Below are 249,299 nucleotides of genomic sequence, written 5' to 3' on the forward strand. Positions count from 1 at the left end.
GACTTATGACTATGATTTTGTCAGTTTCAGTGACCTTGAGATGGCAATAGTGCAATCAACTGTGTAACTGACTGACACCACATTTTAAGCCCAACAGGTCCATGAGCGCATATATAGGTCCAAGTATATTTGCTATTTAAACAGCCCGGGTGGTGGACAGAAGATTGACAACTGTCAATCTGAATCTAGTTAAGACGTGTTTGACTTGATGCTGCTTAATGCTTGTTGTATGATAAGAGTCCTGTGTAGTGTGAGTAAAATGACTTAAATTTCACTCTATTCTGAGCTGCTGGATCTCTTTAAAGCAAACAGTCTCTTGTGAACAAGAAGTTTCTTCATCACGAGCTTTAATACATTGTCCCTGATTGAGTTCTAAATGTGTTTATTGACGAAAATGCCTCACCGACACTGCTCTAATGTTCTTTCCAATAACGCAGTCAGTGTCAAGAATTAAAAAAGGTTAGTGACGCAAATGTGAACAAAATTTGTGTCTGTAAAGCAAAGCATTTCATTAGCTCCCTTAATGATCACTACCTATTTTAGATGGTGCAGATGTATTGATTTCTTAAAGTTTTTTTGTGTGTCTTGTCAGAGCTGAGGGTGAAATCCAATACACCAAAGCTTTTTTAATACACTGTGGAGGTGAGCTGTTTATGCAAACCAAACAGGCCCTGGGCACCACATGTATGTTGAAGTGGAGGTAGAAAAGCAGAATATTTTGGTCTCTATCGATCAGTCCTTCCCAGCTGCAGCCACATGGCTGTTGGTTTGTCTTCAGCAAGCTGCTTAGTGGGCTACCTGAGTTCATGTTGGGCAAACTATGTGAACAAAATTAATATGGGATTATTTTCCTGAATTATTTTATTAAACTCGAGGCTGTTTTAGAAATATATTTTAAAATGAGAACGATTTCTCTTCTGAAAATACAGTATGTTCACTTTGCCATTAGTACTTCATTTGTTTTGTCCTTTATGTTCAGACATTTCAAATTTAGACCATTTCTTGTGCTCTCACTTTACCTGAAAGTACACCTAATAAGAGATGATTATCCCCTTTATCCCACCAAGACATTGTGATTACTGTTGTGATTGACTAAATTATGTTCTTTTCTTCTCCGTTTTCTTCTTAGCAGGTAAATTAAGATAGTTGGAGTGGGTGATTAGCCCCTTTTACTGTTAATTAGGATTAGTGTGCTAACTAGATATGCCACTGATGGTGGTGATAATGAGAATGGATCTTCTGCCTGAAATGATACTGTCTGAAGAAAATGCACTGCCAGTTAATAACTGTTGTTTACAAAGATTTGCTTCCTATGTATTTGATCATGCTGGATCCAAATATGTTTTTAGATTTCATCCATCACCATAGCTGTTAGTTTGATCCAGTGCACTCACATGGACAAAAAAAGCAGCATGAAAGAAAGAGGAGCTTTTCAATGTTGGAACTATTGCTGGACACTAAAGAGGGAAGTTTCTGAGCCTGAATATAGGCAAAAATAAAGGACTTTTACATTTCAGAAGCAAGTTTTTACATATTTTGAATGTAACAACAGCCTTATTTATGAATAAGTAATACACACCATGTCACTTAAAAACCGTGTCGGTGGGAAAAATTCTAAAAACAAATTTAAATTCAGTGTCGAAAGAAGTAAAAGGTCTACCTAGTTTCAGTTATGAGAAACAAAAGTTAAGAATTTGTTCGCCTGCTGTAATTTAATGACTCCATGTCAACCTTGATGTATTATGGAAATCAACACAACTCTGGAGGAATTATTATTATAGGATTATAATTTTGATGTTTTACAATAAGAAATCACTCAAATTATTTTTTCCTATATTCCGGTTATACTCACCCACTGTAAACTCGAAAATCCAGAAAATGCTTTCGCTGCTGGATTCTTATATAAAATACACCTACTAACAAGTACTGAGCTTTTTGAAGCCACTAAGTCGTACTGAAAACATATTTTTTTCAAAAACGGGTTATAAAAAAAGGCTCGGCTTCTTTTCAGCGGACTATTTTCAGCTGTGGATTATGACAAATTTAAAGCATTTGTGAGTGTTTATTTGCACAGGTCTGTTTGTAGAGTTCACAATAACCTACAAAACTAATGTTAAACTTATTGAAGGGTCATCCAGTGCAAAGATGTATTTTTTTTAAATGTTTTTTAGGCAACTGTGGAGCTCAGAAGAATAAACTATGTCAGGCTTTGTTTACATGCTAAATCTATTGTGGGCTTTGGTCTCTCAGAAGAGTATAATATTAATATTGACAAACTTATTATTCAATAACATAAATAATTTTCTCACACACTGCTTGATTAACTCTGATTTAATTTTGCCATCATTTCTTGATGCTATCTTGCCACTAATATAAATTCAACACTCGCGTATGTGATGAATGAAGGTTGCATCGACCATCTGGAGATGTTTCAATCTGGCACAGACATGTTGAGGTTGTATAAACAGCAGCACCAGAAAAGTAGTACGAGTGTAATTTAGTCTTTTGAAGTTTTCACATATGATTTGCATACAAAACGCTTTTTAAAATACTTGATGTCGGATTTAGAAACAAAACTCCTCCAGTATTGATACAAATATTTTTGAAAACATATTTGTCTTGCACACCCTCATTTTCATTTCTTAGATTTTCTCGTTCAATAAATCCAACGTTTTATGCATGTTGCCAACCAATCATCGGAGCTCACACGCATTTTCAATTTATTATTCAAGCTTAAGGACAGAGTTTTCATGGTGGCTTAGTACTGGCATTAACCCCTCAGTTAAACGCCTGTCTGAGTTTCCATTAACCTACACAATAAATCCACCCTGCTAATTTTCACAGCTCCACTTTAGCAATAATTGATATTCATGATGTGTGTTCTCGCAACTGCCAGTTAAATACATTGTACACAGACTCAGAAGTGATGTGTGGTTTAATCTGCTTTGGGATGTGTGCCATATTTAAGTAAACAAATCAGTCAACCCATAGATAAATATGGCAAATTATTATGATGTTTTATTTTGAGCACATAAGATGCGATTCACTCTATAGCATGTCTACCAATTATGTGCCATTCATTTCTTTAAAATTAGTAGTTTCAACCAACAAACTGATCGGTGATGAAATGTGCTGCTCTGCTAACTCTTGCAATCAAAGAAAATTGCTGCCAGCTTTTATTTTGAATAATTGATTTCAAATAGTCTTTTCTCTTTTTCCAAAGGAACAGCCACATGATGTTTTTTTATTACCACTCTGTGTGTGGCAAGCTGCCATGTAGTGTGAGCACTGCAGGTCATTTCCTGTGGTGTTTCAGATGGCTGTATTTGTTGAGATCATTGCCTCTGCATGGAGGCAGCAAGCAGCACGCAGCCCTTTAAACCATGCTGTCTTCATCCCAACTCTGTTTCAGTATACTGGAGTCACCTTGACAAAGATGTGATACTTAAGGTTTTAGTGCACAGCCTTATAATTACAGATCCATTTAGTGGTTAATTAGGGAGGAAACATGCAGTAGCTCTTCCTGCAGTGCATTTGTCTTTGGGTAGAGGGATTTCTGGTACATTTTATTGCAGGCACTGCCTCAATTCCTTCTTAATAGGCTTGTTCATTTTAGGACAAGCGTTTAAAAACTTTAAACCATGATATTTATATAATGTGTTAAAAGTTCCCTGAATCCTTCATGTTTTAGTGATAGTACTTCTTTACGATGAACTCCTTTCTCTTTTTATTTTTCAGCTTGGATATTTTCAGTTTTTAAACATTTCATTGTAAGAATTCATTTTCTTGCTGTATTACAACTAGAACTTTGATTAAATGTCTAAAAACAATCCACTGGAGTAGAGATACTATAAATACAAATAATGTTGCAGGCGTGAAAGAGAAGGCTAGGCTGCTTTTTATATAGGATTATTTGAGACAGATTTTAATATCTGTTGTTTTGAAAATTAAATTAAGTTTAGAGTTTATATCATATTGACTGTAAAATTGTGTTTGCCTTACAAGGCCATTTAAACCAGGCACTCTTTCATCTCTTGTCACCTGCCAAAGATGGTTTACATCATGTTTGTGTCATTTTTAACAAGATGAATGTAGAACCTCCATGTAAAATCTCTGCATCTACACTGACCTCAGAAAACGAAAGATTTATTGATAAACACAGTAGCTTGAGATGACAGATGAGCCTGTCAAGAAAGGGGTGTTCCATGTTGTGGGCTTCATTGTCTAAGTGTGGGGTCGCTGACATTGCCTGTATATTTTTCAGTTACTGTGGAATCTCAGCTGCAGCAGGCAGCACAGATGTAGTTATGTCACACTTTTCTGAGCTAAGAGGAGCTTCTGATTAGAGCAGATTTTTATTGGCCGATATTGGCCTGTCACAGATATATTGATGTATATGTTGGCGGATATGAAACCTTTTTTTACTGAACATAATGCTTAAAAACATTCTTGGGGTAGATTAGAAATAGTTCTGTTTGTGTTTTATAATAGTTATTTATAATGATTCATTTCCCAGTGAGGTCTACGGTTTCAGTGCAGCAATGTCAGTATGATATTCTGCCTCCATTACATCTATCTTTGATACAAGTGTTGAGTTTTTAAGGTGATTGCTCCGTGTTCATCTCCAGAATTGAAGGCAGGGAGAGATATTTCGTCACATCCGGGTTTGATAACAGTGTGACTCTATCGAAGCCTCTTCTCTGTGCAAAGAAACTCCATTTCATTGTGTAGGTGCATCTTGTTCAGTTAAATAGCTGAAGGATGTGTTTTGTTTTTTTAAGTGCACCCTTGCTGTTACAAATCTGTATTGGGCTGTGACTCAGTGAAGGCCGATTAGAAATTTTCAGACAAGATTAAATGTCTGTTTCATTACTTCTGATTTCCTATCATTCACACAGACTGGCTGTGTCTGGGCAGACATCCAATTATTCACAAGGACTTTTTTTTGCACACACACACACACACACACACACACACACACACACACACACACACACACACACACACACACACACACACACACACACACACACACACACACACACACACACACACACACACACACACACACACACAAATAACCCCACTCTACCTGCTTTCTTTAAATTCAACATTAATAACCACTTTCTCTTCTACATGATCATTTGGAAATTTATATTTACATAATGACAGTCATAAAGTGATGAAAACTTCATGATTTTTTAAATAACTGTTGCACACATCAAACGCACAAAGATCAGCTGGACTTTATTCAGCCGTAAGCTCTTTTCTAATCAACATGTCCATTGTGCCGATGACAATAAAACTACACCTCCAGCAGACAATGTCTAATAAAGCCTCGTGGTTGTGAATGGTATCACTGATAATTTAGCAGTACTGCCAGCAGCCCTTGACACCGAGTTAAACTCATTACAGGCTCCATTATGAAATGTTATGGCTTCTCTGAGGAATATTGCCTGCTCTAAAATAACCTGCTTATTTTGGTTTCATGAATTGCCATATTTTAGTGTTTTTCTGATAGGCAGGCTGCAGAACCTTGCATCACCAAAAGCCAGACTGTCCGCAAATAATAACAATAATAAAAAAAAATCAAAGGAAAATAGATATAGATAGTGTTATCTCTAATACTGCAGAAAGTAATAGTTATCATTTAAACACAGCAATTCCCCAGCTTCTTAAAAGGATTGGAATCCAGGGATTTAATTTTATTTGGGAAGTAAGGTGGCCTACAGTGGGAATACAGTCCTGCCACAGGACACTGTAGGAGATAGCGTCCCTTCTAAATAACACTGGTTCAGTTTAGGTTGTCACCAACACTCAAGTTTCCCTGGTAATATGTAGGATCATTTTGTACACAGATTGACAAAATAAACACCTCAGATCAAATGGAGCATTTAAAATAATACACACTTGCTGTGCCTTTTAAGCCACTAAAAGCAATAGTTATAGCAATCTCCTCTTTTTTATTTTTGTGTGCTTTGCTTTTTGCTTGGGCAGTACATTGTGTCTACATATTATTGAGCTGCTCCATCTGCAGTCAAAAGGTCTATTTCAGAATAGATCTGGATCTTTAAATGGCAGCATGGATTCCCAGGAAGGCATAAAAGATTGATGAGGGCAAGTCAAAACAATTGAAGAAACAAGGGTAAGAAGAAAGTGTAGTTTGCTGGAAAGCGTAGAAATGCATTATCATTTGAGTTATTCTGCATGTATATGCAAGTATAGATTCATTTATTTCAAGTGTAAAAATCCTCATGTCTCTATCTAATGGGGAAATTTCCTCACTGCTGGGTACTAAACTTTAATACTTCTTTGGCACAGACTGAATTTGTTTGGTAATAATTAGCATAGAAAAATGCCTTGTCATTTGGAGATAGCACATTTTTTTAATCGTTTATGTGGCAGTAATGTGTGCAGCTGGCAAGCTAGCGTGTATGGAGCATGTGACGCGTTTAAGTGATATCGGTAAATTGTAGCTTCTAGCGATAACTTGCATGAGGCATTTAGGGACGTCTGTTAATTTTAGCAACAGAAAATAACTTGGGTTACACTCTCTCCTTCTAAAATGCATGAAACCCAAAAATGTATACTGTAATTTTATTTTTCTTAAAATGGATTTTATATAATTGGTATTGACAAAAGTACCGGTTCCAAAGTGTAGATGTTGGTCTACACAGATATCAAAACCTTTTGAACAATACCCAGCTCTACACTTACTGTTTATTTAAAATATTGACTAATAATACTGTCACAAAGAGCACCACCACAATTCGTTGAGTGACAAAGCCTTCTGACGGCAGTAGCAATTATGATTTGGAGAAAAGGAGGAAGTCAAGGGAAGTTAATACAGAGTGAAAAAGTCTGTGTAGAGAGGAGGTTGGGGTGGATGGATGGATCAACAAAACATATGATTTCAAATCAGGATACTGCTGATAAGTTTCTTGTTAGCATGATCCCAAATGTCCAATGGCCTTAACCACGTGTTCACTTTAACCATGATAATAATGCCTTCTTTACCCTTCTTAGTCTTAACAATAGTGGTGTTAGACCAGAACATGCTTTGATGGGTCATTTCTAAAGGACACTGACAACTATTTTTGTCATTTAATTGGGAGTCAATGTCACATAAAAATAATGACAATAATACAATTCGTGCTGCAATTAAATCATAAACATGACATTGCTGTGCTAATATACCGTACATGCGCAGGATGACGTTTCTTTAAGTTTCAGTTAAACATAATTTATCCATAATTTATCCTCTCTCATCTCTGTTGTTTCTCTCGTCCTTGTTTACTTTTACTCAGCTGTGAGATGCAGACAATAAATAATGAGGACAAGCAACATGCACATGTGTAGCGACGTGAGCAGTTAAAAAAAACACGATTTGTTCCGAATTCAATGAAAAATTTCAACGGAGTCAGTGGGAGGGAAGAAAATTATTTGGGTGACTCCAGCCTCCAATGTGAAGAAAACCAAAATTTGGGTGTCATTGGTATAAAAATCTAAATTTATATTCACTTGATGGAAAGTGTTTCCAAGTGGGAGCATGTAAAATGAAAAACAGTGGTTCTAAGACAGAGCCATGAGGTACCCCACATGCAAGAAACATGAGGAAGTGACGTAGATAAAAGTGCGTATCCTGCCAAGCAAGAGGGAATTTAACCATTATTTACAAAACTCAGTAGGATTTTAATGCTCAACTGCAACAGATATTAATCTATGGGATCTACTACTTGTATGCATGTTTGTATACTGCTGTAGCAGCTTCATAGTGACGGTATCAAATGGCTCCTGGAGATGTATTCAAGGCTTATTGAATTACAAAAATGAGCATGAAGCTCTTTTGGTCAAATGGGTACACAGCCACTTGGCACATTGACTTTATGCTTTAAATTCTGCTCTTTTATTTAGGGACTCAGTCACCAAGAATAATTTGAATTTAAATTTAATTTACCCCTGCATTTCCTCTGCCCTTGTCTTTGAGGTGACCTTGTGTTGACCACCATCCATCATTCCAAAGCACAGTAATGTTGGATAGGCTTTGGTTTCGGTCTGAAATATTAGAAATGGAGGCGGCTTTTCATTCCTGAATTGAAAAATGGGAAATTGACACAGACCTGTGATAGTCCTCTCTCTCTCTTTCCATGTACTGTACTTGCAAGCATGTGTGTCTTAATAGATTGTTGCCATCAGAACTTCAGAGTTCGGATGCTATTTCTAATCAGAATTTGCAGCCTTGAGGGCAGAATTACGCTTTAGAGTTGTTATAGGCCGAAATATAAAGCATTGCTTTATACAGTGTCCACATGGATATATGTGTTTGAGTAATTCAACAGATGTCCCAAGACCACCAATGGAAAGTGTTGATAGTGTTGAATTTTTTTTATTTTTTTTAAATGCTCTCCACCAGTTTATTCAGTAAAATCATTACCTTGTGCACAGTAGATTTCCTTTTTTAAAGATTTGTATAAACCCATATTGCTATAAAAATACAGCTATGTCATGATTAGTTATTTTCCTTTGCCTGAAGATTTTTTTTCATTTTCCAAAACTTGACAAATACATAATGTTTTTTTTTTTTTTTATCATGGGTGTCATTTTTTATTAATTCTCCAATGTCCTCTGGAAATGTATTTCAAGGCAAATGCTTATGAACTGTATCAGAATGGTCCAGTGATGCATTTGAAATATAAACCTGTGGTTAATAAACGGCTCACAGAAAGTGTGTGAGACGTCTTCCCGTAGGAACAAATACAGCAATGAGCAGCTGGAGTCTTGAGGCACTTCAAGGGTCAGGGCCACAGCAGGGAGAGGACATTGGCTGGACCATCTGATTTTGTGAAATGTCCCAGTGGGAAGAAAGGCAAATGAAAGAGCTGCTTTGCCCTTTGATGCCACGACTGAAGCAGAGGACCATCGCCAAAGGGCACAGAGCAGTGTGATCACTGTGATCACACTAACAGAGACAGTGTGTCTCAAAGCACATTCACCTTCAGCAGCTGTATTCACTCAGGCACATCTCAGGGTTGTAATTGTGGAAACACTGTTGTAGTATGTAATATTCATGTGCACGTAAAAATATTCCAAGCATGTTGCAATGCATGTGATTTTTTTTTTTTTTTAACTGGGAATGAGCAACTTTGCTGCACACAGTTTGACTTAAGGGGTCAAATGAATTCTTTATCAGAGCTTGTTATTGCTGCTGCATCTTTCAGCACCATGGACAGCAACAGCAGACTTCAAATCCACCATACAGGTCATTGTCTTCGGAGTCCAATGTTGCTGGGAGACAGCTGCATCCTCGCTTTCAGCAGCTCCTGTGAGATGTTTTTTTGTTATTGTTTTTTTTTAAGTAGGGTGGTCACCGTCTTAACAACTTCTTCAAATAGAGATACTGTTGAATTTGCTTGAAATTTGTTTGATATGCTCCAGTGCATGTGCATATCAAACTTTTTAACAACCTCCTTCCCTGTTCACATCCTGTTGAAATGGAAACACATGCTTCTCATAATGTCTGATTGGGTTTTTTTTTTGGCCATTGCTTGAAGTGTAAGAACTTTTAATCTGATATCAGGTGCCAGGAAGATGGGGAAGTTCCAAACACCCAGTGCAGGTCATATCGATGATCTTGACAGTAGACATACCTCTGAGGGCTGAATTATTATTTTGATGCAGCTGTGCATGATTAGAAAGCTCTCCTTGCCCCTTCTTGGTCCACGTCCTACCCTTTCATGCGGATAAATCAAAGTCAGACCCCAACTGACTCTCTGTTGCTTCGCTGTCTGCAAAGTCATTAATCCAAGGATGTGGCCCGGGGGCAGGCTCCTCTCCTCCCGTTTGACTCAGTGGTTGTTACATGAAAAATAATCTTGGTTTTTCTCTGCCTCTACTCCACTCTCAGCATCTCTCTTTTATTTGTTCTAATGGGCTCCTGCTCCTGGTTTTTTTTTTACCCCTGAGGATGAGTTACGTCTGTTTTTTTGTGGGTTTTTTTGTGATTGTGTGTGCTGAGGCGCTGTAAATTGCCACGCAGTGCCCTCACTTTACATTGCTCTGAGGACACATTCACTCTTCCCACTCTTATGGTGTGATTTGTGACTTCATATTTCTTTGTCTCCACTCCAACACACTTCTAATAACTATGAAATGGGGTGTATAAAGACAGACGGAGAGAGTAGAAATAAACGCAACTGGGTCCCGTCATGTCTAATCTTGCTATATATATCCACACCCCTGTTGCCAGTCTCAGACACACACCATCTTTCTTTTCTCCTCTCTTCTTTCTCTCCTTGTTTTGTTCCTGTGACTCCCCCACATTCCTCTGTTATCATGGCCTGGAGAAGAGTTGTGAAATTCATGACATTCACATCCAGAGGGGCTGGGTGATGGAGGACAAGAATAGTCTCCCGCGTTTCTGCTGGAATCTGTCAGTATTTAATAAACAAGTTATACAATGCCAGCATCCCCGATAATCACGCTTTTGCAATTTGTGGTTCGAGAGAAGGATCTCATTTGTTGCATTTGGTTATGGAACAGTGGCTGCCTCTGCAGTGCCTGCTTCTGCTCAATAACCTCCCAACTGTACTGACCAGTAATGTGTGCACAACCTGAAATGGAATGATAGCAGTGTTAATATATGAAGATTAAAAGGAGATCAAATCTAAGTGCGTTGTTCGTGAGCTAGTGTGTCTCCTTTCTCTCTGCTGTGGAGCTCACCATAGGCAGTGGACTCTGTTGCTTCAAAGACAGCGGTGTCTGTCTGCTTAAATTCAAAGTTGTCTGTGTCAAACAGGGCTCTCAAACAACCCCCGAGACACTCGGCAGCTTGAGGATGAAAAGTAGTTCCCCCGGCTAACAGCGAGGGGTAGTGTTGCTCCAAGACAACACTATTAGTCCTTTACCTTTTTTTTTTTTTTTTTTTTTTTTTTTTCCTTTGGCTTTCTTTCTCCTGTTTGCCATTCTTACATAAAACCCTGACTTAGTGTTGATTATTCAGCTTCTCCTTGGGAGCAGAGAATATGTTTGTGCCATTCGTCCATAAGAGTTTTGGAGGTTGCTCTTCAACAGCCTCCAAAATACAATAGATGATGAAAGTCATTACTTTTAAAATGTTATTTACTGATGATGATGTGGTGATGCTGCCCTTGTATGGTTGTAAAGATATTGCACTTAAAAGAAAAACATTAATAGTGCTTTTGGATGCAAAAGTTTTTTGGGTTTTTTTCTGCACAAAGTTCATCAAAGGGGAAGTAAAAACATGATTGTGGCCATTTCAGGCCACAGAGGCTGAGCATGTTGTCCTTGCAATCTTGTCAGGAGTGTAGTTGTGCGCACAGCTGGTGAATATTTAATGTCTGTGTCCTGCTTTGCTGTTCCCACTGGGGAGAAACTGTACTATAACTATGTAATAGCTTCTTGGCCCTTTAGGCCCACAAAAGAGCTTTTGCTGCGCTTGAATGTTTGCTGACTCTTCTCACCTGGAGAGAGTATGACTGTTTATACAGCTTTTCTGTAGAAGAGTGTGTTTGTTGTGTCGATCGACTGAATAAATACCAAATACAGCAATTGCATCTGACATTTCTGCACTTGCAATACACGGCAGACTGTTTGTTGGCTCACTGGTTTAGTTCAAACTGAAATAGCTCATTAATTATTGGATGTGCTACCATGAAATTATGTACAAAGATCCATGACATTTTAGAAGGAGAATCTGACAGTAATCAAGTCACCTTCTGTGACTCTTTTTTCCAGTTAAAATATTATATTCTTTAATTTGATAAATATTCTGATATTGTTTGCCAAATGTTTTGGTTGGTTTTTTTTTTCATGGATTTCAAGTTACTTTTGTAACTTATTTTGTGTTCAAATTAAAACCTTTTTCAGTATTTATGGGATTTCTTTAATATATAGTTGTGTTTTTAGAACCACTTTTTGTGCATTCTGTTTGTATTTAAACTTCAAGTGTTTTTACGACTTTTTAAGTATTTTGTGTTGATCTTCGGTGTTTTAGTCATTTATGCTTGTAAATATATATTTTGTGAACTTTTGCATTTGCCTTTGGCGACTGCTTGACTTTACATTCACTGCCCTCAACTAATCAAACTTAATTTTGTCCAATTCTTTTGGCAGATGCTTGCAAAAATAAATAACGTTCCCATAATTCACTTACTTTGTTTTTAAACATGGTAAACATTATACCTGCTAAATCAGCATGATAGCACTGTGAGGGTTTACCTCAAACCACCACTGTGCCCAAGTGCAGCCTCAGTGCCACTAACATGGCAGCAGACTCCTCGCTCTTCTTTAGATGTGAGCTATTGTAGGTCAGGTAGTGAATTAATTAAAGAAGTGATCTGTTGTGAGTACAGTGATGCCAACTGCAGTGTAAACCACAAAACTATTACAGCTCTTTTTTTTTTTTTTTTTTTTACCGCTGTGTTGTAACTCTGTCTCCCTCTCTGGAGGTGATTTATTACTAAAATATTTATCTACCGTTTAGACAGTGGTGACTGAACTCCATCTTACAGAGGGCAGCATCTCATTACTGTCCCTCTCCTCCTATTGCCAGTCAAGCCTTCAAAGTCAAGGCTGACCTGCTTCAGATGAGCACTCCAGCCAGCCTGCCACGTCTGCTGAAGGAAACCTGCAGACATAGACTAATTACACCAAACTGCCCTTTCCCTTTCACATGCCTCACTCGGATCACTGAATAAATAGGTCTTTTTTTTTCTTCTTCTTTTTTTTTTCTTCTGTTCCCACATCCCCACGAAGGACATCTTTTGAGGGACACGAGGGAAAAGCTAACAGTGAAAAGAGCTCTTGAAACTACATTACTGTAGCGACAATAACAAGTTTGTCAGCAGTAGTCTGGCTCTGGAGAATCATTCTGTTAGAGATGTGACATGTCAGTGTCGTTACCAGCAGGGGAACTGGGTCAGGCTGACTGTAAAAGAGGACCAGCCAATTCTGCCCACTTTGCTCTAAAAACTCACTTCAGGAAGCACATTTTTGCCTGTCGAAAGAATACAATGAAACTTATAATAAATCTGCGTCAAAGGATGCCATATCAAATGTAAGACAAATTTATAAAGAAAAGACATTCAAAGACATAAATAACATTGTAATCATGTAATTGTATCTGTCTTAATGCTCCCGCTTCAAAAACAAACACATCCTGAGATACTGAACCACCTCTACTTAGAAGAGATCTCAATCACTGCTGCATTCAGACACAAACATACTATATTTGACATTAGCCCTGAGGCCATGACCCAGATATATCTGATATATTGTATTACTTTATTGTAAGTTGCTCTGCATTGCAGCCATGTTGTCTTACAATACCGTTTTTAGTCTAAAACGGTCTCTAAAGCTTATGTTTATGTCTGTTTTCACAACAGATGATTAACTGTTTCTATTTGAAAGATGATGAAATGGAGCTCAACAAGACGATCCTTATCAATATCGATCAATAAGCTGAAGGACCTTGGTGCAGACACTGTGGATATACATGGCACATTCCTGTGTCCTCTCCTCTCAGCTTTTGATTTGATTTATAGGGCATGTCTGGCCGGAGTCCAGTCACATCTAATAGAATCACAAAACGTCGACAAAGTAGTCATCAGGGCACCCTGGCATTTGTACTGATGTGTGGTGGGGACACGAGGACAATAAATGATTTTGAACCTAACGGGGCAGGGAAGGGTATGGTCCCATCATCGCAGAGAAACGTATTCATTGACTCAAGAACAACAGTGTATGTGGATAAACAGGCCAGAGGCAGAAGGAGGACATGAAAGGGAAGAAAAAGAGCAGAGGGGGGGACGGACAGAGAAAGAAAGGTGAAATGGAGAGGTAAGAAGACAAGACGAGACGAGAGGGAAGAGAAATCGGGGAGGAATTAAGATTTTCTTCTCTTGTTTAACTACAAGAAGACGTGCTCTGTCAGCAGATTGACAACGATATCCTTTTCCACACACCCTGATGTCAGTGTCACTTTGACATTTCTCTCTTAGAATTTAATTTGATTTTTGCAAAATATTAGAGGTAAAATATGACTTTTTCCATTTGAAAGGAGAAATACGAGGACAGCAAAATGTAGAATGTTAGTTTAGAGCCACAAAAGTGCAGTACAACATAACAGACTTTGCGTCTGTCACATCATAATTTGTCCCTCTCTGGGAGTTGTAATCTCAGATGTGAAGATGATAATTTGATAACAATTAGCAGCGTCCAGATTTACACAGACAGAATTTCAGATTTATTTGGCTCATCTCAATGATGGCACTCAAATATTCTGTTTGCTCTCTAATGATCAGGTTCTAAACAGACACTCAGACAACCGTCAAAATCAATGATAATGTGCCAGATTAGTGTCTGAGTGGAGCTGGAAGGGCACTTTGACATTACATTCCCAGATCAGTGCAAACTTTCAGACAGATCACTCAACCCTGCCAAAGATTAGATAAAGAATTGAATCAGCCCTGAACACATTCCCTGTCAAATTCAAGGTATGATTCTGAATACTTCAGTCATGCCAGTGTTTGATTTAATCTTGAATCCGTTGTCATTTTCAAAATGCACATATTTTCCTTATGTAAAAAAGTATGTTAAATGCAGAAAGGCAGCAAATATAAATTGATCAATCAATTATTCCATCAATGTAAACAGTAGTCGGCAACTATTTTACTGACTCATTGATCATTTTTAAGTAGAGTGGAGACATTTTATTTATATTAGTCACTGAATATTGTTGAGTTTTAGATTGTTAATCAAACACTTCATCACAATGGGATGAGAATGTAAAATGGACAATATACAAAATTGACAAAATGATTAATTGAGTAATAATTAACAGATTAATCACTAATGAAAAAAAAGCTATCTATAAAATTAAAAAGCAATAATCAAATCTTGTCTCTCCTGAATCTTCAAGTGCATTGTTATTTCTACATATATTTCACACAATATTCGTTCATGAGCAAAGAGTGCGTATCAGTCACGTCACGAGAATTGCAGAGTTGAGCAGCAGGTGGAAGTGGCTTTTGTGGGACATTAGTAGGCAATTTAAGCATTCGTGCCCCCTTCCTGGTGGAAATGAGAGAAAACGGTCAGCGTGAATCCAAGAAATCATGTTTCAACCTGTTTGTTTCCAGGACGACAGCGCACACACAAGCCAGCCAGACACACCTTTCTTCTAATCTGGCAGAGATAGGGGCTACTTAGTCGGGGAGCGCAGAGGAGGCACGAGGAGGGGGAGGGATGGCTGGGATGTGTACACACATAAGTACTCTCAGACAAAACACACACACACACGCAGTGAGGGCTGAGACGAGGAGGGAGGAGAGGCGATAAAGAGTTAGAGGTGTAAAAAGGGAGGAGAGGTGCATAGAGAAGAAAACAGAAAGAGGGAGGAGGCATGATGGTCCTTCAGTAGCTGTGTGTTGCCAAACTGCGCCGGTATCCTGCATACCCCGGGGACGCCTAATCAGCCGCTCTGCAAGATGTCTCAGAGGAAAAGGAGTTTCACATTTGGAGCTTATGGAGGGTAAGATAATGGAGGAATAATCTGTCTGAAAGTCAGCTGATGTACGAGTTTGCCAGTCTTGCAATGAAACTGTGACACAGTAGTGTACCTGTTGCTTCTCGTTGCCAACCCAGTGAGAGGAGCAATGAGAGGACGGTGAAAGACTGCTCAGGGAGATGTACTGCACCTGCTCTACAGCTGCAGAATTAGGTAACAAGGTTATTGACTGTCAGTGTGGCGGCCCCCTAATTCACAGCTTTAACCATTAATAGTGAAAAGCTGCAGAGATGCTGAACTAATGAGAACAGTTTATTAATGTGTGAGGTCACAGGAGGAGGCGTTCAGAAGATTGCTTGTGTGCATGTGAGTGGCTCATCGGGATGATGCTTTGACTGCCTTGGTCATGGTGACCTGTTCCAGCATGTTTGTTTTTCGAAAAGACCTCACAGAAGTTGCTTGTCAGATTGCTTGGCACAATATCCTAAATGTGTCAACGTGAATAAAAACAATGCACCAGTTTTTTTTATTTATTAAATTCATTAGTCCATTGGTGACAAGTAAAGTTATCAGAAGATAAATGGAAAAATGATGAAAACAGGAGATTTCTGATTACTTCTTAAGTGTGCACTTTTTTTCATTTAGGAAAACAAACATATTAAAAAACAAAGCACTAGTTTTGTCATCGTTGAAAATCGTATCCTCATTAAATGCTGGTAATATCGAGGTATTATGAGATAAAGGATTCCGAGGTTAGCTGCATCTCCACTGTGGTGCCAGTGAATAACTCAAATACCTCATCATGCTGAGTAAAAGCACAGGAAATGATCTCCTTTTTGTATTGTCACAGTTTTCCAAGCAAGGGACTGATGATTTTGTAGCAGTCAGAATGTGAATCTTTGAGATATGTAAATACAAGTACTTTTGGTTTATTAACAGTGAGCCACACAGCCAGGCAGTGCATTAGAATTCATGAGGCGGTGAAATTACTTTTGCTGTTGCGTTTTGCTGCTCGTGAGCTCTGCCAAGTCTGCCTACAAAACACTCATGAGGCTCAAGTTGACATTTCTGAAGTAGAAGGCAGGTTGAAAGCTTGCCTGAGTGCACAGGCAGATACAGCCTAGTAATAGCAGAGAGGGGGATGTACTTTTAGGGCACGAAAACAACATTTTTTTTTTTAACGGTAACAACCCCTTTTTATAGAGTTGTGCAATGAGATTGCAGGAAAAGTCAGAAATAAAAATGTAATGCTATTCTGACAAATGCACTCCACTGATCTGACCTTCACTCGACATATTTTATTGTCTGAGCTTTCCAGTGAATATAGAAAGTTGTACTCTATTTTGTCTTTCTTGGTTTCAGATTAGTTATAACATCACAACTATTTCCTGTGGAATTACTAAGTGTAGAGAGTCTGTTTATTCATGTGTTAATTAAAAGACTGGTTTAGAGACTTGAGGCTGTATCACAAATCTTCACTACACCTTGATGTCAAATTGACTGTTAGATGTCAGACAGAGGTGACTGTGGTTAATTGGAAGTGCTTCTCATGAAACACCCAGTGGCCTTCATACCACTGATAAATCTCTCAGCTTGTAAATGAGGGTCATTGAAGTAAGGGTCATTGAAGCTGTGATAACTACAATAACTTAAAAAAAAAAAATTCCTACCACGAGTGGTTAACCAGGGAAAAAGTCTTAACAATAACAACAACAACAACAGAAACTCCTTGTTGTTTAGGTGCTTGGGCGTTCTTATCAGTACAGCTTGTTCCCAGAAGAATATATTTCTAAGGTTTGTTGTTTAGGTGCTTGGGCGTTCTTATCAGTACAGCTTGTTCCCAGAAGAATATATTTCTAAGGTTAAACATTATGCATTTTTTCTTTTTTCCCAGATAGAAAGACTACTACCCGCAGAATGGATTGCATTTTTATAGATTAGTCCTTGGGCTCTGGTGTCAGATCAAAAACCCTTAAATATCTTGATTAAAATTGTCAAAATCTGTAGCCGGAAGAAAAAAAAAAAAAAAGTTCCGATCAGGTGCTTCTCTACATTTTATTAAAAAAAAAAACACTGAATTTGTTGGAAAGGTTCTACATTGGTAAGTAAAACAGGAAAACGTTTTGTGAGATTGTACTGAATTACTAATTTATTACATCTGTTGTCAAATGAGAGCATAAAATAAGTGCTTGCATCTCTCCATATGCAGCCTGGCTGTCTGATGACACTTGTTGACAAAGCCACGTACAGGTGTAGCACTCCACTATCTTCCACAGAAGAACTCTACTAGAACAATAGCTGATTGTAGGTGCCCTGTTCAGTGATTGTGTTCCTTATATTTAATTTACCTCCAATGAAATCTATGATTTAAATGTGACAATTTTCTAGTCACATTCCTGCTCTAGTAACATCTAAACCAGCATTGCCTCGGGATCCTTTAAAAGCATGCAGCTGTCTGAGATGAATAACTGTGTTTATTTCTCGAAAAGAAATTAGCTGGTTTGCATTTTTAATTGAATGCGTCTTGCAGACTTGTTTTGTGTGCAATTGTAAGGAAAACTAGTCTCTTTTGTTAAAAGCCTTGTTGTTTAAAAAAAGAAAAAAAAAGATTCTCTCTGTGGAAATAAGTGCTTATTGAAAACCAGGGAAAGGATTCTCAAACAGAAACGAGTAGTGATCCAGACTTGGAACATTACATTTAAAATCTGCATTTGTTTTCGGGACCTTTCTTTGTAGAAGTTATTTTGTCAAAGTCTGATTTCCGCCTACAATTTAATGGTAATTGCTGTTTGTGGATAATAATGCTGCTGTTTTGAAGAAATGCTTATATAAACATTGCAAACCAAAATGGATGAGCTGAAAAACAATTGGAAATTGCACCCTTTTTAAATATGAAGTCTCCTGTGCCATTTGTATTGCTGATTATGCTCTTAATGTAGTATTCAAACTCGGTGGGAAAGATAATTTAAAACAAAGTTGAAGACAGCATGTTTAAAAACTATTTTTAACCTATAGATATTGATAGCTTTGTGTTAGCTGTGATTGCAGTCTGAAAATCCTGTTTGTATTCATGTTTGCGCAGACACTGAGAAGGGCAGACCAATCAGTGACCAGTGTGTGTGGCTAAGTGCGATGACGTTGAAGCTGTGCATTTTTTTCTAAATGCACTAGCAGCAGTGGTTGAGTTTTGGCGCGTATAGTTGTTGATCGGTTAAAGGCTTCTCTAATAGTTTACTTACGCCCAGAAGGATGGAAACGATTCTCTCTGGACAGCAGCCAAACTCATAAATTCATGCAGTGAATTTGGGTCTAGTAACATCAGGGTAATTCTGGAATTTAAATCATATGGAGAAGCACGAGTGACTTTCTGAACTGAGGTCGTGATGGTAAACCGAAGATTTAGAAAAAAGCTCATCGATGATGCTGGTGTGTTCACAAGCTTAAAATTACAACTGTTTGGATTCTTGCTGGCGAGTAAAGTCAGTTTTAAGCCTGAAGACCAGTGGCAACTGCTCAGCCAAGTGAAAGATTATAGGATTGTGCACACATCCCACTGCTCAGTTACAGTTTCACTTGCAGGTAGTACAGCTTTATGTATTATTTCTGTTTTTATTGGCTTTGCTTCATCTTTTATCTTTGTACTAAAAGACCCTAAAAACTTCACCATCAAATATTTCTCAAACATTAAAGTTTCAGGACTAAATAAGTCAAAAGTTTTTGGCTTTATTAGAGTTCATTTCTTAAACTCTCAAGTTTATCTGTCTGATCAGAACGATGACAAGAAAAACGCTCACATTACACGTGTCTCCAACCCTGTATCACACCAAAGCATCTGAGTCTACAGCATAATGTGTCAATGTCATTTTTTGCTTTGCCGAGGCATGAAAAACCACGTGGTTAGGTTTAGGAAAATAAAACCATGTGGCACGTAAGGTCCTGAGTTTGATCCGTCCAATCCCCAACCTGTCTCCCAACTTTGACTTGAGTAGTTATGATTCGTTCTATAACCTTCATAACATGACCTCCTCCTGAGAGTGTCATCATACTTGTGTGTGTATATAGAGATCAAAAAGTAGCTGTGGGTCGAGTGCAAAAGACGTATGCGTTTGTTTTGTCGAGGACAACAGTCCCAGTAATAGAGACATTTCTGTTGTGAAATACTGAAACCAAAACTGTGGAACTCGCTGCTCATAGTAAGAAACTGATTAATAAAATACGTCATGAGGTTCCTGGAAACGTGATGTCTCTTTCACTCTGACCCTCTCTTTGACAGTGCAGGTTTTTGTGTGACTGCTGCTCTCTCGCTGTTAATATTCCGACCAGATAATATATTAGTCATTTATTCTCTCGACCTCTCAGTTCACATGATTTGGAGAAGATTATAATCTTTACCGGTTTTCATGAAGCAGCTCGGCAGCCTCCTTTCCCAGCAACTAGCCAAATGCTGACTTTTTCCTTGAAGGATTTTTTTAAATTTTTTTTTTCCTTTTACTAAAGCTGCATTCAGTTTAGTAAAATCAGCCAAAAAAGTTTGATGGCCGCAAAAACATTTAAGTAGCTGGTGGAGTTCTGGTTAGCTGCCATCTGTATGTGCACATACTGCATAACGCAGCTAGAAAGTGTGTGGGCTGCCTGAAAATATGGATTCAAGTCAATCACAGTTAATAATATACTTGATCGTATTTTACTACTACTCTACATGTTGAAACCGCACAGACTAAACTACTGAGAGCAACCCTTATTCATTGACTTTAACAGAGGAGGACTGCTGGAGTAGAACAATTAAATTGGACAAGTGCTCTTGACAGTCTTGTTCTGAATGGTAACGGTTGATGGAAAGTTTTTGCTGCATCTCACATTTAACATAATTCTAGAGCTTTCTGTCTGAATGAACCAATTTTCTATCAGCTGTTTGCTCCTCATAGTAAACAGAGCATGTGGTTTCAGTGTAAATTTTAGTTTCACAACTGTCAGTGAAATCCATGTTTGTAGGTTTGTGATTATAATTTGAAAAAAAATCAATTATTATTCTACTTGGCAGAAATGAACTTAGTTGGTTGTAGTTAGGAGAACTGGGTTAATTCATTTTCATTTAAAATCCAATGATTTTTATGAAATGTGATATAATAAGGCCTCTTGTCACAACATGTCCGTTTAACACTGGAAGCTGGCTCTAAAGATGTTTAACCGTTTTTCAAGTGTTGCTTGAATTATCACACTTAAAGTCTTAAAAAAAACACTTGAAATAGACACAGTAAGAGCTCATTGGTAAAAAGCATTTAAATAGTTATTCTAACGAAGCCTACTTTATGTTTTGCCTCTGTGTCCGTCCTCGAGTGGGGGTCATGTGTTTCTACAAGGGACAGAGGTGTTTATGTGACGGCCTGTTTCTCACTCCGGATTGTTAACACTAAAACAGTGTGTTGCCTGTGTCAGCAGGTTGATAATCACCAGCCGTATCGCTGACTGGCAAACTAGTATTTCCATTCTCAACACCGGGCAACAAAAACAAAGCAAAAGAGCAGCGCCCTCATCAGCAGCTCCCAGAATGTGTTTGCACGTCAAATAAAGTTTAGAGTCAGGCACAAAGGTGAGCAATATTCACTGACAGAACCAAGTGCGAAGAATGTGTGCACTGCAAGACGTTAAAGGAATCACGTTTGATTCCAGACACTCTGCGCTGATACCATTTCAATTTCTTACATCATCCCATCCTCTCAGTTTTATCCAGTATTTTGTCAACACAAACAAGTACTGAAATAGCAAAGATACAGAGCTAGAGATAGTAACAGACTAGTGAGCTGGGAGAAACAGAGGGATATCAGTGCCAAGACAGAGACATGCACACATACACAGAGAACAGCCCCGTTTTTACCACTTAGCTCTATTCTGCCACCCAGTGGTGCGGGCATGCTATTGAATATTGACCCACTGCACTTAAAACACTACCTGAACACGAAATCCACATTTTAGACTTTGAGTCTGAGACTTAGAAATTGTATTTGTAGGCACGTTCTTGTGCTATCAACTGATCTCAGCCACAGTCTATAGTGTTCATTCCAACGGTAGTTATTTTTCAAGGGAAAAGGAGTTGAAACAATTTATGAAACTTCAGTAGAAATTTGAAGTACTTTTTACTATGGTTCTGTATCATATCGTGCTGCTTTCAAATTCTATAACACATTTCAGAGTGAAATACAACATTGTACCAAATTACATTTATTTAAGTTACAGTACTAGTTACTTATTGTGATAATTGGCATAAATTAATAATCAGTAATATATTAATGTCAGTTACAAGGGCTAGTTTAAATTTTTTATACTTTGAGTACATTTTGCAATTCTATAAGTTGATATTTATGTTCTCTCACTTAAGTAACATTATCTATGCAGGAACCTGAAGCATTTTTATATTTCAATATTGTGGCTTTGCTGGAGTAAAGGCTCAGAATACTCTCTCTACCATTGGCTGCCATGTGTGTATGACTTTAAAGGTATTTTGCCTCACTGGTCACAAATTTGAATTATTTTAGCCAAAGGTCACCATGACCTCATAAAACACGTTTGTGGCCATAACTCAAGAGTTATGCTAATTATATTCCACACAAATGTCTGATAGGGTAAAATTATAAGGTGATGACATTTTATAACCAAAAGGTCAAAGGTCATCCTCATTGTGAACATAATAATGTTCTGCAAAAAAAAAAAAAAAAATTGGGGCATTATTCAACACCAGAGGTCAGGAACAGAAGGGCAGATTGTGACCATATTTCACATTTGGTTGGATACTAAATTGGTGACACTGATCTTGCTTGTCCACCTTGGTGATTGTATAAATCTTCTGTGCTGTTGAGCTGAAGATGTGCGTGAAGCATCTACATTTTAGATTTTGTAGCTCCTCTGTTGCGACATCCATATTTGAAGCATTGCGTACTATCATGGCTACAACTGTGTGTTTTATCAGACAAATTCCTTTAAAGTTTTCACCCATATTTTATGGTTTTGGACAGACATGGATGTAAAATGAAACTTGACTTGTTGGCAGAGGCAAACACTTGTTAAGAAGTGGTGTGATCAAACAGTGTCAATCTCTTTTCTTATACATTTAAACACTATTCAAAAGTAAATTATTATTATTTTATTTTTTTAAAACATCTTTTTTATGAATATCTTATTGAGGTGATAGTAAATCCAAGGACATGTGCAATGTTGTGTTTGGATGCATCCCTTGCCTTAGATTCCCCTTATATCTTAAGTGGATTTTTACCTTACCGGGAATCTCATTCATCATTTTGAAAGGTTGCTCATGAGATTGGGCATGGTATGCAAAATGAATAATCAATACACTGTCTCTCTGTCAATGTCAACAGATAGTGACGTCTATCTGTACCTCTAGCGGGAAACCAGTACATTCATTCGGTAGTACTTGATAAGCTGGACATGCAAAATGTAAATAAATGGTCCTTGCTTAGATTCTACTTTGTGAGAAATCTTGGAAATAAGAGAGCTGTTTAAAAAAAAGTAATAATAATAATAATAATTGCTATGGCACACTGCATATAAACCTGATTGCAGTTCTTCTTTTTGACCACATAAATGAGACTTTCAGAAGAATGGCTTCGATTGCCTTGATGGTATTTTCATTTTGTTCCTTTACTCATGACTGGAGTGAGTGCCCGAGTGTGTCAGCAGAGAAGGGCCATGGTAATTATTTGACTGACTTACCTTTGGGAAGGAAGGGATAAACGGTGATTAGTTGCATATTGATTGCCAGCTATTGTCCACTTTGGTGCCGTTTCAAAGATTGATTAACGTGGGAGAATCTGGCCAGCGTCACTTGTATGCAGGGCGAAATGGATAAGAGCGCCATTCACAAAAAACACCTGACTTGTTGGGTAAATGAAATGCACCAGCAGAAAGAATCCGTTGCACCACTTTGTTTTTTCGCTGGCTGCCTTTTATCTAATATTCCCTTTTTTTCCTCTTCCTGGCTGCTAAAAATCATTTTTATATGTTTTATTCATGCAATTTACTTTAAAAAAAAGTTTAAAAAAAAAAGTATGATATTTCATTCTTTTGATAAATTCTGCTGCATTTTGGCACTGGTCTAGACTCAACTAGACTCGACTGGACTAGACTGCTTGCTGCCTGCCTCTGCCATGCTCCCCTTCCCAATTCTGAGACAATCTCTCTCTGAATGTACTTAGCAAGTAGCTGGCAGGCAGCGGAGTAGATAAAGGAAGAAAAGGGAGCGGTGGACAGAAGCGATGTGAATCATCTTCATCTGGCTTCGTAGAGGCACATTTTGGTGTATGTCTGCCAAAAACATTCAAACTGCACTCGCCAAAATTTTCGTATTAGCAATGTATCAAATTATCGCACCTGTTGTAAAAGTGCCCGCCAGTTGTGACACTGAAAATGATCACACAACTCGGCCTTCCTCTCAGCTACATGGAGGGTTTCAGCAGCTCCTGGGTCACTGCTTTGGTTGGGTGTCATCACTCTCATTAGTGTTGTTTCCTGCCACGGCAGACAGCTCTGATAAACTTGCTATGCACTTCTGGTGAATCAGTAAGTGAGCAAATAGACAAAAAAAAAATAAGCTTAGTCAGTGAACATAGTGGGCCATTTAGCAGCTCCAGAGCCACATGTTTCCCTCAGGTGTTGGTGGAGAGAAAAATTGAGTTGTAAAATTGATAACCGTTTACTCTATCTAGTATTGACCTAAAAATTATTTGTCAAAATTGTGTTTACAGATTATTTAGCACTGGCCAAAAAAAAAATCAACTAAGTTAAAGAACAATGATCACATTTACATTTGAGAATTTTGATCCAGTTGCATCAGTAGCAGTGCTGCCGCTGTGCCAGAGCTACCATGGTCAGCAGCAGAGCTTCTGATTACTTCCTTGCCACTGTCGGCTGATCCAATGATGTTCGGGAAGGATTTTCTGAAGTTGAGGGTCGACATTTGCACATTAATAACTTTTGGGCTTTTGTTGCACTTTTATCTCTTAACCAGTCAAATTGTTTACCTGAGCCTCTCCTTACGCTTGTGTGTGTGTGTGTGTGTGTGTGTGTGTGTGTGTGTGTGTGTGTGTGTGTGTGTGTGTGTGTGTGTGTGTGTGTGTGTGTGTGTGTGTGTGTGTGTGTGTGTGTGTGTGTGTGTGTAAGCGAGAGTGAGCGTGAGTAGGAAATTCACAAGGTTTTATGTTAAAAAAAAAAAAATCAAAGCCGCTTTCATTCACATTTCATAAAATGAAGAAATGTCTTGTCAGTCAAAATCAAAAGAAATCAGCATAATTCTTACTTTATTCCAATAATGAAAATTGTTCACCAGCAAAGAAATGGAATTCAGTTTAATCTGTTGTCACTTTGCTTCTCTTTAGAGTTGACAAGAGCTTCTCCAGGACCAGAACCTCATGGTGAGTCCTCTCCTTTTAAAGAAAGTTATGCATCAGAGAATTTAGTTTCATGCTTCACTGGTCCCAACACTCATCTTTACAACATTGCATTTCCAACCACTGAAGATTTTGAGATTGAGGCTGTTCAAACTGAAAATTTGGTTCCACATGTACCTTAGTTCACTTGAACACTTTGTTCTGTTTGGCTTCTACTCCTTTTCATGGCCTGGGTTACACCTATTTTGCCAGCACTAGGTTGTCTGTCTGTTCCACCCATATTTACTTTCAGCATGCCCTCCTGTTGTATGCTGCAGCAATAAACATGAAAATTTCCATTTTTGTATTTTACAGCCCATTAACTCGGCATAAAGAGCACAGAGATAGACTTTGACTTATTCATCAGTTTGATCCTTAGTCAAGTACTTAAAGGAGAACGTATTGTAATTGCAATTAGACTCTTCCACTTTAATACCCTCAAAATGTTCTTAGTCAAGGTTACAATGTGATGACCCCAGTAAAGATGTCGTCAAAAAAGTTGAAGGCTAAAAAGGCTCTATTTTTAGACCAATAAAACCATAAGCCTTTCAGCCTTTTTATCTCAACTCTGACTTTTTCCTGGCTCGTAAAGGAGATTTTCAATTGTGCATATAATTATTTGATCACTGAGAACCTCTATCTGCTCTAATGACTTTGGACATCTGTACATGATCAAAATGGAGATAGTGCAGCTTTTAATGTTTCCTACGCGGACAGTAGTCTCCCAGCAGGGAGGGGGAGTGTTTGGCTGGAAATACGAGGGCAGGAGCAGATGGACGGAGACAGGGAGCACAAGAATGTGTGTAATACCAGCTGGCCATGTACAGCACAGGCCTCCAAGTTCTCAACCATCAAGGGCCTCAGGTCTATCCATAGTATCACTTTCACACATAAACATGTTTGCAATATTTTACTTGTATTCTACAGCAGTACATTGATTGATTGATTTATTCTATTGTTGTGTTATGCACTAATGATATGCCCAGCCCAAGCAGGGTTACATGTACCATTGTTAAGAAAAGGGAACCTTAGTAGCTGCCTAAATTTCAAACAATTCTAAGCAAATAAAACATCATGATGTTTCTTTTCCAAGCAAAGGAAGCTAACTTATACGTATAAAAACTAAATAACAACGAGAGGCCCCCATTTGCCTCTTAATTTAAACAGTTACCATCTGGGTGGCAATATTGTCCTCCTTTATTTACCAAAAACAAATCCAGATTTTCATTTGTTCCAAAGGAAGTTAAGTCTTTAAACAAAAATTGGGCAAAATTCAGAGGTCCAGCCGAAGCTCCACAGGAGGAAGTGCGTATAGATAATGGATGGATGGATAAATATTTTTGACTCATTGTAATAAGCACAACATACAAAGATATGTGATTCATTGTCAACAAAATATTATATGACGTAAAGTTGTTTTGCTAGTGTTATATTATAATAAGTGAGGTTTTTATATGCAGAATTTGTAATAGCGTCGCATCAAGGCAGCAAATGTCAGCATCATGACTACTGGTTACCATGATTATCATGGTTAGCAGATATATTCTGTCCTGCACAGATTAACTGGGCCGAGTCCATCCCTGAGTAGGAGGACTAACAAAATACAATCGGAGGAGACAAAATGTGTCATATTAGATGAAGCAGTATAGCGTTCAGAGGGATTTTGTCTGTTTGTTTACAAGGCTGTCATCTAGCTCAGCAATAGCTATAAAAAAAAAAAATGTGTTGCTTCATCATTATACATCAAATGGGTATACTGTGAAGAGAAACTTGAAGGTGCATGCATGATTCAGGCTCATCAGAGGAGAATACACCCTTTGCACACCTGCCCAATTTTATTTTAAGAATTCCAGTTTCTCTCTGTTACAAACAGGTCTGGAACAGATGCTAACGATGCCTCAGGGCAGGGTAATGCAGCTGATGGTTATACAGAGCACAGCTCTATGACTGTAGTCACTGAGTCATTATGATAGTTTTGTAAGCCATCAGTCTCAGGCTGCACTTACATTAGTGCAGGTATCAACAAGATACTTTGTACTCAAAAGAAATTAATTGTTAAGTACTGAGAGGGATTTGTTGAGGGGTTAGTTTATCTCCAAATCCAATAGATTTAGTTGCAAAATTGTACATAGTTGGAGCACTCCAGAAAAGATCTATGACTTAATTGGGTCTCTTCACCTCTTGTTACCCAGCCTGCCCTCCCGCTATTGTGTTATAGACAGCACCATGTCGGCAGGATTTACAGCAGCCTCAAACCACAGTGTGTGCCATTAAAACGGGCTGTCCTGGATCCTCTGTCATGTGCCACCACCTCAAATCCATCACAACATTATCCTCAACCAGCCAGGTGCACTGTTGATGTGAGTGAACGTGTGTCTGTGAAGAGGGGGCAAACACACAGCGCCCACACTTATCTGTCCGAAGCAACAACGTCTCCTTCAATCTCACCCTGGCACACAAACACTTTCTATTTGTGTTGAAGGGAATTGAGCAGCCTTGAATCATTTGGATAAGGAGGCCCAGTATACTCCTCAAGAAAGGTGAGAGCAAACATATTTTATTGTGCCAAAGTGTTCTCAGCACAGAGTTCCCAATTAAACCCTCATTAACTTGATTGCTCTCAAAAATGGAGGCAGTTATTTTCCTGTCTAAAGCTCCTGCTGTGCCACAATAAGGACGCCAGAATAAATGCCATGGTATTTCTGCAAGAATATTGCCAGTCTGCATGTGGAAAGGTTGGTTCCTAACAACGCTGTGTTGCACTAATTAAGGACAGCATTAGAATATTATAGTTAAAATTGCTGTCAGTGATGCAAATATAGTGGAACAACATAATTTCTAGTGTTGTCTAATTCTAAATTAAATCACTTTTAATTAACTTGTTTGTTTAGGGCCATTGCCTCAGGGGGCTCCTTTTTTGAGACAATGTGACATATTTATAATATGTATGTGCACAGCTGGAGGTGCGTCTGTTGCCTTGCAGCCATCTACTCTGAGCTGCACCAGGGCCATGAGCCCTGAGCGAGGCTTTGACGGACATGAGGAGCTGGGTGGTAATTAAGTGGTCCTCAGTGTTGAACAATGTGAAAGGGCGAGGCAAAGAGGCCTCTAATTGGGCATCTGTGCCACCTCAGATTGCTGTTAATTGCCAGTATCCATCCTGGTATGAGTCAGTGTCGTGAGGAGAAAGCAAACGGGACAAGAGAGTAGCCAACTGTAGCTCGGTGCGTGGACCACTGCTGGTTTATGGGGTCAGGGCATGGATTGACTTTTATTGGTCAAAAAAATATTTGCCATACTATACCTTCATGATCCACTAATATTTGGCATATGAACAAAAATTAAAGGTAACCCTCCCAATATAGTGTTATGTCCCTTTCTTGTTCCTGCTTTGCCCAGATGGCTCACAGTCCAGTTGAGCATCTTTGCAATGAGACAGAGATCTGATAGCTGAGCAGGCCGCTGCATCAAACTGAATTAATTTTAATGTTTGTTGAACTCCTGCTGCACAGTCTCACCGGGCGGTACATGGTTTAACCTTGCTACCAGGATATTCTTGGGCTTCAGTTTTATCAGTAGGCACCAGTGCTCCACTATACTGCACCATCCAAACATTATCACCTCCTGCATATTATGACGTGACTCATTGTGTATTGCTCTCACCAGAGCAAACCAAGTATACATTTCCATAACTCATCATTGCACAAATGTTTATTTATTTAAGGAAGCTGTGGCACTCTAAAAGCTCATTGACTGCCATGCCCTATTTTTTACAGTTTAGTATATTTTCTATGTGGCTCCTAGCACCACTCTTAAACCAGACTGTCACTTGGCTGCATCATCTGTTACTGTGCATCGTTATTTTTATTTTTCGTCAGACCTGGTTCTCGCCTCCATCGTCACAGCTTGAAGGTTATTGTACAGATTTGGATTCCATTCATGCAGCTTCAGTCCCCTCTTCCCATCACCTATCATGTTTTTCTCACATATAGTACTGCACCAAAAAATGAAATTTTTCAACATTAAACCAAAATATGACTGTAATGCAGTGCAAGTTTCACATTTGACATTTTGCATGTTGTTCTCAGAAGTTGTGACAATATATTCAAGTCCAATATAACTTGACTCTGATGTACATAATAACACGCATGCAAACGATAAAAGGGCTTGCCTAATATTTTGATACATGTATTATGATGGATATACAGTATGCTGTATAATTTAATGGCTACTTGTTAGAATGACCCAACATGCTCAGTATATTTATATTATGTGTACATAGAGTTTTATTAACAGTCATTTGTTTCTTACCTACATTGAATCTGCTGTATACCTGCACAAGAAACCTCATTAAAATTGTTTCATAATGTAAAATACAGAAATATTTATCTTTTGGCTTGAGTCTGTTATGCTAAAAAACTGTCACTCAAATGGACCCCCTCCAAATTGCTTTGTCTTATGAAACCTCTTATCTGATTATTCATACCTGGCATAATGAAATTAGTGTGACTAATGTTATTATCTCCAGAGACTTTCAATGAGAACTGAGCCAAGTACTTCTAAAAACCTTTTTGTTTCATTTTGAGTGGGTATGGCTGTGCTCATTAAACCCAGGTTTACCCAGGTCCTGGACTGTTTCAGAGATACAGACCAGCTGAGTTTTATTGTGGGTAAAAAGCAGCCTTCCCTTTGCTGTTCTGTGTGCTATTCTGACTGCATAAAAACCAGGAAAGAGACCCCTGCTGAGTCCCTTGCAGGTGTGTCCAGCCCTCAGTAAGTTCAGAGGGAATCGTGACCCGCTGCACTTGCAATGTGGTCTGCTCTGCAGGTTGTGGAGAGGGCACAGTCAGAGAAGAGCGTGGTGATGATGGAGGTTATTCTAGCAGATGGGGTCTGCCTTGTCATCCATTGCACCTGTTCAGTTAAGTACACAGCAGACTGCTGCTGCCTGGTTATATGAGAAAAGAAACGCGGATCAAAAAGGATCTTTTTGAAGTACTGTCCTCCTCCTTGCCAAGTTTCACATCACAATTTCTTGTAGATTGCAATGTACAGTTTTACAATACTGCAATAAAGACAATATTTCAAACACTGACCATAATATTACACAAGAACGTATTGCACATTCCTCCCTGTTGCGCTTCATTACCCTATTGATGTATTCAGGTAAGCAATTGAAAAGCTTGGGCCTACTGAGGGGGTAATGTTGCCTGCATTTGTAGCCATTTCACATTATCAGAAGGCCGACCACGTAATCAAGCTCTATTACATCTCAGTTCAAGAGACACATCAATTAGCCGCTATACATATCTCACTGAGTGGAAAGACAGAGAGCAAAGGAGGCTGATAATGGAGAGAATAATGCGTCACAGCCCTTAAATACATTTGTTTTGCTCAGGCAGTTATGCGCTGTTTTGTGTTGTGTGTGTGTGTGTGTTATATTGTTCATTAATGACACTATCAAATCATTCTTTGCATTTATACAATGACGTCTATACAATCAGTGTCATCAGGTACACATTTCGAAGCAAATTTGTGAAGCACTGGTGATTAAATGTGGTACTTATTTTTGTTTGGAAAATGGTGCTGACTAAGTTTTTTTTTCAATAGCAGACACAGCATGGCTCAAATATTGATGTAATCAGTCGTGGTGAGTTGTTTTTGTTGATTTCCCACAAAGCCTTTGACTGCACTTCACTATATGTGGTATGTGAATGTAACTTTCAATAATCAAGCATGCATCCCGGAGTTATGCATCAGCACCATCTTTTTTTACTATTTGCATATCTCTTCTCATTCTCTGCTTGAGGTCAGCTGTGTTATTGATGTTTTTCTTCCTCCTTTTTTGTCTTAGCCACTAAAGCAACCCCCTGTGCCCACCTAGAGCAGCTGATGACATCCCAGTATGTCCGCATAATAACTTTAATCACCTGGTTAGTCACAGAGGCACTCAGAAACACTGCAGAGTGGGCTCAAATTTAATCCACTCGATGAGGGATGCAGGAATACGGACAGAATTTAAAATTGTAAACATTATGTTTGTCTAGATATATAAAATAGGAAATTATCTCAATTGGTAGGGAAAGGAAATAACAAATTTAGAACAAAATTAAGGTTGTTTTTCTTCCAGCAAGTCAGTCTACAGTAAACCAAGTACAGTAAATTTAGCTTCCATAAAAAAATGTCTGGCCCTTACATTTTATTGAAATAATAATAAGCAATTTTTAATCAGCTTTAGTGCAATATAAATATTTTTATGGTCAACTTAAAAAGGACAATACAGATGATGGAGTGAAAAATGTAGTTCTTTTAAAATCTGTTTTGCTTATTACATTTAAACTAAATGGTGTTTTAGTGGATCCACATCAGTTACATCAAATCTAAACAGTATAAGACAACAGTTGAGTTCCGTCTCAGACAGGAAACCAGGGACGTGTTGTTCTGGTGGACTGTGGATGAACCACAATCTGTCTTCCATATGCTACCTGCCCCACTGACGGTCCTGTGGTTTCACACTCAGTTTTGGTCCAGGTTTATCACTGCCAAGATCTATGGAGAGGGCCACCCAAAATCTAAGTAATTATGGGAGGCAGCAGGATTCTGGGAGTGCTGACAACACTGTTGTTCTCTTGAAGAACTGCTTCCTCCTTCCTCCTTCTTCTTTCAAGCCTCAAGGGGAATGAGGCGCAAGGCCAAATCCCACAACTACTGTTAAATACCTTTTTCTTGAAAGATGTCTTTTTACCGATAGTGCGAAAGCCCTATTGTTATTCGTAAAATGATTATTCTTTTTTTCCTGAAATTTTAAATGCATTTTTGGAGGCTTTATCATATTCAAAAACTCATGAAAGTTCATACAAAAATCTCTCCCGGTGAAAAATTTCGTATTTTAGTGGAGTTGCGAGTGGGCGTGGCCAAATGGCTCGCGAGCGCCCCCTACACAAATGCCCCGGTGGCTACATTTACGTACATGTACGAAAATCGGTGCATGTGTATCACCCCTAGACGTACAAAAAAGTTACACTGCACCATTATGTCAACTCAACAGGAAGTCTGCCATTTTGAATTTAGTTGCCATTTTTGGCGATTCGCACATGTTGTACTTTAACGAACTCCTAGGGATTTTGTCAGACCGACTTGAATTTTTTTTTGTGCACTCTTAGCATGTTTGGGATTAAAAGTTGTTAAAAGAATTTGTTTTCATCGATGGCTGTGACCGTGGCGTGGCAGCCATTTTGAGCGTTTCGCCATGAAACTACAAGTTGGTGTTAATCTTATGTACATGGACTGACCGTCTCCAAACATTACATATATGATAACAGTCCGGCCCTGAAGACACCTGTATTGTAATATTCGCTCAGTCATAGCGCCCCCTGGTGGCAACTGGAAATGACACTTTTCATGCTTTCACATGCTACATCGAGCTGGTTGATCACATGAACCTAAAGACAATAACCTAAACATGTGGTTGATGATATATTGAGATTTCATTTGACTTTGTCAAAGGGCTTTGCCATGGCAATGTGGCAAAATTTGACGTCTCGCTGTGACACAGGAAGTTGATGTTTAAGGTCAAACGATGCTCCAAACCTCACGAAACTTTGCACATGCGTCAGGCACCAACTTTCATGAGTATTTGTAGATGTTAAAGCTGCCAAAAAAAAAGCCTTTTTTTTTTTTTTTTTTTTTTTTTTTAAAGACGAACAAGGAACAAGATCGATAATTTTTTTTTTTTTTTAACTGCAAGCGGTAATATGCTGTCCTTCGCATGCTACACGTCGGGGAGCCGGTGGCCCCGACCCGCTGGATCCCCAACGTGCAGCGTGCAAGGGCCCGCATATCACTGCTTGCAGTTTTAATTGCTCTTATTCTTCTTTCTCTCATCTAAGTTTGAAGGGATCCCGTGGAATTTGTTTTCTAAAAGATAAATCAATGTTATGTTTACATTCGGTGTTTCCCACCAAAAGCCAATGTTGTTTCTTTGAGTTAGTATTCCTTATTGTAAAACATTTACTAAGACAATTAGTATTATGATCCCTGTATTGTTTGCATTGAGGTCTTCTTGCTAGCAATCTTCTTCTCTGCCGCTTTTGATGTATTCCCTTATTTGTTAGAGCATCTCTGCCACCAACTGTTGCCTAGCCAAGTAATGTGAACCCACCAGCAGGCAACACCAGCATGTACTGATAGCCTGTTCTCATACCAAAAATGGCAATATTAGTCGATCGTTGAAGATGTATAAACTGGCCCATATTTCTGTTTACACATGGAACCAGACCAAGAGACGAGCACAGGACAGACAACAGTGGAGGACCTTTGCCAGTGGCTTTTGTCTTTGGAGAAAATAGATATTTATGTTTATTGGGACCTCTAGTGGTCAGAGTCATTATGACAGTCAGGTGATAAAGGGGAATAAAGAATGACAATGTAGTGCTAAGGTCGGCGGTGGTTGGATGGATCACAGTAACACTTTTCCCCAGAAAACTGCTGTTTGTGTCTCGTTTCACACCAAAACTCTACATTTACACATAATAACGTATAACGTATTTAACAAACATCACATATGTAACATAGTTTACATCACCTATGTAATGTAACGTTAGTTACATAAAAACATAATTATTTTAACCCAAACCATGAACCTTTCCTACACCTAAAAGTAGTTTTGGTGGTTAATCCTAATCAAACCCACTTTTCACAACATTAACCATGTGTTTATTATTGTTACCATGACGTCAAAGGCCTTGTAAGGTTGTCGTTGGTCCCGTCCAACAATCAAATGATCCTACACTTATGTGCTCGGACATTTTGGTGCTGTAGAGGGTGCTTAAATTGCAAAAATATGTCATTTTGGGAGTCAGTGAAAATCCACCTGTTGTTGCTGTACATAAGAAGTAAAAATTTCAGACTTTTTCAGACACAGCTTAAGAAAAGAAAACTTTGGTTGAGACTGATGTGGCTTCATCTGTTCAATCTTTTTATGGGAGCAAATTAAGCGTGTTGATATCCTCGTGTACTAATCAGTGTCTCGAGGAGAAAATTCTTTCAAATTATAGCGCTACCAATGTTATTTCGAAGCGCATTCTCTGCAGTTTGGTGGCATGTAAATGTTAAATTTCGTCAGGCTGCCTCACGAGAGGACTGAGAACAGAGTGGGAAGCAGACAATCACAGTGAGAGACAGAGAGAGAGACAGAGAGACAGAGAGAGAGAGAGAGAGAGTGTGTGTGTGTGTGTGTGTGTGTGTGTGTGTGTGTGTGTGTGTGTGTGTGTGTGTGTGTGTGTGTGTGTGTGTGTGTGTGGGAGAAACTAATGAAATGAGAAATGGAAAAAAAAAAAAGTCTGAAAAGTCCCAGCATGACCCACGTACAATTCCTCCTGTAATGGCCCACCATCTGATTAACTTGACAATTCTGAAAACGTATGTACTCCCTGAAAAAATAAAATAATTTTTTTTAAAAATAGACAATTTGTTTAGTCAACCTCCTCCTTCTGACCTATTTCAACTCCAATTTGTTCGGCCCTGTGTAAGCTAAGATCCTCTTTCATCTTCAGCTCCACCCCACTGGCAGCTCAGAGGCTGGAAGCAGGCAGAAAGGTGTTGACTGTACGTAACCTGAATGCTTCATGCTCCTTCTCTGTCCATTTGAGCTCAGCTGTGTTCAGGTGATTCCTGTGAACCCAGTGGTTTCTTCCCTGGACGAGAGGTAGAGCAGGTTCCCTGGGACCTCTGCTGGAAAACCATGATACCATTTATTGAGTGTAGCACACAACCTTCTGAGCAGCAAATGACAAGAAATCTGGCTCTTTTGTGTGTGTGTGTGTGTGTGCGGTGTAGGCTACCTGTAACATTATACCCACATGGGTGCAGGCAAGCCAGCAGGCTGGGAAAAGCCTTGGCTCGCATCCCTCTATTTGTTTCCTTCAGCCTCGCTCATCGATTGCAACTACTATCATTACATTTTTCTGTAGCTTGGCACACCTTGTAGAAATACAATAATTACTTGACCAAGCAGCCATAGCTGTCTTTGGAAGTAAACCTTCAGAGCAGAGATGCAGGTGGAACATGTTTGGTAAAGTGATGGCTCATTTATGGTATTAATTTCAGCTACAGTTCTATATATGTGAATTAGTTTTGTGTAAAAAGGCAGTGAGTGTTAGAAAGTTGAGTCATAGTAAAAAAAATTTAAATCTTTTGAGTTATGATGCATTCTGAATAATCACTTTAATCTTTAAACCCCAACTCCCCTCATAGATATGCAAATATTCTCATCTTTGTGCTATTCACATTTATTAGATTGGACTGGATTTAAGATTAAATGATTTCAAATTTAATCCTTTTTATTGCAGATACTGTGTGTTTGGTGCAGAGAGGTGGGCATGAACAGGCGGCACGGTGTTGAAATCCAATTCATGATTTTTTTTTTTTACTTATGTTTAGTATGTTTTGACAGCATGTTTAAATGCATAGTGATGTATTTTACTTATTCATGCAAGTTGATGCGTGAGGAGTTAGCGTCCCACCCAATATTAAACTGTGATTACTCTAATACAATGGAGAACACTGACCTGTGCTTATTCCTCTGTGGGCTGAGCAAGTGATTTTCTCCATTATGTGTAAGTGTGCTACAAAATCTGCAACATTTGAGAGCCTTTCAGCTAACTGCCTGCCTCTAATGTGTCAAATGGACAATGGGATGGTTAGGCTAATTTGTGGAGGAGGGGTTTTATGGTGTTGGAACAGGCTGTCAGAGTGAGGCAGATAATACCACAGGGAGCTCTGATGTCGCTTTTCAGATGAGGTAATGTCCCCATTTTTTGGGAAAACTTTGCTTTCAAGCCTTCATCCGGCTGCAGCATTTCGTCCTGTTGAATGAGTAAAATCTCGTATTAACAAACAGACTCAATGAGGCAAATGCAAAGCAGCACCCAGAGCTTAGATGGGCCGTTCTCTGTCACAGATCAAGAGAAATGAAGGGAGGTGGAGGTGAAACAAAGAGGGGAGAGTTTGGGAGGGAGAGAAGAGAGAGCGTTTTGTGCTTGCCTCAGAATAAGAACAGACAGGGAAATGCATGCATGAGGAAGAGGAAGAGAGGCAGAGAGGAAAACAGGGAGGGTAGGACGGCGAGGGAGGATAGAGGGAGGGCTGCTCTCAGCATCATCTGACTGGAAAGAGGCTGATCTCCGACAGCAGGTGTTGGAGGATAGAAAGACTGAGTCAGACACACGGAGGGAGCAATGCATAGAGGAGCACCAAGTTGTTGAGGAGAAGAGACTGAGCTGCAAGTGAGGCAGCACTACGGACAGGTAAGCATGGATGGAGAACGGAGTGCACCGTCCTTGAAGGGAACCACTGAAAGATAGATGAATTATGCCGAAGTCAATTCAAGATAGATAAGAGAGAAACGGGTATTGAATAGAAGCAGCCAAAAAAGAGTCTGAATGACGTATAGCTGTGTCCAACTCCTGCTGATCTCGTCATCCCATGTCACTCTGAATGCTGAACTTTCTCTCCAGGTCTATCTGTCTTCCTCCCTCTCGCTCTCCTGTCCACCCAGGAAGTGCCTGACTGACATCTCGAGTAAATGACTCTGCTTTCATTGTGCATTAGCTGCTGTACTTGATTAGATTAGTTGCTTTCTACTAAGTGGACCTGCAAAGCTTAGGGGTTTATGTGTACTTGTCTCTTTAGGACTGTGTGTGTGTGTGTGTGTGTGTGTGTGTGTGTGTGTGTGTGTGTGTGTGTGTGTGTGTGTGTGTGTGTGTGTGTGTGTGTGTGTGTGTGTGTGTGTGTGTGTGTGTGTGTGTGTGTGTGTGTGTGTGTGTGTGCGCGCCAATGACTGTGTGGGGCTGAAAGATGCAGCCAAGCAAGACATTTCTCTTAAAGCAAAAATATGATCCAAATATTATTTTTGTTCAGGATTTATGAAGCCAAGAGTGAAGAAAATAATCCACAATGCCATTTAAGAGTGAAACCCAAAGCTGCTCCAAAGATGATGAATTGGAAAATAGCATTCTGGTGTCTAAGAGCTCCCATTCATTTGTGCTTTATTTGACTGTAATGTAAAATCAAGCAAAAGATGCGGCAGCATGTCAGCGAAGTTTGTGCTTTGCCAAAGCAAAGTCTGCAATCAATCATGCTGGAGTAACTCCAGGATCTGCCTTTTGGTGACATCAAGAGAGAAAGTGACTCATGATGATGATTATGATGATGATGATAACCCAATATAGTAATAGCAAAACGCAGCTGCAGCATTATGCCCAGTTTACAGTGTAAGCAAAGCAAGTAAAATAAAAGGTATTTCTGATGGAGTTTCAGCCAATTGTTTCCTCTTTTCAGGTCAGTGTTTCAGCAGTCGGAGCTCATAGGCAATCATGTTTACAGATTAGGACAGGGCTCTCCAAATTCTCCAGAGTAGGTGGTTTAGGTTATACATCAGGAATCCTGCACTGCTATTGATTTTGTTGTTGTTTTTTAATAGAAGGATTTGCACTGGAAATGTGTTTAAAACACGACTGTTGTAAGACCCATAGTTACAGAATTGCTGACTACTATTGTGACTTCCTGCCATTAGTTAATGAAGCAGAATCAGGCAGAGCTTGAGCTCTTAATGTTGCTTCTATTTCAGATCATTTTAAAATTTTGTCTTTTCTTTGTTATCCATATATAATATGCATCATAGCTCATTTGGGGCATAGTTACAAAGTAATGGATTGTACCTCTGATCTCTTTAGTAATGCAAGATGCCCCAAGCTCTCCTCCCTGAGAGAAACTTCTTTGCTAAATCCATTTGATAAGCTTTAATGGACAAAGTTACTCTTCCATTAATGGACAAGGTTACTCTGCCATAGCAGCACTCGACCAGATGATATCTGACTCTTCCTGCACTGCCCAAGGCTATCTTTTGTTTGCCAAAGGAACCAATGCATCGTTGAGCTGGAAATGTTCAGCCAGAATGTAGCCTGAGGTCAGCAGTATTGGCTAGAAGAATCATTGTAGATATATGCTGATGAGCCCTCTCAGTAACTTTGTTATAACTTCAGTTATTTGGTTAAAAAACAGATATTTGTGTGGCAGTTTGATTTTCTTTGTTTTTTTTTAGCCCTGCTGGCTCTTATTTTCTCTGTTGATTTTCTTTTTTAGACTGGCACATGCGGATAGGCCTGACTTTCAGCTAACTGCCGTCACACTGCTTAGACTTTGTGAGGCTGACCACAGTTGATAAACAGATAGCAACAAATCATCTGTATATTCTAACTCATGTAGTCAAAGCTCAACTCATCTTAAAAGATTATGAAATATTACCAGCAGCATATTATGAAACAACTATCTGTACTATTTGCTTATATTTCCAAAAGTTTTTAAGCCTTGTCAGCAAACAAAATATGGGCACTTAAGGGACATGTCTGCTTTAGTCTTCATTCCACATACCTCTGTGGAAAATGCATATTCTATTAGACGCATGACATGTACATTCATACTTTTTGCTCTGACTGACCATGACCCTCTGTGTGACTGCAGTAAACCACTACAAACCCGTCGTACTCAAATTTATGCTTTAAATTCAGTGTGCGTTTGTTTTCATTGTGGCCCAGCTCATTGGTATTTGCAGGTGCTGCACACCCGAGCGCCATAATCGGGCAACACAAAGCTGGAATTCTTATCACAGCTCATGACCCAGCAGTCCGTGGTGGCTACTGCTGGTAAACATAGGATTAATTAGTGGATTTTAGTTTCAGAATGCTTTGTGTCCATTTATGCTGCCAGGAATGAGTGTAAGAACAGACAAAGACCCTGAAAAGCATTGTAATCCAGAAAGCAAAGGGCTTGAAGGTAAAAACCATTGACCATTTGGGTACTGTAGATAATTTACTCTGGTGCGCCATATGAGCACTTTAGAATAAGATGCCCTCAGTCACTATCGGTTGTTATCAATGTGTTGAAAAAGAGAACCTATCATGGCTCTAAGCTTAAATATGCACCTGTGTATGGCAGTTGTCCAAAAGAATTTTGAAATAAAATGCAGATTTATATTATCTTTTTAATCACTCATAACCACCAGCTCTTATCTTTTAGCAGTATGTTCTATGCATTAATTCAGCCGAGGAGAATATGTCTTACTTCATTTAAAAAAAATATGCTGATCAGTCTCCTCAAAAATGCTTTGCCTTTACGAATACTCATGAGTTGGATAATAGTGCCTATAATTTTCTCAAATTCTATGCAGCATTCGTTCTGTAATGTAGGCTTTGAGTTTGTTTTTCAAATGGAGCATCTGACAGTGAATCAGGGTGCAGGTAATGTTGCTAGGTGACACGTTCTTTTATACAACCGAAGCTGTAACAATAATTTACCCTCAATATGGAGAAAAACATAGAAGAAAGAGTGTGCACCACAGAAAAATAGGTGTTAATAACTGCAAGATGAATGTAATATCAGAAATATTGCTACAAATGTGTGTGGCGGTGACTCTAGGCTCAGCCCATAAAAGAGGATAATCCAGAATCTTTTGAGAAATGTGTTTTGCTCAGCAGAGGAGAGAAAATTACACTTTGTGTTTTCCTTTTCTCTGTTTTTCTCTATTTCTTCTCGCACACTCCACAAGGTTGCTCATAGTTATTCAGATGTTTCTGGCGAATAAACCTTTGACCTGGGATCATGAGTGGGCAGCTTGGGAACACACAGGGCAACTCGCATTGTTTAACCTGGCGAGATGAGTGTTGCCTGGGTTGTGCTTCCCGTGTGCCAATCACTCACTCTGTCAGCATGACACGGTGACCTCACCACCTGCCTGCTGCTGCGGCAGGCTTCACCTGTGCCACCCACCACGTCCAGAGCTCATTAGGACATAGCAGAGTATTTACTTCAGCTAACTTTGCGTCCCACCTGAAAGGAACGGTATATAATGAGTGAATTGTTAATGACAATAGCGTTAAGTGTTAAGAAATTGAATGTGAAAGCTGCCAATTGACAGAAAATTAACTGGCAACGGTTTTAATGATCAATTAAGCAATTCTTTGGCTCTACATTATCAATTGAGAACATTTTTTATTCATCTTTTGGTATTGGACTGTTGGGCAGTCTGAACTAATAGGTTTTTTTGAGATCATCTAATATACCAAATTAATAATCAATTTAGCAAGAATGACCCGCAAATTAATCAGTAATGAAAATAATCATTTGCATCACGAAGATCATTAGCAGAACGGACCTTTGTCAATGCAGACATTTGGGGTTGTCAGACAGATCTTAATTGGATGATTAATTTGAGAAAGACTATATAATCATTGAAGTACAGTTTGAACTGGTTGTTCCAAACTGAGAGAAAAAGCAGGAATAGTGCCTACATAAATAAAATACAATTGCTTCTTCAGTTTTTGAAACACACAGTGCTTTTCATCCCCTTAAAGGTATAAAGAAGAGAGTGTTTTCATCATTGGTGGGATACAGATGAAATATATTGAATAACAACAGAATTTGTAGCGTCCTGTTTGTCGAGATTCACAACTATCACATGGTGATCCCGTTTATTCTACTTAAACAAACATTAGTACTCTGAATGCTGACATTGTTTATGAGAGAACAGCTTTATACCAAGTATTTCTACAAACTTCATAAAGACCATTAGCCCACCATTCCTGCCTGCTAATATTGAGCAACTGCACTGGTGCTCCTCAGCAGCACATAAATTACTGAATATTCTTTTTTTAATTTGAGTCTAAACAATTCCATATGATACAGTATCATCATGTCATATGTCAGGATGGTGGTATTTGATAACAGATGCTTGCTGTGATAGTCAGAATATGCCAGCCTGCAGTCTCTGTGAGTCAAGCTTATCATTTCACTGGATATACACCTGTTACGTGCCTTGTAAATCAATGTAGTGACAGTTAAAATACACACACACACACACACACACACACACACACACACACACACACACACACACACACACACACACACACACACACACACACACACACTGTGGCTTTTTGTTTTTCAGATTTAACAGTTTCAAATAACTGTAACCACCCATGTGGGTTTACCTATAATGAAAGGCAGAACGCAAATGTGCAGATCAATCTCGATTTAGGAAGACTCAATAGACAGAAATATGAAGGCTGCCAGACAGCCTGCCACTTTCACTACCGATGACATGACGGGTGGCTGTTAAACCTGAATAAAGAACCAGAAATTTAGAGAATAATACTTTTTATGTGGTAAAGTAAAACAAAACTCCTTCCAGATTTGTTTTGATGTGTTTTATAAACCTGAATCTTTAAATGCAAAGGTTAATGAGCTTAATAGCTCCATATGACGGTTAAAAAAAAGCTGTCACCTCAGCGTAGGCAGATTTTTGACTAAACATGCGCACTAAGCTATTTCTTTGTTGCCAAATTTGAATGCATCTTTCTCGGCTCCAAGCAGCATTTGACATCATATTTTCATTGTGTTCCGGCTGTATTGAATGACAGACGTAACAAAGTTCACACTCTCGACGGATGTCAGCTCTGAGAAGCCGAGGATGCTGCGGGAGAGATCTGACAGCCTCTTTCAGTCATTTCCCTGAATTCAGCAGAGATCAGAGGCAACAAAGAGCAGTGTTTCTGCTACATTACAAATAGATTTCCTCACCTGAACTCCAGGTCAGCACTCTGTTGTCATAAAAGTGCAGCTCCATTTACTCAGGCTTATAGAGTCTCAGCAGGAGTGATAGGCAATGTGTTTTTTGATATGGAGAGCTGCAACATCTAATAATGGGCTGTGTTGCAGAACAAACACCACTCAATAACTGATTTTATTCCAGCTTTACTACTTTTAAACCACGGTGGTGTGTGCCAAGATGGCAGAATGAAGGAAATATGCGAGTGCCCACTTCTCCACCAATTCTCACACCAATCTCACCAAGAAATCAGTTTGTGCTATTGTTCTGTGTTTCTTTTTGCTCCCAACTAGTGTTTAGAAAATGCCCTCTGCTGCAGGATTGCAAACAGGATGCATGCACAGACGGGCTGCCAGTTCTAGCAACTGACTGTTGTGTGAGACGGGGTGTGAAGTAATATGCTCTGACCAGAATCCTGGTTAGACTGGTAATTCACTCCAATCGCAAAAGAGAGGAAAAGGAGCTGAGAGGAGCAGGGAAGTAGTGTTGAGGGAAGCGAGTTAGCAGATGAAAGCTGTGGCTCCTTTCTTCTTCTGCTTTGTATATATTTTCACTTTGTTCTCCCTCGTTTCTTCACTTGCCTCGTTCTCTGTGCAGTTCTTCTGATCTCTTCTGTTTAACAATTTTGCCTTCAATCGCACTCATCTCTTTACCTTTAACATTGCGGGAGTGAAGGCAAAAACCAACAGAAAAGATGTTTTTGTATCACTCCTGAACATAGTGAACCTGGTGGTGTAATAATGGCACCCTTTTCACTGTAGCAAGAGTTCAATGACCGGCTTCAGTGTAGTGAGTCAATTGGTTCCAGAATTTTTTTTCATGCTGGTAGTACTTAAATAAGAAACTCAGCTGAAGGCTAGCCATAATCTCTCTTTTGTCTCTCTCTTTCCGTTTCTCCCCACCCCTCCATCCTCTCTGACTCACAGGAAACAAGATGGAAGGATTTCTCGTATATCGGATGAAGTAGAGCCCTCCCTCGTACACTCCAACCCTCCGTATCCTCTTCCTTCACTTTCAAAGGTAACGAAAGACTTTGACCTGCTGCTACTCTCATCTCTATTCGGTTCGACATTTGCATTTGGAGACAGTTCCTGACCTGAAAAACGTGAAACAGAGACTTTGAATCAGAGGATGAGCTTCTAAATTTTGTATACAATACAGTAAAATTACCATCAATAATGGCAGTGTGACATTTATTTCATTCCTCTTTAGGCATCTGAGATTGTACATGATTGCTTAATGGCCTGGCTTACCGGGACAGGAAATAGTACGGATTGATAGCTCTCTAATTAATGCAGTTACCTGTGTGCTTTCTGCTTTGACAAGTCCAAAGATCTCTTGAGGATATTGCAATATGGAGAATCATTTTCCCAGTGAATCCCTTGCCTTAGCCTACTTTACAGGAAACGGTTGGTGAGATTCATACATATTTCTTATTGTCAAAAAAATTCCACACTAAGGCCAAAACGACAATAAAAAAAAACGTGTTGTTTTTTAGGGATATATTTGTGGTAATTGTGCACAGTAATTTGTTGGACATACTGTGTGCAGCAGGGAAAGTTACAGACATATGTGAGGAGTCTCTATCATGATGTCATCGTGTCGCACCACAAGCTGTCCAGAAACAGGCCAGATTGAGTGAAGATCTGGACGTATGTGGTGCAGGATTCTTCAACTTGAATTGAATGGACTCATTGGACAGCTGGCTCTGATGAAACAAGAGATCAATGGGGTGGAGTCGGTTGCATCAGTCAGACACTGTAGTGACAGCTGGCAGCAGCATACAAAGGAACAGTTTTAAAGTTTGACAGCAGCTGAGACTATAGGCTCACAGGCGTTGTGACAAAGTTGGATTGACCCTGACAGAGGAAAAAGATGTGTGTCAGCATTAAGATGGTCTTCCTGATGGAACTTTTGCTAAACCTCACTGTTATACTGGGTGAAATCTTCCTTTTATATAACACAAGCACTGTAGTTTGTATGACACCAGTCTTGCACAGAAATTAATTCTGCACCAAATGTATATTCATCCATTAGAAAGTAGTGCCCAACAAAAGTGCAACTTTCTTTTTTTCCCAGTTCGGGTAGAGTTGTCTTACTTATTGTATTACTTTTAAGGTTAAAACTACTAGAAATATTTGTGGTCTAGATTAACATGTTCAATGCCACAGATATGATGTGAATGTGAAAATGAACTGAGAGGCAGACAATCATAGATGTTGGTTTTGCTTTTTCACTGTATTTTTCAATAATATTAACCACATTGAATAACTCTAGCCTTATCCTTTAAAGCAATAGAGCAGTATTTGTCATTGGTGATGGCTGAGTTACTACCAATGACACTGGAAAAGAGTTATCAGTCTCTCCGTACCCTCATTCCACAGATGAATTTTAATTCTCCGTTGGTTTTCTCTCTTCTTGTCTCATCATATGCTTCAAATGTTCCCTCCAGGTGAAAGGTGCCCCTGAAGCCCCCACCCCGGGGTGAGCTTTAGTTGGCAGGCTGTTACAGTGCCTGACAGAAGAGTCTGTGCCCTCTGTCACAAGCTTATGGGACAAATATAGATCTGCAGCAGTTGCTCCTCTCTAATGCATACCATTGAAGGGCACATTGGTTTTATTTCTGTCACACATGCACTGGAAATACAATTTGCAAGGGATTATTAGACTAAATATGGAGATGCACACAGATTCTGGAAAACATCGGTTTTTATTTGTTAAGATGTTGTTTTGTTTGTCTTGTGTGGAAACTGGTCTCATTTATATGCAATATTTTGTTGTGTCAAATTGTTGACCTAATTACTTTATAATGCCAGGTTATATGAAAAGCAGTGATCATTATAGCAAGCTTTAACATTAGTACTGGAATGTGTGTCTATAGCAACAGGAAGTTTTTACTGAACATACTGTAGCCTGTACATGCAGTATAGGAAAAGGGCTGCTAAATCTGTGAGCTCAATCAAAACGGCAATGCTTTATAGTTTAATTCCTGTAGAAAGTGCCAGCATTTGTAGTTAAAAGCTTTTTAAATAATGCAGCCAATGTTTCTGAATAAAACTGAGCTAAATGAAGTAGAACAATTCACATTGCAAAGATTGGATCAGAGAATACTTGAGAGGCATTCTATTATACTGAATTTAACATATTGAACGGTACTGCAAACATCTTTTGATGCGATGAATACAAATACATTAATGTTGGCCAAGAAGTGACAGTGTTATCTTCATACGCAGACACAGCAACAGAGATACTCCCTGTGTCTCTGGGCTGTCGCAGTCATGACATTTTAGTTTATGATTAATTGTCATCTAAATGATTGCCATGAATGACTTCATTGTCTTTTATTGCTCATGTTATTCCCCTATTGTAGTAAAAGCGTAACCATAGTTTAATAATACACCTTATAAAGAAGAAGACAAACCACTTACTGGCATTTAACGTTGAAATACATGAGTACCAACTCCTGTTTTTAGGGTAAATATGTCATCGATAACAACTTTTTTTTATACAAAGCCTCTTCCTCAAATATGTACAGACATTACTCACATTGACAGGAACCAAAAATCCCAAGAAACAATGTGCTGTGGTGGCGCTAATTCTCCATGTGCAATTCAATCATAGTAGAAAAAAAGGAGATGACGTCATTAAAGGGAGCAGCAGTCAAACCTCAAACGATGGTTAACGACGTAGGCATGGTGATGAAAATATGACATTTCAGTTAGTTTCATACAGCTGATGAATAATTGCGGTCAGGCGATTATGTTCTAATTGTGACGGGCCTGTGCCTCTTGTATCTTCTTTGCGTGGAGCTCTAAATATATCTTTGACACTTCCACAAGTCAGACACCTTGCTGTGTGTCATTGTGACCTAGAGATGTGATCCCAGCTGATGACCTGAAGCTTTTAACATTGTTATTTCCAGTTTTGACCGTAGTACAGAAGTCCTGTTTCGGGATGGGTTGGTACTTTATATGTGATTATTATAGATATTCTCTTAAAAGCAAGTTTATACATTTAAAGTCTGGTTACACCTACACAAAGCCTTGTGGCTCGACAGAGATTTGCCTGAACTCTGATGTATTTCCTCAAGTAAAGTCACTTAATGTTATTCATTGAGTTACAAAATAATTAGCTTAGTTGGTAAATGAGTTAGTTGGTTTTGACAAGGAAGGAGAATGCTTGGAATGAAACAAAATATGGCCTCTGGTCGTGTGTTTTTTCACTATCCTTTGTGATGTACAAATTCGGTGCTACACTGGTTAAGTACTCCTTTAATGATTGCATTAACCTGCTCTCCATGTCAAGTTCATCAGTAATAGGATGCTACTAATGGGTTCAACAGCCTTATGCCAAAAGTTCAAGGTTTTTGCCTCCTTAATTGTTTGATGAAGCAGTTAGTGATGATAATAGATACACAAACAAACTCCCAACAGATCTGTTGTTGTGCTGCAGGTGGAATTTCAGGGCCTCTTTGTCTAAACTGATTGTTCTTTTATTTTTACTGGAGTGGAGACAGTACGAGAGCTGCTTCAGAATACAGGAAACACAGCAGCAGTTCTGTGGACCTTAACCCCCAGTGGCAATCAACCGGCTCGTCTGAGGCGTTGATTGGGTGGAAGGGGCCATCTGTGTGGACTCCCATTTGTGTTCCCCAGACCTCAGTGGCCACAGCAAGGTCAGGCCTGGTCTCTTCAGACAGACCTGATGAATGAACCACGATGGATTTTCTCTGACTGAAACGCGAGGCTTTTGTGCCCATTGATTGACTTTCTTTGAAGTTTAGTTTTCCATTTTACTCAGGCGTTTGCCTTTGAGGATGCAGATAACCCACACAGCAGAAAGGGAGAGATGGGTAGGCGTGGGGATATTGCTTTGGATGCATATCATTGGCAGTTTGTCTGTGGAAGTCCAAATGAAGCTCTGGTTGTGAGGAGTTACTGAAGTATTGGAGGCAAAGCTTGCACACTAAGGAGAAATGTTGGGGGTATATATTTTTCCACCTCATCTGTATTCATTGCGCAAAGTGTAATTGACTTACTCAGCCATTCATCTAATTCAGTCAATCAATGAATCAGTTGATCTGTCAGCGACTCACTCTCACTCATGCACTCCCACTATCTCTCTTTCTTTGGCACGAACACGCACACACACACTGCATTGCTGGTAATTAACACAGGAAAAGAGATGTCTAGCTCTCGACCCCTCAGCCATACAAATAGTGATTGTGTGTTCTCTGCAGCAGCTCCATGTTGTTCCCGAGGGTAGGACAGAAAATGTGAGGAGCTTAAAAGACTGAAGGTCATAAAGTCTGAAAGTCCTCTGAATCTTTCAACTTGTTTGTTGTTAGTCTCTGTATTTTTCAGGACATATTATTCTATTAGATCACACAACATACTATAGTCACCTAAATTAAGCAGGATTGCACAACAGCGAGTTGACTTTCCCAACTGCTAAAGCTGAAATACTGCACTCATCGGAGCACTTTCATATATTTTATAACTTAAACAATGTCAGTGTGAATCGGAATAGTCATAAATATCTCCCACACATTTGCCATCAGGTAATGGTTATACATGACTGTTGGGCAAGTATGTATGCAATTAGTATTCAGTTTTCATCTGTAAATGTTCCCAGTTCCCAGTTTGACATTCAACTAAAGCCGGTCTAGATCCGAGTGAAAAAATCACCAGTAATGAAATGCAACCTCCGGATGACACAGTGTCTGAATCGCAAGTCTGTTAAGTCTGTTCTGGTGCAGTAACTGTTCATTCAAAATCCATATTCTGTGTACTTTTTAATTCAAATCATGCCAGCCTTTTACCTTGTGCATACTTAACACCAATTTTCCTCAAGGGAAATCAATAAGGACCGCTATCTGTGGTGATCTTCTAAAGAAAATGAAAAAAACATTTGACATGTATGGGATGAATGCGTCTTCTTGCAAGTTTTACGCTTCTTTTTTTTTTTTTAAGAAGTAGGTCAGTGTTGATTTCTGATGTTGGAAGTGTGCCCGACTCAGAGACCTGCTTTCACAGAACAACAGCCCCGTTTCATCCCACGGTGCTTCCCTTGTAATTTTTTTGTATCGCTTCTGTCCTCCTCTTGTCTCCTACTATCCATTGTGCCCTCATATGATACACATGCTTAACTATGCACAGATGATTTTCAGAGGTGCTGAAGCTAGCTAAGTCCTCAGTCAAGCTGTTGTATCGACACATGCAGGGAATTGTGCCGCTTGCCTGTCTTGCATATCTCCCCTGGTGGAAGTGAGGACAGTTGGTGTGTTCACATTGATGTTTTCTTTTAAAGGACATGATAAAGTGAAAGGTATCCAATGCAGTTTCCTGTATAGGTCCCCAGCACCACTCATTTATTAACTTTTCTTCTTCTGTTAACTTGCAGAGCATTTTTTTTTTTAATTTTTTTTTTAATTTTTTTTTTTTATATCACGGCAAGACAAAGGTTGGAAATCTTTCCGTGCTTGTACACAAAAATAAACACATAAACAGCTCATAATCAGAACTTTCAATCTATAACACCACTGCAGATACAGTTGTACTGTAAAATACATGGTGGTCTTAAGTTTAGGCAATAAAAACCCGGTGGTTTGAGTCAGTATAAGATCATGGTTTGGGTTAAATGTGACACAGTCGCAGTTTAGTTAGGGTTGGGCACTAAAACTCTCTGGTTGAAATTAGGAAGATATCATGATTCAATTCACATTAATAATTTTACATAAGTCGCGTAAAAATCCATGTGGACTTTTGCTTTGCGAAGGAACTCCTGTATCATGGTTGAAGGTGCAGAGTTTGTTGATAACAGGCTCAAAAATACATGGAAACATGAATTATATAATGTGTGCAATTGTAGGTTTGTCTTTTAATCACCTCAGACAAAAAGGAAATGTCTTAACTGTCCTGCTTTTAGAACAGAAAGGTTTCTGAAAGGGAGACTTAAGAAGTATAAGATGAGGGAAAAAAAAGGAAAGTCTCACAATGTGAGAAAACAAAAAAAGAGAGCTATGGTGTGTGTGTGTGTGTGTGTGTGTGTGTGTGTGTGTGTGTGTGTGTGTGTGTGTGTGTGTGTGTGTGTGTGTGTGTGTGTGTGTGTGTGTGTGTGTGTGTGTGTGTGTGTGTGCATTTTTTTTTAAAAAGAGAAGATAGCTGCACAGAGTACAGAGGGAGGGGAGCGCCAACGTTCCTCCCTTCGTCATACTTCCTACAGAACAGCTGTGTGTGTCACCGAGAGGGTGGAGGCAGGAGGTGTTACACGAAAAGAGGAGGGAAGAAAAATGATATTCTCACATTACAGCACATGCTTTTACCTCACACACAGATGTATGGATTCTGATAGACAGCTTTCCAATTTTCTCACCAAGTTTACTGCCTGAGCGACGGTGAGTGCGAAGTGTCACTGTCAATCTTGCCTTTCTCCTTGTGGCTGACAGTGACATCAACACCCTCGCTCTTGTCAGCTTGCCCGCATCTGTACTTGTGGAATGATGACTGAGTTCAGGATAGCAAAGAATGCCTTATTAGATGGACTCCTCAGCAGTCCCTCCAGTAAGCCTTTTCTCAAGAGACGATGCCTCAGTGACGTGAGTATTTATTTTATTTGCTGGAGGTGAGAGCTTTTTTCGCTCTAGTAATTGTTGCTTTTTTAAGTCCAGGTAGCTTAGAGACAGACATACAGTATATACAGTATGTTTGGTGTAGTAGAACAGTCAATATTGGATTTTGCTGTTGATTGCAGAGATGGATGAAATGCTCCACTTATTTGTTTTTAGCCTCTTACATAAAGCATAACTGCGTCTAGTGCAGACATTATCCTTTGTAAATATTCAGAACTGATGTGGATACTGTGGAGTGTGCTTGGTTGACTGATAATCTGGTCAGCATAGGAGTGTTTGTTGATGTTTGTTTTGCAGTCAGGAGAGCGGTATCTCCCTGAATATCATATGGCTCTGTTTATTTTCACATGCAACAATAGACTGAGGTGCCACCTTTGGCTTTATGAGGTAAGGGTCAGACGTGTGTGCGTATGACCTTACAAGTAAGGTTTTAGTAAATGCACGTGTATACTTTCCTGTGTGTGTGTGTGTGTGTGTGTGTGTGTGTATATGTATTTTGCAAGCCCTCCAGGGCCCCTCAGTAAATTTAAGCTGTCATGTGGAAACATCAGCTTGGCACTTTCAGTCCACTTGTGTTACATGGTGAACAGAGGGCTCACCTCGCAACAAGCACTGCCGTCAGGGCTGCTGCGATCCTCCTTCATCTCACGTCGGCAATGCTTTTAACCCTTAACTTGACCTCTGCAAATTAAAGGTGCATGTCGAAGGGTGTAGACCAGTGTCTCTGCTAATTACACAAAACACTTATTTATGTTCCGTAGCAGTGAGTGGTTGAGGTGTGATTAAAACCCTGTCGCTGTAATGAACACTAGTGGTATCAGTAGACTAACTGGACACACGTTGATTACAAAACATCCACATTATACCTCGGTTGACATAAAATCTAGTTGCCAGAACAGCCGTGTCAATTTATTTTTATTTTCTACTCTGCACACTCTGTATTTGGCTGAAAGTTTGTGGTGTCGTGGGTTGCATTCACACATTAATGTGAATGTGTGAATTAATGTGAATGTGTGAATCGATAAAACTAAAGTGTCTTCCTGCTAATTTGGCCGTTGCACACAGTCAGATGAGTGTTTGGCTTTAGCAACAGAGAAGCACCATGGAGCTTTGAGGCTCATTTCCCCTGAAGAGTTACTTGTTTACAGTGTGTTTGTCCTCAAGCGTGGAGGAGCGATTCTCCTGGCGTTGAATGGTGCCTCAGTGAGATTGGTGTCAAGTGGGGAGGGAGATGCGTTAGGGAGTGCCGTCTTACTTGTGAAATAAGGAATTAGGGGGTACGAGAGATTCCAACAGTAAATCTCGTGTCTTGAGAGTGTGCAGCCAGCTTTTTCTCTGAGCGGAGATAAAGGGAGAGCGAAGACTACAGGGAGGGCATATCAACACAGCTATGCAGATTATCAAACCCATGTCTTTTTTCGGATCTGTGTCAACTCTCTCCTCCAGAACTTGGACCTGTTTGACATGATCGAGAGGATGCAGGTACTGTGAGTGGTCTCCTGGCTCAGCCTTTTGTACTCACTGCTTAAAGCTGTCTGTTCTGCCTCACAGGCTTTAATCAAATGGCATCCTCACAATTTCATTCACTTTTTGGACATAGAGTTTCCTTTTCCTGCTTTTCTTCCTATTTTTGTATTCAGCCTTGCAACACAGCTAATGCAACACTTTTATGCGTCCATGTATTTATTTATTTGTAATTAATGTGCTGTTTGGTATTTGCAGGAGTATTAGCCTCAAGCTGTCTTCAGAAACCTTATTTCTCTAAATGGGCTGAAAGAGTCTTTGTGTTTTCCCTTCACGGCTGTGTTGTTTTACCTGCGTCATCAGATGTGTGAAATGTTCTGTTTTTCAATATGCTGACATGGATTTGTAGGAGTCTACTATGTTTTGTAGCCCGTGATGTCCTACAGAGTTACACAAACCAAAGCAAACCAACAGTGAAAAGAGAGTAACACGGTTTAAATAAACACTTTGATCTGAGTGTCTTTAACATTATAGGCATCCACAAAATGTCTCCCTTCCAAAGACTCAAACCAAAGTTTTTAACTTTTTAGCTTTCTTTCACTAGATTTGCTACGAACTGATAAGGGTATTTTTGTGGTCTTCAGTGGTCAAAGACTGTATAAAATCGACCATTTAGCTTCAGCACTGGTGTATTTAACTACCACAGTCGTAAAACACTGGAAACTGTAATCTGAATAGTCCACTAGGATAATATCTTAAGTAATAGAACATTGTTGAACGAGCTACAAAAACATGATTTTTATTTTTTTATTTTTTATTTTTATTTTTATTTTAACCGTAAAAGCTCAGACAATAGCATCTTTCTGAAATTATAGACCTGGAACCAGGAAACCAGGTATGAAAGGCATGGTGTGTAGGCGTGAGATACACATTAGTAATGCATTCATTTTAAACATGTTTTCTTAACCCTTTCTCAAGACCCTTATTTGTTTTCTTTGCTTTAAGCAGCTAAACAACACAGAAGCAACATGTTTGAGTTGCGGAGAACAGTACCATATTGTCTCAGACAAAGGTCAAGAGAACGATGGGGGTGGTGATGGAGAAACTGAAGCAGTGGAACAGTCTTCAGAGAAAGCATTTCCAATTTCCATTTGATTTTTCTTCCTCCGTCCTAAAAATGTGCATCAGATTTGATACGTTTCGAATCTTGCCGCAGGGTATTCCACAAAAAGGCGGCCACTGATCAGGATTGCTTTGTTGCTCATCTTTCTATGCGCTTCGGGAACTATCAGTAGTTCTGAGTCAGCAGAATAAGAATAGATAAGTCTATAGAAACCTCTGCTTTGGCACTTTATGGCCCTCATGTAAAAGTGTGGTCAACGATATCTTCATTATAGCTTGATGAAATCACCATTTCAGTTCTCATGAACTTCTGCTTATGTTTTTTATCCAGTATAGTCTCCAAGATAGCACTCCTCTTTACTTCCTCTTTCTGTGGCCCATCTGGTGATTGAGCTTGGTTTACGTAAACATGAACTGTTGTCACAAAGATTTATCTCTCACTACGCTGCTGCACACAAAATGTCATGGGTCTTGACAACAATGTCCTGAGTATGTGTCTCTTTGTGTGTCTTTGTGGGCCATTTGTGTAAATATTTCACCTGTGCCATCAGTATCATGTCATTTTCTTTCCTTTCTCTCCACAGGGTTGCAGAATGGATGAGCAAAGATGCCCGCTCCCTCCCCCCCTCAAAGTGAGTCGCAAATCCTCACATCTCCTCACATAGACCACAGTCTGGTAAAGCATCCGTAATGGCAGAGTTATAAACCTTTCCTTATCAGCTGTCAGACAGGCTTTAGGATGCTCACCGGCTGAGTCAGGAGCTCGACAGGGGTTATAGGACCGCAAAATCCTCTGCCGTCCTATCGCCCAGACAGACTGATGCAGTTACTACGGCAGACTGGGAGATAGGCTCAGCAGGAGGTCAGAGGTCAAGTCAAAAAAGGGCACACAAAAGGTAACTTAGTGAGGGTATGGCTCGGCAATGAAGCTTTTCCACGCCAAACTTGGACAACCATTTCTTTATGGGCTTGGCTTTTTGTGTCGTGCGGTAGTGCCATGTAAAAACAAAAGAGTATATTCTGTAAACCGCTGCCACAAAGCTGGATGCATACTATAATCTGAAACATGTTTTAGTTCCGTAAAAGTTAGGTTTTCCTTAATTAATACCAATGGGCTTAACTTATTCCCTGAAACTGGATCAAGACAAGGCCAAAACCAAATTTATACACGGGTATGTGGACCATAGATTGTATATAAAAATGGACGTAGTCTCTAGGTCTGAAAAGAGAAGCAAATGTAGAAGTGCCTTAAGGTGCAATACCATTGATGGCCACCAGGGGCTGGCTCCAAAATAACCCTCTGGCTCCAATGGACCCCCAATTGAAAAAGCCTAATTTCTGTCTTAAAATAAAAGACAGACTTAAAATTGTGGATACAACTGTCAACAATGCAATGCCCTATTGTATTTTGTGTAAAGGACAGTTACTTTCACTTTCACAGTAAAATGCACAACATTTTCTTGCTGTCACTTCTGCCACATGTAGCCTATAACATGAAATGGAAGAAGTCACAGAATGCTCTGCTGGGATTGGTGAAATGCATTCTTGAGAAAAGGAGAAAATTGCTTCATGAAATTGAGGGAATGTGGGTATCTCAAAAAGTAAATTGCCACATAACGTTATTGTTTCTGCAGTGCAACAAACATAATCCCACAGCGAGTGAATAAAACTATCAGAGGGTAAAATGAGAAATAAGATGTTTGTTATTTTATGATGTCCAATGATGTGTTTTAGGTAGTGCTGTATACATTAGCTGCCAATAACTGAAAGTAAGCTTCTCTGTCACCAACTCGAGCACATCCAATAAAATATCACTTTCCTTGTCTGAGTGAAACATTATTGTCCTTTTTTCACATTGACACTGAGAGATTTTATGTAACACCCATTGGAGGTCATAGAATATGAAAAATTTTGCCGAATGACCGCCAATTTTAAAAAGTTAGATAATCACAGCAGTAGTGATGAGTACAGATTGACGCCTTATATAATTGCTAACAAAAAACTGTTGTCTTCTATGAGGCATCAGTCAAAAAGGCTGATATGTGGTCTGTTATGTTGGCTGGATAAAAAGTATATCTGAAAAATGCAGAACTGCATGATGCTGTAGTTGATATTCTGTCACAGTGTTTATACTCATTGTTATTTTCCTCAAAGAACCAAAACTGAAAGTATGACTACAAGCGTCTGTTTGTCAGCTTGACTCATATTCGTTTGTCTCCCTGCAGACAGAAGAAGACTACATCCCTTATCCCAGTGTTCACGAGGTACATACAATGTACCCTGCACAAAAATAACACACACTATATATTTTATAGATATCAGAAGCTGTAATGTTAAAGGACTAAGTAGTGGGGAAAAAAGCGAGTGTACATTTTCTGAAGCAGTGAAAGTAATTCAGTGTTTGATAGCACATATTCTTACTGTCCATCACTGTCAGGTTCTCGGTCGCAGTAGTCCTTTTCCACTTATCCTGCTGCCTCAGTTTGGAGGCTACTGGATCGAGGGGAACAATCATGAACCGAAAGACCCACCAGAGGCCGATCAACCTCCCTGCCCTTCCTCCCACGTCAAACTAGAGACAAACAGTACTGCCAAGATCTACAGGAAGCAATTCATGGGCAAGGTGAGGATGGGGAGATGGGTCTGGTTTCATATACTATAAAGCGTATTCTTTGATTTCCTTGGAAAAAGTCTCAGTATAGATCAGTGGTCTCCAACCTGTAGCCCACCAACCGGTTCTGAATAGATCGTGACAGGTTTGACCAATACGCAGTGCTTCCCATACAGAGACTTATTTGGGCGGGCCAAGTATATTTGGCGATCCATTTCAGCATATTTTATTTATTTATTTTTTAACCTGTCTGAGAGAATGAGATCAAGTGGACAATCTCCCCTCGCTACCTTCACTTGTGTCTGCTCCGCACCGTGACATTGCAGCAGAGGTGGAGCTCCATCCTTCATGAGACACAGAGATCCGAGGACAGAAACACAGCAGAGACTCTCACACTGAGCTGTAAAGAAACAGGTGCTAATAAATTAGGTAAATAACATGAATACAATATTTCCGGTCAGAGCTATAAAGCGAGTGTCTGTCACTGAGTGAGAGATCGTTGAGAGAGACTTTTCAAATTAAAAGCCCTCTACTTTCACAGGGTCCAGCCATATTTTAGGTTTTGACATAGACGTGTTTGTTTTAGGTGGGGCGGGGGTCCTAATTGAAGGGTAAACATGAGATTTCCCTTGTTAAATCTTATATTAGAACGCTTTATTTGACACTTTTCAAATCAGTTTAGCAACACACGAGTTGCCCCACCCCACTCCCCCAGAAGAAAAGCATGCATCTTTAACTTAAATTTATGATGCAAGGTGTTTGTGTGAAGACTATCAATTGTTTTTTTCATATAAAAGAAGCGTAAACCCTGTTCAAGATGTATTCGTTATTGTATCATCTTAAAATATACAAATGTCTTGTGAAAAAGGCTCCTGCTTCCATTTTCTTAACATGTACTAGACTGATTTTACCGATTAATCCTGTTCTGAAACCTTTGTCTCTAGAGACAGTATAAAACAAGCAAAACTTCTTTCAAAGTATTGTTTTTTTCAATTGCCAGAACATATCTCAATTGTTTTTCAAAAAAATGAAAGTTAGAGATTATGTGAAGGGACGATGAAAACAAAAACAAAATATCCTCTTAGTTTGTGTGCGGGTTCTTTTGTAATCATTTGTCACCTTTACAACTAAAAGGATCATTTTTCAAGCACACAGAGATATAACAATTTAACAAGTTTACTTTTGTCAATAATGCAATAACGGTGTCAGTATTCTTTTGTTAAGTGACAAAGTTTATATAAGTGTGTATACCACACAAAGTAAGAAAAATAATACTTGTTTTTGCTATATAATACATGTAAAGCAAAGTGCCTACTTTAAATTCAGTATATCCATTATATGCATACAAAATACAAATTCTCTTTTTACCTCTGTTCTAATTTATCATTGCATTTTATTATTATATTCCTAACTGTCAGTTGCAGGAGTGTTCATCATGCATTAAAGTTTCCTCTTCTTATCTGCCCCCAGGAACACTTTAATTACTATACCATGGATGCTGCCCTGGGCCACTTGGTCTTTTCAATGAAGTATGATGTCATTGGGGATCAGGAGCATCTACGCTTGATGCTTCGGTACAGTTTCCTATTATATTTATCGCTGACTCGTTGCTGCTTTCGTTTATTCTTTTTTTTTCTCGCCTGTTCCTTTGGTTCCTCTCCTTTGCAATACCGTTTGTAATTTTTCTTTGCCTTCATTCCATTTTGTCAGTCTTGTATCTCTTTCTTACTTTCTTTTTTTCTCTCCCTTTGGCGTATTTCTCAGTGAACCTGCTACATCCCTGGCTTGTAATATCCATGCAATGCACCGATTTGTTTTTTTTGTGTGCTTGTATTCATTTCCGAACAGTACTATTCAATGGAGTGTTTTCACACATGGCTTCACTGACCTAGATTTATTTTTTTTTATCTCAAGAATACCATTAAGTCAAGCAAAGACTGTCACAGATGAAAATGAGCCTTTTCATTTCTCACAGGTTGCTTTGGTGAGAAAGTTTAAAATGGATTTTATAGCTTGATCGTTAATAATAGCCAGAGATGCGGGAAGGTTTGCTCCTTCTGTCAGTAATACATTTTCTCATCAATTTCATCTTCAGTTTAATACGACTTCAGATCTATGTTTGCATATTCAACACAGTCGGACAGTTTTCAAGCTATTATTAAGGATTAACAATAGCTTGTGCTTGTGTACTAATATTGCTTCCTGTAACATACAGCTATTTAACATTAAATACCCAAGAATGTTTCAGTATTGTATTTTTTTTTTAGGTAAATAATTTGATTTGGTAATAAAAACATAACTTAATTTGCTAAACTAGTGAATTAATCAAATTACTAACACAATGGCAGATTTGGAATAGATGCTGCTTCTTCATTTCTAGAAACACAACAAAACACATGCCAGAGATCCACAGAAATTTGTGTTGGTCATTCATGTACTGAAAATTGTATCATAATTTGTGTGTAAACAAAAGTCTATTAATGTGGCACAGTACAAATACCCAACCTCTCTCTCTCAAAGTACTCAACAATCGGCACACTATTCATCCATGTTGTACAGGTGTAATGCCTCCCTCTCACCATCGACCAAAACCACGCTCATTCCCCGAAATCCTTCTCTCCTTCACTTTCTGCAATAGACAGACGAGTGGGAGAGAGGCAGAGCTCAATGCATCGTGCAAAACTGTGAATTATTTCAGCACCTGAGAGACTCCACTCCAGATTTTAATAGCTGGGTTCTCTCATTGTTAATGGAGCTTCAGAGTGGATGAGTGTGCAGCGAGGTAACAGCCACTCAAGCCCACAACATTTTTTCAGTGATGTTTTCCAAAGGGTGGGCACCACCCACAGTCACCCCAGTCACCTCAGCTGATGTGGTCACAGGCGCTGACACACAATCACCATTTAAAACATGACCTGCAGAATAAGTTAGAATTTCATTTTACTGTAAATGCCCTGTGAAATGTAAAAACAGCAATATATTCTACAGCTTGATTAAGCAAGTAAGGATGTTAAGTCTGCCCACTTCTTTACTGTTGCTGCATCAAGCCTTCCAGTGTCATATACAGACCTAGTGTCGTTTGTTAGTTTTTATTTATTTTGTATGTAGGTTTTCTGTTCTCCTTCGGCACTTAGTCTTGTTTTGTCTATATGTCCTCATTCCCACAATTGTCTTTTATTATCTATTACACGTCTACCATGTATTGTTTGTGTAGTGTCACTTGCACTTAAAAAATTATGTTTGGCTAACTATTAATGCAGTTTACAATTGTTGTGGTGGCAAATTAGCTACCCAGAATTCTTAGTTATTCATATAAACAATGGGTCTTAAATTCAGACAGAAGTAGACAAAAGCAAACTTCTCATTTCTAGCAGTTGTTGATCTTTCTAGGATTAGTTCCATTACTTAATTTACAACCGGCTCACTTTTTAATTTGATGTCTTGTTTCCAAAAGAGAATCTGGTGAATTTGGTCTTGGATATGCACTTACTGGCTAAAGCAGCATGTCCCAATAAAGTCCGCATCCTTCTGTTGATGACCCACATCGATAATATAGTTGTGAATATGAAGTAGTGTTCTTGGAGGGTAGAGCCATTTAGATTGAGTATGATAAGTATAATCAGGCAAAATGCAAGATAAGACCATAATTATGTTCAAATATTAACCTGTTTAGCTTCTTATCTTACAGAGTATATTTAAATAAGGGGTCTTTTGATGTCACAAGAGGCTTTAAGAATGAGGGCATACAAATGTGTTTGTCAAACGCATTTGGGGGGGTATTGTTGCTGATGTGTAAACTTGTCCAAATCCCATAAAATCACCAGAGAGACATTAGCGTTATCTTGAACCATGATAGCATCCAAGACTGGCTTCCACATGGTAGCAATTCACTACACAGCGGATGTGTTATATTTGACTGGGGCTATTCTTAACATAGCCGGTGGGTGACCACACAAACTAATGTAATGTACTTAATTGAGGATGTGCTCCTTGGCCTTGGAATTATTCTCGGCCTGTAAGGTGGACATGGTGAATAGTTCTCGTATTTTTAGAGCAGATGATACATATTTCCATCCCTTCCCAATTTGTTTACAGAGTACAGTATCTCTCCAACAACAGTTCCACGCTCATTACTTCAGCATGTGGAGAAACTGAAAGCATGACAGGCTTAGCAATTTAGCTGCATTTTCTGAGCTATGATTACAAAATTGTTGTTTGAGGGAGGGGTTTACAATCTCCAAAACTCTGTTAATTAGCCTCAGAGGTGCTGGAAGGTGAAAGTCTAACTCTTTATGCTAAGCTAATTTAACATGCAACCTCCAGCCTAATGTAGTTTGCACAGATATGAAAGTGCTATTCCTCCTTTGGACAATTTTCTATCATTATATGATACACAGTAACTCTCTGCAAGAAATAAAGTTAGTATATTTTCCAAAATATTGAGCTATTTCCTGAAGTATTCCAGCTCTAATATCTTAGTGACCGTGAGCTACTATTTATTGTTTTGATTTTCTGGACATAAATTATGGATTATAGATTCAGTGGAGATGGAGCTATAACCCCCTTAAAAGGATAAACGTATACCCATTTGACCTTCTTCCAGGCAATCTTGGATCAAACAAATCAAGTGTAGAGACCATTATGATTCCAGCTTCACTTGTCTCTGAAAGGTCGCCTGTAAATTGACAGATCACCTGCATGAATACTAAGCAACAAAGAAGGAAACATTTAAGCCAGTAGGATTTATTTGGTTTAGAAATAAAACATTTTGACTTTTCACTTTGTTTGTCTTTCAGCACAAAGCTAAAAACCTATCACGATGTGATTCCCATTTCCTGCCTTACGGAGTTTCCCAATGTGGTTCAGATGGCAAAGGTAGGCCACTACTATCACGCCAAATATTTAGTTTATTGTATGTTACTGTACATTTAAAATATAAAGATGAAGGTACTTTTTTCATTTACAGCTTGTATGTGAAGAAGTAAACGTGGATAGGTTTTACCCTGTCCTCTACCCAAAGGTAGGCATTAGTCCTCATTGTCACTTTCTCTCTTGTTCCCTGCTATCCATCAGCACTATAGCACCATGAACCTGACTAGAAACTTTCTCTTATCTCATCTGCAGGCGTCAAGGCTCATTGTCACCTTTGATGAGCATGTCATCAGCAACAACTTTAAGTTTGGAGTTATTTATCAAAAGTTTGGCCAGGTGGGTGCACTTTAGAGATGGGCTCTTTTCCTTTGATGTCGTGTGCGCCCCTCCTACTGAAAATTATATTTGCTTCCTCCTTGCAGACATCAGAGGAGGAGTTGTTTGGGAACATGGAGGAAAGTCCTTCCTTTGTTGAGTTCTTGGAGTTTCTGGGTCAGAAGATTGAGCTTCACGACTTTAAAGGGTTTGAACACTCATCAGTTCAATTTCAGCAGATTCTTTTAATCTCGTTTGGTTAATGCCGAGTGTAGAACTTTACCTAATGTCTGTCTGAAGCTGTACATCTTTCACTCCGCTGTTGATCACAGTTGGCTTCAAATGAATCCCTCAAAAAGCAATTTAGAGTGTCCTGATATTTGTGGTGTTGCTGACATTGTGATTGAGTAGGCCGAAAAAGTGCCGCTGGCATTCCTTCAATGATGAATGAGCGTGGTGGACCGAGTGCTCAGAGAGCACGCACCTATGTGTCACTAACACCGCTTTGTTCGTCTCTCCTCTGTCTCTGTCTCTGCTGTTCACCTGGATGCTCTCCCTGCCTTCTGTTCTCCTTCTTTCTTCTCCCGTCCCCTCTGATTTTCTGCGGTTTCTGCCCTTAAATGTCTTGTCTCTGCTTTCCCTTTTTCTTCTCCAGTTTTCGGGGTGGGCTCGATGTCACTCATGGGCAGACAGGGACAGAATCCGTCTACACAGATTTCCACAATAAGGAGATTATGTTTCACGTGTCCACCAAACTGCCTTACACTGAAGGAGACTCGCAGCAGGTACAGTGACATTCCAATGATTAATCATCAGGGTAACCAATTTGGATTTTTAAAACCATCAGTAATTGATTTGTGAAGGCCTCTTTTTGTGACTCCTGTGTGTGTCTGCAGCAGTTAAAGGTTGAGGGCTTGTTAAATTCAAATTTAAGACTTTTAGTCAATGCTCATTAAGCAGAATGAACTATTTAAATCACTAATGATGTGCTGGACAAAAACTAAAGTCACTGGTTACATTTTTGTCATTTGGGATGTACACATTCATTTTCTGCTGAAAGCTTAATTAGAAAATCAACCACTCATGTCTGTATAATAATATTGGTATAGTCATCATGCAACTAGCTTAGCTTAGCATAAAGGCTGGAAACGGGTTAACCGCTTGCCTGGCTCTTTCAAAAATAACTAAATTTGCCGTCCAGTATTTCTAAAGTTCCTTAATTAACACATTATATCTCAGTTGTTTTTTGTGTAATATTATTGTGTCATATTGTTGTTGTTTTTTTATACTAAATTAAGCTAATTGGCTGCTCGTGGTACCGTATTGTATACTGCTGAGAGTGCAATTCATCCTCTCATCTAATTCAAGAAAGCAGACAAGCATATTTTCCTGAATTTTGAACTATTTGTAAGGTATAACCCAAAAAAGAAATTACTTATTTTGTAGAAACACTTCCCCTGTGAGAGCCTGACAGACATCTGTGTGCAGGAATTAGCTGAGCAAATTACATTTATTTCCATTTTGCAGGTTTGCTGTCCTCACTTAACCTGCTGTTCTTGAGAAATATTATTTCTTGAGGTTTACCATTTCCACTAGCATTACAGTGTTCTCTTCTGGCATATAAGTTGTTCATCTGATGGTTTGCGACTGAAGACTTTCATCTCTTTGATGCATTGGGCTGCATTAGTAGCTGCTCTTTGCTGCCTGTCAGAATGGTTTGAACTTTGTTACCACAGTAACTCCGTACAGACGGTTCGTATTGCCAAGTCATGAGGATAAACAGACAACATAAACAACACCCACTTGGTATGATTCATTGGGGAACTCAAGAAAAGGTGTACCCATAATGCTATAGTATTATTTCAAGAGGTACAGAATTTATGTCGCCAGATACAAATGTGATGCGATTTGAAAGGTTATATAGGAATTGCAGATGTCAAGTATCTTAATACTGCGCTGCATTTGCCGAGTTTCTTTGTGTGTAACTGCCCATGGTGAAGCTGTAGAGAAAATGGGAGGAATGTTTCCTGGGTTCAGAAAGCTCCCGTTTGAGTAAATATGGAAGCTGACAGCTAATAAACTCAGGGATGATGCAGTAGTAACCTGGCTGCCCTGGATCTGCAGCCACATGTGCCGCTGTCTCATTCTCTTCACTCAGCTTCTTTAAAAATACATTTTTCAAAGATAAAACTGTTTTTATCATACATTTTCAAAATGTTGCAGAATTTAATCTGTTTGTGACCATGACAAATGACTTGACTTCTTTTTTTCTTTTTTTTACTATCAAACTTCAAACGCAGTTCCCAGTTTTCTCTAAAACTGTGTGCCATTGGAATGAAAGTCTGCATTGATAAGTGCTGCAATCGGATAACTAGAAAGTTATAAAGAAAGAAAGAATTATTTCTAATTATGAGCATTTTTGAGGTACAATAAATTTGAGACATTTGATAGATACCGTTTTCCCTTTGATCTGTATAAGAAAGCTTCCATGTAATTAACATTTATAGCCTATTTATGACTGTCATGACTTCAGCGCATTATGAAAACTTGCCAGGGCTTGAAACAGGTGGTTGATTTTCCTCATGCGAACAAACAGACTGGCTTTAACAGACAGAGGACATAAAGTGATGAACTGCCACTAGAAAAGCAAATGCCATCATCATCTCTAAATCCCTGTGCAAATATTTGCTTGATTGTACTGTGCACACCCGTGTTTGACTCTGGAGACATTTTTTAGGAGTAGCAGCTGTTAGCAACAGGTGAGAAATAGTTGCGTTAATTAACTGTACTTTACCATGTTAAATAGTCTGTGTGACAAAAGGGGAATCAATGCATGCTGCTGCAGAGCAAGGATCACAGTGTTGAGGCTTTTTCTGAGGAAGAACAGGAGAACTGGATCTATTTATGCCAAGACTGTCTGCTCTGAGAAATGTTTGCGTGATCGTCGCTCTCTGTCACCAAACCATATCTGTGTATGAAATCTGAAATATCTCGTCTCTGCTTACATGCAATGGGGTTGATTTGGGTCACAGAGTTATGATAAGAATCCTTTTCCATGTTGGGGCGCTGAACTGAATGTAGTGACATTTTGTTATCCACAAGCATCTTGGAATATTTTACTGTTTGATTGCTGAGGAAAAAAAAAAAACTGGGACAGTAACAATTCTTAAACAGGAAATTTGCCCCAACTACTGTGATTCATGTGAGTCATACCCTCTCAGATATCTGTTGGGGCTTCAGAGCAGTCTAAATCAGAGTTCCAAACACAAGGTAATGAGGTGACAGCATGCTGCATATTTAGATTTAAAAGGGTACCCCTAACATTTGGCAGCATTAAGCTTTTTTTTTTTTTTTTTTTTTTTTTAAATATTGCTTGTTTAATTTTTTTTTTTTAAATTAAAGCGCAGTTGCTTTGTCCTCCAAATGCAGGAGTGTTCTTTTGGCAGCTTTAAGCTTTTTGGCAACAAGGAAAACTCAGTTATTCAGCTGTGATGATAACATTCAGCTGTTTGCAGAATCATAAACCATTTTTGGTTTGACTTTGCGGTGCCTCCACTGATATTCAAATGAATTGAATCCCAATTCTAGCTACGTTGAAAAATTAAATAAAGTGGGTTTATGTAAAGTACATATAAATTCATAAATGTAATGTGTACCTGTGGAATATAATGGAGCACATTATTTAGATGTAAATTTTTCCCTGTGGAATTGTGGAAGATATGATTTTTTTTTTTGGCTGATAGTAAAACTTGGATGTCATGCATCTCAGTAAAGAGGTATTACTCTTGGAATAAATTCTATTTATTTTCTGTTCGATCTTTGAGTGCGAGTCCAGGAGGGGATTCTGTGACAGGCCTGTGTTTGTGATACTGCAACTGGTTATTTGAGATGTTTCCGCTGCTGTTAGTTTTGTTTATCTGTGCTCTCCAGCTGCAGAGGAAGAGGCACATAGGCAACGACATTGTAGCCATCATGTTCCAGGAGGAGAACACTCCCTTCGTGCCAGACATGATCCAGTCCAACTTCCTGCACGCATACGTGGTGGTGCAGGTAGAGAACGCATGTACGGACAATGTCACCTACAAGGTGGGTTCCCAGGGCAACCAGTTACGTTCTAAGAAACTTGAACTGATCTGTGCTTCTCTCTCAGAAGAGTCTCATCACTTACCTGCTTTCTCTTCCAGGTGTCTGTGACAGCGAGGGATGACGTACCTTTCTTTGGTCCTGCTCTGCCTGACCCTGCCATCTTCAAAAAGGTTAGCAGACACACAGATGCCGTTCCCATTTATGAGCAGACATCACCTTCAACCTCCGCTCACAGTGCTGTACCGCCTCTCTGTGTTTACCTCCCTCAGGGTCCCGAGTTCCGCGAGTTCCTCTTCACCAAGCTCATTAATGCAGAGTACGCCTGCTACAAAGCCGAGAAGTTTGCTAAGCTGGAGGTGAGAAGCACACGAAAGGCAAACTGGGAGAGTGTGAATGCCTTTAGTGTGTATGTGCATCCTGCTGGCTGTGCTCTTGACAGGAAATAACAATATAACTTTATTGTCTTCCAACAACCAAATTGCATTCCACATAAACTGTTGTTTATTGATTTTCATTACGATCACCCATATCCTTTCATTTGAAATGATTAAATCACTTACATTTTGTGTTTCAGAACAAGACTTAGTGAGTATAAGAACTTTGTGTTGTTGTTGTTGTTGTTGTTGTTGTCAGGAGCGTACACGTTCGGCCCTGTTGGAAACGCTGTACGAGGAGCTGCACATCAACAGTCAATCCATGATGGGTCTGTGTGGTGACGAAGATAAGCTGGAGAATGGGGGTGGAGGAGGTGGAGGAGGAGGAGGCTTCTTTGAATCCTTTAAGGTACAGCATCATCCCTCATTTAATGAAGTACACCGGCAATCTGCAACTGCACATGCATGAGTGAGAATGATGATGAGTGGAGAAACTTTAAGGATGTTTTTTTTTTTTTCTCCCCTGTCTCTTGGCTGGGATTCTGGGTATTCACACATGAGAAAACAAAGCACAGCAAATTCACAGTATCTCAAAGGACCAGTCCTGCGGCATTTGCTTTCCTCTCTTGGCTGTGACTGCTGAACTCGGTGTGTTTTCACGTGATGGTGTGGTTTTGAGGCTGCGGAGTGTCTCGTTGTGTATGAAAGGCACTTTCCTCTGACTGAGTGTGCTCCATCAATGACCATTAGGGTGGTGGAGCATGGTTCAGTCGCCGAGGCACGGTGGCAGGATCTGTGATGGTGTATGCCTGATGAACGATTTAATGACCCCTCATTAGGGAGCTGATGATGCAGTTTGTGTGTCTCCCCATGGGCAGCATTCATTTGCCGTTTTTCTCTCTTCTCCGGGTCGTTTTTGGCCATCTTTTCTGCATTTCTCTGCAACTCCAGAGAAATAGAATCACCTTTCTGCCAGTCTTTCTGACTTTACTGTTTCTTAAGATCCATATTTCATGCATACCTTCATAAACCTCTGCATGAATGAGCTCTTGCCCAAAAAAAAAATCACATCTTTTCTTTCTCACTGTTGAGGATCAACTCGCTCTCTCTCGTTCTCTCTTTCACGCCTCCGTAAATTACATCTGCAAAGATTTCCCACTCTTTTCTTCTCTCTCTGCCTCTGTGTAGATGTGCAGATTCTGCTGTCTCTCCTACTCTCTCTCATTCTATTGTTCTTACTTGCTCATGCTGTGTCTCATGACACAAAACTCAACTCCAGACTCACCCGTGCTAAATGACAATTCACCGGACGGGAGACGCGGCTCTGTCCCTCTCCACTACAAAGCCAACACCCTCTTTGACCTTCTGTGAACCTACATGTCCTCCACGCAGCCTCCGCCCCCTGCCTGCTGACCTGCACTGCCCCTGAGTGCTCAAAAGTAGTCCTGCATACAAACAACAATCACACTTGTGCACATTTAAGCACATGCTAATATGCTGTAAGTGCAAGTGTAAGAGTGGACACACATGTCCTGGTAAACACACTTGTTCTCTTAGCCTCATCACATTTATTCTGCAGCATTTGCATATAAACACATCCGATTGACAATATGACATACTGACATGAAATGAATGAAAAAGAATTGGCTAGTTGCACCAAATCTGTTATAAAGAGTTGAGAGAATATTTTACATTGTATATAATATATGAGGGTGTGTAATATAGTTATTTACATGTTAGTAAACATATCCCAGTCTTTGCAACCAAAAGTTTTGAAATATAGAATAGCACATACTTTCTGCTTTAGCAAAAGTACTAAAGAATATATGTAATACACTTTGGATTTGATTTGAATACACAGTAGATTCACATATATTTACGATATTTAATGCTTTGGAATATTGGTCAGTGTGTTACGTTTCCACATCAGATCAGAGTGGATCCACTGACCATATCCTCGTTTCTCTCTGTAGCGGGTCATCCGCAGCAGAAGCCAGTCTATGGACGCCATGGGCCTCAGTAACAAGAAGTCACACACAGTCTCCACTAGTCACAGTGGCAGCTTTACCCACAATCCCGCAGAGAACCCCAAAACCCCAGGGATTGTAAGTAGCCCACTCTGGTTCACTTGTTGCCCACCTGATGCATACATTGAGGATATACTTGCAGCACAGTGGATAAACATACAAACAAACTCCTTTAACTATTATTCTTTCTCATAGGCAGCACTTAAGCAAATTACTCCTGTTAGCGAACTGTAACACTTTACTTTCATTAGTATGTTAACATCAAAGCACTCGCTTTCATTCCTGACATTTACATTTTCTCCTGCATTGTAAGCAAGCAAGCTTTCACTGATTGCCTTTTCCCATTAATGGCTCCTATTGTTCCTGTTAATGACTTTTTTGTTGTTGTTATTTGGAAAATTAAAAGCATTTTCAGCATTTCAGTCATACTCATCTGTTGAGAGAATCTTTACGCCCACATAGAGTGACAGATATCTAGGATGATGATTAAAAAAAACAAATGTCAGTTGTGGAAGGAATCCGGTGCTTTCCTTATCTGTTCAAGATGATTGATTGTTTGTGAGCCCCAGTCTAGTCTCTTTCCCGAGTCTTGAAATGATCTCAGCCTAGCAACTGTATGATTACCCAGATTCCCTCCCTCCTTGCTGTGCTTTGTCATGACTGTCTCCTCATGCAAATGTTTTAACCTCCTAATCCAGCCCTTGTGCACGTGTGGCTGAAGTATATGCATGGCACAAGACATGAATGCAAGGAGCTCACTGTCCTGCTGGTGTCTCTTTCACAGATCCGATTAATCATGTTTCAATCCGTTTTGGGATTTATTGCAGTTTTTTTATTTGGTTAATGAAAGTATTTAGAATTGGAACTAAATTAATCTCGTTTCTGAAAGGTCCAAGTTTTTTAATAGTGTTTTCCCTTCGCACTGTGGCAGCCATTTTTGCCCTTTTCCTTCTTCTGAATGCATCACTAAACAGACTTGTATCCCTCAGGGCAGAAACGGCCGGCTTACCTGCTTGTTTGGTGACACTCCATCTCCTGCTGTTCCCTCCTATGTTGGACCCCAGCCTGCTTTTGTTCTATAAAGCTTTTTCAATATTGCCTCAATATCAGTGTCTTCCCTGTGCAGTCATGCTGCGAGCTCCTTTTTAAGATGTTTTGCACCTTACTGTTTAAATTCGTTGTGCTGTGCGCATGAGATCTTATGATGTGTTCTTTTCTTTTCTTTCCCCCCCTCTTGCTTTTTTCAATCTATCATCTCCCTTCTCTCTCTGCTTCCCCTGCCCTGTCGTGTGCGGCTCAGTCATTGCTTGTCCCAGGGAAAAGTCCCAGTAGATATGGACGCCGAGGCAGTGCCATAGGGATAGGAACAATAGAAGAGGTTCATGTATATTCTCCCTTCTTGTTTACTGTTTTTTCTTTGTTTTGCTATTGTCTTTTCATAATGTCAGTATACAATAACTGTCTTCTTAGCTTAAAATGTGTTTTCGCTTCCATGGCTGAGAGGTTGTTAGATATGTAGGTGTCTTAAGTTATAATGACACTAGCTTAGTTATTGTTAATCATAATTTCATTCATGTCCTTCATTCATACGGCCAAACCCTCTATCTTCTCTGTAATAAGGCTGATGGGAATGGTCCAAAATGATCTTTGGGATGCTGTAGCTCATTTTCTTTAGTATAAGTCTATAAATAATGTAAATAATGCTTACATGTAGGTCATTTCATTTCAGATCAATGTTTCATGTTTTGTTCCATATCACCAAAGCTCAGGGCTTCATGCATGTATTCCTTCACATCCTTTTACTTTAAGGTTTGTTCCTGAATACTGTAAGACAAAAATAAGACGGTCTGAAAAGAGAATTGTAAACAGACTCTTACTGATGTTCTTATACACAGTCACACATTGATGAATCATACTACCTCTTAAATTAGTGTAGTGTAGTGTGTACCAGATATTTTGGCAGCTGATCTGCACTCAGTCTGGCCTTAGTACTAAGAAAATAACCCCTTTTTTTAAATCATTAATAACAGTCATATTACAGTATATACAATAATTTGTGAATGAAGCTCAGTGTATCATGTTGCCCAATGCGTCTTTACATAATCTTAGAATTAATCAGGCCACCAGTTCATAATTGCTCCACAGCACATTTCTACATGTAGATACCTTTCACTTTAGTATCTTCCTATGTCATGTACAATATATGATGTTTGTTTAGGTTGTTGCACTATCCCCAAAACTGTGTGACTTACTTTCCTCTCCCTGCTCACTATCAGTCGTTGATCATTCCTGGGAAAAGTCCGACCAGGAAAAAGTCTGGGCACTTCAGCTCCCGTCGCAGTAGTGCTATTGGCATCGAGAACATCCAGGAGGTCCAAGAGAGGAGGTGAGAGGACAGAGCAGAGCTGATCAGCTGGGAGTGGGTAGTGAAGAGTATAGTGTTGCAACAGATGGAAGCAAAGACATTAAAATTAGGAATTCAGCTATTAGCAGATGCAGTGTGTCAGATACAAGTTCTTATTGTTGGCTTTGATTAAGAGTAGTGCTTTTTGATGCTCTATTGTATTTGTTGTGCTTTGGAAAACTCAATTTTATGTGAATTCTACAGTAGATGAACTTATAATAATGCTTAGTTTTATGTAATGAAGTGACAGTTTGTCAACAATCGCTGACTAGCTGCAATTGGTTTGGGACAGTTAGGAAGGTGACTTCTTGTTTAAAACACAGGTTTATATGATGTGAATGTATGGTCAACATTTATTGTTAAACTTTTAACAAATTAAATCACTTTACCTGATTGGATTCCTTCATCTCCATCCATGTCCTGAAGCCGAGAGGTGTCACCCTGCACCCAGAGGACACCGGATAGCAGCCACCTGTCGCAGGAAAACAAGTCAGACAACTCGTCCAATCAAAGTTCTCCAGAGTTTCCTGCCCCTAGGAACAGGTGACTATTACTTAATTTATTATAGAATAGCATAATATATTATACTCACACAAAATGAGGAGTTATTTGTGGTGATTATCTCTTGGGTAGGAGGCAATGGGATGCATTTATACAGTCAGGAAGAATGACTTTATTACTTGGATGACTGCTCCTGTAATCATACGTGTTTCCAGCCATTTTAATGCAACAAGCCATCAAATTATTGTTAATGTTTTTAGACTGCAGTGCAAATACACCCCTGTCACCTTTCTTAAAAGTGCCACTTCAGGGAATTGAGGGTGGGAGCTCTGAAATAAAGCAAAAAATGGAGCAAATTATTGTGGTTAGAGTGACCCAGGTGCGTAGTTTGGCGATGTGTTGCAGGGCACCATCAATCCCTGAGGCTCAGGACCTTTCCCGCTCGTCGTCCAATGCCAGTAGCTTTGCCAGCGTTGTGGAGGAGCACGAAGCTGAGGAGGACTACGACACTGGACTGGTGGGTAGAGACAGGCAGACATAACAGGTTATAAAGGGCCTACATGAATGTCACACCCAGAAAACCAAAACAAGCAAGGTGCTTTTAACACTGGTAACACATTTGTGGTTCCATTAGCCTTTGTCTCACTTTTACTATTTGAAAAGTATGATCAAATGTTGTTTCCTGTTACCAAAACAATTGAAGCAAGGGGCGTGAGAAGGCATGATGGATTATACCATATCCCAGTAATGACTGGTCTAAAAATTGTTTTGCACTGTAATACATATTAATGTATTTATCCACTTCACTCACTTGCAGCATTTGCATCTAAAAAGAGATAAAGACAAATACAAATGTGATCATGGAATGGAGGTGTGGTTATGATTGTCCTGTCTGATTTGTCTTGATTTCCATTGTTGATAAAAAAAAGAAAGAAAATGTTTCAAACTTCCTTCACCCTTCTTACAGGAAAGTGTGTCTTGTGTTACTACGCCAGTCAAAAGAGACTCGTTTGTGTACAGCTCTGGGGGGGAGGACAGTGCATGCAGTACCAGCCAAGGAAGTTTTCCAGGTGAGTTTGTCAGAGAAGGGCTCACATTACTAGGCCAGTGATAGCCTGAAGAATCAGGCAAGTTACCAAAAGGTGGACTGTTTCACATATCCTGGCTATCTGGGGAAAAGTTAGACGAGGCAGATATAAGAATAACACTCTCTGCTTCCTGAGCAATTAATATCACAACATCCTTGAGTGATGAATTTCACCTCAGCTGCACCAAAGGAGCTCACTGCCAACAATAGAAGACAAAGTCTCAACAAACTCTTCTTCAATGATTAAAGTTTACTCTGCCTAAAATGTATGGCACTCCAAATTTATGTGATTTGCACACGCAATTGCTGCAGTGCAGCAAATGTTTTTTTTTTTTTTTTTAAACTGTTAATCTTTTGCTTTTTCCCGCTAGAACAGCTGGCAGCATTATATGCTTGAGTTTATTAACCAAGACAGCCACACATCTGTCCCCTTCCTCCCAGCAGCTTCACGTCTTCAGCAGCAACCAGACGGAGTGAAGACTTCAGAGCTAAAAGGGACAGACAGCCGGCCAAAGACAGAGCGCCCCCAGCAGGAGCACAAGTTCTCATCGGTGAGACAAAGTGCTTGGCATCTGATTAATGACCCCACTGAGCCGTTTATTGAGTAGAAAGGCCGAATATTCACAACTTTCAGCTCAAATATGAAAATGTTCTGGGACATTGTTGTGGACTGTTTTTTTGTGGTTTTTTTTTTTAACTGTTTTCTGTATACAGTGAGCAATGCATCATCAAGACTTAAAGTATAGTGGTGCCAGTCACCTGAAGCTAAACACTAACTTCAGTAAATTGATATTATCAATCACATCTTCTGGGAAGGATGGATGTATGTGCAAATTTTGACTGTGAAACTTTGGCCTGGTTGTTCTACAGGAAAGTCAGGGGATCACAAAGTCGCTCGGCTTTATCCTATTGGAACAGTAAATAACTAAAAAAAAAAAAAAAAAATTAATAACAACAGACCATGATTGCCATCCTTCGTCTCAGTGCTAGAATAACTATAATAGACAGAATAATTCAGGAGTCTCTCAACCAGTACCTTGCAAGCTTGAGTTGAGTATGTGTGTTGAGTATCCTTTTGTTATTCTTCACATACAAGAAGCTTATTCAGCTGGTTTGGTGGAGCGCAGCTGTGAATACATTTTATGAGAGTTACTCATGTAGCTCTCTGACTTTTATTTTGTCAAAGTAGCTCTCTGAGGAAAAAAAAAGTCGGACACCCCTGGATGATTCATTCAAAATGATAATTAGTGGCAGCCTTACTGGTGTTTTGTGCTGTCGTATTTGATATTAACTGTGCCAACATCTCTCCATATCTGTATGCAGAACTGTTAGCCACTCTCTCATCCCAACATCGACGTCCATTTTCAGGTTAGACATAATAGTTGTCTGTAATGACTGTATTACATGTGTATTTTCTGCATTTTTCTCAAATTGTGTTGCCTCATTCACCCCAGTCTCCTCTATGTTAATTTTTGTATCTCCCATTTCTCTTACTTTGCCTCAGCATTCCCATAAGAGGCATCTTTTGCCAGAAAAACAAGCCAAGGGCATGTGAACTCCACCACTGATGCAGAAAAGGAGCACAGTTAGAAGCCAGATCAGGACACTGACAAATCTTCAGTTGTACGTTTGGCATGGATCAGCTGAATGTCATGACAGACACCCAGCTCCGAGGACATGTACCTACCTATTGGCCTCATTCCATCTCCATGTGGTAACCTCCTCGAGTGCTCACGGCAAAGGAAAAGAGACCTCCACTCCCATGCAGCATCTCCCCTGACTGTCAGCTGGTTTAGCACAGTAAGTCTGCCCGCCTGCTCTTTCTTCAGGCCAGTATGCCTCAAAACCACATTCTTACTGTAAACACTCAAACAGTGTGTGTCCTCTTTTAAAGATCAGGATTTGAATGGGGGTTTTAATCTCGTGACTGAGAAAATTAGTGAAAGAAACCAAGACAGCTCAAACAAATGGTGTTTGTTCAGCTGTAAGAGTTGTACTACAGAGGAAAATGTTCTTTCTTTTTTAAACGTCAAACTCACATCCCACTGTGATATTGTACATGGGTTTAACTTTGATGTACCGGGTTTGTGTGCGTGTGTGGCTGTCTGTTGGGCCACGTTTTGTGTTTTATTGACAATCTATTCTTCTTCTTGTCTGAGTATTCTGCAGTGAATATTTGTTGTGTTTTACAACAGCTTCACCGAGTTGGTCATGTTTTGATCGAGGGTACTTTCATGATGCTGTTGTTGGTGGCCGTAAAAGCATCATTCACCCATTGCATACGTGGGTGGAGGGTGAGATACGCCACAATAAAATTTGTGCTGCAGTAAACCTCTAGTAAAACAAAGAACTATTTTAACAGAAATGTAGGCTCCATTGAGATAATTTTAGTCAAAAACAGAATTACTGCTGTGCCCCAACCAGCAACATGCATCCTCAAGCTACACTTTGAAGTACTGCTGTTTAGACTTTTGTTTCCAAATTGCTCTTTGTCACACCCCACTTGTCGATGTCTGTGTAGGGGTGTGTGTACAACAGTAATGTGCATGGTGTAAATCTGCTTGCCAAAATCCTCTCCTCTGTACACTGGTGCCATGCTTGACATAGAGGTGTTGTCCACGTGATTTGTGTTTTAATGAAAACCAGCCAACATCTCCAGACTGAAGTGTACATTGCTGATAGAGAGCCAAACGTCACCCTTCTCCTACTTTATTTGTAAAGTGTAATATGTGTGACCTAAGCACTGCATTTTCTGAGTTATTTCCAAAATGCTGACCATTTTGAAAAAAACAAACAAAAACAAAAAGATTTGTTGCCGAAAATGAATTACACTGTGATTCGTCTTGAAGTTGCCTTTATGATTGTGTCACGTAAGCTGCTTTGAAGGAAGGAAATACTTAAAGGCACTGCGTTGCCGGATGGTTTGAATGTAAACCTGGGCAGAAATGCATTTATTTGGACGTTTCTGCCCCGGTGAATGGTGATACTGTGTCGATTCCATATCACAGTAAAGTTGAGCCTGAAACAGCTCACCTTTACTGAGCAGAGAAGCTTTTTCCTGTTTTCAGTTTGCTACAAAGGAAAGAACTGATACAAGGAGTCGTTTTAATTTAGTGGCATGACTGACGCAGACATTTATTGTCTGTGGAGAATCAATGACGGCATTTAAAGTTTGTGAAGTTACAAAAGGTTTAAGACACTGGACCAAATGCAAAACAAAGTCAATACTGTATCCATTAAGCTACTAATAGCTGCAGATTATTTTAAAAAAAACAGTAAAGAAAAATTTAAAAAAAACAACAACATAATAATTAGTAACAAAACATTTGTTTGACAGCTTTTTAAATCAAAAAAAGATTATTTAAAATTATTTTCCTTGGAAATGCTTGAGTAGATGAAGTCTGCCCTCTTGTGGCTCTATATTATTATAGCACATCACTATGTGGTTAACATTCATCTATGTGCTTGCACTGTATGCCAGTGGCTGACAACCACAACAACATTGGGAGCGAATCTTCTATGTGCTCAATTCAAATGATTGTATTTCTGTTCTTGTAAACAGTTTGCTTAAGCCCTCGTTCAAAAGACTTGTTTGTAAATATTGCTTTACATCTTTTTTGTAAAAGAAGCCAACAGAAATGTTTAATAAAGATGAAGATGCAGACAATAGATCCAGTCCCCAGGTAATTATTGCCGAATGAATGCTGATAGTTACTGTGCGAGTGTTTTGACAATGAGGCACGTATTTCAAAATGATAAGAAAATTGAGCAGTTCATTATTAAGACGGAGATAAGACGAGGCTTTGACAGAAAATAGTCTCTCTTCTATTGTTTGATATTGTTTTTTTTTTGTGTTTTTTTTTTATAAACAATAGGGTCTATGATATGCTTTCATATCGTCTATGCAAACAACCCCCTCCTTCTGCCTGTTGAAGATTATAAGCATTAAGATTTTCATGAAATCCAGTCCTGTGTTTGACACCATTCACATTTTTGAGCCTCAGCCTTCTCATTGTATTTACATTCTGTTATAACCTCTCTGTGCCTTTATTTTTTTGCTAGTTACAACTTTGCTTCACAAGGCACAAGGGATTCACGGGAAACAAAGCATGAACTAGCCTAAATGATTGCTCTGCACTTTGTTTACATGATTTCAGAGTTATACTAAGATGCTGCTAATGCAAAGTGATAAGTTCCTGCTGCTGTTGCGTCACATTTAAAAACATGCAGTTGGTAAAACTTCTACTTAGTAGACTGGGTAGCCACTGGGTAGCTACTGGGTAACTTCTACTGTGAAGCAGTCACAGGAACAGCAAAGTATTAGTAGCTTTGGTTTTGCTCTTAGAAAATGCTCCTCGGCTCCCCTTATCGCTATTATCACCTCTTTTTTTTTTTCTTTTTTTTTAAGCAATGCAACCAAATCTAATGTTGTATTTATAATGAAGTGTGGGATTAAGAAGTTCTGGCTGCTACCGTGGTAATCAGGTGTGTCACATAACTAACCAAAACTGAAATCTTAAAGATTACAACCTTTAACCTGTCTCCATCTCAGCTTTTCTTCACATCTGCAGGTTCCACCACTGGAAGTCAAACGGCTCCCTGCGGACGTTGGAGCCACAGTGCACCTCCCCCAACAGTTTGTGGTAGGAGGCGAAGTCGTCGATGAAGGTGCAGCTGAGGCCCAGGCCCCCCATCAGGGAGCACATCTCGGCCTCGAGAGCACAGCGCCCATTCACCTTGGGGCCAAAGGGCTTCGGGATGCCGAGGTTTTTCCCTAAGACGATCATGTTCACCTGGAGGTGGAGGAGAGCTGTTAGCTCCTAGATTCACTTAATATTCAACTGATGGCAGCTTCAATGGCTGAAACATTATCAAAGTAATATCGCTATACACACCATATCGGGGTAGTAAGCCACTGCTCTGTACTGTTTGTTCTTCTCCTCTTCCAACTTGAAGAGGATCGGGAGGTCAATAATGTCGTCATCATCCAGGCCCAGCTCTCTCTTCAGTACATCTCTGTTCCAGTCAATGCAGCTCTATGAAAAAGCAGGTGGTTAAAAAAAAGACATCGCACATAATATCTGCTTTGATTTAATCTAGGGCATCATATGCCTGCATTTTTGTTTGGTCTCCCCTTGCTTCAAACACAATCTACAATATGTAGACAATAATATGTGGACACCACTCCTAATTTGTAGGTTTAGCTGCTTTAGCCCCATTAATTGCAAACCGGTCCAGAAAATCCAGCATACATCTGAGCATTTGACTTTGACAAACAGCTGAGCTCAGTGCCATCTTTTCACCAAGTCAGTTCGACATCACTAGACCAGTTACATTTGCCCTGTGCTCTCATAGTGAAGTGCAAATATCACGGAGCCAGCTTGTAAAGCTGTATAACTCATTGGCCGCTGGATAGTGAAGCACATAGTGTGTAAAAACTGTTTTATACTTGGTAGTGAGAAAGGACAATTGCCTCTGGAAGCAGCAAACGAACTGTTGATCACAACTTAAAAACAAGTGGGGGCACACAGGACACAGGTCAGCGATGCCAAGCACACAGCAGTTGCACTCAAGAGCAGTGGAAATATACCATCTTCACACACGAATCCTTCTATACATCCTGGCTTTCTGATAGATCGTAGTTTGGCTGGAAGCCTGTTGCCTGAATGCATAGTGCCAACTGTATTTTATTAATGGAGACGGAATAATAAATAATATATATGCGGCTGCTGGTCAGGATTTAGTCCCGTAGTTCCGATTTAAAAACAAATCTGAACACTCCTGCATCCTGACCTTATCCATATCCACCACCTGTAGGATTAACTGAAATGCTGAGTGTGCCTGGCCTTATCACCCAACATCAGTTAGGCTCTCACTAAAGCTGTTCTGGCTGAATGGGAGCAAATCTCTGCAGCTAGGTTCCAAAATCCTGTTTAAGTCCTGTTTAAGAATGGAAGCCGTTAAAGCAGCATATTAATGCCCATTAGTGTGAATGAGGTATTAAACCTTTAGATACAAGTAATGTCTGGCTGTGCAGTGCGGACTCTAACTGCTGTGCTTGAATTTTGACAGACTGAACAAGTCCATTATTATCTTTCTTTGGTTTGAATGTAAATTTACAATCCCACTCACCTGCACATAGTTATTTTCAGCCTTGAGACTTTCATCGTTAAGTATTTCATCCACTGTTATCGGTTCTTCATCACGCAAACCTTTTAGGAAACATTGTACAGAGGAAGTGTTAAGAATTATATGATGATTTTATTTTTTTATTGGTAAATTGCTCTCTTGCCGAAGACAGACCTACCCTCAAACAGCTGGGCTTGTCCATGTCCATCGTACTGTAAGCCTCTGAATAGTTTGTAGCCTGCGTCTGGGCTGGCCAGCAGCAGTCGGAAGCCCTGTGACAAGAGACAAAGATAACACCGGCGCGCTGATATCCAGACGGATTATACAATCCCACAGTGACGGTAACAGCTTGTCAGTATCAGCCAGTAACAGCAAAGTATTTTTATATTTTAGCTCAGCAGTTGACTTGTTTCTGTTTACCTTTCTGTCGGGTGCAGGCACAAAAGTCATGAATTCATCGACGTGGCCGACAAGGAGCCAGTCGGAGAACAAGGCAATGGGTTCCTGAACCTTCTGAGCCCACAAGAAGTCTTGAACCACTTTGGTCATATTTCGTCCTTTAGTTGCCCTTAAAGAATAAAACGAGATGTGAGTATTCACATATCCTCTGTCACATTCTCTTTTCATTGTACTCCTCTCTTACAACATGAACTGACTTTATTCATCACATGAAAAGCTACTCGTGCATAGATTATTCATAAATCAGGAACTGACTGTGAATTTTTTTACAAACTCACGTAGGGAAGGCGACCCCAATGATGATTCTGCCCAGGGGGTATTTTTTTCCGTTCACAGTGACGGGAGGACTGACCTCCAGATTACCGAACGAGTCCAGACTGCTCACGTCTTTTTCCTGGGCCACCCTCGTCACATAGCCGAAGTCAGGGCCCTGAAGATGTAAAGATGATTAAAAGACCCTCTTCCAGACATGCAAGAAATACAATAATTTATGTCTGAAGTTTTGTCTGAGTTTTTTTATACAGAAGAATTTAGTTAATAAATTCCTGTTTTTAAAATAATATCTCCCTAATTGAAAAAACTCAGGATTACAAGTGAGCACAGTGAAACTCTCTCTCTCTAAATGATGTCTCTCTAAACATTTAATATTAAAAGATATCAGAGTCCTCTCTCACCAGCAGTTCATCATATGGAAAGTCCTGGAGTTTTCCATCTCTGGGGGAATCCAGAACAACAGGAAACCGGTGATGAGGTGAATCGATGTAACCGAACTCCAGTTCATCCTGAAAAATAGATGCGAGTGAAATACCTGCTGTCCTCATGCCATTAGTTGTTATAAGAGGATTTTAACTCATAAATATTTTGAAAATGTGTGTGTGTGTAATATATATTTTTTAAGGTTTCATGTAAATTTTTCCTTTTTGGCTTTTCTCTCTCACGATGGTTGGACTACGTGACATTTTTCCATATAAACATGATATCATCTGGTTCAAAGACCCATACTTTTTCCAGTCATTGGTTATAAAGTACTGATGATACTGATGACTTGTTTTTTTCCGAGAAATTTTTTCATGTTCATTGCTTATTCATTCTTCCTCTTTAGTTTTGTCATGTAGAGATTACGAAATGTATATTACTGTCACTGTAGTTGCGGTTTAAAATAAACCTCATGACTGGGTTTGTTCTGACCAAAAGCTTCCCACACTCTAAAGTCTCTCATATTTTGCAAATATGAGCAATTTATAACATTTATTGAAAAGAAAAAAAAATAAATCCAAGCAAAGGAGTTCCCACAATCAGTAATAGGTATGAACCAGAAACAAATAATTACCGTTTGGAACAGGTAAAGCTGAAATCGGTGACACATTTAGTTTTCTAACCTGCATCCAGCGGTCTCCTCTGTTCAGATACTCATGACAAATCTTCAGCTTGTACCCACTCTTCGCAACAAGGTTCTTCATTCCTTTCAGGAACTGGTAGTTATCAGATGTGCTGAGAAAGCAACCACAGGCAGACAGTACTTCAAACTGAAAACTCATTGTCATGAACGGCTTTCTTGGTAATAAGAAATTAAATTTAGGAGGATGTGGTAACACTGTAACACTCTGTTGACGCATCTTCTGTCACCATCATCTTTATTATTCATCAGGTTGCTCTTACCTGCAGACAAACACCTCCACAGGCCGGAGGGTGTTGGGTGTCATGATCCACGGTGCCACTCTGAACACCACCTTGTCTGTGAAAATGGGCGTCTCGGGAAGACCCTGTCGAAACATGAGAAAGGCTACAGAGTACTGCTAGCTTTACTCCAATCTAACGTTTGTCATTTAGTAAAGTTATTATTGAGATTAAAAGATCCACATACTAGCTTTATTGGGAGTTTTTAACTAGGTCATCAAAGAACGGCTGTGGAAATCTGATTTATGTTCTGCATATTTGATTTGGCATAGGATTTACAACGGATGCCTTTCCGGCACTGAGAGTGCACTGGCCTGTTCATCCCCGGGAGCTGTGTCGAAGTCAGATAAGTTAAAATAATTGCGGTCTGAAGTTCAAAGTAACGAGCGGTTAAGAAGAGACTTACAGGCCGATTAGAGTTCGTAGGGAAGAGTGTCCGGAGTGATTTGCAACTGAAGGGTACCAGCAAGAATAAAAGGGAAGGTTTACAATGTGTAAAAGAGCCCAGTTACATATTGTATTGTTTTTGAGGCGGTGACACTGATGAAAACCCAAGAGGTGGAGTTGGAGCTGGAGGTTGCAGAGTTGAAGATACGATTTTTAAGAGGATGGACTGGATTAGGAATGAATATATTAGAGGGACAGCTCAGATTAGATGGTTTGGAGTGAGAAAGGCAAGATTGAGATAGTTTGGAGTGGAGGAAGGGCGCTAAAGATGGAGCTGCCAGGCAAGAGGAAGGACAAAGATGAGGTTTATAGATGTGATGAACATGCAGGCGGTTGGCACAACAAGGAAAGATGCAGAGAGCAGGAAGAGGTGGAAATGGACGATCTGCAGTGGCGACTCTTAACAGGAACAGCCGAAAGATGAGTAAGATCAGAGAAAGATGGTAAGTTTTGTCTGAAAGCTCTAAAAAGAACTATCAAGTGGACTTTGAGTTTAGGTTATTTGTCAAACTATATTATTGTTTTAATTTTTCAAAACAATTTCATCACAAATACTTGAATCATGTGTTTTAGTCTATATTTTATGTTAAACAAAATAAGGAAATATTGAATATAATATTGAAAATATTATAAAGTATTAGAGAAAGTAAAGTAGTAGAGTAAAATTATGGATATTATGCGGCAGGTCTTACAGCACAGATGGGCTCTAACAGACTGAGGTTGATGGTGAGGAGTCCATCGAAGTCTTTGTCAGGGAACCTGAGGCCCTCCACGTAAAGGTTCATCTCTGCTTCGCCCCCAATGTAAGGCACTTCCTGGGACAGGACCTCACTGCTCAGGACCAGTGGATAGTCCTTCACAAAGCGCTGAAATAGTTTCTCTGTTGAAGTAAGAACAACATAAACAATGTTTGAATATTTAGCTGCTTCATTTGAAAAATTAAAACATTACTGAAATGGGTTTAGAGATACAGAATAACAAAGGGCACAGCACCTAACATCATCTGTTTTGGAGGCTTTTCTGAGCTCTAATCTTTACTCACCCAGGCTATTATTCACCACATTAGAAGATCTGGATCTGAAGACTCGGACACTCTCTGCATCCCCCTGAGAGATGTGCATGGTGAGCTTGTAGCCCTCTGGGAGTTTGGTGGGGCCTTTGGTCCGCAGCACCATGACTGACATGTCCTTCAGATCTGTAAATATCAAGTTCATGTTCTTCATGTATGTAATTCAGCTGTAGATACTTTAGATTCCAATGGCTCATGGAACACTAACATGACATACCTTTGTTTAAAATACTTCTTTAACTCTGTAGCTAAATACTAGTGTCAACGTGCTGCAATATTCATGACAACTACAAACAAGGGTACATAATAACCTCTCAAATTTCAGTCCTACTGGTTTGTCCACTGCAAAGACATTTGAGAGCCCAATTTATCGACCTGCCCTCTAAACTCACACTCAAGATTTTTCTTTATCAGACCAGTTTGACCATATCTCTGTTTGCATCTGCTGACTTTGTAAAAACAAAATTTGCATTATTGGCCTTTTAATTTTGACAATAGTTGAGAAATTTCTCAGCCCAAAGGGAAGGAAAAGAGTAAGATAAGAGTATTCATTGTTGAATGGGAAACTGTACTGGTTCTGTTTTACCAGACACTGTGGAGACGTAGTCCTTTTCGTGGTCTGGTTTCTTCTTGAAGATCTTCTCAGAGTCACAGTTGACCAAAAGGATGGCGCCATGCCCATCAGGACCCCATTTCCAGGATACCTAACAGATTTTCAACCAAACAGACAAGTGAATGAACGACAACTTTTCTAAAAAACAATTAAAATATTCATAAATTAAAGTTTGCCGAGTCAAAAATGGGCGGCAAAACATTTTTATTTGACTTCTGATGGAAAAATGTGAAGAAATAAATCAAAGTTAAATGAAGTAAAAAAGTTTACTAATATGTTGAGGCAAAACTTTACTGGTCTTTGACTATGGCCTCAAGCAAGAAAAAAATATAAACTATTAGCCGGCATATTTAGCATGCAGTCTAAAAAAAAAAAAAAAATCACCTTATTAGGGTTGTTTCTCTCCACCCTGCCATCTCTGTCAGCATCCACATCCAGAGAGATCTCTGTGTGACAGACACATCTTGTTTATCAAAGCTTGTTCTTGTATGGCCATATTATTACAGACAGTGACTCAGATCCCAGTACAGCTATTGTTTTATTATATACTGTATCATACTCCATATAACAATATAACTTACCAACAGCTGTCAGATGCAGGACTGCTCTCCCTAAGACATCGTTATTCTCCCCGTAGTAACGGACAGATAGCTTGTGAAAAAAAAAAGTACAAGTTGTTCATGTGCAGAAAATGGCTGTATTTGATACCACTTTTATTGTAAAATCTTAAGCAAATATGAAATAAATTTCATATTTAATACATTTTACGATTATGAGTTGTACAATGCAAAGCTATGAATCAATTAAAATGAGCTGAAAGTACAAACACTGCAGGGAGGGTGGCGTTTCAGGAAAACTGCTTTATACCAAAAAAAAGACTAATTGCATCATCTGGGTACAAATAATTTATGATTTTGACATGAGTATGTTTTCACATGAGCTTGAATCACGCTGCAGAGTGTGCAGTTTTAGGATTGTGACATGAGCATGTTTTCACATGAACTTGAATCATGCACCTGAGGGTTTCATTTTCTTTAATGCGCCACATGACTCGTTTGGTAGATCGGTTCTCAGAAAAATTAAGAAATATGACATTAATTTGTGACATCACTGTCGTTACACCTTTCTGTCCTACTTTACCTTGGCATCATTTTCATACTGACTGGCATAGTTCATGCTGATCAGTAGCACTGAGTTCTCACTGAGTGGGATGGGGGAGAGGTGGGATGTCTCCTGAGGCGGAGGGCTGATGATATACCGAACATTGGAAGTGCACTTCACAGAGAAGAACTTGGAGCTGGGAGGGGCACTCCTAAAAACCAAGACATTTTGGTGAATATTAGACATACAAAGAAGACTTTAATAAAAATAATATATTCCTTTTCTAATAGTAAATTTGTTTATACAAAAACTAGAGAGAACTGACGTGTGCAAACAAGCCACCAGCTCATATTTCCTAACAGGTGGCACACCAATATAGCAGCTGTAGTCATGATGAAGTTAGTCTGTATTGTTTATCGTTTAAAAAATATCAAATACAAAACATATTCAGTTTATGAGAGACAGAATAAAGAATTGCAGCAGACAGGCATCACCTGCCAGGCCTGACTGAACTAATTACAGTTAAAAATACATCTATGTTCCCATTTACTCTGAAGCTTTCAGGCTATTAGTGTGAGCTGAAAGCATGCCTACAGGCGCAAGACACTTGATAATCCCATATTATACTACCAGTTGAGCTCAGGGTAATGTCATATTGCAGTAACGTTATCACAGAGTTGTTTAGAGGTCACGTGAACCGAACTTATGGAGCTGTTAGATTCACACTGTTTTAAGCCTATATGTCATCTATACATAGAAAGAGTTATTGGTGGTATTTACTCCTGTTCATACTGACTGTGAGGAGATGCTTCTCTGTAATGATCACGATGTCAGTGATGGGAGTTTTCCTTGTTGAGTTACAGTGGGCTGATACTATGGAATATACCCCTATAATTTCTCTAACTTATTTTCTAGACTGCTGAAGACTTGTATTAGCTTTATTTGTGCATTTCACACATTGGCCAGTAACTCAGCCAATGTATAGTTTGAGTATTTCTTTAAAATAGACTAAAAAAAAATGAACCAATTCTTTAAGATTTTGTCTTTACTTGACAGTGTCTGTCAAATCATATCAGACTTGTATTTTGAGATATTTTGAAAACCCAGTAGAGGCCCGAGGGGTCCGGGCCGTGTGCCAGTCTCCCACACTGTCCGCTTGGCAGTTCAGCCTTGCTTTGTTGTGTTGTGTAGGCTGGCATTTGGTCGAATGAACAGAATGTTTCTTTGGAAAAACAAAGTCTCTCCTGTTGACAGTGACAACAAAGGGCAGCTGATTTTCTCCACTGTACAAAGCAAAAGACTATGAGGTCTGCCACCACCAGGATCTGCATACCAATGATATCCTGTGGGTTAAATAATGGAATTATTACACGCTCCAGTTGCCAATTTATTTGGTATAATGCAGTTTAATGCGACAATCCTTCTACATATAAGAAAGTTTTACATTCATTTTTTTGTCTAAACTCTTTTAGAGAGGCGTTGATTGAAGGTGTGGACAGGAGGAATCCAAGTGCCTACCTCTTCTTCCTTGTTAACCCTTGTGTTGTCCTTGGGTCAAAATGACCCGCAGTTGTGTTCAACCAAGTTCTATTTTATTTTCATATTTTTTTGGGGATCATTGGTGACAAGGAGGCTGTGAGGGTTTCTTTAAAGAATGATGACCAATGATCCTAAAAAATATAAAAATATAGAAATAAAATAGAACTTGGTTGAACACAGCTGCGGGTCATTTTGACCCAAAGACAACACGAGGGTTAAGTCTCTTCCTATTGATATAAATAAGGCGCACAAAATATTCGACACACTTCTCAGTATAACTTACATATTATGTTGTAATACAACAACACTATTTATTGCCAAATTTACTATAAAGTTGAACAGATGTCTAAAACAGTTTCACCACTAACTGGACATTATAAATTCCACCAAGGCAGAGTTTGTTTGCAGGGATGTTACAGTATACCACTGCATTAGTTTAAAGACCTGATTATCATCAGTGGGTGTTTTAGAAAAATCAAGATTTCCATTATTAGATCACGTCTAAACTTTCAGCTCAGTCTACTGAGCAGTTCATCATAACAATATATATATATTTTTTTTAATAAAAACACGAATAGGGACTCAACAGACCAGAATACAGTATGCATGTTGTCAGGATAAAATATGCTCAGTTCCCCAAACAATACACCTTACCAAGTCCAGGTGATCAATGTGAGTGTTGTCTGTAATTGGCAGGTGGTTGAGCAGGTGCCTACCTGTCCAGGTTCAAGTTAAGTTCCGAGCCGACCACGCATACAATGCTTGTAGTTTTGTCATAATCTACCCTGAGAGTCCGGGGGTGAATCATGGCTGCAGCCCTCCCGAAGTGAGCGAGACACACTGGCTGTTCACTGGCAGTAAGTGCACGGCGAGCGCTACCGTTACCAGGAAGTGAAGCCGTAGACGGTCTGACCTGAGGGCAGCAAGCGATTATGAAGGCTGCAGGTATGCCGACTGGAGGTTTTAGGCTCTGTGCGGTGATTGGCCACACAAATGTCAGCCCCACCCCTTCCACCCACCCTCTTTTCCCGTATCCGTCTCTTAGTGTATAGCCATCCCCACTATTTCTTCTGAGTTCACTTCGAGGAAAAAAATAAATAAATACTATTTGCATATTTACAAATACCTGATTACAAATTAGTAACAATATAGAAAACGGCATAGTATATTTTCACATAGGCTATTGCAGAAATAGTGATAACTGCATCCACGGCTATGGATCCACATTTATTGTGGCACCACTATCAGCGTTATTAATAAAACATGTGCGTACTGAGTAGTTTGTATCAGGGTCTCGTTCGCAACCATGCAGTTTACCTGTTCAGTTTCGCCTTCAAGGCGGTGCCAACAACATGGAGAACACTCTGCGGATTTCCTGTGTCTAGACGACAGCTCCGATTATAGTCCAAGGTTAATTTTTGCCTCTTCTGTAGGAAAGCAGGTAAATCGGAAGGTGACTCGGTTTGAGAAACGTCTTGAAACATGGTTCGTTGTTGTTTGCCTCAGACCTGTGAAGGGCTTATGGAGCAGTGGTCTGTTGTTGAGAAGAGTTTCAGGGTAATCATTTGAGACAAGAGGGGACTTGTCTTTAAAGTGTTGATCTCCCGTGTAATTGGCGGTAAACAGGGAAGAAAATCTCGGGAAATGCTTCAGGTAAACGATGGCAATGCTGATTGGTTGAGGCGTTGGCTCTGCAGCACCTCATTTTCCAAAGCTGTGTCCAACCTGCGCAGCATTATTTGCACACGATTCAGCACAACTGCTGAAATGGAATCCATAATTAGATCTAGATCACACACTTCCCACGTGTTTTTGAAGAGTTTTGCAAATGTGTCACAAATATAATCAGTTAAGAACATTATATAAGAAATATGAGCATCAAACTGTTCATTTTTACATGTTGTTAAGATACTATTTAGTGTTAACTCTTGGGACAGCACAAAATAATTATTTATCTGTGTAAAACACGTAAAAAAAAAAAAAAGCTATTTAAATATCTGTAGTTCAGACCAGCTCTGACTGCTGACCCCTAACAATCTGGAGCTCCATCGCTGTGCTTTGTTCTTTACCTCCTTGTTGCTTTTCCTTCACATTATACATGTTTTTCCCCCCACAAGTTTAACACATTTCTAAATACAATCAGGGAAAGAAGACATCATAAATTCAGATTCTGGAATGAACTCTTTGCGGGCCAAAGTTATAAATAGAGAAATCATTGTATGATACAATGATCAATTTATAGTAGTTTAAATAAATGATACATTCTTAATACCTTAAAAATGTATTGCTTTTGTTTTTCTAAGTTTAGTATGTCTTGTCTGTTTTATTTACTTAGTGCAATTTCTTTTGTCTTTTCTCATCAGAATCAGCTTTATTGACAAGGTATGTTACACATACAAGGAATTTGGCTCGGGTTGTAACTTCTCTCTCAATTTGCAAAAACTAAAAACAGACAGAAATAGACATATAAACATATATACACATACTGTATACACCTAAACAATAGTGCAATTGCACCTCGTGCAAATGGTGCTGATGCAGTTGGGTGTAGTGCAAAAGGTCCGGTGTTATTGAACATGTTAACTGTTTAGCAGAGTGACGGCCTGTGGCTAAAACAGGTGTAAAACATGGTGTTTTAGTCTATTTTTAAAATTATTTTGATAATTCATGATCATTCTTGTGTAACTTTGTTTTGAATGGTCTTGTATAAAGAAAGCGTATTACCTTTGCTACTTATTGCTTATTACTCACAATTATATTGAAACTCATTCTTCGCCTGTGGACAAATGTTGCATAACTTTCTTTTTACAAACTGCTACCATCCTTGCAATTGTTCACTTATGTAGGACTCTGGATGGATGCAATAAGGGCATAAAAACACAATTCGGATGTGTTGTTTGCACATATGACTATACACTACGTAATTCTCTATAATCCATGTTTGAAACTGTCAAAATGCAAAAAAAAAAACTCTCTCGAAATGTACAAACCAGATATTACCTCCAATAACCACAAGGATGTGCAATACAAGTTCATACTACAGCAGTTATGAAAAACTTTTTGCTTCATACAGTGGACGCTTCCATGAAAACATGTTGGACGACGGTCCAATCAAACGGGTGCAAAAGTCTGACTGACGTAAGCATGAACCAATAGGATCCCTTTAAACATGCTAGAAAGGGGCGGGACCTAAGGTATCCTGTGTCATCCAGTCACGGCGCTTTGTTGTTCTTTCGGGAGAGAAAGAGGAGGAAATTATTTTAATTCGCGGCCGACAGTCCCGATTAAGCGAAATTAACATATCGTTTGATTTCGCGTAGGCGAAAGCGGATTTCAACGGACCTCGCCTGGTGAAAAGTGGCGTATTTAGAGCTGGCTGACGGCTCCGGGAGGGTGTCCTGATTGGAGCGGAAGAAATCCCAAGCACTGGGAAGAAGGGGAGAAATCTGCTGGGATGCCTCACGCAAGTTGGAAGAAACTATATTTTACGGTTCCACCTGGAATCGTGGCGCTATAAAAAAAAAAAAACAACAACAACAACAACAACCCCGCAATGATGTGTTCGTTTGACTGATATCAGATCGCAGGAACTATTTAGCGGCGTAATTGTTTTAAAGTCAAACGCGCCTTGTTTATAGCGAGGTTAGCTAGCCACGTAGCTACCTCTCAGTAGGGAAGACGTTTAAAATGGCGGAAGGTTGGACCGTTCCTTCGGCTCTTGTCTTCGCGTTGCTGAGTTTGAGTGCGTGGGCCAGCGAGCCTTGTCCCGCTGCTTGCTCGTGTTCGAGAGGACTGGATGAGGTTCATGTTCTGGACTGCAACAGGAGAAGGCTGTCCGCGGCCCCCCTGGACCCCCCAGATGGGATAACCCAAGTGTAAGTGCACGACTGGATAAATGGATTTAGGTTACCAGCGTTGATCCGCTGCTCTGTTTTTGTTGCTGTACCGAGGGATGTTTTATATATATATATATATATATATATATATATATATATCAAGAAAGCAAATTAACATGCTTTTTTTTTTTAGCCATCTGACCCTCACTTAATGAGATTTTACCCCGATGCGTTTCTTTGATTTCTGTTTGTGATGTAATTGTTTATTTATTTATTTTTTTAAATTTTATTATAAAGACAACCACAGAAAACAATGATCATTTCATTCCAACTTATTTAGAAAGAAAATGTGTAAACTGTTTCAATTTCAATATAAAAACCCTCCAAAATTATAAAGTTAATCATCGCTTCTCTACAACTATTTCAACTGTTTTAGTCTCATAATAGGAGCATTTGTGGCTGGCCTCTTCTATTGGGAGTGTGTGGAGTTTGATCTATATGTACCTAATAAACTATCAGCTGAAAGTGTGTATAGTGTACATAGTATTTCTATGGTATGTTTAGGGAAGAAGTAGTGTGAGCCATGTTCTGACTGATGCACTTACTTTAATCCTTCCGCAGCAGTTATAATGTGTTAATAATGTTATGGTTAATTTTATTTCAGCACCATGAATCACAATGAGCTGACTGTTCTTCCCTTTCTTGGAGATGTTTCCTCAAACATTACCTCGCTGTCATTGTAAGTGCAAAATCCATTTCACAGTTTTCTTGCCTCGCTGTAACTACTCAATCAAATGCACAAAATAAATAAGCCTTGAATTTCCGAATGTGAGCACAGACATTCTCTGTCTGTACAGTTGTCAGTTGTGATCACTTCAAATCAAGAATTTTAAAAGATTGCATGTTTTGAGTTTATGAATCAGAGCGCATATAATTTAATGTGATGCATTTCCTATTCATGCTTTCCCAAAGAAAAAAATGTAAACATGCATTTTCTGTAAATTTGGTAAAAAAGAAAAGAAAAAGTGCTTCACAATGTTTTGATATACTGATATCACAGTACCAGATAAAAGTCCTTCCCTATATGAATGAGATTTGAGTATACCAAAGACAAACTTGTTGGAATAATACCTGATTATATTTCTTATAATTCAGAGTCCACAATCGGATCTCAGAGCTGTTGATGCATCAACTACAACCATACGTTTACCTGGAGACACTGGACCTGACATCCAACTCTATCACTGAGCTTAAAATTGGATCCTTCCCGTCCATGCAGCTGAAATATCTGTAAGCACGCACTGCACATTTAAATAATTTGCATTTCATTTTTTCCATCACAGAAGTAACTGTTAGGTCAGGTAATAAAACAAAAACCTTCAAAGCACCGGAGTACATACTGTACATAATGCAATTACAAAGACACATGCACTTATGCTATAATTGTAAACTGATTTATTTCATAACAGAAAATTTGTTTGTAATTATAGCATAACTAATAGTATAAAAGGGATGAATGGACCCGGTAAATTGTAACAGTAAGATGATGTATGAAGGGCTGTTATGAGTATTACAAGGCACATACTAGATTAAACCTGTACTGTATAGTGCAAGACGTTTCAAGTATGCGTATCACGTCAGAGCACTGAAACACTTTTTTTGATCAGTTGTTACTCAAAAAGCATTTCGCTGTAGACCAGCCAGTGTTGCAAATGTTCACATTCACAATAGGTGTAACTACAGAGCAACCATTTTTCTCCCTCCTAATTTTGGTTGTAATGTTTCTTCTTATTTATCTCATAGGAATTTGAGTAACAACAAGATCAGCGTCCTCGAGCCTGGCTGCTTTGAAAACATCTCCAGCTCCCTCCTGATGCTGAGGCTGAACAGAAACAGATTAGCCGTGCTGCCATCCAAAGTCTTCAAACTTCCACAGCTTCAGTTCCTGTAAGTATCTGAGGATGTGTCCCTGGTGCAAAATTGTTGATTTTAATTTTGCTGTAGCAATTCCTGTTAATTTGTTGGGCCAATTTACTGTAAAGCCAAATTGAATAAATTCCTGGGGCTCTATTGTGGGAGTTTGTTTTTTGTTTAGAAAAGTGACGCTTACTCTCTTTGTAGTGAAATGAAGCGCAACAAGATCAAGATAGTGGACAGCCTGACATTTAAGGGGATGGACTCACTGAAGTCCCTGAAGATGCAGAGGAATGGCATCACCAAGCTCATGGATGGAGCCTTTTTTGGACTGAATAACATTGAAGAATTGTGAGTACAGTTATACCCTTTAAAGTCTCGTTCAGCAGTGTCTTCATCATCAATTGTGGAGCAGTAAAGAAATGTAAATTAGCTATAAAGGGGCTGTAAATGTTGACGACTGTTGTTAGCCATCACCATCCCGGCAGATTTGTCATAACAAGAGTTTATGTAATGACAGTTATTTTTGTTAATACCATGTTATTTTTTTCCCATCTTTGCCCCAGAGAGCTCGAGCACAACAACCTAACCGAGGTTAACAAAGGTTGGCTATATGGCCTGCGCATGCTGCGTATCCTGCGGGTCAGCCAGAATGCCGTCGGAATCATCCGACCAGATGCCTGGGAGTTTTGCCAAAAACTGGAGGAACTGTGAGTGTGTTTGCTTTATAGCTAAAAATCCCCATGTAGCTAAGGGACCCCACTTTCGTTTTATCAGCCCCAGGCTTTGAAACTCATTGTGTGCTTGGAAGAGTTCCTCTTATTTGGCTGCTGTACGGGTGGCTGGAGCTGATTCAGTGATGTCTAGCCTCCGGTGGATGTACTGAACTTACATGTTTTCATTTTTGGGGAATTTGTTTCATTTCAAAGGTTCTTCCTTGAGTGTGCAGTTATATTATCACAGAAGACTGGTGTTAAACGAGGAAATTGTTTGAACTGATGTTTTTCATGTTTGCGTCTGTTTCACACAGAGACTTGTCCTTCAATCACCTGACTCGACTCGAGGAGACAGCTTTCATAGGATTAGGTCTCCTGGAGAGCCTGAACCTGGGAGAAAACTCCATCAGCCATTTGGGAGAGGTAGTGTTCAGTGGGCTGGCAAGTCTGCGCACCCTGTAAGTGCTATGTTTCAAAGAGATCTGTTTGAAATGCGTGTTAACTGTTAGACTTAAGAAGTGTAATGAAGCTTAGTGTGCAAATCATAACCAAGTCCTGGCTTGTTTTTGGTTCTGTATTCTGCTTTCTCGTGAAAGGCTGCTGACTACAGTAGGTCTAAGTTGGTTTCACTCTTCATGTGTAGTTCTAGTCCTGTCCTGAGTTCATTTTTCCAAGTAATCCACAGTAGTTTAGAGAAAACACTAGACATTTCAAAAACTTTATAACTGCATCCTCTAACATAATCTTTGTTGCGTGTTAATCCTGCTCGTCATTCAGTCATTTAGTTTAAAATCAAACCCCTCCCCCGTGTGTATTTTTCATAGAATTTGACTCTCCCAGGTTTGTGTTCTCTGTCCTGCAATTTGCTGTGTGCTGAGTTCAAAGTTAAAATGTGAAAAATCTACTGAACAGGTATGCTAATTCATTTGAGAAGCAAGCAAGTGTATTCTGACTCCTGGAGAGAAGCTGAAAGGTTTCTATTCAGCAGAGTCTGGTGGATTAAGACTGCATATGAAATGATGATCAGTATTTCAAATGACTTATTTGAGATGCAGGGACCTATGTTTGTCATCCATGTGGAACACTGTACAACATAGTGGGTTGTTGTGATATTGTGTGAGAGATGGAACAAACTGAAGCTGAGCCTGAGGCTAAATTGATGAGTTATCTGCTACAATAAGTAACGGCACTAGATTACAGTATGAACCACAATAAAATCGCAACCAAAGCTTTGAAAATCCAGAAGATCAGCCTAATTAAGCAAGTATGTCTTCATCAAATATTTATCTGCGAGGTACGAAGTGTTGGGGGAAGCTCTGAACTCATTATTTGCTGCGTTACAGAGTTCCGTTTAAGCCACTGAGCTGCAATGAGAAAAAGGGTCGTATTTTGGATGTTGACCGATCCGGAAGCTTTCATGGGAGAGAGAGGAATCAGAGAGTGCCACATTTCTTTCAGAGGTGGCCAAGCATGAGGAAAGAGAAACAAAAGAGCCCCATGACCCATCCTGTAAACACAAGGCCTCTCTGGGTTTCCAGTGGACCCATGAACTGTCTCGGTACTAAACAGAGCCAATTATTTTCCCTCATCAGAACTGCAGGGGCAGCGAACTGTGATACAGTGTGGAGGTTTGGTGTCTCAGACTGTTAGTCTCCTGACTAAGAGTCACTGCTGCTGGCTGCTACATGAGAGATAATGTGCCCTCTCTGAGGTCTTCAGATGTTCAGTCTATATAATGTTTAATATCTGACTTGAGTCTCTTTGTTTTTCAGGGATATCCGCAATAATGAAATCTCCTGGGCCATTGAAGACTCCATTGGTATATTTGAAGGGATGAAGAAGCTGAATACACTGTGAGGACACTTTGATTATACATAGAATAGATTGATATCAATATTAATAGATTTAATTTTAATATATTTTATGGCGGTTTGTAAATATCTTGCATTTAGACGTATATAACCAGTGCATTTTAAATGATGTGTTAATGCTTTAGAGATTTTTGTCTTTTCTACATTTTGAATGAAAAATGTGTGTTTATAATGTGACACTTAAGTGTACTTTATATACGTTTCTGATGTACAGGTTTTATTTAGCTGCACATTTGTTCCTCAGGTTTATTGTAGCTCACATCAAAAGGCCGGTCAGATGTTTTTATTTAGTCTTGAAAAAAGTCTGCTGACACAGTGGTTCCAGTGTGTAATAAAAATAAAAGACCCGGGAGCAAGTTTTGTGGCTGCAACTGTTTTACTAAGCATCATGTGAATCTTTTTTTTTTTTTTTTTAAACTTTCCAGAATCCTACAGCAGAACAAGATTAAATCGATTACAAAGAAAGCGTTTGAGGGCCTGGAGGAGCTGGAGCACCTGTGAGTAAAACCTCTTCTCAATCATTTTTCTCTACGCGGTCATATTTGTGTCACTGTGGGATCCGTTGTTATTGTAGAATGATTAAAGATAGCAGAGGGCTTTTATTACCACTGTGCTGTTGTTGTTGCCTTCTGCTTGTGAAATGCCATTTTGGTCAAATCACATTGTTGGTGTGTCTAATCCATATTTCTGTCCCCTCTTCAGGGATCTCAGCAAGAATGGCATCATGTCGATACACCCTGAGGCGTTGTCCCATATGAAGCTCAAAGTATTGTGAGTGGAGACTAAATGAATCAACAGCTCTCAGCTGAGCTTATTCCAGTGTCACTATTGATTTATTATTGTTGCCTTCATTAAAAAGGAATTAGAATGATTAAGAAACACAGCAATTGAGGGGCAGGATTTGCATTTTATAACTGAAAGAAGATTGCAACTGGTGAGAAGTTTTTGATTCACTGTCGCTACTTTACGACTTTCACTCCATTTAGTTGGTGCCGACTTAAAAAAACAAACATGTGTAATTGCTGAGTTATTAAATAGTCTCACAGAAAGCATACGCTTTTTAGGGTCAGTTGGACAAACAGTCTTCTGATTTAGCTTCTGAGTGGTGCAGCAGCACCCACTTAGTTAGGACAGCTGTTTCCTGCGTGTGAGGAAAGGCAGCGGAAATGTTAAGTCTGGCCTTTTTAAGGTTTTGATCGGCCCATTTTAGGAGTCTCTCAAGCAGTAGCTGACAAAATGCCCCAGCTGCTGTCAAACTCAGAAAATGTATTATGACAGTACTCATATCCTCTTGTTAGTAATTGGCTTGCGGCCTTAATAGAATATAACACTATTTGCGTGGTGAGTGGATAAAGTGGCTTTCCTTGATGACTTCACTTGAAGAACAACACCCTTGTAATTGAAGTGTATTTTAGGACAAACTATTAAAACACACCTCCGGAGGTGTTTTTAGAGCAATGAATCAAATTTCGCGCCATGATTTAGATCCTTTTAAAGTTTTCCTTTCCTTCTCTGTGATCCGGCTGACTCTGGGTGACTAAAAGGTTTATAAACTAAAAATTGAAGGGTTTACCAATAACACTTCCTTGTGGGCTTCAGACCGATAAAACTTTATTTGGAAGATAAACCACACGTTGAAACAGCTGCATAACAAAATTTATCTACTCTATTCAGTCAGTTATTCACTGAGCCCTGGACTTACTGTTATGTTGTCAGATAGCTATAAAATTAATGTGCTATGTTAACAGCCCTCTAAATGATTCAGTTACGCGGTGATTAATTTCGTATTTTTAAAAGGCACAATCACTGAAATGTTCAAAGACGATTCTTAGAAATCATAAATTCATATTCATTTGTTCACCTTCGACATAAGTTTTACGATGACTCATCTCACGCCTGCTGAATTACCTCTCTGTTCTCAGTGTCCTGAACACGAGCAGCCTGCTGTGTGACTGTCACATGCAGTGGCTGGGCCCGTGGTTGACAGACAGCCAGTTCCAGCAGGCTGTCTCTGGTATCTGCGCCCATCCTGCCAATCTACTTGGTCGCAATGTCCTGTCCATCAGGCCAGAAGAGTTTGTTTGTGGTCAGTCTCATTCTGTCTTTTTAATTGTTCCCAGTCTGGACCGATATACCCTCGAGTGACAGCAGTGGATAATGTCTTGTTAGCGTAAACCAGGATATGGCTTGCATTTTTTTTGATGTTTTGAAATCACTGACATGTACAGTACATTACTCCATGATTCACAGGTTTTATAAACTTGAACTTTATAAACAGTAACAACAAAAAGTCTGGAATAGTTTGGAGAATATTGTTATTTGATCACCATGTTTGCACTTCCTCTGCTGGAATAGTGGAAGACAGAAAACCAACTAATATCTTACATTTCAACCGAGAGGCCTGAAGGAATTTTCTCACTTTGATTTGCACGGTCTGTCCCGCTCTTGCACAGATGATTTCCCCAAGCCTCAGATCACGACTCACCCAGAGACATCTGTGGCGCTGCGAGGGAACAATGTGACTCTGAACTGCATTGCGTCCAGCAGCAGTGATTCACCAATGACCACAGCGTGGCGGAAGGACGGCGAGGTGCTGTATGATGCAGAAGTGCAGAACTACGCGCGGTATCAGGAAGGAGAGCTGATCTATTCCACTGTGCTGCATCTCCTCAATGTCAACTTCACTGATGAGGGGCGTTACCAGTGTGTGATCTCCAATTACTTTGGCTCCAACTACTCCAACAGGGCCAAGCTTACTGTCAATGGTGAGGATGTTTGATACAGCTCATAGAATTTTAGATATAAGAATGTTTTTTTCTTTTACACAGCTCAGTTGTTTAGTAATGATGTCTTTTTACTGAGTAGTAAAACCCTCAGATTCATTTGCTACTGGGGTTTGATTCCAGTTTCATTGCTCATAGTTTCCTTGACTTTCTGTCCACCTATCTTTCAGAGCTTCCCTCTTTTCTTAAGACTCCGATGGATCTGACAATTCGGACTGGGACTATGGCCAGGCTGGAGTGTGCTGCTGAAGGCCATCCATCACCCCAGATTGCTTGGCAGAAGGATGGCGGCACTGACTTCCCTGCTGCCCGAGAGCGCAGGATGCATGTGATGCCAGATGATGACATCTTTTTCATCGCTAACGTGAAGACAGAAGACATGGGAGTGTACAGCTGCACGGCTCAAAATGCGGCTGGCAGCCTGTCGGCGAACGCTACTCTCACTGTCCTGGGTGAGTCACCCACCTGATTACTGTATTATTTTAAAACACATTTTTTTCCAAGTAGGTCATTTCAGCTGAGTCACTCCGCTCAAATTGGCGGCTCATTCATTATCTGTCACTCGCTACAAGCTCGTTACAAGCTCTTGTTTATGTGTTGTTACCTTGCCTGTTTTAAGCAATGACGATGTAAAAGCATATCTTGTTATACCATTTAGAGTGTTTAAATCCAGCTGGCTGGAGCATCTCTAATTAATTAAATAATGTGCTTTTGAGACTTGTTTTAAGCTACATGCCCTGGTATATAATCAATGACTCCAATAAATAACACTTATGAAATCAAAAGTAAGTAACTCTTCTTCTTTTTTCTTTTAGAAACGCCATCCTTCATGCGGCCGCTGGAAGACAGAACAGTGGCCCGCGGTGAGACTGCTGTTCTCCAGTGCATCGCCGGAGGCAGCCCCGCCCCACGTCTCAACTGGACCAAAGACGACGGGCCTCTGGTTCTGACCGAGCGCCACTTCTTTGCTGCAGCCAACCAACTCCTAATCATAGTAGATGCTGGTCCGGCCGATGCGGGGAAATACACCTGCATCATGTCCAATACTCTGGGCACAGAGCGTGGCCACATCTACCTGAGCGTGTCACCGTCACCAAACTGCGACACCGGCACGGGGTACGACCAGGACGGCTGGACCACCGTGGGCATCGTGGTCATCGTGGTGGTTTGCTGTGTGGTTGGAACCTCGCTGGTCTGGGTCATTGTTATCTATCACATGCGCAGGAAAAGTGAGGACTACAGTATCACCAACACAGGTCAGTGTCTGGTAAAATAAATGCCTTATTTGAAGCTTTGCTCAGTCGGATTCGCTGTTTGGAAACTGTGAAATGTGCCTGTGGATACTTTGTTTGGATAATAAGACACAACAAATATCTCTCTTACAGATGAGATGAATTTGCCAGCAGATATCCCCAGCTACCTGTCCTCTCAGGGTACTTTGTCAGAGCCTCAGGAAGGCTACAGTAATTCTGAGGCTGGCAGCCACCAGCAGCTCGTGCCTCCTCTCTCCAATGGATACGTCCATAAGGGAACAGATGGTGAGTAATCTTCCTTTGGAGATACAGTGAATGCAATATGTTTTACACGGTAAGACAAAACTTTAGTGTCAGCGCCACAGATATTGTTTGTTATTGTTACTTTTTTTTTTTTTTTTTGTCAGATGAGGACTATCATTTTGTGATATCTGCGTTTCAGGTGTTGGCTTATAAGCATAAGATAATTATGTCATGACCTTAATATAACAAGTTTGGTTTTTTTTGGCAGTAGTTCACACGATTGTTGCAGTAATCACCTGTGAACTGCACATATAAGGCACCATATGCATCAACAAGAAACATGAATGCCTCCTGCAGCTGCAAACCCAATTAGAAGTTCCTATAGTGTCCCCCTCATTGTTTATATGAAGATTAATACGGTATTGTCCATTATATTTAAGGCACTTTGATGTTCCAATAATTTAACGTAAGGCAATAATGGTGTTGCCCTGAAAGTCACTGATTCATTAGTTTTCAGTGTTGTAACTTTTGATTAGACATGAACAAATCTCCAGTAAAAACTGATTTATTTCCACATCGGATGCCTGTGAGTTTCTATCTGATGCGTCGGGGTGTCAACATTGTGATGACAAAAAAAACAAAGCGTGTGATGTTGACATCACAAAGACGACAAGACTAGAAAAAAAAAAATCAAACGTACAGGAATACATTCCTACCTGTCCCGCCTTCTGTATGAATCACTGGTGGCACAAGAAAAGAACAAAAACATCCAATTTTAAATACCCTGAATAAAATAACATTTTCTGTGATGTGCTTCTCACTGTTCAAAGGTTCTTAGACACACTTCCACGCCCTTCATTCTTGGTTCTTGTTTCTGTTTTTGTGTTTCACATCAGACCCCTGCTGAAGTTAGACAATGACTAATTATTATGTTTGTCCCAGGTGTGTGTTATGGAGACACGAGCAGTGAGGTGGAAACTGAAGGGAATGGCGTGCTGCACTGCAGGGTTGGCTCTCTGTTCACTGGCCGTAGCAGCTTCCACCCCGGGGAGCCTCGGGAGGGACTAGCTGGAGTCCCCACTGGTTAGTGTCATCGACAAACAGGCCATTATATGATTTTCATGCCCCCGGAGGCATTATGTTTTCAGGTTGTCTGTTCTTGCACATGCACATCTGTCCGTTAGTTCCATTCTCATGAATGACACATCTCAGGAATATCTAGAGGGAATTTCTTTGAATGTGGCACAAACGTTCACATGGACTCATGAATGAACTGATTACATTTTGGGGGTCAAAGGTCTCTTGTGTCCCCACAAAACACATTCGTGGCCATAACTCAAGAATTCTTACTCCGGTTATGAAACAATTTCACACACATGGCGAATAGGATAAAAAAAAAATAATGAAGCAATGACGTTTTATATCCAAAAGGTCGCCTTTAATATGTCCTCGTAATGTTCTGCAAAAACACTTTTCTGGTCGTTATTTCACACCATAACTCAGGAACAGAAGGGGAGATTGTGACCATATTTCACATTCGGTTGGATACTAAATGTATGAATTGTTGACGCGGAGCTTGATTGTAAAGATCTTCTGTGCTGCAGGGTCGAAGATGTGCGTGAAGCATCAACTTGTTGAATTTGTATCTTCTTTGCAGGAACATTCATATTTGACGGATGTTGCAGCAAATGTTATAACGCTTCTGCTGAAAGGGCTTCGCTCTTTTCCTATTTTACCATGAAGATCACTTGTGTTGTGATTTGGTACGACATAAAGGAAATTACATTTGAGATAATAACAATCAAAGTCGTCACAACATACCGTATATTATGAGTCTGAACAGATATGGTGGTAAACTCCAACTTGATTGGGTGGTGGAGGCATAAAACCATGAAGCAGTAATTTAAGTTGATTAGATTTTTCTACTTTGTGTTTTGCCAGGATGTTTTTTTCATGTCAGGGATTTTGAAAGTTGCATCTAAGCCTTTCAAAAAGGTCTTTCAACTTGTTCATTAAATATGTAGGTGTTTTTAGATCAAAGTGTTGAAGATCTTTTCATATATATTTGTAATTTAATGAAACTTTATTATTAAAACAATTTGAAAATAACAAAAGCACAAAAGAAAAGAGCAGCAGGGAAGTAAAATGATGACGTTTTCAAATCTATATGCAGGTCTCCCACGGTGTAAAACCCAGAAAATTTGATTTGAAATTTGATATGCAATTTCATGTTATGAAAAAAAATGTAAATCCTGCGATTTATCAATCCAGCTTGTAATGCGTTTCACATTTTAGATTTACAGAAATATGTATGGTGATAGTTGGGAAAAGAATCATCAGTAACTGATTTGATTTTGAGCTTTAGGGACTCTTCCAACACCACAGCCTACATCCCACTGACCAAATCTCCATAAAGAGTTATGGTCTTAAAAAGGCTTGAAGAACAGTAAACGTATGCAAAGTAACGCCTACAAAGACACTTGTTCTTCCTCTCCAGGTGGTGCGGGCCCACTGGTCATCTGCTCTGACTGCTACGACAATGCCAACATCTACTCTCGGACACGCGAGTACTGCCCCTATGCCTACCTGGGGGAGGACGATCCACTGGACAAGACTCTAACGGGGCCGAAGGACGGCCTCGGCCAGCACCAGGACACGGTACTGGAAAACCTCATTAGGAAGCAGGACTCGTCTGTGTTTCTCACATCACACGACAAAAGGCTGAGCAGCCACACTCCCCCAGAGCACTACTCTAATGGTGAGACTAGTTTTACCTCCTAAAGCAAGATGTCGACCTTTGTAGTCAAGGTGCAAACTCTCACGTCCAACCCTCGGAGCAGTTTTTGGGCAACTCATTAAGTCTTCACGGTTGTCTTTTACTGTCTTCACAGATTCCCTGAGCAGGTCTTTCTGGAGAGAAGGAGAAGATCTGTCCTCAAAACCCCAGCCGGGAGCTTCCCAGTTCCCAATGACTGTACACAGGACACCTGCTCTGACTTCTGCTGCCGACGGGGCGGCGGAACAGAGTGAGGTGGAGGTGGACTGTTTCCCCAGCCAGTGCACCCAGGACCACAGAAGTGCCTCTCATAGGACTAACCCTCAGGCACATCCAGCCCCCACATAGGTCTTTACACTCTGGCCACATTTGGCCTCAGACTCTCTGTTGCTGCAGCCCCCTCATTCCCACCACCACCACCACCACCACCCTCCGCCCACTACCTCCAAAGAGACTCCTCACACTCTGCCAAAGATGCTCTCTTGTATGTTTACATTCCCCCTTTCACTCAAGAGGACATGCTAACGTTCCCTGCTGTAGAAACACCCGCTCCGTCGGACTGGATAAATGGAGCGGTGATTAAAGTGGCCTCCTCCTTGACACCTCCACCTCTGCAGGATCGTTCTCTCCCACATCCTCCATTCCTCTTTGTTCTCGTACTGGAGAAAACTATGAATGTATGCTTTAAAGAGCCATGTCAGATGCTGCCACGAGAGAACGCCAGGACTGCTCTCTCCTCCGTCGCTGCCGCCGCCGTGGGACTGTAATATTGTGCCAGTTGACCTCACACTGGCAGTGTTGTCTCATCACTCCCGCAACAGACACCTGGTGGAGCAGCCTACATGACTTTAGAAGAATTCACCAAGCACCTCTTCCCAAGTGGGGGAGTAGGGGGTTAAACAGGGGGCGGTAGTTGTTCCCTGACCAGCAGTTTTTTTGGTTGATGATAATAATAGGAAGACCCTCGAAGGCACACCGCCTACATTCCCACAGCCATTCTGACTGACTCAAAACTATGCTATGGTATCCTGTTATGCAAATCCCAGAGACAGTGACACCAAAATGTGGTGTATATTATGAATATATATGAATATATCCTATATTATCTTTATCTGTTCTTGTTTTTTGTCCTATATAAAACGCAGTTGTTCATTCAATAATTTGTATGCCTTCATAATGACGAGCAGTTTGGGGAGAAAGCGTACAGTTGTTTTGCACATGAGACAATCACAGTTTTTGCTGGCTACTTTCTTATGGTTGTCTAATGGATGGCCTTTTTAATAAGCATTCTCAGTAACCTTGATCGGGCAACGTCATGATTTATATACATTATGCACTGATTATGTTACAGGCACTTAATTTAATGGTGGCAAACTTTATCGTGCTGCATGAAGGCCTTTTGACAATGAGAGGATTTGTCTTCACAGTTTAATCTCAAAAAGTTCACCATCCTTCCATAAATATTGATTAAGCCTTGGTTTTCACTTGGGACTGTGAAAAATAAGAATGTATTGTATTATTTTATACATGTATGTATGTGTACATAATGCTAGTTAGCTATTAAATTCCATGTCCGGCAAGTCCATTTACAGAGAGGTTGGAGATGTTAATCTGCAGTAACTTAAAAAAAAACATTAAGCTTATTCATTTTCATCCTTAAAGTCTCAGCATTATCCACAAATGTATACATGGTGGGCCATGAAACAAGATTAACTTTAAAAAAAAATAATAATAATTGGCTGTTTTCCTTGTTAAAGTGAAAGACTGCCATCAAACAGCTGCTGGCTTCAGCAAATTCCACTGTTTCCAATAGTCAGCTGTTACACCGGTTTGAGGTTTGAAGATGAAACTCATCAACCTGTTTCATGAGTTGTCCTGAAAAACAATATCCTGGTTGATTATTGCACTTCAGAGTTGCTCAAATCAAATGTGATTGGCTTTGTTTGTGCCTCATATTTGCTGACTATATATATATATATATATAAAAAAAAAGTACATTTATCTGCCACTATTTTAGACAAATACACCAGTCGGCTCAGTAAGTTGCCACATAATCCTGTCCTAGTTTTTATTTTTATTTTATTATATATATTTTATTTTATTTTTTTATTTTTTATTTTTTTAAGTACTCACTGTTGATCCCCGTGTGGAAATCGAGCCTCTGCATTTGACCCATACTGTGTACACACTCACTTAGAGCAGTGGGCAGCCACACATTACAGGGCCTGACAAACATCTTTTGCCGTTGCCTTGGTCAGCGGTACCTAACAGACATGTCTTTGACGGTGGCAGGAAACCCATGTGAACATGCAAACTCTACACCTGCTACTGTCGGAGGGGTCAAACGCAGGGACAGTCTTGCTGTGAGAAAACAGTGCTAACCACTGTGCCGCCATGTTCAGTTTCAATTCACAAAATGTTTTTGTTTTTTTTTTTTTTCTGTTTTCAAAGAGGTGTTGATTCAACTGTGTGGTCATTTAGCAGGATGTAATCACACTGACAGATGTCTCTATTATTCTCTGCACCCAGTGGGTAGAAACATCATTCTGTATAATGCAGGACATTTCCACGTCACATCAAACTGCCTTCTCCATGATGAGCATGTAGTTGAATCAGCACCTTTAACAACAACTGAACATTACAACCTTCATAAATCAGCGGTGTATTACTGGACTGTTTGTTCAGGTGCGCTTCATTTTAGCGGGTTGCATCTAATAAAGCTGACAGTATATCAGTCGTTTTAATGGACATGATCTCTGATAACAGATTGCCTCCCATATTTGAAAGTTTATTTGTCTCATTTCCTTCAGTGACGATCATTGCTGCTACATTTTGCTGTGATTCCTGACCAAGAAATAAATTGACATGTTGTGTGTCAGCCACAAAAAAAAAAAAAAAATCAATAATGCTGAAAAGTTAATTTCCAATGCAATTGTGTAACGATGTAGCTCCATGCTATGCTTTCCAAGTGATGTCACCAAGTGTAACATTGCCAAATGAGTTACTTATTTTATCAACTGTAATAACACTAAGGTGTGTTAAGCAGCAGATAGTGCCCACAGACCTCCGCCTCCTCAGACATATTTGCATACAGACGTGATTTGTATGAACTCGCTGCGCTTTCTTTTGGTTCAAACTTGTTTTTTTAATTTGGTCAACAATGATTCCCTCTTCACGACCAAATAAGCAAGTTCCAACCCTCTTCTGAATTTGGTGTTGGCTACAGTAGTGTTGTTGTTTTCCAAGACTAAAACCTCAACCTGACTCCTGGTTTCTCTGTTATTTTGACACCTTGTTTCAGCGGTTACAGATTCTTGTTTCCTGATGTACTCTGACTCCTGGTCAAAGTCAATTTCATGCCTCTCATGAACAATTCAGAAATGTAAATGAAAACTTGCAGTGATAAGTCATCCTATCTGAGCTACATGTCCTCGGGGGCAAACACCGGTACAGCATTCGATATTTTTACCAACACAGCCTAACATAATGTGCATTTGTTAATCTTTGTTTCTCTCTGAAATGTCCTTTATGACTTTATACCAAAGTTTAGCAGTAACTGCTCTGGCAATATCCAATGCTGCTTTTTTGTATTGTTGAAGTTTTGCCTTTTCTTTCATTTGTATTTTGGACCTTGTTTACCTGTACATTCTGTAAAGCATGTGTAAAGAGCCTTTTTTTGTTTTGTTACATAGCCATTACTCAAACATTAAACGTGAATTCTGATAATTTTCTTTGAATGTTGAATGTCTGCCTCAACACTTCCTAGAAATAGTTTTATTTTGCTTGTTGATTGATGATGATTATTGATTGTCATCTAAAATAGCAAAAGTGATGCTGGTTGGTTTAAGATATTGATATTGAAATTACAATGAGATGTAACAGAAAGGCAGAAAATGCTCCCATTTCTGAAGCTGGAACAATCAAATGCTTGTCTTTTTTTTTTTTTTGCTTGACAAATGACTGAAATCTTTGTTCATAATAGTAGTATATTTTGATCAGTTATTGCAGGTGTCTGTCTTCACTTTAACAGCACAAGTGCTGAGAGGAAAATGAGACTGTGCCCTCAGGACACGATTTGGGTTACAAATAATTGCGGCACAGCGGTCTTAGCAACAACATGATTTCTGGGCGCACCGTGGGAAGATTTAAAAGGCCAAGCCATCCATAATCTGGATTTAGCCATGTCGAGCCAAAACAAAGCCAGCTAATATGCGTCTTAAAGAACCGTTAGTCCATCATCAGTCTTGTCGTTAAGAAAAAGACCTTGTTTTTTAAGTCTCCTACATAAATCCCAAAGAAGACACTGGATAGGAGTGTACAGTTTGTTTGTATCTCTGCTGCACTCCCTGGTCCCCATCAAAGACATGATAGCTTTGTTAATCAACCTCTTCAAGCCAATTTATTATTCAGGACAATGTCCAGGGTTGCAACTCTGGATCACATCCAGACAGCAGAAACGATGCAGTTTCAGAGGTTCAAAAGCAGAAGGCTTCCAGTTATAAAGTTAACTAACTCTACTGACCAATCCATTCAAATTGTCCAAATCCCTCATTGCATTGGAGAAGTTTTGGGAAAAGCAAACCGTGTGTCATTTATAACATGCGATGAAACATCACTAGTTATCCCTGGAGGTAAAGTGACATGTACACATTTGAATGAACTCCCAAAGCTACACTTGAACACCACATCAGTTCTGCAACATCTTGCATGTCATTATCAGGATTCACTCATGGCAACAGCATGCCTGAAGGGAGTTTTTACATCTCATATTCAGTTTGATACCAGCATACATATGTTTATGCAAAATGTATGCAACACCTGTGCTTTGAGGCCAGGCAATGTATAAGCTTTGCATGAAGGTGGGAGTGCAGTTTCTTCTTGAAGAAAAGGTCATTATTGCAGCACTCAAGCTATTTACAGCATATGATAAGAATTTAAAACTTGTATCACCACATAGAAAAAAGTTTTACCACCACTCATGACTATACAGGTCAAAGGCTAATGGGAAACAGTGTGGCCCTACGGTCATGTGTTAAATACCTGAAATTGTCTCATCATTTCCCAGCTGCATATCAAAATTATTCATCGCAAAATGATGAATAATAAAACAGATGGGTAGATTAAAAACAAATAAATTCAAGTAAATTCAAGTTCTTTTTTATGAGTAATACTGACTCATAATTTTAGAGTCGGAATAAAAAAACATTCAAAACCTTTGACTTTTTAAAGGAAATGAATCCAGTGCCTTTTAAAACTTTTCAAGACCTGTGCATACTTCAGTTATGCATTACGTTGAAAGTAAAGGACAAAGATAAAGGTAAACAGCTGCTGTATAAACAATTACAACACAGAGATGTAGATACATGTCTAGTGGTAGTTAAATCAATTCCATTTTTAATCATGGATTATGCATTGTTAAATACAGCTGACTGCAGTCCAGCTTGTTGGTTTGAAGGTGTGCAAGTGTTAATCAAAGACCTCAGGGAAGCATTCAGTGAGTATTTGTTACATCGGTAGGAGGCGCTATGTAGACATTAATTGTGGTCACACGGAGTTTCCTCCCCAAGAATACCTCACTGTTTACAAATTTTGTCTTAATTAGGTGAAATTTGTTTTGCATGCCTAATATTAGGATTACATGCTGTGTGTATATTTAGCTCATCTGTAACACGTATTACACCTAATATGCAAGACTGGTCCCGAAAATGAAAAAAAAAACAAAAAACAAAAAAAAGTCTGATAAACATTGCTGTTATTAATTTTAGACAGGGAATAGAATGGCAATTAGTTACAGTGGACATTGTAGGGCTAATACAGTGGTATTTCTTTCCATTTAGTACCACAAAATGCCAGACGATGGAGCCAGCATGAGCGTCACTGTTGCTGCTGAGCGTAAAAGGGGCGTTCCGGCGCTTGGCAACATCTCTCTTGGCGGTGCCAGGTGTGTTCAAACCTGTAGCAGACAAACGCTCGCAGATGTCTCTTAAGTCAGTCATCACGGGCTGGATCTCAACTGCAAAAACCGCCCACCGGTGATCGCTGCCGCCCGTCTATTTTCAGCCTGCCCACAGGTATGAGGGATTTCTCATCGACGCACTACATTTCAGCGACAGACACCGCCGCCGAGTGAGTAAAATATTCTCTGTTTACAGTTTGTTTCGGCTACCTGGCGTCGGGAGGTTCCCCCAGAGACGAAACAAAACGCGGATACCGTTCCACAGTAGCGACGGAGAGCATACAATCTTGATTGTCTCCCATTTTAACCATCTCGCCGCTGTCAGCCCTCCTGTTTTACGCACAAGAAGCTCTTGGAATTATTGCAACCAAGGCAACTGTGCGCACACCGGAGCATAAACCCGTGGGATGACAGACCTCAGCTCTAGATTCAAGGGTGAAAAGCAGCCTCATAAATGTCAAGAAGATGAAATCCCCAGCAGGTCGGGAGAATAACTCGGGAGGGTTTATTAGGCCGCGTCATATCGCGCTCTTTTAACAACTGCAAACCGAGGCGACTCCTACCAGTTACATCGTTAGTTATTTTAAAAGAGGGAAACCATGTCCAGAACACTGAAGAAGAAGAAACACTGGTCAAGTAAAGTGGTGGAGTGCGCCGTGTCATGGGGGAACCTGGGGGACTTTGGCTCCGTGGTGGAGGTCCTTGGAGGAGCCGAGCTGGGGCAGTTCCCTCACCTGGGCCAGATGAAACTGGACGTGCTGGTGTGTCACGTCGGGAAGCTGCCCTACTACGGGGACGTTCTGCTGGAGGTGAACGGGACGCCCGTCAGTGGACTTACAAACCGTGACACCCTGGCTGTCATACGTCACTTTCGGGAGCCGATTCGCTTGAAGACCGTCAAACCAGGTGCGTCTCCTGCTTTCTGTTCTCGTCGCTGCTCTGTTTGTCAGATGAGCATTTTGATATGTGACATAGACCTACCCTAACCATAACAACCCTCATACACACCAAGGAATGTAGGTTTCAGCAGAGAGCTCAGGTATCTGTCAGAGGACAATCACTCAACCGTTAACATGAAAAAAAAATCTCTATATTTAATAAATTATTTCTAAGGGATCCCATTTTATCTCTTATGTGATAAAGGTACTTATACATCTGCGAAAAAGGATTAACCTTTACAAAATAGATCACAAAAAGTAAATATACAGAGTTTAGCTGTGTCCAGCCACCACCACATCCCTCTGCACTCTCCAAAGGATCTCCCAGACTTCCACTGTAAACTTCTGCTGTCCCATAACATCTAATTGCCCAATTCTCTCACCACTTTCTCGGGAAGATTGCATAGTGATAATGGTAATAATGGCATTCAGCCCAGTCGGAGCCTTCTAAGCTAAGTGCACTTACATGCATATAAGTAGGCCTAATTACATCCTCCATTATTCAGGCTACTTCTTCTGCTGCCCATTGGCCACAGACGCTGAGGTGGTTAGCTGTGTTGTATCCCATTGTCCCATCATTCCCCATCCAGCTCTCCGAGGAGGCTGGCTTCAACATCTCAACGCTTGTTTTTTATACTGCTGCTGCTGCTGCTCTGGTGCTGGCCCAACCTAAGGGCCATTGAGTGATGGGTTTTCAGTGGCACTGGTAGAACCGTTTAATGTTTTTACATGGGAGGGAGATGACCTTACTTTGACTGTATGCTGGAGCTTGAATGTCTAAAAAACAGATAATACTGCTCAAAAGGTTACAGCAGCAGCAGCAGCAGCAGCTGAGTCCCAAGACCTCAGGCGAGAATCCCTGAAGATCAGCTGGATGTGTGCACATGCGTCCTCATGGTGTATCTGCTTATGTGTGATGTTGTCATTCTGGGGAGTTTTCCGACAATGTTTTATTGTTAAATTATTCGGTTTTAATCTTTTTTAAGCAATCAACAGATAAATGGAAAAATATGTTTTCCCAGATTCATGAGCTCAGTGCCCATCAGTGTGCACACACATGGAGGCGTGCGTGTATTTCATGGGTCTACACTCTCCAGAGCTCCTAACACCACGCTCTCTGCCCCACTAACCAAGGATGATTAATAAAGGGCATGGTGGAACGAGAGAGCAAGGCAAGAGGGTGAGAGATGCAAAGAAGCAGAGGGAGAAAGAAAGAGAGAGAGAGAGAGAGAGAGAGAGAGAGAGAAGCATCGGGAGAGAGACACAAACAGAGATGGGAAGAAAATCGGCTCTGCCTTTGGCTCCAGGCTTGACTCCCACGCAAGGCTGTTTTTGCTCTTTAAAGCTCATAGGGAAGTAATAGGTGGCAAAAATGGCAAAATTCATCATCACATATTTCTTCACTGTCAACCTTACCGGTCTGACCTAGATGTCCACACTCTCCTTCAATCACATGCTCTTCGGTGTTCTGTTTTGAGAAAACGACCTCACTAAGCCCCGTGGCGTCAGCATACAGATGGGCTTCTTACATATTATGATTACGTATTGTGCCTGTGTGCACGTCTGCACCATGTTTATACATTCCTGTGTAGTAGCCTCATGTTTTATTCACACCTCTTCCATAATTGAGTCAGCGAGTGAATTTTCTCCACTCTGATGGAGGCAGTGGGCCAAGAGGATCAGCTGTTACCAGGAAGCCCACCGAACTGTCATATGACTGGAAGGCGTCCAGCAGCTGCGGACAGACTCCTTGGGTCTGCCAGATGTTCCACTGTGCTCTTCCCTATATCCTCTTGAGCCCTGCCTGTCTCGTCCTCTGGAGCTGGTGGGCTTCCCATCCAGCCGCTGATAGCTGGGATAGAGCTTGGAGAGAAGGTGGAGAGATGCAAAGACAGACAGACAAGGATGCAGAGTTGGGATGAAAGATGCAAGTCTCTGTGGGGGCTATTATCTGTTTCAGCCATTGATCGAAAAAGGAATGTGAGCAGAAAGAGTTGCACACAGCATTTCACTTAGTTTTCTATAGTTTATTGTAGTGCATCATATATTCTGGAGGCTGCCAAGAGGCTTCCCTCAAATACCTGAGCTCTCACATCATACATACTCTGAAATGAAGAAGTTCACACTAAGCCTATGCCAAGATTCCCCAGTATACAATGAGCTGGATGTGCCCACTTCCCTGGTATCTTTGATTAAGCTGGAAGATGAGTCTATTAAAAGCTGTATTGCTCAGTATAGGAATCTATTTCTACCGTTACCCCTAGCTTAGCATCAGAAAAGATGCCTGATGAAAAGCTTAATGACTGGCGTCCCATAATTCCTTTTTCTGCCGCACAGTTCTTCTCCGCCTGGACTCGTATATGTTTGCAGCTTCAATCACTGTGCCATAAAAACATACGTACAACCTGTAGCCATTTATATGCAGCCGAATGGGTGATGACTGACATCAAATGAATAATTTCACGTTGCCGTACACAGTGGAGCTCGTGCAACAAGCCTCCTTTTGTCTTTCGGAAGGCTAATATTAGCTGCGTGAATGTATGAAACACATGTAAACAAGTGTCTGTTTAAAATTGATGCACGTTGCTTCTTCTTTGTGTCTCCGTCAGGCAGATGGAATGAGGATCTCATGTAGTCATAAAATCCAACAGTAGTCACCAGTTTGCAGCAATGTTTAAATGAAATTAAGTAATTACGCGAAATACTCCCAACACCTCGGGGATGTGCGAATAACAGTATTTTGATTGTAACATGATAGCCGTTTTATTGATTTTAACATTTGGTAATTGTTGCAGTGATAATGAGAACATATTAAGCGTGCAGAATGGCATAATTCATCTGTTCGTGTAAACTACTAAGTTTCAGAGGCAAATTTCTTCTTAATTGTCATTCAATTTCGAAATCAAATTACGCAATTAAGTTTGTATAAAGCTGCAGTAATGCTGCTGTTGATCAGTGTCTTGCTCGCTCTTAATCACAGTTTGATTCACCTGATTCTGCTCATACAGCAGCATAATATTTTCCAGTACCTGCCGATCATGCCAATAGAGAAGAATAGCGACATGAGCCCCTAAGCCCCGGTATCAAACAGCAATAGTGAGTGTGGGTTAATCACATTAATGCACCTCTCATATCAGAAAGTGCCTCTCAATGGAATCATCCTCTTGACAGGCGATGCTTTGTCACTGCGAGGAGATTCGCAGTCGGCTGCAAAAAAAAAGAAAATGGAGATTGAGAGTGAGAGCGGGAATACGGCAGCCCAGAGAGACTGGTCAAATAACTTGAGACATCTGTTCTTGCCTTGGAGATGTTCTAACAATCAGCTGAATGAGGTGGTAGAGCCATCACATACACTGCTCCTTTGGCACAGAACTCATAAGAAAGTAATTTCAAGCTGAGTGAGCTTTTTCTTAGTGGGTTTAAAGTGATTATGGGTGTTTTTTAGAAGACGCCGCCTGTGCTTCGTTTTGCTCAGATCTGCTTAAACCCGGGCACCGATCTTGCTGATGTGCTATTGGCTTATTGACTGTTTAATGCTTATATAGCTACTATTGAAGTTCCTTGTGATTTTTAATTGTGCTGTTACTTAAGTATGCCTGTTACAGTATGTCGTGTACAACTGGCTAGATACTGTTTTCGAGGCCAGGCGTCCCTTGGTAGGAAATATCTTTAATCTGATTGGTGTCAGCTGGCTAGAAAAAGACTGAATAAAGAATTAGGTGCATATAGAAAATGATTACATCACAGACAATAAACTGTAGGTGGTGGTGAATTCCCTCTGGCCTCATTAATCATTTAAAAAGCTGGTAAAACAGAATATTGAAGATGAAACTTGGCAAACATCCACTAGACACTGTGTATGGAATATAAACAGAATATTGCATCAGCCAGGGGACTGTGAATGTATTTACTGAAACACCAGCTCTGCTATGACTTTAAAGGACCACACCAGAGCTTTTGCATGTTATAACTCATCAAATGCAAATGTGTTTTTTCTATTACCGCCCTGACTGTTTTCTAAAGCAGTGTTCTAGATTGCTCAATGTGTCTTTCCTCTTGTTTTCAGTTATTTTCACTATAGTATGAAAACCATCTGATTTTTAATTTGGGTAATCTGTCACAGTGGACATCATATTTGCTTTTATCATTTAGTGGTAGCAACACAGATTTTCCACTCATGTCATACAATAAAACCAGACATTGTGTTCACCCTGACACATTACTGAACTTGGGTAGCTTTGATTTGTATTCTGTTTTGAAATAATTTGCTTCCTGGAAACACAGATTCTGAAAGCTAAAATAGTGTTTTATTGGCAGAAATGTGAAGTTTCTATTATTTACTTAGTCCTACAGAGTTCTTCTGCACTTATAGTAGAAGATCAAAATGTTTGAGAGTAGCTCAGCTTATTGAAACAAATTAAAACACAAGAAAATATTAACTTTTTTTTGTCCAGGAAGAAAATAAACGCAGAAATTGGTTTGTGTTGAGGATATTTATTGTCACAGTAACCACAATCAACCAATTAATCACAATACACACCTCCTGCTAGTTAGCAAGTGAGCAGAAATGTATACACTACATGTTAATTGGTTGAAACATCTGCAAGAAGAAAATTGAATGATTTAGTTATTACTTTTCGCCTAAGGGGTGGGGGGGGCATGATTGACTGCTTCAAACCTTGTTTTGTGCCAATCTACCTAGTAGATGTTGAGATATTTCACGCAAAAATTTTGACCTGCACTTTGTACTTGAGGTTAAGTCAGAGGATTGCCAAAGTCAGAACAATTCATCCTTTGGATACCAAAAATGTCACACAATTGTTAAGATATTTCCCTTTGAACCAAAATGGTGAACCCACTGATGTACAAACACTGCTGGTCGTAGCAAGCATGGCCACAAATACTGTTGCACTTTAAATTGCTTTCAGAATAACCCATTTGGAAGATGACTGGTGGTTCTAATGAAGAAGTCCCTGAGCTCATTTAATGATTGTTTGGAGCTACGTAGAACAAAAAAAGGTCAGGAACAATTGCTTACTGCTCTCTGAGCATGAAATGAGAAGCACAGCAACAAACAGTTGAAGCCATCCTGTTGTGTTAACATCACTGGGCCGCTCGCATGTCACCACACTCATCAGCTGGTGTGGTATTGTTCATGCTGCACAGGAACACTTGAGTGAGACTGTCGAACAGTAAATGCAAGACAGTTGCCACAGCACCCGATTATGACAAGTCACAGGAGTGTTTTTCAAATGCTGGATAGTCTCAACCTTCTAACCTCGCCTCATTAATGTTTTGCTAATTTCCACTGCTGTTCCTTGTACTTCTTTTCTCTGTTCACTTTGAATCAGACATACAGTAAAACGGTATAAAGGAAAATATTTTAAGCCTTGTGTTGACTACGACGCATTGTGCACGTTTGAGCCTCCTAACCAATATGATGATTATAATTACGATTGCATTGCTAATCAAACCATTTAAAGAAATTCCACATTATATAGCTCATAGATCATTAAATCAATTAAACATATTAGTGCCATTCAAATGTACCTTAACCATGGTCTACCATGGTGGGAGGCTGGATATCCGTTTTTCCTTCGTTTTCATTAATTTACTGGTCACAGCTTTTTGTATCTGTTTGACCTCTCACTACATCATCCTACAAAGCATTTTGTTGGTATAAAGCTTGTTTGTCCTCTGTGACTCTCATCAAGCATCTTGTGCATGTGCCGCAGGCAGCTGTCAGGCATGTAGTGAAGTGCTGCTGTCTTTACTCACGTGCACGCACACACACACACACACACACACACACACACACACACACACACACACACACACACACACACACACACACACACACACACAACACATAAGTGAATGTTTCTATAACTTCAGAGGACATTGCATTACATTCATTTCATGCAGACTCACCTTTGCCTAACCCTCTCATTAAATTTTAATCAAAAATTTAATGATGCTTTATGTCACCAAAAGAAAGTCAAGTCCCCACAGTGTGACTGCATAAAGACTTAAGTCCCCACACCGTGAGTAATACATGTACACACACACACACACACACACACACACACACACACACACACACACACACACACACACACACACACACACACACACACACATGGATCTACAAGTACATTGGGTAAAATGTCCTAAAATCTAAAAATCAATTGGTTTAAAACGCTACCCACGGAATTTGGCTCCAAGGTTGATTTAAATGTTGGTGGTTGCAAAGGGATTTCCAACATAAAATGATTAACAAAGGCGAATAAATCAATTCAGATTAAGATATAAGAGATATAATTCTTTGCATTCATACAGTAATAGTGCTTGTTTCTGCTTTTATGGTTTCTACATTTCTCATGCGATTTCAGGTATCAGAATTTTGCAAGCCATAACAAAATTGAAATGAAGAAAATTAGTGCCTCTGATAACAAGCATGTTTGTCAAATGTGTTGCTCTGCATCAGGAGCAACTCTTAGTTTTGTTTCTGGCAGAGTAAGATATCAAGACTCAATATCAGTGCAGTATTGCACCATTTTACCCTTAATGCTGTTGGAAAGCAGAGCTGCCAATATCCCAGAGCATCCTAGTTGAGAGCCCACTTTCTCATGCCTTGCAGTGTGTTTGTAGGGGTGGGGGAGGGGGGAAGTTGGCGTGGGGGGAAGGCGGGAGGAGGCGTAGTGTGACTACCAAACAAACGAGCGTAAAGTTGCTCCCACCCCTACTCCAAGTCCTCAATAATTCATTTATAGTAGAGCTGGATACTCCACTGATGTGCATGTGCGTGTGTATGCGCGTGATAACTGGTGGTATTAAAGTAAAGCGGGAGGCTACAGTGGAAAACCATAGCATGACTCCCGGAGCTCCAGCTCTCTTTCATTATTCCGACTTTAATCAAATCTGCCCAGCTCCTGTCACACACTCCATCAGCACCTGCAACAATCTCAACGTAAACAGCCTGCTTGATTACATGGTGTGGAGTTGGAACTGTATGTTTGGAGATCGATGATGACGAGTAGGTCATGATGATTGCTTTGTGCTGCAGATGTGAAATGTGCAGTGTGGAAATCTATGTAATTCAGCATGTATTAAAGGAACTGGAGTATGTTCAAGTGCGTAGCAATCCTGGTACACTATAATTTTTAGTCGATTTCCGCACATTGCCAACAACTGCCATCAGAATTTAATAGTTGCTTATTACTATACTTCCTATTCTCATGCCAACAGCTGGATTCCATTAAAAAAAAATGGACAGAAGCATGGTAAAAGTTTGCATAAATCCTTTTTCCCTCTACATCTGTTCATATTTGTGGAAGTGGAAGGAAATGATTCATGTTAGTTGTCATAGGAGCATCTTTTTATACACTTTTGGTCAAAACTCTGCATATTATGGTTATACGGTATACCAAGAGAGTAGAGAGTGGTGGACACGGGTCATGGTGGCAGTGTTTAATGAGGTGTGTGTGTGTGTGTGTGTGTGTGTGTGTGTGTGTGTGTGTGTGTGTGTGTGTGTGTGTGTGTGTGTGTGTGTGTGTGTGTGTGTGTGTGTGTGTGTGTGCGTGTGTGTGCGCATGTCTGTGTGTGTGAGGGGATGATGGTCATACAAGCAAGCAGCATAACCTCTCCGACACCTCATGGAAAAAGCCCATTATGTGAACTTGCATGAGAATAGAATTGTCTGTCTAATAGCATTGTCTACAGCAGCTTACAACAGCACTGGTCATAATGCCATAAAGCATACAAATAGCATTGGGGTGTTTACAGTATGTGTAATCTCTGCTGGGATGTGTTTTTTATAATTGTGAGTTTCTGGGAGATTTCACTTCCTCTGTGCCTTCAGTCCCCGTTCCAATTAAAGACCCTGTTGTCGTCTTAAATGCCTGTTAGCGTGCAGACTGTGATATAATGACTAATTCTAATCCTGGCCTTGTAAATATGTATTTATTAGAGGGGTTATGAAGTCATTTGTTATATTTTTTGTTGTGCGATGTGCTTTAATAGTGACAAATTTGCAGTTGTGGGGTGGGTTTCACTGCTGACTGCATAGATGAGGAATAATGGGCACCGAAAGTGGTTATTTTTGCCTTGACCTCCATCCTTTTTGCCCTCATTACCCCCTCATTATTCCTTCTGCCTGCTTTGTTGAGAAACTCTTTTCTCTTCTATCTGCCCATCACTTTGGCTGTAAACCTTTTTTTTTTATTTATATAGATTTAATAGAGTAACAAATGGCAACTTTCTTTTTCTAAATGCATCATCTATATTTATTTACACAGTAAATGCCAATATACTTGTCAGACACCCAGTAGTATCATAAAAATGATATAAAGATGATGGTATCATTTTATATCCTGGAACCCGCAGGAACCCATATATAATTGTGAAAATAGGATCATAATAGGAGTCCAAAAAAAAAATCCCAGAAGATTTTTTTTTTTTTTTTTTCATCTTTCCTCAGCGTGGATCAGTCACATCCTGTAAATGTGAAACTGAATTTGGGGGGAAACGGCACAGTGGGCTGGATGTGAGTGTGGTGTGGGTCATCTTTTGGATGAGAATGCTGTCACTGTCTGGGAGCAGATTGGAGGGGATGCTTGGTGAGGAGTCACTCCTCCTCAGTCAGAGAGCCTTGTTTATTTTACCAGAGGCTCAGCAACCATACGGCGGCTGAGTGACCGAGCGCATGAAGGACGTTATCTTTATTCAACGGTGATTGCTACATGTAATGGACCACGCACCCGCTTTTCAGCTGCGTTCAGTGATTGCACACTTGGCTGGCGTGTCACTTCCCACCTTCCTATTATCCAGATGTGCATTATCCTCCAACTGGTGTTTATCATTGCAAGATAGGGGGCTCAGGTCACCTCTAGACAGCTCACAGGTAATGGGCCTTGACATCTGAATTAGTCTGCTCTTTCAAAGGGTGATTAGCAAGCAGCTTAGGATTCTGGAGGGATGTTGATAGGCTGACATAAACAGGCAGGGGTGATGGGCCGGTGGGGTGCTATCTCTGCGGCTCATGATGGGAGGCTTGCCAGTAATGTGGTTCATCATGAAGTGGTCACGGTATGGTTTTGCAGATGACTGAGGGTGGGATGCAGGGAGTTGAGTGGGGCCGGTGTGATTATGCGTTTACACTGGTGATTTAGCTCCTTGAAATATATCATTTTCACTAGCGACTGCAGTCTGAACAGCAAAACCAAGATGCTGCCCTCATAAACTTTATGAATTTCAATCCTTATACCAAAATCCTCTTCCTGTCTCTGTGTCTTGGCTGTGTGACTGGCTGGCCCAGCTGTTACGCTCATCCCTTCCCCAGCTCTTTTATTATTCCTTGGCTGTGTGATTCGCTGTGTGCTCGTGGCGGCAGGGGAACGGCTGGCTTTGTAGAATCTTAATAGCGGCGAGCTATTGCCAGGCTTTCCATTCGCTGCTTGCTGCAGGCATGTGACTGAATGCCAATGAGACATTAGGGTTGAAACAGGATGGATCAGGCCAGACCGTGGCAGGCGGGATCTGAGTGGCTGGAGAGCCCTTTACCGGGTTAGGAGCACGGATGTCGGCTCCCAGAGGCGGCACATCGCCGTCTCATGGTTATCTCAGTGCACCTAATCACCAGGATGTGCTCTCTCTTGTGCCTCTCTGTCAAGTGGGAGATAATCTAGGTGCATTCTGTTTGACTTTGACTTTGCATTGCCTTCTCTTTAACATACTGCCCCAGAAAGTGGGGATGTTATATTTGACCTGTTAGATTCTGATTCAGTAACGACACAATGATAAATGACATCAATGCTGGGGACCCAGTGTAGAGTCCCTTCTATACCTCTCCTCTCCTCTCCTCTCCTCTCCTCTCCTCTCCTCTCCTCTCCTCTCCTCTCCTCTCCTCTCCTCTCCTCTCCTCTCCTCTCCTCTCCTCTCCCTCCGGGTCAGGTCGGGTAATGATATTTTTCCTAAAGTCTAGTGTATAACTTATTCAAGCTTGTCTTTGTAATGTTTATACTGCAGCCTCTACTCAATCTCACATTTGTTTATCACCAAAAATTATTTATCATTGCCTCCGTTATGATGATGGAATAAAAAATACATCGCGGAAGATGGTAATATAACTTTTTCATATCTCATATTGCCCATCCTGGCTACTTGGTTTTTAGTGGCAGTATAGCTCATGCTCCAGTTTGTGTCTCTTGGATTAACATTCATTTGGGTCACAGATGTAACCAATTAACCAGTGATGTTTGAAAAACCAACAAGGTTTTCTAAAAAAAAAAAAAAAAAAAACCCTCACCATTGTTCTGAGATGATTTTTCAGCCATCGAGATGAAAAAAAATACTTGTTTTTCCAAATGAATTTTTAACCGACTTCTCAAGTTGCACCTCTGTTTCCTCAACAAAACAAAGATGGAAGCATGCCGGCTACCTGGGTGGCTGAACTGTAACAAAAGGATGACTGTAGTGTGTGTGTGTGTGTGTGTGTGTGTGTGTGTGTGTGTGTGTGTGTGTGTGTGTGTGTGTGTGTGTGTGTGTGTGTGTGTGTGTGTGTGTGTGTGTGTGTGTGTGTGTGTGTGTCTGCAGTGATTGATGTGTGTATTTTGTCACATCTTGAAAAGAGACAACACTGGCTGTCAACAGACACACAGGACCTGTTAATGTACTATAAATGGAGAGCTGTGATACTTGGGTCCTCATGTGGACACACACACACACACACACACACACACACACACACACACACACACACACACACACACACACACACACACACACACACACACACACACACACACACACACACACACACACACACACACACACACACACACACACACAGGCACATTAATCTGTTTCTTTCGCAGCACGCACATGGTTCTCCACATGACGCAGATGTTGTTAACAGTGGGATAGAGTGATGGGTGGATGCAGAAGGCCCAGTTACCCAGTCACTGCCTAATCTGATTAGAGACTGCTACACACAGTCGGCCCAACTGATGAAGGGCGGGCATCAGGGAGAGGACAGATGGATGAACCATGGTTGTTAACAGCTGTGGTTAATTCTGTTGTGTAATATACAGTTGTGGTATTCAGGAAGAGGAAGGCATTTTATAACAGTCCACTGCTTTATATTCTAATGGTGTTATCACAGTTGTGTTACAGTTCTGAAGCATATGAGATGTAGAAGTCCTCCTGTAAATCTGTCTGTATCAGATAAATTGTCATCATAATTCCTATTTATAGATTAAGCATTAATGGTCCCATGATTTTGGCAATACCTGATATGGTCCATAATATCACCTCCCTCATTAGAAATGAGAAAGAATGTAGTGTCTTTACATCGGATCGTATAAAGCGCATGTTTCACTGTTGATTGATTACCAAAACAAAATCATGAAGTAAAGTGGCTTGTGCTGATTAACATCTAATTCATTATGTTTTTCAGCCTCTATAGCCAATTCCCCTGTCAAAAGTGTGACTCCACTGCGGTTTGTAAGAGGAGCAGGCGGAGATGAGTGGTGGCAGCTGGTGCTGGAGGAGCTCTGTCAGATTTAGCAGAGGAACAACTTGTATACATGTACGGTGTATACCGTATATATGTACATTGGAATAAGGCTGTCTATTTGAAACACTCATTTACTTTGGACATTTTCTAACCTTGCTGTAATACTGCAACATTTGTCATCATAGTTGCTGCTCCCAGTAGTGTAATCATGCTATCGGGGCAGCTTTTTGGAGTCCGGGCCTCATACTTACTCTCGAAGCCTTCTGTCCTGCTGTTGGCAGCTTCGAACAACAGCTTTTCCTCCCAAAGGGTTTATTCCTTTGAGAGTGGAGATGGTGGGAAGTACTGCTCCACTTCAAATCAAATCAAATTCAGAATATTTGCTGCTCATACTAATATGCCTAATGTGGACTGATGTCTTGGCTTTTTTCAGTCAGTGTTGTGTGTGCATGGCAGTATCACTTTACTAACATTATGAGGTTAGTAGCTGGCAGTGTTATTGCTTTTTCGCAGATCTTGTCATTGCTAGTTTCCTGTCCTAAGCCTGCTGCCCGCAATGTGCAATTAATTTGCTTTGATGGTAATTATGAACGACGTTCTCGTAGCAGCTTAGCCTATTTTACAAACAAATGTTATGATGCTTTCACGCTGCTAATTTTGTATGATTGATTACTATGAGCTGAATTTGTTTAAAACCAGGCTGCCGTTGGGCTTCAGGTTTTTTAGTTTTCAAACTAGGTTCTCTCATAGTTCAACCTCTCCTTGAGTAGCTTGCTAAAAAAAAAATTATTCCTACATTTGTATTGCTTCCTGTTATAAAAATGAGTTTCTTCTATCGGATGGCAGTTTTTAGGGTTGAGGTTAATTTCCTGTCGTCTATTTAAATTGCAGTGTTAAACTGTGATTCATTTCTTATGTATAAATCATTTAACTGTATTAGTTCATTATGGTGATGAACTCTCTTAAGCAGAATTCTCGCTCAGTTTTGTGATTTGGGGAAAAAACTTTTCTTCATTAAGTTGCTAAGTTTAAGTTGAGGTCACATTGTGATAATGACCCACAGAACACTTCGTTATTTCTCTTTATTTGACACCAATTCTGTAAGTGGTATACTAAAAAGCAGGTTACGAAAAATGTTTTACAACAAAGTATATAAGATATAATATGGCATAAAACACTATCTATCTATTGATAAAGAGAAAGTTCTTCTTTAAATGTAATAGTCATGACCGTTTCTTCAGTTGAGGACGATGAAAGCTTTCTTACTATATTTAAGCTTTAAAGACTGTTGGCAAAGATGAATCCTAGTACTCAGACCCTCCTGAGCGCCACATTTCTGACTAATTTAGACTCATGAATATGAAGTAAGCTTTCCTAAAGTGGCCTTTATAAATAATTATATAGCACTGACTAAGCATACACAGTGTCCGGTGAAGCAGACCAGCCTTAGCATGCAAGGTACAATGCTGAGTCAGGTGTAATTTGTGAAAATTGTGTCTCAAAGCACTCCGATGAATAATGTCCGGCATAAAAAGGATCTGAACTGATGCAAACTAATTCTCATAATTAAGTAAAACTGATTTGAAAAATTTGAAAGTTTTTATTTGTTAGGATCAACACAAAAGAAAGCACCATCATAGGTAAAAAAAAAAAACCTACAACAGACCTTTGAAAAAGTTTTCATACTGAAAAGAGACAGTCATCAATTAGAAGTGAGTTTGCCACCCGGCTGCTGCTGCTTCCCTTCTGTGTGCTTACAATATGCGAGAGCCTCAAAGATTTGTTTCTCACACTGGAATACAACTTCTCTGATTCATCTGCATTTCAAACAAACTTGAGATCATATAGCTGCATTTTGCACCATATACATTTAGTGTGAGTGTAGACATTAAGTGTCAGCACAGTCTCTAAATTAAAACATGTCTGTGTGCTCACACAAGCAGGTGTTGCCGACGGGCTTTTATCCCATCTGGGGTAGCAAAGCGGGCAATAAAATGTAACAATCGAACATTCTCCTCTGTCAACTTTTCTTCCTTTGTTGAAGGGCTTGCTGCTCTCTGCTCTGTTGCATTTTGCTCTGCAATTTCCTGTGCAACGCCAGTGATGCGTCACAAATTGTGGTTTTCCCTCTGAAAATTTGATACTGATCTGTTCACTCCCTCTGTTTCTCCTCTCTTTGTCTGACCTCCTGTCATCTGTGCAAGTCGAGGCCTGTTGTGCTGCTGAGACATTTAAGTAAGAAGTCAGGTTGTCTCGCATAACTACCGTTTTTATTGCGAGATGTGAACACAGTTTCAAACTAACAAAGAACCTTATTATATAAGCTGGTATACAGAGCATCAGGTAATAGACACTTGCATGGTTACAGGGCTGCGGCTGACCGTTATTTTTCTTGATCAATTCATCCCCTGATTATTTTCTCTCTCAATTGATGATTAGTAATTTGCTTTTTATGGAAAAATATGTCAAAAACCCAAGGTCACATCAACAAATTGTTTGTTTTGTCAAACTCTAAATGTGTTCAGTTTACTGTCATATAAGTCAAAGAGACCTTGAAAATAAATTGCAAAAAAAATACAGATAATTCAGTATCCCAATTATAATGTTTCTGATGGAATTTTGTTGTTTTGAATAAATCTCAAAATGAACAGATATGCAACAAATTCCTGTGAAAATATGTATATTTTTACCACTTTGGGTTTTTGTAAAAGATCTATTGAAAGACATAAAATCTTAATGTACGTTTTTAAAATTTCTTTTTTTTTTTTCTTTTTTTTTAAAGCTGAACTTTATGAAATCAAGTTATGTACCACTTCACAAATTGTTAGTGTTCGTTCAGGGGGTTGCGGTTGTGCTTTGGCGCTTCAGGCCAGATGATGCAGTGTGGCATCACGTTCTCTGCTCTGATTCATTACAGACTGAGCTTGTGTGTGTTTTGACATGGCTGCCTCTGACCCCGAGCCCCAGTCTGTCTGGATGGCTGTTTTTATACCTGGTTGAGCAGCCCTGCCATTAGCATTCACCCAGATATGATTGTACCTATAAACAAATCCAAAAAGACACTCACGTGTACACACATGCGCACACAAAACAGTTAAGTGGAACGTGGCAACGATGGAATTCAACAAAAGGCAGTCGGGCTGTCTTGTCAAGAGGAAGTTTATTTCCAGTTAACTTGCATTGGATGATGGTGTTTTTACTTTGAAATGAGAATCTCACATTAGCCATAGTAATTTTATTAAGGAGTGTATGCGATAGTGGCTGTTTGCAGGCTGACATTTGAACAGTTAATAAAACAGAAATGCTTTCTCTGGGTAGACTAATGTAGAGGGCAGCAGAGGCAGTGTCGCTAAAAGTTAATTTAAAATATGCATGATGAAAATGACATTTTTAGCTCCCTCCAATATTGTGAAGTGAGTGCTCATACCCATCTTTTCCTTGTTTGTTGCTGTCATTTTTTTAAATAATGAATAGAATCACTTATGAGGATACATTTTTGTACATTATTAAATTAAAGGAAATAGAATATTGCATGTGAGTGAATCATAAATTACTGACTCTTCTCTCTATTTTACACTTCATATGATATCCAATTAACTCAAAAAGAATGAGTTGAAAAGCTCATGTTGTTTTTCCGTTCCTCAAAAGCACAGAAGCACTCTTGCTTGATGAATCCTACAATCTATTGTCTCAATGTTGTTCTCATAAAATTAAAGCCTTGTATTCTGTCTCTACAAAATTCATTATAAAAGATCTCCAGCTCATTTAAGACGTGCGAGTTGATTGCTGGATACGTCAGGAATTGCACGTGTCCACCATAAGGTGTACATCAATACCATTATGTGCACAGTATTCTATTTTGTACTTCTGAAGCACCAAAACTTAAAACAGAATATTTTTCTTTTGCTGTTTTGTGAGAAGAAATAAAACTCCAATTTTGATATTGATAAAAATCCCATTTGCGGCTGAGAATTGCCGATATATATCAGTTTGTGAGGCAGATGCCCTGGAAGGACCTCTGCAGTCGGAATTTTTCAGAGTATATTAACAGTAGAATAATGCAAGATTGAAAGAACCATACAATCCTGGGAATTACTTAATTTGGCAAGCTATCTCACATTGTTACAGGGTCACAGACTATCAAACTAATTTTGTTTCTCTGGAACATAAAAACTAAAATTGATCTGTGTAAATAGACTGGATTACTGTTGCACTGTAGGCACTTAGTAGGGAAACGCAGACAAATACAGTATGTCCACTTCGCCATCTATCCATCTATATATCTATCCATCTGTCCTTTCAGTCTTGTAGCCAGTCATTGGTTTTCCTGACAGGGATGTTGCTCACTGTGACAAGCTTATTGACAGGCCAGAGAGGAGCTCAGGATTATGTGACCGGAGGACGACATGAGTGCTTGTCAGGCTGATGTGGAGCGTGAGGTTTATGTGCTGTCAGCAGGCTGAACACACCTCAGTGGCATGTATGGAATCCATGAGGCTGCGCCTCAACAGTCAGAAAGCTTTTTGATGAAAACCAGTTGAACCAGTAGCACCTTTGAATGTGCAAGGTTGTTGTTGGATACCTTTTTATTTATCTTTCTCACTCAGCAGAAGGGTGTGTGTGAGTTGATTTAATTACTTCGCTGACCTTTTGAAGGGAACGAAAATCGCAAGTAAATTAATTAATTTCACGGTCCAGCTGGTAGGCTACGAAGGAAAAAAACAATTCTGTACATAAAGTGTCTGTTGTGTATTCATCTACAAAGCTTCATCAGTAAAGCTCAGCTTCAAATGGCAGCAAAAGTTCACACTGGAAGAAGTCTTGTTTTGTAATATTTTGCAGGGTTAATTAAAGGAGTGGAGTTTAAAAAGTTGTACAGTAACAGATTTGTTTTCAGTTTTGGTATTTTGATAAGTATAGGAAGGGATTTAGTATACAGCAATATCCTCCGCTCTCACATTGAGTTATTCAGTTCAAACTCAAGTTCAATTTCACCATATTTAAATTTCTTGAATTGTTTCCGAAACAAAAAATCAAATGTAAAGTGAAGTACCAAATGTTGTTTTGGTTACACCATTTTTTTTCTGCAAAGTTTGACTTCTGGTAGTCATCTTCAATATTTTCATTTAGATAAATGTCCTTTAAGTCACTATCTGACCCTGTGAGGTAACACAATATTGATTGAGCCTTTGGCTCACTGACGTTCTTAATACTGTCAGTATCAAGAACCTAACAAGCTGGGTGTCTGGGGACATTACCAGCTCAGCACAGTTAGTAACGTATTTCCCATCACCCAGAAATGGACTTTCCACCAGAGAGGGTGGACGTAGCTGATGCTACAGGCTGCCACCTGACGGGCACCACATAAGCATCACAGTTTGCAAAAACAAACTGTGAATTGCAAAAACACAGCTGCAATTACCGTGTATAGCCATAGGTGCTGCCAAAGGGAACAAAACAGATATCTTTGAGATTTTAACTTTGAAAATAATAATAAAATAAACAAATCAAATGAAATACACGAGGTGTCTGGTAGCGTCTCCCCAATTGTCTCCAGTGGTAGCTGCTTTCTAACCAAATAATTGACTTTTATTATATTGTATTTTGTATCACGCAGAGGGTTTTGGACATTCTTTTGAAAATATTCAGATCTCAGAGGCTTTGACAAACATGTATGAAGTCTGACATTTTAAGCATATCTTTTTTTTACTACAACATGGATGTTTGGCCACAATCCTTTTTATCTCCCCGCCAGGACATGAAGTCCAACTGGACACTCCATGTAACTTGCAACATTCAGGACAGAGATAGCTTTGGGATGTCTAATGTTCACGTGCGAGGTTACCTCTGCACATGTGTCAGAGAGAAACATCAACTAATATCTGCGCCTTTAGTGGCTTCACTGGCTGTATGAATTGCTTTATGTCACCGCTTGTAACTACCGAGGAAAAACTCTTATAAATGGGCAAGACAGAGGAACAGGTGTGAGTAAAGACACTGGGATTGTTTTTTGACCGATTATCCTGGTAGTTGAATTCCACAACGTGTCTGAACCACAGGTGTGGAGAAGAACAAGCTGCTACTACAAGGCCCTGCCTGCCTTTGTGTGCAGAATGGGCTGAATCATCTTGTTTTGTAAAGCCAGTGATTAAAACATTGGTATTCAGATCCACCCAGCCACACCAGTGATGTTCCCCAGCTTCATATTTGAACAGGACTTTCCTGCAAATCCCCCCCAGTCATCCTCCTTTAAATCATAAATATGTTTAAAACCTCCAAACAAAATAGTATCCAAAACCATCATCATTTTTTTATATATATTTGGAGGGCCATTCAGCGGCATGGGAATTTGTAAAGCTATTTTACAGTCATAATGTGGTAGGGGATTTCACACTGTGAGGCTTCCAGTTTATGTCTGAAAAGCAATTGCAGCAGTGATAGAGCTGGATTTAATTTTCCAGAACCAGCCAATGCCCTCTTATAACTCCTTTCACTTTGGCATCTATTATAATGGCTTTACACAGATGCAGAAAGAATCCCAGCAGCCTAGTACCTCTACCTGTATTAAATTTACGTAAGCTCAGCCTAAAACACCAACAGTACGCGGACACTGCACTGACGTTTTAACCGGTTTTCATCAAGGATAAAAGAAAGAAAGGTTGAAAAAAAAATCTAAAAAGCAGGGAGGAGTGCACATGACAGTATAACTTTTACTTTAACTATACTCTGATAACCATGACAAAGCATGTCTAAACTGCTACCTATGGAAAACATTTTAAAGTATTCAAAATGTCCAATACCAAAACCTTGGATAGTATATAGTATGAAAAAATAAACATCTGAAAGATAAACAATTTAAAGGCTTTTTTTGATGGGAAGAGCTTCGATATATTTTGCGCATACTTTTGTATTTTGACATTCTTCGGATGAACCATAATTGTAAAGTGCTGTTATTGGTTGACAACTGCATCTTAATTTCAGTACTTTCGTCATACTAAAAATTTAAAAGCTACCTGATATAACATCCACAAATAATATACAAAAATACTATAGAATGTTATGTAAAATTATAGACAACCACTGCCACTGTGGCCACAAATCTACAGGTTGATGGAAGTGTCATACAGTTGTCAAAGTCGCTGTATTGTCATAGTTAACATGAGCAAACATGCACTATCAACTACTCGTCATTCCAGTCCAAGTAATGTTGTAAGAGATAAAGCCCTGAGAGCAAAAATGTTTTCTAGTGATAAATTCAGCATTTCATTTTTAGATTAAGAACTGGTTATTTCTTTAAAGGAACCCTTTATAGTTTTTGACCACTCATTGTGCTATAGAACACTTTATTGGGCACCCCTTTGTTGTTTGATGCGTGACATAATATTCATTCCTGTTCGTGTCTACACATTATTCCACTGACGTACTGGTGGCGGAAATGTTGTAAGATATGCAGCAATGTGCCAACAAATACTTCTCATGAATAAACAGGAACTTAAACAATGCAGGTTTTAAACATTTAGTAAAAATTAGGTTTGCAAATGTTTTATGAGGAGGGAAATGCACTTTTTGTGTATTTGTGATCTCAAGGATACGCACCATGTGTTTTGATGAGTAACACGCAATGTAAACAATAACCTCCACATGGCACATTTTAAAGAAGAGCCAGTCTGCTGTCAAGCAGAATTGAAGCACTTCACTCATTTTCTTTTTAGTAAAATGTTCTTCCTTTTGTGATGAGCTCCTCTGAATGAAAGATCACATAAAAGTAGATGTGTTTTTGGGAGGGAACGTTTTTGTTGCAAATTTTATTTATAGAGCTGATGACAGGAGTTTTCTTTTTACAATGTAATGTATGAAGTTATGAGTACCACTGCTAATTTTTAAATATCAGTATGAAAGGTCTTGGATCAGATTAAGGTGTGAACAATTGTTATATGACTGGGGCCTTGTGAGAAATATTAGGAGTCATTTAAAGGGAAGGCTTTAACTTCGGGGACTCCAAACCCCATCAGACGTTGTGCCTGGTGAGCCCATTTGGTAATTCATACTTGAACAAAAAACAGACAATAGGCAATGTAAATATGTGTATTTGTTACCACAATTTAATAGAACAGGCTGTTGTCAGGTCAAAGACACTTTGGTAATGTGGCTTTGCCAACTGCTCTCACATAAGAAACAATTTGTTTATAACCCTTGGCTGTTGCATCAACTTCTAGAAATAAAGCACATGTAACGTAATAAAATGACCTACCAATAAGTCTCAGCTCAAGTTTCTATGATAATAGTATTTAAGCCTAATTTGTGGAACTAAAAAGGTAACCAGTCTTACTGATAATCAGTCCTAAATCAGGTTTTTGCTTGCCACCCTGTGCTTGCCATCGGGCCCTAAGATGGGTAGCTGTTTGTCGAGATGGCTGACCCCTGGCTACCTCCTGCCATCCTCACGCATCAAATCGCAAGCTGGAGCTCCTCCCCTTTATGCGGGCGTTTATTCCCGAGCATTTCTATTATTGGGCTCTCCTGCATTCATCTGTCAGTGGATGCTCCGTGATACGAGGTGGCAAGCCGCAGAGGCACTGAAGCATTTCCGCTCCAAGTGCCCTCTCTCCCCATTTCCCCATTTCCCCTTTTTCTCTTCTCTTTTTTCTGCTACCATCCTTTTTTTATTTGGCTCTGTTCTTCTCTTTTGCCCATCTGGCCCTTCCACAGATAAGTGCATGCAGACCAACATTTTGTACACGCATGTATTGTACTCCCAGTCTCTCACACATTCCTATCACTTCAGAAGACATTACATTGACTTACATTCATTTCCAGGAGACTTACTACAACCCCACCCATAACTGCTACTTGACCAACGCTAACATGAACCTAATTGACCCTAACCTTAAACCAAGTCTTCATAGTGAATTGTAACGATTTACATTATGGAAAGAGAGAACCCCATAATGTGACTGTATAAACAGACCCCACAGCGTGAGTAATACAAGTACACACACACACACACACACACACTCAAACACATGCTTTTATTCCTACATTGCCATAGGGAACCGTGCTATGGTACGTGTCTGTGTTGAACCACTTGGCCTCGAGTGAAAGAGTAGATCACTCAAGCTTTACTTGTGAAAAGGAAAGCGGCCTTTCTTTTTTTACTCGCCGCCCTTAATGCATGCTTGCATTGTGCTTACATAGATGGAATCAAGAGCTGTGCGTGTGAATGCGTGTAGGTGGGTGAATGAACATGCCCACATGTGTCCCGGGAGCTGAGAAGGAGAGAGGGTCGAGATAAATAGTCCATTGTCTGCTGGAGAGCTGGACGCGAGTGCACAGCTCTTGTTGAAAGAGTAGAGCGCTGAGGAGAATAACTAGATGTGCCTGTTGCACTGTTGGTTTAGGGGGAGGCTGTATCCACCTCTGGCTAGTTTCTGTTCCTCTCTGAGCCTGTATTTCCAGATCCAAAAGAGTTTATTTACCAGAAAATATCAGTACCTGTTTCTTTACCTGTTTTGCCCTTGCAGTGGTGGGGAAAAATATATAGATTCCATAATTTAAGTTTAGTATTATCATAGTGTATCAATATTACAAACAATGATTTTCATTATAAATTTGGTCTACAAATTGACAAATCACAGATTACTGAAAAATACCTCTGACTAATTCTCAGAGGCGAAATGTTCGGCTTTCTCTAACAAGACAGAAAAAAACAGTACAAAGCTAAAAGTTATTTTGTTTACTCATAAAAAGGTACAAATTCAGGGTAGATTCCTATTTTAAAAGACAGAACAATTAATTGGTTGCCCTTTTTACTTTAATTTATCAACAATCTATTTTGCAAATATCTATACTTTTTTTTTTTTTTTGTAATTCAGCTGATTAATGTAGGTTTTTGTAGCCTGTATATGCTTGTCAATTGGGAGTTATTGCATTGTCAACAATTAGTCTATTCTATTTATTACTACAGACTATTGATTAAAATTTATTATTACAAACAAGTGTACAATAAGCTAATCAATTCTTAATTGTAAAAACGATTAAGGCTCTTTAAACACTGTTTAGAAAAATATACTTTTCAATCTCAAAAATGACATTTTCCTCGTATTTTGTATTCGCAAAGTTAATATTCATATTGTATTCTGTCAATAAACCGAGTGGTCTGTTACTGTGTCAGCCCTGAAATTTCACAGGTACATCCCTAATTTGTCTAGTTATTATTTATTCTAGTTCATAATCAGGATTTGCATACAGGGTAATTGCCAGAATTACATTCAAGGGTTGTGGAGTGAATATAGTCAGATAATATCATCACCTTTTATAGATGACTTTAAACCTTTTTAGACCAATTTTTACAGCAGAAAATAATACATAAACAATTGGCTCAAATGAAGGGTTGGGATTTCCATCTTCCATGATCAGATTATCAGAATGTCCTTACATTTTATAACAATGATATTATGAAATTATTTTTATAACCCGTAGGGGAAAATAAAATGTATTAAAACAACAATACAATGTACAATTAGATAAATATAAAAAATAATGTCAATGACATGAAACAATGTGCAGGTAGAGATCTCAATGATAAATTAAAAGTCGTGATTTTAAAGAAATAGTGATGTAAAAAAACATTACTGACACTGAAAGCCTCAGATCTTCAGGCAGGGAATTTCAAAGGTAAGATGCCTGAGAGCAAAGCCCCAGATCTTGAACCGGGTTTTAGGAACAGCCCGAGGAGCCCTGCCCAATGATCTGAGGCTGCTTTGTGGCTTGTAGGGCCGCAGTATTTCATCATCATAACCATGAGCTGAGCCACAAAGTGCTTTAGAAGTGAATTTTAAAACTGACTCGTAACCAGTGAAAAGAATCTTGAAAAGAATTATGTGATCTTGTCTCTTTTTAATGAGTTAAAAGCCAAGCAGCACTTTTAAGGCGTGACATTGAGTTTTGGCTTTTCAATGATGCTCCTCAGTTAAACGAGGCATGACTGAACAACTCTTGTAACTTGTTGTCAAAACAAACGTCATTGTCAAAAATTATCCCCAGGTTTTTAGCTGTTGGTTTGAAATAAAATAACAGGAGGGAGAGCAAATATGCTCATTTCTGTTTTATTTTCATTTAAATATAGGAAATTCTGCGACATCCAACAATTAATATCAGAGACAAAATAACAGTTGGTTTAGGTTGTTTTCCTAACCCTTTCTTAATGGAAGACTCATTGAGATTACAATGAATATATACAATATTTATATTTGCAAATCATGTAGAACCATTTAGATAAAGAACAGCAGGGGGCCAAGGATGGAGCCTTGGGGAACACCACAGGTCAGCATCCACAACAATAACTATGAAAGACCTGTTTTATAAAGAAGATCTAAACCAGTCAAAGGGAGTATTCTAGAGCACCAATCAGTTTTTCAAGGCATACTGATAAAATGTATTAATTTACCATGTACATCATTAAAAATGATTAGCAACTATCAACAGATTTACAAACAATAACAAACAAAAATCTACTGGGATCATCAGGTTTCAGTGGGAGGTACAGCTGGGTGTCATCAACATAACAATGGAAATAATTATTTTCTAACAATATACTCTCAACGAAACATAATGAGGAAAATAAAGTAGGGCCTAATATCTAGCCTTTTGGTACTCCACAGGAGAGGAGGACACATTATCACTTTTAATGAAACAACTGGAGGTTCTTATGTCAGTGTTGTATTTACAGTTTTACGAGCCCCTAAGTGGCCAAAAAGATCAGTTATTGCAGGTTTATTGAATCATTTAACCAACTTGTAACGGGATCCTAAATTGAAGCTTTTATTTGACCTTGATACAATTGTTAAACAATAAGAGTAATTAGGTAATAGGTCATTAGGTTGTCAGTTGCTGACATGTCTTGCTCTCATAAATTTGCCAGCATGTAGGCAGATGAAAAAGATTGACTGGTGCTTCTTTTTACAATTTATTTATTTATTTCTGCTTAACATTGTGAGTTCTAAGGCAAAAAAAACAACTGTATCTGTCTCCAAACAAGATTTAAGACAGTTAAAGTACATAAGCCATTTTTGTTGCTCATATCATAAAATGTTTGACTTAATTTTAAATGGCAGGTTCAGCAGAGTTTTTTTTTCTTTTTATAAGTGATGATATTTCTCACAAAGTTTGATAGTTATCAGATATATCCTTCAGTGATGGAAAAATCTCATCTCCATCTGCTCTGTCAGGCTGCTAAGATCCTGCTGTAGATTTCACGTCACGTACAATCAGCATGCTTTGAGCCACAGGCTCACATTCACTCTTTGAAGTCGTCTGCTTTTCCTTTCCCTGGTCCCTTTTCCCATGCCAATACTTTACCTCCCTCAAAGCTGTGTTCCCATCAGTTCCTGCTTATAACTGGGGCATGGCTGCAATTGTTGTGCAGCGTTTTTATACTGAATAGTGCTGAGTTTTGTGATAAGTGCATACATCAGGATTTTCTCTTATGTATGCAGTTTTGAACCCCACCATGATGTCTGTGTGTACATGTAGGCCAATGCTGAGAATATGTTATACACTTGCGCTCTTGCACAGAAAGATCTTAGATGTTGATTTGCATCGTATTGGGTTGGGATTGACAGTCTTTTGGTGTTGCAATGTGCATGTGAGGTGGATTGTGATTTGTGCTTGGCTTTGAGAGGGGCTTCTTCTTCAATGAAGGGCTTAAATGCAGAATTGATCTGTTTACTTCGCCTTCAAACCCAGAGCTGGTTCAATTGGATCAAACCGAAAATCACTAACCAGTTACTTCTTTCTTTCTATGAATGATTGGATCCTTTCAGTCCACAATCTTTTATGTAAAATCATTTCCTTTGCAGACCATTCAGTTGTATGTTTTTGTTATTTGAGAAGGAACTTATGCTCAACATTCATCGAGCAAAAATGTCACATATGTCCTCATTCAAGCTTTTGACATATTAGCATTTTTCTGTTTTATATTAATGGAAGGCTGAAACAAATCATCAACAGAAAATATGCAATTATTTTGATAATCTGTCATCAATTTGTAATTTTTCAAGCAAGATAACCAGACTTATCAGATCTGGTTCCAGCACTTCTGGTATATATTTGGGCTTTGGACTGTTCATAAGACAAAACAAGCAGTTTGAAGAGTTCATCTTGGTTTTTGACAAATTGTGATGATCATTTGTCCTTTTTTTTCTACATTCAATGACAAATGAATGAATCAAGAATATAGTTCGCAGATCAATCTAAAAATATTGTAAGTTACAGCCCTATATTTTTCTGACCTGAATACCTTTCTTGATCGTTTGTTTGTTTGGATAAAATGAACTATTTGATGATATAACTTTCGCTGTTTAAAAATGGCGATGAACAGAATAATTCATAAATAAAATAGTTTATAGTTAGCGACAACTATACTACATGTGAAAGCAGGTCAACATGTCTTCAGCCTATTGAGTAGTAATGAAGTAGGTATACTTTTTTTTTTTTTAAATTATTGTTAGTGAGCATCAACTCAGTTCAGGAACACACCAAAGTCCAGCCTTAATCAGACCAAATTTAATGTTTAACCAGAGTATGGCAAACCTCTAAATCACAGCTGGCCCATTAGTACCGGTCCTCCACTCTGCTTATTGACTTGTGAGACTCAGTACATGACTCGCATAGCATACGTGTCTAATAGATTTGCGAGGCATCATTTCCAGCTCCGGCTGAAATAATTAAGTTGACATTCTCTCCCCAATGCAATTAACAGTGAGTGCTGTCCAATCTCTGACCTGTTAGATGTTTGATTTCATGGACTGTGTCTAACATTACAAGCCCAAGACGCAGAGCACTTTCTAACAGGAGGCTGTATGTGAAACTCATCAGGGATACATGGTGCTAAGAGGATGCTGCCTGTGAGGCATATCTGGTTCACTCAGTTAATTTTCTTGAGGTGTTGTGAGCTCTGCTTGCTTGTGTACAAATTACTGTCACAATGCTGTGCTGTTGGCATCAATTAGCCCACTTGCACAACTGATTTGTGCTTTTGAATGTGTTTATAGGATTCAGCTTAAGTGTGTGATTGAATGTCAGATAACTTCCAATTATACCTCCAATAAAATGTCACGGTGTGAATTTTTTTCTCTAGTTATTTTTTATTTGTTGTTTTGATTAAATATAGTCATGTCTCTTTGCATCTGTGGCATTATGTGTGTGTGTGTGTGTGGGGGGGGGGGCATGCGTTACCTTGATGTACAGTAGATCAAGCAGCTCCTCAGATCAGACCGCGCGGCTGAGAGCAGGATGCTGTGAAATTCAGATGCACCATGTGCTGGAAGGGAGGCAGCCTCTGATGTATTTTTAGATGGGCTAAATAATGAATGCCTGAAAAGACTGCTAGGACCCCAGCTGCCAAACCTTCCCCTTTCCTCTGTGCTCACCTGTTCTTCTTGTGCATGCCTTGCGAAGGGGGGCAAGGAGGAAGGCGTCTCCACCTTCACCAAAGCAACCTGCTGCCTCTGTCACCGGCTATCACTGTAAACGGCAAAAGATCACTAACGTGTCTGATCTGGATTGAGACTTTTACTCTTTATTAAATCTGGGGAAATATGTGAGAAGTAGGGGAGATTGCTTTATGTCACCTACTTTCTATGTCTTTAACTCTTTTTGTTGTTGTTGTTGTTGTTTTCTGGCATTCCCCAGATCATACCACCTGGTTTAAAACACTTCATTAGGTATAATTAAACTTTTGTTTTTATTTACACAATTATTTCCTTATTTGTTCTTAGAGGCTATAATAAAAAAAATTAAAAAACACAAGACAAAATCAACAATTTTAGGTGAAGAGATTTATCCGTACACAAAAAAATACAATATGTTAGTTTGATATCTGAGAGCATGTTTTTACTTGGTCCTGAAAGGCTCAGAGGATTTAACTGATGAGTCAATTAACCACAAAGATGCCAAACATGGGCTGATACCATCTCCGTCATCCATCAAGGGAACATACAGAGGTTTGAGATGGAAGGCCTCCCAGCCACATACATCTAAATATGCATGAATACTGTACACAGCATTATATTAGTGCCTGTATTATTAAACTTTAGTCACTCCACAACATTGTCAATTGATTGCGATTTTGGGTTTGAACTGTTGGAAACATTGGACACTGGAAAAAAGAAGTAATGTGAAGATGTACTCTCAGACTACTGAAAATTGTGAAGGGAGTTTTTAGTTAATTTCTGATGTGAAATTACTAGCCAGTTCATAAATATATTAAAAAAATAAATAAATCTGTCAATGATGAAAATAATAATTGGGTGCAACTCTATTTTTACTTGCTAAACGGATGCAATGAAATATTTCCCCTATGCATTGTGATATTGCACCTTTCGCATCATTGCGGCTCTGTTCCTCCACCCTACACGTCTCTCACACTGCTCTTTTGAGCAACCCTGCAAGGGAGAAGCCATCATTTACTGAGTAGGTGTGATGTTCTGTTGATTTTTCTCTCCTTCTCCAGGATGTGACTCCTTTGTCTGTATCAGCAGAGCTATTTTTAAGTACAAAATTGTTCAGTATTTCCAATCAATCAAGCTACACCACCCTGTCACGCGTAGACCAGCGACAGAGTGATGGAGGATCAGATTATAAAGATGCCACAGACCTCAGGACATAGCGAGGGAGGATCCATGAAGAAGCGAGATGATTAAGGAAGAATGGGAGATACAGTTGAGTGTGTGTGCATATGTACAGTATGTGTGTGTGTCCTTCAGGCGGCAAGGCATGGCAAAGCTGGGCCCTGAAAGGAGAAACCTGACTGAGCTTCTTCACGAACTAAATGTCTTAAATTCCACTCCATAAATGCTGTGGCGCAGATTAAAGGGATGATTACACAGGCAGTGAGGCACTCATTAAAATATACCATAAATAACAATGGCAATGTCACCATCTATATTCCCACTACTGGAACACTACCAGGTTATGGTTAAAAACAGAAAATGGGAACCTGCTGGCTTGTGATATTATGTTTCCTTAAGAATATCTTGCATATATATATTTTTTATCACTGGATCACCAGTGTTGTTGTTTTTTTCTTTTCTTTTCTTTTCTTTTCTTTTCTTTTCTTTTCTTTTCTTTTCTTTTCTTTTCTTTTCTTTTCTTTTCTTTTCTTTTCTTTTCTTTTCTTTTCTTTTCTTTTCTTTTCTATTCTTTTCTTTCTTTTCTTTTCTTTTCCACTTCTTCCTTCAGTATTGTTTGTGAGGAAGTAAAATTTGCTCGTTGGTGGTTCCACCCTGATTTCTCTGTTGTAAAAGAAAAGCTGAGATTTGGTAAATCTATTGTCATGAGCTCATTAGTCAGTGTTAGGGAAGCAAGATCTGAGATGGTGGTTCTGGCCCTGTGGGAGCGGTGAAGGTGTGTGTGTCTGCCTTTGTATTACTCATAATAAGAGGACCTACATCTGTTTATACAGTCACATTATAGGGACTCCCCTTTTGGAGACCCTAGGAAATTCTTAAAGTTTAGGGGAAAGACTTGGTTTTACGCTACAATATTAGGGTAAAGGTAGGTTTAGGCAAATGTTGGTTATGTTTAGGGTATAGGTTTTCAGGAAATTAATGCAAGTCCAGTCCCCTGAAATGATCAAAAACATGACTGTGTGTGGTAGTGGTGGAGGTGTTATGTCAGTCTTAACAACTTGCCTTGTGTTGGTATTTTCTACAATGATTTAATCTCTATTTTGTACTGGAAGTATTACTTTTGTATGGATTTGTCACTGCTGCCATGGTGCCAAATGACCAGGTGATGGCAGGCAGGCAGTCTCTTCACACCGTTATTCTGTACCTGTGATGTTTGCTGCACCTGTGAAAAGTATTCCAACAAATTATTTGGCTTTTTAACAGAGTTTGTTTGCCTATTTTACAATTTATTTTATCGCAACTTTTGATTTCTTATTTAGGGCTGAAACTACTTGATTGGACAACTGTCATTATTCTGCAATACATTTTGAAAAACAATTACTGAATACTGATGCAATAATGTTAAGAGGTGGTAATTATATAAGTAGTTTATTTACTATAAACGTGTAATTCTTTAAACAAAAACAAAAATTCTAATCGTACAAATAATTTTGAACTTTCTTAAGAAAGTAGCAATGGTTTACCGGTATAGTTGTAGGGTACCAATAGACAAAGACTCTGTTCATAATGCCACCCAAAACTCTAAGTAAGGGGTATCTACAACATTACATAACACAATGAACAACATGGAAACAACTAACAGGAAATCAAATCAAATTCTACACAAAACATAAAAACAGACTAATAGGAGCTGGATATACTACATACATGCAGTATTGTCTCATCTAGTAGCAGATGTTAAGGTTGGGAGATGTCAGATGGAGCACATGTTTGTAAGAAAACCTTCAGTTGAAGTCCCATATTTGGATCAAACAGGTCAGCAGTTTTCATGATTTCTCTGCTCCAGAGTCATCAACTGCTGTTGTTTCACTTTTATCAGTATGACTCCTTTGATCTTTGTTTTGCAGAGCTATATCTCTGATGTTAGCCTTTCTCCTTATTATCTCCATGTCAGCACTTCTCATGATTAAGTCGAGTGGGCCTGTACTTGTCCTGAGGGCTCTGCCCGGCTTTCAAGCCTCACTAGTCGAAGCTAAACACCTGTCACTTTACCAGTCGACTCCCGTACCCTTGTCACCAGCAGCACAGAGGCTTTTGCTGGGCCTTGTCCCAGCCATTCAGTGTCAGAGTATATGAGAATCCGTGAAAGACTTTCCCCTTCCATTGCCCTTTTAGTACAAGAACACACTATGAAGCAGGTAATCTGAGATTTTGTGTAACAAGTTGTTTTAAACTCACTTCAGGATCTGTTCAGTTAGTCTTGTTACTACATTGCCTGATTTAAAGAAAGAAAGGTTTGTTTCATGATTTGTTTAGCAGATTAATCAATATATCTCTCTCTTTATTTTACTTTAAGATTATTAGTAGAGAGCTGAAACAAATTATACTATTCACAGAGCCGAGAACGCTACAGCTGTGCTGCAGTGCTTCAGTGATTGCCTTGATGACAGTTGTAATAAATTGCATCAGGAAAATAACCACCTTGCACTGCAGGGTGCCCGCTTCAGTGCTCATAAGGATATTTGCGGCTATAATCTGCTTATCCCATGATAACATCCCAGAGTAGCTGGCTACTAAGTTAACGTCTTAATACCATAAGAGGAGATTTGCTCGGCTCTGTTACAGTGACCAGCTTTTAGTTAGAAAATCTCTTTACTCTGGCTGCAGTATCTCAAGAATGCTGAGGGAATTTTTTTTTTGTTTGTGTTAAATATTACTGCATGTCCCGCCAGTATTTGACCTCGTGCATCAGAAAAAAAAACCTGAATTTGAAGAGAAAATATTGCACTTTGGGTAAATTCAAAAGCAGAGAGGCAGGGGATTTTCATTCACGCAAGACCAAATTATTAATATCAAGCAACAAGAGCTTGTTTACATTCAACAAAGAGCATAGATACAAACATCATGATATACTCAAGAATAAGAAATATCACATAATGTCCTCATGATAGCACAACACATAACATCACGCAGAGCAAGCGGAGTACAGAAAAGTGTAATTGTCTCTGTTTTCAGGACGACATCTCTTTTAAAGGTGTCCTTACATTTTGCAAAAAACTGTTTTATTTTTGTCTCCACTGTGGTTGCCATAGATACGCAATGGGCCCTACAGGACGGAAACAACACTCACAGAGATCTTTAGACACCTGACTGGTTCTATAAGAGTGGGATAACAGCTCTTTCAAACAGACATCATCCGCGTAAGAGCACAGAGGAGCAGTGAAGTAGGGAGAGAGAGGTATCAAACATTTATTACATCATATTTTGTCATCTGGATAAGATAAAAGTATCAGCTCATCAAGACAGGAACGCTGATGTTATAAGTAAACAGCATGAAAGAGTCCACCTCATTAAATACAAAAAGTGGTATAAATCCCTGCCAGTCCACTTTTACTGCGTAAGTGCAGGTTTTTTTTTTTCAGTTGTTAAGATTTCTTTTATTCCTTAAAGGGTAAAGGTATTTTGAGATTCATAAATGCTCTTTTAGTCCACCTCGAAGCCACCTAGTGTGCAGATTGTAATGTGTTTGATTGACGGCTGAGCCAGCAGGAGCAACAAGACACAACATACACCAGAATTACCGCTGAGCAGTTGTATGCCTCCGCTAACCACCTAAAATGTAGTTTGTAGATGTTGCTGCAAAGAAGCTAAAAATTCAAAAATGTTGAGGCTTCACACAAAACTTCTATTGATCTTCAAGCACAATTGCCACAATTTCTAGATGGAAACCCAGAGGCAATGCCACCAATTCAGTATCAAAGAGGTGAGATATAGTTTCACTCTTCCCTCCTGCTCCTCAGTTATGTGGTTGAATAATGGAAAAGACAGAATAATATTGATTTTATCCTATTAAATATTTGAGTTACTGAGTTGTGGCTACAAATGTGTTTTGTGAGGTCATGGTTACTTTTCACCACTAAATTCTATCAAATCAGTTGTGACTTATCCTTGAGTCCAAGTTAATGTTCAGTGTAAAATTTTAGGACATTTCCTAAAGGCATTCCTAAGATGTCGCATTCACCAGAATGGGACTGATGGACAGGATCAGGTTCTATTGACCTTGACCACTGACCTTTGATCACCAAAATGTTTTCACTTCGTCCTTGAGTCCAAGTAAATGTTCGTGCCACATTTGAAGAGATTTTCTAGGGTATTGTGTTCACAGCGGGAAAAGGATGTGACCTCTCAGTGACCTGGACCGTTGACTTTTGACCACCAAAATCGTATGAGTTCATCCCTGAGTCTAAGTGAATGATGACCGAGGGTTTCCTGAGTTATTGCGTTCATGAGAATGGAAAAGGCAGAAGGACGGACATGAGGTCACAATGACAGTTGACCTTGACCTTTAACCTCCAAAATCTAATCAGAGCATTTTTATGGCCAAGTGGACATTTATGCCAAATTTAAATAAGGTCTGTCAAGGCGTTCTTGAAATGTCACATTCACAGGAATGGGAAAGACACAAGGTCACAGTGACCTTGACCTACGGCCTTTTAACCACCAAAGTCTCGTCAGTTTATTGTTGATACTAAGGGAATCTTTTTGCCACCAGGTATTTTGTTAACGAGTACGAGATGAACTGACGGACAGATAACCCAAACTCATAATGCCTCTGACTATTGGCTGTCACCGGTGTGGACTCCTCTGCAGTGGTGGTTAAATCAATACTTGTAAGGCACCCTTGTTATGTCTTGATTTAACTATTGGTACTAATGTTAAACAAAGAAACAGGTCTGTCTTATGTAAGTTTATGTACTGGGCACATTAACACTCCTCTAAGTAAATTTCAGAGCTACATGACTGCATACAAAGGCAAATTTAAAGACATAAATTTGCTCATAGCAGCACAAATTGATGCGTGTGTGTGTGTGTGTGGCTTTGGTAAAAAAAAAAAAAAAAATCTAAGTTTATCCTGGGGCTCCATGAATTGGCTTCACAAGCATACAGTCACAAGAGGGAACAGGAGAGGTACTACAGGGAAACAACTAGAGTTTCTGTTGAGTTCTTCGTTCAGTCAGAGCCACAGCTGAACGCAAACACAGGCACATAGTCGGTGCTGAAGTTGGTAGCTTACAGCTAATATCTGAACAGTTAACATTGACTGTTTGGAGCAAATCAATATGGACTGCACACATTTGCTTTTGTGACGCAAGGTGAAAATGTCCTTCACTTTCCATCTGAACACACTCATGCTTCTCTGATATTCAGCCTATAACGCAGCAGTGACAATACTTCATGCAAATACAGTTTTAAAATGTTTTTTTTGGTTTGACTAACGACTGTATATTCACTGAAATCCTTTGTCTGCATAAAGAGATAATGGCAGTCTTAACCAATCATATACGTTTTTATTTTATTTTAGGGAGCATGTAATTAAAACCAAAGAATAAAAAAAGTAGAAATGCTTCTATTTTTTTGATACAAAAAGCAACCGTTTTCATTTAGAATTTTAAAACTTCAGATAAAATCTCTAGTATACGCATTCACTGTAATCTATTCAAGCAAATCTTTATTTTAAATTTTTTTTACAGGATGTATGAACACTGTAAAGAGAATTTGTATTTGCCTTTATTCCTGTCAGTCTCACTTTCTGACAGAATTTGGGATGATATCAGTGGACCCTGACTTTTTTCATAATTCCAGCAGCTCTCTCCTCATGTACGTCACAGAGGCAGCACCAGCAGCAGTGGCGGTGTTGTGTCAGGCTATCTGTCTCCTCCAGACAGACTAGCCATGCATGTGGCTCAGAATAGAGCAGCTGGGTTGGCTCTTAGACTGGGGCAGTGAGTGCTGTCTGTGGTCAAAAAAGAGCAGGCAGAGATATGCGCTGTTAGGATGAAGCCACACGCAGCTCTGCTGAGAGCCTGTATCAGCTATTCAGCCAAGGCAGGGCTGTAAAGCAGTGGTGAGGCAGAGAGGAGTAATAAGACACAGACAGAGACGGCCACCATGCAGGAAACTGAATGGAGAGCATATGGCTGACTGCTTTTTAGACACATGGTTTCTCATAGTTTCTCTCAATCAGTCACGTAATCACATAAACAAGAAGACTACGGAGAAACCCATTTTAAAAAAGCACACACGGATACTTATCAAAACTCACTCTACACCTCCCGTGCTCGTAGATTCCAGCGTATTGTTGTGGAGGAACAGATACGAGTTTGAGACTCTGCTGGAGTCGGGGCATGCATGCTTGCACCAGAGCGCAGGGCCACAGGTGTCCTGACAACAACCAAGGCTGATCGATCAATTAGGAGAATAAATAATCCTCAACACACTCGGTCTCAGCTTGTTCACTCTATAAGTGATGCTCCCCATGCTACCAATACTCTGAATGAATTATCGGCTCATTATTTGAAGAGCCACAGCCTTCGGTTCCATAAACATCCTAAATAAATATCCAAAATCACATGTAGGAGAACTGAGGATATTAATCTCGGTGTTGTGATTCAGTTGGCCAACAGTATTCTACTTCAGCTCTTTTCCCTGATCTGAAGGATCTTTATTCCCTCCGTGTCTCTCTCTCACACGTCCTAATGATTTTTGCTCTCCTTGTCTTTCCTTATCTGTCACAGGTACTGTTTATTGGTGATCTCTTTGTTTCATTTTGATTACTCAGCATACCTGATGTTGAAAAGCTTTGCAGTGTTTTTCCAAAACTATTGGAATACCTAGAAGCTTATATCTGTGAAATAGAGGCTCGCTTCTTCCATAAAGACACTTCAAACTTGCTGCTCGAGCCGGCAGTGCCTGGGACAGACAAAGCTGCAGGTAGAACTATTGTACCACACATTTCATTCAGCTTAAGCCTGCTGGCACTCTCACTATGATCAAACTAGTCCAGAGAATATTAACTTTCATGTTCCCTGGGGGAAAAAAATGGACTTAAATCTTACCTGTCTAGGCAGTAGTCTAGTTATTCAAGAAATACCTGCATTGAAAAATATCACTTCCCACGAGCTTGTCAACATGATGACTGCCCTCCTGCATACTTACATTTCAAACACTCCAGGACTGAAAAGGGAGGTATTTTTCTGTATTTGGTTCATTTGTCAGGCCAGGTTTAAAGCCCCCTCCCCCCCCCCCCTTCTCACCTACAGACTAAATGGGGTCTGTCACTGTTTATTCCTCTTGACTCAGCTCAAGAGTAGAGTCTCTTTATACATCCTTTCATTACATCAGCAGCAATCGGACCGAACATTCTCTACAGTAACCTTGACCACATTGACCAATCACATTGTAAACTAGCTCTCCTTTTTTTTCCTCTTCTTTAGGCGTGTTTGTTATTACGTTGGAGACTGACACACTCACGTAATACCATCAGAGCTATGGTGATTGTCTGTCTTTGGGGAAGACAGCTGACTAATTGGTCCCATGTACTCTTGAGTAGATGTTCCAGGAGCTGGGCATAATCTCATTAGGGAAGCAGCGGTTGCTGGGCTGCAGAGGGAGAAAAAGAAAGTCCCCTTGTCCATGTTGAGCTGGCAAGAGGCATAAATCCTCCTATAGAGACAGTTGGGCATATAGAAACTGTATTGGCCTAGAATTGTCAGCCTGTGAGCTCCTTGTTTGTGTGTGTGTGTGTGTCTGTACTGATGTGAATATAAGAACCGAACAAGGAAGTTGCAGTTATTTCTGGGGTAAAAAGCAACTTACTGTGAACAAAGGAGGTACATTCAATGACTGCTGTTGCCAATGTGACTAGTAATTACAGGTGCCAGAACACTAAGTAATACACAATGTGTCTGATCAATTATTTGTGTAAAGGCCATCCAAAGGTGAGCCTCACAGCTTAGCCAAATTTATCCTTACCATAATTGTACTTGAAAAACAACCTGCTAAAAGGCCCAGTTACTTGGCAGCATTTTAGCTGGAACATTTCATTAGAATTTAGAAGTGACAATCTATTTTGGTCAGCAAGTTTAATCAAGGCAAAGAGTTTTTTCAGGGGCATATTAGGAAAACTGGAACTTTTGGTGAAGGAAAAAAACAACCACTTCACTTTGGAACTTAGTGCAAACTTCTAAATTAAGTATAAAGTTGTGCCACCCTGTGAATAAAGAAAGATCAATCTGAGCTGACACTCGCAGCAGGCAGAGTAACAACTAAAGTTGACAGCACTCATTTCTAATGCATGTTAAAGTCATTCTGGACATGCATTATGTCCATACAAATTACAGATGAATGTGTGTGCTGTCATGTATGGCTTTGCAGGTTTTTTTTAAAAGTGAAAGAGAGAAAGCAGAAATAGACTTGACTGGCAATTACCTTCACCATGGAGAAATCACTGAAGAAAGACTACTCTGACACGACCGAATCCAGACAGTTCTTCACCGTACAGGGTAAAGATACCGGCACGCTGTTTTACTGAGGCTCTTGCACAAATCCCTTTCTAGGTACTATATTTACTCTTAAATATAAAACCCTATTCACTGTTGATTCTAATTCTATAAACACGCTCTTGGGTTTTCCATCAATTATTAATAAATGGGCTTTTTCAAAAAGCAGACTTCAATTTTCAGCCACGGGTCTTATTGCCACCAATCATTTTGAAATATAATGTGATCTCCCATTCTTATTTCTAATAAAGCTCCTCTGCATCCCCTTTCCTTACACCTAGTTATTGCAATGTCACCGAAAGCAGACCATCATCATCACTAATCATTCCCTCAGACAGCAAGTCTGACTAAGTACTCAGTTGAAGCTATTAAGGTACTTGTCAACAGCACTTTCCAGAGAGCGCAGCCTTTGGCTTTCAATCTAATCAGCCCTGATAGGAGCCTGCAGACACCACACAGGAGACATCCTCTTCACCTCCAGCTCATCATGCAAGGGTATTTAATGTCTGTTTGTCCTCATCTACTCGCATAATTAGACTTGAATCCTGTTTTTAATTGATTGAGCTCTTATAGGAGGAGGTGTTAGTAACCTGCTACCTGTGCTGCTCCGGCACTGAAGAGCTCCAGATTTTTTTTGGCTTCATTAAAAGTGAGCGAAGGAGTCCACCAGTGAGTTATCTACCTCATTAGACTTCCAGCCATCTGACAGGAAGGATGGACAGGTAGCTCCACACTATTTCAGTTTAGATGAAAAGGCAAGAGATTAAAAGCAGGATTTCCTGCAGTGTTTTCTGTCCTGGCTTTAACTTAGAGCTCCTGCCAAAGGGATGGCACCTTAATGCGTCTTATCTATCTCATAGCAAACAATAGGTTCACAGTTAGGTTCCCCTGCACCACTGTTAACTTTTTAACCACGGATGCAACTGCAGCTATCCTTCCAAAATCAAAGCAGCATAATACGTTTAAGCAACCATCCTGATTTCAGTAACGATAGATGCAACTTCAAACTAAAAGCTTTTATGAAATCAGTTTCACTCATGCAGGCTTATGTCCTTTATTTTGGAATGGGAGAAGTAAGTTAGTCTTATTTTGTCAGTCTGTTATTTATTTACCTCCATACCAAGATGTTACACACAATTTGTGAGTCGTGAACAATCATTTAGTGATTTAACTCCAGCAATGAGTGCGGTTTTGGTTGTGAAGCTAAACACTTTGGGGCAATACAAATTAAACTGAGCAGAGTACCAGACTGCATGTTGCTAATGGTAACTGGCAGAGACGACTCAGCCTTTTCGTGAAGGTACACTAAAAGGACAGCAATGCTTTTTACCAGACTCCAGTTCTCACGATACACAAGAACGTCAGATTTTTACTGTCACAGTGTGCCTGTGCTATTTTCTTCATAAAACTCCTTTGAATAAAGCTTGATTCAGACCTGCAAGTTAATCAGGGCTCTGCATCATTTAGATATATGTACACTGTATGATAGGGATTTATTATTTATTGCTTTACTGTACAGTTTCATTATAGATGGGCTGACATTTACTACGTGAGAGCCACCATGCTGATTCTTTACCATTACTAAAGTCATCATTTAACTACAAATTTCAGTCACAGTTATATGTAATGGTCCAGCTCTTCTGTGTCTCACATTATGCACACACCATAATCAACACAATCACTATTATTAAACCTCTATATTAGCTGTAATACTTTTACCATGGGAGGTTACTATCATACATTGCCTCTTCCTTCTATTCCACATCTGAGGAAGTGTGCTGTTACCATGGTAACCACCGCCTTATCACACTTACATGAGTATAATTTAAGCAGCCAACGTTTATTAGAAAAATACGGAGTTTAAAAGTGCATGTGTAAGTCAAAGGAAACTTCCTTGGGTGTCTTTATACATTTCTTTATCATAATTATGTCTGTGCGCACCACTCGCTAATTATAAGATGATGTAGCTGAAACTAAACATCATAAATCAAGTGGAACATGTACAATGTATTTTCAACAGTTTAAGATATTAAAGGCAGTTTGAATTAAACTTAATGAACATGTGCATTTAATATAAGATAATAAATTGCTATATAATAATGAAAATATCAATGTGCAATATGGGAGAAGCATATAGCCATCCCAAAATACAGTTTCAACATATGTACATATTGTTTTATTCAGCAAAATTAGATAATGAGAGATGGTAATGAGATTCAATCTGATTCGATGCGTGAGGGGAATTTACTGTACACATATCATTCAGAAATGATCTGGACATGTTTTGTAAAAACATTCGCAAACTTTTACAAATGTTATACAGAATGTGCATCTTTGTATATCAGCATACAAAAAAAAAAAAAAATCATAAATGTTAATGTGCCATACTGTTTGTAGTTTGTTTTTTGATTCAGAAAACAGTTTCAGCCACATTGCCTGAACTGCTATCCATTCTGATTCTTTTATCACACAGAAAGCATTATTTGCTGACATTTAAACCGTTATTAAGAAATGTTTTGACATTTATATCATCTTCAGTCAAATGGTACAGACTTGTGGATGATTGTTACAGATGTCATGATCCAACACAGTCTTCCTTGCTGAGACTGGGAGTGTTTAGTCCTAAAATATTGTGCAATTTGGTACACAAAGAGTTCCCCCAAACAGCACAGTATTCAACCAGCAATTGGAATGTGCTGCTCAGGAAAAAAAATTGAGTCCGGACCATCTTCTCTCTTACTGTCTCCTGAGACTTCACACCAGGCCATATGATTTATATTCTCTCTAGTTTATTTACCATTCCTGCCGCCTCTCCAGCTCTTCGCAATAAAGCCTCAAAATGATCATATATACAACTGCAAGTATTGCAAGATGTGAGCTGCCAGAAGAAAATGTAATCTTTTCATATGAATCTCAGATGGTTGTAGATCGGCAAAATCTCCACCTGCTCGCTGACAGGTGTCATTACTTTCCTACATTGTCACAAATGCTGCAGCAGCAGTCTGTGCAACACCACAGCAAAGGTCTTCCCCTGAACGCCTACGTTCCACCCCCTCAGTGTTGTCGTCTTCTTTTTCATTTGCACAATGGGCACACAGGCCGGTTGTCTTTAGCCACACAGTTATTGATTCAGGGTAATGTCATTGTTTGCCAGCGTGCTTGCGAGATTGTCACATCTAAGCAGATGTTATTAGATGTTCAGAATTACACTAAAATGATTAGTGCAGTGTTTCTCTGCCCAGATAAGCTCTATGGAGCAAATGAATCCTTCAGAGCAACTTTTTTGTTGCAGCGATGATGTCTCCGCAGCCTTTTTTAATGCCTGCATCGGAATTTACTCTTATTTAAATGGTATCATTTGAAGGAGAATTATGAATAATTATAATTATGTTCATTCAGCGTCCAGAGCTCATATAATTAAAAAAAAAAGTCCCCTTTTGCTGTTGAGACAAGAGCGGCTGATGGTTATTATTTTGTGTTACTGCTGGAATTAATAATCTTAATTATTGTGAGCGAGAGCAGGTCTTTTGTAATTTGATTTCCAAGCTGGAGAAATCAGTTCAATTTTGCTGGAAAAACATTTACTACTGCTGCACACCACCTGCACAATATGCAGGATATTCTGTATATGTACGATATACACAATAAGGGAAGACCTTAACCACACCTGGTGAATCAATAAATGGCAGGGTTTATTGATTGTGGACGAAATATGAACAGTTGACAGATGAAATGAACTTCACCTGAGCAGCAGTGAGTCCAATAAACAGCACAAGAGGGTGTGTTGTCATTTAGGATTATATTTTACTGAAAGCTCCAGTTTTAGAAAGTTTTTTAGAGGGTTTGTGAGGATGCTTGCTTGTACTGTTGGTTGTGGGTCTATGGACTGTGCTGGTACCTGGGTCTGCACACGTTTGTTTAGAAGAAGATCCTCGTGGGCTCAAGTGAACTCAGGCAGCTCAAGCTCACTTTTTGCTTGCTCAGCTGAGGATTTTTCAGTTTTAGCTGATGTTTTCTGCCCAAACATGAGGACTGTAATATTTTCAGGGCTGAGTCTTCACCTCTGCTGTCCCAGGTTCTACATTTTGGAGCATAGGATTGGTATTTTGAGGGCAGAAAAACAATAAACATTGAATAGATAGAACTAAAAAAGGCATTCTGCCTTCTTGGTTTGTGTGTCTGCCGAACACCATGTTTATCTCAGCGTATTTTACTGAAAGTTTTTCTCTCAGTAATGTTTGTGTGTCTATTTCTCACTGGGGCATAGAGGCTGTTGTGCTGTAACTCTGGATGCTGTTATTCTTGACTAATTGTTGCAAGGCTGCATTCTCAGGGCCTGGCACTGACTTGTTTATGCCTGTATTGCTTGTGGTTGTTTGTAGGATAATGCACATCGGCTCTCATCCCGTGTTCAAACTCCACTAAAACATATTTCAACTAACTAATAAAAATTGACACCATCTGAGTGTCTTGTGTGCTTGGCTCGTTCTCAGATGGTGGTGAAATCAAACTTTGGCCTGGTGTTTCCAAAGTTACAGTATGTTGATCAGCACACATTGCGAGGTGAATTTGATTTCCTCTTCCTGATTGTCACTACCAGTGAATACATTCAGAGAATAATGTTGATCCTTTTGGTGGAAGTCAATTTAATAAGTCTGGTGTTTACCCTATATGTAAGCTGTGTGGATCAGGAACGGGTGGCTTCTGTCACTCTAGAGATTGCAGCTTTGTCTTAGTTAAAGGTGGGGGACAGTTCAGTCCAATAATTAATTTGTCAATTTACAAAAAAATCATTTTGATCGTTTATGTCATGTATCAAGCAAAACTGTCTCATACTCTGTTCCCAGATTATTATTAAAATGTTTATAGGCTAAACAAATAATTCAATAGAAATCTGTTTTAATCACTTTCCACCCCTCTCCATCACTTCATAGCACTATCCGGAGGTTCATACAATACCTCAGCATTAGGATGTCATGTACCATGCTCCTTAATGTCCCATCCCTTTATATTAGCCCTGAGGTCCTCTGGTCCCTCTATTGGGTTGTATGAATACCTTGTCAGGCATCTGTTTTAGCTGCTTGTTGGACCAATTTGTGGCTGGCATTAGGCTTTCATTACAGGCCTCCCAGTGCACGCACACCTTGTAAGATGCGACTTAATTAAGTTTATGCTTTTCCTGGCAGACCCAGGGGCTGGCTGCTTGCTTCTGCTGCCGATTGTTGATTTATGTTGAATCCTCAAGGACAATCTGCTTCCTCTGCCACAGAGCAGGGCAGAAAACAAACGCTAGTTCATCGCCAGCTGTTTGGGGAGCATATCTCCCAAACGCTTTCACAATATTCAATTTTTCATCGTGTCTTGTTCCCTCTTTTGCCCGGCTTTGTAGAGAATTTACTGAAGTAGCTTAAGTTACAAATGCTTGATCCTCTGGTCGCTTTTAAGTATTCTACGCCTTTTCTCCCTCAAGTGCTTTCAATGATGTATTGAAGAAGTTACTTCATATTCTTGTCATGAGTTGGAGTTAACTAGGCAGTACAAGGCAGTTAAAGTGTTAGCATGTCATTGCAACCAGTCAAACATAAAAAGAAAACGTCTGCAGCCTCGCTCAAGAACCTGCTGGAGGCCGTCAACTTTGTAGGCAGGAAGTCCAACCTGAAACCTCAAGCAAAGTTTCACACACTACAGTGTGTGGTGTCAGTATCTGGGAAATATGAGCACAATGCAGAAACATGGCCATTTTGACAATGATATTCACAGTTAGGGTGCAAGAGATTTGTCTCTGCATGGCATCATGTTTCTTTCTTTCTGTGTGAAAATGGAGTTTTATTCATGAAAGGTTGGAATAAGTAGGAATGTGTCTGCATTTTTTTATCTTTTATTTGCCCCACATCTGTTTGGCTTCAGCATTTCCACAAGAGGACCTGCATCTTGTTCATTATAAAGAAAAAGACATTTGTCTGCGCTGGGCTCCTCTTTGATGTGCACTTCCCTTGCTGTCAGCCACAATAAATGAGATTCATCTGAGAAGCCGAGCAAGACAAATAAATCCAATAAGGTTTTGTCACTCAGTCCGTGTGTCCTTTAGTGACGTCCTCTCCTCCTTTTTCCTCCTGCTATCTCTCTCTCTCTCTCTCTCTCTCTCTCTCTCTCTCTCTCTCTCTCTCTCTCTCTCTCTCTCTCTCTCTCTCTCTCTCTGTGTGTTTCTCAGGATCTCTCAAGCCTCTTTTTTTCTTTGTTTTTGCTTCTTTTTATTCTTTCCCTCCCTGTTAAGGCATAGCAATTGTTTACCTTTTTCAGATGGAAAAACGGTGCTCGGTTTAATAAGAAAATGTACCCTTCCACCACCGTGCCACCTCCGGGAGCCTTAAAGAGAGTTGACTGCTTCGTATTTTTGTCTGTTTTGGAAGATGCTTCAGTAGCGCACAGCCCCAAAGAGTGACAAAGTAGCAGGATAAGGTCTGCCAGACGCCAACAGCACATCCATCCGCTGCCTTCCTGACACATCTGCCGTGCCCGGGTTCCTGCTCTGATGCCTGGCAGACTGCGAGTTGTTGATGTGCCACAGTACGCTGGTCACTGGTACAAAAGATGTCTGTTGGTTTTAGAAGCGTAGCTGCTTCCGATTCAACACGGAGATGCTCATGCTATGTTCACGCACAACCTTGGCATATCGCCTCAAAGAGCAGGAACAAACCTGTAGATTCACCAGGGAAATACAGCAATAAAGAGAGAGTTGGGTCCATGCCCAGAAGACTCTTTATTTATGTCACAGGGTCAGTTGCACAACATGTTCTTACAAAAAAAAGAGACTCTGAGGGAGAGGGTAGCGTGTGACAGGTTACAGTTATTGGTCCAAGCCTTGAGCCCATCTGGAATGAAACTGCTTTTTGACACTAATTAGATGTGCTGATGATAACGCAGCTGGGACAAGCAAGCAGGTTATCTGCTGCTGGTGTAGCTGAGAGGTTAACAGAGACGAGTTGGCTTGAATAGTTTGCGGGAGTCTGGGTGGCCTGTGTCCTCCCCAGCAGAGAATTTGCATCTTCCTAATTAGTTTTGATGCTTTGGTTCTTAGATTAAAAGCTGCTCTTCAGCTGTTTTCAAGTGCTTGTATTTTAAAACCTCATGTTTGGTGTCAGGAAAAATGCTGCGAGGCCCCAACACAAAGACATTGCACACATTATTGTTTTGAAAATGGATCTGTTATTCTGGCTCACTCATCTGTGGTTAACTGTTCTCATTTGTTAGTTGGGAATGACAGCGTATACGAGCTCCTCAGACAACACAATTCCAACACTCTGAAAACTTGGAGGCAGGTTTGATGAAGTAATTAAACAAATCACACCATTCGGTTAAACAGATCTGTCACAGATATGACACATCATGATATGAAACATCTTAAAGTTAGAGAGTCTTTGAAGTGTCAAAACGTTTTTGACAAAATGAAACAAAAACTGAGCCCTGATTAAAACTACGCTGAATATTAAGCATAAAGCTATAAAATCAAAGACTCTGTGATCACTGGGAGCTTTGTGAAACTTAATGTAATGAGAAGTTTTTCTTTGAGGTGAAAACACTGCAGGCTGTAATGATACAAGAATTATAAATAATCTCAATTGGAATTTCAGAAAGTTCTTCAAGCATGTGTGTGCACAGAAAAACTACATTGATTTTGTGATTAGCTGCAAGTGTAGAATGTTGATTTAGCTTTACTCCTCTGGCTCATTGAATAAACCAGATGTATACGCTCGCATTTTGTTAGAGAAGTAAGCTAGTCTCCAAACATATCAAGAGACACAACACCCACAGAATTAGGATCCATTAATCAGACTGAATGAATATGCAACAGGGGCTGCTCGGATGCAGCCTGCTGCCTGTCTGGCTAACAAGGCTGGCATCCTGCAGCTATCCTCTAAAAGAAAGATATATCAATTTCAATAGACTGAGCTCTGAGCAGCAGGCGTGTGTTGCTATTGTTCCCCATTAGCCGTCTCCATCACTTCCTTCTGCCTGCTCTTCTCATTCCTCCTCTGTGTCAAATGCTGTTGCGTGCATTCATTCACTCACTCCCACTCACTCACCAACAACATCGCCGACTATCAACAGTGAAACTATTCTTTGGTTTTACGAGACAGACATTGTTTTGGTGTTTAGGATCCCCTGATGTGCAGAATTGTTGCCAAAACACAACAAAAATCCTGGTCTGGCATGAATAGCAATAAATCTGTATTTGTTTGTGCTTGAGGTTATTTGGTACAACATAGATACATTGTCAGTCGCAGCGGTCCATCTTGCAAACAGTCTTGGGGATTTCTAACTGATTTTAAGACTGTACGGAAATTGATGGAGATCATTAGTTTCCTGAAACATTAGGTAGTACACCCAAGTATTTAAAATTATATTTAACAGCTATTAATTCATTAGTTTAAGGGATCCTAAATCCTGGGCTGTCTGAGATCATTTGCTGTGGGGCTGAGAGGAAACCGATATGATTCTGCAGAAAAAGTGTAAAATGATGATATAACTGTCAAAGGTGTTTTTTTTGCCGCACCTGTCTTGAACTTGATGCAGTCTGTGCTGCATTTTCACGTATCAATCCCTATCTTGTCAGTAACAACAAAACTGGAAATTTATAACTAAAGCAGGTCAACAGCACAACATTTGTCATCATGGCTTTTAGAAATCCAGGCCCTAGCTAAGTGACACAAAGTGAAGTCGCAACAGTTCAACAACGCCTTGTCAAAAAACAATGCAAAACATTCACTGGTTCACAATTCTGTACTGTGAGGAATTCCTGATTTGTTTATGTTTTAATGATTGAAAATTGAATTGTTTTTGGTTAGACAGTTGATCAGAAGTGTCAGTTTAAAGATGGCACCTAATAGTTTCTTGAAAATTATAAAGGTACCTTTCCAGCAATTTCGGATCATTTGTAGACACGTCTAAATCAACATATCAATCAATAATCAAAATTATTGTTAGCGTGCCTACATTGGCAAATGCTCAGACATTTTTTTTAACTTGTGCTGTGAATGATTTGGAATTATTTTGCTAAAACGTATTTAAAAATACAAGTACGGTTCTTTAAGAGTTACGTTACAAACGCTGCTTCTCTCTAACCCTTTAATTGTAACTTTATGACACTCATTTTGTATTTAACAAATAATAAGACCCGTCTCACCATGCACTACAATCTATCTTTAGCTATCAAATCAATTTAATGCCTTGGTGCAAGATGATCAGACTTCACGCTGAGCTCCGTTGCAGCCCTTCCTTCAGGCTACATTGTGCAGACGATGCTTCTGTCAATGCCGGTGACCTTTCTGCCCTTAATGTGCTAGTTGTCCAGACGGATAACAGTCATTCTACATCGGTTCCATGTGTTGCAGCAATACTGAATCACGGATGCAACGCAGAGAGGGCCAAGGGGAGGTTGCTACTGTATAACCGTAAATGTTATATATGGCTTTAATTGCTGGCATCAGTCAAGGCAGTATTAACCTGGTTTAGAAGGAACAGTTATAAAGCAGATTCTGGGTTTCTTTCATACACCAGCCAATAAGGACTCTGTCTCCTGGGTGCTCGGAGGAATGCTCTTTCTTAGCTGCAAGGCTTTTCTGTGTCGAGGACTCCAAAGCCTGTTATTGAAAACACTAGCATCTTCGCTCTGCATCTGTAGCCTGAATCACATTAAGAAACACGTAAGCCTGGCTTTCCATGTAACTCACAGAGGATTACATTCAAAGTGACACATAGGGATGATCAATATGCTTGTACTATCCTCCTCACAACAATCTGAAAACATTGCTTTTGTAAATTCATCACTTCACATTCTCCAGAAAAGAAACTGACCTACTTAAAGTTGACTGTGTTCTCTCACTCTTTCTGAGAGAAATAAAGGAGGAAGCATGGGGTGGGCAAATACAGAGCTCATCTCCTATGCGTTTGTGTTCCATATGCAGTCTCAAACTTGTAACTGACACAATTTTGATACCATGCACGCTCTGTTATTCTCGCATGCCTCCATATCAAATGAATCACAGTTAAAGTAGCTGGTATTTTTTAACTTCATATGTGCTTGCCTTTACTGTTAATAAAACATAGCTTTTTGGCTTCACACAGTGTTCATCTTTGACCATGCTCACTCTAAAAAAGTGCCAAGAGAGCATGTTTCTCTCTCAGACTGGGAGACAATAGTGGACGGGATTCTCTCTGTGGTTGATGTATGCCATCATTGTTTTGTAACATTTACCAGATGGGCATCCACGAACGCCAGCAGGCAAGTGACTGGAGCGCCCATTAGGCTCCAATCCTCTGTGACCGCTGAGACATGTCATGGCACGAGGAACATGAGAGAGCCAGATCGTGTCATAATAGAGGATCTTTGAACTATCAAGCTCTGACATGTAGCCTTTAGCCGCAGCGTCGAAATGCCATCCATTATGATGCAGAACATCCAGCTTGGATGAAGACGGATTAAGACGTGAGATTGCAGGTTGCAGACGTCAACACAACTGATCCATCAGTTTGTATAAAATCAAATACACTAGAATAAACCCAACAAACATGGACATTAATAACTACACCAGGTCCCATTTATTATGGCAGATGGAGTGAGTCTCGCTATCTCCATAGACATCTGCTATTGGGAAGAACTGTGCACACTGTGAAATACAACACATCCTCTGGCTGTGATGAATCAGACGAAGAAGAATGTGTTGGTCAGCTGAGACAACGGGTTTTAACCCTGCCCTGCAACACGACCACCGCAGCGACAGTGAGCCATCCATCTACTTGATATTGCAACCACCGTGCCTGAGTGGTAAAGCCTCTCATTCATCTGAAGACTGGCTCAGAGACAAATGACTATTTTTGTGAGTAAGGATTAATGTCACCAGTCCTTATTTAAGCACTTCAGCGATGCTTACGGACATCAGTGCGTCACCGTTGGGCCAATTCATGACATTAAAGCATACCCTCTTGTGTAATATTGCAAGTATATGACAACTAAATCAAATATCTGATCAAAATGTGTTCATATTGTGGGAGAATGCGCTCTAAAAATATATAACTTTTTGTTAGTGCCATCTCTGTTTACATGGCAATGCAAGGAGTATGACTAACCATAAGTCACGTGAGTAGACTCTTATGTAATGTATGCAATGTTTAAAACTCCAGCGAGTAGACTGACCCTTAGTAACGACCTAGCAACACAGACGATTTCTAGTCAGTTTTAATGCTTTCTAGAGATCGTGGGATTTCTCAAACTGAATAAATACCACACACAAACTAAAAAAACTGCTTTGTTAGCTCAATCTTGTTATAACCAAGATATCTGCTGAAAAAAGAAATCAATGGACACACGTATTTTTAACATCGAAAGTGCTATGTCACCCACTCGCCGGACTGCGGTCAAGTGAGCCGAAATATGTTAACTCGGTCAAGCCAGCCGCTGCTTGGATTTTATGTGCGTGCCTATCTGTGGTGTTACGGTACGGGTGCTCGGAGTGACAAAGAAAGACCCGATTTCGCACACGTTATGTCATGCCGATTTGAGCACGTTCCAAATAAACAGCTGACCAATCATATTTCTGGGTCGGACCTACTTGCTACTACTTACTAACGGATGGTACCAAGCTGGTCAAAAAGGGACCAGGTTAAGTTGGATTTAAAGTATAGCTCTAGGATTAGTTATCATCTCTTTGGCCATTCCATCTCTTTTTTTTTTTTTTTAATGTGTCACAAAATGGAGAGGAGAATCAGGGGCAGGTCATCCTGGTAGGAAAATAAGGATTTTGTCAGTGAGGTGTGGAGAGGCAAGATCACAAACCTGCTATATGTCACAGAAACTGTTTTCACCACTGTGAATTTAGAGGGTGTATTGAATTTTGAATCTAGTGATCTTTGGCTCTTAATCCAGAAACACTTTTGAATGCCTTATTTGATGTCAATTCAGTATCTTTTTGTTCTACACTTCATTGAAGCTGTGTGATGTTTATACTGAGTGAAACATTGAAACACAAAATCCTATAATTGTTCTGATTCTCTGATAATTGCAGCTTCATATTTATTTAAATCTTTGCCAACTTTTAGATCTTGATTTGTCTACGAAATTATTCATTCTGTGGGTTTGAAAACAAATTTTGTCGTGCAATTTGCATCTATGATTAACAGCCCACTACTTGGTTTAGAAAGAAGTTTTCGAGCTTCTTTGCTTGACTGACGGGCGTCTCAGCCAATCATAGTCAGCTAAGGTGGTTTCCTCTGCTCCCTCCACCTCAGGTCAGCCAAATAATCCTGGCTTTTGCACAATTTTTAAATTTCCTGGCTCTGTGGGAGCGTACAGTCAATTCAAATCCAGGTTCATGAATATTTCTTAGAAAAATTGGTGGGCTGTAGTTGACTGAGTTTTCCTCCACTCAGGCTACTGCTGTCTCTACAGGGAACTTAGCCATCACCTTAGTCTTAATGTCTGGTTACGTCCACCCTTCAATATATCTGGTTCTCAAAGCCTGAGACAACATTATTCCACCTCTGTGATTGTGTAAGCGTTAAGGTTGACATGGATCTGGTCACCGGGGATGAACTCTGGCCAGATGTTGGTTGACCTCAACCTCTTTATGCACGGTTGGCATTCCCTCTGGTGATGCTGCCAAAACAATACAAGTGCACAGAGAACTGTGAGCATTTGCCAGCAAATTAGTGAATTTGCAGGGTTCATTGCTTGTTAGTTATGAGGGGAGTATGTGTGGTGCTGATTCACTTTAGTCAACCATGGCAGTACTTTTTTTCTTCAGCTTAGTACAAATAGAAACCACACATTTTGTTCTTGTCATTTTTCCATTTTGTGGGAGACATTCAGAAAAAAAAAAAAGTAATGGAGTCCCTGTAGAGACTGGCAGCCGATGTAGCTCTCCTGTGGGGAAGTTGGACACTGGATAAATAATGTCACAGGCCACTGCTTAAAGAGAGAGAGGAAGGGGAGGGGGGTGAAAAGGAGAATATATACGAGGAAATGAGCGCGTGCAGGAGTGCAGGACTGCAGGTAGCAATCACAACCCATCAGTGCTGTATTCGAATTCACACTGATTATTTCTTTCTCTTTTACTCATCAAGGAGCTCCACAGTGTTCAGGTGACAAGTTTACATTAATCAGAACTGTCACTCTCACATGTCCAGAGTGTGCTTATTAACCTCATTGAGCATTAATCACTCTTTTGAAATACATTTCTGTTGAACCAGTGACAAGGCTATATTACCCGCAGATTATTTTTAATTAAAAATCAACCCTTAATTAGAAAGCTCTGTCTCTTTAATGCTGTTTTATATTACTATATATATATATATATATATATATATATATATATATATATATATATATATTGCTTTAGAGTATAGTGCCCTCATGTTCGTTTTAGATTCAGAAAAAAAAAAAAAATTCTTCTCTTCTTTTCATTCTATTCTTTGTCACGCATATGGAAACCCAGAATTCATCATTGTTAGTGAGTGAAGAAAAATGTGGTGACAGGCAAGCAAGAAGGCTTTGATGGCAATATTCAGCGTTCCTCTTGCACTCTTGTGTGCGTGTCGTGTGGGTGTATGGGTACGTACGGGTGCATGTGTTTGAGTCCCAGTAGAGCCCTTGCAGCAGCTACATAACTCCCCAGGAGCCAACTGAAACGGGGGCGACATGCATGTACTTGTACTCTCTTTTCACAGATGAAAAAACATCAATCTACAGGTGAAGCGCACTCAAAAATGCCGCACCTTACTGTAGTGGCAGTTAGAAGCGTTGGGGTGTCTGTGTGTGTGTGTGTGTGTGTGTGTGTGTGTGTGTGTGTGTGTGTGTGTGTGTGTGTGTGTGTGTGTGTGTGTGTGTGTGTGTGTGTGTGTGTGTGTGTGTGTGTGTGTGTGTGTGTGTGTGTGTGTGTGTGTGTGTGTGTGTGTGAAGAGAGTAAGTAGGTCATGCATCCAGAGTGTGGAAATAATAGATTCACATTTAACTTAAGTCACAGAAAATGAGTTGGGATTCTATCCCCTCTACGAGAAATGTTTTTCAATTACCTCAAAGAGCAAGCTGCATTGCTCACTCAGTGGCACAGCTGTGAGGTTGCGCTTTTGTTTGTGTGCAAATGCACGCAGCTTTCTGTGTGCATCAGTGTATATACTATGTTGTTGTCATATGTTCCATAAATGAGTCTGCTGTACTGGCCAATGGTTGGCACTTGTTTTTGGTTTCCAGGCACAGTTTCAGGTCCTCTGGGGGGGTTGATGGAAGAGTGAGTACGGAGCTCTGATGACAGGCTCCATTTTCACATAAAATGAGTTGCTGGAAATCAGAGATATAATGGACTGTGTGGAGTATACATCCTGGAGTAGAAAATACCTTTTAAGGCACTGCAGTGATGATGATGATGATGATGATGATGATGAGGAGGAGTGCGAGACAAGCAGAGGAAGAAAGGCTGTATGAAAGGAAGTCAGACTAGAGCCACATGGTATTTAAATCCCCTGGATGTCTTATCTATTCATCAGTGATTAAAGCAAGCTTGTTTTTACTAACAGTAACATAGCTTTATTTATATATCACATTGGGTCAAGCTATAAAAATGCTGATGTATGTCTGTCGACCATGAAGACATGTTGTAAAAAAAATTAAAAACGGAATTATTTAATATTTTTAGGACTTTACACACTGTACCTGTCCTTTCAATGAAAATGGCACAAAATGAGTTAAGCGAAGTAACACCTAACCATATATATTGTTTTTGCTTTTTTTTTTTTTTTTGCTGTAGTTGTGTGTATAAATATGCTATGCTATGGGAAGTTAAGAACACTATAAGTTAGCAAAAACAATATTTATAACCTGATGACACTAAGGATCCAAACAAACAGGGTGTTATCAGAGGACACCATTTCAAACTTGCAACAGTGCTTTTTAACAATACAACTATAGTGGAATTGCTTTTCCAGAGCTGTGTGGGGTGATGCTCACGTTGATCCTTTAACTGCTCAGTTGAAGTCTTCCTGAGAGCGGAAGCTTTTATGAGTTTGAAGCTGCAGAGGAAACGGACTGAACTGATATTGTATGGCCAGGGCTGGACTGGGACAATATAGATGGAGGGCAACCCTACAGATATTAAAATCAGTAATAACGAACATAAGTGCTAATAATTAACGCCAAATCTGACTGACGATAAACATAAGACATCGGCCTGTTGTTGGAACTGAACCATTAATTTCTTGTAGACACAGCAGGTACATATTTTGGCTTTAGATGTGATATTTGACTTTGAGTGACACCCCCAAATATGTGACGGTGTCACTTTATGATAACTTCTCTTATTATCGATGACATTAATTAAAGTAATCTGCGTCATTATGGCTCGTTGTAAGTGACTGTTAATGTTTACTGCTCTGACTACACACTCCTGCTCACTCTGTCCCTCCTCATCCTGCCTGTCTCGCTCCTCCTCTGTCTGCAGTGCTCGTGGCTCTACTCTCCTTCTTTAAGTTCCTGTTGCTGCACAGTGTCGGCGCTGCAGCTGATGTTGAAGCTCCCGCAGCCCCGGCAGCAAACATATAAACCATGTTTAACAAATTTGGTGACATCCGCCTTGAGAGTTCAAACTTTTTCGTCCAGAGGACTGAGGTCGATTCAGAGATGTGATTGGGCCAGCCCACTGTCAGTAAAGAAAAGTGAGAAGTGCTGCTCAGATGAAGACCTCGCAATTTTTATATTGCTGTTCTGGTCCATATAGTGATATATTCTTAAATGGAGAATAGTCCCTCATTATGGGAGGTGCTGGAGAGAGTAAATGACAGTGTGAAAAATTGCCATGTCTTACCAAGTGACAATTCACCATTAAATGAGTTTTCTTTGTCAAAGCAGTTTGTACAATTGTTAGAAAAAGCCTTTAGGCACTGCTGGATTTATGTGATTTCATTCAGTTGTTTTATCAAGTTCACCCAGCAGCTATTCATCCTTGACAAGGTGTGTGTTAAAAATAAAAAAATACATACTCACTTTTTATTTAAATGCAGAAGAAAAAAAATACGATTCATGTTTTGTTTTTCAGTATAAGTGAGATTTTTAGATGAAAGTATATATTAACTGCCTGTGAATTGCAGTGATGTAGCATAAAATCATCAATAATCAATGATGCAAATGAAAGTGTCTGGGAGACTGTTGAAAAACTTCCTAAGTGGAATATAAAAGCTGTAAAGGCTTGAGAAGTTGAACAGTGGATTAGTTACCTCTGTTGCAACAGCTACGGTTTATATTTTTGTTTTTTGAGTTTTTCAGGTGCTTATTTAACTTTTATTCTGCCAGTGTCTGTTCAGCCACCCCATATATAATCAAAAGTATAAACATATATATATATATATATATATATGTTTATATACACATTTATGTACATGTTTCCTGTAACAGAAAACATTTTACACAAGGTTTTACATATTTGCAGTAAAGCAAGGTTGTTGGAATTTCCAATGGTTTTCACAACGAACTATTATTTGTATAAATAGTTTTTTTGGATGTGTTCACAGGAAAGTGTTCAGGCAAATGTGGTGCATCATTGTGAATACTGAACACATAGTTCTTTATTTCTCCCCGAGCCGATTTAATTAGAGAGAAAATACCACCGTTATTCCTTTTTTTTTGTTGAATTTTGATTCTCTTGCGCTATGACAAATGCTGTTTTGAGTGAGTCAATACCTCTGCTGTGAGCCAGATCAGCTTGTTGTGGTATAGATGTTTTTTGGGACAAAAATATTTTTCTTTTATCTTTACTGTCCTCCGTGTTCTTGGGCAGACAGGTGTAATTGATTGAAAGCTCAGCTTGCTCGACAGAAACTGCATGTACAGTACTCTAAAAACTACTTTCAACAATTTTAGTCACTTCACACCAGGGGTGTCAAACATGTGGTCCTCTGGCCGCACCCGGCCCGCCAGGGGGTCCAGCTCGGCCCGCCGGATGACTTTGCTAAGTGTGAAAATTACAGAAAGACATAAATTGCATTTCTATGAGAATATGGAGGTTTATGAGTACAAACGTTTTGTGATTTTTTTTTTTCAATCGATCCAGTAATTACTTCAAAAACAGCGTAAATGTGACGTCTGCTCCAGAGGCAGAAGCGCTCATTGCCACAGGCAGCAGCGCTCGCTGCTCGCTTTGTGACGCGTTTGACGTCAAACTGACGTTTAACTGTGACTGGCGACCTGTCCAGGGTGGACCCTGCCTTCGCCCAATGTGAGCTGGGATAGGCTCCAGCCCCCCCCGTGACCCTGTTCAGGATAAAGCGGGTATGGATAATGGATGGATGGGTTATAGATTGTCTAGACAGAGCAATGTAGCAACATTGCGGTTACATTGTGAGCACCATATTGCTGACATAAATAAAATACTTGTGGTTTTGGTGACTTTCCACAAATAACTGTTTGTGTCTTCTATTGAATAGCTGTTATTTAGTTTGCTTCCAGTGTCACGTGGAATATGTAGGCTGTGGGTCCCAGCCCATTTCAGCCAGTATCAGCCAGTTAACACCTTAGTCTGACGTAAAGGTCACCTCCCCGGCAAATCTCCTCATACATATTCATCTCTGCGCCTATTTAAGACTTTCCTGAGCAAAAGCTTAAGCGTTTCTTTTATTTCCTCATTTCTCCCCCTTAACTGAAGGAAACCAGCCTCTAGTTCACATCCTCCTTCTTTAGGGCAATCTGCTCTCATCTCAGCTCCTGAGCCAACGAACTCCTCCATGCAGGCTGAGTTAGCAGCCTCTGAGGATGGTAAAGCGCTTGTTTGTCCTTCAGGAAAAATGAACTGAGGAAGATGGAGCTGGAAGTGTGGTGCTGAAGTAGCTGGCAAGGCGATCTGCTCGAACTCCTCTCTCTGCCCTCAACATCACTTTAGCACCAGCAAACTATCCCCTAATTAGCAAGTAATGTATTATGGATGAACTTCTAATGGATCTGTAGAAATAACTACACGGCAATGCCTGCGTGGGTGTTTGTGGGATTGTGTGCTTGTGTGCGGATACTTACTCAGTCATGCCGCATCCATGCATGCGCTAGTAGCTCCATGTGCATGACCACATCCAATGCACGTGTGTGCTATCATGTCTTGCACGCATGTGGTTCCAAGCTGTTGCATATCACCATCAGCGTTAGTATCCCAGCTCATTAAAAGCACCCTCCGCTCCGACTACAGGCAAGAACAGAACAGTAGTGGATAATCTCATGAAAAATGTAGGGGAGCAGCAGCCTTATCTCTCGGGCCCTGTGCTGGGGTGGTTTGTGTGCTGCTCGAGCCCTTTGATGTAGTCTATTGATCTCCCCTTGCTGACATGTTCTCCCAGGCCCATGGCTGCACCAGCCGGAGGGGTGATTAGCCTTATTAGTGTAATGGAGGAGAGTAAAGGGCTTTAGAGGTGGAAAGGATGAAGGAGAGAGTGAAAGAGGAGGTGGAGAAGAGGGGAGGATGGATGTTTGGCTATTGCAGAAGATGATCAAGCTCCAGCACATAAGATTCTCTGCCTGTAATCAACGTGAGGGAGTGAGAGCGGAAGGGAGGAGGCCAGCTGCAGCAAGGCAAGCCAATTTGTGACTGGGTTGGGTTAAAGTGCAGCACTGCAGTCCTTTGTTGCACTGCTCGCCTCGCTGCCGTGATTTATTGTCCATCTCCGAGGATGAGTGCTACTGTAGAATGCAAAATTGGTTTTGACTTTCAAGGAGGGGTCGAGGGAATTTGGCCACATTTATGCTGAAAACTATGATCAACACCGGGGCGCTGTGGGCTTTTTGGCTTTAGCTGCCAGCTGGTGTTTCTGAGAACAAAATGCTTGAACAGACATCGTTTAATTTGAGAAGATGGGTCAGCAGCAGGAAACCAAATGAATGAAAGCAGAACGCCGTGGGGGGCTTGCTAGTGACGTCACAGTTACATTGGCAGTGAGGAGACTGGTTATGGCATGTTGTGATGATGAAATATAGGGTCATATTCAAAAACTTGACTTTTCTCTGTAAGTTGCTGCATGGCTCTTGCTTGCAGAGGGATATCATTAACTGTTATTTTAGAAAAGAAAAAAAAAACATTTCAGATAACAGACTCACAATGTGTACTTTTCTCCCTCAAGCAAGAGCCCGAATGATTTCCCGAATGATTTCCTCTGACAAGGCCGACCACTCCTTCTTCATGACTCTCCCATCATTTACTGCACGACCATGTAGACAATGTATGTGATTTACTAGTTACAAGTGAATCCATTAAAGTGCTTTGGTCACAGCAGGAAAGCAGAGGGGCTCAATATCCCTTTTTCCAGACGATGCACTATCACACAAAGACACTCCCTCGGCCATTGTATAACCAGACGTCTGCCTCGCTGTGGAGAAGGCGGCCCCCAAGAGAAGGTCACAGGTGAGGGGAGAGAAGAGGCTTTAAGAGGGAATGGGGGGGAAGTTTGTGGTCGTGGTGAGAGTAAATTATGTGGAGGCTGCTTAGTTTGACAGACAACCAAAACGGGGTGTGTCTGCTGTCATTTCCTCCTCCTCCTGCCGTTATGTTTTTTAAGCAGCTGCTACAGGGCTTTGATCACTTCTGTATGTGTGAAATGACCGACAAACAGACATGGAAGCACAGGGACGAAGCTCATGTCTGGAGAAGTAAAGTAGCCTGTCGCTCACACCTTCAGCTTCCTTACCAAAGTCAGCCTCCTTTTGGCTCACCCTCACCCAACATTTGGCCACTTGACAAGATGGCTTTTACTCATTATTATACTTAATTTTTTTTCTACTTTACTTTTTTGCATATTCATTAACCATAGCTTGTTTGTGTTTTTGATTAGTATGTCCACCTTGTTTTGTTGTTATTTCTTGCGTATGATAATTATATATGATATATACGTGTGTGTGTGTGTGTGTGTGTGTATATATATATATATATTTACTCTGAATGTTCCATTTCAAGATTGCATATGCTGTTAAGATTGTGCAAAAGCATATTTCTCACATACAGTAATGTTGCCATTTTTTTCAAATGCAATTTCTTGAAAAAGGCATATTCATATTATGACCAACCCCTCCTATCTTTGAATTCAAAACTCCTTGCGTTTCCATGTCCGCTTTTTTTTTTTTTCTCAGAACCACACATTCACAGATGATGACACGGTGTGAGAATAAACAAGTCTTCTCCTCTCAGTCGTTTTCACTCCTTCTCTCTTCCCAGTCATGCCACCTAGAGCCCTCCCGCACGCACACACACACACACACACACACACACACACACACACACACACACACACACACACACACACACACACACACACACACACACACACACACACACACACACACATCTCGTCGCCCATGTTTCTTTATCACCATCAGACCGTGAAGAGAGACCTTTTTTTTTAATGAACACAGTAAATACTAACAGGACGACAATCTGTCTCTGCTGGGGACCTTTTCTTTTTCCAGCAGCCTGTCAGGCCCTCGCTGTATCACACCTCAATAATCTCGGGTCAATTGCTTTGACCACAGCACCTGCTGGCTGCAAGATTGCCTGCTATCATTTTAATGGATCGCCACTCTAGATACTCTTCAATTATGCCTCACTTCTGACACATGGCACCGAATGTCAGTCTTTTTAAATGTTCAAAGTGTGAGATAAGTCGGAAGTTTTAAAAGAGATCCGTTCATCTTGAAATCACCATCTGACCGATAGTGCAGGGAGTAAATATTTGCTCAGCCAGGACAGCTTGTTTCTTCTCTCGCAGCTATTTTCTGAAGGTGGTGGGGCTCTTGCTGTGACACAATGACAAGTTGTGTCATGGCCCTGTAGCAGGCCAGTATTTACACACATTCTCTTGAGGACATGCAAAGGGCACGTGTTAAAAATGCACCCACCCTGCATGCAATGTAGATGCATACACTCGTAATCACTGAAGGTGATAGGGAAATGCTAAATCAAAAATAATTACATACAAAGGCTGACTCAAATGATTGTGTGTGTGACTCCTACAAGCCCCTCAAGCTGTAGACCAGCATCGCAGACCAGCTTCCTCCACCGCACACCCGCAAGTGTCTGTGATACACATTGGGCGCCACATCTGTCTGCCAAAATCAGCAGCACAGAGGGACAAATATGTGTGGTCTTTTGCTGTGAACTTGGCCGGTCTGTTCCTCCCCCTTCGTCACTCATGTCCCTGCTGCAAGAGTCGAGAGAGTGAGTTTAACAAAGTAAACTCTCTCCACTCAAGAGTCATTTAGTTATACTGTAAGCTAGTCTGTGTTTGTCTGAAAGCACTGCAGGGTATCAAAAGTTCAAGTGCGAATAATCTATTTTATTTACACGGGTTGAAAACCACAAGAGGGTCGGCATATTTGATTTTAATAGTACTTCCGTTGTGTTCAATATCTACTACCAATTTGCTTCTGTCTTATTTTGATAAAGGGGTTTACTGGATGTTTTTAATGCTGCCACATCAATAGTAAGTCAACTGTAAAAAGACAGAGGACTGGTTTATGAGATCCGATGTCTAATGAATCCTGAAACCATTTACGTGCTGTCGGGTTGTGAACAGTGGCGCTCTCGAGGGTCTCAGAGGAAATTTACTGTTATAGCATGGAAGACAAACACTGAAGGGGCCGCATGTTTTGATAACAGCGGATCATCACTCCGCCCCAAACAAAGCTTGAAAATCGTTCAGCCATGGCCCAGCGATAGTCTTATTTCCATGTCGGGGTTTGCATGTTAGTGGTGGTGTGGAATAATAAGTGAAAAATGCCAGAGAGGGGTTTTTGTGTGCAGAGGAAGAGTTGACATAAGAGAACAGTCTGTGTTGTGGTGATACGCTCTCATATTGTATTCTGCCTGCGTGAACGGCTGTCATTGTCATCCCAGGCAGATCAGGAAGACTAATTCAAAAGGCTTATGCATGCTAACAGTACTCTGCTTGGTTTTTAGAAGTTTATTTACGCACTGTATCTGTGTGCATAAAACTCCCGCTTTTCCTTTTTCTCATCCACCCTCACACTCAGACAAAATGGTTCCCCGTAACCATTTTAAATTACTTCCACAACATTCATTTTTAGAAGAATTAGGTTGAAAAAAGGACAATTGGATTTTGAATGCATACATTGTTTAGTCTTTATCTGGAGCAATGACTCAGTCGGTCATTTGCTCGAACACATTGCCCTCAGTGGAAATCAAAATGGAGCCTCTTTTCATGAAGCGGTCCGTGCAGAATATCATTGAGCAGCGTTTATCACTGCGTCGAAGCCATAAGAAGTGTCAACTATTTATCACTAAAAATAAAATATGTGAGGAGCATACTGAGTAGCATTCTGCTGTCTTGTTAACGCAACATGCTGCCTTCTCACTGCTGAGGCTCCACAAGATGCAAATTACACACTCCTCCAACCTTGTTTGCCAGATCACTGCACAGTACTCACTAACCTAAAGAGAACCAAAAGGAAACAATACAAAAATCTGCATTACTCTTCATCCTCCTCTTCAGTATTCACTAGTGGATAAAAGCCAACCCCCAGGGTGACTTTAGTATTGAAGTGAGCCTCGTCTCCTCGGTGATTTCCCTGGCTGAGCTTGAGATTTTCAGTGTTTTGTCTGGCACAATAGTTCCGTCCTCCTGTTTGCACTCTAAACATTAAATAACAAGCCATGAAGAACAGCTGAGGTTTAAGTATCACAAGTTATATCAGAAGAGAACTTTATGTATCCTTGAATCCCACTCGTCAAAAAATACCATAATGGAGGATGAATTTGTAAAAACATCACATCTCCCTTGAATATTTTAGAAGACGGTGAAGACTTCAGAGTGAATATGATAGATTCTGAAGGTGTGAATTGGGCTTTAAAAGTGATGCTACACTGGGATGTAATAAATTAACCTGTATGACATGCAACACCCCAGGCACAATCAGTTCCTTAATTGCAGTGAGGCAGAGCTGTGCTGGCATGCTCAAACCAGAGTGATGTTGATTACACAATGCAATTGCTGTTAGCAATCGTGTGACATAGAGATCATTATCTTAATGTGTTAAAATTCATTATCACCAGAAAAAAATGCATTATGAACCTTCTAAAGGTTGATAAATAATAAAATAAGCCCCCCAAAAATCACCCTTATTTCACTACATTCACTCACTGTGACCCCCGTGGACTTTCTAATTCTTTGCGTGGTGATGTCCTCCACTTGTCATTTCCGTTGAAATTAAAAGAAGCTGCACTAAAGCTCTGCTGGATGAGCAGAAACAGAAAGCGGCAGATAGAAGAGGAGGGGTTGTGGCCGGAGACTGCCCTGGCATGGGAGGATGGCGATTTGGCAACATCAGCTGTCTCCCTGATCCCCTCTCTCTAATTCTGTCTTCCTACGACAGAGAGCACCCAGCCCCAGTCTCCCACCCATTATGCATGGATGAGCTTTATTGCATTATGTTTTTTTAGGCTAACACACTTAGCAAGCTTGTAGCATGCACAACCCCTCTCCACCAACTTGGTGAATAATTCAAGGCCAGGGCATTAGGCTTGGAATAGAGGAGCTTAATCAAAGGCTACAGCTTTCAGTGCGGCTCAGCGCCGCCCCATTGGCAATAGTAACCTCAAGCTTGGCACAACATAGAGTTTAAATAGGAAGTTGAATTATCAGGCCAGAGGCAGACTTTGGAGGGCTGTGTGAGCTTTGAGAGACTCTTGAGATTGTAATGCAATTCTGAAATCTCACTTTCAGAAAACCTCCTTGATTTTTATTGTGAGCACCTCGTACTGCACACGCTGCCGCTGAAGCTGCTGTGAAGGCAGTTCAACTCGGCTCCTCCCTTTATCTTTTTTAACCTCCATCCGCTATTCAGATTTATACCGTGCTTTAATTTTTTTTTTTTTTTTTCTTCTGAAGGATCATTTGTCTATAAGTATGCTGTGGGATTATTTGCCAACTATTGTGGATTTAGGAATATTTTGGATTTACTTCATCTCTTTTAGTACAGCGTCTGGGCTGTGAAGCAAAATATGGCTGTAAAAACCTGAATTTTTAAAATGTCAAGTTTTCAGGAATTTAGACGAATTGCTTAAAAAAAAAATTAAAAAAAAAAACCCAACATAGATTTATAAAATGTTTATAAAAGCTCTGGAGACCCGGAAATGTCCCACCTAAATGGCAAACTTTCAGGTCAAGTCAAAATGTACCAAAACAAAAAAGCATTAGCCATTAGCTGTATTTGTGTCTGTCATGTGACCCACTTCACTTCTTTATATGCTCTATATCCGAAGAGCATGCACAGCTCACAGGCAGAAACACTCTGCCATACATTTACACTGCTGCTCACAGCTGACCAGGAGTCCTGCTGCGGTAAAGTGAGCAGTTCTGGTCCAGTTAGGATTGAAATGAAGAGTTTCCTGTTTTCTGTTGACCGCCATCCACCCTGTCTTCTTTTTCCATCTCTTTTGCTTTATCTCAGCAGCATCCCTTCATAAAACCATCTTGTTGCTTTTGATTTGAATTTATTTTTACTTTCTCTCCCACCTCTATATCATGTTATCCAGATTTTCCTTCTGTGCTGTCTCCTCCTGTCTCTCTCCATCTATCTGACTTGATCTATTTCTCCTCTTTAGATCTCCCTCTCTTTGTCTTCTTTTCTCCATCTATTTTCTTTCTCTCTGTTTCTCCTGCTTTCTCTCTCTCGCTCTCTTTCTCCCCTGTAAAATGCATCCAGGCTTCCCTCGGGGGCTAATCCTGTTGGAAACGTTTCAGGGAAAGCGGATTATCTGCCGGAGCGGCATGATTTTTGGAGAAAGTTCACTCACACTTGATTAAATTAATCATTGTCCTCCAAAACCCCTTATGGTCTTTCCTTGTGGATATTGGTGGAGATAAATAACTGTCCTCAAACAGCATAATTCAGCTCTAATTGATTTGGGGAGGTGTACTCTCGCTGTAGATAGTGGGCTGGGTTGTGGGGTTGGTGCAGCGCTGTTCAACCACAGAGAGTGGGTGGCGGAGCTGTCTGGAGACTATTGGCGAAGCTTTAGTAGGCACAGAGACTGTTTTAATCTGGCAGTTTGCAGGTCGATGCAAAATCTTTGACAGTTTAATTCATCCTCACTTTTCAATTCACCATTGGATCGCTTGAAGGTGGCCCCAGTGTGCGTTTGTTACAGCTAGACAGGAACTAATGCCTGATTTGGTCTATGCTTTCATAATTTATGTAGAGGTGTCAGCATGCATCATGCAGCCACCACAGAGAACACACTGGAGGGAGGAATTAGGTTGTACATGCAGGTGTGTGTGTGTGTGTGTGTGTGTGTGTGTGTGTGTGTGTGTGTGTGTGTGTGTGTGTGTGTGTGTGTGTGTGTGTGTGTGTGTGTGTGTGTGTGTGTGTGTGTGTGTGTGTGTGTGTGTGTTGCCAGCAGGCAATTGTTAGTTTGTTGTTTATAGCCCATGAAGAGCAGTGTGGTCAATGAAGCTTCACAGGTGGATAGAATACAGCATAACCTTGAGATGACGATCAACTTTCCACTTCTCTGCCTGATGCCCTCCGTCCCTCTCTCCCTCTTCCAGACATCTTTCAAAGGAAAGCCTGCCGAGGCTCTATTTAACAAGAATATCCCCTCATTACACAACAGCAAACCTTAAAAGTTACCATCCGCTAAGTGGTTTCATTGAAGGCAATGAAAAATTCCCTTTCAAAGGAAATAATTACAGCTGGTTCTTCAGGGGGGCATGTAGCAGCAGTGTTTATGGAGGATAATTACTATGCAGAGCAATTACTCTATAGCAACAATTGGTAGCTTTACCCCACATGAGTATGGGGATTAGAGCTGTGATCATCCTGGGTGTCGAGCACTTGTCTGGGTGTGATTATTGGAAAGGTCCAAGGTTTGGAGTGAATCAGGAGTGAGGGTTTTCCATCTGCCCTCTGTGCACTGTAGTACGAGGAAGGTGTATTTGTTGTGTGAGGGATGCAGCTTTTACATGACTCTTGCTGAAAATATCTATCTATATAGATTCAGGCTGTAAATAATATTATTTACGTGTTTCAGTGTTTATTTTATTACCACTATTTATTTCATTTATTTGTTTTCAAAACATGTCTAATTTTTATATAATGTAGTATTTATTGTAATATTGTCTGAAGTGGTTAGGATGGGTTTAAAATTAAGTAGCGGACTTTTATATTCTACATGAGTTGGAGTGAGTGTTGCCAAGGTAACAGCTAATGAGGGACCTAATTCAATCGGTGGTAGAAAAGGGGTTTATTTAAAAAATCTGTATCTATTTTGTATGTTCATGTGTCTTCTTTGGTAATAATCCTTTGAAACAAAAAAAAAAAGTGGGATGAAAAATGCTTATTATATCCTCTAGAAAATCTATTGGTGCATTCATAACGTGGACAATTCTTTATACGTGCAGACGTGGATGTGTTTGCATGCGTGTGAGCCATGTTTGTCACGCCTCCCTGCTGCAGTACAGGAGCACTGTCGGAAAAATGGCATCCATAGTCCACGTCTCTGGAGATTCATCACGTTACATCATGTTCCACTTGCTCAGCAGACATCCTGCTTGAAATGCCTTTCAGGTTTGACTCCTCATGTCTGGATACCATAGTTTGTCTGTTACATAATTTGTCTGCAGGAAAGATGTGGTCGCTCTTTTTTTCCCCTTCTTCTTTCAACGCACATACCTGAGGTTGCCTGTCTTTCAGAATCAATGTATCTGTTACAGATTTAGCTGTGAACTGCAGAGACGGGATTCAGACTGCAATGGATTTGCATGCTTTTTTGAACTGGGCCATGTGCAAATGGGAGAGGGAAAAAAATAGATTTTGGTGTCTTGTAGAAAGGCACTGGTTTAGAGAGGTTATGAAAACACATTGTTTCTACTTCACAGACCACTGCTACAAGCTGCTTTATTAGCAATTTGTTTTGGGATTTTGTGTACATGAACAAGCAAATCCTTAAAACTCATACACAATATTCACAGCCAATATCATTAAATGATGCTAATGCTCGATGTTTTGGTTTTTTTTTTTTTTTTGGGGGGGGGGGGGGTGGAGGGGGGGATAATTCACTTGTAATCATTGAAATTCACAAACAAAATGCCTAATAGCCACTGGTGCCAACTGCTTTCTCAGTTTTTTATCATCATAAATTGAACATCCTTTGATTTTGGAAAATTTCCTGGACAAAACAGACTATTTTAAGACATGTTAACAATTTGTAGATTAACTGATTAATCGATGAGTCTAATAAATCATCAACACTAATAAAAATGTTCATCAGAGGCAGCCACCTTGGCAGATGGAGGCTGTATTGATTTAAGCCGCAGATACCACAAAATCATTTACAGTGCAGCAAAATTCAGTAATAATATTTTATGGGCAACATTTTTATTTTTATTTTAGACTTCCATTTCTTTTTCAACTGTTCAATACAGTGAACCCTCGTTTTTCGCGGGGGTTACGTTCCAAATAGAAACCGTGATAGGCGAAATCCGTGAAGTAGTAACCTTTATTTTACAATTGAAATAGATAGAACTGGACATTAAATATATCTACGTTACATATAGTCGTAATGTGATTTCAATGCACGATGCAAATCCGTGAAGCAGCGAGACCATGAAAGGTGAACCGCGTTATAGCGAGGGTTCACTGTATCTAAATTGACTCACTAGTAAATATTTACTTTCCTCTGCAATTTATTGTGAATTTCATTTGTGAGAAAAGGTTCAATGATGTGTCGTAAAATATCAACCGCAGAGTTCTATTAAATGTTTTTTTTTTTTTTTTTTTTTACAAATTTCATGGCCAAAAATATTTAAGGTAATATTATATTAGGTAGGTAGGTATATACTTTATTAATCCCCGAGGGGAAATTTTTAATTTTATTTTATGAGCTTGATAACAGGGTTATTTGTATCTAAACTGTCTGTGCTCATGTAGAGTGCCTCTCTGTTGTTGTGAACAACCTATATGAGATTATTAACAGGTCAGATCACACACCTGAGCCAGGTTGCCATGGGATCGGCATGGGGACTGTCAACATCCCCAGCTGCAGCTAACAGCTCACCCTCTCCTGCCCCTCTCGTGTGTTACCTCCTCTTCCATTCAACTCCAGGCCACGCTGACTCACTCTCCCTTCGGTCCTATAACACCATGTTTGTCTGAGAGCTAACTTTTCCCGAAGCCACAGACATGTCAAAGCCTACCCTCCATGCTTGTCTCCATTGACTTCTCGCCCAGTAAGTGTCAACACACAACTGACAGTAATTCCTTGGCCTGTCCCACACACTCTCCTTTTGTGGCCACTCTAACCCTTCTGTCCTTCTCCCCTCTTGTCCCTCCCCGGAGCACTCAACTGTATTCCAGTGAAGTCTTCCCAATGTCACATGAGTTAAAAGTCAGCCCCAGAAACGATGCATGAGGAACGCTATCCTTCGCTTTTAGTATTTAACAACAGAGAATTGAGGATTTAAACCAAAGCTTAAGTCGTTTGTCTGCACAGTCACTAGGGAGTTGAGTTAAACTTTTTCATATATTCAGAATCATTTCTGGCTGGAGGACTTGAGGTTGTCTGGCAGTTCCAGCTGCGTGACTGCTGTCGGGTTCACAGAAACTATTTTTAAGAGAGCCACCAACAGGCCTCTTTCCCTCGGCACCTAAATCCTGCAATCCCTCAAACTCCCTCAGCCTTTTGCCAATTAGGAACGCAGCACATTGTATTTCCAACTGTTTTCCTGCAGACTCCCCAACTAAATGCTAGTTATAGCCAATATAGCTTTGTGATGGAGGTGAGCCATTAATCTCCGACTGCAGATCCACAAGCACACCTCCACAGTCTAATCAGCACAGGCTGTTTTCACCTGTGATTAAATTTCTGTCACATCTTCCACTCTGTCTGTGCAATAAACTGGCATAATGCCAACACATTGTGCAGCCCTTCACAGTGCAGGAGGTCAAGGTGTGGACTAATGCTTCATTACAATCTGTGTGGGAGTCTCATTGTGGAATCAGACTTTTATATTTACTGCAGTAGATATACAAGAAGCATCGATGCTGAGAATGAATGGCATCTTACAACACAAAGCAACAAGGCCTAAACTGCTTGCACTTTAGTTATTTTCAGTGTCAGAGCTGATGCAATCTGGGTGTCCTGTCATAAACACCGTGAGGATGTATCTGATGCGGTCTTCTTTATCACTTGCATTGTTATAAATGGCTCTCTGTGTCCTCTTACTCAGCAGGATTAGAGCCCAGGATTAAGATTCTGCGCAGTGAGTGAGTGGCTGTGCAGCGAGTGAGGCGAGTTATTGGAATTGCCATCATTATCCTCTGGATATCTCATTATGAACTTCTCACCTCAGTGCTCCTTCAGCCACACTGTATGCTGCACTTGCTGAATGCCCACAGCTGCACAACATTAAATGTACAGATGTTCATGAAATTCCACTTTTAACTGCGTGTTTGCTGAACTACTTCTGCCCCCTCTTCTGTGTATCTTCTAAAACTTAGTTTAACTTTCTCTTGCGTAAATTGATACATGATATTGATGGTTAGTTGAAAATATTGGAATAAGCACTCTGCAATCATACACATAGCAAGATACTGCATGTTGTGCATAGCCAGGGAGAGTGGGGGAGTTGCTTTTGTCCCCTAAAGCACTGTTTCCCAGGGACTTAAGTTGCACAGAGTTCTGCAGTCGGTCAAAAAATATTTAATCTGAATGTCTTTTGACTCATTACAATAATTAGAAAGTCTTTTTTAAAGAAAACAATTCCAAACATGCTTTGGTTACACATTGCTTCTGACCAATTTGAACATGTGTTGCTTTTGTCACTTTTAATTAATTACAAATTGAAAATCTTTGAGCATATTAATTGTAAGCTCACCACTTTTCACCCACGTGCAACAACTTGCAAGTCAGATAGAAATGAATGCTGCAAAAGGCAAAGGCAGCTCAGTCTCTCAATTTCAGCTGACAGAGTGCAATATATTCGTTGTATCTGACAGATGTCATGCGATCAATGTTGACGACCGTTGAGTAACTCGGCGCTGCCGTTGGATGGGGGTATGAGAGGTAAAACGTATGTGTGCTTTGTGCTCTCGTGGCACGATGCACTTTTAAAAGATGCCCCGTTGGCCCCAGGATGCTCTTTGCTCACTCAACAATAAAATGCATGGTATTGGAGGCGATGGACTGACATTTTAAGACATCCTTGGCCTTCCTCAAGAAGCTGCGATTATAAAAGAGAGAGTGGAAGAAGAGTCATTGCCCGGAGAGTAGAATTAGGCGGTGAGCTGCACCTTTTGTTTCTCTCTGTATATGATGACAAACATGCCCAGACTAACTTGTCCTTCGGTCCAGACCTTGGGAAATTACTTTGAATGACAGCGCACTGTGATGATCTGCAGCATAGAGGAGTAGTGAGTGCTGAGTGACACACAGATTCTCGCTCTCTCAGTTCTGGCACACACACAGGAACACAGTCTTGCTCCCTTTCGCTTTCTTTCTCTGTGCAAATTCTGGTGAGGCGGCTGCCGTCTGAAAACAACGAGGCTAGCACATCTCATCACCACAGCAACAATTACGTTTCTATTTCAAGCTTATCTTCGCCTGGGTGTGCGTGTGGTTGAATTAATAATATTATCCTCCTCTGTCAATCTGTCAGTCACTTAAATGCCTGACAGAGAGAGAAACAGTGAGCCAGAGATTTCCCTGATTCCCGTCTTCTGCTCTGAGATGGCCCGCATTAACGAGCACTTTGTAGTTCGACTCCTATCTGTCGCCGTTGAGGAAGATGACTACGATAGCCCATATTTCTCTCGTCACTCCCCGGCGGCTGGCAGGATTAATGGCGAGCTGCAGACTGTGGCGTCCGACAGCCATCTTGGGTTAAGGATGACTCAGCTGTTTTTGCTCATTGTAGACTCATTAAACATCAAAAGAAATGCCTGATGAGCTCAGTGGTTGCAATAATGCACAGAATTTGTTCCGCAGTGTTGAGTAAACAGTATTTAAAGCGCTCCTTAGCGGAGCCTGTTTCAGGTTTTGCTGCTGCGTTTTCCTCTTACAGTGACTACCAGTGTAATTCCCTGTGCACTTTGTGAGACTGTGTTTATGGTGCCTGGGTGTGACATTTTAAAAAGTAAAACAGACTGCGCCATTAGGTCTGAGGCACATGTAAGTGGTGGTGGGAGAAGAGAACCCCGGCTTCTACGTCGTGTTCCTGACTGCCTCTCCATGTTGGTCGGCTTCCACCTAATTTCAGTTGCTAATACGTTCCCTTACTTACAGTTTTCTCCCACCTTTAATAATTGAAAATGCCTGGCTCCACAAAAAAACACGATTTCACTTTTATGGAGACATGATTTAGCAACAAGCTTGGGATTAGACAGACTCTCCCATAAGCAGAGAACAACACAGCACTTGAGTCACACTTGTTTTTTAGACATAACTTGAAAACTCATTCCTCTCCAGCAGAAACAGTGTTTGCATGCATTTGTGCCTGATGTAGTTTTGCATGTGAAACAGATAAAAGTGGAGAGATGGGGTGAAAAAGAAATGCACTTCAGTTATAACCAGAGGTTTCTAAACCGGCGTAGAGCCGAGAGGACGTGTATCACCAGAGGGAGAGATGGAGATTGGAATCAAAAGAATCTCAGAATCTGATTCATCTGGGAGTAATAAACAAATGGAAATGCTGTGATGCTAGCGAGGCGGTCGAGATTCAGTTCAATGAGAGTAATGCAGTAATCAAAACTCCATTTAAAGATGGACAGAATTTGACAGGAGAAAAAACTCCTGGTGAACCTTATTGATCAAACACGTCAGGCAAATCCAAAATATGAGAAAGATGGCAGTTGCTCTCAAGGTCACTGTCAATAAAAAAGAAGCTGCAGTGTTTTCTTATAAACGGTGACAAAGTTTAACTTGCATTTTATGTCATAATTGCTGCACAAATGTCTCAACAGTTATGGATTTCTGAATTATGTTCAGACATTCATGGTTCCCAGAGGATAAATCCAAATGACCTTCATCATATTTGTAGCCGCCATTAGCAGTTAGCTCAAATTAGGATTAACATACAAAATTCCATTTTTTTTATTTTCTTTAAAAACAATGCGGTGTAAACTTTCATTGGATAGATAAAAACTCTTTTATTACGAGGTCTTGCGGACATGTTGTTAGAGCCAGATGCTAAGTGAGGATCCACATGGGATGCAATGTGTGTGTTTGTGTGTCTGCGAGTTCATTCTCCAGCTGTCTCATTCTGCACAGACCACATTAATGATAGAACAGAAGCAGGGCCGTAGACTGCTCATTAAAGAGAGAGTGGAAGAAGAAATGTGAAATGAAGAGGAGCCAGACAATAGAGGACCTTTCAGACGGCAAAAAAAAGACAGAAAAACTGAAGTTAGAAGTTTTGAGAAACAAAACCAAATTAAAACTGCCAGCAGTGATATGCGGGCCCTCGCAGCTTCACGTCGGGGATTCAGCGGGTCGGTGCTGCCGGCCTAACTCATAAAAGTTGGTGCCTGACGCAAGTTTCATGAGGTTTGGAGCATCGTTTGACCTTAAACATCAACTTCCTGTGTCACGGCGAAACATCAAACTTATCCGCATCGCCCTGCTATACTATATCCTATATACTCGATACTGTATACACAAATTAATTTTTGGGTCACATTTTTGGACGACATGCTATCGTATGACTTTTCTTTGAATATTTTGTAGTATGACCTTTTTCTGACATGCATGCCTCAAGTTACTTCTCACACTGAGCAACCGCTCTTACACCACTGTGTCATACTATTATCATGTTGTCCGAAAAATAAGAAAAAAAGTCACTTTTGGACTTTTTTTTGTTGTTTTGTATTGTTGTTGACGTTTGGTTTGGTATTAGTATGATTGCACTTACAGGGACTCGCCTTAGGAGGTCTTGCCCTCCGTGAACCACGTGGCTTACACTTAGAGGGATTTGCTCTCCGTGAACCATGTGGCTTATTAAGGGGACTCACCCTCAGTAAACCGTGAACCTTGTGTGTTACCTCGGCGGGGAAACCGTGCACCTTGTGTATTGCCTCGGTGGGTGAACCGTGCACCTTGTGTGTTACCTCGGCGGGGAAACCGTGAACCATGTGTGTTACCTTGGCGGGGCTCAAACCCGTGTCTTCATAAGGTTGTTTCCAGCTCAGAGTTCGGCGTCGTAGACTGCTGGACTATCTTCGGCGCCGGAGGAGGTGTCGCAGCGGGAGAAAGAGTTTCACGGAGTTCACTCAGAGCTTCCTGTGACTCAACCGACAGTCTGGTTAACTCAACAGGTAAAAGATTCTGCTTCACCAAGGTTGCTATTAATGGTTTAGATTCCACCTCGGCCTGTTGATGGCGATTCAACTTTTAGTGAAGTTGAAACGTTTGGAGAAATTGAAAAAGTTTTGCATACACTACACATTACAGGAAGATATTTAATATCACTGCAGACCCCCTTGAAAACATATATATCTACTATCCAAAGAATGTCTGTGGCAATTTTGGTCGCATTCAAATGAATATTTATGGGCGGTGGAGTTATAGGTTGCAGTGAGCCAAAGCTTTGTCACAATGCCATCTAACTCTTCTGGGAAGATTGGTGGCGCAGTGGTTAGCACTGCTTCCTCTCAGACAGAAGATTTGGGGTTCAATCGATGACAAAGGGGGGCTTTGTCATGACTTAACAAAAGAAATCATGAGTCATTTTTTACTTTGAAAATACCGGTCATTTTTTGAACAACAAGCATGACCTTTGGGTCACTTTTTGGCCACCACGGGCAAACCGATCAACGAAAACAAATTCTTATGATAACTTTTAATTCCAAACATGTTAAGAGGGCACAGACTCAATTTCAAGTCGTTCCGACAAAATCTAAAGGAGGAGTTTGTTCAAGTACAACATGTGCGAATCGCCAAAAATGGTGACTAAATTAAAAATGGTGGACTTCCTGTTGAGTTGACGTAATGGTGCAGTGTAACTTTTTTGTACGTCTTGGTGTGATACACATGTCCACCGAATTTCGTGCATGTAGCGAAATGGAGCTGCCGGGGCATCTGTTTAGGGGGCGACTCCACTAAAATACAACATTTTTCGCCGGGAGAGATGGGTGTACCAACTTTCATGAGTTTTTGAAGATGATAAAGCCTCCAAAAATGCAGTTGTTTACGGAGAATCATAATAATCGCATGGATAACAATAGGGCTTTCGCACCATCGCCGCTCGGGCCCTAAAAAACCTAAGGTATGCAAAAACACAGCAAAATAGAGCAACAACGTGACTCAGCACCTGTGGGGACCGAAATCGTCTCCCCCTGTCTCGCTCTCTTTCTGGGACCGAGACAACCTCCCCCTCACATTATCACAGCAGCTCTGGCATTACTGCCGACGATGCTGCTGTTAATTCACACACCGCGGCTCACCTTTACCCCTCCAGTTCTGCTGAGTTTGGCCGATCTTGCCTTTACTTCACAGGAGGAAGGTCATTCCTCCGTCTCTTGTGTGGTGATGGACAGACGGGAGGGGTTGGAGGGCAGAAGAGAGGGGAGCATATGGTTAGTTAACTTTAATGCGGCGGCAGATGTCTCTGTGTAGTTGTGAGATCAGTGGGCTGGAAATGTGTCATGCTATGATCATACAAGGGAATATTTGTAGTCGTTATTGTCAAGGGGCTGCAGCTCTGACCTACGCTCATGTGGCTTGTCGTGTTGGTGGAAAGGGATTTAAGCTTTTTAAACTGTTGCCTTTATGTATAAAAGGATGGTAATTACTATTCACCTCATATTTTAATTAATCAAAATTTGTCATTCCAGAATATCGCTGCTTCGTGTAATTAATGTGGAGACTGCAGTAATGTTGTAATTAAAAGAGCATCATTAACAAACACCTTCCATCTAGAACACACAATCCACATTTGTGTCTTTTACGAAAACAAACAATCCAAAATAATTCAACATTGACTTAATTTGCTGAAGTTATGCAAAACAAAACTATGAATCTAATGACCTTGCTGGATTTTTTTTTTCTTCTTTTCTTGTTGTCCCCTCTGCCCCCCCTTTTAGTTCATCCCTTTAAGCCGCTTATACCAGACCTCGGTCCCCGTGTCGGCACACTGCTAAAATGAGGTGAAATGAAGTGTGCAAAGAGAGGTTTGGGCATGTGAGACCGCTGCCTGTTTAACTTTGCATAGCTCTGCAGCCAGCCAGCCAAGCAGACAGCCAAGCAGAAACACAGCTACACAGCGGCCCATCACGCTCCTCTATTGCAGAATCCTCCAGCCGTAGTAACGCTCCACATGCCAGTTATATAAGTGAAGAGAATTCATCTGACGGTACTGCGTGAGGTGTGAGATTATAAACCAGGCTTATGGCACACAACTCTGTGCTTCTCTCAGCAGAGTCAGTGAGATGCCCCTTGATCCCAGTCTCACATCCAGCTGTCTGAAAAATGGAGCGGAGGCCCTGCTGTAAACTTGCCACTCAACGGGACCCCGAGGCAATATTGTCCCTTAAAATGGTCACAGGAAGCTGCAAGGTTAGAGCAGCATGGAGCCAGGGGGTGGGATTCTGTCAGTCCCGGAGAGTGATGAGGGGAGCTAAACCAGAGGTCTCGCAGGTGTCGGTGCCTTGGAGGGCCCCGTTTAACCGAGTGCCACTGGGGAAGAGGAGAGCCTGATGAAGAGGAAGCTGGTGGCCTGTCACACATCATATGATGAATGGAGAGGGAGGCCAGGATTGAGGGGCTGGTAGCATCTGCCTTCACTGGAATATGGGTGAAGCGGAGCATTAGAGAACGGGGGATTTAAAAGCACAGAGTAAGAAACACCTCAGGGTAAAACCTCAGAATGCAGAGAATGCGGGAAAAACCACAAGCATAGAGAAACAGAAGAGCCCACTGAAAATAAAGCAGCCCTGTTGTTTGGGTAATACTCTTTTATTGACTATTTACACAATGCATCGGTTTTCAGTCTTTGTGTGCATACGTCAGCACAGTGAATTATTGCCAGTGCAGATGCCTTTAATAGTGGGCAAACAGAACAATAGTCTCAATGTGTGTGTGTGTGTGTGTGTGTGTGTGTGTGTGTGTGTGTGTGTGTGTGTGTGTGTGTGTGTGTGTGTGTGTGTGTGTGTGTGTGTCTGTCATTTTGACATGCACACCATCGCCTACAGGCTGTCATATTTTTTAAGTTACAGCTGCTTACATAAGAACAGATATTTAATGTTTTGACCCCGTATTACAGTTTTCTTTTCTGTTTTTACTCACTAAATAATGTTTCAGAATTAATTAAATCCCTGTAAAACCCCAGGTTATGGGCCAGACTATTTATTGGCTGAGACCAGTCTCCCCAGGTTGCTGTGCAACTGATCAGTGTCAAGATATAATCCATAAACAGAGTCAGGCTAGCTGTTTTTGCCCTGTTTCCAGTTTTAGTGCTAAGTGAAGCTAATAGGTCGCTGATTCCAGTGTCATAATTACTCTATTATCTTTTCATCTGGATTTCAGTGAGTAAGCATATTTCCCAAAATGTCCAAGCATTATACTCTAAAACACGGGTCCCCAACCTGTTGTTCGAGAGCTACCAGTAGCTCCCCACCTGTTTCTGAGTAGCTCTCTGAAAGGGATCCCAATCGAAGATGAAACTATGCATTTAGGGAACATCTTTGTTATTATACAGAAAATTACCCCTTCCCCACCCCCCACCTCCGCACCTTCAATTAAAAAACATAAAGAAATGCATGCAGAAAAAAAGCATGCACATGCTGTTGAATTTAAGCTGTCATGATTCAAAATGTTTGTGCTGAGTATCAATTTGTTATTGTTCACATAAAAAAAAAGCTTATTCAGCTCGTTTGGGTGGAGCTCAGCCGTGTGAATAAATGTTACTAATCACGAGTAGCTCTTGTTCACTTTCATTTTGTCAAAGTAGCTCTCAGTGGTAAGAAGGTTGGAGACCCCTGATTAAAGGGAATCACAGCTGATAAATGTATCTAGTTTTTCTTCTTTTAATCCAGCTCTAATTGAAACTTAAGTATATAATGTTGATTTTTAATCTTTTTAAACACATTTCCCCACTAATCAGCTTGACATATTTGATTTCTTTGGAAATTTCCAGATCTCCACGTGATTTTAAAATAATTAGTTTTTTTTATGCATAAACACAATGAATGTCTACCACAGTGGTGTCAGATCAGAAAACGATTTGTGCAGTTGTGATTTGTAGCAGACTTTAAAAAGTGCTGACAAAATATTGCCCTGCTGTTCAGATCATCATTTCAGGCTCCTTTAATAAAGCAAAGTCTGACTGATCTGCTATTTCCAAAAAATGATCCATTCATTACACAGTGCAGATCTTTGGGTTAAAGCAGACTGTCTATTGTACTGCAGCAACTGCCTGGAAGCCCCATGTGTATATATTGGAGAGAAAAAAGAAAGGAGGGAATTCAGTCTAATAAATGTATTACATGCAGGGAAACAACGATGACAGTCTTTTGCATACACACTCCTGGTGTACATGTGGACCTTGTGGCATCATATGTCTTCCTCGGTATTCCTACCTTTGGCCTCTCTCTGAGACGACCCAGTGCACTTAGGAAGGTATCAGCTCCAGACCTGAGGATATATTCCTAATTCAGGGGACGGTTAATTAAGTGACAGTCAAACAACAGGGATAATGACCTCCCAGTGGACGTCCACATGCCTGGAGAAAGATGTGTCAGAGTGAAATGTTGCAATAGGCACCAAGCATTTGCTCAAATTTCTATCAAGAGGAAAAAAATATTTTCTTTACACAATCATGCACTTTAAAGGAGTGGCCTGAGATTTCGAGACATATTCGGCCTGTTGTGGAGAGTTCAGTGAGATGTTTGATGCCACGCTCCTCTCTGGATGGTAAACAGAGGAAAGTCATTGCTTCGGGAGAAAAAAGACACATTCTAACTCCCTGTGAGGCCTTCTACAACTTGCGGTTGTGGTTTCTGTGGATTAAACAAACAAGAAGTAATGTTTTAATTAGCATTTGAGGTGACGATTGAATTTGTTGCCTGGCATATTTCCAGTCTTTGTGCCAAGCTTAGCTAACAGGCTGCTGGTGGTGGCTTCATCTTAATCTTACAGAGAGAGGTGTCGATCATCCTCATTCATCTCTGGGTGAGAAAAGCAAAACAGCTTTTATTTCTCAAGATGTTGACCTATTCCTTAAGATATTCTTTGGGCATAAATTGTCTTGTCTTGTCTCATCAGAAAACGTTGAAATTTCAAGTCAGTGATTACATCAGAAATAAATAATAATTGAAATGTGCCGTTTGATAAATAAAACAGATTTTCATCTGCAGTATAGCATAAAGTAATATTGGAATTTCAAACATTTTAACTGACAACAGAAATGTAAGCCTCTTTTTAAGCCGGACTTCTCGGGAATATAGAAAATAACTGACTGATCTAGAGGTAAATAACGCAGACCGAGAAAAAGTTCCACCAACAAATTACATCCCACTGCATCACAAATTAACTTATCAAAGTAAATTAAAATTTCTCTCATGTAATATTATCACCAATGTGTCAGAAATTCTAGATTCCCATTATTACTTTATTGCTCATCACATTACTTCAGTTTAAAAGTGACATAAAGTTTTGCCACTCTTACATAATCATTTTCACAGTGAATGAATCTTCTTTAATATGTAGACTAGAATTTCCAATTCAGTGACTAAACAAATCTCCTCAAACAGATGCATGACATGTGCGTGTGTGTGTGAAAGAGAGTTATGTCTTGCGCTTCAAGTGTTAATCTAATTCTGTGGCTTCTGAGTGAGGTGTTGGACTAAGTGAGGATGTTAACAGTCTGTTGCTTCACTCGATGTGCCAGGCACCGCTACATCACTACAGAGTAAGTGCAGATTTTTTTTTTTTTCGGAGCCTCCAGTTTTTGAGAGGAGGCGTTCTGCTGATGCAAGGTGAAATGGCAACACGGCGCTGGAGGATTCCCGTGGGTGACCTTGCTCTTTTCTGACACATCTCCTGCCCTCACTTCATGCAAGAATTATAAGGTAGCAGAGGAGAGGAGAGGAGAGGAGAGGAGAGGAGAGGAGAGGAGAGGAGAGGAGAGGAGAGGAGAGGAGAGGAGAGGAGAGGAGAGGAGAGGATCTTCAGGAGGAGTGTGTGGTGTAAAGCAACATCTTATTATACATGATTATATATGACTGAGATTACACATCATGATGTAACAGACGGGAAATAAATTAGGTCCAATTTTGTGCCATCACAATGACAGCAGTAGTGAAATGAATTTGTAAAAGTTGAGGAAAAAAGAGAATAAGATAATTTTGAAGAAAAAAAATGGACAGAAATGAAACAAAATTCTCCTTTTTATTATTTATTTTGTTAGAAGACAGTAACCGTACAGTATGTTCATCTTCTTGGCTGGCTGCAGAGAAATGAGTGGCTGGCTGATGGGGTACAATGGAGCTCTTTGAACCCCCGTCACAGAAAAATGAGGCCTTCTACAATAGCAGTGTTATCTGTGGGGAGGAGGAATGAGGAACCTCTGTGATGGGACGACCTCACTAACAGACTCTGACAGGACCCAGGAAGCCACAAAGACCGCACTGTACTTGTACTGCAATGAACAGATCAGAGCAGTATGTTTGTGTGTGTGTGTGTGTGTGTGTGTGTGTGTGTGTGTGTGTGTGTGTGTGTGTGTGTGTGTGTGTGTGTGTGTGTGTGTGTGTGTGTGTGTGTCAGTGTACGCATTCTTCTTTTGCTTTATTTATCCACGGAAGTGTGTGTGTGACCGTGCAAACTCGACTGTTCTGCAAGTCAGACACATTCACACTTTGCAGCTTACAAACATGTAATGTTGAGGACAGCTGGCTATTGATCATTTATTGTCTGAAAGACTTTCACTGTACTGCAAGGAGATGATATAATTCTTTCATCATCTAAAGACAGAGTTTCATCATCACAAATGCACAGCTAGCCAACAATTAAGGGTCCCATATGCATAGAAATATCTGATTTAATTGGTCTGTGCACAGGGAGATTTGAACAATAGTGAAAAAGATCAAGACTGATTTTTAGAGTCCAATATTTTTTACATGAAAAGTCTCAATGGGCCTCACAGGTCCTCCACATCAATGATGTTTGAAGACAAGCCAAATAGCTAAAAAAAGAAAATGTCCCAGCCCTGCAGGAAGAAAATGAAGTGGATGACACTCCAGGGAAAAAATTCAAAGGAAAAATCCAGAGAGAGAGACATTGTAAAAACCTACCGAAGCCATTCAAAGGATATACTTTCAAAGAAATCATAATCTAGCATGGCAGGTGTAAATTTCGTACCCTTTCATGGCTCTTTTCTGAGTCTGAGACTCGGGGGAACCTGAATTTGGGCAAGTCAGAGATGTCAGGAGATAAGACAAAGGAAAAAAGCAGCTTTTACCCATTTGATAGGTTTCACTTATCTTTTCTGTTTACACTATTATTTTTGCCATATTGGCAGCGTGTACTACACCTCAGTACCTTCTGAACATCAATGAAAAGCCAACTGCCATGTCATAGTTGGTACAAGGCTTAGGAAAATGTAGGATAACAATAGATTAGTGATGTTGAGTGTATCTTATATAGTGCAAGTTTAAATGCCAAATGTTGGACATGCTTTGCCCTAAAGATAAAGCTCTTTAACAGACTTGAAGCTTGGTTGTATACGCCATTAGCTTTCAGAGAGCATATTGAGCACATGTAGTTTGTTGAAACAGCCTTGCTTCCCCGTTAAATCCCCTGTGTGCCAACTGCATTCGAACGAAAAGGTTATTCTGGGACAGTTTTGAGATGAAGTTTCCACACTGGGCCTTGGTTGCCCAGTCTCAGTCTGTTTGTCTGCTCAACCAGCTGTGATGCAGCCTTCTTTGGAGAGGCAGACGGAGATCATGCAACCTTTATTCTGAAAAACTAGGCCCGCTGGGATGACTACTCCTAAAACAGCATCAGATGGCAGCAATGCCTGTGGACATGAGGGGCATTTTGATGCAGCCTCCCAAACTTGGAGCGAGAGTAGTTTAGAACACAAAATAATAGGATCGCTACGCTGTCACTACAATGGCCTGTGTTGGTTTCTGTCACGAGTCGGGGAGGAAAAGAGGATTTGAGGGTTGAGAAAGCTCACATAAATATAAATATTCCCAGAGCTCATCATTATTCTATCACCCCTCCATAGTCAAGTACATCTCCCCTCTATATTAGTATGTACAGTACATCTACAGAAGCAAGATCTCATCTATAATCCTGCTGATTGGTGTTCATTGCAACGCGGAGCAGAGTCATGCTAAGCAGAGTTTGGTCTGTTTGCGCGGCAGAAAGGGAAACGGAGATGGAGACAGAATAGGGGGAGAAATGGAGAGAAAAATGATTACTTCTCTGTCGTCAAACTGTTTCAAAGCCTACACTCCCTCTTCTGTCGAGAGATGAGGAAGCTGAGGGCAGACGTACACTGAAGCTCCCTTCCTGTTTTCCAAACTCCTCATCATGTTCTTTCAGAGAAAAACTTTTTTTTCCCTGCTTGTGTATGACGACTCTGAAGTCTTCGTCTGACTCAAACTTTGCATGAACCTTCTTTGTTCTTACAAAGGCTTCTGGGAGTTTAGAGCAAAAGCGAAATCTTTTCAGATTTTCTTATGAAAATCTCTGGTGCCTCACTTTTGAGGTTGTGGCATTGCACATCTTTGGGAAAAAGTTTTTTGAGGCTTGTGTGCGGTTGTTGAAACTGTAAAGACAGTCGAGCGTGAACATGGCATCCATCTTCTGTCACTTAACAGTTTAGAATTCAGATTTGTTGCTTCAGATCAATGGATGAATGAAGGCAGTGATGACGATGAATTGAGCCCAGTCGAGTTTGTTCTGGCTATTTTCAACAAGCAAGCATCACCGAATGCAAAACAATCAGAAACATATTAGCTCGCCACTCAATTTCCACAGCACATTTTTATTATTGCTCAAATGCCAAATATCCCTCTGTAACCTCCTTTGTACCCTAAATCACCTTTCATCCTTAATAATTGAAGTGGAGTTCATAGGAAAAAAATTCAGTTTAACCTTTGTTCCTCCATTTAGCTACAATTTCCTGTCAGCAATCAGGCTGGAATTAAAGGGTGAATCAACGAGGATTTAAGCTCTCGGCTAGAAAGACCAGGTGGTCATAAACTGTATACATGAATATATATACTCTGTTCAGCACCTTAAAATAGCCGCCTTGTGTTTACCCCCTCCACTGTGAATTTTAAGTGTATCCAGAGGACTTTGTGATTGCTTCAACGATTTGACCTCATTCAGTCAGGGAGGTGCTTTCAAGTAACCTAGAGCAAAATATGTTGGAGTAGAGTAGTCATGGTTTTAATACTGGCTACCAGTGGCCTGTTAAACTTGTCTGCTAAAAGCTGCACTGCACCTTCATAGAATAAAACAGGGCTGTCAAACTCATTTTAGTTAACGGGCCACATACTGCCCACTTTGATCTCAAGTTGGCCAGACCAGTAAAATCATAGCATAATAATGCATACATAACAACAATATTTCTCTATGTTTAAATCATTGGTGAAGGTTTTTGGATGATAGACCCTATTTTAAGGTCTTTCTACAATAAACTAGAAACATGAAGACCAAAAACTCAGACATCAGCCCACTGTTTATCTGCCTGGGCTCTCCTCTACAGATTCCCTCGCTTTGTGACGCGTTTGACGTCAAACGCGTCACAAAGCAAGCAGCGAGCGCTGCTGCCTCCGGAGCAGACATCGCATTTATGCTGTTTTTGAAGCAATTACTGGATCGATTAAAAAAAATTACAAAACGTTTGTACTCATAAACCTCCATATTCTCATAGAAATGCAATTTATGTCTTTCTGTAATTTTCACACTTAGCAAAGTCATCCGGAAATGACCGGATGTGAAATGACCAACCATTCATTTAGTAATTACACTTTTAGTTTACCAGTTTGTACTCATTATGTAACCTTTATTCCAAGTTTTCATAATGATGCTGCCTCTACATTGCCCCATATGAAATAAATGAAATTGATTTGAATGGAATTTAACTGAATATATCTATTTTAAAATTAGGTTGATTTCTGTAAAATCCCTGAGAAAGGTAAGATAAGATATTAAACACTCAATATCTGTGAAAATATTAGAAAATTAAACACCTGTGCTATAAAAGGGTAACCGTTTTGTCAAGTAGAAACACAGTTTGATCCTCTTCTGTAATATTGATCACTTTGTGAGAGTACGTCCCACTTGGATGGATTTCCTTTTAAACATAAACCCTTATGAGAGAGCGACCGCCATGCTTTTATTGACCCTTCATGCTTCTGCCTGTGTTGTTGCAGGGAAAGTATTGAACACGGACCTGCGCCACTACCTCAGTCTGCAGTTTCAGAAGGGCTCACTGGACCACAAGCTCCAGCAGATCATACGAGACAACCTCTACCTACGCACCATCCCCTGTAAGTACCCCATGCAGGACTGCTTGTATACCGTAGTCCTCATTCACGACACTCACCATTACCTGCAAGCCCAAAGCAAAGCAGGAAAGTAGAACCCACTCTCAGTGCATACGTATGTGTTTTTATCTGAAGCACCTTATAGGAAACAACGAGGGTGCTCTGTATGCGTCACAGAGCCGGAAATCCATCACACAAGAAGCAGCATTAATGTGTTCCCTTTCCATTACACAGGCCTTACCCAACTCATGCCTTGTCATTCACTCACAGCCTCTCTGTCACACACACTATACAAAACACACACTTCAATAGCACCATAGCAACCTGGCTAAGGACACGTATCTAACCCCCATGAAACCTATTCACTTCTGTACCGTATCATCGGAATGATCAAAGTCATCTTCTTTCCATAAATAAACCGCCTTTTGTTTTCTTCTCTCTGCTGCTCTGCTTACCCTTTCTGACATTCTACTCGGCAAGGCCGTCACCACCTATTATACTTTGCTAAAATTAGTAATGGAGTAGTAAATAAAAAGGTTGGTATTGCGGACTGCCAAGAACCACTGCGATGAATGGCAGCTGTATGGGTTTTCAGTGTCATAGTAATTCATATTTAACGCACATGTCCATCGATTGCAGTGTATATAAAGTCAAATATTACTATTGCAAAACAACAGTTGATCTAATAGACAGCAGACATTCTGCGTAAAATATTATCCCTAATTATTGCAAAGTGAGGAAATGTGTCATGGTGTCGCCAGTATTTGCACTCGGCAAACAAGGTAGACTCTGCTTTTGCCAGGTAAGCAAAAACCTTACCTCGGTAAAATGCCACTTTCCAGGAGCTGAGAGGAAAAAGAAAAACACATTTTCCGCCTCACGCCCCTGCATTTTCTAACCTTATTTTAGATCATTCAAAAGGTTTTATAAGCTTGAATGTTGTAATTTCTTTCTAAATGAAAGCAGGGAAATTAGAGACAAGGCTGTTAGTACAGCAAAGGTGCAAATTAATATCCTTATTAAGGTTTGAGTGGGCTGCAGAAGCGCAGGATATTGCCACAATGATGTGAATGCCTCTAAATTTAGAAATACTGTTGTACATAATTTTCTTGAAAGGATTTTTTTTTTTTTTAGAAGAAAATTTAGTCTGTCTGCTGCTACTGTAATTTATGTTCTCAATTTAAATACAAAGAAAGATGATTATCAACTTAAAAAAAAAAAAGTCATTTCTATTTAATTCAAGGGGTGAGATATCTGACTGAATTTATAAAATCTCTCTGATACACTGATGTTGCCCAATGTTTGAAGTGCAGCATTTTTAAAGCACCAGATGACATGCGGAAGCGATGCCGCATCAACAGGAGATGCGACTGACGCATTATCTGTAATCCTAAAACTGTGATGATGTTCACACAGATATATTGGCCTAAATATTTCCCACGTCCTGCTGAATACTGACTCTGCTCAGAGGAACGCCATAATTTATAGTCAACATTTTAGTCACATGCAGAGCGACTGCTCCTGAGGCGATGACAGACTCTGAGGCATCGCACTGTCACAAAGAAGCGGCATCTCTGCTCTCTTGTCTCTTTCATATACCTGTCAGTCATGTTCTGAACTTTGTTGTTTCCTGGGCAGTCGAGTTCAAGTTGAATTTTCTTGTCAAAGCTCAGTTGCACTAGGAGTATCTTGGGTCAAGTTACAGTGGGTGGACAGAAGTTGATCATCATAGAGTTTTTCTCTTCCAACACTGCTACCTCTCATTTTCACCTGCTCTATCCTTCACACACACACACACACACACACACACACACACACACACACACACACACACACACACACACACACACACACACACACACACACACACACACACACACACACTGCTCTCAGTCACCTGATATTAACTACCACTTTTTATGGCCCTCACCACCGGTCATCAGGAGCAGCAGCCAGTGGACTCATTGCAGGACTCTGACTCTCTAATCCCCTGCTTGAATTACTGTCTTAATGAGCAAGAGACCAGGACTCGCACAGCGACAGCACCTTCATCATTCACTTGCTCGCTCTCAGTCTCCCCTCCTTCACCCTCTCTGTTTCACTCTTGCTCTTTCTCTGTTTCAATTACACTTTGCCTGGCTTTTTATTTTTACTTGTTTATTTTGTTTCTATTTCCTGGTTTCATCTGTCTTTAGATATTAAATCAACCACTAATAAGCAGCTAAAACAGATGAGATGATCACATAAATCTACAGTTCTTAGGTTTTAAAGATTCAAATGTTTCAGTGTAAAATATATGCAGCTACCTGAAGTATTCTCCTTTGAATGTCAGCTGGATTAAGAACATTTCGCCTGATTCAGAATAGTTGCTACACATATTATTATTCATTTATTTGTAATATTTAAAGCACACACAAGTTTAAAATCCAGGTAAATTAATACGTTTCTATTCAAAACTTCTGCAGACAAGGAGCCGAGCTGACATTCACTGCAGTCGACCACAATGCACTGCAACCACAAGACAATATGTTAGTTGAGTAATGAGCTTTTCTTTGCTTCTTTTCACCGACAAAAAACTCCCTTCATCTCCTAGCTGCTCTCACTGCACTTATTTTGCTCTAACCGTTAAGCGCAGGCTCGACTCCTCTTTTTTTTTTTTAAATCAAAACTGTAATTTGAGAAATCATTTTCTCATCGTGGCAGATGAATACTTTTCCTGAAGTTATACATAGAAGGTTTGGGGGAGTAGTGGTGCATCACAAAATTACAAATTGAAACCCAAAACAATTCACTGAATGATTTTTGAACATCCCAAGTTGATGTGACAAGAATATCTGAGGGTGGATTTATGCCCAGAAATGTGTGTGACAATCATTCAGACAGCAAGAGGATTAGCAGTCACTGTGCCAATGGTCCACTTTACTTAACTACCGGCACACTGCTGTAGTCTCACACAAACTGCAACTGATCTGTGCTGTTCTGTTTGTGTGTCCTATTAAACTCACAGGGTCAATTCTGCTGAGCTGCAGCATTTTGGAAGCCATTATGAAAGTATTATTTTAGACTTTTAGGCCAGAGTATGAAACACAAAACAAGGTGGTTCATATTAAAGAGAAATATGGAAAAATAAAAAAGAGATTGGTCTGCAAAGGATGAAGAGGAGCAGAGAGGAAAAAGATTGCAAGATCTTTACTGTCTGTGTGTGGCAAATCCCCAAATCTCCTTCACGTACTGGGAGGGGCTCCATCTCATTTGGACTCTTAGAAAAACGCTGGAGGAGGCTCTTGAGTGCTCTGAAGAGGACAAAAAGAGGAGGATTTTTCTAAGAGGACGGGTCACACGAAGTCCCGCAACTCCCCACTGAGATCAGAGATTGGCAGACAGAGTTTCATCTCACACACACACTCCTGTTCACACATCTGCACACTGCACTGGTGCAGGTGCACATGCACAGGAATACAGGGACAGATCATGATACGCCATGGAAACATACAGCTGTACTCTGTGACATCTCTGCCTGCTTAAACAAATATGGCAACCATTTCAGCAGCTGAATCCGCTCTTTTTCTTCCCTCTCTCCGTTTATTTTTGGATAAGATAGTAATTGTAAAGAATAAATATACAAGTTGCTTTGTATTTCTTGTTAATATTTGCCATTTTACAGCATTGCATCAGAACAATAAGCCGTGAGACAGAGCTTGCCTCAGTGTCTTTTTAAAAGCACATACTCCACAAAGGGACCAAAAGTGTTTGGATTTGTAATGATCCTCTTTCGTCACTCGATCTCTCTTTTTTTTCTTGCCATTTCAGCATCAAAGCCCTAAGCCACCCTTTTCTTTTCTTTTTTTTTTAAGTGCCATCATAAAACTATGCACAAAATTACCATGTTAAATTTATGGCTTGCCACGTCTGACTGACTACTACCTCTGATGTTCCCGTAGTGACATCCTCTTCAGTTCAGACGTTTAAAAAAAAAAAAGAAGGTCTCAGCAGTGAGAACTTGCAAGACTAAAGTGACAATTTGTTTCAGTCCGAGACAAACAGAGACACATGTAAACACATTGGTTCAACCACTGTGCATGGCCATGAAATAAAAGGAATAGGAATATGCACAATCACTTTGAGGATCAATACCATTCTTATGTCTGTATGGTAAATGCAAAGCTACAGGCACCAGGTGGTCTGCTTAGCTTTGCATGCAGGAAGGAAACGGAAGGAAAGCAGCTTCGAATTAAGAAACGAAGCTCACTTTTCATATCTTGTTGGTTTAAAATGTTCTATACAGCATGTTATGAGCTGGACTAGCTTATTTCTTGGCATTTACACTTACGTTTTTATCAACAAATAATATATATGTTAATCATTCCACTTTATAGAGGTGCTGGTTGGCAGATTTCTCACCTTTCAGCAGAGCCAACAACAGAGTTTATAGATTCAATCTGCCTTACTCTCAGCAAGACATTGAATAAGCGTATTTCTCAAAATGTCAAACTATTGTAACAGTCTCTCCAATCCCAGCAATGCACCACACCAATACATCCCCTGCTATGTAAAATGTGTTTATTGACAGGAAATCTTTGTTTTCTTTGATCAAGCCTCTCTGCTTCCACACTCTTCTTTTGTCTGGCAATTACCTGCAGCCTATCTACTGCATCTTTTCAACATAAACGGAGCTCTTTTCTTTTTTTTTTATTATTATTTTGAAAGACCAGTCTCCAGTAGTTTATTTGAAGGCATTTAAAAAGTGTCAATGCTGGTGCTGAACGGGAAAGTACGACAAGATGTTGCACGGTTTTACTTTGAAAGATTTGCTGCTTTCACTCTGCTGCCGTGCCTTCAAAGCTCGGAGAGCCCTCATTATATGGCCGGCAACTGATCCACAGTAGGAGGCTTATGGTATATATTGGTGTGACATCCAGAATGGTAGCTCGGGGAGATTCTTGGCATGTACATAACTGTGGCTCAAGTAATTGGGCTACAGGGGACACTTTTGAGAGACCAAAGCCAGCGCCGGCAGGCAGACAAGTTGGTAATGAGAAGCAACAGAGGTTGGCATTCTCACACACAATGCAATGTCATCTTTTTGGTGAAGGAACTATAGTATCAAGGCGGGTTGTAGAAGGATGTGTATTTTTTTCTTCAAACTGCTTTTACTGCTCTCCTTGGTTGCAGAGAGGCTGTCGCAATCCAATTAGGGAGAAGATATAGGAGAGGAAAAACAAAAGGAAATGGCAACATTAAGTTGCTTATAGGCCACCACAATCTACAACGCATTTTTACAGCTAATTGGCGCAGACTCTACAAATATGCTTGGAAGATGCAACAATTTTTTTCAATGAGATTCCGCAATAGTTGTATTAGACTGCTTAAATGCTGAGGGTTATTTCAGTTCAATGGACTGCTATCAATGATAAGAAATGCCCTCGGTTTATAAACAGTACAGTATACCACTGTTTGTTGCAGTTGAATTCAGGTACTCAGAAGTCATGTGTGCGAAGGAATATTCAGTCATTAAACTCCCTGTGATCCTGATACATCGTCTGTTTGTGACTGGTATCACAGCAAGACGTTCCTGGCTTCAGCTGCTAATCTTTTCTGTGTAGAGTCTCTGGTTGTATCTTCTCATGCTGTTGCAGGACCGCTCAATATGCTCTGGTTTCCTCCAACATTGAAATCAGGTTTATTTGGAATTTTAAATGGCCTGTTATTCTGAATATAAATGACTATTTATGTTAGTTGTGATGCCCTCCCAGGTTTTTTTTTTTTTTTTTCTAGCCTTCCTCTTCCTCTTCACCCCAATGTCCTTCCCACGACCCTGGAAAGGATTTACCAGACCAAGCGGGCGAATGTATTTACTCCATAAACATGGGTGACTGTAATTTTAGGTGACAAATATTGCCATGAAGTGCAATAAAAGGGTGATTTATTTTGTTCATGTTGTTTGCTTTGTTCAGCCTCCCAAGCAATAAATTACTGCTGTCCTGCCTCTTGCTCAGTATAGTTATTTCTGTGGAGTATTGAAATTTGGTGGCCTGTCACTAGCCTTGAGTGCAGTTGTGACACATTCCTACTTATTTATTCATGAAATAAAGTTTACATAATCCTCATGCTAATGTAATTATTTGGTGTCCATTAGTGCCTTGTGGATATTCATCTCGGAAGAAAAAAAAACAACCTCCTATCAGTTCTTAAATAGACTTTGGCTTCAACACCAGAGCAAAATCTGCACTTACAGTGCCCCTCGTGTCACTTGCATTGATGTTGCCCTCTATGGTACTGACTGAGCCTAAACCACACCAGGAGGTTACACAACTCATCGCTTCCATCATAATTCACGTCTAATTTACTCCGCTGTTTTCTGAATCTTAGCTGTAGCCAGTGCACAGATCAAGAAGTTCCTAATAATAACTTGTTAGCAGAAGCTGCAGTTACTCACAGAGGATTAAATGAATTATGCCCCTCAGTGCTCTACAGGCCGTCATCAATTATCCATCTGTCACAGGATGGCACTGAGGCCTTTTTGGATTTTCGTTCCAAAAATGAGACATCCTCCTTTCTGAAAAATGTGCTTCAGTCTTACACAGATATTGATCACAAAAACACTGATACAAACTGATTTCTCTCTGTTTTAAGAATCAGGAATAATTAGTTGGTTAGATTTGCAAAAAAATATATTTGGAGTTAAACTCATCTTCTTATTCAAATGTCAATCAACCATACTCATAATGAGTATGTAAAGACATATTGTTGCTGCACTTTAAGATGGGAACTGAAAGGTAGTAATTTGGTTTTGTTGTGTGTAAACCTTCAAAGTGTTTGTAGTTTGGCTGATGAACACAGCTCCAGCTCAGAAAATGTCAAATATCTCCACCTAACTGCAACTTTTGTCTACACCATGATCTTGTATAAAAACATGTTAGTATCTCTATATTTATTGTATGTGTGTTTCTTCTCTTTTTGGTTTTCCAGGCACCACACGTCTTCCTCGCGAGGCGGAGGTGCCGGGCGTGGACTATAACTTCATCAGCGTTGGAGACTTCAGGATCCTGGAGGAGAGTGGACTTCTACTGGAGAGCGGGACCTATGATGGTAGGTGTCATCACCGTGTTAAGAATGCTAGAAACCTGCGTGCGTGTGTGTGTGTGTGTGTGTGTGTGTGTGTGTGTGTGTGTGTGTGTGTGTGTGTGTGTGTGTGTGTGTGTGTGTGTGTGTGTGTGTGTGTGTGTGTGTGTGTGTGTGTGTGTGTGTGTGGTCGAATTAATTTATATATATGATTTACACTGACAGTTCTGTTTAACAGAGAGTGTAAGCCAGATATTCACAGTCATTATGACTTACAGCCTGCCTTAGTGAAATGTGACGAGCGGGACGAAGTGTATTGATCAGCGAAACGTGATTAAAGACTTGTTGGAAGTGACAGCCGGAGTGGAGCTGCAATATTCGCAGCCCTTGAGATCAACGCCACTATTCAGTTTCTCCACTCGGTGTGTAGAACGGGCTACTGAGAGATGAAGTACGCAGACCTCACATTTAAATATAAATGGAAATACTGTAGACATCAGCACAACGGTGTAACTTTTTTTAGTCAGCAGGGTTAAAAATAAACCTGATGTTTGGAAGAGAGTTTTAGAAGCAGAAATAGCCAGCAGTCAGTGATGGGTGTGGTGAGCAGGTACAGGTTTCTCATTTCAAACTGTTGGTGGGCTAAACAGTGAATCTGTGTCCGGGAAGAAGTGGGCTTCTTCTTCTTCTGTTTGTCTGGGAGTTGCAGTAGTTTGGGAGTAATGATCTGAGTAGAATATTACATCAGCCAAAGTACACATAATCACTTGGAAACATATATCTTAAAAAAAAATATATACATATAATATAACACATTTTTTTTAAAACTAAAAAAAAAAAAAGAAGAGTCAAAATAGTCATATGAATACTTTCATGTGGCGAGTCCAAAAGGCGGTAAGGTGCCCGGAGAGTAAGCATTTTTTAGAGCTAACTACACATGTCTCAAACGTAATATGTAAATGTAATTTCAACACATACGCATGCATGATTGTACAGTGTAATTGTCTAACATGCAAGCACATGTTTTGTATTTGTCGATGCATAGTCTTTGATTCCATATGACATGTTAATATGTCTGTGTCAGCACGTCTGTGTCCATGTTTACCATTATCCATATTCACACAGGAGTGTGTAAATATGTAAGCAGCTATAGCACCTGCTGGTGACCTTATGTAAACCAGTCAACCTGCTGATCCCACCGGCTGGCTGCACAGTCAGGAGGGACCCGCTTGTGTTCTTACTTACAAGTCATGCTTTATTCATGGCATAAATCAGCCTCCTTCTTTTCCTCCCTCGCTCCTCTCACAGACACAACCAGTACGCCAAGCATCCAAAACTGGAAATTTAACGTTTAGAGCTGCCTCATTCTCTTCTCCTTTTTAAAATGTTCATTTGACAGCACCTCGATTAAGTAAACATGTCAGAGGGAACTGATATTTCACATTGAGCAGACAAGCACAGTCTTTTCAGGGAGGAATTTACACAAAAAGGGATATTTCAGCTTGGCGAGCAGCTGAAAGGCCAAGTATTTACCGTTTCTCGTGTCTTATACTACAATACAGCATAAGTAGTTGCCCCGCATTCAGAGGTCTTCGAAAGTCATACGGTCGCAGTGTATTTGTGTCATGAAGGGATTGGAATGGAGGATTTCTCTCACATTGCACAATGATTATGGCAAAAACATGATAATCTCCCCGCTCCCTTTAAGCTCATTCTTTCTCCCAACAAATCCAGGCTGCTGTGAAATGGGAGAGGATTTTTTTTTCTAAATGTTTGAGGGGCAACCTCTGGTCGCATAAGATGGACCATCCCTGCAGCATTTGCATTTAGCTGCATCTCGTGCTTCCTATAAAATGTAGAATTAAAAGATAAAGTAAAATCCTCATTCAGAGAGAAAGAGCCTCAAGGCTGAGTGTGGCTTCCTCTGGATGTGCACAGGTGCATTTGTGCTTCTCTGTATTTGTAGAAATTTGTCTGTGTGTGTTTACCGGTTGGTGAAGTGCAGACACTCATATGAAGTGTAATCTGGGCCTGTTGAGGCAGATTCTTCTAGCAGTCTGATCCCTGTAATAAGGTGCCATTTTTACTCTAACACCCTCTTCCTCATAGCACGGTGGCAGCAATAGCATTAGACGCGTACAAACACAGGGACACACATACACTCACACACTGTATGAGCGCACAGTTGCACATCTGTGCACAAAGAACAAATCCTGCTCTTCCTTGTGTCGGAATAGATCATCTAAAAGCTTGAAGATCAGGTTTCAGGAGCTGCCAAGTCGCCTACGTGCTGTCCTTCATCTGTGAGCTAAAGCCAGGTGGGATTTACACCTCTATAGAGAGGTTGACTGTGGGTAGTGAGGGAGAAATGGAGAGCAAACTAGGAAGAGCACATAATAGACAGAGAGAGAGTTTATATAGAGGCACGCTCAGCTCCTCAGCTCCCGATGGAAACCCCCTTTGCGACTGGAACCAGGACTGCCGTGGCTCTGTGCAGATGTGTGGATGAGCTGCTCAAAAGTTGGAAGGTTTCAGCGTAGTATCCCCGAGAGGGAACGCTCTGATAGTGGCGGCTGCCCCCCCCCCGTCTTCCCCTGTCTTCCCCTTAAACCCAGTCAGCACAGGCGCTGTACGGCTACTGTGGCAGGGAATGCTGATCTCTCAACAGCACAGTAAACTCAAAGAGGAGCCGGGAGTAATCGGATCGAGGAATGGGATTTTCTCCATTTAATTGTGCTCGAGGCGCAGCCCATTTTTTTCTTTAAGAAAGAGAAAAATAAACAAGGTCACGTGTTCTCTTGTGTAGGTCACAAAATGGGTTTCATTCCTTTTCTGAAGAGCTCATGAATTACCTTTAGTTAATAAGTGCACAGTAACTGAGCTGTGCTCAAGGTACAGAGCTAATGGGATTCTTAGCTAATCATAATGGTCTCACTAATAGTCCCAAATGACTTGCCTGAATGCTCATTATGGTAATGGTTCATGTATAAGGGTTTTTATCCACTTGGAAAATATTTTATGGGAGCCATTTAATGCATTGGACATAGAATTCCAGTCTCAAATACACTCCTCAAATATTTTATCAGTCACTCTGTGATCAGTTATCCTGTTAATCCTTGATCTTTTCGAGAAAGGTGGATCAGAGGTTGGGACACGGTACATTTGCACACTTATCCAAGCTGTTTCTTGAAGTCCAGGCTGGTCTTTGATTGGTTGAGCTAATGCTGGACACTACATGTTGGGGTCCCAGGTTGATTGGCGAGCGCACACATAAGCCATCTGTGTCACGCACTCACAGAGAGTCGTTTTGGGGCTCTGGCCCCTCCTTAATCTCAGCGCCTCTGAGGTCCAGTTTGGGTCACCGTCTCAGAGCAGAACAGAGCAGTCGGACAAAAACTGTGCAAAACTGGAGGGGCAGCTGCCAGGAAAATGAAACTTTGCTCATAGAGACCTTTTTTATTTCTGACAAATGATCTCTAATCTGCTACCAGGGGATGCAAAGTTCAGCCAAATAATCATCCACTTCAAACCAGTTTTTTTGGGATTCCTGTTGCGATAATGAATCAGATTTTTTATGAGTAAAACATACCTGGAGATTGAATTAGATTTGAATGGGAGTGCATTAGGCTGTGGTTGGATGGTCGTGTGACTGTCTCCTCAGGATCTTATTAACATGAGTGCTCATGACCTTGTGCGGCGTACGCACAGTGCCCTTGACAACAGGAATCTTTTTATTACCAGTAGCGGGTTCCAGCACCATGAAATTGCTTGCACACATTTTAAAAGAGGAGGCTCACTCTTCCTGGCTCATCAACCCTGTGACACGAGGATCACAAGTAACATTGGACAAGCTTCCCTGCTCATCAGCTTATGAGGCTTCCCTCCATTTATAAAGGCAAATGGTGCCACAAATCTTCGCTGACGCACTGCTTTCACACACCTCTGTATCTGCGGCACGCATTTATCAGGGGCCATGAGACATGTTTGTAAGTAATTAATCACAGATGTAGCGTCTGTCTGATGAATGTCAGTGTGTGTCAGGAGACAGGTGGGGATTAGCCAGCAGACCCAATCTCTCCCTGCTATCGCTGTGCAAGCCCTGGTAATGAAGTCATCTTTGACAAATGCGGATGAGTGTCGCTTAGTAAACAGAGTCGCACTTTAGGATGGGGAGGGGGGCTCTCATCCAGCCTCTTTCCCCTTCTCAACCCTTCTCTCTGCTTTATGAAAGATGAGCATAGTTGCATTAACCCAGTTTGCCGTGTATTGTCGTTGGCACGCCTGAGGAGACGAGGCCAGGCTCGAGATGGGCCCACTTATCAGAGAAGCTGTTGTGGTGGTGTTGCTGCATCAGGCTGTAAAGCAGCTGAAATGACTGTGATGTTTTTCCTCAGAGCCCTCTGTTCTTTCTGGCATGCGTGCTGTTGTCAGCTTTCCCCTTTTTTTATACCAAGCTATAAAAAGATCTGGAGTTGATAAATGCTGTTCTTACAGTAGAGCATTTGTGATGTCTGCATGTTCACGCTTAAGTACATCAAAGGTTCCAAACACCATGGTCCCGTTTGCTGCTGGGTCCAAATGAAAATAAGATCAAGTTTATGGAGGCTAATTAAATTGCTGAAGATCTCTATTTCCCACCGGTATTTCTCTGTATTCTTTAATTAATCTGATTATATATCATGATTTAGCCGAGTAGGCTCAATCTGATAATTCCTCTTTGTAAGAAACAAGTAAATATTTGACCTTACAAATAGATTGCCAACATATTGATTTGATAATCAGCAGAGCAGTATTTAGCAAACAAATAATCATAATGAATGATAGGGATATAAATTTGTAAATTAGTGTGCACGTTATTATTAATCTTTGTGGAGGTTGAATGATTACTTACTCTGCGCCTAAATTGAGTTTTACATACTGCTCACCAGCCATACATTGATGGATCACCTCATGAGCAAATAATTTAAAAAAGTTTCCACCCTTCCCAACCCCACCCCCCACACACACACACACACACACACACACACACACACACACACACACACACACACACACACACCTCTTTGCATAGCGCTGTTATCATACTGTATATTTATAATCCGTGACACAAAATTTTTCTTCAACAGGAAAAAAAAAAAAAAAGTTGAAAGATATATAATTGCTGTATTCAATGATCAGTGTAATTAGTTGCTAGCAAATTCCAAGTGAAGTGATTTGAATGTTACATGAGTCATGACATCCCTGTCATGCAGTTATTGAGGGAAAACAAAGCACGGGTTTAAGAAACGTGAAAATCATGCAGCGAAAGACCTCTGAAACTTGTAACTGGTGTGTGACATTCAGAGAATTAATTCTTGATTCAAATCGGGTGAATTTGGCAGATGTTAGATATGGTGGATAATCTCTCTCAGGACTGTGTCTCCTTTTCTCTTGTACAGTTTATAGTACGCCTTCTGTACCTTTTTCTTTCTTGTTGCTCTGCACTCAAGCTTTTTTTATTTGTGGTTGTATTGTTTTGAAAGTAATTATTATTTCACTCCTCTCTTCCTTTCTCTGCTCCTCTCGTCCTTTACTCCATCAGGTAACTACTATGGAACCCCGAAGCCTCCGGCGGAGCCCAACCTGGTGCAGCCTGATCTGGTGGATCAGGTTCTGTTTGATGAAGACTACGGCGGCGAACTCCCTCGGAAACGCACCACTTCAGTCAGTAAGATGGACAGGAAGGACAGCGCCGTGCCAGAGGAGGAGGATGATGATGACAGGCCACCGCTGGTCAATGGATTGCCTGGTCAGTGCATGCTGTCAATGCACAGTGCTATGTTAAATAAGAAAAGGCTCTGCCATACTCTGCTTGTCCTTTGGTTGTGGCAAAGCCAGGTTAGGTCAATGTCACAGTTTTCGACATAACGGATTTGGCTTGTTGCAGATTGGTTAAAACATTGTTAGACAACATTTTCCTGAGCAGACTGATCATCTTTTTAAGCTCTCATTCCTTTTACCTCTCATTTATCTGTCTCTCAGGGTTGAAATATTTTGTAGACCCAGAGCAAATGGTATTTGCACATTTTCAAGCTGGCACTGCCTGATTATTGCCAGCTTCAGTTTTAACCGTGATTATAGTTCACATTAAGGTTTGCTCGGCCACTCTGAACGACTGACCAATCAGTAACCAGTAGGGGGTGGCTAAGTGCAATGACATGGAAGTAGTTCCAACAATGGCAGTAATGAGTTTTGGCACACGACGTATGGTATACACTGGTTAATATACTAATTCGTTAAATACTGCTACAGTATTTTCAACCCGAGGTCTACGCGCATTAGTACACAATGATTTGAAACAAGTGTAGACAGACCCGTATATTCCTGCAGTGAATTTTTGTCCAGTAATAACGGGCTATTAATTAGGTGCTCAATATGGTTGATTCCTTGCGCGTGGAAATCTTTAGTTTGTGTTTAACAGCTGTTAGTCTCAGAGACTTCAGCCAAAACCTCAATGCAGTGATAGAGAAGGTTAAGGTCAAGTTTTATATCTGATCTGAAACACACCATTAAAATATCCTGAACCGTCATGCCTTATTTTCCAAACTAAGCTCTCTGTCACACAAAGGGACCTGAGGACAATTACAGCCCTAGGAAAATTAGACCTTATCCAAATGCATTTGTTTCAGACAGACCCAATAGAGAGAGATCAACAGGTATGACAATTTTCATTTGGATATTAGCTACAGTCAGATTTGTAAACATACTGACAGATGGCTTGGGGTTCATTCTTGTGACCAAGCTGTCCTGTAAAGACCTCTGAGTCACATATTTATGTCTTTTTAATGAATTTGGCACAGAAATCATCATTAGCATCTCTGTCCAGAAAAAAAAAATTAAGATTAAATCGACTAATCGATTAGTTTGAGAGAAAATTAATCAGCAACAATTTCAATTAATCAATGACTTTTAATGAATTCAGCAGAAATACAAAACATTTGATGATTCCAGCTTGTCTTTGGGTTTTTGAGTGCTAGTTAGACGGAACAAATCTTTTGGCATAAGTAGCATCTTGTACTCTATTTCAGCTATTTAAAATGTGATAGCTACACATGACGACACTGTTACTGTTACCATCTAACCTAATATACTGTAGCACAGGTCACCTTGAGAGAGTCTCATGCAGAGTGTAGGGTACAGTGTATGTGATCAATCAGGACAACTCCTCAGCTCTCTAAGGAGCAAATCTGTCCTTAATGCTTACAAGGAGAACAGCCCTGTAACAGAAGTAGGTTAGATGCACCATACCTGGGCTTTTTTAGAGAGGGAATTGGGGTTAACGTTGAGGCGAGTCCAGGCTGAAAATATTTTTTACAGAACGAAATATTGTTTTGACAGTCACGGCTCAAACACTGCTTGCTCAGCTGTACAAAGGATTCACAGAAATCCAAAGTCTGTTTACCCAACTGCTCTGTCATATTGAAATCAAACACAAAACGATGCCCAGACATCCAGGAGTTCTTTTTATGGAAAGAAAGCAGTCACAAACGACTGCTCTGCTACAGCCCACTGCCGTGGCAGAGAGGTCTCAGACCAGCCATAGATGGAGAGAGTTATGATCGGATGAAAAAAGAGGTTAATGGAAAAAATGTGAGCTCTAAGTCTCTAAACTCTTCACTGCACCTTCCCCCATCCTGTCCTCATCAACTGCAGTCCGTCTTTAACCCATCTGACTGGTATTGTCGAGTGAGCCCTCACCCTACTTTGAACCCACTCGTGACCTCAGCTCTGCTTCAGCCTCGGCCCCTAAGGCTGCTTCTTCAAGTGTCTACCTAGCGAGAGCACATGAAACATCTTCAAACATGCCTCATGTTTTTGATCAGGAAGGCTAAAGAAGAAAGTGTTTTAGAAGCTGTAACTGATGCTGCAGAGGGGCTGTGTAGTTGGATTTTTTTTTTTTTTAGCAGCTTTATACTCAATATAAAAATCAGGTGCAATCTTTAGGAAATGCATCCCCCAGAAATGCTTTTTTGTACTGTGCGTAACATCTTTTGGCATTATCCTCCATTGTGAGGAGGTTAGCTGCACATAAAAAGAAAAGGATAAAAAGCACTTGTGTTTCATCCTTTTATAACCATCCTCTGAGGGAAGGCATGAAGTGGTAAGTGAATTAGGAGAGCCTTTGTTGTATGTTTCATGATCATTGTACGGCAGTTTCTCATTAAAGAGCAGTGTCGAGAAATGCAACAGAATATATTTAAAATACAGCAGTAAAGTATTATAAAAAAAGAAACGGCCTCAGGGCTCAACTGGCCCTTTCAGTGTGAATCCCTGCCTCTATCATTGCAGCCCACAGGGAGGTTACACATATGCATAGGAATAAGCAGTAACACTGCGTGCACAGGCAAATGCAATACGGCCCTTTGGTGAACACACACCCGCACCCCGTCACTCAAATGCAAATCCTGTGAGAGATATGGGCTCTCCCTCCACTGCCTTGTAGCAAAGAAAAGCAGGAGGCATAGGTATTCCTGCAGTCAACCTTTCTCTCTCTCTGCCCTGTTTTCTCTGTTTTTCCCCTCTAATCTGTCCATTTTCTCTCTCTCTCTCTCTCTCTAGAGCACAAAGAGGGGGCAGACTGGAGGAAAGCAGTGCCCAGCTACACTCAGTCCAGCAGCACCATGGACTTCCGTACATGGAGCTCTCTTCCACGGGATGACAGCCTGGAGCCCCTGCCACTCAACTGGGAGATGGCTTACACTGAGACGGGCATGGTCTACTTCATAGAGTAAGTGAAACACAACCCTGGGCTCATGTGACCATTTCCTGCTGAAACAATCAGTCAACTGTCTAAATGACGAGCATCAATAAAACAATTCCAGCCGAATACCATGCCAAAGCGTGTAATATACCCGTCAGTCAACTAGAGGACTGTTAGTGTCACGTTTTGCCTCACCTTAGCGTGAAAAATATTGTGCCTTAAGTTTGGGCACCAAAAACCATGTCTTTAGGTTCAGGAAAACCTGTGTGTGTGTGTGTGTGTGTGTGTGTGTGTGTGTGTGTGTGTGTGTGTGTGTGTGTGTGTGTGTGTGTGTGTGTGTGTGTGTGTGTGTGTGTGTGTGTGTCTGTGTGTGTGTGTGTGTGCGCGCGCGCGCGTGTGTGCGCATTAGTACACATGTTTGCCAGCCTGTGTGTTTTAGTCATATTTGGCTCTAAGCCACTTGTCTCTGAAGATATCAGAAGACCATTGTGATTTTCCTGCTCATTACACACCCCAGTTGTTTAACACATTTGAGGATAAACGAGTTTGTTGTGTTTCACATTGAGGTTTTCTTTTCTCCCCTCTGAAAAGGCCACTTATCCATAAACATGGTAATGTGACAGCTGAACATAAACCAAAGGATCAAATGTTTGTTGATAAATCCAGTAACCCTTGTGCACAATAACATTTTACTCAGGAGAATATCTTTGCCTTTTTTTCTTTTGTGGCACATCTCTATTTTTGTGTGACTTCTAATGCCTCAGCAGTGGTTTCCTTGCTGGCACAGGTCTTTATTCTTGATATTTACTGGCTGCTTTTTGTGCTCTGTAGTCACAATACCAAGACGACCACGTGGTTGGACCCTCGCTTGGCGAAGAAGGCAAAGCCCCCTGAGAAGTGTGAGGATGGCGGTATGTAGACTTTTTTTGTTCGGCTTGTATACTCAAGTATGTAGTCATTCCATTAACTATTGCACGTGTGTTTACACGAGGGAATACCTCTATTGTATATTCCCTACTTCACATTACTTTTTCACACAATTAATCAAATAACCAGAATTAAAAATGAGTTTTTAACTGCACTTTGCAATGAAACATCACCTTAGAGTAACCCAAAGCATCACATTTTGACAGCCTAATCTTTCATAAATCTGGAGCTGGGGTCGACTTTAAGGATATCCAGACGTGGCTTTGTATCCCCAGGATGGTAATGTGGGCTTAAGTGCAGGGAAAGACAGAGAGTGGCCAAGGCTGAAAGAGTGGAAGCCTTCCAGCCTGGTTTTAATGTTTTTTTACAGCCAAACGGAAAGCTAGTTGGTGTGTTGCATTTGAAAAGCAAACTCCAAAGCTCTTTCTTGCATTAAGAGCTCTTTTCTCCCACCTCTCTCTTTTTCTCTCCTTCTGCCTAATATGTTCATCAGGGCGTGAAGTACATCAGCCATTCCAGCCGGCCCGCTTTTTGAAAACCATAGGAATGTTTCCGAAATTATTGCAGGCTGTTTTCATGTCTTCTAAATGCTCCAGTCAAGGGGAAATTCACCCCAGTGCTGTACCTCACCATCATGTTGAATAGGTTACAATTCCTCCACTAAACATTGTGCATGTTTTTTCCTCTTCTTTCTTCCACTCTTGTGGGTCCCCTATTTCATCTCGCCACAGCACAGAGTCACACTATTTTCTTTTTTGCAGAGTTACCTTACGGCTGGGAGGAAATTGATGATCCACAGTATGGCACATACTATGTTGAGTAAGTTTTATTGATGTATCTAATTTCCAATCACTCCAGTTGCCATCATCACAAACATTGCAAATGATTTTTTATCACACTTGTTCCTCAAAGATGCAGATAACGCACAAGCATATTTCACTGGAGGGATCCGAGCACGAGTGCATATTACACCGCTTTGTGTACATTAGCAGTGGACCGGCATAAATCAATACTGTCTAAAAATAAACAAATGGATTTAGCACACGGCTCATTTGGTTCATCTCGGGTGAGAATGATCTGAGTTATGTAACATGCAGAGAGGAAGCATTTTACCTGGAGAACAGTTAAAGATTTTGATCAGGATTTTCCCATTGTTTATCAGTGGGTGGCAAAATGAAACTCCGTGGGTGACATTTACGTGACCTGTGTGTGAACACAACACTGATTGTGCTCTCGCTGCGTTCTGTCAGTGTTTGTGTGGGGAAGCGTGTGTCTATATAGAATATGAGTCTGTGTATTTGTCATTGAATATTGTTTGTATATTTGTCTGTGTTTGCAAGATGTGTTTTCGTGCTCACCGCCGCAGCAGGAAATCAGTAAAACACAGCCATTGAAACAGCGGTAGAGAGAAGTGGGGGGATTTTCTTCGAGAATGCATGGAAGGAGCAGAATGGGGGCTGGAAGGAGAGGTAGCAATCTGTTGTGATGAAAAGAAAATGGGAATGCTTGTGTTGTTTTATTGCTCAGACTGCAGAAGAATCCCTCTTAGGTAGAAGTGACATGAGAGAGAAACTTGCAGTGCTTGGACAAGGAGAGTCAATGGTATATACATGGAGCGTGTAGATGCCAGTGTTTGAGCTTGAAATGAGCTCACTGTGAAACAATGGCTCTGGATTTGTATGCCAGGGGGACAACAGGCTGTTTACCTTGTTGTAGAGGAACAGGATGTTTCTGGCACTCCGAGGTTCATTTCCTACAATATTAAATGGCTAAAAGCCATAGTAGTTTCCCCACATGAAGAGGAGGCAAGCCAGCCTTTACTGTTGGTGTGCTGCGGTTATACATTTATTCATACTGGCGCCGCTATAGCGTCCCATAGAAAATCATGGTTCCTTTAAAAGGATGGTGCATACATAATTAACTTGAGAAAAATGATGCAGTAAGCTCAATAAGTGAGAATTGTGTGTGTGTGTGTGTGTGTGTGTGTGTGTGTGTGTGTGTGTGTGTGTGTGTGTGTGTGTGTGTGTGTGTGTGTGTTTGAATTTCAATTCTGTTCTCTTAAACTTGAACCTGTGTATGTTACAGCCACATCAACCAGAAAACCCAGTTCGAGAACCCCGTCCTGGAGGCGAAGAAGAAGCTGAGTCAGGAGACGGCTGCGATCCAGCAAGCCGCAGCAGCACCGTCTCAAGGTAACAACGACACTGCACAACTTATCCCTGTCTTCAACCTCCACTCCATCTGGATAGCTAGGAGAAAAAAACCGTCCAGCACGTCATAGCCGCATTGGACTGCGATAAAGGCCACATAGAATTCGATTTCGCACACGAGAACCTGCAAATGTCGAATTTGTACTATACCACATGGTACAGTGACCTTTTAAACCGTCATGAGATATTTTACACTGTCTCATGGGTTTTGACAGCAGCCTCAGGTTTACGAGACATGCAAATCCATGTACAACTATAATTACATTAGCACTGACTTGCCCTGCCATTGCATGTCTGGTTAAAAAAAGAAAACAAGATATTCCAGTTCGATTGAAGTCATCTCAAATGATGACACTCTTTGTTGCTGCCTCAGAAAGTTTTGCGACTCTTTCTAAGCTAATTCTTCCCTCATTGTCCTCTCATTAATTAACTATGTACTTTTATCACTTCTCTGTTTGGTACGATAACAACAGAAGTCATTCTGGCTCTATTGTAATCATTTTCACTGAGCTGATTCTATTTTTGCACTGAGTGTAAATCACTCTGGACACAAGCATCAGCTAATTGTCTAAAATATAATTGTGATTTAATTACTTTGGCTTATGCTCCGTGTAGAGGCCGACCCTTTCACCTCTGTCAGCACGCTTTGATAAATACGTTCTCTGGGAATAGAACGCAGGGGGGAACGTCATGGTTTCATGCAAGGTCAGCTGAACGTGTCAACCTTCAAGTAGCCTCAAACAGTAACAGATTGTCAGAATGAGCCCTCTCCTCACTAGTTTGTTCACATAATACAAGTTTTTGTCTGCTCTCCGGTAATGGTATGTTCTCTCAGTTGACAAGCCAATTTTTCTCCCGCAATAAACATCATGAATTAAGTATGTTTTCATTACAATGGATATAATATATTACAGTGCAGCAAGGGGGAAGATAGACAGGCTCACAGCGCTGGCAGGGATTCAGGGAGGGAGAGGGGAAATGCAGGGGAGGAGGCTGGCTTTTAACGGTGCATGTGGCAACAGCTGGTGGAAGAGCACGTTTGAGAGGCCAAGCATAATCAGACATCTCTCTGCTCAGGTGTGTGGGGAACGAGGAAAAAACACCATCTTGCCCCTGATTACAGATTACACAACCTAGCAAGCTGTCACACGATTGCTATGATGAAATCAAAGCATTGTCAGTCGGCGGTTACACCTCAGGCTACAACTCCAACTTTGACAGTTTTCCAAGGAATTAAATTCTTAGAAGGGGAGTTTGAAAATGGAAAGTTGTATTATTTAAACCGAAAAATGATGTTTGAAATATAAAGATAGATAGAAATGAACCAATATGTCTTGAAATGTTCCAATAATTTTTATATACGAGTCTTATTTTCCCAATTTCTGGTTTACTTGATATCCTTTTTATTTTATAAAAGTACCTTTTCACTCCAAAATCCCCGATTTCATAGTGGCAGCTTTGTTAATATGGTAATTGATTTATTGAGAGGCATGTTTTAATTCCATACATGGTGTGACTGCAGCTAAACCTGCTGTGATGTTAGTTTTAAGCGAGTGCCCACATATGTTCATTGTCTGCATTGTTCTGATAGGCTGTGTTGCATTATTGTTCATGGTACTCTCCCTGCCGGCAGTTGTTTTAAAAGTCTATTCAAGCTGCACTCTTGGAAACAGCCATTGCTGTTGCTCCATTGATGTACTAAGAGGATATTTTTTGTTTCCAAATTATGCTGAATAATGTCACTGGAGATTTATAATGCAATTCAGTCACATATGAGAACTAAAAAAAAAAAAAACCCCCCAAAAAATGGCTGTTTGATGCGAAGGATATGATGAACTAAAAAAAACAACCAAAAAAAACATGGCTGTTTGATGCGATGGATATGATGTCTGCCTCTGGTTTACAAAGTCTGCCCACAATCATTGGCACAGAAACCTCGCTTTTACTCTCCCACACAGACTCACTTCCTCCCTTTGTTTCTTTCTCTTCCACCCTCTTTTACCTCTGTCTGTCTCTCCACACACAAGTCAAACTGTTATTTTAGCACTCATTCGGAGTAAGAAAAAAACCATTTCATGTTGAGTTTATCAACCAATTTGAATGTGATTATGTAAATGAGCTTTGCCTAATCCATGCAACAGTGCGGACATCTGGAGTCCATGCTGACTGTGATAAGTTACACTCACAGTCGTTCATGTCTGCAGTGGATGTTTATGGGTGCTGAACCATTTCAAAGTATGAAAGCCCCTGAATTGAAATTCCTCACACTCGCCTCTGAAAGTTATAGTGTTTAGAAAACTGAAGGAAACGAAAGGGAAAGCCGAGTCAGAAAGTTGTCATGATCTTGAAGAGATAGAAAGAGAAACAGACACGTTGCGATTGGAAGTGGCTGTCCTGTCAATATGTGCATCCAGACTACAGAAAGAGATATGGTGCAACAACTGCAGAGGAAATGCAGCTTTAGATTTCCATAAATAAAGCAGTTGTTTTTAGGTGACGCATTCACATGGAGTCCTCTGAAATCCACCTTTCAGCTGCTTATCTCAAAAGACACATCAAAGTGGCAATCACTCATAATCTTTGATGTGTCAGAAACCTTTTTATTTTTTCGTTGGTACTATGGTAACACTGTTTTTACACAAACAAAATGTTTATCCTGGGTCCCCGATCTTTCGAAATGTGCAGTGTGAAATTTCAGTACTTTTTTCAGTGCTTTGACAAAACAAAAATACACCTGGATGAGGCACAATATATTTATATATTGGTTGAAATACATTTTTTTCTGAGTTTTAACTCATGTATTAACTTTTTATACATATGTAAAAATCAGATGATGTTATTAGTTATTCATATGGAAGTTATAGTTTTACTTAAAAAACAACAACTCCTTATATCTGTTTACAACTACATTGTAGTGTGTTAGACACCATTTCATGTTTGTGAACAGCTTATAAATGCTAAATCTTTGCCAACAAAATGTATTTAAAGACCAAAATCTATGAACTGAGCCTACTAACAAGTACAGTGTGTTTATCCAAAGGCTGACATTTTTCCTCTGTGCCATAGAGTTCCCTTTTTGTCTAAAATCACTTATACATACATCAGTAGGCCACATAGTTGCTGGTGCATCAATTGTGAGAATAAATAGTGTCAGACCAATACAGCATTTACTCCAAAAAAATTTTACATTTGCATATATACAGTATATGATGCCCAGCTGTGTGAGGAAGATTTTGAGCCTTTTTAATGAATAATAATAATAATAATAATAATAATTTCAAAGTAGTAACAGAAATCAATGTGGTCTTTTTGTTAGATGTGTTGACAATAAGAAGAACACAGAATATCATGGACTAATCATCAAACTCTGAGATAGAAGTGCAAACTAAGTGATGGTGGAAGTGAAATTATGTTTCAGGCAGTACTTTTGTTTTTCATTTCTTTTGGCAGTTGTTGACTACCAATATTTCTTTTGCTAGAAATTAATGTTGAAATTTAATGCCATTAATGTTCACCGTGCTTTATTATATTTTTAAAAGATAATGAACATTTTTGGCCTCTTTTCATAATAAAATACATTCATTGCTGACAGTTTTAGTCTGATAGATAATGCTTAGTGCGTATATGTCTTTTGGGCACACTTGTTTTGCTGCAGGTTCTTCATTGAATATGAAGAAAGAGAGAGGTTCATACAAAATATGACACATTATTTCTAAATAATATTTCTCGAATCCCAGAGGCTGACAGCAGCATCACATTTTCCCAATGTAAAGCACAGTCGCTAAACTGTGCACCGTTTGTCACAAGCTGGTTTCAGTTTTACTGTTTTTGAGTCAAAGTTATAATGAAGTCCAGGCCAGAGACCATCAGGCAGGAAAAAAAATGATGTGTCCATGATCTAAAGTGCTGATATCACAGAAATGCCAGATAAGGAAGCTGATCAGTTTAATGCAGTGTGACCCTGACAGTTGGTTATCTAGTGTATTGCGTATGCCACAGCCAAGCTGCTGGTCCATATTGATGTTGCCACTGACCTTAAGTCGTCCCTTACTCAAGTTATAAAAAGCCTGCAGTGACAAACCTGTTTTTTTTTTTTTTTTTTGGTTTTCTGAGTCCGTGATTGCAGGAGGGAGGGGATAAGAGAGGGCGTTGTGTTGAATTGGACACTGTGAGATGAACTGTATCCCTGTTCTGCTCTGTAGTATGTAATGGCGGGAAACAAGGAAATTTGCTTGTAAAGCTACAGTATAATTTGATATCATTCTATCTGACTGTTTGGGCTTCTTTCTCAGCAGGGTTGTACAAAAAGGTCTCCGCTGATGGGTTTATCTAGTTTAAGCATATACATCACGCCTGTTAATTAGAAATGACTAATTACTACGTTGATCCTCGGCACATAATGCGTATAATTAAGGTTCAATGCAGACATGGGTGGATTTTGCTATCTTTCAAGAGGGATGTGAATTAATTAATCAGTGTTGCTGCGTTTGATGTTGTGCACCGTTTGGAGATTTCCCCTTGTGTTTGACAAAGCTTGTCGTTCATTCGCACTTTCTCATGCATAAATATATCACGCACATATGCCCATATGTACACTTTTGTGGACAGGTAAGGGGAGCGCATCTGGCTTCACTGCCGACCCCAGCCAGCTGAATGGGGACATGTACCACACGGCGCTGAAGAAGAGCTCCCAGGGATTTGGATTTACCATCATAGGAGGGGACCGCACCGATGAGTTTCTGCAGGTGAAGAATGTGCTGAGTGACGGTCCTGCTGCCCATGACAACAAGATGGCGTCAGGTGAGCAAACCCTCTGTGTATGTACTTTTAGGATTCGCCTTAGGAAAGGACCAGATAAAACAGATATACCCATTTAAGTAAACATTAACATTTAATTTAGTTGGCAGGAAGATCCACGTGTTTATAACTGCTAATTTCTGCGATATTACGAACAAAAATTGTTTAGCAGCCAAATTGAGGCAACTGTGGTACCATGATGCACCTGGAGGTATCAATTTGACTTCTCTGGTGATTTACAGTCCCTAACACATCCCATGAGTTGAACAAGGTAATACCAGCAACGCTACCTCCATCAGGGGCATAGTTTTATAGAAAAACAGTGTGATCATGGTTGGTGTGAAACTACGTAACATCTTTGATCTTTGCTTTGTAGTTTGTGATATTGCCATTGCCTTTAGGCTGTCTACATAAACCAACAGCTGTGGGGTGTGTGTGTGTGTGTGTGTGTGTGTGTGTGTGTGTGTGTGTGTGTGTGTGTGTGTGTGTGTGTGTGTGTGTGTGTGTGTGTGTGTGTGTGTGTGTGTGTGTGTGTGTGTGTGTGTGTGTGTGTGTGTGTGTGTGTGATGGTTACAATAGCACGATGTGACAGAAATCTACACCCCTCTCCGCTCTGTGTAGTTGTGGTAGAGAGTACAGCTCAGGTCTGTTCAACAATATGGCAAGTAAAAGAGGGACAAGAATGAAATGGAAATGAATGTGATGAAAGAAAAGGGAAGCAGTACATGGAGCTGCCAAAATGAAAATATAAGAAAGCAGTGAAGAGGAAAGGGGCATTTCAGAGGACAGATCTGTCTGACAAAGGAGGAAGTAAGTGCTTTCCAAAGAGATGTAGTGAAGTGATGTCTAGATTAAATACCAGGGGGAAAAATACTCCTGTCACTTGCTTTCTTTGCTCCCTTTGTTTTAGGTGATGTGATTGTTGAGATTAATGGGATGTGTGTGCTGGGGAAGACCCATCCGGAGGTGGTGCAGATGTTCCAGTCCATTCTCATCAACCAGTACGTGGACATGGTTCTTTGTCGTGGCTACCCGCTTCCTCCCGACGTGGATCTCGACAGCGACGACCCTCTTCCGCCTCCACCCCCCCCACCGGCCACCCAGCCCCAGCAGGCTCTGCATGGTGGGGAGGTGGTGACGGCTGTGCCCCTCATCAACGGACAACCACTGCTCGTGAAGGGCGATGTCCTCCACGGCTCCTCGCAGGAGCTCCACTACGTCACCACTGACGCCAGCGGCCGGCCTGTGGTGGCCGCCATGCCCAACGGGAGGCAGGCGGAGCGGGGGGACGTGGCCACAGGAATACTACAACCGGAGTTGGTGAGCGTGCCACTGGTCAAGGGACCTGGAGGATTCGGGTTTGCCATTGCTGACTGCCCCCTGGGCCAGAAGGTGAAGATGATCTTGGATGCGCAGTGGTGCCACGGCCTGCAGAAAGGAGACGTCATTAAAGAGATCAACAGGCAAAATGTTCAAACGCTCAGCCATGCACAAGTGGTGGACATCCTTAAAGACTTACCAGTGGGCAGTGAGGTCAATGTGCTGGTGCTGCGAGGAGGTGAGAGACCTAAACAACAGCTTTGTGTCCATCTGTATTGTGCCCATTTTTCTACCCAGCAGACTGCTTGGCTGTTGTCTATCTCTGCCAGTCTGTTTTTGTTTTCCTCCTTATCATATCCATTCATTATTCCCATTCTTTTATTCCCTCTTCTGTTTGACATAATTTGCTATTATTGTCAATGCAACTTCTGCAGTACCCATAGGAGGTGAGGTCAGCGTCTTGATACTGACAGGAGGTGAGGTGGTGTTGTGGCTGGTTTGGGGTCACTGACTGGGCACTGTTGTTCTGTACAAGTCTGGGTGATGCCACTGTGTCTGCGGTCTGCATAAGGTCACCACAGAAGAGATTCACTGCCTTTTTGGCTGAATACATTCAACCACACCACTGTAGCTGTTACATATGATGATCAGACTCAATCTGATCCCTCTTTCTCACCATCACATGCAGCTTCTTTACATACGCAAACTGTAACATCTTGCACATTTCTCAAGCATTTCTCCTCCATTCAATACGCTTCTGTTTATGACTACTTCCATTGAGGCGTAATGCTTTCTGTTGCAAGTCTGAGAGTGGGAATTACATAAGTGCGGGGATGTGCTTGATTCCAAGGAGCCAAAGGAGGAGGGTAGGCACCCTTCAAATGTCTCCTACATCCATCTCCAGCCGCCCCAGGGATTTGCTGCGCAAGTCGATGAACCCCGAATTGGCTTTGATCATCAGCAGAGCGCAAGGGATTTCTGCATGCCTCTATATCCATGGCCTCTTAAAGATCCATGGCTAAATGGCTATAGAGGGGAGGTCCCCAGGGGCCTCCTCCCCATAGCCACGCCTGCACCCTCTTCTCTCCTCTCTCACACAGCCTCGCTGCTCACACTCCATCATCTCCTGCTCCACTGACGCACTGCATGACCACACAGCTAAAGCAGAGCTTGGCTTAGCTTCACCCAGCCTGCCCAAGCTAGAGGAGCTAATGCCAGCTTTAACCCTCATTAGACAATAGGCCTTTGGCTTGGAAGAGGATCTCTGTGTTTGTGGGTGCATGTGTGTGTATGTGAGTGGTGGCCATCACTGAAGAAGATCAGAGCTTAAAGAATGATGAGAAGGAAAAGAGTGATGCAGCTGGGTGTGTTTCAAGTGTGTGTGTGTGTGTGTGTGTGTGTGTGTGTGTGTGTGTGTGTGTGTGTGTGTGTGTGTGTGTGTGTGTGTGTGTGTGTGTGTGTGTGTGTGTGTGTGTGTGTGTGTGTGTGTGTGTGTGTGTGTGTGTGTGTACAGTCCCAGTTCATGTCTTTGACGACTCTGATGTTGGATTGGGAATTTCCCAGTGAGGCGGAAAAACGCGGCTGTGTCTCCCCTTTCACATCAGGCTCCATTAACCCCTCATCAGGCCAAGTGTTAGTCCGGCCCTACAGGGCTTCCGACTCCAGAGGAGTGTTGGTTAATTCAGTTAATGCAGGGAGTTGAGTTTAAAAAAAAAAAAGGGGGGGGGGGTGTAAGAGATGATCTGTAGGGAATAATTTAAGTGCTTGAGTTGGAACATGTGGGTGTACTGTACAGCGAACACAGAGCGAAAATAATTATCAGTCATTGCATTATATACATAAATCTTTAATGCCCTCACCCGCTTGCTATAACTGTACAGTCGGTTTGCACTGCTCTCCAGCAGATGTACTACCTTTAATATTCCACATGTATTTTTAATCACACATGGATGTATATATTCTGATGGAGCATTCTTTAGTGAGCACACCTCTTGAGTTTACAGCAGCTCACTGGTTTATTTTTATGCTCTCTGTTGTTGTTTCTCAGTAAGAGAAGCAGTGCCATCTGGTGGATGGTGGTTTAGTGATTATTGTTCCAAATCATGTATTCATGCATTGTTTTGTTTTTTTACTACATTCTTGTTGCGTGTCTGTGTCTCTCTATAGGTCAAACATCCCCTGTGAAGAGTCTAAAGCCTGTGAGTAAAAAACATATCTTTTCCTATTTCTCCACTATTGTTTCCCCCGTAGGGACATATCCCTCAATTTAATTTCAAAGCACTTCGTCCTTCAGCTTAACCAGTAAGCCTCTATTGCATTGAATTAAATGATAGCAATAAATTTGAATATTGATTATGTTTCTGGGCGCCTTCTTTTGTTTGCACTGAAAAACGGCCTTAATTACTTCTTTCAGTATTCGTATTCTTGGGCTATTGTCAGGGGATTGCCATGGTAATGAGGCATGGATGAGCCTGTTTAGATATGGTGGCAAATTAATACAACAGTTTTAGATAAAGAGTTGCCCTTTTTGCCTGAAGAGGCCTGTCACAGCCATGGGGGGATTTTTACTTTTTCCCATGGATTTTATATTACATACAAATCCCATTGCTCGACTGTCAAAACAATAGGAGGGATGCAAAGTGAAAATGGTCTTTGTTATAAAAAAGAAAAGCCAGGGAAGTAACCTTTGTTGCTTTTGTAATCCATCACCATTAGATGCTCAGCCTCTTGTCTTGGTTAATGAGTTGCAGAGCATTTCAATAAATGAGGGATGTCCTTCATAGGTGAATACCAAAGACTGTGCCAAAAACAAAAAATAAAATGCCACATAAAAGTTGTCCTTTTTTAAGCTAATGAAACGTGAATCAACATGTGGGTTGATTGCCCGTATTTCTTTTCAGAGACAGGAAATGACGGCCAGTACAGAGACTTTGGATGGAATCACAGACTCAGTGCCCCAGGCTTTGCCTTACCACTCCAACACGAGCACCCTGCGCTCCGCAGACTCACCCAAACGAGACGCCACAGAGATGTACCTGAAGTCCAAAGCCCTGCTGGATAGCAGACGTAAGTGTAGACCAACATCCATTCATCTCATGACCGGTTTCTCAACTTTGTGTCCTCTCCAACTTGAAAACTTGATATCTCAATACAACACCATAGTGACAGAGTACAACTCATCCACAGAGCCTCACACCAAAGACATAGATGTTTTTCTGAAGAGAGACATTGAAACAGGCTTTGGGTTTCGTGTTCTGGGAGGAGAAGGTCCACAACAGCCAGTAAGTATATCTAACTCTCTTGTAACCTTGTTGTCATTTCATTTTAGGAATTACACAAGTGTGTGACTCTTTATGATGGAATTAGTGTACTGTTAAGACTGAATTTGTTCCCCGTTATTAACCCCATATCAGAATGTATTTCCGCAGGTGTACATTGGGGCCATTGTGCCCAACGGAGCTGCAGAAAAGGACGGTCGTCTTCGAGCGGGAGATGAGCTCATTGGCATCGATGGTGTGATGGTCAAAGGTCGTTCGCACAAGCAGGTCTTGGATCTGATGACCAACGCTGCCCGTAACGGTCAAGTGATGTTGACTGTTCGTAGGAAGGTCATCTACAGAGGTGAGTAACAAATTAAACAAAACTTGGCACAAGGCAACTGTGTCTCATAGGGCTCTACTGAGAATTAGGACTTGTGATGCATTTTATATTTTGACAGAAACAAGAACAGTTTGGTTGTTAATAATGGATGTTTGCTCTAAAATTAAGTGATGAACTCAGCATCTTATTATGATTAGCACAAAATGTAGCTGACCAAAAAAAAAGAAAGAATCTAAACTATCTTAACCATTGAATGTTTGTGTAGTTAGATATCCTTTTTTTTTTTTTTTTCCTTCAGCCTATTTTTCAGACATTTACTCACAGAAAATCCACACTACTCTGTAAAAACCCTCAGCAATGCACACCTAAACACACAAAATAGAAAAAAAGAATACCATGAGACAAAACTACATTCGCATCTGTATCTTTTTATATCAGATGTGCCCGACGAAGAGGGTCTGGACATGGCTCCAGTGCTCGTGAACGGGTCACCCAAGCTACCTCGTCTACCAATGCCCAGCGCACTGGACCACGAGTCTTTCGACATCACACTCCACCGCAAGGACAGTGAGGGCTTTGGCTTCGTCATCCTCACATCCAAGAGCAAACCCCCGCATGGAGGTGAGGATCGAATCTCTTAGATCCAAAGTCAGTTTAATTTTCTAAAGCCGATTAGATAATCAGATGCATATACATTTTAATCATTATATATTTTAAATATGTATTAATAAAAAATGTTTTTTAAATAACCCTGAAATATATAAATACATATCAGTATTGTACATAATTAAGAAGATTGTAACTAAGCCATTCAGAAGCCTCTACATACACCGGAACTATTCATTATACTGTATTAAATAATTTGGTATTAACCATACAGTTGTCATTATTACATGAATATCAAGAAGATGGCATTCTGGTTTTGAGAGTTGATAAGACAAGACTGTAGAGGAAATGCAATACTGTACACACATCAAAGCTGCATTGCTTCATCATTGCAATATATGTCTTAACATGCATCAGTCAGGCTAAACGAACAGCTGCATGTAGGATTTGAAGGAAGGAAGGAGGAAGCAAATTGAATCGCTTTGTGTTTCTCGTCAGATTTTCACAAAGTTTTAAAACATAATCTTGATTTGAGCTCAACTGTAAAATAACTAAGTTATAATGGGACCATGGTTTCTGCCTTTTGTAATGACGCTCTTGATATATTTCAAGGTATTTCATAGTGGTCACCTCAGCTGTCTTAACGTCTCATTTCTCTTCATGTCTGCCATTTCAGTTATCCCACACAAAATCGGCCGAATCATTGAAGGCAGTCCCACCGATCGCTGTGGCCTGCTGCACGTTGGAGATCGTATCTCGGCAGTCAACGGGCGCTCCATCATTGAGCTGTCTCACAATGACATCGTTCAGCTTATCAAGGAAGCCGGAAACGTTGTCACCCTCACCGTGGTTCCTGAGGATGGTGAATATCTCCGTGTGCCCAACAACTGCATTTATTATACAAACTAGTAGGCCTTCTGATTAGTTCAGTTCAAACTCATCTTTAAAATGTATTCTCTGAGGGGAAAATGAGATTTGCAGCCAGGTAATCAAAGCAATCAGCCCCGCATATGGTAAGAAGATATGAATATTTAAGTATGCATATTAAGATGTTCATACTGAGATATTCAATGTTTGAAAAATTGGAATGAATGAATGAAAATAAAAGAAATTGCATTATTATGTTAGAGTTCTTTTAGGAGGGTATTTAAATTTGACAATAATGCTTAATTTTATGAAATAATTTGCTTATAGCTTAAAATGAATATGAAACATGTAGAATGATTCTATATATGGGCTTTTCTATCATTTTGAATATGAATATTTATACACTGATCACTATGTAATATCAAAATCAATTTTAGAATACAAGGGCCCTCCATCTGGAGCAAGTTCAGCTAAACAGAGTCCAGCTCTTCAACACAGAGCGATGGGGCAAAGGTCAGCACTACAGGACGAACGGTAAGGATCTGAACTCACAAAAGAGAAGCGCAAAACTGCTAAAAGAATCTGTGCATTTCATTTGATTTTCTCTCAAGGAAAAGTAGGGCAGAAATTACTTGGCGTCAGTACAATTTCTTGCAAGTCTTTAAAATTATTTTTGTTTCCATTGTGTGTACATAACGCAAGCAAAATGTACCTTTTACAAAAACATGTCACTTTAGTTTTTTTCTTGTCAAATCTGAATGTTACTTACCGCTCGCTGCCATTCCCACTGTTGGCCTGAGAAATGTGTACACAGACGTAGATAGTGTTGGCAGGAAAGGCAACAGGACGCTCCTCTTAAATTGAAAATAAATTACATTATAGCATGGTTATGCTGATAATATTAAAATAACATTACTACCAACCCTTTATTCTGCAATTAGACTCAACATGAAATAAAGTATGTGGCCTGTGTGGATGGGGAAGGTTTGCCCTCGGAGCAAAAAAACAACTGTAAAGACGGCATTATAATAAACATAAAAGTGTGTAAGATAATAATGTGTGTAGTACAGAACGCATAGAGAACAAAATTTAAATATCCATATATAAAAAAATAATGCAGCCCTCACCCGTTTAACATCCAGCGTTTAAGTCGATTTTATGTTTTGCATAATGGATTTTTTTCAGTTGGTGGCCTGAAGCTTACTGTTTACAACAAGTATTACTGAAGAAATACATGTGCTGTTGTTTTTAGCTATAACCTGGACCTGGAGGAGAAAAGGGAGGGAGTCAACTGGTCTGAGCACAAAACTCTTCCTCTTGGTGAGCAGGGAACGCTGTGTGTGACAGGACCCAACCAGGTACAAATAATCCTCTTATTCCTTCCCCTGTGTGTAGTCCTAGCAACTATCTGAAGGTTAAAACTGCTCGAAGGCAGGATAGGTATATAAGTGGAAATGCTTATGTCTGTATGAAAACAAATAATGCAGTTTATCGGTTACTTAAAGCAAAGCATGTTGCTCTTATCACACAAACATCTTATCTCCTTTTTTTCTTCCATATTGTGCACAGTTACATCAAGCTAGAGCATGCTGCACTCATTAAAGTTTCATGTAACTCTCAGGTCAATGTAGGCCAAGAATAAAGTCATTCACAGAAGGAAGAAACATAACTAATCATTAGAAAGTTCTTCTGAATCTAATGAGGCGTCACTGATCTTGAGGCGACTTTTGTCTCGGCAGATGTACATGATTACAAAAGAGGCACTCAATAAACAAGAGGGCATCTCAATAACGTCTTCATTTAAATAAAACGCTGCATCTTCCATGAAAATATGCCATCTCAAGAATATTTATGAAGCTTTCCATATATTCAGTATTTGTCTTTGCTTGTACATACTGTATGAATGAGAGAGGACACTGAGTGTTTTCTTCATGCTCCTTCTGCGTAGGGTTGTCTTACAGTGGAGTTAGAGAGAAGTCCCAGGGGCTTCGGTTTTAGTCTGCGAGGGGGCACCGAGTACAACATGGGTCTGTACATCCTGAGACTGGCTGAAGATGGACCTGCTCAGCTGGATGGAAGAATCCATGTGAGTGTGCTTTTCATTGAGACATTTCTAATTGAAATATGTCTTCCTGCCTTTCAAACATCCTTCATATCAACACTGAAACAGGAAACTGCAAGTTGTTCTTGTTGATATCTTTCATATTATTTGTATATTCAGCTGGATGGAGCATTTTGGTTCAGTGACCCCCTTGACCTTGCACTAACAGTTAATAGAGGGTGCAATGATGATGATGTCACACAATATTCACTTGTATTGTGAGGACTACATACAGCTGATTCTGCCAAATTAAGAATTATAACAGTTCAGGATAGTATTGGTTCCATTGTTCTGTTGCTAAGCTATGGTTAGAGAATTTCATTTAACTATAAAATTATGAGGCATATTGTATGCTTATGTATGCATCTGTATAGTTGAGCTGGAGGAAATGTCCACATATCAAAATGTTGGTCTGGTGCTGGGGCAACAGGAAAGGTCAGGAGTCACCAAGAGCATTACGATTCATTCTCTCTGGACTATCCACATCAACTATTATATAAACCATTCCATTGCTGAAATTTTGTTTTGTTTTATTGGTAGTTTATGAAGGAGAGACATATGGCAGACGAAATATAATTTCCGATGCCATCTGTTGAATGTACCAGAGAATAAACTAGTGGATTGTGTTTCAACAACTGCCACTTAAAGTGTTGAGGATATAAGATAACAATAATGTGTCTGCAGTTAGTTGGTTTTTTTTGTAATACACTCTCAGCACAGCGCACAAGAAAAAATATGGTTTTCTTCCCCCTTAGTTGTTTCACGGTTTTACCTAATTTTATTCTTGTTTATTGCTTATTATTTTATAGATTTTTATCATGTGTGTTTCTTGCATATTGTTGCTCCTTAAGTGTCTGTCTGTCCACCCATCTGTCAACAACAGTCCATCTCTCTTCATTGTCCTTAAGACCCTGACTATTTCTAGGAAGGTCACACTGTAACTGACCCTGTATTTTCTCTCTGTGGAACAGGTTCAGCAAAATTTTAATTAGAATATACCTTTGGGGATGAGATTATCACATTATTGTTATTATCAGGATGAGAGGGGAAAATCTTGAGAGAGGAAGGAACAGACTTGATGCTCCTAGCGGGAATCAATCTCAGGCTTGCCAGACTTGGATCTCTGGCCATGACTTTGCCTATCCAAGGGTGGAAGGGAACGTCAACAGCGATTAAAGCCTAACAGACTGACATGTTTACATGTTTTATCCTGAGTTATTTTGTCATCTCCAAAAATAGAGGGTGCCTCCGGTGTATTACAAAGCTGTATGTTGCATAAAATGTCGATTCTTTGATTGTGCATGTTAACACGCAGCTTCTACATGTTTGAGTGTGTGTGCATGCACTGAAGAACACATTGGGTGTTCATAGGTGTGTGTATAGTAATTGCATTTTCCACATTACTGACAGGTTGGAGATGAGATAGTGGAGATTAACGGGGAGCCGGCTCGTGGTATTTCCCATACACGGGCTATTGACCTGATTCAGGCTGGAGGAAACAAAGTGGTTCTGCTGCTGAGACCTGGGGCGGGTCTCGCTCAAGATGGCAGTGAGTAATGTTTTCAAACAATTCAGTGTGCTCAATTTGAAAAAAATTCTAAATCAAACTATTCCACGAGGGATTTTTACAATATAACTTTACATTTAATTTGTTTCCTAAATGTTTTATTGCTGTTTACTGGTTTACGAGGAGGCAACACTGTCAGTAGTTAAATACATGCTGAAACCATAAATCCACCTAATGTTTAGCGAATGATAATGACTGCATTCATTTGTACTTCCAGCCTTATTGATTTCAACCTACTTTCTTTGCGGCAATGTTTTTTTTATTTATTAATTTAATCTCTAACCATCTGCTTCCTTTGGCTCTTCTTCTCTTGCTCCCTGATGCAGGTAGTACAGCTTCCTCCACTGTGTGCTATTACACTGAGCACCAACACTAACATCTTCACTGCTTTTACTGGTCTCTTCTCTTTTTACCTTGGTAATTCTTTTCTCACATCTTTTTCCTACTGTTAACATCTATAATATGATCTAAATATTCTCTTTTTCTTAATCTGATTTGCAGTATTTTGTGTTGTAAATCTGACATTCTTCAGTGCGTATGGTGTCCCCATGTAAAATGTCTGCTTACACTTACAGGTCAACATGATCAAAAAGTCATTTCACCCACAAGCTATTCCGGAGAGGTGTTTATCTCTGACACATCACCCCTGTCCTCTCCATATCCCACCGGGGCTTCCATCCTTGTTTCCTCTCCCTTCTCCAGCAAACTGAAGCATTCTAGCAGCTGGAGCACCTCATCCCCACAAGGCCACAAGCCCCGCAATAGCAGGGGTTTAAGCTTAGTGGAGGGGAGGGGTGAGAGGGTAGCCAAAGACTTAGAAAGGCTCTCTCCCGCCTCCTGTGAGCACATAAAGTTCTACAAGAGGACCAGGCCCACAAAAGACTCCAGAGAGCTAAGCAGCCCAAAGAAAACAGGGGAGACATTTCCCAAAGCCAAAGAGCAACATCACAGCCCCAACAAAACTGAGGGCCAGGCACAGGAAGTAACACTGAGCAGGAACAGGATGCCTCAGCCACAGACAAAATCAAAATCTGCAAGCGCTGGGAAGTCTCCTCAAGTTGGACAGCAAGTGGTTTCAACCCTGCAGTGCGCAGAGCGTCAACAAGGCCCTCAGAGGAGATCAAAGGATTGTTCCAGCAGAGAGAGCTTAGGTCATGAAAAGAAAAATGGCGAGGGGGTAAATCTCGAGATCCGAAGATACACACAAGGGAGGGAGATAGAAGGGAGAAGAGAAAGGACCAGGCCTGGCCAGGAGCAAGAACGTTTTAAAAGGAGGATGACGACAGAGTCTCGTCACTACAGGACATCGCCTAATACAGTAACAGGGAGTGAGAAAGATACAAGTAAAGACTCAGGGCACAGAGATGATGACGGCAAAGGCAAACCTGCAGAAAGCAGGACTACAAATAAAGGGCCTATGAGCAAAAGAGAATCATTGTTGTCTTTTAAAGATTTATGGAGTAAAAAAAGTTCTGCAGTTTCACCAGGAGAGGCAAAAGGAAGAGAAGACAATTTTTTTTACTTCAAAGAAGACAGTGGTAAAGAAGACTTTGTGGCCTCTATAAACAGTATTCCAGGGGCCCTGCAGAGCCAAAAGGGACCTATTAGCCCTGGCCATTGGAAAGTGCCCAGCTCAGCCAAAATCCTCTCCCAGGCAGAGGTCCTCCGTGAGCCTCTGTGAATCACCAGGACGTAAGCTGCGCCGTGGAACATTTACCAGTATCCTCAGTGGATTGTTTTTCTGAGTTCTTCCATAAAACAGAGAAGTGCAACATGGTGCCACTTTTATTATCTTTGGACTGTGGCCAGATTTGTATTTTGGGTGTCCTGTGACATCACATGTGGCATGTAGCAGCTCCCCTCTGCCTTGTCCGCTGCTTCAGTATCTTTGCTGTGGGACTTCAGCATGTGCGGCATGCTTGGGGCCTTGTCGGACAAGACATTTTGAAATGTGAATATGTGCCAATCCTGGGAGCCTCCTGTGGAACGACGACTACCAACAGCGCTTCACTCATTACAATGCAATGACCCATATGCAAAGAAAGAAGAAAGGCCCTCGCCTCTCATCTGTAGTATACACTCAGTGCGACTGTCATCTAGGGTTTAATTTTTGCTCTCAGTCTCATTGTGGGAGTTTTTTGACAGTCTTTTTCTTAACGGTTTGCTCAACTGCATGCAGTCAGTCCTTCTGTTTGTTTTACTGCACGTGTTCTGCACATCACTGGGGATGAACCCGTTTCTTGCTTATAACTCTCACTCTGAACACCAGGCAGATTTCAGATACAATCCAGCAAGCGTTTACTTTAGCAGGTACTCCAGACTGTTCTGCGGCTTTAGTCATCACACTCCATACAAACACTATCATTAAAAAGACCAGAAACTTGTGGTTTGAGATCTTGTTTACCATGTGTATGATAACAAATCAGTGTGTAATTTATTGAGGTAATAGATGAATATATGTATATGTAGCTGTACCAAGCCATTACACATTTTGATATAGACTTTAAAAATTTGTCCCATGTTATTTGAGCGTTCACCTTATTTCCAATGTATTTCAGTGGTAGGAATTACCATGGATCTTTGTAGTTCATGAAATGTATAGACGTAATGTGCAAACTGCTGTACCAAATGTTTGCAATCGCTCAAAACGTGTCATTATGAAATATAATATATAGATATATTTGAATGTGTCATGTTTTGCAGATTCTATCTATTGAATTCCATTGCACTGCATCTGCCCTTGTAGCATAACAGAATGACCATGAGTTGTATTTAATTCGTGATGTTGACTTGCTACCAATGCATTACCATTTTATTATTGTGATTATTTCATAAAGCTATTTCATTTTTTTTCTAAAAAGGTTCACAGTTTAGGGCAAAAATGACAATTTATGTGAATCTGTGTTAAGAGTCATGTCCCTAGTAGTTTTACCTTTGCCTATTGAGAAAAGAAAAAAAATGAGGGTTTTAATAGTATGTTTTTGTCTACCCTGCTCTGTGATTGTGTGCCTGGGTAGCTTGAAGGATGAAAGAGGCCATAGAGTGATGTGATGGTTTATTGAGATATTGAACATGATGGTGATGTAAGGTAGGTTCAGAGAACTCATCATCTTACTTAGCCTATTACAGGGTAGTTGAGAGGTTAGCTATAAGAAAATTAATGGTTCCAAACAGTCCGCTCTGTAAAAATGAAAAATCGTCAGATTTCACTGTTATATGAAAAAAAAAAAAATGTTACGGATCTTGTGTAAAATCAGAGAAAAGGAAATATACTCAGCATAATTGCTAATACAACTTATAAAATTTTGACATGTTCAGATGAGCTCAGGGAAAACAGCATCGTAGCAAATGTGTGATAAAGTCAATATCAATGACAGTCAAATGGTGGTTAAAGTCTGTGATTGTATAATGGAGTTTTCAGGTCGAAGAGATCCCAAGAGGACACACTACGAGCCAATGAGTGGTGGGGTTTTTTTGTGCAATAGTTTGGTTGGTTGAATGGATAAATCCAACCCTGAGTGTCAAGTACAGGCAGTATACTCTGGTTCAGAATCAGATAATGCCCTTTTTATTTCTTGTCCCCTGCACTGATTTACTCCTTTATGCTTTTATTTTGACCATTTTGTATCTCATCTCTGCATCATACTGTGGCCTTGCATTGCTTCATTAGAAAAAAAAAAAAAAAACAATCCTTGTGGTATCTTCTACATTCAGTTGGAACAGTAGATGTAAATGTTTGTACATTGTACAGCACCTTTATAAATACTTGCTGAGTGCTCTTTTGGGGAGAAAAAAAATAGAGGTATATTAAATTGCTCCATTATTTTTTTATGTAAAAAAAAGAGAGAAAATATTTAAAAATAGATTGAAAAGGATAGACTATGACCTTGACATGGTATTCCGTTCATGCACTGAAAAATAAAGTTTTGCTGAAAACACCTCCTGGATTTCTTGTAGCCTACTGAAACTGAGATAAATATTAAAGAAATATTAATATTAAAACCAATCTATTCTGGTTCTTAACTATATGTCATCCAACACCATCACAATTGCTGACAGAATTAGCGTTTAGGTGTCATTAATTTATCGCACATAATTTCTTATGACAAAGCAGCATAAGGCACTGTTACTATGGCAGATTTCCAGTTGTCATAGTAGCCGTCTGCTTTTTTTTTGGCAGAGCTAGGAAAGAGCTTGACTGCACTAAATAGATGTTTCTTTGCAATTGCAAGGAAAAGCTCAGAGGCATCTTATGCCATGAACGTGTCATAAATCCATATTTCAAAAGCAGCAACGAATCATGAGATGCTTTTTGTGAATGTGAGTACAAATTAAATCTTCTCAGAGTCCCAGTGAGACAATGAGACCGGTTTCAAACCCTTTATGAAATTTTAGCACCACCAGAGGTGTAAATTGTAAGGATTATATCAGCTATGAGTCTAGTTAGGTACCCGGGTGTATATTTTACGCCAAGTTACACAAAGGCACGTATTGAATTAAAAATACCTCAAACAGATGTACCTGCAAAACATCAATTAAAAGCTGTTTGTCAAAGGATCTTGACAAATCGCCTCAGGAGCTACTAGCTTATTTTCTAGCATTTGTAAATCAATGTTGGATTAACTGCAGGGAATAGACCAAATCATCTTTTTTAAACATTTTCTTAAAGAAGGTTTGGCAGTGCCTATTTGATGATGTTCTGCAGTGCTATTTCCATCAGATTCATACAGTTAAGAGATTCCCACCTGATACCCAGTGCCACCACATGCTTCATCAGAGCGGTTAAAGACATTTTAATATTTGACTGTACCATTAATGTACAAGTACAGTTTATCTGTGAATGACTTCAAGAACCTATTCAATAATGTTAGTGGTTTTGACCCAAGTCTGGATGAGACCTGCTGAGTCATTCAAAATCCGATATGACGAGAGGAAGGCAGCCTTAACAACTACAGAATGACTGGTAATTGCGAAATATCTGTCAATTGCTGCTTAAAATGTTGGAATATGTCTCATCTTTTATTTCAGGCATTGGCGTTACATAATGTGCAGAACTGGTTGGTACTTGCAAATTCATAACAGGTGAATGTTCTGCAGAGAGCCATTGTCTTCGACCTTCTTTTTGACAGGCATTTATTTTTCACTCAGCGTTTGTATAAATGCTCCTGATGAAGGACATCTGCATTTTAAGCTTTTCTAATGTAAATATTGTGTGTTGGGGCCATCATTTGTGCGTTTTTATTTTTTTTTAATAATTATTTTCGGTTTCCTAATTTGAAAGAGTGGTTTATTATTTATTTGCGGGTGTTAGTACGCCACGCCACTAGGGGGCAGTAACGTGGCGATGGGTCACGCGCAATCAAGCGCGTAAAACGATCACATTCTTACCGGAAAAAAAAACAAAAACAAAACAGCGCGATATACATTTGGTGACTCAAAAGTTATAGGCTACGTGCTAAATGTTGCACCAATACTTTACTTTACGTTCTGCAGTCTGCAACTGTTGCAAAAAAAACAAAACAAAAAAGAAAAGAAGAAGAAACACGCAACAACGGACCAAACAAAAGGTGTGCTCAAAAGAAAACATTGTAGCGTTTCATTCACGACACGAACAGCCAATTAGCCTGAGCGTAACGGTAGGTTGTTGTTGTTGTTGTTGTTGTTTTTCTGGCTTTTCTCTTGTACGACAACTATATTCTGCTCATTTAATGAGGGGGAAAAAATATATATATATATATATATATATATGTTGGTTAAGTTTCATTGAACTAAAGGGAACTTTTATGTTCCTGCGCGTGCAACCGTGAGCCGATTCGTAGTAACTGCTGCGTTTTGCCTCGTTTACGTTTGAGCTCCATATGCGAGTAGTCTTTGACGTTTTTAAAAGCTATACTTGACCGATTTTTGTCTGCCTTCTATTCAGACCAAAGTTTTAGTTCGTGGCTATAATTAGCTCCACTTTGGAGGTTTATGTTTTTAGTTTGTTTTAATCAAGTCGGCAGGTGGGTGGGTGGTGGGGGGGGGGGGAGACAACTGTTGGACTGATTTTCATTAAAACTTGGCAAACTTTGGAGCGGTTCTGAATCCCGCAGCGAATCCACAAATCACGTTTCACCTTTAGTTTGCATTAGAAAGTAGATATTTGGCCTACCGTTGTCACGCGTCTTGATCTCGGCTCCTGTGTCGTGTCCGATGTCGCTGTGAGCGTGTTGTGTCACTTCCTGTGGCCAAACCGCGCACATTGTAGTAGTTTGTGATTGTTAATATAGCTTCTAAATCGTAGCTCCCGAAAATAAAATATCTCTTTACAATGGTTTGTAATACCTGCTTGCTCTATTTAAGCACCTGTTATGCTAAGTTTTTTTGTTTGTTTGTTTGTTTGTTTGTTTGTTTGTTTGTTTGTTTGTTTCTAACCTTGTACTTTTAATGCGCCATTTCAGGTCGCTGGCGGCTGCTTGTTTCTTTCTGTTCGATGTGTCTTGAGATTTAAGTTTCCTCAGCTCATTTAGTGGATAATGGTATTCATCCTTAAATCTATGTCTTATTGTGCCATTGAAGGTGAAGTCGACTAAATTGTACTATTTTATAAACAACCCATTAGCTGCGGTAGCTACTCAGGCCCCAGCAGCCGGTGTGGGCGACACCTTGTAAAGCGCCCTGAGAGGATTACTTGTGTTGTTATTCGGGGTTGTATAAATGGCATTTAGTAGAAATATCTAGAAGGTTTCTAGTGATAAAACATAGGCTAGTCTCGATGACTCAATCCACAGTTATTATTATAAGCAATTATTGAAGATTTGACTATGGGCCTTGTGCAGAGGACTAAGATCTCTGAGTGCCCCTCAATCATTTTCTATGTTTGAAACTGGTGTAGTGGCTGTTACTTCATCTTAAAGGTTATCTTGCTGTGTGTGTGTGTGTGTTTTAGTTTTGTCGTCAGCGTACAAGGTTCATATGATGCATATTTTTATTTCTGGTCAGCACATGAATAGGATTTTAAAACTGTTGCAGAGAGGGGTTTAGGGTTACAGAGAGCTCGGAAAATAGAATTTAACTGGAGTGCAGTTCATCTTTCTTACCACTAGATGGCATTGACTTACAATGAATTGTGTGTAAATGGTTGGAGAAGGACAGTTCAGATTAAACAAAAAGTCTTGTCTTTGTAAAATGTGGATATTGGAGAGAAAAAAGCAGGCTCTCCAAAACGAAGCCGTCATGCAGTAACATGGAGAAAGGAGGTGTTTGTGGAAATATACCTTTTTAGTAAGAAATATGTGAGTAGTAAAGGGTTGACATACACCTATACATTATATTGTTGGTATTTCTGAACATGACAAAGGCAGGTGAACTATGCAGGATTAGCATTTTGGCAGCTTCTTTCCTCCCGGTATCACCCATGAAGAAAAGCAGATGCATTCTTCTCGGTTAGTTTCTGAGAAGGGAGGTGTCTCGATCATTCACTTGGACATGGTGGCAGCGGCGATAAGAACAGCAGGCTGTGTAACAGCTCTTGGAAGATTTGAGCACGAGAAGTTTCTTGGCAAACCACCAGTAGTTATCCACTAATGGCAGGTTTTTTTTTGTTGTTAAATGCCTTAAAAGGGAACGAGGTGCACCACACACTTTTTACAAGTCAAGTTTTATTGGCTTTACGTCAAGTTGAGTGTGCCGATGTGTTTTCTACGCCCAGACCAGTGAGACCGGCGTTTTATCCCTGTTTCAAAGACCTCTCACTTAATAGTAAAACTAGGGAGGCACTGAACTTTTAGCTCTTTGTTGCCTGGTTTCTATGTAATGTTTCTGAGGGTTTCTTAGGCAACACCGGGTGGAGGACAGAGATGGCTCCTGTCAACAAAGCTATGTGTTGGAAAATGGGTGGTGAGCTTGGAATTTAGTGTGCGTGAGGCAATGAGGCTCAGCCCTCTTGTTGAAGAAAGCCGTGGAACGTATCCAAGACGATAGCAGACCACAGAAAGTGTCTCAGACTCTTTACTTTGTTGTGTAAACTGCCATGAAAAGCATCTGAATCCTCAAAATCACAACCCCTGTTTTCTGTCTTGCCAGTATTTCTTTCTTTCTTTCTTTTTTTTTTTATATTCACACTGCTTAAAAGGAATTTGATTACAGAAAGTGAGTCATAAAATCCAACATAATGATTAAGGCTTCCCCTTTCCAGCGCTTTGGGGACTCCCTCGTGCTTTTAACCCTCTGGCTTTTCCAAAGCACACCCATAATGTTTCCAATGTTTGCCATTGCAACACGGGTTGCAGAGCTCTGCTTCTTAGAGGTGGGACTCCCGAGCTGGCTCTGGTGGGTTTACCTCTAATCAAAGCAGCGCTGGCATCGTCTTGTATTTCTTGTATATTTGTTGGTCATAATTGCTTCCTATAAAACTTGTCTGTGCCAATGTTTCGATCCCGAGTGAAGTTCCAGACGCTGAAACGTTGTTGTAAAGGTAGCACGTTTTAGAAGCGACACTTCCGCTCGTGCCTTTCAAAATAAACTGAAACAACTCGTATAGTGTTCCATGTCGCCTAAATTGTGGATTTTCAGCAACCAATCACATGCAAATTAAATATTGGAGCAAAAATGGGCAGATGAGGAATAAAACTAAAAACATAGGTTACATTTATTTACACAGGTTACTTTGCCGAAATGCATTTACAGGCTTTTGTAGCCTGATTTGGCACTTCAGCGCTACAGAAATCAATACTGTTTGATCAGTAGTTTGTGTCATATGGAGTCCCTATATTTGGTGCTTTTCTTTAAGGAATATTAATGACATTATTGCATGTGATATTAACACAGTCCAGCAAATCGCTTTTTGGGGAAGAACAACTGTGCTTTTATTGTGAAAGAATTCTTGAACCAGTTCTGCTCATTCCTAGTGCTGACTTGACCGCAGATAAAAATGGATAGTGGGTCCGCCTGTCGTTAGAAGATCACTGTTGACACGCCGAGGAGCGACTGGCGTCTCCGCCTTGACTCTGAAGAAGTTGGACTGAACGACTCGGTACCGGAACTGGATCGGGATCTTTGTCTCCTGCAAACTGGCATGGAAGTTTTACTGGACACCTGTGGACAGAGACGAGTCAAATCTCTGCTGTTAATATACCTATTTGTCGTGCGAGCTGCAGGTCAGTACAACATCAGCATCGCAGTCTGGTGAATGAGATAATATTTATCAACGTACCAAGTCACGAGAGCTCCAGCAAGAAGAGACGGGCTTTTTTTTTTTCCTTTCTGCCAGCTCTGTTGCTATTATTAGGCTAATGTCGGTTTCTATTAGTTGAAGTCTTTCCAAATTCTATAAAATAGATTAATATTTCCGCAGCTAAGGTTACTCTATTAACTGAACATCAAAAATAAATAATATTTTCTTTGAAATTCTAGAACTAATTACCGGTAGGTATTGACAAATACATGTGTAATAATACAAGACTGTATATTCAACATTAATTACCACCGTGCTTTAGTGTGTTTTGTGGGATAACTGTCAAGACAAGAGATACCAAGAGATGAGAAGATTCCATTAAATATGAAGATGTCTGTATAAACTAAAGAAAACGAAGTTGAAAAACTACCCTCATTCCTTACCTCTTATAGGAAGGAAAGCTGTTTGTTTGTGCCAGTTTATAATGAACTATGTTTTAAAATAATGTATTTAGAAGCTGTAATTGAGTTATTTTAACAACAGATGATAAACCTTTTGTTAACGTATTACTGTTTTGAACAGCAGACTTAATATATTATTGGAAAGTGAGAGAGTAATGATTAATGCTTATATTTGCAATATTACCAAAGAGCACATGACCTGGTCGCCAAACATTCTTCTGACTTGTAGCTAAGTAAAGGATTAACTAATAATAGTGTTATAGTTCAAAGCATCCAGAATAAAGGCTTCCTCATTAAAAGGAATTTCTACTAAAGACAAAGGCTTGCTTGTGCAAATGAGATGAATTTGCAGAGGAAAATCAGGAATGACGATGAATTTTCTCATGCATGTAGTCATTGGTCAATATACTATACTATTAGCTATATTTTCTTCTTGGGGCACATAATGTTTTATTGAATGATGCATTGTCAAGATTTATGACTTTGAAAAGATAACGTTGCCTCCTTTTTTCCTCCAGCCACATGTCCTCAACCTCATAAATTAGGACACCGTGTCTTAACCAATGCTGCACTTCTATTGAATGACTTTCCAGACGGCACTCGAGTCTTGTTTAAGTGTGCCAATGGATACGTTTTCAAGAATGGCTCTCCGTTTGTAACCTGCATTGATGATAAATGGACTGAACTAGAGCTCACCTGCATAAGTGAGTCCTGTCTCCCTTCATTTATAACTCTGAATTACATGCTGATGTCCACACAGCTTTGTTTTGCCATTTGTGGGGTTAATGCACTGCCATATATTACATTTCTGCTGTAGTGATATGTCGTCTTTGTTTTTTTTTATATTACAGAGAAGGACTGTGGTCCTCCTAAACCGCAGCCCCATATGAGTTTTAATATTGATGAGGGCACCCTGTTTGGTGATACAATAAGAGTAAAGTGTGATAAAGGGTGAGTGTAAATCTAAGAGTTATGAAATCCACCCATATCATTGCTATCTGGGTGAATGTCGACTAAAAAAAAAAAAAAATCGTCTCTATCTTTTTATAAAGTAAGCCTCATTTTGGAGCAGCTAAAATTTTACAAATGCAGGAGGCACTTGCATATTTATTAATTTCCATACAAAGTATGTCGTCTTGCTGTACTGCCAACCGTTGCCTCCCAGACAGTGTTACCTGATGACTGAAGTGTGCACAGTGGAAAGCAACAGCTAATGGAAAAAATCTTTAAAGAAAACAAAATACTCCTGAAAGACAAATAGATCTGTTGCATGGAAGTGTTACTTCGTAGTTTCACTGATTAGAAGCTTAGCTTTCCTTTTGCCAACACTGACAGGTTTGTTGGTGCATACTTCTTGATGAAACATTGTAGGAATTCAGTTTCGGTGTTGAAATTACATATCCAATGCATTGCAGTATCATGATTCTACAGCATGAATTCCTCCTTAAATAAACAGCCCTGATTTCTTTTCTTTTTTTTTCTTTCTCTTTCCACAGTTACCAGATTGACGGAACAAGCTATAAACAGTGCCATCCCACTGGGTGGAGTGGAAGATCCAAGTGTGAGAGTAAGTGTCTCTCAATTTGCATTCCTTTGCCAGAATCAGCTGCAATCCTAAATTACATTCCTACGGCAAAGGCTATTTCCAATGACAACCCCAGTTTCCCTCCTCTTGCAGGAGTTTAAATCATTTTGATGAAAGCCATATGCAGCAATAATTTAGTTTTTTTTCTGTCTTTGTGAAGTTGTTTTTCTAGTGTTTTCCAGCAAATGTCAGAGTTTATGACAATGTTTGAACATTTTTGAATTGAAAATGTGTTAACACACTTTTTTTTTTTTTTTTTTTTTTTTAATTGAAATTTATTTTTCAGTTGTTACATGTGAAATCCCTCCTGCGATAACCAATGGCAGAAACTGGTGGAATGTTCACGATGAGCCAAAATATGGAGAAATGATACGATACACCTGTGATGACGGGTACAGCCTAGTCGGGAGTGATAGCATTATGTGCAGTGATGGTGGTGAATACGATTCTCAGCCTCCTATATGCGAAGGTAAGCCCACTGCATCCATGTGTAACATTTATTTTACAGATGTGGTTATTCTAATTAGAAGCACACTGACCTACTCAAAGCTTTAAGCATATTGGCTGTTTTTTTTTAGGTTAGAATTCAAGTTAATTCAGCACCAATTAGGTGGTTTTGAATATTTAACACCTATTTTAATGAATATTCTCCACAAATACTGCGGTCTATTCATGTAATAACTTTTCCCATTTTTTTAACGTCACTGTAGTATGAAAATCACTTTCCACTAATTTGAAAGGAAAACTAAAAAAGTCAGTAGTGTTACATTTGTCTGTCACTAATGTTGTTATTGTTCAGTAAGATAGTGTGGGAAAAAACAAACAAATCCTATCCAATTCAATTTGAATTGAACTAACTGCTCAATTTTACATTTGATCAATAACTGTACCACTCAAGTATATTTTAAAGTCCTGCAATTTGATTTTCATGCTGAAGTTAGAGTCAAAATAGTGACTCGCCTGGAATGTAATACATCTGTCGGAAAACTTCTATTCCAAGTTTAATGTGGTTGCATTAAATATGTAAATCATTTGTAATTAATGGGCTAAAACATACAAAACCACAAGGGTAATCTAATGACTTTCCAAACATTAATGAGCATACAACACACTTATTATTGTAGTGACTTTCCAGTTGAGTTTCAAGCACTTAAAATGTTTATCTGTAATTTATAGCTTTCCATGAATTACTTCACACATACTGTTGGTGTTACCGTGCTATCACTAAAGGCACTGAACACACAGCCGCCATGTTCATGCATAATCATTTAACCTCTTTCTACATACTGTCGCATCCCTTTTTTTGAAGCAGTATTCAAGCTTCACAGCATTTTTCTGTTTGCCATCCATGTCTGTGCTCACTACACTACAAGTGGTTTGTTTACTAACTGCCACACTCGTACTCTCCTAAACAGCTTAACAGTGTACTGACTAATAAACAACCTTTCCCCAAAGAGTCGGCCAAAATATTCCTTCTTCTAACATCATTGAGTATTCAGTTGTAGTTTTCTTACAATGGTATAGTTAAGCATGTCGACACACAGCTGCTGCTGGTGTGACAAATAAATGGTAGATTCTCTCCAATTTATTTTCTCCTTTGACATAATGTGATGTAAATTAAAAAGCAAATGCCTGATGCATGACTTTCATTTGTAGGCAGGGCACATTCTGCATGTTATATTAAATCATTATGCATGCTCCACCACCAGCTTCACAGAAGGCTGATTAAAGGTCTTTATTTGAACCCCAGATGAAAATAGTATTCTTATTCATTGGTGTGTCAACAGATAGAACCACAACAACTATGGCAACCACAACTATGGCAACCACAACAACTATGGCAACCACAACAACTATGGCAACCACAACAACTATGGCAACTACAACAACTATGGCAACCACAACAACTATGGCAACCTACAACAACTATGGCAACCACAACAACTATGGCAACCACAACAACTATGGCAACCACAACAACTATGGCAACACCAGCTCCTACATCTCCTGCACAAGGTACAGAAATAAGAAATCTTCAAAAGATATTTGACAGAAGAACTTGGAGGTAGTCACCTCCCTTTGTAGATGACAGAAATATTTTGACAACAGTGATTATGTTTTCTGTCACAGAAGCATCCACATTTACCACAACTACGACAACCAGCGCAACACCAACTGTGTCAACAACACAACAAGGTAAAACAATTCTTGAGTTGAAACTTTTTAAACACAGCACTTGGCAGCTTCCTTTTTTTTACGTGCATATTTGCATGCTTCTCAGAAATGTTTTTTAAGCTTTAGGAGTTACTATTGTCCTGTCCAAACTGGAAAAAAAACAAAAAAGAATAATTGTGATAATTTTGTTCAAAAGGTGTCAGACATTTTGACAGCTGCTCTGTAATTTGTTACTTTATGTGGTTGCTTTAGTCGAGAAGTATCTTCTTTTCTTTTCTTTTTTTTTTTTTTTATATGATTACTGCATGGAAAAATGATATATTCAGGTCTGAACGGAGAAGTTCTTTTAAAGACCTCCACTGAAAAGGATTTATCTGTCAAACACTTGATTGGATATTTAGAATTTTGTCATAATGGGAAAATAATGGTATGAATATTAGAGATTGCAGAGCAGTAAAAAGGGACTCCCGTGGCACACTGGGGTATATTAAACAACTGATGAGGAGATTGAAGGTTATCAGTCACTGCTGACCCTAAACCATCAGAAAGGTCAGCTTACATGTTTTAATAGCTCATAAAATGTAATCCCAATTATTTAATTGCTTTTTTAAACCGAATAAATTTAACATCAAAAAAATAATTAAAACATTTTGGGAAATACACTTTGTGGCTTTTGTGGCTGAGACTTACAGTAGATAAACCAAATTGTTAGCACTAATTTTCTGTTGTCAGGCGGGTGATAGCAGACTATGTCTTCGCTCTGAGCAACAGCCAAGATTTTGTCCAACTCGTCACTGCCTGTGAAGTGCGACATTGTGTTTTGTATCCTTTTGTTTTAGTACAGATTAAACAAGACACGAATTTCTCCCCGCTTGACGAAGGCCGTCCAGTTTTTTTTTTTTTTTTATTCCGTTTCCTGTTTATAGACAGAGCTAAGCTAACCAGATGTTGGCTATAGCTTCATATGTAATGAGTTGATCTGAGCGTCGTATAAATCTCATTTAACTCTCCACCACAAAGTTTATTCCCTAAAATGTTAAGCTATTTGTTTTAACACTGTAATTAACTGCTCAAAGTTGGGCTTTTGTTTTGTTAAAAAAGTAAATGATTTAATTTACTAACTGTAATTTTCTTAGTATGAGTTGAACTCAAGATCAGTGATATGAATTTGTTTCCAAAAGCAAACCAGAAAAAGAATTTGCTATAATTGTAAGTCTTGTCTCTAAATCGGTATAAGACCCTTATTTTGAAGCAGAACTTCTTTTGTGTGCCGATAATGTTTCTGAATGTAGCCTAAGTCAGTCCTAATGTTAATGGAAGTTTGAAATGTTTGCACACTAATCATAATGTTTAATACTTGCAGGCAAGGATGATGGAGGTGCAGATAGTATGCAGGATAATGGTGAGTCATTGAGCTCCAGTCTTAAGAGGATACTAACATGTGTGATTATTTGCTCTACATTTAACTTTGCATGTTTGTTTTTTTTCAGGACGTATTCCTGTTGTATTCAGTGTGATGTGCGTTTTATTAGGTAAGGTACAGTTTCCCTCTCTGGAATTTATATTTGAACTGTTTCAAATGTTTGAAATACAAAAAGTATTTTTCTTTCTTTACAGCTGTATGCATATTTTTGGTCTTTTTACACAAGCATCTTCTGGGGAGATCAGGGTGAGAAACAATGTTTTACTCTTGACTCCTAAATGCATGGCTCCTACTTGATTATGCTTTGTATCCTTCTGCTGCCATTTCTCTAGGCATGTTCTACTCTTTTGACCTTTTGAGTTTAAACAGTTGTATTTTCAGAACATAAATGCAGTCAGTACATACAGTATGAGTTGTAAAACTTTGAGCTGGTTAACTGGTGATGGAAGTCTCAGGAGACACGTGTCTTCAGCAGAAACATTCAGTGATGCTTGATCTTGAGAAGAAAAAAACTTGGCAATACAAGTGAACATGGTGAAGGTCACATCTAGTCTGAAGGCCACTTTTCTTGCAATGTGTATTTATAGCCATAGAAAAACATCAAATTTGCATTCAAGCATTTCACTGAGGTCAGCACACAGTTATGCTGTTATGGTTACTTGCCTCTTCTCCAGGCCCAGTCTATCAGATCTTTACACACTTGGTTATCTGTGGCAACTGCTAGTGGCGCTACAGCAAGCTTTTCTCAAGGATTGCTGCGTCTACACAGTCTGCAGGTTAATCAGAGGCATGGGGAAGCCAAGGATGGAAAATTCCTTCACACAGTATTGTCAAATGTTGGTGTATATTTGTCAACAATACAGCATGCACTGAGGCAAAAGGCAGCAACTTGAAACTCTGCAGCAGTTTCACATTCTTCACTGCTATTTGGTTTGTGAACTGTTTTAAAAAGGAAATTTAGATGTCTGTGTTTCCGGGCTCCTGAGGAGTGAGGGAAGTCAACAGGAAATCCTTCAATGAAACCAGCTTTGACATGGAAAACAGCATCAAGCCAAAAACTCTTCAGGCATAAAGGAATGAGGATGTTTTTAATATTCAATTTAAATACCAAAACTATTTGAAAGCATGCTGACTTATTTTATGATTTAGGTTTCAGCCATGCATGTGACCCGAGTTTGATGAAAACATTGTCTAAGCTTTAAACATGCAAAATAACAACTTGGGTTTCATCTTAAACCACTAAACGTGACTAGATCATTAACCGAATCAAAATATACACATTTTACATGTTGCATTATGCTAAAGTATACTTTTAAAAAACAGCAAAGCTATTCTCTAAATTGCAATGACTAACACTTATGACTGTGGAATACTAATCAAGAATGCAATAAAATGCCATTTGGTGAACTAATACAATTTGAACCTCAAAATAACACAACTCAATAATTCTGACTCAAAATCCTTATTTGATGGCATTATAGCTCATATGACACCAGAGAAGACCTGAAGCCGGAGTTATTACAGTTCCAAAATCTTTAGATTGCCCGCCTCACTCAGGTATCTGTCAACTCCTGTATACTTCCTACCATAACAACATCAAAATAATCCAGAAACATACATTATTTACTTATTCACGTCTCTCAAAAAAGCTAATTTACAGTTTTGAAGTAGGAAAATGAATTATTATTACTATTACTATTACTATTACTATTACTATAGTGAAGCCCCATTTTCCGTTTTTGCTCCCCTGTGTGAATGGAGCTGAACCTAAACTGTTTTTGCTTTATCTCTTGACAACACCAGCTTTGAAAATGGAACTGGGCCTCTCTGTTGAAGAGCATCTGTGACTCTGGGAAGGACGTGCCAACGAACTGTAGCAGTGCCTCTGAGTTGATGGGGAAAGAAAGAGGACTCACTTTTGCATATTGTTGCACTTCAGGTGGAACAAAATTAAACCTGCTGAGTGGCATCATACTTTAAGTAGAAGTATGAAACTCCAGTGGCCAAAAGCACTTTTTGTACTTTTTGTACTTTTTTTTTAAGAATGACACTTTGTTTAAACACAAAATTGTAATTGTTTGTCTACATTTTAGTGTGCATTATTTATTTTTTATAAACCGGAGTAAAAAACTTTTAACATTGCCTCATTGTGTTATGCAGTATTTCAATATTGTTTTAAAAGCATTTTAGTTTGGGTTTTTTGAGAAATCTTAAGGCCATAAGTTGGCATGGTATTAACGTGCTGTTTTATTAGGACATAACAAAAGTGATTCAAGAGGCAGACAATGGTTAACTCAGTTTGCAGACTGAAATGGTGACTGAAAAAGATACAATCAGTTGCATTCTTCGCCTCCTGACTTTCTTTTCATCATTGTCTATTGTTCAGGGGTTCTTTGATTAAGCTGTGAAAAACCTTTTTTCATGAGAAAGGAATCCATTCAGTTTCCTACCTTTTTGATGAAGCATGTGACTACACAAGCTACCATATTTAATGTAGGAGGAACTTCTAAGAAAATAGATAAAAATGTATTTGATCTTGAAAGTGTAACAAAATGGGCTCATTGAGCCAACATGCAGAAACTTGAAAATGTTTACCATTCATCAGATGTGTAGAAGGCTGACTTTAAAATTGCAGCGAGTGCTGGAAATAACTTTAAAAAAAAAAAAAATCAACAACTGTAATAGATGTGAAAGAACTTTAATCAGAAAACTGCAAATCAATCATTTTTGTTTTACAGTGCACTGCAAACATAAATGTAAAAGGGGAAATGCGTCTATTTTGAGGAAGAAAAAACAAAAATTAAGCACATATTAATGCAGTGTTCGCATCAGGAAAATTAGTTTTGTTCCTGGGAGGAGGAGGAACTCGATGAATACATTCACTGTCGTGGCCACAGAATATGACCAAGCCATTATGCGTGGAGGGGTGTGGACCAGTACAGAGAAAGGCCCCATGATAAAATGTGATGACACTGATTCATTGTACCCTTGTTTGCTGTCATGTCAGAGGTTTCTGTGCCTTTTGGAGATAAACAGAAAAGGGTTTTTTGAGTCTGGAGAAGTAACGGGTTTCTCACTGATATTTTTCCTTTTGTGTAAAGTTGAGCTACATCTGGATTGAAAAGATGCTTTGATTAAGTGCTCCTTCCTCTGGAAGAGAAAAACATGGTAAACAGGATATGCATTCAATATCAAAGTTATTCATCGTAGTTATGAGGACAGGCAGTTCATTACGAGAGAGGAGGGGGTTTGCTGTTTTTCTCAGAAGCCTTGACAATAACAGTGGGTGTATTTGTAGAAGTCATCAACCATCTGCCACCCTCAATGCCCTACCAAAACAACAACAAAAAACGATTGCAGCCATATGGTTGCAGGCTTAAAGTAATTATTTGGATTAAATGTTTTGAGATTGTCTTTTTTTCTTAATTCAACAACATACCGATGGCGAGACCAAAACCAAACAATAATTAATCCTAACAAGTGTTTTCTATAACTTCTGTGAAGCCATTGTTGACTGAAAATGATCCAAAGCACATTAGTGAGCTGCACAGATGCACTGTCTCACAAATCCACAGCTAAACGTAGTTCTTCACAAGCAAGTTCAGCCTTGTATCACACCAAAGTGTGTAATACACATGCTGGTATTCCCACAGCAAGAAAAGTTAATACAGGTATGGGCAGGTTTGAAGAAGAATGCTGAAAACAATTGAGGGCGTTCACCTTGGAGACCAGAGATCAAGTATGTAAGAAAGTGATTTCGCAATTGAAATCTTTTCTTTATCCTGACACTTTTTTTTTTTTTTTTTTTTTTTTTTTTTTTTTTTTTTTTTTTTTTTTTTTTTTTTTTTTTTTTTTTTTTTCTTACCCTGAACTTAACCATGTGCTTTTTCACATCTAGGCGAGGCAAAATGTGACACTGACAGGTGACCATGTTACTGCGTTGAAACATTAAATGCAGTATCCAGCTGTTTTAGGGCTGAGTCTTTGTTGAAGTCCCATTTTCGAGGATTCAAGTCTTTTGTGCATGGAATGGCTGGTGGACAGGCTGCTGATGTTGGAAACTTTTAAAGAGAGACAACTTGCACAGAGAAACACAACTAAATCATGTTGGTGACTGTAAGGCTGTGCTTACATAGCTAGGAATACCTAATAATGGAGGTTATAGTGCCCCCCTCTCCGTGCAGGTCATGGTGCTGCTTTCAGTTTGTACTACAGAAGCAATATCAAAAAATGTTGATTGCCCCTTGTAACATTATAAATTAGTTTTGCAAGTATTGGAGAAGTTCAAATATTAACGGTGGCGCTAGATGAATTAAGGAAACTAAGGTTAAAACAATTGAACCCAAGGGGGATTTTAGTAAATGTCTGTAGTAAATTTCATAGCAACCGATCCAGTAGCTCAGCCAAAACCATTCACGTGAAGCTCCCACTGGTGGTAAGAGAATATTCAGGAGATCACCAAAGACAGGACTCATCCTCTTGGTACCTGAAAAGCCTTCTAAATCTAATCATGGTCCATAGTTGGTCTTATGTCGTATCCACATTGCTCGTTGATTCAAGATGTTATGTTGACTACCAGGTAAACAACACATCACAACAAAACCAGTTGAGCAATGATGTGGTCAATGATAGGGCCAAATTCAGGCATGTAAAACATTACAGGCCAATCTTTGTAAGTGCTTGGCCACCTGTGCAAACACCGCCTTACCCTTCGAGTCAAACTTGTCTCATATCCCATGGTCCAGCTTTGCAACCACAGCCATGTTGTACAATTACCTAAAAATGTGGGCGTAATCTATTATTTTTAGATATCATTAATTGATTCACTTTATTTGTCCTCTTCTGTAGCTTCAAGTCTTTTGTCCGATGTGACCTCAGCAAAGAAAGTGAAGTGCTAACAAATCCTGAGTGATAGAGGAAATGTACCCAGTGTCCTCGGTTTCAGGAAGTATCCCACTCGCCAAAATCAGGAACACCGATTATTCATCCCTCTTTCAAACGCTGTTTTTTCCATTGCAGAAGTTCCGTAGAACACCCATCCTTGCTCATAGTGTATCATCACTTTCAGAAACCCTTGAAAACGTCCCAAATATTGCGTTAGTCAAGAAAGCCAATGCCCTCTTAGAATTTGTGTTGTATGCTATCCTTTAATTCAAAATTAAATTAAGGAAATCATCAAAAATGGAGTTGCGAGAGTTTCCCATGACAATGGTAATATGTCATTCAGCGCCTGTTCATTTTCCACTGGACCTACATGAATCCCCATCCTGTTTGTGAAGGACATCTGTGTCCATCCTCCTTGTGGATCCTTTTACACATTCCTTTTGTATTCATTTAATACATCTTTAAAGATGATGACATTAGTTTTCAACTTTTTAGATGTTAAGTTTTGTTCAAACACAAAGTTTATGTTCAACTATCAGATGTGTACAATGTAGTTACAAAGATTTATAAAAAAAAAAAAAAAAAGACAGGCCCTTTGTATAGGACATTTTTATTATAATTTCATGTAGTGTGTATATACAGTTAAAATACACAGGGTATATAGTCCTTCACATCTCTACATCCAGTATAAATCAATAGACACTGAACTGATAAAGAATATGTAGTGTATTTCATTTCTAAAATTAGATGTATTAAACGGTATATAGTGATACAATTTCTTAATGGGGTGTTAAAATAATTTATATTGATCTAAAGTGGTACGAATGCCTTGATAAGGATACTGATACTGAGACCATGAACCTTGAAAACAAACTAATGGTTGTCTATTACATAAGTCTTTATATTTTATGTTGATCACACATAAACGGTCAGAATGCATATCATGATCCATATGATGGAAGTTTAAAAGGATAAACAAATCTGGTTTTATGTATAGTATAAAATATTTTCTAACTGCCAAAAGTTCCTAAATGTAATAATAATGTTAAAAAATATCTACTTAAATTTTGATAGATCTATTTGGAAGTGTGGGTTAAAGTATTTATTGTCAATACACTTTTATAGATACTTATTGAGGGTCTACTTGTGTTGAACACATTGTGTATATTGTGGATGTGTACACAAAGTACACAAGTTGAGATGTTAAAATTAAACATTCTAAGGAGGAAGTTTTCAATCAAACTTAGATTTTTAGCTGGCTCCCATTACATTAACTTCTCAAGATTATGATTAGTCGTTAAATTGTGTGACGGCACAAAGAGGAGGAAATGTTCTGGTGCATGAGACCCTATTGTTAACCCCGTTCTAGTGGGGTGGGGGGGGGGACCAGTGGACCTCAAACAGGGGAGGTGATGCACTTTTATAGATGAGGTGAACAACAAAAGACTATTACACCCCCCACACACACACACACACACACTCATACTAAATCCTGTGGCATTGTACAATATAAACCCGAGTGGAACAAAAGGCGCATGCAGCTTTGTTTATGAATCATTTCTCTATGCCAACTCACATGGTTACGCAAAATGCGGTGCATGTCGTCATAGTGGTTTCGACAAAAAAGAATGAAAGAGGAGGAAAACCCTTGTTGGTAATGGACTCTGGACTCCTCTTTAAAGTTGTTCTCAAGTGTAGTGGATGGAGATCTTTAAACTGAAGACAAATAAGACATGAATGGTTCCCACAGAGGGCTGGACATGAGACCAAAAACATGTTTAGCGTGGCTACCCTGCCATTTGTATGACATTGATCTCAAAGTAAATGTTTACATGCTTTCAATAAAGCAGCTCTTAGTCTAAGCACCTTCAACATTACAGCTTATTAGCCTGACTTTCACCACCTACACTCACTTTTATTTCAGACCACAGACATCATGAGGTCGGGAATACCAGCTGTACATTATATGGGCCTTTATGTAACACAACTTGTAATGAGTGACAAAAGCAAACTTTTTCTGAGGAGAGGCAACTGTTAAAGTGAAACGTAAACACAGCTTTCTTTCTGACACAGTTGGATGAAATGCTGTACAAATAGTTCTTTATTATTAAGCGCCGACATAAACGGAGGTATCAGTTAATTCGAATAATTTCGCTGATTCGGTTACATCTTTCCAAAGTTTACTAATATCAGCCACTGGTAATACCAGACCAGTGAAAGCTGGAGTAGGAAAACCTTTGAGAATAGTGGTTTTGGGTGTGTTTAAGTGAACATGAATTTTACTTTGCATTTAAAAGACGCTATAATATTTTTTTTATTAGTCTTGCTTTATTGTCCTATTTTTATTCTTACATTGCTTCTAATCTTCATGTCAGTCCTCCTCCCACATCTGCTGACGTCAAGGCATATGTAACTTTATGAAACCAAAGATACCAGTCATATGTACCACACCTCAATGAAAAAGGCAGGGCAAGTCTACGCAGAGCTTGGTGGATTAAAAAAAAAAACATTTGATGATGCATTTAATCTTCCTGTCATCCTCGGGTCAAAATGACCCGCAGCTGTGTTCAACCAAGTTCTATTTTATTTCTATATTTTTATGTTTTTTGGGATCATTGGTCATCATTCTTTAAAGAAACCCTCAGCCTCCTCGTCACCAATGATCCCAAAGAATATGAAACTAAAAATAGAACTTGGTTGAACACAGCTGTGGGTCATTTTGACCCAAAGACAACACGAGGGTTAATGATGATGTCATGTTCAATTGAGGCACTCCCCATGACTCACTTTCTGTCCAAAGGAGAAGATTGGGTTGGCAAAAGAGTTTGTTTTTGCTGGCTGTTTATATAGAAACACACTGTGATTACAACCTTCTCCTTTGTCTGGCTGGCTTCTTGCACACACCACAGATATATAAAAAAAAAAGAAGAAGGTCATGTTGTGAGGTGAGATTTGTCCCTTTCAAGTATAGCCATTCAGCGTTTCTTGGCACTTCAATTTAGCTACAGAACACTTATCATTCTTCTTGAGAAGCTCAGAAGGTGGTGGGAAGTCACCAAAAAGCTGTGGCTGGAGAGACTTCAGCAGCTAACCCTGCTGGGTTACTGTTACTGTAAGAGCAAATGTCAGAGGATTTGAGAAGCCGTAAGGAGACCTTTCAGTTGGAGGTGATACAACAGAGTCAAATAGTGTAACGTGATGGCAGATCTCTAGTGCGTAGCTCAAACAGTAAAGCCAGCAAAAGCTTAACATCAACAACTGAAATAGGAGAGTCGCTTTGCTGGTACAGTGGCTGCAACTAATTATATTGCAGCTCGTTGACGCATACGTTTGTTATGTTGGTCGGTACTGTAGAGCTCAAATAATGCCACAAAGCAATGTGGGTTTAATAACAACGTAGTTACAGAATACTTGAATTTATTTCCTAAAGATAAAGAACTAAATGGAAAAAAAAAATTGGCAGTCACTGTTAGTCTTTTCTTTAAAGGCAAACGGTATTAATGACATGGTGCATATGAAACAGAAAAACAGAATAAAGTAGAGCAACTTAAACAGACCGATAAACATGATCATAAACAAACTACTACAAAATACTACATTGATACTTAACATAATCCAGTTTGTAATAAAACTTATAAGGTTAATAGGTAGATAAATAACATAACAGACTACATAAAAAACAGTAATATCCATGTAATGGCCAAATGTAGTATAATTTTAGACATAAGAGTATACTATAGCAATACAAACCATTGAAACAAATCTTTATCTGTCAAAACTTCTTTGATTGTTGAGGTCAACTGTTGTTAATCTCAGCAGTGTAGGTTAATCATTCATACATATTGATGAAGTATTTTGAGCAATTAGTTCAAAAAGACAACTGTATTGACGCATATGTGATATGTGGAGGGTAAAAGTGTGGACAATTGTGGGATTGAAGTTTGAGGCTAATATTGAGGCTTGTTTGGTACCTAGTCCCCACGCAATGGAGCTAGAGAATGTCAGACATGTATTAAATATCACATGCCATAATTAAATTGAAATTAAAGATCAAAACACAAAAGAATTTCCTCAGCTCTGGAATCTAAAGGGACAGACAATAATTAAAATGGTTCAACCCATACCTACACTCCTCTTTCTGTGTTCCTTAAAACCAAACAGAGGTGACCCTGTGATGACAATAAATTCATGCAAAAACATAAATTATATTTCTCAAACTATTTTCCACCATTAAAAACATTGTTCCAATTGTCATGAGTCATAAAAATGTTCAAAACAAAGACGTCAGAAACCAGTTTTACTTTATTAATACAAAAAAATACAGACATAGCCATCAATTGGACATTTATATATTACTAGCTAAGGAAATAGATAAATACAGCCTATTGCTACAGAAGCATTTAACCAGATAATCGCTTTATTAACTGTTCCTGGAAGGAATTCACAAAGCAGCTGTAGTAACATGGCTGAGTGACTGCAACATGATAAAAGAAGAAAATTAATTATTTGAAAACCTTGTCATTAAGTTGTGCTTCTTGAACCTGGCAATTAGTAAATCTTCCACTGGTTGAATGACTTTCACTTGGCATCCTTAAATAGTAACTGGTGGTGCGAGGCTGCCATCTTCTGGTACTTTAAGGAATTTCATCATGTGGCTTCTGTTTGTTGATAGTCCCTCCACATTGTAACCGATTTCAAATGGTGCTAGACATGATGGAAACTCTGAACACCAGAGGAAAACGGTCAGCCTTGGTAAGAGGGAGGTCAGGTGGTCAGAGGACTGGACTCCAACACTTTTTTTTTTTTTTTTTTCATTTCGGAGTCCATTACCAACATCAGTCAATGTGGTTTTTTTTTAAATATTATCCTTAAATTAATTTAGCAACCTGAATGTATCATTAATCTAGAGTAGTATGTAGAACATATGGATGCAAACAATACCACCAAACTGCAATTCTGAACTTTCTGTCAACTTGGTGAACGAGGTGGTACACGGCCGTCATTCCTGAAGTCCGTTCCCGCTCAAGAACACCGATTTCAAATGGTGCTAGATGGGATTTTATACTCTAAGACACCATCTGAAACCAGTTCCCTGGGGAGGATGCTTTTAAGAAAATCAGAAGTCTGAAGCCATGTCTCCATCTGAAATCATAAAAAATAAACATTGCTGTCATCACGTGATGAACATTTTTTTGTATGATTGCATGATGTCGGTGAGGACACAGAATGAGACCTGAGATTCTGCCACAATCACAGTTTCAGTATCGCATGACAATAAAGTTATTCAACATGGTGAATGCATTTTACAAACTAAATTATTTGAACACTGTCAAAGTGGCTCGAGCAATCTGGAGGTACATTTGATTTGAGTACAATTAAATTGATACTAATGTAATCTTCCATCAGGCAGATGCTCTTTTCTGGTGTCTGGCCAAACTGGTTAATGCAATCACTGCTTTGCCTTGTAATCATTGAGATGTTTTAGAAATACTGCGCTTATATAAATCTATCATTTGCATCAACCATATTTCTGTAAATGACAGTTAAATGCTATTTTCAGTAGTTGTACAATCTTTTGGTTTTTATTCTGGCTGCACAGCTTTTAAGGCGCGGCACTGTTCTTCTTGTCATGGCTTTTTGAAAAGGAGAACTCAAAATGCTGCTAACGGTGTAAACTTTCTTTTTTTTTTTAACCACAGTCAAGTTTAGCCGGGGTGTGAAATTACATAAAAGAATGTTTGATAACCATCATTTAAATTTTTGGTTGTTGGATGTAAAACAGAATAGCCACCTGTTTTTTTTTCATGTGCACTGTGAAGATACATCTTTGCACTATATTTTACACACCATATCTTCCCAAGGCCGGTGTTTAAACTGATGGTATTTAGTTCTACAAGATAGACTATAACAGAACCAGAAACTCGGGAAGCTTCGCTGGCACTGAGAGCAAAGAGATAAACCTCTGAGTCACGGGCAGCATATCAACAGTAAAGATGACACATCAGCTTAATTTCTAGCATCAGAAATGCGTCAGATGACTAATATCTTAGTGTTATAAAGGGCAAGGTAGCAGACTGGCACCAGAGATTAGCTCCCACAAAAACTGTCTATGAATCAAGCTGTAGAAAAATAGAAGTCCGCAGCTCCCTGTAGACTTCTTTGTAATGCACAATAGGATACTGTGTCCTCTCCTGTGTCTGCTTCGGGCATCCAGTGCTGCTCTTGGTCCAAGTGAGGTTGACTGTGGTGTAAAATGGAAAAAAAAAAAACAGGTCCTGAAATAGGAAAGAAATCATTAGTATGAACCCCTGTTGTCCATAGTTGTGAGGCATGCAGAGTACGTAGAGTCTATAGGGAACTAATTTGAGACTGTCCCCATCTGTAAATAGCTGCTCTTGTTTTCTTTTGAGATGACCGCACGATACCTACACAATTAATACGCAAACTCACTGGATTCTATTTGTAGGTCTGGCACTGAAAGGCCAACATTATCCTGCCCTGTCAGTGTCTCAGACGCTGTTGTCCTGTCGAAGGGAAAAGGTGACGCAGCAACTAATCCAAAACGTTCATGTGTCTTTCGGGGACCATTTCCTTGTCAGGCAGTCCCTAATCCTCCACTTGTAGTCTAATGTCTGGGCTTCCAAAATAACTTTTAGCTGATTGGTTATTTTTTCACTCTGTGTTAATTAAATTTAGGAGTATATGATGGCCAGTATTGTTTTACGGACATGTGCTTTGACCGGATGAAAAGGTTAAACTGTCCCTGATTTCAATCGGCACTGCCAGTAGTATTTACATGAATACAGCGTCAGCCTCAAGAGTAAGTCAGGCAGACAGCGAAGTCTAAAGGCTTCAACACTCCTTTCATCCGTCTTCGCCGTGTTTAGTCTGACCCCTCCCACGTAACATTACTATTTGTGAACTCTGTATCTGCCGCTCCCTTGTTCTTTTTACTACATACTCTTTTCACCATCTATTGTGTGTGCAGAGGCTGCTTTCTGCCTCAAAGCGGGGTTGTTTTTTTTTTTCTGCCAAGGCAACTTAACCGTCTACTGCTCGTTAAAGGTGCATCAGACCCTTTTTTTTAAAAAACAAAACAAAAGGGATTTACGCAACTTTTGGTTTAATTTGAAGCCAGAATATCAAACTCTGTGCAACGTCAGTCTTTGGCAGAAGGTCATCGGGACAGACGCTACAAAAACAGTAAAGTAAAAGTCAACTGCAGGATTTATTATCAGAATCAAATTGTTCAAGTGTTTCTTGTGTAAAAGAATGGTAACATACTATATCACTGTACATGTGATTTAACAAAAAAAACAAAAAAAAACCTTACATAAACACTCCCCATTGTGCGTCAAGCAGAACAGCATGTTGGCAGCCAATGTGTGTCACAGGAAGAACCACTGCGTTGGGTCATATCGCAGCAGATGACGTAAAATGTACACTGAATGCCTTCATACGTGTGACATAGTGCGTGCGTGGAACAGTGGGGGGTGGGGTTGCGTGCACATGTAAACAGGGTAGGTGGTTAATCCTCTTACAGATTAGAGGTCCTAATTTATCAGGAGTGAGAGGGGGAAACTCTTTGAGGTAATGTTTTTAAACCACCTTTAGCAGTTGTGCAGTCAAAGAAAACGACAGAATATCTTGGCTCAAAATACCATGTTGAATAAAATATGCAGCAGTGTCTTTACAGACATGAGCTACAATCACTGACAAAACTCCCAACCGCTGCACTAATAGGAATTTATTCCTGTAAAAGTGTTGTCCACTGCTTTTGATCTGTTGCGATCAAAGCTGTCAAATTCCCCCACCCACCCCAAAAAAAAAAAAAATCACACGATACCTGAGTGGACCAATCAGACATCACTTCCTGCTGTTTTTATCTGTACAGACTATGTCCAAAAAGGTACCACATGTTTGGATAGCATAATAGCTTGGATGTCTCCTCCTACGTTACAAAATGTTTGGAGATGCGTGAGCCTCAACATGTTCAGGTGAGCCTGAACACTTTGTTTGTTCTATCTGCTGCACGCTGGGGGGGGGGGGATAAATCAGAAGGCCACAGACAGAGGAGCTCATCAACGCTTTCTCCTCTGGCTGCTTCTCTGCCTGTTGGGAAAGATCAGATGTTTTGCTGATAACGAGAGTGGCTCTAACAGTTAAATAACTACATATAAAAGTACGTATACATTTAAAAGATTTTAAAATTCAGCTTTAGGGCCTTTCTGTAACAACAAAGTTTCCAAGAGAGGCAAAAACCTTGTTGGTGTTCTCCACTGTAAAGGAACAATTTACAGAAGTTAATCAATCTACTCAAAGAAATACCAAGGCCATGAACATGGCAGTATGGAGTGGTAACTTTTAGTTTAGCTTACAGTATTTTTTTTTTTTTTTTTAGCCCTTTGGTTGCACATGTAGGTGTCTCGCTGCGAATGATACCTGCGAAGGAATGCTGCCTCACACTTGTCTATAAATACATCATCATCCAGCAAGGCCAGCAGTGCTGCGGGTTTAATTTTAGCGCTGTCATCTCTCCGCCGTGTGCCACCTCCTATTCTATAATCTATGTGTAGGAGGGATCACTTTTAAGAGGCAGTGGGTCGCTCACCATTTTCTCCGAGGGTTTACGTGGGCTACAGGTGACGCCCCCCCTCCCCTCCTCCCGGCACTCCCTCCCTCACCCTCCTTGTTTTAGTCTGTCAGTATCAGCTAAATTGCATTTGCTCCAGCTGAAAAAGCAGGGATTTAAAAAAATAATAATAATTTTTTTTTAGTAGTCCTGAACAGAATTATTGTGAAATTTCTCCAAGACCTCTGAATAAAACTAGGTTTGAATGCTTCTGTTTGTTTGACTTGAGTGGGAGCGCCTCTTCCCCCCCCCCCCCAAAAAAAAAAAATAGCAAAATAACTATTGAGGTCACGTTTCCTTGTCTGTGAAAGTGGGTCACTTGTTCCACTGGTCAGCCCCAGAAGACAGGGTAAACATTACAACTGCAGAGAGCATGATCCTCGCAGTTAGTAAAAAAAAAAAATTAAAAAAAAATTCAGATGAGCTTTGGCAACCCTAAACATCTGATATAAAGTGTTATATTTGATTCATATTTTAAAAATAATGCAATTAAACATGAATGATGTTCTGCTATGAGGTCACCCTCTGACACTTATTCAGTGATCACCATGTGCTTCTTCTCATGACCTTTACCTGTTTGTTTTACAACTACCATAACAACGTTAACTCCAGAGTCAAGTTTCTTCTCAGCACACATAATTAAAGTTCTACAAGTCCCCTCCCCTTCCCTCCCCTTCCTTCCCCTCCCCTTCACTCTCTCTCTCTGTGTCTCTCTCTCTCTCTCTCTCTCCCTCTTTCTATTTCCTTGCCAGCAGTTTAGCAACTCATGAGGTCTACTGCTGATTCACCCATTGACTGAACAAATCCACTTGACAGGGTGGAGTTTGCTCCTCCGGTGTGTCTCATTTTCACCTTCGGAGCACCCAGGCGATGAAGCACTTTTATGTCCTGCCCTTTTTGGCAGGTAAACAGGAGGAAGCGCCACACCTTCTCTAACCTGGGTCATTAAGGAAGGCGAGAGAGGCGGCCAGCCTCGGCGTCAACTGCAACGCTGCCATCAGATCAAGCGTGTCAGTGTCCCTTTGTGCTCTGGCAAGGGTCCATTACAAGCACTAGTAAAGGAAGAAGGTCTGATAAACAGCTCGCTCATTTACAGAAACAGGAGCAATACAAAACTACAACTCCGCTATTGAATGCCTGAGCTTTGTAGTTTATTTAAGTTACGTAAAAACATCCTCTTTGAGTTTACTTTTCATCTCGGATGCGTTCATTACCCAGTGAGGTCAGAGAGAAATGCGTGTGTCAACATCCCTTCACGGCGGATGATATAGCCCAACGACTGTGATACTCAATAGCACCCCCAATGCTGGCGAAATACAGCTTGTTTTCATCACGTCAATGCGCACCATAAAGCTATTAAGGACCTCCTGGGATATCTGTGACGCAGCAAATGTTGTTTGACACCTGAAACAAAAATCAAGCTGCGTCACCATTGTGTTGCTCACTTGAAGCTTAAGTTCTTACTTCCTCTGAAATCTCACAAACAACAGCAACAACCCTCGCGCGTCGATTTGTGAGCATGTTTGTAAAGTGTATTAAGAATTATTTATTTTTTTTTAATTTAAAAGCTGTCAGTAAATCTGATCATACTATATATATAAAAAATAAAAAAAAGAAAAAGAAAAGAAAAGGCCACGAGGCCATGGGGTGTTAAATAGTCGTGCCAATGTGAACTGCGTAACATCGTCCTCTCCCACAACAGGATTACGCACTACCCATCTCTTGCGCAGCATCCTATTCCGAGCTCTTCCTTGACACGCCATCCCTGCCGATTCCACGCTTTGTTTACATCCTCATTTTAACGTTCAAATCGGACGACAGTCAAGTTTCGGACCGAGCACAACTACGCTGTCATGCCGTCGCAGCGTGTTCGACCATCGCAGCGGAAATTCCCACTGGATTTCGTGTGGCTTCTCGGACTTCGCGCTGACGCAGTTTCATTTACCTGTTGTCATATCGATGATGAGACATCATGATTTAAAAAAAAAAAAAAAAAAGTGTTTACAACCCTTTCCATCGACAAGCACACGAACCCCAGTGTAAATACAGGACTTTAATTGTCTTTCATTATTCTTTACACTTTCACGACAGCCCCTCTGGGCTTTTAATCGGACCTTTTTTTTTTTTTTCATCTAGCGCACCAGTGGTTATGATTTACATAGTGGTATTCTCTACGTAACATACGCAGCATTATATCACTTTGGTCCTGTAATAACATAAATAACTTACGTGTTTATCCCAAGCCTGTTTTTCCTCACGAGCCAAAGAAGTGTCATCCATTTCCGAGGCAAGTGTCACGCAGACCCGGTTCCTCCTTGAATGGTCAGTCCACCGGTTTCCCGTTTCAGCCTTATTGTCGCTATTATCAATCTCGGAGCGCACGTTTATTACAGTGTATCCCCCTAACGATTTTCCATAGCGCAACACAGGAACCCCGCCCCTGACACTCCCCCGTTCACCGATTGGCCGAGCTGCTGGAGAGTCTTTCCTCATCGCCAAAATCACATGTGGCTGACGCATGTTTACAAACATCGGCGAAATCACATGGTAATGGCCGTCGTTTTACCGTAAACTACCTCCCCTTGACGCAGCTACCAGATGTCGTGCCGAGTGTCCATTATTTGTTTTATTTCGATCATAGCAAGAAAAAAAAAAAAAATAATAATCAGATGGGCTACTTAAGGGGTATTATATCTTATTATATGACTATGTAGGAACCTCCGGTGCTTCGACATAGG

At 40.0% G+C, this 249,299-nt stretch overlaps 5 protein-coding genes across 25 annotated transcripts; 4 read left to right on the top strand and 1 right to left on the bottom strand.

The window, feature by feature from the left end:
* The first annotated feature begins 15,343 nt into the window (after nucleotides 1–15,343).
* Nucleotides 15,344–73,791, top strand: rap1gapb (RAP1 GTPase activating protein b). Of its 16 annotated transcripts, none has more exons than XM_069691168.1 (25): nucleotides 15,344–15,550; nucleotides 24,913–24,948; nucleotides 42,556–42,649; nucleotides 52,430–52,477; nucleotides 54,071–54,109; nucleotides 54,283–54,468; nucleotides 55,927–56,030; nucleotides 59,253–59,331; nucleotides 59,423–59,476; nucleotides 59,581–59,664; nucleotides 59,751–59,851; nucleotides 60,299–60,428; nucleotides 63,574–63,729; nucleotides 63,828–63,899; nucleotides 63,999–64,085; nucleotides 64,363–64,512; nucleotides 66,077–66,208; nucleotides 67,431–67,508; nucleotides 68,407–68,516; nucleotides 68,961–69,077; nucleotides 69,423–69,552; nucleotides 70,003–70,105; nucleotides 70,564–70,673; nucleotides 71,446–71,490; nucleotides 71,627–73,791. In XM_069691168.1, exons 1-24 carry the CDS (start codon nucleotides 15,507–15,509, stop codon nucleotides 71,452–71,454), a joined length of 2,253 nt encoding a protein of 750 aa, XP_069547269.1. In that variant the 5' UTR covers nucleotides 15,344–15,506; the 3' UTR covers nucleotides 71,455–71,490; nucleotides 71,627–73,791. The 16 variants fall into 16 exon arrangements, with proteins under 16 accessions (XP_069547269.1, XP_069547271.1, XP_069547277.1 ...); XM_069691170.1 differs by having other exon boundaries at nucleotides 69,441–69,552; XM_069691169.1 differs by having other exon boundaries at nucleotides 15,348–15,550; nucleotides 70,567–70,673.
* Nucleotides 73,792–73,945: 154 nt separating this feature from the next.
* padi2 (peptidyl arginine deiminase, type II) lies at nucleotides 73,946–84,700 on the bottom strand. 2 transcript variants are annotated; one of them, XM_069691187.1, is made up of 16 exons: nucleotides 84,474–84,700; nucleotides 81,657–81,828; nucleotides 81,098–81,167; nucleotides 80,901–80,962; nucleotides 80,490–80,607; nucleotides 79,877–80,029; nucleotides 79,527–79,714; nucleotides 78,370–78,473; nucleotides 78,090–78,201; nucleotides 77,385–77,492; nucleotides 76,989–77,140; nucleotides 76,672–76,819; nucleotides 76,430–76,523; nucleotides 76,255–76,334; nucleotides 75,018–75,158; nucleotides 73,946–74,915 (listed from the first exon to the last, which is right to left on the bottom strand). In XM_069691187.1, exons 1-16 carry the CDS (start codon nucleotides 84,638–84,640, stop codon nucleotides 74,682–74,684), a joined length of 2,103 nt encoding a protein of 700 aa, XP_069547288.1. In that variant the 5' UTR covers nucleotides 84,641–84,700; the 3' UTR covers nucleotides 73,946–74,681. The 2 variants fall into 2 exon arrangements, with proteins under 2 accessions (XP_069547288.1, XP_069547289.1); XM_069691188.1 differs by lacking the exon at nucleotides 84,474–84,700 and adding an exon at nucleotides 83,873–84,073.
* Nucleotides 84,701–86,384: 1,684 nt separating this feature from the next.
* Nucleotides 86,385–100,518, top strand: lrig2 (leucine-rich repeats and immunoglobulin-like domains 2). Of its 2 annotated transcripts, none has more exons than XM_069691166.1 (18): nucleotides 86,385–87,031; nucleotides 87,657–87,731; nucleotides 88,148–88,282; nucleotides 88,796–88,939; nucleotides 89,114–89,257; nucleotides 89,473–89,616; nucleotides 89,937–90,080; nucleotides 91,395–91,475; nucleotides 91,919–91,990; nucleotides 92,196–92,264; nucleotides 93,416–93,579; nucleotides 93,947–94,258; nucleotides 94,447–94,728; nucleotides 95,092–95,532; nucleotides 95,662–95,814; nucleotides 96,715–96,855; nucleotides 98,270–98,430; nucleotides 98,664–98,757. In XM_069691166.1, exons 1-18 carry the CDS (start codon nucleotides 86,844–86,846, stop codon nucleotides 98,670–98,672), a joined length of 2,859 nt encoding a protein of 952 aa, XP_069547267.1. In that variant the 5' UTR covers nucleotides 86,385–86,843; the 3' UTR covers nucleotides 98,673–98,757. The 2 variants fall into 2 exon arrangements, with proteins under 2 accessions (XP_069547267.1, XP_069547266.1); XM_069691165.1 differs by having other exon boundaries at nucleotides 86,386–87,031; nucleotides 98,270–98,530; nucleotides 98,664–100,518.
* Nucleotides 100,519–104,453: 3,935 nt separating this feature from the next.
* Nucleotides 104,454–222,185, top strand: LOC138616688 (membrane-associated guanylate kinase, WW and PDZ domain-containing protein 3). 2 transcript variants are annotated; one of them, XM_069691196.1, is made up of 22 exons: nucleotides 104,454–105,410; nucleotides 184,337–184,453; nucleotides 191,420–191,539; nucleotides 197,094–197,300; nucleotides 200,111–200,279; nucleotides 201,084–201,163; nucleotides 201,941–201,998; nucleotides 203,265–203,371; nucleotides 207,998–208,189; nucleotides 209,097–209,744; nucleotides 211,673–211,704; nucleotides 212,407–212,572; nucleotides 212,693–212,787; nucleotides 212,920–213,127; nucleotides 213,545–213,727; nucleotides 214,389–214,574; nucleotides 215,017–215,113; nucleotides 215,832–215,937; nucleotides 216,528–216,665; nucleotides 218,091–218,229; nucleotides 218,574–218,664; nucleotides 218,823–218,911. In XM_069691196.1, the coding sequence occupies exons 1-21, from the start codon at nucleotides 105,104–105,106 to the stop codon at nucleotides 218,621–218,623; spliced, it is 3,405 nt and encodes a 1,134-aa protein (XP_069547297.1). In that variant the 5' UTR covers nucleotides 104,454–105,103; the 3' UTR covers nucleotides 218,624–218,664; nucleotides 218,823–218,911. The 2 variants fall into 2 exon arrangements, with proteins under 2 accessions (XP_069547297.1, XP_069547295.1); XM_069691194.1 differs by lacking the exon at nucleotides 218,574–218,664 and having other exon boundaries at nucleotides 104,457–104,619; nucleotides 104,701–105,410; nucleotides 218,823–222,185.
* A 5,013-nt stretch (nucleotides 222,186–227,198) lies between these two features.
* On the top strand, nucleotides 227,199–235,079 carry LOC138616697 (complement decay-accelerating factor, GPI-anchored). 3 transcript variants are annotated; one of them, XM_069691214.1, is made up of 11 exons: nucleotides 227,199–227,384; nucleotides 228,381–228,566; nucleotides 228,714–228,813; nucleotides 229,359–229,429; nucleotides 229,734–229,929; nucleotides 231,372–231,463; nucleotides 231,578–231,643; nucleotides 232,986–233,024; nucleotides 233,113–233,154; nucleotides 233,240–233,291; nucleotides 234,527–235,079. In XM_069691214.1, exons 1-11 carry the CDS (start codon nucleotides 227,303–227,305, stop codon nucleotides 234,582–234,584), a joined length of 984 nt encoding a protein of 327 aa, XP_069547315.1. In that variant the 5' UTR covers nucleotides 227,199–227,302; the 3' UTR covers nucleotides 234,585–235,079. The 3 variants fall into 3 exon arrangements, 1 of the variants encoding a protein (XP_069547315.1); XR_011310610.1 differs by lacking the exon at nucleotides 233,240–233,291 and having other exon boundaries at nucleotides 229,734–229,916; nucleotides 231,235–231,463; nucleotides 234,849–234,867; XR_011310611.1 differs by lacking the exon at nucleotides 233,240–233,291 and having other exon boundaries at nucleotides 229,734–229,916; nucleotides 231,235–231,463; nucleotides 233,113–233,140; nucleotides 234,527–234,543.
* The last annotated feature ends 14,220 nt before the right edge of the window (nucleotides 235,080–249,299 follow it).

This window comes from Brachyistius frenatus, unplaced genomic scaffold, assembly GCF_029030835.1.
Source record: "Brachyistius frenatus isolate BFR_SWC_R1_liver_20210118 unplaced genomic scaffold, ASM2903083v1 Contig_10, whole genome shotgun sequence".
NCBI classification, from domain to species: Eukaryota; Metazoa; Chordata; class Actinopteri; family Embiotocidae; genus Brachyistius; species Brachyistius frenatus.

Bases quoted from the DNA above. Each gene is read 5' to 3' on its own strand.
- LOC138616697 (XM_069691214.1), top strand. From the start codon at position 227,303: ATGGAAGTTTTACTGGACACCTGTGGACAGAGACGAGTCAAATCTCTG. The intron at 228,567-228,713 runs GTGAGTCCTGTC...TTTATATTACAG, and splicing joins ACTAGAGCTCACCTGCATAA to AGAAGGACTGTGGTCCTCCT. The intron at 228,814-229,358 runs GTGAGTGTAAAT...CTCTTTCCACAG, and splicing joins AGAGTAAAGTGTGATAAAGG to TTACCAGATTGACGGAACAA.
- lrig2 (XM_069691165.1), top strand. From the start codon at position 86,844: ATGGCGGAAGGTTGGACCGTTCCTTCGGCTCTTGTCTTCGCGTTGCTG. The intron at 88,283-88,795 runs GTAAGCACGCAC...TTTATCTCATAG, and splicing joins TCCATGCAGCTGAAATATCT to GAATTTGAGTAACAACAAGA. The intron at 94,259-94,446 runs GTGAGGATGTTT...CCTATCTTTCAG, and splicing joins GGCCAAGCTTACTGTCAATG to AGCTTCCCTCTTTTCTTAAG.
- padi2 (XM_069691187.1), bottom strand. From the start codon at position 84,640: ATGTTTCAAGACGTTTCTCAAACCGAGTCACCTTCCGATTTACCTGCT. The intron at 77,141-77,384 runs GTGAGAGAGGAC...TTACATCTTCAG, and splicing joins TTCCATATGATGAACTGCTG to GGCCCTGACTTCGGCTATGT. The intron at 76,820-76,988 runs GTGAGTTTGTAA...TTATTCTTTAAG, and splicing joins ATTGGGGTCGCCTTCCCTAC to GGCAACTAAAGGACGAAATA.
- LOC138616688 (XM_069691194.1), top strand. From the start codon at position 105,104: ATGTCCAGAACACTGAAGAAGAAGAAACACTGGTCAAGTAAAGTGGTG. The intron at 211,705-212,406 runs GTGAGTAAAAAA...ATTTCTTTTCAG, and splicing joins CTGTGAAGAGTCTAAAGCCT to AGACAGGAAATGACGGCCAG. The intron at 212,573-212,692 runs GTAAGTGTAGAC...ACTCATCCACAG, and splicing joins AGCCCTGCTGGATAGCAGAC to AGCCTCACACCAAAGACATA.
- rap1gapb (XM_069691168.1), top strand. From the start codon at position 15,507: ATGTCTCAGAGGAAAAGGAGTTTCACATTTGGAGCTTATGGAGG. The intron at 54,110-54,282 runs GTACATACAATG...CATCACTGTCAG, and splicing joins CTTATCCCAGTGTTCACGAG to GTTCTCGGTCGCAGTAGTCC. The intron at 60,429-63,573 runs GTACAGTGACAT...TGTGCTCTCCAG, and splicing joins CTGAAGGAGACTCGCAGCAG to CTGCAGAGGAAGAGGCACAT.